The sequence below is a fragment of the Cnephaeus nilssonii genome, assembly GCF_951640355.1.
Source record: "Cnephaeus nilssonii genome assembly, chromosome: 15".
NCBI lineage: Eukaryota > Metazoa > Chordata > Mammalia > Chiroptera > Vespertilionidae > Cnephaeus > Cnephaeus nilssonii.
This window is the reverse complement of record NC_137086.1, coordinates 30,681,419-30,911,474: the sequence shown is the minus strand read 5'-3', so window position 1 is coordinate 30,911,474 and position 230,056 is coordinate 30,681,419. Positions and strand designations below refer to the sequence as shown.

The 230,056-nt window shown below is 39.3% G+C and overlaps 5 protein-coding genes and 1 pseudogene across 18 annotated transcripts; 4 read left to right on the top strand and 2 right to left on the bottom strand.

Annotated features, from left to right (window-relative positions):
* Positions 1-49,369: 49,369 nt before the first annotated feature.
* Positions 49,370-160,222, top strand: CCDC88A (coiled-coil domain containing 88A). Of its 9 annotated transcripts, XM_079791925.1 has the most exons (33): positions 49,371-50,285; positions 50,385-50,485; positions 74,651-74,759; positions 78,706-78,775; positions 81,189-81,247; positions 86,193-86,276; positions 87,914-88,054; positions 95,715-95,887; positions 103,052-103,133; positions 105,810-105,968; positions 107,650-107,796; positions 108,359-108,503; positions 113,075-113,259; positions 115,865-116,002; positions 117,619-118,689; positions 120,313-120,440; positions 121,437-121,578; positions 125,347-125,511; positions 129,166-129,327; positions 130,114-130,391; positions 130,614-130,757; positions 131,956-132,142; positions 138,202-138,347; positions 143,917-144,009; positions 144,138-144,352; positions 149,309-149,392; positions 150,402-150,605; positions 151,200-151,271; positions 152,185-152,265; positions 154,039-154,304; positions 154,752-155,214; positions 158,973-159,072; positions 159,580-160,222. In XM_079791925.1, exons 1-32 carry the CDS (start codon positions 50,211-50,213, stop codon positions 159,035-159,037), a joined length of 5,634 nt encoding a protein of 1,877 aa, XP_079648051.1. In that variant the 5' UTR covers positions 49,371-50,210; the 3' UTR covers positions 159,038-159,072; positions 159,580-160,222. The 9 variants fall into 9 exon arrangements, with proteins under 9 accessions (XP_079648052.1, XP_079648048.1, XP_079648049.1 ...); XM_079791926.1 differs by having other exon boundaries at positions 49,370-50,285; positions 156,446-160,222; XM_079791924.1 differs by having other exon boundaries at positions 158,973-160,222.
* LOC307111566 (large ribosomal subunit protein eL37-like) lies at positions 123,420-123,772 on the top strand (annotated as a pseudogene). The gene has a single exon. The product of its transcript is annotated as a large ribosomal subunit protein eL37-like (transcript).
* A 153-nt stretch (positions 160,223-160,375) lies between the features above and the next one.
* LOC307111816 (prolyl-tRNA synthetase associated domain-containing protein 1) lies at positions 160,376-169,959 on the bottom strand (the record flags this gene model as incomplete). Of its 2 annotated transcripts, none has more annotated exons than XM_079791934.1 (3): positions 160,376-165,691; positions 166,732-167,259; positions 169,663-169,959. In XM_079791934.1, 3 exons carry the CDS (start codon positions 169,957-169,959, stop codon positions 165,260-165,262), a joined length of 1,257 nt encoding a protein of 418 aa, XP_079648060.1. In that variant the 3' UTR covers positions 160,376-165,259. The 2 variants fall into 2 exon arrangements, with proteins under 2 accessions (XP_079648060.1, XP_079648061.1); XM_079791935.1 differs by having other exon boundaries at positions 166,732-169,549; positions 169,663-169,707.
* MTIF2 (mitochondrial translational initiation factor 2) lies at positions 169,778-193,015 on the top strand. 3 transcript variants are annotated; one of them, XM_079791932.1, is made up of 15 exons: positions 169,778-169,879; positions 170,151-170,310; positions 171,953-172,178; positions 172,558-172,669; positions 176,153-176,324; positions 176,761-176,921; positions 177,751-177,927; positions 179,465-179,604; positions 181,461-181,585; positions 184,083-184,287; positions 184,619-184,871; positions 185,748-185,888; positions 188,659-188,823; positions 191,623-191,763; positions 192,089-193,015. In XM_079791932.1, the coding sequence occupies exons 3-15, from the start codon at positions 171,960-171,962 to the stop codon at positions 192,259-192,261; spliced, it is 2,184 nt and encodes a 727-aa protein (XP_079648058.1). In that variant the 5' UTR covers positions 169,778-169,879; positions 170,151-170,310; positions 171,953-171,959; the 3' UTR covers positions 192,262-193,015. The 3 variants fall into 3 exon arrangements, with proteins under 3 accessions (XP_079648058.1, XP_079648057.1, XP_079648059.1); XM_079791931.1 differs by lacking the exon at positions 169,778-169,879 and adding an exon at positions 169,906-170,044; XM_079791933.1 differs by lacking the exons at positions 169,778-169,879; positions 170,151-170,310 and adding an exon at positions 169,910-170,044.
* A 117-nt stretch (positions 193,016-193,132) lies between these two features.
* RPS27A (ribosomal protein S27a) lies at positions 193,133-196,425 on the bottom strand. 2 transcript variants are annotated; one of them, XM_079791936.1, is made up of 6 exons: positions 196,251-196,425; positions 195,472-195,536; positions 194,953-195,007; positions 194,203-194,288; positions 193,711-193,842; positions 193,133-193,316 (listed from the first exon to the last, which is right to left on the bottom strand). In XM_079791936.1, exons 1-6 carry the CDS (start codon positions 196,378-196,380, stop codon positions 193,167-193,169), a joined length of 618 nt encoding a protein of 205 aa, XP_079648062.1. In that variant the 5' UTR covers positions 196,381-196,425; the 3' UTR covers positions 193,133-193,166. The 2 variants fall into 2 exon arrangements, with proteins under 2 accessions (XP_079648062.1, XP_079648063.1); XM_079791937.1 differs by lacking the exon at positions 196,251-196,425 and adding an exon at positions 195,639-195,677.
* Positions 196,426-196,567: 142 nt separating this feature from the next.
* CLHC1 (clathrin heavy chain linker domain containing 1) lies at positions 196,568-225,760 on the top strand. The gene is made up of 11 exons (XM_079791939.1): positions 196,568-199,972; positions 202,897-203,084; positions 204,668-204,801; positions 206,370-206,571; positions 206,680-206,792; positions 207,979-208,063; positions 210,016-210,122; positions 217,509-217,683; positions 218,569-218,771; positions 222,967-223,146; positions 225,463-225,760. The coding sequence occupies exons 1-11, from the start codon at positions 199,796-199,798 to the stop codon at positions 225,657-225,659; spliced, it is 1,761 nt and encodes a 586-aa protein (XP_079648065.1). The 5' UTR covers positions 196,568-199,795; the 3' UTR covers positions 225,660-225,760.
* The last annotated feature ends 4,296 nt before the right edge of the window (positions 225,761-230,056 follow it).

Here is a 230,056-nt window from a genome sequence, read left to right as displayed (position 1 = left end):
AAAGGGGTCATTTTACAGATGACCTGTATTCAGTTACAATCAGGCAGCATGCACAGGTTTGGCTATGCTACTTGTTCAAATAATGAAACACTTCCATGTCCATTGTGGCAGGCAGAATAATGGGCCCCAAAGGTGTCCATTCTCTACACCTCTAGAACCCGTAAAAGTATTCCCTTACTTGGCAAAAAAGACTTTGCAGATGCGATTAAGATTTTGAAGTGGAGAGATTATTCTAGAATATCCAGTAGGCTCGACCCAATCACATAGATCTCTAAAAGCAGACTTTTCCCCAGCTGTGATCAGAGAAAGATGTGACTGTGAAAGGAGGGCAAGAGGGAGATGTCATGTTGGTGGCTTTGAAGACAGAGGAAAGGGGCCACAAGTCAAGGAATGTGGGCAGCCTTAAGAAGTTGGAGAGGGCAGGGAAACATTCTCCCTTTGCCGAAACCGGTTTGGCTCAGTGGATAGAGCATCGGTCTGCAGACTGAAAGGTCCCAGGTTTGATTCTGGTCAAGGGCATGTACATTGGTTGCGGGCACGTCCCCAGTGGGGGATGTGCAGGAGGCAGCTGGTCGATGTTTCTAGCTTTCTATCCCTCTCCCTTCCTCTCTGTAAAAAATCAATAAAATATATATATTTTTAAAAAGAAACATTCTCCCTTCAAGCCTTCAGAAAGGCATATATTAGTGTCACCACCTTGAATGACTTCAGGTCCGTGAGACCATGCCTGCTTTCTGATCCACAGAACTGGAAGATAATGCATTTGTGTTATTCTAAGACACTATGTTTGTGGAAATCTGTTTCTGCAACAATAGAAAACTAATATACCTATAAAGCCACTGCCCCACGCCCACTGCTGCCCCTACCATCTTCATGCTTCCTTGGGATTCTCAATCCAGTAACAAAAAGGATCAGATTTCCCTGGACACCTATTTCAAACAGCAGCCAGCTTTACATCTGACTGAGCTATGCCCTGGCTTTCCCAGTTGTGAACATTACGTTTTATTACAGGGACCTCAATCAGTGACTTTCAAATTTTTTTGACTCCAACCCACCTACAGTGAAGATATACATTTTGATTTCAACCTAGGACACACATACATCCTCCTGAAACACACACCTCTATAATAATAAAAGTGTAATATGCCTCTAGTATTTATATTACTAAACTAACATTTCATGTAACAGTACCTACCTTTACTACATGTATTGAACTCTGATAGTTTCAATTCTACTCTTTTCTGTTCCTTTTAAAATATGTTTTATTAATTTTAGAGAGAGGAGAAGGAAGAAGGAGAGAGAGATAGAAACATCTATGAGAGCGAAACATTAATCAGCTGCCTTCCGCACACCTCCACCCAGGGATAGAGCCCAAAACCTGGGCATGTGCCCTGACTGGGAATCAAACCAGTGACCTCTTGGTACATGGGTCAATGTTCAACCATTGAGTCAAACCAACTGGGCATATTCTCTTCTATTTTTTCATGTAAATTTCAACCCACTAAATTGATTTCATGATTCACTAGTAGGTTGCAACCCTCAACTGTAAAACATTGACCTGAACATGAGAACTTTATAGTCAAGATGTAGAGTTTGTGGTAGAGAATATGTTGTTTTATTTTTAAAGGAAGCATAAACATTTGTTCAGAGTTTAAATTGTTTCTGTACGTAAGTTTAATTTCTTATTAAATGTTTTATTAATATACCAAAAATGTATTCGTTTTCTCAAAGTGAACATCACACCCATGACAATTGGTAAATTAAGTCTAATAGTAAAAGAGGGGCCTCACAAAGAAGACCTGCTACATTCTAGAAACAATCCTATATAATAAAAGCCTAATAGGCAAATTGTTCAACCAGGAGTTTGACCAGGAGTTCGACTGCTCACTAGGACGTGAGCTGACCACCAGGAGGCGGCGCGGAACATGGCGGGCGTCGGCAACACGGCGCTGGCAGCGGGCAGCAGTGGAGGCACTGCCAGCCCCAATGGGCCCCGACGAGAGTGGGACTGTGGCGGGATGGTGGAGCAGATGAGTGGGCGGCGCCAGGCCAAGGCAGGTGCAAACGGGGGCCGATCGCCTCGCAGATCGACCCACAGACCAACCCACAGACAGTGACCAGCAGCGGCAGTGGGGGTCAGGGCCGCCACCTGACTCCCAGATACTGAGGGAGCCGGGCGGGGGGCCCGGCCCCGATCGATTGCCCCACAGGCAGGATGGTGGAGCAGGTGAGAGGGTGGCACCAGGCCATGGCAGGATGCCAGGCCGGGCTGTGGGGCTGTGAGGCTGGGGGCAGGAGCTGGGGCCTGATTCCCGCAGGCCACCCCAAGGGACCCCACCTATGCACGAATTTGTGCACCGGGCCTCTAGTTTTTAAATAAATACAGTCATTAGGTACGTGTATTTAGGGTTCTACATTCCTATTACTCAACTTTGTTCATTTCTGCTTTTGTTTTTAACATTTCCTGTTTTCTTGCTTGCCTTTAAGATATTACCCATTTCCTTTTCTAGACTTTAAGTTAATTTATTACATTTCTCTTTTTTTCTTGTTACTATTTATAGCTGCAGCATCATTTCAAGCACTTACACTTGTTTCAGTTAATTTAGAGATCCTGAAGAGTTTAAATATGCACTTAACATTGTTTGCTATAATTCAACTAGCTTTCCTAGGTGTTGGTAGCAAAGGGTTTGAAAATTATGATCTATTGTATATTAGTTCTCACGAGGTTATGTTGTAGAACAAACATCCCCCAAGTCCCAGGGGCTTACAACAGCAGAGGTTTATTACTCACTCACTGCACACGTTGGTTACTGCTCTGTTCTGGGATCTTCTTCATTCCAGGATGTAGACTGAAGGAGCAGCCTCTGTATGAGACATGCTGGTTCATAGCTGAACCACAGGAGTCTCCTAAAGCTCCTCCTCACAAGTGGGGCATCCACCACTTCTTCGTGCATCCCATAGGCCAGAGCAAGTCATAAGACTAAACTTGATGGCAAATGGGTGGTAAACATAATCCTTTTATAGGCAGGGCAACAAATAGTAGGCAGCAATAATATAATCTACTCCCATGTTATCCCCCATAATGCTGCAACCAGAAAGGTTTATCCTCGCGTCTCTATCCATTTAAAACTCCATTTTATTGTTATATCTGGGATTATATCTGGGACTTAACCATTATAGCATTTATGTTTCCATTTTAAATGTATCTTTTCTCATAATATAGAACTGTTTGTCTCCCTTAATGCATTTTGCTACAAAATTAGTTGTGCTGATCATGTTTTTATAGGCCACACCAGGCTGCAGCCACTATGGGTTATAATAACATTAAGAAAACAGTATTTTTCTAGCTTAGCCTACACCCAAAGCAATGCAAGCCCTTCTCCCTCTCAGAATTTACCAGGCACTGCATGTGCTGCTGCAAGGAGTTCCGTGGTGCCCAGGAGGCTCCTCCTTGGTACCCGTCCAGCCTGGGTTTCTAGTCTGCTGAGAGGACAGCAGCATTCCCTGCCACCTCCAAAGGCAGAGCAGTGCTGTTGTGTGCATTTCACGCAATCAGAGACTCCAGGGATTTCACTCTTTTCAAAATTAATAGCCATCTTTCTCTAGAGCTTTGGCTCAAGTTCCTAGTTGCTGGGACACCACTGGATAGAGAATAATATGATTACTACACTGAACCATTCTCAAAATTGCTCTGACAGCCAAACCTTACATTTCAATGAGTTAATTTCCCTTCCCCACTTCTCTCTCTCTCCTCCTCCCCTGCCTCCCCTTTTGCTCTACGTGAGGCTGCTCTGCTGTTCACGCTGATAGATCCTCTAATAACCAGTCCCACCCGGAAATCTCTGTGTAACTGATTTAATTTAAATATCCGGTTTCTATTGTGCTTATACAGGCATTATGAATTGTAAGCCATTCCCTTGCCTTATTAAAATTTCCTTATTTTAAAACATTTTATCACAATAATCACATGCATGGAAAAAAAACACACACAATAACACAGGGCTTATCGTGAAAAATGGTAGTCTACTGGCCCACCCTCTCCCAGCCCTAATTTGATTTCCCAGAAAGAACCACTTTTAAGTGTTTCTGTTTCTGATGGCTGCTTTCCTAATTCTGAACAATGCTGTTTCTTTTTTTGTTTTTTTAATTCAATGATTTTTTTAAAAATATGTTTTAATTAATTAATTTTTTTTTTTTAGAGAGAGAGGAAGAGAGAGGGATAGAAAGATAGAAACATGGATGAGAGAGAAACATCAGCTGCCTCCTACATAACCCCTACTGAGAATCTAGCCCACCATCCCAGCATATGCCCTGACGGGGAATCAAACCGAGACCTCTTGGTTCCTGGGTTGACTGCTCAACCACTGAGCAACAATGCTATTTCTTGATTTACTTGGTAAATCACTGTATCAGGTAGGAAGATAAGTTCTCCTCTTCCAACTCTTCTCCTTCTACCTCTTGCTTTCTATGTTTATACATTTGCTTTCACATTATAAAGGTTTGCATTTATAATTTCTCTAGTAACTATATTTAAGTTTTACCTGTTTTGTTCATAGGCTGCTTCTAAAAGTCCAAAACCACGAATAATCATTGATATATGATAACTACATAAATATTGTTAAGAAAATTAGATAGTAGGATTTCATTTTCCTCTTCCCAAGGGCTCTACAGATCATATTAAAACTGTCCAAATTAATATCACAGAGCCTTACTTGGCTGGTTTGATTTTATATTTCCATCTCTTTTCGCTATGCAAAAAAAATCTTGGTTCCAGTGACAATAACATAACAATCAGAAATTGTCAAGCCTACAGAAAAAGTAGAATAGTCGGATAAATGCCTGAATGCCCTTTATCTAGACACACAATGGTTAAAATGTGCCGCGTTTGCTTTCTTTCTCTCTGTTTTTGCTGAGTCATTTGGAAGCACATTGCAGGCAGCATGACAATTTACCACTTGCATGTTTCTCCTTTATTGTTCCTTACTTTTATTTTATTTTTTGTCTTTCGTGTCATTGACATTTTTAAAGTCCAGATGTCCATAACCCGGTTTCAAAGAGAAGTAGCCAAGGGGTCATCCAGCCTCAGGGCTCGAGAGCTGAAAGTGACTTAGATTAAGATGTCATTATCTTTAGCCTGCCTAGAGCTTAAACCGTGTGCCCTTTAGTCAAAACCTGATTATTGTCTTCTGCTGCTTCAGGGGTGAACAATCAGCAAAGTGAGAAACAAAGGTTAGGTCAGTGAAGTGTGCTGAGAAGAGAGAAGGAAAAAAAAAAAGATCTTTTTAAAACTATAGTTTAGCCCTGGGCAGTGTGGCTCAGTTGGTTGGGTATCTTTCCATGCACTGAAAGGTTGCCTATTTGATTCCTAGTCAGGGTTCATGCCCAGGATGCATAGGGGGCGTGCAGGAAGAAGCTGATCGGTGTCATCAATGTTTCTCTCTCTCTTTCCCTTGCCATTCCTTTCTCTCTAAAAATAAATTTTAAAATATTTTAAAAAATAAAACTACTGTTTAAATCAAATCAGAATTACAAGTACCCTCAGTTTCAGTTTTTGAATCCATTAATGACCCATGTGTGAATCAATTACAATGAAGTTTTTAAATGGTGATTCCCTCCATCCCCCCTTTTTTAAATTAAATTTATTGGGATGACACTGGCTAGCAAACTTATACAGGTTTCATTTGCTCAATTCCACAACACATCATCTGTACACTGTATTGTGTGTTCACTACCCCAAGTCAAGTCTCCTTCCAGCAATATTTATTCCCCCTATACCCTTCTAAAATGGTGATTTTCTAAATCATTTTTTAAATGGCTGCTAATATATCAGCCTTTAGAGTTGTGTCATAATTTACTTACTAAATCCCCTATTGATGAACATTTAGGTTGTTTTTAATCTTTTGCTGTTACAAATAACGCTGCAAAGAACACTGGTATCTTTTACCCAAGTCCCAACTATAATTGTCAGATAAATTCCAGGAAGAAAAATTACTAGTTCAAAGGCATTTAACATTTGGTAAATATTTCAATGTTAAATCTCCGCCCCCCCCCCCAAAAAAAAGAGTGATATTAATTTACATTCGCACAGTCAGTGCCTTAAAACTGCTTATTGCCCGGCCGGCATGTGGCTCAGTGGTTGAGCATCAACCTATGAACCGGGAGGTCATGGTTCCATTCTTGGTCGGGGCACATGCCTAGGTTGTGGGCTCAATCCTCAGTGTGGGGCGTGCAGGAGGCAGCCAATCAATGATTCTCTCTCACCACTGATGTTACTATCTCTCTCCCTCTCCCTTCCTCTCTGAAACCAATAAAAACATATTTTTTAAACTGCCTATTTTCCCATTCCCTTATATTTTGACTATATATTTTTTGCTCTGTGTCTACCACCATCTCCTATTTTTCCAGTTCACTCTCACTTTGCTGTGACTCTCATCAAGTTTACAGACTATCCTCACCTTTTCACTGCACATTACTCTCCCTCATGTTCTCCATTTTCTACTTTCTCAGCTTATATTCCATGGTCCACCATTATAATACTCTTACATACAAGGTCAAATTCTTTACCCCCTTTTTCTCTCCCTCCACTGTAAACTATGGGGAAACTCCAGCCTCAATTAAACGCAACCCTCTTCCTGTGTTACACTGAGCAGCTAAATGACACTGGGGAAACACCAACAACCATCCAGAAAATACTCACTGCAAATTCATGGCTCTTGACCTCAAATGGGCCTTTAATAAAGTCCCAGTACATTCTCTAGGCTAGTGGTTCTCAACCTTTCTAATGCCGTGACCCTTCAATATAGTTCCTCATGTTGTGGTGACCCTCAACCATAAAATTATTTTCGTTGCTACTTCATAACTGTAATTTTGCTACTGTTAATGAATCGTAATGTAAATATCTGTGTTTTCCGATGGTCTTAGGCGACCCTGCTAGAGGTTCTCAACCTGTGGGTCGCGACCCACAGGTTGAGAACCGCTGCTGTAGAGCCTAAGACCATAGAAACTCTAGCAGGGTCGCCTAAGACCATCGGAAAACACAGATATTTACATTACGATTCATTAACAGTAGCAAAATTACAGTTATGAAGTAGCAACGAAAATAATTTTATGGTTGGGGGTCACCACAACATGAGGAACTGTATTGAAGGGTCACGGCATTAGAAAGGTTGAGAACCACTGCCCTAGGCCATTTACTCTCAGACTCTCCTAGAGCACAGTTTCATTCCTTTTCTTCTCCAATTCTCCAACAACTCCTGATTCCCTCCGTGGGTGACTTCGCTTCCTACTTCACTCTGAAGAGAACTTCCACAGCTAACACCACAGCTACTGGCCAACCAGCATTCGTGCCCACATATTCTGCCTTCTCTCCAATAACTATGGATATATTGTCAGTCTTCCTGTCTAAAGCCACCTCTGCAGTTGTGTACTGGATTCCTACCCGGTCCTGTGAACATGATCTCTATCAGGTCTCTCTCTCCAGCAGTTGTTCTTTCTCCTGCATCATCAATGTTTTCTCCCTACTGAATCATTCTCATTAGCATCAAACATATTATATTAGCTCCCATTTGGAAAAGAAAAATCATCCAGTGACTCTAGGTCTTCTTCCAGCCAATGCCCCAATTGTCAGTTTCCCTATAAGCAAAACTTCTCTACAGAGTTGTCTGTACTTAGTGATTCTAGTTCTTTTCCTATTCTCTTCTGAATCTGTTTCAATCAGGCTTTTACCCCCACCTCGCCACAAAAGCAGCTTTACTCAAGGTACCCAATGACCCTCATGTTACCATAAAGATCAATTCTTAGTCCTCACCTTTCATGACCCATTTGTAGCATATGACACATATGGTTAGTTCCTCCCTAAAACACTTAATTCTAATTTCTGCTCAAATGTCACTTCATCAAAGTGGCCTTTTCTGACCACTCTAGGTTAAATAGCCAAGCAACTAGACCCTTCTACTTTGTACAGTATACCCTCCTACTCTGCAGTATTGATCACCACCTGATATATTTTATAATTGACTTTCTCCCTTATTTCAATCCTGATCTTTGAGACCATTAGGGACATTTGACTATAGACTGGTTATTAAAAAATATTAAAGAATTATGCCTGAGCAGTGTTGCTCAGTGGTTGAGTGTTGATCTATGAACCAGGAGGTCATGGATTGATTTCCAGTCAGGGCATATGCCCAGGTTGCAGGTTCGATCCCCACTGTGGGGCATGGCAGGAGGCAGCCAATCAATGATTCTCTTTCATTATTGACAAGAGGCTCAGTGCAAGAAATTCATGCACTCAGGGGGATCCCTCAGCCTGGCCTGCACCCTCTCACAGTCCGGGAGCCCTTGGGGGATGTCTGACTGATGGTTTAGGCCAGTGGTTGGCAAACTCATTAGTCAACAGAGCCAAATAACAGTACAATGATTGAAATTTCTTTTGAGAGCCAAATTTTTTAAACTTAAACTTCTTCTCACGCCACTTCCTCAAAATAGACTCGCCCTGGCCGTGGTATTTTGTGGAAGAGCCACACTCAAGGGGCCAAAGAGCTGCATGTGGCTCGCGAGCCACAGTTTGCCCACCACGGGTTTAGGCAGTCGGACATCCTTAGCGCTGCCACAGAGGTGGGAGAGGCTCCTGCTGTGTACGCCAGCCATAAGCCCAACTTCTGACTGAGCAGCACTCCCCCTGTGGGAGCACACTGACCACCAGGGGGCAGCCCCTGCATCATAGCGACTGGTCATTCTGCTGTTCAGTCGATTTGCATATTAGCCTTTTATTATATAGTATGTTTCTCTCTCTCTCTACCTCTCCCTTCCTCTCTGAAATCAATAAAAATATTTTTAAAAAGATATTAAAGAATTATATTAATTTTGTTAGACATGGTGTTTGTGTGAAAAAATAGTCTTTAGTCATACATACTTTGATGTCCAACAAAGTATGTATGACTAAACTGACTTAATATCCCAAAATTTTCTTTTAAGGACTCAGGGATGAGTCAAAGATTTTTGGATTGAGCAATGGGGAGAGCAGGGCTGTTATTTGATGAGATTTTTGGAGACTGCAGGAGGAAGCCGTTTTGCAAGGATGAAAGTGGGAGAAAATTGTAAGCTTGGTTTGACATGTTAAACTCGAGATGTGTGTAGATACCAGAGTAGAGATGTTGAGTAAGAATGGAATTCAGGGAAGAGAACTGGTCTGGAGATAAACATCTGAGAGTTATCAAAATATACATGATAATTAAAGCCATTAGTCAGGATGGAAACATCTAGGAAATTGGATTTTTGAAAAGAGAAAAAGAAGAGGCCTGAGGACTAAGCCCTAAGTACTCCAAAATTCAGAGACCATAGATAAAGAGAAGTCATTAGAGGACTAGGAAGGAGTGGCCAGTGGCGTGGGAGGTGAACAAGTATTGTAGCCTGAGAGCCAAGTGAAGCAAGTGCCCCTCCCCCCAAGGACTCCAAAAATGGTGGTATAATGAATATGTTTAACAAGTGAGTGGAACACAGTAATTTATCCCCCTGCATCAAAATATATAGCAACTGAAGATAATCAATTGATATAAAATGCTAGAATTCTCTTTTTCATTTATTTAGAAATCCCACATTTTAATACATGGCTATGCACATAAGAAAACAAGTAATGAGGATACAAAACAGCCGAAGGTACAAAATGATAAAGCAAAGTTTTAGGCCTGATAGAGATCACCTTTACAGATACAGGGGGCAAACATCTGTACAGTTTCAAAATGCCAGAACTTTCGGTAAAGTCATATTCTTTTTGACTTTTTAAATGAAATAGCCATTGTTATGCAAATTGTACATTGAATAATAGCTGAATGCCCCTATAATCTCAAGATTTAATTCTGTTTTACATGATTTTAGTGAATACTATTGTGTTTCCTCAAGGATCAACATTCTCACGCACTAGCAGCCGAGCATATCAACTGCTCTTGGCTCTCAGCCGAATCCCTTGCTGGGAACACCCCTGGGTGCAAAGAGCTGCCTCTGTCTTCAAGTTATACCACCTGGTAGGAGGCAGCTTGTATCAAATACCTGGTTGAGGCAGGAATGCAAAGCTTGGCCCTCTTGCCTCAATTTGGGACAACTCTGAAGGATCATCCCTGATCCAGAACTCCCCATTGGATCAGTGAGGCCTCAGCTGAAAACCTCAGTGGGGTCAGCTTCTCTGCTGTCAAGTCCTGCCTTCCTCACTTCCTCAGAGGTATCTCTCTCCGATAATCTGCATGCAACTCTCCACCCCAGAATCTGTACGTAGGGAACCCAGCCTAAAGCAATGTTCTATGAGGTGGGCACTCTCCTCCAAATGTAATTGTGCCATTTATAATATAATTATAAAATTTATTACCTGTTAAAAAAAGCTGGGCCATTCGCTCTGTGGAATTGTCCATATCCTGGAGTTGGCTGATTATATCCCGGCATGCATACTTTATCTGATGCTTTCTGTAAACTGGCAGTGATGCTAGAGGCTTCATTGGATTCACTTCCATCCATTAAAACCTGGTATCCTGAAGCTTCTTCGCGTATCTTTTCCTACCCTGTAAAATTTAAATATTGATTATATGATTCTAAGAGGAGGAAAATATCAAAGTTTCCCAGGATCAGGAGAGATCATTTATGACTGCACCTCCCCCACACACTCACACACAGACCTGGCACATGCAACGAAAAGGCTTTCCAGATACACACTGAGATTCTGAAGGAATGGCTGGAGAATGTGCTTACCCAGGTTTACAGCCTTAGATACGAAGTACCCTCCTCCCACAGCAGAGTATGATTATCTCATTCTCATCTAGGAAAGAAACCAAAGACAGCAACAGCGTCTCTGGATTATTTGCATGTGGAATTCCACATTGTTACTAATTTTCAAAGCCATCCTGCTTTTCTTCTGTCAAATGGTTTGATTGTGGATCACATTTTTTCACCGACAGCTGGTGTATTCTAAGTCAATTAATCAACATGCATTTATCAAGCACCTGCTGTGTGATCAACGTCATTCTTGGAGAATTCATGCTGATTAAATTCTCTATAAAACAATTAGGAAGCTGTATCTTGTTTCTGTTCTGCCCCCATCCCCCAACTCACAGAAATGTATTCCAAAATCAAAGAGATGCTCTTTTCGTATCAATTTACTGTTTTGAATTATCTACACCCTGCTCCATTCTGTTGAGGGTAGATAACACCCTGGACAATTAGGCATAAATGTATATCCTTCTGCATAATTATGTTCTCCTATGTATCTCCTTTTAAAGAAATTTGTTGAGATTTTTTTGTTCATTTTACCTTTTTATTAACATTACACGTAAAAGAAACCAGCTTGAGCCGGCTCAAGGGAAAATAAAAACTTACTGGAATTATATTAGGCTCTCTCATGGAATTAAAAAAAAAAAACACACAAAAAAAAAACCCTGAACTACCAACCAGGCCTCTGGAATGACAGAAGACAAGGAAGGAAGCTCTGGGGACCCTCACAACAGCTGCTCATGACCTTCACTTTGGAATTCTGCCACTAACATGACTCAGAGCCAAATTTCTCCATTCTCTGTGTATTTCAGTTCAAAATTCAAATTCCTGAGAGGAAGAACCTGATTGGCTGAGCTGTGGTTTGAAGCCTACTGCAGCTCCAATCAATTAGGACCGTGAGACAGAGTCCCGTGCTCTAAATTCAAACTGTCCCATACACTGGCCACGTGTGCCTATGGAGCATTTGAAACGTGGCTAGTACAATTGAGGAACTTAATTTTCATTTTATTTAATTGTTATTAATTAAACATTTAAAACTGAAGCAATGTAAAATATTTTTTTCATTACATATAACTTTAATATTTTGGTAGAACTGCATTTCACTTTAATTGTTAAAATTTGTCATCTGAATTAAGATGTGCTGCCAGTGTAAAATACTCATCAAATTTCTAAGACAGTACCAAAAAGAAATAATGTAGAATATTTCATTAATAATTGTATTATATCCTCAGGTGAGGATAGAAAAGAATAATAATTGTATTTACCTTATATTGGTTTCATGTTGAAATGATAATGTTTTGAATATCTTGGGTTAAACAAAATATTAATAGTTTACCTATTCTTTTTACTTTTACAAATGTAGCTACTAGAAGATTTTATTTTTATTTTTTTAATATATTTTATTGATTTTTTACAGAAAGGAAGGGAGAGGGATAGAGAGTTAGAAACATCGATGGGAGAGAAACATTGATCAGCTGCCTCCTGCACACCTCCTACTGGGGATGTGCCCGCAACTATGGTACATGCCCTTGACCAGAATCGAACCTGGGACCTTTCAGTCCGCATGCCAACGCTCTATCCACTGAGCCAAACCGGTTAGGGCCTGCTAGAAGATTTTAAAGTACATATGTGGTACACAGTACATTTCTACTGGACAGAGTTCCTCTGTATAGCTACCAAGGATCCATTTCTGAGGACCAGGGGCAGTTTCAAGATACTGATTAAAAGTTCTGAATGGAATAGACCCCTGAAAGCAGTCAATTACACAGTAAAAAAATAAATAAATATAGAGAATTCTGGGGCAACCTAATGTACTCAAACAATAGTGGAATGCATCTCTTCAGCATTATTTGACTCCTTCACTGCAATATGTGTTATATCATTAAGGAAATTGAAAGCTGTTATCTTTGACTTTAATGTTTAATGCTACAAATTTCCATCCAACCACATTTATTAACAAAGCCCCTATCCTCGTGGAGCTGAAAATGTGGTAGAGGGGAAAGACAATAAGCAAAGACACAATGCCCAGATAATTAATAGGTACTCGGCAAAGCAAAAAGTAAGGAGATAGAGAATGACAAGGGATGCTCTTTAGCTGGGTGATTAGGGAAGACTCTGATCTGGTGATATTGAAGTAGAGATTGGAATAAAGGGGAAAGGGTGAGTCATGTGACTCTCAGGAAAAGCAGTCCTGGGGAGTCAGATTATTCAGGGCCCTCAAGACAAGGTAAATGTGAATGGAAACCTTTGCAGTATTGAATGCAAAACTTTAAAAAAAACTGCCAAACACACAAAGAAACAGACACCCATAGAACCTAAAGACAACCATAAACGAGACATGAATTCAGAGCCACACCAATACCTAAAACTTGCTAAGCATATGCATAAATAATTTATTATTTTATTTTTATTATTTTTAATCCTCATCCAAGGATATGTTTCTACTAATTTTTTTTTTGAAAGAGAGGAAGGGAGAGAGAGAGAGAAACATCGATGTGAGAGAGAAACATTGATTGGCTGCCTCCCATACACACTCAGAGATCAAACCTGCAACCTGGGTACATGCCCTGACTGGAATTTTACCCGCCATCCCTTGGTGTGCGGGACGACGCTCATTGGCCAACTGAGTCACATTGGCCAAGGCATGCATGAATAATTTATATACAAGAGGTATACTATACATATAATAACTGCTAATTATCTATATATATATAAGAGCCTAAGTGACTGGTCAACCGGTCGACTGGTCGACCGATTGACCAGTTGCTATGACGCACACTGACCACCAAGGGGCAGACGCTCAACGCAGGAGCTGCCCCCTGGTAGTCAGTGCACTCTCACAGCAGGAACGCCATTCAGCTGACCAATGGGCGCCAGACACCGGGCTCACAGCTGGCGAGCACAGCTGCGGCAGTGCCCACAGCGGAGCGGCGGTGGTGGCAGGCACAGCCGGGCCAGGATGAGAGGGAGCGGCCACCTGCCACTTCGTGCACTACTACATCCCTCGGGGGATGTAGGACTGCCGATTTTGGCCAATTCCCGCAGACCAGGCCAAGGGACCCCATTGGTGCACGGATCCGTGCACCAGGCCTCTAGTACATAATAAGTACCATTTTTAAAGCACTTACTATATGTCATTTAGTTCATATTAGTTTGCTAGAGCTGCCATAACAAAATACCATACACAGGATGATTTAAACAAATTAATTTTCTCACAGTTTTGGAGGCTGGAAGTCCAATCTAGGTGTCAGCAGGTTTGGTTTCTTCTTAGACCTTTCTCTTTGGCTTTCTGATGGTGACCTTCTTGCTGTATCCTCATGTAGTCTCTCTTCTATGCATGTTCATCCCTGGTATGTCCAAATTTCTTCTTTTTAAAAAAAAAATTTTTTTTTTAATTTATTTCAGAGAGGAAGGGAAAGCGCGCGCGAGAGAGAAACATCAGTGATGAGAATCATTGATCAGCTGCCTCCTGCATGCCCCCTACTGGGGATAGAGCCCACAACCCGGGCATGTGCCCTTGTTGAACCTGGGACCCTTCAGTCCACAGGCCAATGCTCTATCCACTGAGACAAACCAGCAAGGGCCAAAGTTCTTCTTCTTATCTGACCAAACTTACACCAGTCAGATTGGATTGGGGCCCACCCCAATGGCCTCATTTTAACTCAATCACCTCTTTATAGACCTCCTTCTCCAAATGCAGTCACATTCTGAGGTAGTGGGGGTTAGGTTTCCACCTATGAATGGGGGGAGGAGGCACAATTCATCCCATAACACTGCCTGCCACTTACCTATGACAATAAAAAGTTGAATAAGATGCTATCCTTAAAAGAGGCGACACTGAGAGAAGTGCTATTCATAGAAGTAGTAAAATTGGTTATGTATCTTGACAGCACAGAGGAAAGCGTGCAGATTCTTCCTTGAATGGAGGGGCTGGGAGCAATCAGAAGACTTCACAGAGGAAGTTATCCTATATAATAAAAGGCTAATATGCAAATTGTCCCCTTGACCAGGAGTTCAACCAGGGGACAGGGCTGTCCAGCAAACTTCCCACAGCCCCTCCCCCGTCCGGCACAGCCTGATTAGCCCTGCTCCAGGCAGGCCAGCCGGACCCCACCTGTGCACAAATTTGTGCACTGGGCCTCTAGTGTGTATGTGTGTGTGTGTGTGTGTGTGTGTGTGTGTGTGTGTGTGTGTGTATAGATTTCAGAGAGGAAAAGAAAGGGAAAGAGAAATAGAAACATCAATGATGAGAGAGAGTCATTGATTGGCTGCCTCCTACATGCCCCTTACTGGAGATCGAGCTGCAACCCAGGCATGTGCCCTTAACTGGAATCACACCTGTGACCCTTCAGTCCGCAGGCCAAGGCTCTATCCACTGAGCCAAACTGGCTAGGGCCAGAGGCAGTTACTTTTGAAGTGGCTTCAGAGGACAATTAGACATTGCATACCTTGTGCCAGTAACCATGGCAGCTATGCCTAAAATGTAGTCACCAGTTAACTATTCAGTATATTATATATGAACAAATGATTAGGGAACAATAATGTGCTATGTAAATATTATTTTTCTCGCTTTTTCAAAATAATTAGTTAAATTACAATATTCCTTATTCTTCTAGAAAACAAATTGTTAAATAAAAATCTAAACACATAAGATCCTAATTAGTCTTCTTTATTTATACACTAATGCTTGGCAAAACATTTAGTTGTTTCTTGTTGCTTTTCTCATCTATCTTTGCTTTCTTTGGCTGTTACAAAACAATTATTATAAGTCTTGAATTTTTCCCCCTCAGATGGAGATAGAGAGAGACTTCTTCAGGAATTGTACATGTCATCCTGTGATTGATGACAGTACCTGAAGATAACTATTAACTGTGGCAGGAACTAGATGAAATAAGATGGAATATATACTTAGCAAAGTTCTCTATCTCCCTTAGATTGGATAAGTCCTTGAATTGACTTCAAATAGAATTCTTTAGAGCTCTTTTGTTGTAATACCTACAATATTGTTCTCTTAAAATATAAACCTAAAAAAATCAATCTTATATGAAAACTAAAGGCACGGTGCTGATTGGGGCGGATTGCGGGTAGGGCCAGTCGGGGTGAGGGGGGACATATGAGGTTGGCTGGCCGGCCCTGCCCCCTGGTTGAACTACCCGTCGGTCGAGGGGACAATTTGTTTATTAGCCTTTTATTATATAGGATAGCCTCTATAGATCTGAAAATATTTCTATTTAAAATTGCAAAGTAACGTGCACTCCCTCCTCCCCCAAATGACTCCAGATATTACTTCTAGAGAGAGCTTTCTTTTCTCAGAGAGAACTCTTGGCTTTGGTGGCAAATGTCTTTCTTCCGAGAGAAGTTGAACAAGAATCTGTTTTTGTGATCTTTTGTGGTTTCTGTAGCTTAGAGCAGCAGTCGCCAACCTTTTGGACCACTGGTTGGTGACTGCTGGCTTAGAGTGTGATGATCATATCATACCTGTAATGTATTCCTAAATTATATTTCTGCCACCTTTATAGGTCACTGAAATAAAATCCTAACTCTACTAATTGCATTAGGGATAATGAAATTGTTTTCCACTAAGAGTCAAATTGCTTTGAATTTTCTTGCACTTCTCTTAACTCTTACTGCTATGAAAAGTACATCCTGCAGAGAATGTATGAAACTATGGACAGCTAAAATGTGCCAAACAAAGTAATAGTCTTCCCCAGAAAAGCTCCTAACCACAGAACATGGCATCTTGGCAGCTTGTGTTTTTGCTAATGAAGAATTTATATTAAATATTAAAATGCCACATTCATAATAATTGTCATAGCTTAACTAGAAATGACTTGAAAAATGTTTTTTTTTTTTTAATTTAGCAGATTCAATGCAATGTGCTACCCTGGATTGAATCCTGGAATAGAAAAAAACATAAGCGGAAAACTAGGAAAATCCATTTAAAGTCTGAAGCTCAGTTAATAGTAATGTGCCAAATTTGATTTTCTAGTTTTGACAAATGCTTCATAGCTAGGTAAGATGTTAACAACCTTATTGGATGAAGGATACGAAGGGACTCTCTGTACTGTCTTTGCAATCTTTCTGCAAATCTAAAATTACTCTGAAATTAAACATTTAATTTTTTTGCCCTGGCCAGTTGCTCAGTGGTTAGAGCGTCAGCTCTCCGACCCAAGGGTTGCAGGTTCCATTCCCAGTGAAGGGCACATGCCTCAGTTTCGGTTTGCTCCCCACCCCTAGTCAGGGGCATGCAAGAGGCAACCAAACCATGTGTCCCTCTCACATCGATGTTTCTCTCTCCCCTGCCCCCTCCTCCCCTTCCACTCTGTCTGAAAATCAATGGGAAAAATAATAGTTTATTTTTTTAAACTTAAAACAATTCAACCGAATGTTGAAGTTATATTTTCTAATCTATTTCCATGAATAAGGGACCAGACCCACAATTCCAGGAATCTGGATTAGATTGGGAACTATGGGGAAAAACAAGACAGAACCAAGATGCAAAACTGCAAAGGATGGAAACCGAGGAAACTAGCAGAAAGCTCTAGAACTGGAAGGGAAATTCTCTAGGCTATGAATATTGATATTCACTAAGTGCTAACATGCATTTAGTAATGAGGTTTTAGAATCAGATAATGTTATAAAAACAAAACATATATGTAGACAAGAATAAAGGATATAGCACCCTCTAAAAGTACTTTTGAAATTTAGATTCTAGGTCCCAGCCAGATAGCTCAGTTCATTAGAGTGTCATCCCGATATGCCAAGATTGGATCCTCAGTCAGGGCACATATAAGAATCAACCAATGAATGCATAAGTGAGTGGAATAACAAACAGATGTTTCTCTCTCTCTCTAAAGTCAATCAATCAATACAAATAAATAAAAAAAAAAAGAAATTTAGATTCTACCTGTCAAACGTGGGTAAAGCTGCAGGTTTACGAAAGCCAAGGAAGCTGCTGAATATTCTTACAGGACCAGCTCTTGCATTTCTGATGGTGTGAAGAAGGGGTGACCAAGTCTCCTGTTGTTTCCCTTGTTCTCTGGTTCTGGCTCTGTTTCATTCTGTTTGAGATCACCTTGCAATTTTTAAACATGAGGGTGTGATCCTAAGAATCTTTTCTACTCATACAGTTTTAGATTCAGTGATTTTTTTTTTCATTTCTTCTTTGTTTATTTTCATGTTATGCAAACTTTTAAAAAAAATGTATTTATCTTTATTGTTGAGGGTATTACAGATGTCTCCCATTTTCCCCCAGCCGCCCCCCTCCTCCACCTGATTCTGGCCCCACCCCAGGCCTTCACCACACTATGGTCTGTGTCCATGGATTATGCATATAAGCATATAAATTCTATGATTTATATATGAACTACTAAACTCCTTTTAAAATAAAAGCTCAATAGTAGCTTGTGGTCTACCCCAGAATGGATTTCTACCCCTTCCCTCTTTCTCCAGTAAAGCCCAACGCCTCAGAGGTGGGAACATGACCCAGGTCAATCCAACAGGGGACCCCATTTACTAGTATCTGGACCTACTGACAAATTGGGATGATGGGAACTTGGAGCTGCTAGAAAGAAATCCTGCTAAGCTAAGAGGAAAGGATAAGCTGAAAGGACAAAGGCAACAGCATACAGGAAGGCCCCTTCTGCCTCTAGCCAGTGATCCAGGACCACTGAGGGTCAAATAATAATGCTTGCTGAATTGAAAAAGCCCAACTCTATGCTCCAATCTAAAATGAATACAAAGGCGGGAGGCAGGAAACACACCAGAGTCATGATACAAATTAGGGAACCCTGTGTCCCTTGCTGCTTTCTCTTAAACAATTGGGCTATTCCCTGCCAAATATAATTAGAAATCGTGCCTGTGGTAAAACATTGTCCACTGAAGTACAGCCTGGGGGCAGGTTAGCCATTACTGGAGACTGTAAATTGAGAACTTATAGACTAAGCAAAGCTGAGATCTGTTACTAAGAGACAGAACCTGTGAGGGCGGGAAAACACTACTGGTATTGCTGCCTGGTTTATGGAATCCCAAGGTATAAATTTGGCAAAAAGCCATCAGAGATCTGAAAGGAGTCATATTGCCACACACACACACACACACACACACACACACACACACACACACACACCAACTTGAAAAGAAGTTTGTGAATGTTCAAAACCTAAGACAACACAGAGGCTCCATAATCAGGTCAGCGAGAAGATGGTGGCTAATGTGGTTCCATTCTGCAATGTGATGGGTGAGGGAGACTCGCTTCTTACATGTACAGACCCAGAGGTAGCAAGATTGAGTTGCTAACGAACTCCAGGACAATAGAAGCCATGTAGATGGTATTTGCAGTGCAGGACTAGAAAGAGCCCTGTTTTCATCTGACCAAGAAGAAAGCATACGGCCCAGAGTTTGTAGATTGCACACAATGTGATCACTGGACAAGACTTCGGGTATCTTTCTGGGAGATGAGCTGTACATGAAGGTGTTGCATTAAATCCAGTATGGGAAATTTTTGGAATTGCACATTTCAAAAGGCTAGAGCATGGATGAAACTGGTGAACTGTGATAGTATACTGTACTGCCCATATCTTGCTTTCTTTTATTTTTTTTCTCTCAGTTTTTTTAATTGAATTTATTTGGCTGACCATTACTGCTATTTTTCTCTTCCAATACCAGATCCTAGCTTCTGGAAGATGCCACAAGCCACCCAATCTTAATACTCCATCCCCCCAACAATGTGATTAGTCTAGGGGTGGGCAGGTGGCCCAAGCAGGGCCCATCATAGTCCTTCTCTGGAAGTGATATGTAGACATTGGGGGAAAGAGTTCTCTTTCCACTAGGATTCCTAAAGCAGACGATGTAAGCCTGGAGGTGTGGGCAACCTACTTCTCTGGCAGCCTGGAAGATGGAAGAAAATGAGGTTACTACACAGAGGAGGCTGAGCTGAGCTATTGGGAGGAGGGTGGAAGAGGGAGAACTGATGATACAATTTCCACCTTGGACTGAAGCCAAACCCCTCTATGAACGCTCTCCCTTTACCTACTCTTCCTTTTTGGCTTACATTAATTTGAGTTGTGTTTCTGTTAATTTCAACTGAATAGTCTTTATATTTATTTTACTTTTCTAAATATAAAAGTAGTACATACTCACTGTAAATGAAATTTGGAAATACAGATAAGTAGAAAGAAAAAAAAGAAAATATTCTATTATGCTTCAAGTATAAATAGATTAGTAGTTTAGAGGTTTTGGAGTATTTTAAATGCTGATTTTACATAGTTATGATCATAATAAATATTCAAGCTTAATATACTTCTATTTAACATTATAACATTTTCCCATGCTCCTAAACCACCTTATAAATAAAAATTTTCATAAATTTTATCTATTACTGGATAATTTTTAAATATTATAATCATTTTAGGTTATAGCCCTAGCATTTATTTTCAGAAATATAATTACTGAGCCTAAATACTGGGACATTTTAAAGTCCTCATGGTATGTTTTAGATATGATTCCTTATTTAGTTGAATACAAGTATACACATATAAGAAATTTGTTTTTCATGCGCAATTGGAATTAAGTGATTCAAATATGTGGACTTAAATAAGAGGAAAACAAGTAAGATATGATCAGGCCTTCAATAAATAGTTCTTTTTTAAAAGAAATAAAAACACTGATATTCAACCATGGCACCTGGTATACATTCCTCCCTAATTGATAAAATCTTTTAAAAATACAATTTTAGCATTTTTCCACTATAAAAATAACATATAAAACAACACAAGATATCATTGACAGATTTTAAACAATGATAATGTCCATTGTCATTGAAGGTACAGGTTCAATGCTGGGAAGAGTGCAAATAGATATAACCCTTTGGGGACAAGTTGGCAACTATTTTATTTTTGTATGAATGAATAAATTATCAGGCATTTAAATTGCTTTATAATATTCCATTAAGGGCCTGTGTTTACTTAACCAATACTCTATTTTTAGAGATTTAAATTGTTTCTAGTGTTTACTATTATATATGCATTCATTTATATGAGTTTTAATATATTATAAGTTGTTTACTTTGGACCAATTCCCAGAAGTGAGATTACTAAATCAAAGGTCAATGAATCAAGATTACAAAATCAAACATTTCTGGCTCTTGATAGAGCTGCAAAATTATTTTTCAAAGAGTGTACATCAATGTACCATTCCAATAGCAATAAATGAGAGTACACATTTCACCCCACTTTTTCTAATATGTTAAATTAGTTTATAATGTTTGCTCATTTGAGAAGTAGAAATTGGTCTGGTTTTAATTTAAATTTTAAAATTACTAATCAGGATAAATATTTCTGGGAAATTTTGTTAATCTTCCAAACATAACCTTTTAACCAGTAAGAAAACATCCTGTTTTCAGGGTGGCTTCTGTCATATTAGGAAGAAATATACCAGACTCTCCCATCACTTTGCCTGAAGTGGGGACTGGGGAGGGGCTGACTAATCAGGCCCACAGACTATTATTACAATTGTCCTCAAATGCCTATTCAAAAAAATGTGCCAAACCACTTCAGAAATAATAGCTGGGGAATCTATTAAAAATGCAGATTCCTGGATGCCAGTCTCAGAGTATCTGACTCTGCAGGCCTGCAGTAGATCATATTTTTAACATGTGAGGATGATATGTTGTCAGATTTGGACACCAGGGCTCTAAAGCAAAAGTTTCTAAAGTGTGGTCCCCAGATTAACAGTATCAGCATCACCTAGGAACTTGTTAAATATGTAAATTCTTGGGACCCCACCCAGACCTACTGAGTCAGAAACCCGAAGGGTAGGGACCAGCAATCTGTACTGCAACCAGCTATCAGCTCATTCTGAGCCAGAATCATTGCTCTGACGATTATGTGAGATGAAGAGTTGAGAACCATTCAAGGTGGACCACCTCCTGCTTGGAAAGTGAAAGGAGATGACATCTGCATAATGAGTAGACTTTCATCGGGGACAAGGAACAGAAGGGCCTATCAGGCAGATATAACAACATGAGAAAAGGCACAGAGGCAAGAAGGAGCAGGGAGCATGACAGCACAAGGTGGAAGGCCTGGCTGGAATGTGGGGCAACAGGTGTGACAGGAGATGAGGGAGAAAATTTGATAAAGTGCCCAATGTTAACGCAAAGGAGTAGACATTGGTCATTATGTGGCCACTCAGTCACCATCCTTCTTCCTAATTGCATTCCAGTGTCCATTGGGGGAATTACCTCTTCCCCACTGTGCATCATTGACAGGATGGTATATCCAGGTGTTCTCCTGGTACAGAAACCAAAGGACCTTTTGGAGGGTCCCCCACTCACTGACTTTCCTCTCACCTCCCTGATGTAGTCAAGGGGTGAGGATGTGACCTAAACTAAACCAACTACACTCTCTGTCTTGGGGCTTTAAAAAAAAAAGGATTTAGTCATCTCTTCATTGTGGAGAATTCAAACATACACAAAAGCACAAGGAATAGTGTAACGAATCTCCATAAACCTCAACTCATTCTCAACAATGATCAGTTCATGGTCAATCTACCTTGTGTATATACTTCTTCATTTCCTCCAGTCCCTAGGTCTTTTTGAAGCAAATCTTAGAGATGCAATATCAAGGAATATTTGCCCAGTATTGTTAATGTAAGCCATTAGACTAATTTAAGTTAGTTTGATGAAAATATTGCTTTGTGCTAGAAGTGATACTTTCTAAAATCCTTTTATAGCCTAGTACTGAAATTGACAATGCCTGAAAAAAGCATTTTCTTCGTTGGAGGAAAGAAGAAATGTCCAGGTTTGGTCACCTTCTGTGTTTCTCTGCCTGTTTGTCTATCTCTCTGTTATCTCTGAAATTAAACACAACAGTATCAATTTTATTTAATTTGATCACATTTATTTAATTCTATATATTATCATGTGCCATCTAATTCCTATAAATATTAAAAGCTATATTTATGTTTCATTGGTTTAAAGTTACTTTCCTGAATATTTTCAGCATTTGGCTACATCAAGATCATTGTTAATTTATGTGGTAAAATGTATATAACATGAAATTTGCCATTTTAACCATTTTTAAGTGCACAATTCAGTGGCATTAAGTACATTCATAATGTTATGTAACCAGGGATTTTGTATTTTACAGTGTCACATACGGAGAGAAAGAGCCCATGGAGTCTACTCATTGCAGCATAAAGACCCAACCAAGACCAAATAGGGATCCCTACTAACAAAACCCACAGGAACTACCTCGTTCCAAGCAGGTTTTTCAGCCTTTCCTTCAATTCCATTAGCTCCCCAAAACCCCCCTAAGATGGTCTTGAAAAAAGTGCTAATATGCCATTGCAGTGAATATCATAACCAAAATAAATTTCCTTAGTCATTGCAATTAATTGAACCTGGGACTAAAGAAAAACAGCCTGTTTACTAATTTAATCACTGTCTATAAGTAAGAAGCTCCTGGACTTTCCAGGTGAATGATGCTCCTGATAAATATCTCTCTGACTTGTGGACAATAAAATGATTCAACAAATGCCATATGTAGTATTTAGCTCTCAAGGAGACCTACGGCTTAGTTGGAACACATCCTATTTGCTGTGCCCACTGGAGGGTAGAATGAACAGATTGCTGGTAATAGCTCACTGCACAGTCAGACAAAAATGCCAGGCCAAAAAGTGACCACACACAATGTGGACACCATTATTTCCCCACTTCTCTCAACTAAAAGTCTTCAAAGAGGAGCAAAGAGAACAAATGGCAAGACCACTATTCAGATAACAATGAATTGTGATATGAGATCTGACCATCTATAATAAAAACAGCGTATTATGCTAATTAGACCGGACATCCTTCTGGACGACCTTCTGGACGAAGCCCGGGCTACCCGGGTTCCGGGTGCCAGAGGGAAGCCAGTGCCGGCAGCCGGGAGAAGGAAGGCCTACGAATTTCGCGCATTGGGCCTCTAGTTATATTATAATAACTAATAGCTGTGCTGATTAAAAATGGACAAATGGTATCTTGTAATTTTCAGTGTTAACAGAAGCATTTTGATGTAATTATTAGCAACTTTCTGGCATGAGATTCTATTATTGAATAGTTTCTGAAGAGGAGTATCATTGTAGTAAAAATAAAATCTTACTATTAATATATGAAAGATAGTGGCCTCAGGTAAGTGGATAAGACCCCAAATAAAGGTGGAATGGTGAGTGATAAAGTCTAAGTTCTGCAACTTAGGACCTCATTGGTTGCTGAGAATTGCAGTTAGGAAAATGAAAACACATACTATTGTGTGTACATGAGTGATATAGGACTTTGATACCCAAAGTGTTGTTTGTGGACCTGCAACATCAGCATTACCTAGGAGCTTGTATAAAATGTAAATTATTTGGCCCTACCCTAGATCTACTGAGTCAGAAATTCTTGAAACTGGGCCAGCGATCTGTGTTTTGCAAGCCCTCCACATGCTTCTGGTGCACCCTTAAGTTTGAGAAGCATCATCCTAATAGTTATGAGCACTCTTCTGGTGGCTTGTGCAACTGCCCAAGCAATAGGACTCGTATTGATGACGTAGACATATGTGATGCACAGGTCTCCCTTCTCTGGGTCACTACCTGCAGTGACAAACCAATTTAGTAGACCTCCAGGACTGCAAGGACTTCTTTCACCTAAACCTCAAACCCACACATTAGGTGGGTTGAAATAGTCTCATTTTGCTCATCAGTTCCTTTAAAGTTATCAGTAGGACTTCTCAGATTACTCTCACTTCTAGAGTTCTGTATTCTGCTATCATTGCTCAATCCCATGTAATATAACACAGTGCTATCTCTGATAATTAATACAACTAAGGCATTTCTTTTCTATAACATATTCTTTAAAAGTTGTTTTCCCTTTACCTTTTCATAAGACTGGAAGACTTGAATTTTCTTATGTCACCTTGTTCTAGGACAAAGGCCTTTCAGCATGTGTGCTAGCCAAAGCTGCATAATTCACTCCTTGTATTCCATACTAATTAAAAATAAAATTGTTGGAAGGTGCTTTTTGAGCCAGTGATTACTCAGCATCAACAAATATTTATTAAGTGTATGTTACAACCAATACTCTGTCCTAGGAGCAGTGGAATATAAAGTGGCCTTAGACACGATCATCATTTAAGATTTGGTTAAAGAGAAAACATAAATTTGAAAATTTAATGGCAATATCAGATAATAAGATAAAAGATATACTTAGACATTGTATGATTAACTGTAAAAATAAGTGGGAAATTCTGTGAAAAGAAAGAGATCATCAGATTGAATCGATCTGGGAAGGCTTCACTCAAGGTTCCTCTACTGAGCACATGTTCAGGAAGTAACTGCTCCCGGAAGGGCCACCTGCAGGTGCTGGAGAAAATGTGGAACTTGTGCTAGGCTTTTGGGAAAGGCAACTCAAATGGTGGGAATAGCACAAGGAAAGGTAAGGTGTGAGGAGTTAATAGAATAGTTCTAGTAGCCCTCTTCTTGCATATCTCCAAGGAAGCCTGGATTCATGACTGCCCATTGCCAACCCCTGGGTATGTAGTCCTTGGAAGGTTCGTTATATTAATTTTGATGATTTTATCGTATACGAGCAAGCATGTCAAACTCGTGGCCCGTGGGCTGCATGCCTCGTTTATTTGGTTTGTGTTAGCCTTTGAGTTTGACATGCTTGATTTAGGTCAATGGGCCATGCTCCACCAGCTTGTCGGAATTGTTTTGTCCAAACATCAAGATTGCTGATGTGCACTGGTTTCATTGTTAGGGTCCTGAGTTTCATTTGGCATGAATGGTCATGTGCTAGGATGTGCCTATATAATTAGCCCCCCATCAAAGCCTTGAACCCTAAGACGTGAGCTGACTCCTCTAGTGGAGGCTTTCTGCACATGTCCTCTGCAAGAGAAAAAGCATATCCTATGTGGCACTTAATGTGGAAGGACTGGAAAGCTTATATCAGGTCTCTCTGGATTCTGCCCAATGCATGTATTTTTCCTGTTGCCTTTGCTGTAATAAATCTACGCTGTGAGTATAACCTGATATTGACTCATAATCCTCTAGTAATCACCAAACATGGGTGGCCACGGGCCCCCTGAAACATATTACCATACATGCAACAAGATTAAAAATACACATGAAACTTGGGGGGCGGGGGTAGAGACAATAAATATTTAGATCTGGTAGGAAAATTTAATTCCTGATTGCTGAATATAGGTGAAGTGTGTGTTCAGTGTACTATTCTTTAAAGTTTCTTGTAAGTTTTAAATTTTTCAAAATATAAATTTGTAGAAAAATTAGTAATATTGGGGGAAAACTAGGTACTAAGGAATGTTAACAATTAAAAAATCAATTATTGCAATATGCACATGGACATGTATGTATAGAACCATAGAATTGTGTGTTGTATTGAAGAACGAAAGTTTTACACTTTAACCAAACCTATGCACCTTTTCTTCTTTGTGTGCAAGTGTATTTTCCATTACTTTTTTTACCACAAACTCCTTGGACATACGGAGGCCTGAGAGGCATGGTAGAGCCGTGATTTTCTGGGCTGAAAGTGGGCATGAGACTATGGTAAGTGGAGCCAAGAGGATAATTACCAGGGCAGTTTCCTATGGAGTTCCTGGGTCAGTGGTGCCAAGACCAATAGTGAAGGGTCAGGTGCCAAATTCAGACAGGACAATGAGAAGAGGAAGCTCTGATTCAAAGCTGATCTGTCTGACAGAGAAGGCAAGGCAAAGACAATTCAAACGGGCAGGAAGGCAGACAAGCCAAGAATGACCCCTGAGGGGGGGGAAATATATACAGCTAAAATTTCCTTTTTAACCACAGCTGAGAGAGGGCGTATATCCTGAAGTGACTGACGCAGCTGAGGATTGGACACTTGCAAGGTCACAGAGTCCTCTCTCATCCTGAGATTGAATATTTACATCTGTTTTCTTCTGGTTTTATTATATGAGATTTTACATGCATTTTAAATCTCTCTGGTCACACTGTTTCTACCTATATAAGTGAGATCAGCTCGTATTGTGCTAGCTTCCTCAGGTTTTATTAATAGGATGTACAGAGTGGTCAAGAACATGAATTCTGGAGGCAGACTCCTTGGGTCCAAATCTTGGCTCTAAATCATGGCCACCCATGTTTGGTGATTACTAGAGGATTATAAGAGTCAATATCAGGTTATACTCACAGCTTAGATTTATTACAGCAAAGGCAACAGGAAAAATATATGCATTGGGCAGAATCCAGAGAGACCTGATACAAGCTTTCCAGTCCTTCCACATTAATAAATAATTAGCAATATTACTAGGTACTTAACCCCTTAGTATCTCACTCTTCTTTTAAATTCAGATAAAAAATACTTCCTACCATAGGGTTTTCATGAAGATTACACTGAGTGGCCAGATTATTATGATCTCTGAACGCATAGTAATCTGGCCACTCAGTGTATACCCTATATAATAAAAGGCTAATATGCAAATTGTCCCCTTGACCAGGAGTTCGACCAGCAGGCAGGCTGGCCAACCGCCCATGTCCCCTCCCTCTGGCCAGGCTGGCCGGACCCCACCCATGCATGAATTCATGCACCGGGCCTCTAATATAAATACACACACACACACACACACACACACACACACACACACTCTGAGTAGCCAGATTATTATGCGTTCAGAGATCATAATAATCTGGCAATTCAGTGTAAATGAGATATGTATGTAAAGCAATTGGCACAGTTCTGATGGAGACTTAGTGCTCAATAAGTTTGCAACATCGGAAGAAGGAATTATAAATAAGGAAAGGACGAAGGCTAGAGTAACCCCTATGGTGTTCGATTGGAATAACAAGTATGAGGAGCAAGGTGGCAGAATAGGAGTTTTTTACTATCATCCCACCACAGAACATCAATTTTGACCATCACCCACAGACAAGAGCACCTTTGGAGGGGTCTGGGAATCTAGGGGTGAAGCTCCAGCACATTGTTGGAGCAAAAAAAAAAAAAAGTCTGAGAATAGACACAATGAAGAGGGTAAGAACAGTTTCACTTTACTTGCATAAGATCTGGGAATCTAATGTACAGCATGGTGAGTATAATTAATAATACCGGGTTGGATACTTACTAAGTGAATGGATCTTAAGCATCCTCAACACATACACAAAAAAGATAATTATGGCCCTAACTGGTTTGGCTCAGTGGATAGAGCGTCGGCCTGCGGACTGAAAGATCCCAGGTTCGATTCCGGTCAAGGGCATGTACCTTGGTTGCGGGCACATCCCCAGTAGGAGGTGTGCAGGAGGCAGCTGATCGATGTTTCTCTCCCATCAATGTTTCTAACTCTCTATCCCTCTCCCTTCCTCTCTGTAAAAAATCAATAAAATATTATTTTTTTAAAAAAGATAATTATGTGATATAATGTATGTGTTAATAGACTTAATTGTGGTAATCATTTCATAATTTATACATATATCAAATATGTTGTACAATTTAGATACAATTTTATTGGTCAATTTTACCTGAATAAAACTGGAAAAAGTGTCAGTATAAATTAATAGTTTTGGATAAATATAGAAATAGAGGTGTGTGCATGAGTATAAAAATATGTAAATAGATATTAGTGTATGTATATGTACTGAAAAGCCTAGAAGCAATGGTACCCCAGATACACCCAGTGCTCAGATTTTGTTCTATAAATACAATATTTAAAAAAATAAATAAATAAAAACAAACCCTAGCTCCATAGAGAAATGGCTGATTCCAGGGCTGGAAGGAACATCTTAAAATGCCAAAAGATAAATGCTCAAAAAATGATGGGGGAATAATAAATAATTGATGCAATTATACAAATAATTAGTTGGGTAAGAAAAAAATTCAGAATTATAGTAGAATTCCAAGTAATAAATGTTGAAGAAGTGATGGAAATAGAAAATAACCATTTGCCAAACACTATAGTAAAAATTGTTTCAGGCAACAGTCAAAAATGGATGCTAAAATTGTTTGGCATAAATTTGGAGAAATGGGATTTTTACATAACATGAAAGTATCTTCCCAGAGGATACTTATTAATGGCAAAGAGAAAAAGTGTCAAGGTCATGAAAGACAAATGAAGATTAAAAAACTATCCCAGATTAAAGAGTCTAAGAAGACACGATAGCTAAATGCATTATGTGATCCTGATTGTCCAGGAAAGAATGACATTAGTGGGACCATTGGCAAAATTTGAGAATAGCCTATAGATTAGTGGTATTTATTAGTGTTATTTCCTTGGTTTTGATCTTTTTTTGTTGTTAATCCTCACCCGAGGATATTTTTCCCTCCATTGATTTTTAGAGAGAGTAGAAGTGATGGGGAGAGACACAGAGAGAAAAACATTGATGTGAGAGAGACACATTGATTGGTTTCCTCCTGCACTCGCCCCTATTGGGCTGGGATTGAGCCTGTAGGGTATCCTTGACCAAAATCAAACCTGTGACCTTTCAGTCTGCAGGATGGTGCTATAACCACTGAGAAAACTGGCTAGGAAGGTTTTGATAATTTTAATATGGTTATGTAACATTTAACATTTGGGGAAGTTGAGGTAAGGGTATACAGGAATCCTATGTATTATTTTTGCAACTCTTTTGTAAATCTGAAATTATCTATATATATATAAAACCCTAATGTGCAAATAGACTGAAGGGCAGAACAACCGAACAACTGGTCACTATGACATGCGCTGACCACCAGGGGGCACGTGCGGAACATGGCAGGCATTGACAGCAGGCGGCAGAGCGCAGAACATGGTGGGTGTTGGCCGTGGCAGGATGGTGGAGCAGGTGAGCAGGGGCGCCAGACCAAGGTGGGTCACCGGTCGCTGTCATCAGGACAAGCCTCTGTTGGTTACTGAAAATTCTTAGCTCCTGCGTGCCACGGTCCCACCAGGCGCTCGCACCTGCTGCTGGCGCCCGGTGCCAACCCCAATCGCTCAGTGCTGTCAGCGGATGCGAATGGCAGCTACCGGCCCTGATTGCTCCTGAGGGCTTCTCCACCTCCCCCTGCTCCTGAGGGGCAATAGGGGCAGCAGCGCACCTGCTGATGACGCCGGCCCCACTCACACCCGCTGCTGGTGCCAGCCCCAATCGCTCTGTGCTGTCAGTGGGTGGGAGCAGCAGCAGCGAGAGCGGGGCTGTGTGCAGACAGGGGACCAGTGCTGCAGCGGGAGGGGCTGGGCGAGGGTGTGGAGGATGGGCCGAGACCTTCCCCTGTGCCCACGGCAGCCTCCCGGCCCACAGTTCCTTTCAAGGTGCACAAATTTGTGCACTGGGCTCCTAGCTTCATAATAAAAAGTTAAAATATAAATGTTTTTTCCTGTTCACTAAAGTCTTTTCAGACTCTAATATATGCATTAGCAACAGACATATATTTGTATATACACAGTTTTGTTCTGTTTCTATAGAAATGGGATTTATTATACATGACTCTCTTGTTTCCTCTTAACAATTGTATTTAACTCTTCTTGGGTGCTGGCTCATTTCACAGTGATCTAGCTTAACTTCCTTTTCCTTAAAGATGGGCCCCAGACAACCATATATCTACTTATATGACTTCATTCCTTGGTCACAGATGATCAGACCATGGGTAGAGATCTGACACAAACTGGGTCTATCAGATGCTTTCTACATGGATTTTGAAATCCGGTCTGTAATATTCTTATTCAGATGGAGCTGCCGTCTTGAGTGAAGGAAATTTAAAAACGTCAGAGCTGGACTACAGCTGTAACCTAATGTGTGAACTGAGTAGCAGAGACAGTTGATTAGCAGCGAAATGAGAATTAAATAGAGAAGCAGGGACAGGATATGAGAAGGCATTTCCCGGGTTCCTGGCTGCTAATCATTTTATTATCCCCTCTCCTCCCCTGCCCTGCACTCCTCTTCTCTCCACTCTTCTCTCCTCCAGTCTCTTCTACTCCCTTATCCCCTCTCCCCTTTTCTGCCCCTCCTCCTATTTCTCATTCTTCTTCCACAAATAAGCAGATCCACATATATTTCATTTCCCTTCTTTTCTTCGGTACTTTGTTTTTCACACGTAAAGGTTTATTTTGAAGTTAGTTCATAGTGATCTTCCTCATTCACTTTTACAGCTCTATGATATGACTTTGTGTTGCTGTGCCATAGTTTATTCAATTATTCTAACAGAAGTTACTTTTGAATTATATATGGTGTTTTAAAAAAAATTAATAGAACTACGCACATAAGCACATATCAAATTATATGCACACATCACAGTGTACAGCTCAGTGAATGTTCCTAAATGGAACACACCAGGGTAACCAGTAATGAGGTCAAGAAGCAGAACATTACCCCTAGGGCCCTCCTTGTGCTTTCTCTTTACTACTGTCAACCTCTACCGCACCCCCCACCTCCCTTGGTAATTAACCACTATCTACTTCTAAGACTAAAGATAGCTTCACCTACTTCTGTTCTTAATGTCAATAGAATACAATATGTACTTATTTGTGTCTGGCTTCTTTCACTGAACATTATATTGTGAGAATCATCTATATTGTTCTGTGTAGAACATTCTTTTTGGTGTACAGTATTCTATTTATGTATCCATTATGGGCATGTGGGTGGTTCCCAGTTTAGGGCTACTACAAACAGAGCCACCATGAACATCCCAGCAAGTATCTTTGGTATACACAGACATACATTCCTGTTGTATATTTACTTAGAAGTGGAATTACTGCGTTATGGAATATGCACATTTGGTTTTAGTACATGCTGCCAAGTAGTTTTTCAAAGGATCAATTTACACTCCCACCAGCAATATGAGAACTCTGTTTGCTTCACATCCTCCCCAACACTCGATAATTTCATTTTAGTTTTTCAGGTGGGTGTGTAGTGGTATACCACTGTGATTTCAATTTGTATTCCCTAATGACTAATGAAGTACTGTACCTTTTCATATGTTTATTGATCACTTGGATGTGCTCTTTTATAAAGTATCTGCTTAAACCTTTAGCCATTTTTTCCCTATTAGATAGCTTCCATTTTCCTATTTTTTGAAGTTCCTTAAGAAAAATTAATATTATGGTTACAAGTTGTTTCTTGATGTCTTAATTTGGATTCTCTGGAAACAGACCATGAAATGAGGATTCTAGTGCAAGTGATTTTTCCAGAAAGTTCTCCCTGGGGAAAATAATGTGGAGTATGAGAAGCAGGATAAGGACAGGGAAGAAGCCAAACAAAAGTGTGACTTCAGGCAAAGTATCACTGAGGGTAGCTTCAGCCTGATCCCATGGGGGAACTCTGAGATGTTAACCACGCCTCAGTTTGTCCCAGACTGAGATAGGGGAGCGGGGCTTTCATACTCCTAATATGCAATTCTGATACATACTGCAACATGGATGTACTTTGAAGACCTTATGGAAAATGAAATAAGCCAGACACGAGAGGGCAAATATTGTATGATTTTATTTATGAGGTTCCTAGAATAGTCAACTTTATAGAGACAGAAAGTAGAATAGTCATTCCCTGTGACTGGGAAAAGGGAGAAATGGAGAGTATTGTGTAATGGATTTGGGATCGTGGTAGGAAGTTAGATAGACATGAGCAGAGCAAGGAAGATGCGCCAGGCACAGAAGGTTTCCAGGTTGGAAAGTCCCGGGTGCCTAGCAATTGTAGGGTGGGACCTCATTCCCAAGGTGACCTTTCCTCCCCGAGCATATCGCTGATCTGTGGTTTGGACCTCCTGACCTTTCCTCCAGAGAGATAACATCTAGACCTCAGTTCCATTTCTGCTCCAGGCCCAGAAAAGCTGCAAAACCAGACAAGCAGCACCATGCCAAGGCTGACCTCAGGACAAGCTGCATTGAAAAATGACACACACCACCACCCCAACCCTACCACCACCCCGCCCTAGGGCCAGCCAACCAATCAATGGAGACCCTGACCCAGAAAAGACATACCTGGAAAGCTGCTGTATATTCTATTGAGATCTTCCTCGGGGACCTCCCCTAAAATCTCTACCCTTAAAACCCTTAGGACAAGCTTCTCACCCTCCTGAGAGCGTGCCAGGGCCTTTACCTTCCCCCACCCCATCCTTATCCCTCAGGCATATCACCCAGGCATATCACCTTTACCTTCCTCACTTCTAAGCTCCAAGGCTCCTTCCTTTACCTCTATAACTTGTTTCCGAAGCCCATGTCTTCTACAGAGTACTTCTACCTCTGTGATGTTCCAAATAAAAGTTCTCTTATAGTTGGAGTCTTGGCTCTGAATTCTTTCCTAGCTAGACTCAAGTACCGAGGTTGCTGAATCCATGTTTGGTCTGACCCTACTGGTCTAACTCCAATTCTCACTGCCCCCAACAGGATGATGAAAAATTTCTGGAGATGGGTAGTGGTGATGATTGTACAAAAAATGTGAATGTACTTAATGCCACTGAACCACTTAAAAATGGCTTAAATGGCAAATTTTATATTATTTATATTTACCACAATAAAAACATTAAAAAAAACACGCATTAAAGAATCCATGATCAAGTGGGATTTAACCCTGGGATGCAAGGATGATTTTAACATATGCACATCAATAAGTGTGATTTCTCACATTAATAGAATGAAAGAAAGATAAAAAATCATATGATCATCTCAGTAGATGCAGAAAAGGCATTTCACACAATTCAGCATCCTTTCATGATAAAAACTTCTTCACAAATTGGGTATAGGCAAAATGTATCTCAACGTAATAGAGGCCCATACATGACAAGTCCACAGCTAACACTATAGTCAGTGGTGGACAGTTGAAAGCTTTTTTTTCTAAAATCAGAAACAAGATAGAGAACCTGCTTTCATCACTCTTATTCAACACTAGAGGCCCAGTGCATGATTTAATCATGCACCTGGTGCACCAGCGGGCTGTCCGCCAGTGCCCCAGGCCTTCCGAAAGCCTCCGGCGCTGCGGAGGCTTTCGAAAGGCCTTGCGCCGGAGCAGAGAGCCGGCCAGGTCCCCCGCTTTGGCCTTTGATCGCGGGGTCCTGTCTGTCTGGCTGTCCGCCGGTGCCCCAGGCCTTCCGAAAGCCTCTGGCGCTGCGGAGACTTTTGAAAGGCCTTGCACCAGAGCAGACAGGCGGCCAGGTCCCCCGCTTTGGCCTTTGATCACGGGGGACCTGTCCGGCTGTCCGCTGGTGCCCCAGGCCTTCTGAAAGCCTCCGGCAGCCATGGTACAGACGCTGAGCTCGCGGCGCCAGTGGCGCCGCGAGCTCAGCGTCCTGCTGGCCCAATCAGCTACCCGGGCCACCCTGAGTCCCGCCCCCTGCGCCTCCTGCTGGCCCAATCGTGGGCGTAGCGGAGTGATGGTAATTTACATATTACCATTTTATTATGTAGGATAGTAATGGAAGTCCTAACCTAAGCAATTAGCCAAGAAAATGAAATAAGAGCATCCAAATCAGAAATGAAGAGGTAAAACTTGCTCTGTTTGCAGATGATGTGCCCTAGCCGGTTTGCTCAGTGGATAGAGCGTTGGCCTGTGGACCAAAGGGTCACGGGTTCGATTCCAGTCAAGGGCATATATATATGTTGGTTGCAGGCTCCTCCCCGGTCCCGGCATTGGTCGGGGGTGTGCAGGAGTCAACCAACCGATGTGTTTCTCTCACATCAATGTTTCTCTCTGTCTTTCCCTCTTTCTTCTACTCTCCCTAAAAATCAATGGGAAAATATCCTTGGGTGAGGATTAACAAACACACACACACACACACACACACACACACACACACACAATAACAGATGGTGTGATCTGATATATATAGAAAACCCTATAGACCACCAAAAACCTCTTAGAACTAATAAATGAATTCACTAAAGTTTCAGTGCATAAAACCAACATGCAAAAATCAGTTATGCTTTACACACTAAAAATGACAACCTGAAACAGGTTGTTGGTTCAGTCCCCACTTGGGGTTCTTATGGAACGCAATCAATCCATGTTTCTCTCTCATATTGGTGTTTCTCTCCCTCCCTTCCTCTCTCTCTGTAAAATCAATGCTTTTTAAAATCTTTGGGTAAGGATTAAAAATAATAATAAAAGAGAAGTCTGATATTTGATTTTTTGAAAGCTTCAATTGACCCCTCCTGACTATAAAATAAAATATGATATTTGAGTTTTTTCACAATATGACTTTAACTTTCATTTCTCATCATTTCCCACACCCTCGGAAACTATGTTCTTTAGCCACACAAACCTACTCATGGCTCCCCAAACACATGACACCCTTCTGTACTTTGATGTGTTGCTTCTGTTGATCCTCCACCTGAAATTCCCTATGCTTCCCCACTGCATTGAATATCTACTTTTCTTCAAGGCCTGGATCAAGTCACATTTCTGTGAAGACTTTCTATTAAAACTTTCCTTTTTCTCCCTCAAATATCACATATCATGCATTGCCCTGTTATAGAATAACCAGTTTGTCTGTATTTCCTGACCATAATATCCCTGAGGGTTTGTATATCAAAAGGAAACATCTCCCATGCCTGTCATGTAATAAATACTCAAAATGCTTATTCACTGAATGGACAAGAGAAAGGAACTAAACAGGAAGTTCGTATTGGACAAAACACCTTGGATAAAACTTTGGACTGACCTTTGCAGCTAAGGCATATGGATAGTGCTCCTCACAACTTCAGGAAACATCAAATATTACTAAGAGATTATTTTTTAAATATACGGGAATTTTTTTAGTTGTCAAGATGGGGTCCTTTAGTGCAGAAGTACTGGGATGTCAGGTTATTTGGAGAATCCTTGGTAGCACCAGGTCACTTGATTTCTAGGCCAGGTGCAATTCTACTTTCCTGATTCTCTGGAGACAGGGATGATGTACAATCTGTGTGTACTTGGCACACTCGATAACCAATTCCAGTCTCATTTACACTTTTATGCTGAGATCAGCATTCAAGAGTGTAATGAGGGGAGAAGAACCATTCCTTTCATGATTCTACCTCTGACTCAAGCACCGCAGTTTGTTTAAAAACACTTGATGTATATACCAGTAAGTAGACACAGATGATGTTTTGTAGAGGTGATCATTGCTATACCATCTGCCAGGGTCTGCAGTTTAAAAAAAGAAAAAGAAATTAGTTTGGCAGGATTTGCTCTTCACAAAATCATGTTGATTTTTGCCAATTCCACGTAATTTGATATGCCCCTGCAAAATGAGTAAGAGAAAAGTGCTTTCACATTGAGCTACAGGAAAAACATGGCCATTGTTCTTATTACCCTGGTTCAAAAAAATTAAAGTATTAGTTAGATAAGGCCATAGTAAATAAAAGAAAATAAAGAAGACAAAGACAGCTGGGTTGCTAATTCCAAATTACTAAAACTTGAACATTGTAGCTGCGATATAATTGACGTCCAATTGCCATGTCTTAAACTAAAAAGAAGGGGATGACATCTAAAGCCTTTTCAGATTAAAAAAAAAAAATGCCCAATCCAGGACTTGAAAACCTGTCTTTTTAGACTTATGCTAGTAAATTTCACAGAGGTTGTGTATGAGTTTGTGAAAGTTTACATTTACACATAAAGGATTTCTTCCTAATTCAGAGTCAGAGTCTTCACATGATCAATATATTGTGAAATATAAGCGATCTAATTGGTATTACCTACTAACAGTATTTCAGTCAGTACCCTGGCTGTCTACTATGTTGATTTCACAATGATTTGGGGAAGAGGCTATTAGAACTTTCTCAAATATAAGTAAAGGGCATGACTCCAATTTGTTATCAATTTTGCTTTTATTAAACAAAATGATGACTGATTTCAAATGGGGAGATATTCTAAATAAATGTTGAATGAATGAGTGTTAGTGAAAGTTGGCTTGTGTGTATAGCTTCCAGGTTTTGCTGTGAGTGAGGGATACAGATAAGAGAATCACAAGTGCCCCATAGTCATGTTAACCCAATTTTGTTATTTTTCAAAAATAATGTCTTTTAATAAATTGTATTTCCTGCTACTTAAAAATCGTTCTTTAAATAAAAGTTATAAAAATATTATTTTAACAAATTTATTCATTCAACTAATATAGAGCAAATACTATGTACAAGACATTGCAGGGCACTGATATTTTATACTGGTATTTGTCAGTCAAAAAAAAATAAAATTGGGGCCTTGTCTGGGTAGCTCAGCTGGTTGGAGCATCGTCCCATTGCACCAAAAGATTGTGGGTTTGGTCCTTGGTCAGGGCACATACCTAGGTTTTGGGTTTGATCCCCAGTCAGGCATGTTCAGAAGGCAACCGATCAATGCTCCTCTCTCACATCAATGTTTCTCTCTCTCTCAAGTCAATAAAAACATATCCTCAGGTGAGAAAAAAAAAAGGTTTGGTTTATACCTTTCATTAACAGATCATATATGCCAAACTATATGCCACAAATGTTAGGACATTTTACTGTCAACATATATCAGTTTCCTCTGTTTCGTCATGGCATTTTGGAAAGAATTTCCATCTTGTATGACTCTCAAAGAATCTATAGAAATGGATCTAGGTGTTATCCACAATTCTCACATGCAGCTCCGGGCTAGATAGTTTTCCTTGGGGGCATTTAGTTCGGACCTCTCTGCCTTTCTCTGTGATTTACCACCCCGTGTTGGTTCACTTACTCCTCACACCTCTCTAAGTCATCCCATCATTAAATCCTCTTGTTAAACACTTCAAAGTTGCCCCCTGTTTCTTGCAGAGACTCAAGGGAATTCCCCCCAAAATGGTTTTATATCCAGGGGAAAGGTTTTCAACGCTAACAACATGAGAAATTGAAAGCAATTTGAACTATACCTGATACACTAGAATAACGAAATAAATTTCCAAACAACTTGTAGACCAACTCTTCTGCGTATACAATATAGTTGGATGGTTAATTTAATTATTTATAAAATTAATTGACTAGAAAACCCTTCAATCCTGTTTTTTTGTTTTGCTGATCCAGTGTAAATACATTGAATACTAGTTTAGAGGTTCACAAACAATGGCCCACCGTCTCTTGTTGCAAATAAAGGTTTACTACAACACAGCAATGCCTATTAGTTTATATATAGTCAATGGCTGCTTTATGCTACCATGGCAGTTTCAACAGAGACCTCGAAGCATGAAAAGCCTAAAATCTATCTGGGTTTTTACAGAAAAAGTTTGCCGACCTCTGAGGAACTGATTGAATGATATATTTGCCATTTTATTTCTTTTGGCTTCATTTAGATTCAATCTTCTATGGTCTTGTATGTCAATATGCTATCTCACACATATGGTAGCTCAATAAATATTGATTAATGAAGAAAGTGAGAATGCACTGACAAATATAGAATTTATAACTAACTGCAGTTATACTTAAAATCCAGAAAGTCCACCTTTATCCTTTTACAAGGTATATTAGTCATATTTAGATATGGTTCTGGAAATTTGGAATTTGATGTTTTAACAATTGGTAATCTGGGCCTAGCTGGTTTGGCTCAGTGGACAGAGTATCGGCCTGTGAACTGAAGGGTCTCGGGTTCGATTCTGGTCAAGGGTACATGCCCAGGTTACGGGCTTGATCCCCAGTAGGGGGTGTGCAGGCGGCAACAGATCAATGATTCTCTCTCATCATTGATGTTTCTATATCTCTCTCTTTCCCTTCCTTGCTGAAATCAATAAAAATATATTAAAAAAATAGGTAACCTGGTAGTTCTACACACTTAACATATAATGAATGTTATTAAAAAGCATTTGAAGTCCATTCATTAAAAAGTTTAAACTGAGAGGTATGTTCAAATTTTAATTATTGTTGTATTTTCTAATGTGTTATGACAGAGGTACTGTTTTTTAATAAATTGAAATAAATGCAGCACTATATTAACCTCTGAATGGTAGAATTAGAGGTTTTTTTGTTTGTTTGTTTCTTCTTTATGTGTTGTTGATTTATCCAAATATGACAATGAAACATTATTTTATAATCTATCCTATAGAATAAAACGGTAATATGCAAATTGACCCAAACAGCAGAATGACGTAAAAATTTTAATGGCTATGATGCGCACTGACCACCAAGGGGCAGACGCTCAACTCAGGAGCTGCCCCCTGGTGGTCAGTGCACTTCCACAGGGGGAGTGCCATTCAGCCAGAAGCCGGATCATGGCTGGCAAGCACAGCGGCATTGGCAGGAGCCTCTCCAACCTCTGCAGCAGCACTAAGGATGTCTGATTAATGTCTTAGGCCCACTCCCCATGGACATCCCCTGAGGGCTCTCGGGCTGCCAGAGGTATATCTGACTGCCAGCTTAGGCCCAATCCCCCGGGGAGTGGGCCTAAGCTGTCAGTCGGACATCCTCTGAGGGGTCCCAGACTGCGAGAGGGCACAGGCTGCGCTGAGGGACACCCACCCCTGAGTGCACGATTTTTTGTGCACCGGGCCTTTAGTCCTATCTAATAAAAGAGTAATATGCAAATTAACCATCACTCCGCTACACCCACAAGCCACTCCCACCAGCCATGCCCACCAGCCACGCCCACCAGCCAATCAGGAGCGAATATGCAAATAAACCCAACCAAGATGGCTACAGCCACAGAGAATAGGAGGTAGGCTTGGGTTTCCCCGGCAATGGAGGAAGCCAAGAATTCCACCTGCCCTTGCCAGCCTAGGCCTCCACTCAAGGCTAAAGTTTCTTTCTTTTTTTTTTTTTTTTAATAATATATTTTATTGATTCTCCACAGAGAGGAAAGGAGAGGGACAGAGAGCCAGAAACATCAATGAGAGAGAAACATCGACCAGCTGCCTCCCGCACACCCCCTACCGGGGACATGCCCGCAACCAAGGTACATGCCCCCGACCGGAACTGAACCCGGGACCCTCCAGTCCGCAGGCCGACGCTCTATCCACTGAGCCAAACCGGTTTCGGCAAGGCTAAAGTTTCAATGATAGAAGATACATGAATCCAAACAGATATGGTGGCAGCCACAGAGCTGGAAAGAGCAGGAGGCTAGGGTTGCCCCCAGCAATGGAGGAAGCCAAGCTTTCCGCACACCCTGGCTGGCCCAGGCCTCCGCTTAAGGCTACAAAGTTTCAATTATAGAAAATACATAAATCCCAACAGAAACGGCTGCCGCCACAGAGCAACCAGAAGGCTTGGCTCCGCTCCAGGCTACAAAGTTTCAATTGTAGAAGATAAATAAACCCCAGATACCAGGGCCTCCACTTGGGTCGCCAGGGGGCATGGCCGGCCTGCAAACCACCACAGGCCCCTCGCCCAGGCCACCCCATTCCCCAAGGGAACCCTCACCCTAATCCGGGACACCCTTCAGGGCAAACCAGCCGGCCCCCACCTGTGCACCAGGCCTCTATCCTATCTAATAAAAGAGTAATATGCAAATTGACCATCACTTCAACTCACAAGATGGCTGCCCTCATGTGGTCAAAGATTCTACCCCCATGTGGACACAAGATGGCCACCACAAGATGGCCAGCAGGGGAGGGCGATTGGGAGGGACCAGGACTGCAAGGGAGGGCAGTTAGGGGTGACCAGGCTGGCAAGGGAGCAGTTAGGCATCAATTAGGCTGGCAGGGGAGTGGTTAGGGGTGATCAGGCTGGCAGGAAGAAGTGGTTAGGGGAAATCAGGCAGGCAGGCAGGCAAGCAGTTGGGAGCCAGCAGTCCTGGATTTTGAGAGGGATGTCCGACTGCCTGTTTAGGCCCGATCCCCATGGGGCATGGCCGGCCTGCAAACCACCACATGGGATCGGGCCTAAACGGGCAGTCAGACATCCCTCGAGGGGTCCCAAATTGGAGAGGGTGCAGGCTGGGCTGAGGGACACCCCTCCCCCCATGCACGAATTTCGTGCACCGGGCCTCTAGTATATATATAAAAGCCTAAGCAACCATTAGGACTGGTTGACCAGTTGCTATTACATGCACTGACCACCAGGGGCAGACGCTCAATTCAGGAGCTACCCCCTGGTGGTCAATGCGCTCCCACAGCCAACCTCCCACTGCCAGCCAACCTCCGGCAGTCCCTCCACGCGGCCGGCCAGCCGGCCCCGATTGGCCCGATCAGGACTGGGCAAGATGGCCCCAATTGGTCCTGATTGCTGGCCAGGCCGAGGGACCCCACACGTGCACAAATTCGTGCATCGGGCTTCTAGTGAGAACATAAAATAATTTTTAAAATATGAAATGTGTTCAGTTTCACACAACTGAATATTTTCTATTGCTATTTTAGTAAGAAACCAAAGGCAGATCTTTAGGTTAGAAATTCATGGAATAAAATTGAGGCTGAGAGTCTTCTCAAGCTAATATGTTAAGAAAAGATTCAGGGGGAGAGATCAACCAAAGGTCTTGTGTGCATGCATATGAGCCTAACCAATGCTTAAGTTCAACAGAGGGTTGGGGCATCCATGGGGAGGGGTGTGGGATGGGAATGGGGGGATGAGGACAAATATGTGACACCTTAATCAATAAAGAAATTAAAACAAAAAAAAAAGAAAAAAAAAGAAAAGATTCAACTGTCACATGGTGATTGAAAATTAGTAAATAAAACATTTACATTTAAATTTTTTAATGTTTCATGAAAATTTTAACTTTCAACAGCAGAACATCAAGCACATACTCTCATATCAGTATATGCATTTTAAATATACCTTCCTACTGCTGTTCAACAGAAGGAAATAAAATGTCTTCATATTTCCCCATTTGTAATGCTTATGATCATTTGTAATTGATTTCTTATATGGAAGCAGATCTACATTTTTCCTTTGATTAGAAATATTTCCTTGTTTTAGTCCACATTTATTTTCAGTAGCCTAAAAGCACAAGTTGTGCTTTATGTGAAAAACTACTTGCTGATTTACCTTAAATGAAAAGTAGTGTGGCAAATTCAAAGATACCCTAACTATGGCATCATTATATCAAGAATAGCCAGTTTGTGTTTCTTTTATTAGAAGGTTTTAAACTTGTGTATCATAGTATGTAATTTATCAATTATATTTCTGTGGTCTTCACTGTGAGAATAGTGCCTGCCACATGAAATTTTTGTCTATTTTATTAACGATCCATCATTTGTTCTCACATAGGTGAGGTTCTCTTTTAGCTAGGTATTGCTAATGTCTGTCTGCAGGATGGAAATGGGTAGATAGTAGAGGCTTGGGATAGGCTTATCATCAAACTAGGAGAGTGATTTTTTTTTTCATCATTTAAAATTCCATTTCATAATATTTGTCCTTTTCTATACATGTTTTTATTTTCTCCTCTAGCTATCAGATTTCCATTTATTTAGTATCTTCCCATCAGCAGCATTGTAAATAGGAATGAATGAGTCACCATCTATTGCATAGATTTGAGTTAAAGGAGGAACTGATCACATGATAGGACACTCATATTCTGGAAATACCTGGTAAGTAACCATTAATTTATAAGAGTATTTCGTGTCATACCACAGCAAACTAGTTAAAGAAATAGGATAGCACCACCTTACCTAAGACCAAGCAACTGACAGCAAAAACATTACACCAAAAGACACTTTTAGGCCTATTGCTAATTCATGAACTTTGCTCATAGAAGAGCCATCAGGTCCTCACTCAAAAATGATTAAATCCTTCAGACTGCTTTAACAATCTGTGAATTCCCTGCATACAGTAAATTAGAAGCAGCAAGTTAGAATGGGGACTATTGATACAGATATTGTCAGCAACAAAAACCAATAACCAAGAGAGAAAATAGAAAAACTACTCAAGTAAAATAAAAATTTAAAACATAGTTGTCTGGGACCTATGAGTGTAGGTCAAATATCCTTGCACTTTTTAAGAGCCTCTGAATATATCATTATACTAGAAGTGCAAAACAATAATTTAAGTCAATTGTGATGACATATTTCTATACTAAAAGGTCAAGTTCTGTTCAGAATATGCTGTGCAATAAAGCCTTGATAATTATAACACCTTTCTAGAATATTTCTTTCAAAATGATACAAAATGTAAAATATAAACAAATTGGGTGTTGAAAAGAATAAATATCATTATATACTGTCTGAGAAATAAAAGATTAGGTGATGTTTATGTATTCCTCCACACTTTTCTCTCAGAGAAAAGATTATATAGAGTCAGGAAAAATTTATCTTGAAAGCCATTTGTTTTATGGTCTCAGTGTCTTTTTAGTTCTTCCAATTCGCTGGCAATCAGTAATTGCTCCTTAATGCCCCTTCTAGGTCATTAGTTAATTAGAATAGTCCTTCTTGGAAGTTTCTTTGTTGTGAGCTCTTGCCAATTGTTGGGAATTTAAACTGGTTGAAGGAAGACTCTTTGAGATGCTATCTTAAATGTCAGTTATACAAAGATGAATGAAGCAAGTCACTCTCCAGGAGTTCCCCATCTACTCAGAAAAAGAACATGTGAGCAAATACATGTCATTCAGAGAAAGTTACAAAAACAAAGGAAAGCCTGGCCTGCGTGGCTCAGTGGTTGAGCGTCAACCTATCAACCAGGAGGTCACGGTTTGATTCCCAGTCAGGGCACATGCTTGGGTTGCAGGCTCGATCCCCACTGGGGGACTTGCAGGAGGCAGCCGATCAATGATTCTCTCTCATCATGGATGTTTCTATCTCTCTCTTCTTCTCCCTTCCTCTCTGAAATCATTTTAAAAATATATAAATATATATGAAATAAAGGGAGATTAGACAGTATGCAGGCACAAAAGAGGGAGTGGTCAACTCAACCCAGGAAGAAGAATGCTTCACAGAGAGTGACACTTGAATCCTGGAGGAGGAGGGGGAGTTGACCAGGATAGAAAGCAGGGTATTTCAGATGGGGATGGTAGCATGGAATATAATGGTGGATTTGTGATGGAGCACAGCACTAAAGTATTTGAGCGAAATAAATGAAGATTGGACTGAAAGAAGGATCCTTTTTCTCTGCCTGTCATCTCTGTTTAACTTTCTTTTCCCCTGCCTAGTTGAGACACAGGACAGAGCAGCAACAAGTTCACTGGCTAAGCAAATGTCTAGTAGGGAATGAAATTAGTATGCTCATTTTACAGCTGAGGCTCAAAGAAGTTAAGCAATGTACTTAATTTATCTCTCTGTCTCATTGTATTATATTTCCTATTAAAACTATATTGGATAATTAAAACATATGCATTCTATGTTTTAGGTGAGTTAAAAAATCTTATTCATTAGATCAAGAGGACTTGGCAGACTCCTTTGAAAAGTCTATGAGAGCCAGGCTCAGTGGTTGAATGTCTACCCATGAACCAGGAGGTCACAGTTCAATTCCCAGTCAGGGCACATGCCCCACATTGCGGGCATGCAGGAGGCACCTGATCAATAATTCTCTTTCATCATTGATGCTTCTATATCTCTCCCCTTCTTTCTCCCTTCCTCTCTCTGAAATAAATAAAAAACATATGAAAATAATAACAAAAGTCTATGAGAGATTGGACTTTTAAAAATTAATGAGAGAGAGGGAGAGAGAGAAAAAGAGAGACTTATCCCACTTATTTAAGCATTTATTGGTTGATTCTTGTATGTGCCCTCATCAGGCATCATACCCACAATCTTGGTGTATTGGGATGATGCTCTAAACAGCTGAGCTACCTAGCCAGGGCCTGAGAATGGATCTTTTGATAACATTTAAAAAATAATATTTATGAGGCAATGGTGCCAATTTTTAAAACAAATTTTTTGAGAAATAATTGACAAATTAGCCATTTAAGATGTCCAACTCAATGATTTTTTAGTATGTTCATAGAATTATGCCTTTATCACCACCGTCAATTTTAGATTATTTTCATTTTCTCAAAAAGAAACCCCTTACTCTAAGCTGTGAACTCCCCATATCTTCCCAACCTTCCCAGGCCTAGACAACCACTAATCTACTTTCTGTCTCTATAGATTTGTCTCTTCTGGACATTTCATATAAATGGAATCATGCAAAGATGTTCCTTTGTGACTGGCTTCTTTAACTTTGTGTAATGTTTTCAAGGTTCATCCACGATGTAGCATGTATTGGTACTTCATTCTTTTTTATTGCCAAAAATATTCCATTGTATGACTTCAACACATTTTATTTATTAATTTATTAGTCAATGGGCATTTGGGTTATTTCAGTTTTGGGGTATTATAAACAACTAGTGTCCTGGTGCGTGGATTCGTGTACATTGAAAGGAAATCAATTAGAAGAAATATTTTAATATTGCTATTCGTGTCTTGCTAATGAAAAGAAAATAGGATTCTACTGAGTCTCCTATCTACCCACTCCAGGACTTCTGTGAGGATCAAATGAGAGAGGCATGGGAAAATGCTTCACCAACATTTGGTTAAAGTGTAAAATGTTTGCACCTGGCTATAAAGCAAGTCAGGTTCCTAAGCTGAAGAAACTCCAAGGAGGCTAGTTGCTAGGGAGAGGAAGCCTGGCGTTGCTATGTGATGTCATTACCCGGCATCCATGGCGACTGTTTCCAGGCTGGGCTGGGCTGTGGGCTGCATTTTGCACCATGGGGTCTTGGCAGCATTGGCTGCAATTTGGTGGGGTGTCGCTCCGGGGTGGTGGCGGGGCCTGTGTCCCACTTGGGAGAAACTGAGTGTTGGTTTGTTGGCATCAGGTCCGTGGTGCCGTTTATTTTTAAATCGCCAATGCGCGTAATGGCAGCTTCTGCATTGAGCGTCTGCCCCCTGGTGGTCAGCATACGTCATAGCTACCAGTCGGATGGACAGACACAGCCTTTTATATATATAGATGATACCATTCTGCAGATGTATTTGTTGTTTGCATACTAGCATATAGATGTGATTAGTTTGGCAAATATTTATCATTGAGGAGCTTGGTTCGGTGTAAGTCTCTCACTTTCCATAGTGTAGATCAAGATGGAGGTACACATGTGTGCTTTTGTACATGGGTAATGTTTCGTATGTGTAACCTGCAGTGGGAACCTCAAATTATAATACACTAGAGGCCCGGTGCATGAAATTTGTGCACGGGGGTGTGTGTCCGTCAGCCCAGCCTGCACCCTCTCCAATCTGGGACCCCTCGAGGGATGTCCAACTGCCCGTTTCAAACGGGCAGTTGGACATCCCTCTCACAATCCAGGACTGCTAGCTCCCAACTGCTCGCCTGCCTGCCTGCCTGATTGCCCCTGCTTCTGCCTGCCAGCCTGATCACCCCCAAACCACTCGCCTGCCAGCCTGATTGATGCCTAACTGCTCCCCTGCCAGCCTGATTGCCCCTAAATGCCCTCCCCTGCAGGCCTGGTCACCCCTAACTGCCCTCCCCTGCAGGCCTGGTCACCCCTAACTGCCCTCCCCTGCAGGCCTGGTCCCCCCCAACTGCCCTCCCCTGCAGGCCTGCTCTCCCCCAACTGTCCTTCCCTGCAGGCCCGGTCGCCCCCAACTTCCTTCCTCTGCCAGCCTGGTCACCCCTAACTGCCCTCCCCTGCAGGCTTGATAGCCCCCAACTGCCCTCCCTTGCAGGTCTAGTCCCTCCTAACTGCCCTCCCCTGCTGGCCTGATCGCCCACAATTGCCCTCCCTTGCAGGCCTGGTCCCTCCCAACTGCCCTCCCCTGCTGGCCATCTTGTGGCAGCCATCTTTGACCACATGGGGGCAGCCATCTTGTGTGTTGGAGTTATGGTCAATTTGCATATTACTCTTTTATTAGATAGGATAGAGGCCTGGTGCATGGGTGGGGGCTGGCTGGTTTGCCCTGAAGGGTGTCCCAGATCAGGGTGGGGGTTCCCTTGGGGTGTGGGGCGGCCTGGACGAGGGGCCTGTGGTGGTTTGCAGGCTGGCCCCGCCCCCCAGCGACCCAAGCAGGAGGCCCTGGTATCTGGGATTTATTTATCTTCTATAATTGAAACTTTGTAGCCTTGAGCAGAGGCCAGGGCCGGCCAGGGTGGACGGGAAGCTTGGCTTCCTCCATCGCAGGGGGCAACCCAAGCCTCCAGTTGGCTCCAGCTCTGTTGGGTTAATGTGCATACTTGCTCCTAATTGGCTGGTGGGTGTGGCTTGGTGTAGGGGAGTGATGGTTAATTTGCATGTTTCTCTTTTATTAGTGTAGATAGGGAGGGGTAATCTTTCTTTTGTGACTCCTAAATGGGATCATGGTCCATTCTAACCATTTAAGTTCTGATTAGAATAGAGCAGAGCAAATAATGTAGACCCTAACCAGATGGGTATGATTTTTACAAAGTCCTTTCCTGCCAGACTTAACATTCTAAGAAAAGATGAAATCAGGACAAATAAATGACTACTAAGTACAAAACAAAACTACCTTGGAGAAATCTCTTCCCACGTGAAAGGAGGATTGGAACAAACGTTTGAATTTAATCTTACAGGACGCTGCAATTCAAAAACCATTAAATTGTGTAAATGTACAATCCCTCCTTTGCCAGACGGAGAAGTTTCCTGATTGTACTCTTGAGGTATTATAAAGTATTTCTAAGGCTGCTGTTAAACTAGAGAATTGTGAATTGGTAGGTTTTCAAATAAATTACTCCAGACCTCAGTCTGGTCTAAAGCTTCCTGTTTTTACAATTAACTCCTCATGTTTCTTTGTTGAGTGTGTGTGTGTGTGTGTGTGTGTGTGTGTGTGTGTGTAAAACCTAAAGATAGACCAGGAAGCATGTGGGGCCATCTGGCTTTAGAAGGGAATCCAGATTTCTGTGCGGGCTAGCTTCTAAATGTAAACTGGATAAACAATGCTATTGTAATGTACAACTCCTGTGCTAACCTTTCAGTCATCACTGTCCAAAGTGCCCTTACCTTCTTGTACTTTGATATCAATAGTTTATGGGTCTTTCATGTATGAATGAAGCAGGTTGGTCTCTCTTAAGGTAAACCCCACTATAAGCAGGAACACTTCCATGTTGTTTAGTCAAGCTTCTGAGGGATTACAAAGAAAAGGTAACCGCTCAGGCATTAGGCTGTTCCTCAAAGCAATGCTTCCTTTTTGGTGCCTGCTCTCTCCTGGTCTGCATTTCCAAGTAAAGGATTGTGATTAAGAAAGAGTCATCAAGAGGAGAAGGAAATAATTGCTAGCAACCAGAAGGATCCAAGGCTTGTGTACTGGCCAGGGCAATAGGAGATTTTACTCTGTTTACCAGTTAGCAAAGTGTGCTACGAATGCATCCGGATATTAATTGAGATGCATTTCGGAAGGGCATTTCTCTTCTCTTCAAAGCAAGAGCCATTCTCCTATAACTGAAGTAAAGTAGGAGAGGTTACATTTCAAGTTTTTTTTTCCTAAAGATTCTTCGTTTGGCTGGGGGTGGGCATAAAGGAAGTAATGATGAAAAACAACTCCAACAACATTTATGGAGCACTTCCTATACATTGCCATTCCTTTTAACCCAATTATTATTCCTGCTGTACGTATGAAGAAAGCGAACCACAGGCAGGTTCAATAAGGTGCCTGGGCGCACACAGCTGGTAAGTGTGAGAGCCTGGATTTGAATTAGGTAGGAAGACGGGCTCAGGCTCTCTCAATGACCTAATTAAGAAATGGTGCTGCTTCTTAATTAGTGTTATGACAAAACCATTTTTGCTACTAATTTAAAATACCATATAAGTCATCAGAAGTAGATGTTTGTGTAAACGTTAAGAGTACACACTGCGAAACTATACTATATTTATACTCTTTCTCTGTCAAAAAAATTTTTTTGATATGCCCATTTTCTCTCGGGGAAAAAGTCTTTTTGATTTTCCTTTGAAGAGGAACATTTGATTTTGTTGGTGAACTGCTAAAATTACTTTGATGGTTCCAGTCGTGCATAGCATAGAGATTTATGACAAATATGAAATCTATTTATTTGTCGCCCAACTTGGATGACTTCCAAATGTTTCTTCTTAGTAGCTCTTAATTTTGTTTGGATTTTTTAAACGGCCCAACAGTCAAACAAACGTCTGAATCACGTTTGCTCCACTCAGGGAATACCAACGTGTTGAAAGACAGCTTTTGGTTATTTAAAATTCTGCTCCGTTCACTTGCAACTTCGAAGAGACCTCATGCTTTCGTGGACTGGATTTTTAAAAGGGGAAGAAAACATAAGGAATAAAAAAAAAACAAAAAACAAGTTTGCGGCTCAAGTCCCCCCCTTTGCTATTTGCTGCAGTGAGTTTTCCCATTCCGTTTTGCAGGCAAAAAAAAAAAAAAAAAAAAGCACGCTTCACAGATCAAATCAAAACTGTCCGAAAACGCGGTCTGCATCCCTCATGGTGAAAAGAGAAGAATTTCGTTCCCTTTCCTTCACACATCAAAGAAGGCGCTCGGGGAGGAAATAAAACCGTAATTAGGCACGAGCGAGCAGACAGACCCCTTCCTCCGCCTTCCCCATCCCCGCCCCCGCCCCCAGACCCTGGCAAACGTCCGGGGCGCGAGCGAGGCGCCGGCCGCCGCAGCTGCTGCAAGCGGGAGCGCGCCCGCGCCCGCCGGCAGGACTGGGCGGCGGCGGGCCGGCCGGGGGCGCGCGCTCGGGGGCGCGCTCATGCAGCGGTTTTCTTCTCCCACAATCCAGAGGCTGCGGCGCGGGAGGGGCGGGGAGTCGGCGGAAGGATCCGGGCGCGGAGGGAGCCGCGCGCTCCTTTCGACGGCGGGCTGGCGGCCTGGGCTGGGCGGCGAGGGCCGGGGTGTGATGCGGCACTGCGGTCCTCAAGTCGTTGCTCCCGCTCCTCCGGAGAGGGCAGAAGACTAGGCTGGAGCGCGGCGGCGGTTTTGTGGCCAGGGGGCTCCCCAGAGGCGCACTAAAAAAAAAAAAAACAAAAAAAAAAAACAAGAAGAAGGCTGGCGGGGCTCAGAAAACGGGGGGGTTAGAGACACCCATTCAAGCCCCCACCCTCCCTGGGAGGGGAAGGGGGCTGGAGGCGAGGGCGTGAGGGCGGCCGAGGGATGGTGTCTGCTCGGGAGGAGGAAGGGGCGAGCCCTGCCTGTGGTTGGTGAGGGGCTGCGGCAGCGGAGGCTCCGCCGTTCGAAGCAGCTCCGCGCCCACGGGTGGGTGGACGGTGTGGAGCGGGACACGGAGGTCGAGCCCGGCGGCCGCCCGGCACCCCTCACCGTGACACCCAGCGTGGTGGGTTTCCTTTAGCCCACGTTGTGGTTAATTCATTGGAGGCGGCTTCGCGGATCGGGCTGCTCCAGGAGCTGGGCAACCTGGACGGGCTTTTTGTCTGGCTGCTCCGGCCCCCTTCCCCTTCCGCCGCCTCCTGATGCCTTGTCCCTGCCCCTCCTCGCCCGGTACGGACATTTCCAGCGCCGGCGGCGCGGCTCGGGGCGGCTGTCGAAGCCACTGCTCGGGGGTTGCGGCTCGTTCCCCTCGGGGGTGTTTTTTGAGGTGGGAGAGTGTTTCCCCCTCCACGATGGGATTTTCTTCCCGTGCCAGCATAGACTTTCATTGATTTCTACTTCAACGTTTAGTGGCCGATTCCCTAGGCGTATTTTGGTGGTGGTTCCTTTTTTTTTTCCTTTTTTTTTTTTTTCCAAGTACATGAGCTGTAAAATGGAGAACGAAATTTTTACTCCCCTTCTGGAGCAGTTCATGACCAGCCCTTTGGTCACTTGGGTAAGTGCGTGTCCTTTATTGTATATTTTGCTGCATGATTTGTGGCCGCAGCGATGGAGGTGGGCGTTCGTGTCGTGATGATGGTCCCTTCTGTTCCAGGTTAAGACGTTTGGACCTCTGGCTGCAGGAAATGGGACCAACCTGGATGAATATGTGGCTCTGGTGGACGGGGTGTTCTTGAACCAGGTCATGCTCCACATGTAAGTGTTCTTTTTTTTTTTCTAGGCAACTTGTTTTCTTTGAAAAATTACATGCTGTGAACTTTAGAGATTTTATGTTTTAAGCTCCTAATTGGATTCTTTGGCCAGGAAAAAAAAAAAAAAAAGTCAGGCATCTTAACACAATTGGACCTTGAAAGGAGTGATGATGATCTTACATGCCCCAGCCTATTATCACAACCCAGAGATGAAAAGGATGAAACTTTAATTTTTCATTCCGTAAACCATGTATTGGCACCTAATTGTCTTCAGTGCTGAAATTCAAACCACCTTGTGTCCCTCTGATAATATGGTAAAATAAGAGAAAAAGAATAAGAATAGTTTCCTACGGGGGGTGGGGTGGGGGGGGGGAGAGGAAGCCTTTACTGTGAAGTTATGTGCAATTGATGCAGAAATGTTTATTAACCTTTGTGTTTAAAAATAAATGTCACAGAATTTGAAACTAGTGAAGGAATAACAGATTGCAGAAGAGAGAATTTCAAACAATAGTTCTGATTGGTGAGGAACTGTTGCTGTAGCAAATAATTTAAATGCTACTAAATCTGAGTAGATGATTTATTGTGTGAATTATTAGATTAATATTTGGGGGATCACTTTAAGCTAATAGAGCTAGTTTTGAAATTCAGGTAACTGAAATCTTGATGACAACTAGGTAATGATGTGGGCATATCTTTCTTTGTCTTTTATGTTTATGATATTGGGTTTGTATTAAGTAGGAAAATTTTTGAGATGGGAATTGAATATTGAAATCATATTGGTAGCTGGATCTGTGAAATAACAACTTCAGTTTTATTATTGTGGCATACATGTATTGTGTATACATCAGTGGAGGTTATGAAACTGAATTTTACAGTTGTGCTCAAAATAATGTATATTCAGCCTTATTTCTCTTGAACAGCATCTGATTACAGGAGTAGTTTGGAACTTATAATTTAAAAATATTCTAATCTTTTATTATGTGAAATCTCATGCATTATTAATAAATGTTACTAGAGATTAAGTCTAGGTTGATAGACTAATAACCTAACAGAAGGTATCAATTCTGTATTTAATTGAAAATTATTTTTTTTAGATTTTTCTATTTAAAAGAGGGTAAAAATCACATCCATAAATAATTGTTCCAGTGGTAACTTCTCAGTCTGTGTGTTCAAAGAGTTTGTGTGCTGTTTTTAATGTACGTGTTGATCCTACAGGAAGTAACATAGTAGTATATGCTTTCCAAAAGTGTTTTATTTGTATAGTCACCCAAAGAAATATGTATGTTATCTAAATGTGTGTGTACATATATATATTTTCTTTCTTAAGAAAGGTAAAAAGCATGTGGACATTACTTATTTCCAGGTTTAGTAAATATTCTTTTGGCGGCTCTCCTATGGAACTATTTTTTGTCTTTGAAATATCCCTCTATTTCCTAAGCAAAATGGTAGACTAATTAAATTGACTTCTATTTTAAGGAACACACATGACAGGAAGGGTAGCCATTACAGTAGATACTTAGAACTTGTTCTCCTGTTTCTTTTTGGCTTTTTTTTTTAGACAGAAAAATTTGAATTTGTATGCTGACCTCTTAAAAAAATAGGTGTGTTTACAAAAATAGGAAAATACATTACTTAAGTTTTCCACTTTAATAGTTTTTATTTAAATGATTCTTTTTCCAAAAAAATATTTAGTTTATTTTGGAGTCCTAAATAGTTAGCAGAGATGCTAAAAACACGTTAGCTTGTTTCCACTTTGAGTACAGTTAAAAATACATATGCATATTTTGAAAGTAATGGTGTTCCAAAATAGTGGTTGCCAAGTTGTTTCTGAGGGAGAACCTCAAATCTGCTTCTGTTTTCAGTTCCACCTCTCAGTTTCTTTAAAAGTTTTTACAGTGCCCTAATTCTGTTCTGAATGACCTATATTAATTAAAGGAAAAGAAAATTAAGAAAAAAAAGTATGCTTTAGCTTTTAAAAAATAATTTGCTAAAATAAGATCAACACAAATTCATTACCCAATAGGGTAATAAAATACACATTGTTTTAAAAGCTATATTTTGCTAATTTTGAAATCATTAAGATTTCTGTTAAGCACTTTACTTAAATTATTGTTTGATTTAATGTACTGTATTAAATTGTCATTTGAAATTGTACTCAGTAAGTTAAACTAAAAGTTAGCCTTTGTCTAAGTAATTTCTACATGACATTTGGTTAATAGAATTTGCGAGTAAGAATCCTTTGTAAATGAATCTTTATCTTTCTTTGTTTCTTGTGCTTAGAGTTCGTTGAGCTTCTTGGATCTGTTTGGTTTTGTAGTTTTAATCAATATTGAAAAAGTTTTGGCCATAATTTATACACACACACACACACACACACACACTTTATTTTTTTTCCCTTTTTCCTTGGGCAATCCAATTACGTGTATATCAGGCTGCTTGATTCTCACTGATGTTCTGTTCACGTTTTTTCCAGTCTTCTCTGTTTCAGTTGGATAATATTGCTATGTCTCCAAGTTCATCAATCTTTTTTCTGTAATGTGTAATGTGCTGTTATTCCCATCCAGCATATTTTTTATTTCAGGCACGGTTTTATCTCTAGAAATGCAGTCTTTTTAAAAATATCTTCCACATCTATAGCTTTCATACTCTGTCTTTTTCCAGCTTCTTGAACATATACTAGTAGAATTCAGGTATAACTGGCTGAATATGCAGGTCCACAATTCAATCTGTGTCAATTCTGGGTTGGTTTTGATAGATTTTTCTTACTATGGATTGTGTTTTCTTGCTCTTGCATGCCTGGTAATTTTTGATTGGATGCCAGGCATTTGGAATTTTACCTTGTTGGGTGCTGGATATTTTTGTATTTTAAACATTCGTGAGCTTTGTTCTGGGATACAGTTAACTTGGAAACAGTTTGGTCTTTTCAGATCTTGCTTTTAAGTTGTGTTAGGCAGTACCACTGTTGCACTATTGAGGCAAAACCCTGCATAGTACTCTAGCTTGTGGGAACAAGAAATATTCCTGGACTTGTGTGAGCTCTAGGTGGTGTTCCTTCTAGTCCTTGCTGTTGGTTCTTTCACTGTCCTTGGGTAGTTTACTCAAATATGTACTGATAAGTACTCAGCTAAAAACTTGAGGGATCCCTCTGCAGATCTCTGGATCTGTTGTGCAGCTCTCTCTCACTACTCTGCCTTGTAGATGATCGTCATCACCTTGCTATCTCCAGACTAAATTATGTCTCCTCAACTCAGGGAGACCACTGTGCTGTGCTTGGGTTCCCCCTCCCTGTTCTGTGGCCTAGAAGTTCTTTCAAGGCAGTAAAGTAAGCTAGGGCAATTGTTAGTCATCTTGTGTGTTTCCACCTATCAGAAATCTGTTTTTTGTTGCCTGATGTCCATTGTCTTGAAAAAATGCTTTCTGTATTTTGTCTTTTTCTTTTTTCCCCCGCAGTTGTTTCAGGCAGGAGGGTAAATTTGGTTCCAGTTATTCCATCTTGGCCAGAAGTGGAAATCTGTTTATATACTTACTAGAGGCCCGATGCACAAAATTCGTGCAAGAGTAGGCCTTCCTTCCCCAGGTGCCGGCACTGGCTTCCCTCTGGCACCCGGGACCCGGGCTTCCTTCCGGCCGCCAACAGGCACCCGGGCTTCCCTCGGGCTGCTGGCAGGCACCTGGGACCCAGTCGTCCCTCGCAGCCCCGGCTTCGTCTGGAAGGATGTCCAGTCCATTAGCATATTACGCTTTTATTATTATAGAAGATAATTACATTTTTGCCCTGCCACTGTTGTATTTCTGCTTTCAGATGTGGCATAGAATTTTGTTATAGGAGCCTTATGGTAGAATTTTATTTTCAGGTAAAGTCAGTTAATAGTAAGAATATTGATTAATTTAGTGACTAGATTTGCCATTTTGGACCTAGAATCTGAAAGTAAACAGTTGATTTTTTCATGCCAGTTTACTGACTGCCTTATAATTTTGGAGTCTTTTCACTGACTTGGGATTCACTATATTCAGAGATGAATCCGGGATTTCATTGAGTAGCTCCTTGAATCAAAGAATCTCTGTAAGAGCTTGTGACATGGTGTCAGTCCTCTTTAACTAATGGGAAGAGGAAGCTATTTAGAGATCTGAAATGATGGGCCAGCTCTTCTGCATGCTGCAGGGCATTTTCCTACTTTAACTGAATGAAAAAAATTTTCTCAGCGCTAGTTATATACATAGGGCTCAGTGACAGTGAAGTAGAAATAATCGTTTTTCTGTTTGAGATGTCATTCAGTTCTGTAATCAATTTTGAATGTTACTTGCTATGGATTTTTAAGGAATTTGTGACAGTAGTTAATTTCATAATCTTAATGTTCACAGAGTATGCTATTTACCTTACCTAAGCAGTTGGATATATGGATATATTAGGGTTTTAAGGATGACAAAATTGTTATTAGTATTAAAACAATATTTGGAATTGCTCTATGATTCAATTCCATTAGATAGCTATAGAGATCTATACTTAAAATACTTAGTAGATATGATATACTGGTTATGGCTTTTCTTCTTTTAGATCTTGAGTTTGAAGGGTCTTTAAAAGTCATCTACTGTGAAAACAACTTTTTTTAAATTTAAATTCTTTATTGTTTAAAGTATTACATGAGTCTCCTTTTTCCCCCATTGACCTCTCCCTGGCCACCACTACCCCTCAGTACATGCCCTCATCCCTCTACTATCTGTGACCATTGGTTATGCTCATATGCATGCATACAAGTCCTTTAGTGAGGGGGTAAGAGATCAATGAAAACAACTTTTATAATGTGTTGTTTTTTTTTTTATTGACGTTAGAGAGAGAAAAGGGAGAGAGAAAGAGCTATGTGAAAGAGAAACATCAATCCTATCTACACCCTGACTGGGTATTGAACCTGCAACCTAGGTATGTGCCCTGACTGGGAATAGAACCTGCAACCTTTTGGTGCATGGGACAACACTCCAACCAACTGAGCCATTCAGCTAGGGCTGTGAAAACCATTTTTAATTAAATCCCTGACACATGGTCATCCAACTTCTGTTTTAAGTATTTCCTGAGAAGCAGTTTCATAAAGTGTAGCTATAAGTAACCATTTAGAGGAAGTTGACTGAGAAATGTTCCTTAGGTCTATCAATGCTTATGTTTAAAAAGTAGATTTTGCCCTCGCCGGTTTGGCTCCGTGCATAGAGGATCCTGGGTTCGATTCCGGTCAAGGGCATGTACCTTGGTTACAGGCTCCTTCCCAGCCAGGGCCCTGGTCGGGGCGTGTGCAGGAGGCAACCAATCAATATGTTTCTCTCGCATCGATATTTCTCACTGTTTTTCCCTCTCTCTTTCACTCTTTCTAAAAATCAATGGAAAAATATTCTTGAGTGAGGATTAAAAAAAAAAGTAGATTGTCCTATCTCTATGACTATAATAACACTAAAAGGACTTCTAAAATATATATAGGTTGTCTTACCAAATATGGCATTGACTCAGAATTTTGATATGGTCACTCTGAGGTTTTCTCATTGGACCTTCTGATTTTTGTTTGTTGCTTCTTTAAAAGCACACTCATGATGTAGTCAGAGTTGATATCTTATTACCAAGTTTTGTGACTTACTTCCCAAATATTTCTCAGATGTGTCCCTGACTCTTGGATTAATGCTGAAGCCTCTAACTGGTCTTCTTACCTTTGGGCTTACTCCCTTCAACTTGTCTTCTCATCTGTGATCACGTGAACTTTCTAAAACACTCTTATCTTTAAGATGATTCAATAGCTTCTTTTTTTGAGAGTAAACATTATATAAACTTCCAGACTCCTCTAAGATCTGGCTAATGCCTACTTCTCTAGTTTTATCTTTGCATAGTACCACTCCTCAGTGCATAGCCTGCAATTATGCAAATTTATAGTTCCCAAAGATAAGCTGTATTCTCATAGGTCTCTGTGCCTTTCTATACATTCTTCCCGTCCCCAGAACACTTTCTTACCTCCTCACTGTTACTTTCCTGACTGACTGCTGCTAACTTACCGTCACTGCTTCTCTGCTGTTCCCTGGCTCGTCCTAAGCTTAGTACTCCAACTTGTGCTTCTGTCAAACCCTATATATACTTTGGTAACAGTATTTATCTCATTGTATTGCAGTTCTTGGTATGTTTGACTCTGTTGACTACTTGTGAATTTCTGGAAGGTAGGGGCATATCTTTCATCTCTCTATTCCTAGCATAGTGCCTAATATACAGTAGGTTCTTGATACACTTCTGTTGTATGAATGAATAATAGAGAGGGTATGTGGTAAAGTGGAATGAATTTGGGCTTTGAGTCAGACAGAGTTGGGTTCATTTCTCACTGCTACTTATTAGTGTGTGATCTTAAACAATTTACTTATTATCTTCAAATCTTAGTTTCTACATCTTTAAGATGGGGGATAATGTTTCCTTCCTGGAGTAGACATAATCTGTACTAAGGGAGGGATAGTATCTATTTTCTCTTTTGTTGACCATGGTACCCCCAGGGCTGGTTACTGTCATTAGTATTATCCTGTGCTCTACCAGACCTACGTATTTATATTTCTTCAAACAAGTCATGATCATTCACATTTTAATTTTTTTATGATCTCTATTGTCGTCGCCTCTATATAGCTGTATGATCTTTATCAAGGTACTTAACTATTCAATTTCCTCCTTTATAAACAGGATAAAAAGAATCGTAGGGTTATTATGAGAAATCAGTAGGATAATTTGTGCATAGTGCTTAGCATATAGCAACTGTTCAACAAATGTTAGCTGTTGATATCTTTATTGTTTTATTTCTATAATAATAATTTTTTCTAGATTGCCCTTGACCTCTCCTTTTTTTTTAATGCCCACCCAAGGATATGTTTATTGATTTTAGAAAGAAAGGAAGAGGGAGGGAGAAAAACAGAGAGGGAGAGTGAGAAAGAGAGAAACATTGATGAGGGAAAAATACATCAGTTATTGCCTCCTGTATGCGCCCTGACTAAGAATCTAACCCACGACCTTTCGGTGTTCCGGACAATGCTCCAACCAATTGAGCCACCTGGCCAGGACCGCCCCCCCCCCCCCCCCCCCCAGTTTTTTTGCCTTGCAAATTATTTCTACTCTTTATTGTTGTTGTTAATCCTCACCCAAGGATATTTTCTCCATTGATTTATTTAGAGAGTGGAAGGAAGGGGGAGAGACAGAGAAAGAAACATTGATGTGAGAGAGACACATCGATTGGTTGCCTCCCGCATGTGCCCCAACCAGGGCTGAGGATCGAGCCTGCAATCAAGGTTGATGCCCTAAATTGGAATTGAACCCTCAACCCTTCAGCCCACAGGCCTATGCTCTAACCACTGAGCAAACCGGCTAGGGCTCTACTCGTTCTTTAACACCCTGTGAAGTCCCTTGGGAGAGTTAATTGTTCCTCTATGATCCCATATCTACCTTCACTAAATTGTTAAAGTGATATGACTACTGGGAAGCATTTAGAGGCTAGAAATTTTATGTTGCATATCACCACCACCTAGCATAGATTATTTATAATAATAAAAGTGTAATATGCTAATTAGACCGGATGTCATTCTGACAACCTTCCAGACAAAGCTGGGGTTGCGAGGGAAGCCTGGGTCCCAGTTGCTAGAGGGAAGCCAGTCCCGGCAGCCAGGGGAAGGAAGGCCTACCCTTGCACGAATTTTGTGCATTGGGCCTCTAGTGTATGTCATAAGTTTCTAGTAAATGTCAAAGGAATGAATGAAGACATTTTGTAATTTTACTCGTTTTTGAAAATTTGAAAACACTCTCTGGTATTGTAGGATTTACTTTTTAGTTTGTCTTCTATTTCTCTCTTTTTTTTTTCTCTGTCTCCTTGCTTGTCTTAATTACCTTTATTGGATATTTTCTCCACCTATGTTATGTCTTGCTTGAGGTGAGGTAAGAATAAGTCATAGTCCATGATTTTGTCTGGTATTGGAATACTTAGTTCCTTTAGTTTGGTTTCTAGTAACTGATGAAGTCCAACATATTGAGATTTTTGTCCATAGACTTGTATTAGATTGATGTCTTCAAGAGCAATCTATAGTGAATGTCTGCTTCTTAGTATGACATACACTGAGTGGCCAGATTATTATGATCTCTGAACACATAATAATCTGGCCACTCAGAGAGTGTGTGTGTGTTTGTGTGTGTGTGTGTGTGTGTGTGTGTGTGTGTGTGTCCGGCCAGGCTAGCCAGGGGGAAGGCACATGGGCGGTTGGCCGGCCTGCCTGCTGGTCGAACTCCTGGACGAGGGGACAATATGCATATTAGCCTTTTATTATATAGGATATACACTGAGTGGCCAGATATTATGCGTTCAGAGATCATAATAATCTGGCCACTCAGTGTATACCCAGTTAAACTATAGAAAATGATGAGAACCTAGAGAGAAGAACAGTTGAACTAATTGCTACATATGGGAGTATTTTTAAACTTTTAACTGAAATTTTTCTTTGTAATATGTATTAATTATGGGAAAGCGGTCCTCACAGGATAGATGGAAAGGAAGACCAATTCTTAACTATACTCTTTCAGAAGAACCCAGTTGACCTTCTTTTAAGATTTATGAAACAGATTGGTACCACTCTTAAGCACATTGGTGAGACCCAGGGCAAGTATTTGCCACAAAAGGCCTAAATATTTAAAGGCTCTAAACCAGGCTAACAAATTGTTAAGTATGTTCTGGTCTTTTATCTTGATACATATACCTTTATAATGACTTAAAATGAAAGATTCAGATTTATAATTTGTGGAATTTAGAATTCATAAGCTCACAGTTTTATATCTTCCTATTGTCCCTGGTTCTGTCTGGCACCACAGAGACGTTTTATGTGCATGCCTGTGGGCATCCTGCATGCATGACTGCAGTCCAAGCTCTTGTACTCCCTCCTCCAAACAACTGCTTCACAGCCTAAGGGTGTACACATCTGTAGCATAGTCCATGCTTAGAACAGACCTGGGAAAGAGGCCTGTGCAGGTCCTGAAATTAGGTTAGAGATATATGGGCAAGAACTTCCAGGATTCCTGATCATTGCAGTGGCATCTAGAAGGGGCATGTATGGGTGCATCCTCTTGTTTCCTGGACTCCTTGCCCAGTGGTGAGGGGCATGATCTGAGGAGGGCCAGAGTGGGACTCAGGGCACAGACCTTTTTGCCAGGATCTAAATACAGTATTCAGTGAGAGGAATGAAGGGGTGGTTCATTCAAATATCTATTCAGTAAATTGTTTCTGCGGGCTTACTTTATGACAAACTATCTGCTAGGTACTGGGGATATGATGCTGAATGAAGTATAGTCTTTACCCACTAGTAAGGGAGTTAAGCATGTAAACAAATGGCAATGTGATATATGTGCTGTGTGACGCAATTATGGACTTGATCCATGTTGGCATAAAAAGAAGTGATTATTTACATGGAGGAAAGGCTTCTTTGAAGAGAGAACATTTGAACTGGGACATGAAAGTTGAGTAGGAGCAATCAGGTGAATAAGAGTCATAAACAATGAGAGTAGGAGGAAGGACATTGTAAGCTAAGAAAGTAGCATGAATATATGAATAAAAATGGTTGAATCGCCCTGGCTGGTTTGGCTCAGTGGATAGAGCGTCAGCCTGTGGACTGAAGGGTCCCGGGTTCGATTCCGGTGAAGGGCACATGCCCGGGTTGCGGGCTCGATCCCCAGTTGGGGGCAGGACATGCAGGAGGCAGCCAATCAATGATTCTCTTTCATCATTGATGTTTCTATCTCTCTCTCCCTCTCCCTTCCTCTCTGAAATCAATAAAAATATATTTAACAAAAAACAAAAACCCTCTCTTCTTTTTTAAAAAATATATTTATTGATTTCAGAGAGGAAGGGAGAAGGAGAGAGAGAAACATTAGTGATGAGAGAGAATCACTGGTCGGCTGCCTCCTGCACGCCCCCTACTGGGGATCGAGCCCGCAACCCAGGCATGTGCCCTTGGCTGGAATCGAACCTGGGACCCTTCAGTCTGCAGGCCGACACTCTATCCACTGAGCCAAGCCGGCCAGGGCAACCCTCTCTTCTTAAAAAAAAGATAAAAATGGTTGAATCAGGGAACTGTAGGGTATTTTGTATGGCCAAAGCAGAGACTGTATACTTTTTGCACTTGGGAAATGCGTTTGAAGAGGTGAGTGGAAGATACCATGTAGGTAGATACCGCGTTTAAAAGATTAGATTTTTTTTTTTCGTGTGGAGACATGTATTAATTAGTTCACATTCTCGCTGGAGAAACACAACCAACAAAATATGTGTGTGTGTGTGTGTGTGTGTGTGTGTGTGTGTGAGAGAGAGAGAGAGAGAGAGAATATACACACAAGAAGGGAAAGGGGGAGAGAGGGAGAAGGGAGGTTGAGGGAGAAGTAGTTTGATGTTAAGAAATTGGCTCATGAAGGCTTGGCTAGTCCAAAATCTCATGGGGTAGGCAGGCAGTCTGGAGACTCAGGGAAGAAGTGTATTGAGCTAAAGGCAGTTTGATAGCAGGTCTGTACCATTAAGGCCTTCAGATGATTGGATGAGGTCCATTCACCTTATGGAGGATAATCTACCCAAAATCTATTGTTTTAAATGTTAATCTTAATAAAAATACATTCATAGAACATTCAACATGGTCCAGCCAAGTTATACATAAAATTAACCATCAGAACTAGTGTTTCTTAAACCGGGCCCACAGATATTCATGGGAATGTTAACTTTAGGAATGTTAGTTTTTGTGTTTTCATTCAGTAAGTTATTTTTCAAGAGGTAATAACAAAATTCTTTTGCAGCAATAATTTATATTTGAAAATATTTTTCATATACTAAGACTAGTTTCTTAGGCTGCTTTCTCAGACTGGGCCCATGGACAGTTCCTCACAGATTTTTGATAATGTTCTTTCCTTAAAAGGTGTCACTGCCTTACTCTAGCTTGGAAAACGGTAATATAGGTTATATAAGTCATAGGTAGAATTGAAACAAAAGGTATTTGCATTTTAGAAGGATTGATGTTGGTGCTGATGAGGGTCAGAACAGAAATAAAGACAGAATTGATGTATTAGTGATATGGAAGAGAGATAACACTGAAGTGATGGGACTTGGTTATCAGTTTGATTTGGAGAATGAGAGGGATGAGTCTAGGGCCGTGGTCCGCAAACTGCTGCTCGCGAGCCACATGCGGCTCTTTGGCCCCTTGAGTGTGGCTCTTCCACAAATTACCATGGCCTGGGCAAGTCTATTTTGAAGAAGTGGCATTAGAAGAAGTTTAAGTTTAAAAAATTTGGCTCTCAAAAGAAATTTCAATCGTTGTACTGTTGATATTTGGCTCTGTTGACTAATGAGTTTGCCGACCACTGGTCTAGGGTTATTACCAAGTTTTTTACTTGGGTGGAGAGTAGGTGGGCATTGCCTTTTGTAGGACATTACAGGTGACTGAAAAGTTGAGGGGAGGGGAAGTGTAGAAAATAAGTTCTGAGTTTATTTTGGATGGTTTGGTGAACCGTGAGAAATACCTTTTGTGGGCAGGTGGAAACATAGGTCTGGTACTCAGGGAGAAACTAGAATAGAGATAGAGATATGGGAATTAGCTTTTTAATTTGTAACAGAAGCTAAGGACATGGATGTTAGGGAAAAAATGTAGATGAGGGCCAATGACAGTTCCTAGGAAACAGCAACATTAAAAGGTTGGAGGTTTAAGGAAAGTGGAAAATTACACAAAGCTGCTGGGAAGAATCACAAAAGGAGTCAGTTATAGATGAATACAAGTATTGTCATGCCGGGTTGATGACTTGAGACTTGGAAACCACACATTTGTAGTGGAGCCAATTAGCATGGTTTGAATAACATATTCAGTAACGCTTAGCTGCTCAGAAACTGACAAGATATCTTGTAGAGTTTATTCAGAATTGGGGATTGATATGCAGATATGAGGTGGGATATTCTCAGGTGCATAGTTGAAATGAACAGAGTCTGAGCATTAAAGTGAGGAGGAAAGTTGGAGTCAGCAGAGGTTGTAGTAAAGATGAAGGAAAACTAAGGATGAAGGAATGGAATAGTTTGAGGTCAGGGGATTTTTAGAATTTGATATTTTTGGAGGTTGCAATTCTGAGTGGTGATTTAGGGCCAAGGTTAGATGATGCTAATGGATTGATAAAATGGAATAGAGTGAAAAATAACTAAAGTAGAGAAGGAATTTACTTTCTTGTTCTTTATGTAGTTATAATCTTGATTACCACTAGAGATAGAAATTAGTATTTTGAATTAAAATAGAAAACTGGAAAATAAATAGCTAATAAAAAAGTTTAATAGTAATGTTAATTGTAACTTTTTATTTCAGCATAATCCTTATATTAAAATCAAACTCTCAGTAGTGAGAGTTTGATTTTAATATAAGGAGTAGGGAGTATCTCAGTAGTTTTTTAGAAAGTTTTTTAATGTGACTACTTTCCTAGTGATGGCTAGGAAAAAAAATTGAATTTCGTAACGACACAGAGCCTGTTTCCTTTGCCTGGGACTGGGTGGTAAAGGACCAATGAAGATGGTTTAGTTTTAGGTATTGAGTTCTAGTCCAAAGTTGTGGAGGATGACCAATAGAGGCAATACTTCAACCCATTTATTTTATTTTTTTTATTTTTTAATTTCTTTATTGATTAAGGTGTCACATATTTGTCCTCATCCCCCCATTCCCATCCCACACCCCTCCCCACGGATGCCCCAACCCCCTGTTGAACTTAACCATTGGTTAGGCTCATATGCATGCACACAAGTCCTTTGGTTGATCTCTCCCCCCTCCCTCCACCCTCCCCTATCCTCCCTCTGAGGCCCGATAGTCCGATCGATGCCTCCTTGTTTCTGATTCTGTTCTTGTTCATCAGTCTATGTTCATCATTTCCCCTAGATGAGCGAGATCATGTGTCACTAGAGATATACTTATATGAACTGAATGTGAGATGAGCAATAATAGTTATGCTGACAGGCAAATGAATCAGTCTGTAGTGAGTTTCTTTCTGGACCAACAGTTCTTTTGAGACCCAATATCAATGTCCATCCATTTTTTTTTGTTTTGTTAAAAGTGGTTTAAAAAGGTAAATCATAGTAAAATCTCAGTTAATTTGAATGTTCAGAGAAAAGAGTGTTGTGTTTTCTCATAATTGATGGCTAACTTAATTTTTTCCAATCCTTGTTTAAAATATTCACAAATGAACTATATTTCCACTTTTGTAAATAGAATATGCATATGATGATTCAGAATCTTGTAGTATCTAATTTTATGTTTTAAACTCAAGTATTTGTATTAAGTATTGAGTGTGTATAACTAAGATGAATCATAGTAAATAATGATTGATCCCAAGCATGTATTTGAGAACAAATCTCTAGTTATTAGCTTGTTTTTTTACCTTTCTTTCTTTAATTTGTATGAATTTTATGTTTTCCTTTGAGGGAGGCAGAGAGGGGGAGAGAGCGAGAGCGAGAGAGAGAGAGGCAGAGATGAGAGAGAAACATCGATTAGTTGCCTCTCCCCCAAACACCCTGACTAGGAATCAAACCCAAACCTTTTTGGTGTATGTAACTTTTTATTTCAGCATAATCCTTATATTAAAATCAAACTCTGGGAGTATCTCAGTAGTTTTTTAGGAAGTTTTTTAATGTGACTGCTTGTGATTTTTTGAGTTGCAAGCTGAACAAGTCTGTTTTGTGAAACACTATTTTTACTTGAAAGAACTGAAAAACTGTAGTTATTCAGATTTGAGCATTGGGCAGACATTTTCTCAAAAATGAACAAAGTGAGCCCTGGCTGGTGTGGCTCATTCGATTGGAGCACCGTTCCATACACCAAAAGGTTGTGGGTTCAATTCCTGGTCAGGGCATATACTTAGGTTGTGGGTTAGATCCCGAGTCAGGGCACATATGGGAAGGCAACCAATCAATGTTTCTCTCACATCAGTGTTTCTTTCTCTCTTCACCCCGCCCCCCCTCTAAAATCCATAAGCATGTCTTCGGGTGAGTGTTTTAAAAAAAATGAACAAAGTGAGCCTGTCACTTCAAGGAAAACAGCTGATAGTATGTGTTATCAGTGATAAAATTTGAATTATAGAAAACATGAGCTTAGTAGTTCTCAATATTAAAGATCTTTTGGATAAGATATTAATGTATGTGGTTTTTTTTTGGTATTGAATAATAAAATGTGCTAAATTTGGAAGATCTCTATATAACTCAATGAACCAATATTTTCAAAATGACCAATGCATAATAAGCAATCATGGATATGCAAAAGATTTATTCAATGTGCCTGAGAGACCAGTAGAAGAAAAGGTCATTGATACAATTCCAGATTCCACATTACAACCAACCTGTAAGAAAGTACCATTTACTGAATTTGGTAGCATCAAAGAAGAATATCAATAATTATTTGAAAAGACTATTAAAATACTCTTCCTTTTTTTGTAAGTTTTCTTTATGTACTTTGAGCAGAATAGTGTATCATTGCACGTTGAATGCAGAAGCAGATTTAAGAATCCAGATGTCTTCTATTAAGCCAAACATTAAAGAGATTTACTCAAGTTGTAAAAGAATGTCACTTCCCGCTAAAATTGTTTGTTTTTGGAAAAAAATGGTTATTTATCATAAAAATGCTCTTAATGTTAACATACAATGAGTTTGTTATTTTTAGATGGTTGAATACATTATTTTCAATTATTAATTTTAATTTTTAATGTAGTAACTATATAGAGATATAAGTCACATAAAGAAAAGCTCTTTGTAGTCCTCAGTAAATTTTAACTGTGAAAAGGGATCCTTAGACCGGAAAGTTAGAAAATTGCTAGCCTGGTATTTTAACGGCTCATGTTGGCTTGTTCTAAAATGTAAAGGGTAGCTCTGTAGTCATTTTATGCAATTCAGATAAAATCAAGGTTAAGTGTAAGTATAGTATTAGATTTTTATTCTTTTTGTGTCCATTTGCAACTTTTATATCAAAACATTAGTTCTGTTTGTTAAATCAGTGAATATCACTCCACACTGCTAACCCAGTCTTGGGCTAACTAGATGTCATAGATCAGTGATGGGCAACCTTTTGAGCTTGGTGTGTCAAACTTCGCCAAAAAACTGAGCATAACTCGGGTAGTGTGTCACTTTGAGGAAAAAACTAACTCCAAGACTCTAGTCGCAAATGTTTCATCCTCAGGAGCAGCAAATGTTTCATCCTTGGCATGCGGCCGCATGTCATCAGAAATGGCTACGCGTGTCAGTGCTGACACGCGTGTCATAGGTTCGCCATCACTGTCATAGATATTTCTTCAACCCTTGAAGAGGTAACTTAATGTATCATAAATTATGAGAAAGTATAAGAGGGAGACTGTGTAATTATCTCTATGTGGTAATTACATGTCACTTGCAAGAATGTTTGTTCAGTCATTATAAAGATTTAGTTAGTAATATATGTGAAAATATTCTGTAGATATATAAAATATTAATATTAGGTTTTGTTGGTCATCATGCATAGTGATTCAGTTTGTGAGAAATGGGAGAAATTAAGGTAAAGAGATACTTTATAAAAAATAACAACTCTTCTCCCTGATTATTCTCAAGGCTAAGATAGATACCTTACTACTTAGATAACCCTAAATGGAGATTATATTTACCCAGTTAATTATTTTTCATAAAGCAGTCATTCTGGTATAGTTATTTCAAATGTTTCATGCAAATGTTAGGTAATTATGTGCTATCATAAAGATATCTTAAAAATTAAAAAAACACACTCTGTATACAACTAGTTTTAAATTAGAGTGGCATGATCAAAAACATGAGCACATGTAGTTGTTAAGCATCATCTCCAAACAGATGGTCCAAGAGGATACATAACAGGTTTACAGTCTGGTTTGAAGAGAATAAAGCCATTAAAACTATCAGATTTCTATTTCTCATAGATCTTAGTCAATGAATAAGTAAAGACATAATCCTTGGTTCTAGAAGGACCAATTCTTAGAATATTAGTGTTGTAGAATTGCTAACATTTCTTTCATCTATTACCCTAATTTAAAAATCACTATATACCGTGGTGGATAATACCATTGCCTATTTATTGAAATTAATGTGTCTTGTCATAAGTAGGTCACTTATAAATGTGAAATTGCTTGAGGCTCTCTTTTGCTTCCATGTTGCATTTTACTTCTGGCTGGACAGATTTGAGCTATATTGCTATGTTATTTGCCTCTACAGCATTTTTAAATTTTTATCTTACAAAAGAAAATGGTCGATTTGAGATTGTTAGTTTGGAAAGAGCTATGTGTAATTAAAAAGGTACTTGCTCATATATCACATGTGTCATTCAGTTGCTCATCTTTTATTTTAGAGAAAGACCTTTCCAAATATAAATTATTCTTTTTTAAGGTATGTTTTCAAAGGGAATAATCAAAACTTTATTAATTATGGCTATTCTGAGTTAATCTTATTTAGTATTTTAATATTGAACATAAAGAAAAGAGAATGTTTAGAATACTTAGTAGACTACAGTATCCTTTTAGAGAATTTTGGAGTTATATTGTACTACATACTGTTTAATTACTGTATATACTGTGACTGTTATTGTATAAAGAAGTAAACCTTAAATTACACGAAGGAATGGAGTGCTTTCGGTCTTTACTTTTGACAGAATAAATTGTTTATATTGTTTTCCTTTTTCCCCCCTTATTGATTAAGGTATTACATATGTGTCCTTATCCCCCCATTGCCTCCCCACCCCTCTACTCATGCCCTCACCCCCCTGGTGTCTGTGTCCATTGGGTAGGTTTATATGCATGCATACAAGTCCTTTCGGTTGATCTCTCTCCCCTTACCCCCCACCCTTCCCTACCTTCCCTCTGAGGTTTGACGGTCTGATCGATGCTTCTCTGTCTCTGGATCTGTTTTTGTTCATCAGTTTATGTTGTTCATTATATTCCACAAATGAGTGCGATAATGTGATATTTATCTTTCTCTGACTGGCTTATTTCGCTTAGCATAATGCTTTCTGGTTTTTCTTATGTTTATGTGCAGTCTCACACATTTTATGACTGAATTTCTAGCATTGAATCCTACATATATATAAATGTGCTTCAGTTAAGTAACAGATACAATTACTTATTTTTTCCCTAGAAGTAAATAAAATGACCAGGCTTCATAAAACAGAATGTTTTGTGGGTGTTTTGTCCCTCTTTTAAAATACGTTTTAGCCCTGGCCCGATAGCTCATTTGATTAGAGCGTTATCTGATTCAATCTCCAGTCAGGGCACATAGAAGAATCAACCAATGAATGCATAAATAAGGGGAACAACAAATCGATGTTTCTTTCTCTCTCCCTCTGCCTTTCTCTCTCTAAAATCAGTCATTAAATAAAAATGTTTTACATTATTAAAAGCATTATTTAATACCAAAAGTTTCATAGTGAAGAACAGCAATCCTACTTCCTTTTTTTAAAGCAGTTCCTTCTTTCACTTAGCCCCATATACTATGGTGATAATATGCTTACCCTAGTATTTTTTGATTTCTCCCTTTTAGACATTATCTATTGACTTCCTGATAATGATAGATGAGTTTTTAGCTTTTTAATGCTCATCTCTATATCTTGCCTTGTTTTTCTAATGTATTATAAGTTCAGTTAAATCAGTAATCAGTATTTACATTAGTATAACTATACAGGATGGGGCAAAAGTAGGTTTGCAATTGTTTATATGAAAAATAATACAGTGATAAATAATAATACAATAATAAACTCGTGTGCTCACAACTGTAAACCTGTTTTTGCCCCACCCTGTTACGTTTCCTGCAGAGCCAGATAATATATCATTACATTGTTCTTTTTAAAAAAGTACTATTTTTCCTGAAGTTACTGATTTCCTTGATTTAAATAATTTTCAGTAAATCTTTCCTTAAATATGCAATTACAGGGTCTCCAAAAAAAATGTACACAGACTTTGAAGATTATAAAGTCAGTGTTTATTAACATACAGTTCAATTTCAAAATTTACAAGAATTTACAGAAATTAATAATTTTTTTGTCAATGCCTGTTTTCAGACTGATGAATGTTCTGGTCTAGGCACTGCTAATAACATGAAGCAATGGAATTTCAAACATCAAGAATCATTTCATTTGGTATTTGTGTGCCTTCAATTCATTGACTGTTGCCAGTTTTGTACCGGAAACTTTATCTTTTATGTATCTCCATAAAAAAAAGTCTAGTGGGACTTTAGGATAAATTTTCTTTGTTCAAAGTTTAGTCAGACTTCACCTATTATTTCTAATCACTTAAGCCTGAAAAGGAATGAAAATTAAGTGAGTTATCAGCTGTTAAAGTGTGCATACATTTTTTTGGGACAACCTTTATTTTTCATAGGAGTGGAGATTAGGACCTTTCAGGCAGTTTCACCTGAGGTTAGTTTCTCTCACATAAAGAAGATCGTATTCTTGGGGTGAAAGGGCTTGTTTTCCATGATCCTAACATATGTCAGTTTGACCCTAACTCACATTAGGCATGCATCAAATGAGAAACCCAAGCCTTGTAATTGAGAGTTTATTGCTCTCTAGGTCCATGCCTAGAGTGCTTAGCAGTTATGCTGGTATCCAAGTCCAGAGAGTTGATAGATAGACTGTGATGTGATATCCAGTGATTCTAAAGAAGTAGGAACTTTCCAGTTCTGTTTGCATATTGAAATAACTTGTGAATGGTACAGTGTAGATTAGAAACTGAAACTGAGGCTCTTAGTATCAGCCTGTTCTTCCAAAGAACTCCACTATTCTATTGGATTTCTTTATGAGTCTACTAAATCATAGAAATCCCCTCAAATTCCATGTAATCATAGCAAAGATTTGTAAATACAAAGCACCACAGTTTTATAAGAGAATACAGAAAACTTTATTCTCCTACCTTGAGATCCTTGTTAAATGTGAGATTTTTAGGTGAAGTACTTTTCCATAATTTTTTCAGCATACTTTCTCTAGCTTATCTAAAGTGTATTTTTCACTTTTCCCCAAATTCCTAAAATATTTTCATCTGATATCCTTAGTATATACTAAACAATTTCCTCTTTTTATCTTCAAAATTGTCTTTGTTACAAGCAATCTTTCTCAAAGGCTGAAAAAACTTAATGTGAAACTTAGACATAAAATTTTTTTACAAAAATTTTTTTAAAGATTTTGAGCAAACCAAAATTCTAAATTCTTAAAACTTGTGAATTCTTAAAAGACCTTTTGACAAAGGAGACTACAGGCTTTTGGGCAACTGGATAAATTTAAAAGTATCATATGAGGAATGTTGGATATAAAATTTAAAAAGGAACTTTAAAACTTTACTTTAAAAAAAATCACTTTAAAGAACACAAATTTTTTAACAATTCTGTCAGGGGCAAATATAATATTTACTTTGTAAAATTTTTAAAAGTAGCAATGAAATCACATATGTTCATTAGAGTACTAGAGGCCTGGTGCACGGATTCATGCATCGGTGGGGGCCCTCGGCCTGGCCTGCACCCTCTCGCAATCCAGGACCCCTCTGGGGATGTCAGACTGCTGGTTTTGGCCCGATCCCACAGGCCAGGCCGAGGGACGCACCGGGCTGGTTTCAGCCCGATCCCCACAGACAAGGCCAAGGGACCCCATTTGTGCATGGGGCCTCGAGGATGCATATAAGATCTTTGGTTAATATCTTCCCACCCTTCCCTTCCCCCCTTCCCTCTCGATTCATCAATCTATTCCATGTTTCCATGCCTGTGCATTGAGCATCTGCCCCCTCGTGGTCAGTGTGCATCATAGCTACCTGTCAGATGGTCCCTTAGGCTTTTATATATATACTAGGGGCCCGGTGCACGAAGATTCGTGCATGTGGGGGTGGGTCCCTCAGCCTGACCTGCACCCTCTCCAATCTGGGAGCCCTCAGGGGAGCCCTCCCAATCCGGGAGTTTCTGTCTGTCTTTGCAATCATATGAGCGAATTGTCTGAGACCCCAGTGCAGTTTGGTATGTTGCTCACAGAATATTAGAGGCATTTTTTTTCCCTTTGCTTCATTGGTAGAGATTTCCTGGAAGTTTTAGGATAGCTTCCCTTTAATTTTTCCTAGACACTCTGATTTTACTTATGTCTCTCACCATTGCTTTCCCTCCATCCCCCACCACAACAGTAACTTGCTCCAGGCTCACTTTACTCTAGTGTCTAGGAGATCCGTCTGCCACCAGAACTACGATTCCCAGCATTCCTGGTGCTCCCCGCGCTCTGGACTTCCGCTTCTGGTCCTGGAGCTGCCACCAGAACTACTGTTCCCAGAATTCCTGGTGCTCCCTGCCCTCTTGGTTTTTCCTTCCTGCTCTGTCTCCATCCCATGGCCTCCCGCTCTGCCAAGTCCTCCACACCTCCAGCTCTCCCTCTCTGCTCTCCATCTGGCGGCTTGGGGAGCCAGGTTCCCCAAGCCACTCCACTCTCTGCTGGCTCTCCCGCTCTGCTCTCCGCCTGGCGCTTATGTATGCAAATTAACCCACCATCTTTGCTGGGTTAATTTGCATACTCACTCCTGATTGGCTGGTGAGCGTAGTGGAGATACGGTCAATTTACATTTCTCTTTTATTATATAGGATAGATTAAACATCCATCCCAAGGTATAATCAAAATCATATAGTGTCATGTAATAATGGGTTTGTACTTTAAATTTGTAGTTTAGTTTCTAAACATTTTCAGTTACAATATCGAAATCTTTCTTAAATATTTGTTGTCAGAATTAAATACCTAGGTTTACAATAAAATATTATTGTAATGAAGTTAGTGGGGAAAGGAAATAAATCTTCTTTATTTTGGTTATTGTGAAAACAATTAGGAATATGCTCAAATAATACAGACTTTGTTTTCTTGAATGATTCCATAAGAGAAAAGGCTGAAAGAGTAAAGGATAAAATTTAGGATTTTAGACAAGTTACTACTTTGGACTACCTAGAGTAATGGAAATTTCATTTGCAATCATAGATGTTCTGTAAATATCTTCCCTTTCTAGCTGCCTTCCATCTTTTTATTTCTATTTTCTTAACTCTATATTTGAATCCCCTTTTGTACTTCACTTTTTGTTTTTTTGTTTTTTCTATTTTCTTAACTCTATATTTGAATCCCCTTTTGTACTTCACTTCTTGTTTTTAATCTTCATCTGAGGATATTTTTCCCATTGATTTTTTAGAGAGGGTAGAAGGGAGGGGCAGAGACAGAGAGAAAGAGAGAAACATCATTGTGAGAGACACATTGATTGGTTGCCTCCCACATTTGCCCTGACCAGGGCTGGGGATCGAGCCTGCAACCAAGGTACTTATGCCCTTGATCAGAATTGAACCCTCCACCCTTCAGGCCAGGGGCAGACAGCCAAACCAGCTAGGGCTATTGCCTCACATTTTTTTCTTTAGTATGTGTGTGAACATTTAAGTTCCACTCTTAGCAAATTTCAGTTATATAATACAGTGTTATCAATTATTGTTATCATATTTTACATCACATCTTCAGACCTTAGCTTACAACTGAAAGTTTGTACCCTTGCCCTGGCTGATTTGGCTCAGTGGTAAGAGTGTCAACCCTTGGACTGAAGGGTCACGGATTCGATTCCTGGTCAAGGGCATGTACCTAGGTTGCAGTTTCTATTCCCAGCTGTGTGGGAAGGAGGCAACCAATTAATGTGTCTCTCTCAAATCAATGTTTCTCTCTCTCTCTCTCTCTCTCTCTCTCTCTCTCTCTCTCTCTCTCTCTCTCTCTCTCTCTCTTTCCCTCCCTCCCTCTCTCCCTCCATCCTTCCTTTCCACTCTCTGAAAAAAAAAGCAACCCAAAAAAACCAATGGGAAAAATATCCTTAGGTGAGGATTAACAACAAAAAAACAAAAGAAAGAAAAGAAAATTTGAACCCTTTTACCAACCTCTTTCTAGTCCCTTTACCCCCTTAGCCCCTGGCAACTACTTTTCTATTTTCTGTTTTTACGAATTTGACTTTTTAAAAATTCCACATGTAAATGAGACCAGAGTATTTTTCTGTCTCTGGCTTATTTCATTTGACATAATGCTGTCAAGGTCCATCCATGTTGTCACAAATGCTAGGATTTCCTTTCTCTCTCTCTCTCTCTCTCTCTCTCTCTCTCTCTTTGTTGATTTCAGAGAGGAAGGGAAAGGGAGAGAGAGATGGAAACATCAACGATGAGAGAGAATCATTGATAGGCTGACTCCTACATGCCCCCGACTGGGGATCGAGCCCACACCTGGGCATATGCCCCAACCAGGAATCGAATCAGTGACCTCCTGGTTCCTGGGTCGACACCCAACCACTGAGCCATGCTTGACTGGGCAGGATTTCCTTCTTTCTCATAGCTGAATAATGTGTGTGTGTGTGTGTGTGTGTGTGTGTGTGTGTGTGTGTGTGTGTATCAGATCTTTATCCATTTATCTGCTGATGTATACTTAAGTTGTTTCCATATCTTGGCTATTGTAAATAATGCTGCTGTGTACCTGCAGAGAACAATTTGAAATCTTGGTTTCAACTCCTTTGGATATATACCCAGAAGTGGGATTGCTGGATTATATGATAGTTCTATTTTTAATTTTTTGAGGAACCTCCATAGTGATTGCACCCATTTACATTCCCACCAACAGCACACAAGGGTTCCCTCTTCTCCACATACTCACCAACACTTGTTATCTCTTCTCTTTTGATGTAATAGCCATTGTAATAGGTATGAGGTGATATCTCATTGTAGTTTCAATTTGCCTGATGATTAGTGGTGTTGAGCACCTTTTCTTGTATGTTAGCCATTTGTATATCTTCTTTGGAAAAATGTCTATTCAGTTTCTTTGCCCATTTTAAAATTGGATTATTTGTTTGTGTTTTGCTATTGAGTTGTATCGAGTTCTTTATATATTTTGGATATTAACCCTTTATCAGATATATGATTTGCAATTTTTTTTTCATTCCATAGGTCGCCTTTTCATTTTGTTGATGGTTTCTTTTGCTGTAAGAAGCTTTTAAGTTTGATGTTATCACACTTGTTTATTTTTGCATTTGTTATCTTTGCTTTTGGTGTCATTGAATTTCTCATTCTTAACCATGGCATGTTTTTCTTCTTCAGTTTCTGCTACCTCAAAATCATTGAACCCTTTGCTTTCATTAAATCTATAAAGATTACCCAAGATAAAAGTGTTAACCTGTGTCATCACTGCATTCTTTAATTTCCCTGGGATGTTGCCTATTCACATATACTCTTCATTATCCAGTGAGAAGATAGAACATTTATTGGTTATTAGCCCATAGTTTACATTCTTGATTGAAATAGCTTTATTTTAGTTTATGGAAATATATCCTATATAATAAAGAGGTAATATGCAAATTGACCCTCATGCTCTCACAAGATGGTTGCCTATGGCCAGGCCAGCAGGGGGGTTAGTGAGGGATGACCAAATGACTGAACAAGCAGGCTGCGTGGGGCAACCAGGCCAGCAGGGGGGGCAGTTGGGGGCGATTAGGCTGGCGGGGGGGGGGCATGAGGGGTGACTAGGCCAGCAGGGGGGGGCAGTTGGGGGCGACTAGGCCAGCACGGGGGGGGGGGGGGGAGGGAAGTTAGGGGCGATCAGGGCGGCAGTGGTTGGCAGTTAGGGGCAACCAGGCAGGCAGGCAGGTGAGCGATTAAGAGCCAGCGGTCCAGGATTGTGAGAGGGATGTCCGACTGCCGGTTTAGGCTCTATCATCCCGGATTGGAAATGGTACAGGTTGGCTGAGGGGACCTCCCCCCCCCCCCCGTGCATGAATTTTGTGCACCGGGCCTCTAGTGTGTGTGTGTGTGTGTGTTTTTTTTTTTTTTTTTTCAGGGAAATAAGAGGTTATTTATCTAAGGAAGTTGTAGAGACAAAATGAGAATGAAGGGCAACATCTGACTTGTGTTTCAAATTTATTTTGCTATTGTCTTAGAAATATCAGATGCATTTTTATTCATTAGAAGCACAGAATATGTTTCAAAGTAATCATCTGTCCTTTTGAATCATTTCTCATAATGTAGATGAATGTACAATTTGTTTAAAGAAAAATATATAATTATTTTTAGTCATCTATAGGTTGATAGTATATTTCAGTATAATTTTAGTTTAAAGTATTTTTTTAAATTTCTTTCAGTAATCCTAAATCGGAGATTCAGAGGGTAAATAAAAAAGTCAACAATGATGCCTCACTTAGAATTCATAATCTATCCATTTTGGTGAGACAGATAAAATGTTATTATCAGGTAAGTGTGTGTTTTTTTCCATCTATTATATTTTAATAACTGCTCACATACATTGTTGTGTTACTTAAGATCAATCACCTAACAATGCTTATTATATGCCAGGTACTGGTCTGTTTCCTGGAGATAGAACAATAATGACATAGTTCCTTTTATGCAATGTTAAGATACAAGTAAGCACTTCATCATTATCTAATTTTACAAATAATTATTGTATTTTATAAATTTTTAAAACCAGTTCTCAGTTTATTGAGATTTGTATAATGCAATATCTTGTTAGCTTGCTCTAATTATGCCTTTCAAGAGTGTACTTTTTATTGTTCTTTTTAAAACTTAAATTGGATGCATATTGCACAATTTAAATATGAGCATTCTCAAGGTTATCGATATACCTCTAAGAATTGCTATAACTGCATCAGACAAATTTTAGTATGTTATATTTTTAAAATGTTTATTCTGTGAATTTTCTAATTTTTGTTATGATTTCTATTTTCAGTTATGAGTTATTTAAACTATGCTTTTAGATTTCCAAAAATAATGGTATTTTTTAAACAATTTGTTGAATTTTGGTCAAAGAATTTGGTTTGTATGATACTGACTTTTTGACATTTGTTAAAAATTATTTGACTTGGCCTAGTTTGTTGTCAGATTTTATCAAAATTCCATGTGTGCTTGAAAGAGATCTGTATTCTTTAATTGTTTGGGTGCAGAGTCAGAGCGAGCTTGTTTGTTAATGTATTGTTGAAACCTTTGCAGCCTGATTAATTTTGTCTCTTGATCTCCCAGTTACTGAGAAAGATGACTTGAAATCTCCCATTATAATGATAGAGTGGATTGGTCAAGTTTTCCTTTGTACACTTTAAAGCTATGTTATTGGGTGCAAATGAGTTTCCTCACAATGTTTTGCAGATTTTATTCTTCTGTCTCTGGATTCTTTATTGTTCTGGAGAAGTCAGCTATCAGTCTCATTTTTGTTCTTAGGTTAAACTGTCACTTTTCACTCTTGGCTGCTAATTTTGTCTCTTCTGATATTGACTCTTTACTATTCTGTTACCAGATATAACTCAGATATTTCTGTTAAATGTATACTAGGCTTTCTTAACTCTATCCTCCATGTTTATTAAATTTTCTTTTAGCCCTAGCTGGTTTTGCTCAGTGATTAGAGCATTGGCCTGTGGACTAAAGGGTCCAGGTTGAATTCCGGTCAAGGGCACGTACCTCAGTTGCAGGTCAATCCCTGGCCCTGGTCGGGGCATGTGTGGGAGGCCAATCACTGTATCATTCTTACATCGATGTTTCTCTGTCTCTCCCCCTCCTTTCCACTCTCTCTAAAAATCAATGGAAAAAAATATCCTCAGGTGAAGATTAACAAAAAGTATTTTTTTCTTTTATATTCAATCTTGTGCTAAATTCTGAGAAGTTTTTCCAAACTATCTTTTCAGTTTGCTAATTTGCCCTGCATATTTGTCAAATCTCTGTTTTACCCACTGATTAATTTTGACCCTCAATAATTATATCTTTCCTTTCTAGAAGCTCTGTGTGATCTTTTTTCATGTTTTTTTATTTTGTTTATTAATCATTCTTCAATTTCTTCATTTACTTTTTTAGAAATTTAAAATTTCCTATTTTAAATTTTATGTCTGATAATTCCAAAATCTGAAATCAGATCTGTAGGAATCTGAATCTGCCTTGTGTTTTCTGTTTGCTATTTCTCATGGTGATTGGTGGTAGCCCTGGTGGTAATGGTGTGTGTGTGTGTGTGTGTGTGTGTGTGTGTGTGTGTGTGTGTGTGTGTTTTAATTGTGAGGTCATTTTGGGAGGAAATTTATCTATGGGAATACTTTTGTGTCTGGGCCAAGTGTTCATTGCTTCAGAGAAGATTTGTTGCTTTTCTTGCAACCAACCCAGAACCACTTTTAATTTATTTTAAGCAGCTTTATATTATTTTAGAATCAATAGTTGTTTACTATAGAAAACTAGAAAAAATGTAAATTATGAACAGTTCCAGTGCCTAATAGAGATTACCACTACAGTGCCTGAATATATATATATACTTCTGGATCTCTCTTTCTGCATCTGTGTATATGGAAATGATGTACTTAAGTGTTTACATATATCTTTTTAACTGGTACTGTTACAAATCCTTAGGGAAACAACCCTCCTCAACATCTACCAAAGGCTAAGAAAAACAGCTTTTTCCTTGTTTCCCTAGACAGGACTTAATTTTTTCTGTTTTATCTTTTAACTGAGAAATTATCTTTTTACTTTGTTTTGAACTTAGTCATATATTTAAAAAAAATTTTTAATCCTTCAGTATTTTTAGATTCCTTTCTAATATCTAGTATTCCTTGTTGCCAGAAATAAAAGTCTATGCTAAATTTCTTATAAACGTTTTTAAGCCCAGATGTTAATAGTGCCAAGATGATATTAATAATGATTTTCTTTTTTCTTTTCTTTTTTATTTACTTATTTATTGATATGAGAGAGAGAAACAATGAGTTGTGGTTCCATTTATTTATGCACTTATTGGTTGATTCTTGTATGTGCCCTGGACTGGGAATCAAATCCGCAACCTTGGTGTATCAGGATGACACTCCAACTACTTGAGCTTTTTCTTGATTGTCACTCTTTTTTTAGACATATCTGTGTGTATTTCATTAACATTTGCTGGATGACCAGTTATACGCTTTTCTTTTTTTAAATCTAAGTTTGAATATCGGTGGACTAATTTAGGGCTAGAAGTGATTGAATATTGTAACATTTTGTCAATATTGTTTCAGATATTTAAAACATAAAGTATCACTGATAGTTGAAATTCTCCTTGTACCACTCTTGTATGCCCTTTCTTTAGACCAGTTTACCAAACCATCTCTACTTGCTTCCATGTTTCATATTCTTAGATAAAATGTTTCAAAGGCACTTGTGATCTTCAGAAATACATCAATCATCTTACTTACACAATTAGTAGACTTACTAAAATTATTTTTTCTCACGTAGCTTGCTTTAATATGACAGATTTCAAGTTAACAAAGTTTAAATTAATGCAGTTCTTGTTACCTGTTAAATAACCTATCTTTTGGAAAAATCAGACTTTCCCCCCCAAAAGTCTTTCTAAAGCAATTAAAAATACAAAATTTGTGTATCTTATATACCCCTAAGAAAAAGTATTTGAGGTAAAATATTTGATATTCAAAACTCAGAAGTACATTTAATATTAAAGCTTCTTTCCTCCCCCAATTTGCTGATGGTTAGGCTACCGAGGGGAGAGGGCAGGGCTGATTCGTCCCCTTGCCTTCTGACAGACATGAGCAGAGCAAGGGGCAAACTGGGAAAACAAGAACCTCCCCCCCAGGGTAACCTATCCCCCCGTAGCATATCGCTAGTCATATGGTTGAGCCCTCCTGACCTTTTCTTCCCTAAAAATAACATCTAAGCCTCAGTTGTATTTCAGTTCCAGGCCAGAAAAGCAGCAAAACCAGACAACCTGGCTGCCTTAGGACCAGCTACATTGACTAATGACCCCCTGCCCTGGTACTAAATCTGTGGAGACCACAACCCTGAAAGAGCACACCTATAAAGCTGATAAATATTTTATTAAGATCCTCCCCTGGCCCTAACTGGTTTGGCTCAGTGGATAGAGCGTCGACCTGCAGACTGAAGGGCCCCAGGTTTGATTCCGATCAAGGGCATGTACCTTGGTTGTGGGCACATCCCCAGTAGGGGGTGTGCAGGAGGCAACTGATCGATGTTTCTCTCTCATTGATGTTTCTAACTCTCTATCCCACTCCCTTCCTCTCTGTAAAAAAATCAATAAAATATATTTTTAAAAAAGCCTTTTAATTGCAGTATAGCACACATGCAGAGAAGTGCACAAATCATAAGTTATAGCTTGTTGAGTAATTACCTAGTCAGCATTTCTATGTAACAACCTTTGGATATCTTTTTATAGGAGACTTTGCAGCAGTTGATCATGATGTCATTGCCAAATATCTTAATTATTGGGAAAACCCCCTTTTGTGGTAAGTATTAACTTTAGCATAATGTGATAATAAAGTCTTTGCCTTTTGTAATACTAGAATGCTTACCCAGATCTTGCTTATTTACATCAATAGACCAAGTTGTTCATGACTGTATAGGGAAAGCTGGAGGTAATATTCCATTTTATATAGAGAAAATAAACTCAGAATATTTGTAAGTTGTGGATGGGATCAGGCATACATTTTCACTAAGTCTGATGTTTTTTCTACTATACCAAATTGATAGTTTTCTGTGATAAGTTTTAGTGGGTCATAAACAAGGATAGAAGATAATGTAGCTATTGGCTTCAAGGAACATAACCTTAGAAAAGAAGTATTTCTGAAATAATTTTTAGGTTTCTTTTTATATATTTCTTCTTATCTACTATGTACCATTGCCACAGTTGTTTGAGTCTAAGGTCTTACTGATTGATATGCTGTAATTTGTAAATATAAATTACTTCTGGATGGAAAGATGAGAACCAGTTTCTTAGATCATTTAAATTATTTTTTTCAAAAGTTTCTGTACCTTACTAGACTTTAAATGTGACATATTTAGAGTTTTAATTTTTGAATAATTGGGGAAATTAGCAACTACATAACCATTTCAACAATGGACTTATTCTAACAGGCTGCATGTAACCCAAATAAAGTTATCTTCTCCAAATCGTACCTCCACCAAAATAAAAACTAAAATCAGCCCTGGCTGGTTTGGCTCAGTGGATAGAGCGTCGGCCTGCAGATGAAGGGTCCCAGGTTCGATTCAGGTCAGGGGCATGTACCTTGCTTGTGGGCACATCCCTAGCAGGGGGTGTGCAGGAGGCAGCTGATCGATGTTTCTCTAAAATTGATGTTTCTAATTCTCTATCCCTCTCCCTTCCTCTCTGTAAAAACTCAATAAAATATATTAAAAAAGAAAGAAAGAATGATAGCTCTTAAAAAAAACCACACTAAAATCACATAGCTGTTTTTATTGAAGAAACTACCAGTTAGATGGGGGCGATATTCTGGGATATTTGGTTATACAAATAAAAAATGAAAAAATATTTTATATGTAGAATGGAATTATTTTTATTTCCACGTGTATTTAGTAATTACCTACCAAGTAGGGACCAACAATATAAAGAAAATGGTCTATACTCTTCAGGACCTTGTGTTTTGTTGAGAGATATAGATTACTGGGAAATCATGTAAGAATTGGTACAAAATAGAGATATGTAAAAATGTTAAGACATAAAATATGGAGCTATTACTTATTCAAGTTGGCAGATTAGTGAGGTTTGGGACCATTGATGGTTAGGTCAGAGAAGGCTACACAGAGGTGTTACATAAAGCTCTGCCTAGGATTGTGATTAGTAAGTAGAGGGATGAGGGGGAAAGGAAGAAAGGCAGAGTAACAGAAGTTAAGGCAGTTTGGGTGTATTTATATTGGGGAAAGGTGATTAGTGTAGCTAAGAAAGTAGGCTGTTTCATGGAGAGTAGGAGGAAATGTTTGAAAAGAAGATTTGGAGTTTATCATAAACCAGATTGGCCTGATGGTGAAATTCTGGTCCAAAGAATTGACCTTTTTTTGTCTGCTAAATGTTTTAAGCAAACCTGAGTTGAATTGGATAGCAAATGTGTTCTTCAGTTCTTTTGCAGACCATTAATTTTGTCCAGCTCATTATATACATTTATTTTACCAGTTTCACTGTAACTGACAAGGTTTTAATCCTCATGAACCTACACAGTGGAAAGCCATTTAAATTTTACTCGTAGATGACTCATACAAGGTATTTTAGAAAGAAAACAGTAATAGTCCTAAAAGAAGCCTGATATGTTAGGAACCATTTTGGCTGATCTTGAGGCATGTCCCTATAGCAACAGTTCTTAATTTAGTTCGCTAGTGTAGTATAATCATTTATGGAAAAGTAGTGGATTTATAGTTGCATACTTTATTGCACAGAACTTTGAAGCCTATTTTATCTATACTGTAGCTCCTCAAAATTGAAATCCTTGTCCATTTCTCCTGCTATTACCACATTGTACACAGAGCTGTTTTCTTAAAATTTTTCATTTTACTTACATTCTTAACCTTTTAGTCAAGTTGTGAATATTACCTATAGACATGCTTCTATCAATATAAGAAAGAGGCCCTAATTGGTTTGGCTCAGTGGATAGAGCGTCGGCCTGCGGACTGAAGGGTCCCAGGTTCGATTCCGGTCAAGGGCATGTACTTTGCTTGCAGGCACATACCCAGTAAGGGAGTGTGCAGGAGGCAGCTGATCGATGTTTCTCTCTCATCAATGTTTCTAACTCTCTATCCCTCTCCCTTCCTCTCTGTAAAAAATCAATAAAATATATTTAAGAAAAAATATATAAGAAAGAGAATTGAACTAATGTAAAATGTTATACTCAGTTATTGTTTTTATTTCAGAACAAGGCACAGAAGAAGTTAAAAAGTTGCTTTTACTTTTACTGGGTTGTGCAGTTCAGGTAAGTTTGAAATTTCTTCATATTTCATTTTGATAACTTCTTTATGCTCTTTTAGGCTCTAGTTTTTGAAAGACTTCAGGATGGGCCATTGGTTTTCAAAGTCTATGTTAGAGATTTTAGATTTTGAAGAAAAAGAATTATTCCCTTATTTTATTTCAAATGTTAGTTATATTACCAGATAGTCATATGATCTAAACATTTTAATTATTCTTTATTCTGAGCCTTCTAAGGGCCCCAAGTTTTTCAAGTTTCCTTAAAGATACCGTTAAAAACCTCTCTCAAAATATCCTTATAATTAATGCATGCATGTGTGTGTGCTACTGAAGAAAAGTGAGAATGGCAATATAAAGGAGGCAGAAATTATGAAAAATGTTTTAGGAGTCTGGGTTATTGTTATATTGCCCTATTAATCAGTGACTAATAATAATAATAGCAGCTATTACCTTATATAGGTTTTCTTATATCTCTTTTCAGATAAGGGAATTGGTGTTTATGTAGGATGATATTTAAGTTACTCAAAATTAAAACACTTATGAGAGTCAAAAAGGGGTACTATTAACAATTACAGTGGCACTGCTTGTATAAACTGGGACTGCCCCAGACAAAAGTGGTCACTCTAGATTTAGGTTATATTGTTGGTAGGCCAAAGAGTTGAGATTCAACTTCAATCTGATGTTTCCTTTAATCAGCCAATGTTTGGATGAATTATCACAATGATACTTTAAATTTATTGATTTTAGAGATAAGAAGAGAGATAAACCCTGAGAGAAACAGAGAGAAACATTGATTTATTGTTCTACTTATTTACACAGTCATTAGTTGATTTTTGTATGTACTCTGACCAGAGATTGAACCCACAACCTTTGGTGTATCAGGACGATGCTCTAACCAACTGAGCTACCAGGGCCCAATGTAAATTTAAACTATCTCAATTCTTTATTGAATGAAGTATCGGTAAACCAATAATGTGGCCACTAATAATGTTTTACACACGTATGTCAGAAATGATACACCCAAAAGAGTGTTGGCTTTTAGAGCTGACTGCTTGGGAGCTGTATGTACAATGTATGTTATTAAAGTTTCATGCTGTATTATGTACAGGTGTTTACTTCATAATTGATTACATATTAAATTAAATATAGTGTTTGTAGTCATTGCTGTTCTAATTTGGTCATCAGATTCTGAGTTAGAAACAGCTCTAAATTATTTACATACAGGCTTTGTGTACTGTATTTCCTTTTAAAAATACCTCTATTGGTGAATATTATATAAATTTAGACATCATAGTGACACCATACATTTGGTTATTACTTCTGGCTACTATTTAGTTGTTACTGCTGGTTACTAAAAGTGATAGTAGCAATGGAGCAGAACCAAGGACTTTTAAAATGAACAGTTTAGGGAAAGCCTAAAATATTAAAGAAGCCATCATTATTACCATCTGTAAAGGCAACAAAAGAATATTATAAAAATCTAAGCTGCTTCCCCCTTCCTTACTATTTTCTATAGTTCACATGATAGTATCCCAGATGCTGGAAAATGAAAAGAATGCCATGGAAATAGTGGTCCTTTTTCTTACTAAGATAAATAAAGCATTTCATAGGTTACTAAACCCATTGAGTGTTTCCTAAAGAAATTTACCAAGACTTTTTTACATTTGATGTTCATGTCATTTTCCTTTATTACTAAAGTAAAGCAGAATTAAGTAATGGGCCTGTTTTTTAAAAAACTACTTAATCTCCCTAGCTGCTTTGGCTTGGTGGATAGAACTTCGGCCTATGAACTGAAGTGTCCTAGGTTCGATTCTGGTCAAGGGCACATGCCTGGGTTTCGGGCCCCATCCCCAGTAGAGGGCATGCAGGAGGCAGCCAGTCAATGATTATCTCTCATCATTGATGTTTCTCTCCCTCTCCTTCCTCTCTGAAATCAATAAAAATATATTTAGCAAACAAACAAAAATACTACTTAAGCCATGCGAGAAATCACCAATTATCATATTAGATATGTACATGCAATTAAAACAAGATTTTCAGGCAATGTGAAGTATTGTTAATTTTTCCTATTAGTATATTAGCTGATTATGATTTCCTGTACTTTAGATTCACATAATCTGGGAAGAGTTTTTAACGTAGATATTATTTCAAATAGTCATTGGAATAGGGCGGAAGAATATTTGAGGAGATTAAGGCATAAGAGAAGGCACAGAATGGGAAAGTTGTGTAAAAGAATAATTATAAATATGCATCAGTATGACATTGTAAAGTAAGCTAGAAAATGGAGGATATTATTTTATTAATTTTTAAAAGTTTTTAAATTATAGTTTACATTCAATGTTGTTATTTTTAATTTTGTATTTTGTACAGCATTGTAATTAGACAATAATAGACTTTACAAAGTATTCCCCCGATATTTCCAATACCCACCTGGCACCATACATAGTTATTACAATGTTATTGACTATATTCCCTATGCTATACTTTACATTACTTTGTAACTACAGATCTGTAGTTCTCAATCCTTTCACCTTTTTCACTCAGTCTCCCAACCCTCATTTCCTCTGGCTACCATCAGTCTATTTTCTGTTTCTATGAGTCTGTTTCTGTTTCATTTGTTTGTTTATATGTTTTTTAGATTCCAAATATAAGTGAAATTCTATGGTATTTGCCTTTCTCTGTCTGACTTATTTCACTTAACATAATACTCTCTAGATCAGGGGTGAGGAACGTCTGGCCCGAGGGCCCTATAATGCTGAGAAATCATTTGGTCTGGCCCTGCCAAGGCATTAGGGGTGAAGTAATTAAATGTTTGACCAAGTATAGCAGGCTAGTTTTCAAGTTGATAATTTTGTATGGCCCATGAAGGATGTTATAAATTTCCACATGGCCCTTGGCAAAAAAAAAGGTTTCCCCTCTCTTCTCTAGGTCCATCCATACTTAATAGCCATGTGTAGCTAGTGGTTTCTGTGTGGACAGCACTGATATAAAACATTTGGTCTGATTATTCAACTTCAGAGTTTGAATCTTCTCTCATTCTCTTTTCCATCTTGATAATCTTTCTCTTTTCTGCCCTTCAAAATCCTATGACATTCATTCTATATTCTTTAAGAAAGCCTAACCTATTTATAAAGCATTGCAGCATTCTTAAGACTTTGTGGATATTTTAAGTGTAAAGGAAGAATCTTATTGATTTGTGTTATGACTGTGTTAAAGGCTGAGCTCCTAAAGTTAGTGTAAATAAAGAAACAGCAGCTTTAGGGCTTAGGAAAGGAGAGAGTTTCCTTTAGTTTAGTTTAAATTGAAGGCAGACAGCTGGGCCGGCGTGGCTCAGTGGTAGAGCTTCGACCTATGAACCAGGAGGTCCAGGTTAGATTCCCAGTCAGGGCACATGCCTGGGTTGTGGGCTCCATCCCTAGTAGGGGACATGCAGGAGGCAGCGAACCATGATTCTCTCTCATTAAAAAAAAAAAAATTGAAGGCAGACAGATAGGACAGTTGAACTGGGGGATTGTCCCTTTAGTGAGTAATAGTCTCTCACTATTTTATATGCTCATTAACTCAGAAACTATGTATAAGTTAACATTTTCAAAAGCATTAAGTTGAAGATTTTATTTTATATATCTACATAAAAAGTTATTTTATATATGCTGCAAATGTACTGTCCAAAGTCATTCTTAATAGTTCTTACTAGGCCTGTCAAATATTACTTACACATAAAAATTCTTGTTTTTAAACAAATTTTTGTTTTATATCCCAAATTTTGGCTTCCTTTTCTAGTCATAGCTAGGAATTGCCCATTGCTGGTCATTTAATTTTAAATATTATTATGTCATCCTAATAATTTTGTTTTTACACGATATAGAACTTTCTGAATTAATGGAAATGTGCTTAAGTTAAATTGTATGGCAATAGAATAGGATGTTGTGATTTGATATAATAAATATGTAAATGTAAATCAGAATCTTGCTAAGTTTCTTAATGATCAAAGAGTTGATTTTCTTTTTGTGAGTATATAGTCTTCACTAGTGTTCAGTAATTGGCCCAGGGGATGCCACTGGGCTAGACAAGGCAGTGCTGGTTATTTTGTATGCACTTCTCATTTGGTAGCTGGAGGAATACAGTTACGCTAGCAAGTTGGAGTGTAGTATAAGAGATGTAGAGGGGAGGCAGAGATTAAGGTGCATGTTAAACTGCTATTTAATACTGTTTAGAAAGAAAAAGTTTGGGTTTGCATTTTAATATTTTTAATTTATATAATGTCATTAAAATGTTACACAAATGCTGCCTTTATTCCACTTGACACTTGTGTACTTGTATATACATTTTTAAATTTTGCCCCTGGTAACTTTGTTATAAATAAGTCAAATATTTATTGTAGTACCTTATAAATGTTGAACTGGTATACAAAAGTAGGTTTCTTAGATTGATAGGCTAAAGATGTGAGAATGAATTGTAAGCTTGAGGTAAAAATTGCTTACAATTTTTTCCCCAAGAAGAAAGGCTGTGTTGTTTGATGATAGCCAAAGACTGACTGAGCATTTTGGCTGTATTCCGAATTCTGCCACTGACTCACTGTGTTTTTTGGCAAGTAACTTATCCTCCCTGAAACAAGTTCTTGATTCTTTACTTCTCTGTTTGTAAAGTTAGCATAATAATATTGTACTGACCTCAGATGGGCTGTGTAATGGTTTCCCACTTTAGAACTTTGAGGCATAAAAATAGTATGGATTTTCAATGCCTTGCCTTTTAAATAAATACTTCTAAATTGTTATCTTTTTATTAGGTAAGCATATTAAAGAGACCATTTAAATGCAAAACAAAACAAAACCCTCATTGTACTGTTCAAAACATAGCCAAGAGTTTTACCCTGATGAGTTTTCAGTTATTTACAACATATTAAGTACTATACCCTATAAAGTATAAATGATCATTTTATTCATTTCTTTTAGTGTCAGAAAAAAGAAGAATTTATTGAAAGAATTCAAGGTTTAGATTTTGATACAAAAGCAGCAGTTGCAGCACATATTCAAGAGGTAATAACCTGTGTACAGTTTTTATGAAGCTGTGGTGTGTTTATATATCTCCCAAAGTCATAGGATAAGCAAGAGCAAATCAAGGTCAAATATAGATGAACCCTGCTTTTAGACAAATTGCCATCTTCTCTTTAGAGAGTTTCTTAAATGAATCAATCATCTTATATGTGGCATAGTGCTAACCATAAATGTACTATTGTGTTTATACAGAGAGACATAGACAAAAAATGTTATTTGAGGAATGAAGTATATGTCTTTTATAGATAGCACAGAATAAATAGTATAGTAAATGGAAGCAGCAGAAAGTGGATCATTGCATGTAATTCAAAACTAAAGTGAGCTAAGATGATAACTGTAGTATTTTGTCATCCAGTGATTTTTCCTTTGAAGGAATGGACACAGCATAATTTTTATTGAAACTTTTACTTGAATTATAAACGGTGATTTGTAATATTTTTTTTATTTAATTAAGAGTTTATTCAAGCAAAAATCTGTTTGAATGGGGCAGCTGATTTGTAATATCTTTATAAAAACTTAAATCTAGTATATGTTGTCTAGTACATATTGTGCAATGTCAAGTAATTGAAGTTACATATTTATTTGTTAAGAATGCTTTTAAAAGCTGCTGTTTCTGCCTTTATCTAGACTTGGTTCTTTAATCTTGTATACTTTACAAGACTTTTTAGAATTAGAGCATGCTAAATTTTGCACGCTGGATAGAAAGAGAACTAAGGGAAAGGGAAAGGAGAGAATTTTTAAATAGTGAAAATTGGTAGTGTTTAAAATATTATGTATTTAAATAACTTTGTGTTCCCATATGTCATCTTTTCTCTTAGTTAACATTCAGAGATCCCAGCTTTCTTGTCAGTAATATTATTGTCAACAGTATGCATAGTAAAACTCTATAAAATATAGTTTTATTGGTAGTTTCCCCTAATATGTGTGTGTTTGTTTATGCTAGCTCTGTGGCTTGTATTTTATTTTAGATAAATGCTAATTGTTGCAAGTCACTAAATTTGCCAACATTCTTGAAAATGTTATTTTTGCTGCTTATTGCGAAAGTTAAAGCAAAATATCAGAATCATGATGAGAAAAGGAAAGCAAGAACTAAGTATTTCACTTATATAATTTTCATTTTTTTAAAAATCTTTATACTGGGAGTTCTTTTCTCCTTAAGTTCTGTGATGGTGTCATCTTCAGAATCTATAACAAATTAGTTTTTCAAATATAAAAATACAAGAACATATATCCTATATGATTAAAAACTTTCGCTTTTGAATTAAAGTACAGTACATTTAGTATTATCTAATGAAAAGTTAAATTGATTTTGTTAAAGCAGTTGTCAGACATCAATATTACCTTCCTTTGAGAATGCTTTGAATGAAATATTTTTTTAATTGGAAAAGAAATAGAAATTTATTTAAAATTTTATATTTAAAAAATAATGTTTTTAAAAATAATTTTTAGTAGTAGCTTTTTCATCATTCATTACTTTTAAATGTTTTTTAAACATATTTGCTTTTTATATTTTTATTTATATGGGACATAATATTTGAGCTAATATTTTGCTAAAATGAAATAGATTTTTTAAGTATTAGCCATTTTAAAAGTTATTTATTTTGGTTGTTTTTCTAAAGGTAACCCATAATCAGGAAAATGTGTTTGATTTGCAATGGATGGAAGTGACTGATATGTCTCAGGAGGAAATAGAACCACTCTTGAAAAATATGGTGTTGCATCTAAAAAGACTTATAGATGAGAGAGATGAACATTCAGAGGTTTGTAAATTTCTTTCAGTATTTTACCAAAGTTTGCTTTCCAAAAAAAGAGAAAAGTAGCATTTAGAGACACTTCAGAATTGATACATTATTTATTAAAATACTTTATGCCTTTTTTGTGCGACATAGGAACCAGAAAGGACATAAGGGCACCAGATTAGACAAAATTAAACAGTAAACTAGTAAATAGATTACATTTGGGTTTCTTTCTTCCTTTCCTTTTAAATTATTATTCTGATTTTTTTTCCTGTGTGTTTTCTTAAGTCATCCCCATAGCTCAGCGATAGTACAAAAGTGTGAAACTGAAAATATTGTTGATGTAAGTGGAAAAATCATTGCCTTGAAGCATAAGAATTTACTTAAGGATAATTTTTAGTTTTATTACCACGTGAAGTTGGAAAAATGTGTTAATAAAAGGAGAATAGCAGGTGTTCTGTATAAAATGTCCCACAAAAGTTCTCAAATTTTTGTAGTCAGTATAATGAGGTGTGATTTAAAAAAAAGAGAATTATTATAAACTCTTTAAAGACAGTACTTTGCTTTTTAAAAAGAGGAAAAATTGCTCCAGAATTTTTTGCCTGCACTCTCTGAAAACAGCTTGTAATTTTTAGAGGAGTCTAGACTTCAGTGCATGTGGTGGTGAGTAATATTTTCTGAATATCAGACCAAAGTACTTTGCCATTCAGGAGAATGTATAGCTTTGATCATTTGTTCCATTTACATGGAGACAGTTTTGAGCTGATTTATACAGAATTTGATTACTCTTGGGACAAATAAAAAACTATATAGAAGAAAGTCCTAAAGATTTATTTTTATGAACAAAACTTTCATGTCTCTTTAGAGTATATTCAGTTCTGATGATAATTTTCAGTTTTTCTTCAGTCATTGAAGAAGACAATATAGGAAATAAAGAAATATTTTAGAGCAACAGTTAAATTTTTTAAAAAGCTAATACAGTGAGACCAAAGGAAAAAAAGAGTAAATTGAAAAAATCTCTAGTATATATCAAACTTACCCTGAATTTTGTTTCATTTTCAATCTGATTTTTGAATCATATGCTGTATCTTTTTTTATATTAGTATCTTTTCATCACTTTATACATTTCTAGAACATCCCTTTGTATTTCAAGATATTAAAGATATTTTGTTAAGGTGTCCTCCAATTTCTGAGGAATTACTTCTAAAAATCTATATTTTGGCCCGGCCCCTGTGTCTCAGTGGTTGAGCATCAGCCTATGAACCAGGAGGTTGCGGATCCATTCCCAGTCAGGGCACATGCCCAGGCTTGATCCCTGGTAAGGGGCATGCAGGAGGAAGCCAATCAATGATTCTCTCTCATCATTCATGTTTCTCTCTCTCCCTCCCTCTTCTTTCCTCTCTCTGAAATTAATTTAAAAAATTTTTAGAAATCTATACTTTAGTTTCATATGACTGATAAATTAATCTCACTTACATGAACTGATTAATATGGTATGAAGCAGTACATTATTTTGGGAAAATGTGAACAAAATACTTGTCATTACATTCTCTGTGTTAGAACTAAAAGGAATAATAAACACTATATAGATTATTTGAAAAGCCTTTTTAAAACTTGCCTGATTAAGCATTTTTGTTGAATTTGTTTTTCTAACAAGGAAAAAAGAATCAGTCTTATTCTCCTGTCTGGTATTCAGGAAACAAGTTGCTAGCTGATTTAATCCCAGTTCTTTTGGGGGAGTAGGGAAAGGGAGAATTTTAATTTGGGTCATCAGGACTAATTAGAAAAGATAATTTTGTTTTGATGGATATTTTGTCATAATTGTTTCACTTTAATCTAGAAAGCATAATTTGATCACCCTGTCTTTAATGACTCTTCATCTTTTTATTATTAATGCTGTGGAACAATGATCTTTTCAGGCCTCTCCTTTTACTAAAAACCAAATAGATTTTGACGAATTTAAAATTTCTTTATTGTCACTGTTTATTTTATGTCAAGCTCTGTGTTAAGTTTAGCATATACTCTTAAGTCTGCACAATCACCCCATTTTATGGATGAAGATCCTCAAGAGCAGGGAAGTAACTCCAGTGCTTATGTTCTTAACCATTATAATACCTTTGACTAAGTCCAGGTTTGTGATGAGTACATCTTTGATTCTTTTCCTTAATAATGAGTTCTATAAGTAGAATTATTAGTTCACCTAAATTTTTTTCTTAGCATTGATGTATTTTTTTAATGTTCATTCTTCAAGCCTATCTAATAAAAGAGTAATATGCAAATTAACCATCACTCCACTACACCCACAAGCCGTGCCCACCAGCCAGTCAGGAGCAAATATGCAAATTAACCCCAACCAAGATGACTGCAGCTAGGAGGCTTGGGTTTCCCTGGCAATGGAGGAAGCCAAGCTTTCCGCACACCCAAGCGGGCCCAGGCCTCCACTAAAGGCTGCAAAGTTTCAATTATAGAAGATAAATAAATCCCAACAAAAATGGCGGCAGCCACAGAGCTGAAGAGAGCAGGAGGCTTGAGTTTCCCCCGGCGATGGAGGAAGCCAAGCTTTGGAAACCCTGGCCTGCCCTGGCCTCCACTCAAGGCTACAAAGTTTCAATTATAGAAGATAAATAAATCCCAGATAGCAGGGTCTCCGCTTGGGTCGCCGGGGGGCGTGGCTGGCCTGCAATCCACCACAGGCCCCTTGCCCAGGCCTCCCCACGCCCCAAGGGAACCACCCCCCGATCCGGGACACCCTTCAGGGCAAACCAGCTGGCCCCCACCCGTGCACCAGGCCTCTATCCTTCCTATCTAATAAAAGAGTAATATGCAAATTGACCATCACTCCAACACACAAGATGGCTGCCCCCATGTGGACACAAGATGGCCACCACAAAATGGCCAGCAGGGGAGGGCAGTTGGAAGGGACCAGGCCTGCAAGGGAGGGCAGTTGGGGGCGATCAAGCCTGCAGGGGAGGGCAGTTGTGGGCAATCAGGCTAGCAGGGGAGGGCAATTGGGAGGGACCAGGCCTGCAAGGGAGGGCAGTTGGGGGCGATCAGGCCAACAGGGGAGGGCAGTTGGGGGGGACCAAGCCTGCAGGGGAGGGCAGTCAGGGGCAAACAGTCTGGCAGGGGAGTAGTTAGGCATCAATCAGGCTGGCAGGGGCGTGGTTAGGGGGTAATCAGGCTGGCAGGCAGGCGAGCAGTTGGGAGCCAGCAGTCCTGGATTGTGAGAGGGATGTCCCAGATTGGAGAGGGTGCAGGCTGGGCTGAGGGACACCCCCTCCATGCACGAATTTCATGCACTGGGCCTCTAGTATATATTATAAATACCTGCTTTTTGTAATAGAGTACTTGGGAGCGACAAACTGATAAACATTAAAAAAAGAACCAAGGATTGTTACAATCTAATTAGGGAAGTTATTTTAATAGAATAATTAATTGTAATAAAATGTTGAAAGTTATAAATACCAAGAAGAGACATGTACCTAAATATTATAGGAATTTAAAGAAAGAAGATATTACTTGCAGCTGCTAGTGGAATGTCTAGGATCTGAAAGATCAGAGAAGACTTATTTAATTAAAGTTATGCTTTAATGACATTTCCTGTCAGATTTTTGGGAAAATGTCCAGAGGCCTTGAGCTCAAGAAACTACCATCATTAGAGGAAAGTCAAAGTGCTTACATAGTCTTCAATGGAAAATACCTCTAGATGCTGTTAATTCTTAGTAACAGGTTTCTTTCTTTCCTTTTTTTCTTTTTAAAAATATTTTTTCAGCCCATAGTTTTTTTGTGCTCTGTTCATTGGCATCTGGAACCTCTTGATATCTCCATTTCACCATCTTTTTAGTTCAGTTGTAGTATGTGTCTTCAGTACTTTTCTTGAGTTCTCCATTTTATCAATTACTCAGTTATAATATGTTTGAGCAGCTCATTACTATGCTGGATATGATGAGAAATACAAAGGAGGTATAAGAAAGATTATTTGGTTTACTGGAAAAAAATACATGGCAAATGAAAAATAAAAGTTAACAATTAAGTTCTAATTTATTTATTAAACACTGTGTACAGGTACTATTGTTAGAATCAGGAGATGTTAGGAGACAAAATTACAGATAATTGAGACAGAAAGAAAATTAACCAATAAAAATTGACTCCATGAAAATTGAGCCTGGGCTACTATGAAGATTAATGACACTATGCTCAGTGACAGGGAAGTTGGACTAGACATACTGGATGAGTGGATAGGATGAATTATTGTCAATGAACATATAAACTATCTTTCAAAAATACCATTGAAAGAGAAATAGAAGAGTAGCGAGAGAGAAATGTGATTTTTTTTTCCTATATAGAAGAAACTTGTATGTATACCTTTGAAGAACAAGGATAAAAAAGCCAATTGAAAATGTTATAGAAATAAGGACTATGTGTAGGGAGCAAGAGATATGTAAAAATGGAGGCGTTAATCTCAAGTGGTTTTGTTTCTTAGTCAAGTTGGAGGAGAGGTCATTTGTTGGAAGTAATGATAGCTGTTTGCAGTTGAAGTCTTAAGTAAAGAAAATGAATTATATTTACAATAGCCATTATGGGGAAATTTGCCAGGAAATCAGAAAGAATTTCCATAAAAGGATGGATGGGCATTGGAAAGAGCTTAATTGAAAATAGACCTGTAGTCGGCTATGTATTTGTTGTTATTGTTTTTCTCTTGAGTTCTTTATTACCTTGGAGCAGGAATGGGAAAAAAAAAATGATGGTAGGTAAAGAAAATAACATAGTGTCAGAGTCAGATTTGAAATTGAATTCCTTTTATATATATTACTCTAGGCCCAGTGCACGAAATTCATGCACGGGGGTGCGGGGGGAGTGTCCCTCAGCCCAGCCTGGACCCTCTCAAATCTGGGACCCCTTGAAGGATGTCCGACTGCCCGTTTAGGACCGACTCCAGTGGGATCGGGCCTAAACAGCTAGTCGGACATCCCTCTCACAATCCAGGACTGCTGGCTCCCAACTGCTTGCCTGCCTGCCTGCCTGATTGCCTGTAACAGCTTCTACCTGCCAGCCTGATCACACCTTAACCATTCCTCTGCCAGCCTGATCAATGCCTAACTGCTCCCCTGCTGGCCCGATTGCCCCTAACTGCCCCCCTTGCTGGCCTGGTCACCCCTAACTGCCTTCCCCTGCCAGCCTCGTCTCCCCTAACTGCCCTCCCCTGCAGGCCTGGTTGCCCTGAACTGCCTTCCCCTGCCAGCCCGATTGCCTCTAACTGCCCTCCCCCCCTGTCCTTGTCATCCCTAACTGCTCTCCCTTGCCAGCCTGGTCGCCGCCCCCAACTGCCCTCCCCTGCAAGCCTGGTCGCACCCAATTTCCATCCCTTGCCAGGCTGGTCATGCCTAACTGCCCTCCCTTGCCAGCCTGGTCGCCCCTAACTGCCCTCGGCTGCCAGCCCAATTGCCCCTAATTGCTCTTCCCTGCTGGCCTGGTCACCCCTAACTGCCCTCCCCTGCAGTCCTGGTCACCCCCAACTGCCCTCCCTTGCCAGCCTGGTTCCTCCCAATGGCCCTCCCTTGCCAGCCTGGTCACCCCTAACTGCACTCCCTTGCCAGCCTGGTCACCCCTAACTGCCCTCCAATGCTGTCCTGGTCACCCCTAACTACCCTCCCATGCTGGCCTGGTCACCCCAAACTGCCCTCCCCTGCTGGCCATCTTTTGGCGGCCATCTTTGACCACATGGGGGTGGCCATCTTGTGTGTTGGAGTGATAGTCAATTTGCATATTACAGGATTAGATGTGTGACTTTGGTTAAGTTATTTAATCTAAAATAGACATAATGCTTCTATTACAAATTATAGTATTGAATGAGATCTTGTTGGAAAATCCCTAGTTAAAAGTTCTATAAATGCCGAAACCCGTTTGGCTCAGTGGATAGAGCGTCAGCCTGCGGACTGAGGGGTCCCAGGTTCGATTCCGGTCAAGGGCATGTACATTGGTTGCGGGCACATCCCCAGTAGGGGTTGTGCAGAAGGCAGCTGGTCGATGTTTCTCCCTCATCGATGTTTCTAGCTCTCTATCCCTCTCCCTTCCTCTCTGTAAAAAATCAATAAAATATATTTAAAAAAAAAGTTCTATAAATATTTCTCCTTTTCCCCCCCCAAAAGAGTGAGCCATAGCCAAAGATGGCATGGTAGTGTTAAATTAGAAAGTAAGGGTGACATTTAAGGACCTATTTGTAGTTTCAGGCTGATTAAAAACTCTAGAGTAGGCAGGAAAAAATTATTTGACTGGATAAAAAGTGGGAGTTGAATGATTAAAGGTTCAGGCATAGATATGGTGTATGGGAGTAATGATAGTTAAGGAATCATGGCGCAAAAGAGGAATGGTGCCTTCACTGTAGAAGCCTGTATGTACCAAATAGGGAATGGAAGAGGAGTTGTAGAGAGAAAAACCTGGGAAGTCACATTCTGTGGATTATTAATAGACGAGCTAGAATCTGTGAAAGCGATAGTTGGATAGACCTTCATTCAGGTGCTGAAATATATCTCAGGGATAAGGAAATAAATTTTGTAGTGTGGTTTAAAAAAAATAAAAGAAGAGGAAAAGTCATGATTTAGTGAGGGTGGTGTAAGACTTGGTAATGAGAAACTGAGGGTGGTGATCTCATGGTCCTGAGGTGGTAATTCCACCCATTCTGTCTGATCTAGAGGGATAGTTGAATTTCCATAGAAGACAATTTCTGTTTGCCAAAGAAGTTTGAAAAAAAGTCTGAGAAATTGGTAGAATAAGAGAATTTTCCAATAAATGGAAAATTAGGGGAATGGATGAATATGATTGAGTGAGGGATATGTAGATTAGAAAGCCCTTAAAGTTCAGATTTAGGATAACTAGAAGGAGATTTGTGTTTCATAAAGGGTTTCTAGAGAAAGTGATAAGGGAAGCATTGAGATGGGAAGCAGATTGGGACTATTGTAAGAGAGAGTGTAAGATATAGAGTTGAGACTGGCCTGGAGTGTTGGCATTGCTACTAACTGTGTGATTATGGACAAGTTAATCTTTGTGCCTCAGTTACTTTGCAGAATTAAGGGACTGAACGAGACCTCTGAGATTCTGGTAGGTCCCTCTGAGATCCCTGTTTATAATTCTAGAGCATTGTCCAATTCTGTAATGATGGCAAGATTATATTTCTGCACTATCCAATATAGTAACCATTAGCTACATATGGCTGTTGTGCACTTGAAATGTGACTAGTGTGACTAAGGAACTGTATTTTTAATTTTTTTAAATTTGTACTTCAATAGCCACTTGTGCTGCTGGCTACCATATTTGAAAGCACAGTTGTAGATATATCATTCTTGGGTTAATTTCTTTCCTACGTCAATGTCTTTTATGCCTTTCTGGCAGTTGCCATCTGGTCGAGTTATTTTACTATAATTGATTTCTTTTGTTAAACTAAGAATGGAAAAGAGTATTGTCTTCTTCTACTATTATCTACTAAATAGCTTACCCACGACCTATTGATTCAAACTTTTAAAAATGACAACTAAATATGACAGAGTTAAGTGTTTTTTTTTTAATCAATGAATTGTTTTGATATTATAGTATAGTACTTAGAGACAGTGAATAGTGTTAATGTATTTAGGTCTTTGATGTGTAAAATACTAAAAGTGATTCTGTGTTCATTTCCACATTTCCTTAGACTATCATAGAACTCTCTGAAGAACGGGATGGTCTTCATTTTCTACCCCATGCCTCTTCATCTGCACAGTCACCCTGTGGTTCTCCAGGAATGAAGCGGACAGAAAGTCGACAACATCTGTCAGTAGAACTGGCAGATGCTAAGGCCAAGATAAGAAGGCTGAGGCAGGAATTGTAAGTTGCCAGTTTTCAAGGTTCATTGAATTTATATGGTTGAAAGGTGACCTAAACAATATTTTTAGGCTTATGGCATATAGATAGTAGTTCTTAATTGCTGACCAGAATCACAATTTTTACTAGTTTTTGTCAAAATGAGAAAAATAAGGAAACCAGCATTAGGTTTTCTTAATGCTAAATCTTATAAATTTAAAGGATGCTTTTAATTCTGGATTTATACCCTACTTATCTAGTGTTAAAATGCCCTTTCTTTTATAAAATAATGTTCTTCCTTGGCATATTGGGATCATAATATTTTTATTTTTACATGCTTTAAATACAGAACATTGACAACCTCTGATACAGATCAATAAGTTTAGCTCTTTTAAAATTAATGTTGTAGCCCTGGCCTGTGTGGTTCAGTTAGTTAGAGCATCATCCTGTGCATTGAAAGGTAGTGGGTTCGATTCCAGTCAGGGCACATACCCAAGTTGTGGATTCCATCCCTGGTGGGGACATGTTAGGGAGGTGGCCAATAATCTATCTTTCTCTCTCTCTCTTTTTTTCTCTCTCCCCCTCTTCCTCTCTCCCTCTCCCTTCTCCCCTCTCTCTATCTCTCCCTCTCTCTAAAATCAATAAAATATACATATAAAAATAAAATTAATGTTATAAAAGGCCGAATTGTTGACATACAGTTTTACAAATAATTTTGTGTGTATATCTTCTGCATTGAGTAATTGAGATGCCTGACTCATGTACTTAGTGGTAAATATTCAGATTGGTTAGTGCTGGTGAAATTTATCTTTCAAAGAACATTACAGAAAAGTCAGTATGTGTCACATAGGCATTCCTTGGTGAATCACATCTAAAGACATGACCAATCTCTGCTAGGGATTTTTTATTTTGCACTTCAAAAAGAACAAAGGATTTTTGTGTTTGGGGCTTTTTCTTTTTGTTGTTTTCTTCCCTGGAATTTGGGCTTTAGAGTATAGATTTAAATTTAAAGTCACAATATAGCGATTGAGTTTATTTATTGATTATTTAAGCAGTTGGTTTAAGAAACTGATTAAATATGCAAGGTAGAAAAAATACACAGTTTATAGAAAAATGTGAAAAAAAATAAATACAGCCTACATTGTGGATGTCTGCTTTATTATGTATCTATTGAAGTGAACACTCCCAGGATATTCTATAAACAGCTGCACCAGGAAAATTAGGGAAGCGATTGCTGTTATTAGTTTGACTGGCAGTTAATGGATAGCCTAAACAGTGAACACTAGTTTGTTCCATATAATTTAGCACCATCTTCTTCAGTCTTTAGATAAAGCATGTAATTAGAACCGCAATGCTGGCTGTGAATTCATTTAACATTTTGCACTATATTTGAATTTGATTTTTAAATGAAATTTACTTGGTCATGGAGTGTATTAAAATTCCAAACATCTTAAAAGAGATTGATAAGATTTGGTCTTTCATATGCTGATTGGAAAATGTAAAAATTTTTGATTAGTAAATAAATATGCTATATATAGCAGTATTCCCAGTAACTAGCATTTCATCAGATAGTACCTAATATCTTTGTTGTCCTTAAAAATGTGTTCCGTGGTGGATTTCTTCTATTAACATTTGTTTTACATCTTTTTGCTAGGACATATCTTTACTAAAATGATGAAGTATGAAAATCAGGATGGATAAAAATAGTTCAGATTGCCTTAGACCTAATGGAAATAAATAATTGTAATGAGATCATGCAAATTAACTAATAACATACTTATGGGTGGTACATTATAATACAATTGCTTTTGAGTTATTAACATACAGAGTAAAAGTATTATTTGCATTTTGGCTGGAAGAAATAATTTCCTTAAAAATTACATTTTTATGCAGTAGTTAACACTATCAAAAGCTTTCTTTAATAATTTTTCTGCCTTCATGCACCTCATGTTTTCAGAGATTTTGTGTCACACAAATTTTTCTTTTTAAAAATAACTTTGAGATATAATTTATATATCAGAAAATTTCTTTTAAAGTATACAATTAAATAATTCTTAGTATATTCATAGAATTGCACAACTCTCATACATTGATTTCAAGACATTTTTGTCACCCCAAAGAGAAAGGCCATACCCATTAGCAGTCAGTCCCAATACCTCTTTGCCCTTGACAACTCTTGGCAAACACTAATCTATTTTCTATTTCCATGGTTTTGCCTATTCTGGAACTTTCATATAAATGGATTGTACATTATATGGCATTTCGTGACTAGCTTCTTCACTAGCACAATGTTGTCAAGCTTGATCCATGTTGTAGCATGTATCAGTATTTAATCCTTTTTATGATTAAACTAGTGGCCCGGTGCACAAAGATTCGTGCTAGAATGGGCTTTCCTTTCCCTGGCTGCCGGCACTGCCTTTCCACTCTGGCCCAGCCCCTTTCCGCTCAGGCCCCGGAGCCACCTCTTTCCGCTCCAACCCTGTCTTCCATGCTGCCCAGAGGCCCTGAGAGACTGGGGGTGGGGCAGAATGCCTGCATCCTGCCCCCGTCACTCGGCACCTGTGTATGCAAATTAACTGCCATCTTTGTTGGGTTGATTTGCATATCACTCCTGATCTGCTGGTGGCGTAGCAGAGGTCAGTCAATTTACATGTTTGTCTATTAGGTAAGATAACATTAGATGGATATATACCATGCTTGGTTACTTATCAGTTGATGGGCATTTGACTTGTTTACATTTTTGGCTATTATGAATAATGCTCCTATGAACATTCATGTGCACATTTTTGTGTGGACATATGTTTTCAGTTCTCTAGGGTATATACTGAGAAGTGGAAATGCTAGGTCATATGTTAGTTCTATATTTAACATTTTGAGGAACTGTTAAACTATTTGGCTGCACCGTTTTGCATTCCTACTAGCAATTTCTCCAGGTCCTCACCTATATTCATTTAATACCTTTTGATTATAGCTAGTAGGTATGAAGTGATATCTCATTGTGGTTTTGAGTTGCATTTCCCTGGTGACTAATGATGGTGAGCATCTTTTTCTGTACTAATTGGCCATTTCTATATCTTCTTGGAGAAATGTCTATTTAGATACTTTTCTCATTTTTAAATTGAGTTATGAGATAAACTTTTTAAAAAATATATTTTTATTGATTTCAGAGAGAGTAAGGGAGAGGGAGAGAGAGAGATAGAAACATCAATAATGAGAGAGAATCATTGATTGGCTGCCTACTGCATGCCTCGAGCCCACAACCTGGGCATGTGCCCTTGATCAGAATCGAATCTGGGACCCTTCAGTCCGCAGACTGACGCTCTATCCACTAAGCCAGACTAGACCGGGTAGGGCCAAACTCATGAGCTTTAGAGACATTCTGCCTGAGTATCACTCCTGGCTCAACACTTCTTAACTGAGTCACTCTGGCCAAGTTAACCTCTTTAAGGCTGCTTGGTTTCATAGCCTAATAACTAGGAATAATTCTGCCTATTGTCAGATTGTTATGTGAGGTAAATATGTAAAGTGAACAGTGTCAAGTATATACTAGTAAGTGCTCAATAAATGTGAGCTGCTATCAGTGCTATTATTTCTTAGAAGGCTCTTGTAGGGATTAAGTGCTTAGCAAAGTGTAAAAGTGCTTATCGAAAATGCCTAGCACAGGTAATGAGAGCTTGACAATTGTTAGCCAAAAGATAGGCCCAAAACATGAAATCAGCAAAAAGAGTTAGTGAAGTAGAAAAACCCGAGTATGAAGTCATGGAAGCCAGTGGAGAGATTGTCAAGAACAATGGAGTTAACTCCTCTGAATTCTTCAGAGAGATCTGAAAATAATCCACTGGGTTTGGGAATAAAGATGTAATTGACTCTGTGAAAACCAGTGTTAGTGGGGATGTGTGGATGGAAAACCTCATTGCTGTAAATATAGTGGTCAAATGGATGCACAAATATTTGAACTCCTGGATAACTCTTTTGGAATATTTACTTACATTTATACCTCACATACACCAAAGTGAATTCCCCATGGACTAAAGCAATGGTCACCAACCTTTCGGACTTGACAGACCACCAGTGGTCCACGGACCACCGGTTGGCGACTGCTGGATTAAAGAGCTAAATGTAAAAACGGAAGTAATGCTAAAAGAATAAGAAAGTAATATGCAGATGAGTATATATTTGTTCTCTAGGTAGGGAAGAACTTTACACAAAAGCAAAAAAAAAGTGTTTTGTAAAAGCAAAAAAAGTGGTTGCTCTATTTGTATAAAAATGTAAATATGTAAACATCCAGAAAAAAATAAGTAAAATTAAAAGCATTTGACAATATTTCTCAGAAAGTAAAATAGAATTTTCATATGACCCTGCAGTTCCACTCCTAGATACTATATAGCCCAAAAAAATTTAAAACAGTATTATTACCAAAAGCCAAAAGGTAGAAACAACCTCAATGTCCACGAACCGATGGATGGATAAACAAAATGTGCTATAGGCATATGATGGACTGTTATTCAGCCATAAAAAGGAATGAAATTTTGATACCTGCTACAACATGGATGAGCCCTGAAAACAATTTGCTAAGTAAGAAATCAGATACAAAAGGACAAATATTTTAAAAAATGACAAATATCTTATTTTTCCACTTAAATGAAATATCTTTTTAAAAAATATATATTTTTTATTGATATTTTTACAGAGAGGAAGGGAGAGGGATAGAGAGTTAGAAACATCAATGAGAGAGAAACATCGATCAGCTGCCTCCTGCACACCCCCTATTGGGGATGTGCCTGCAACCAAGGTACATGCCCTTGACTGGAATCGAACCCGGGACCCTTCAGTCCGCAGGCCGACGCTGTATCCACTGACCCAAACTGGTCAGGGCTTAAATGAAATACCTTTTTTTTTAAAAATATATATTTTATTGATTTTTTACAGAGAGGAAGGGAGAGGGATAGAGAGTTAGAAACATCAATGAGAGAGAAACATTGATCAGCTACCTCCTGCACACCCCCTACTGGGGATGTGCCCGCAACCAAGGTACATGCCCTTGACCGGAATTGAACCTGGGACCGTTGAGTCCGCAGGTCGATGCTCTAGGCACCGAGCCAAACCAGTTAGGGCTGAAATATCTTTAATAGACAAATTCAGAGAAACAGAAAGTAGATTAGAGGTAGAAACTGTGGAGTCTGGGGGAATTGGAGAGTTATTGCCTAATGGGCACAGAGTTTCTGTTTGGGGTAATAAAAGAGTTTGGAAATAGACAGTCGTGGTTGTTTAACAACATTTTAAATGTAATTAATGCCACTGAATTGTACACTTAAAAATGGTTAAAATTGTACACTTAAAAATTGTACACTTAAAATTGCAGTTTTATGTAATATATATGTCTGCATATATATATGTATATGTATATATCCTTACTAATAAAAGCCTAAGTAGTCGTCACGCCGTCACAAGATGGCTGCGTGCACAGCAGGCTTGTGCAGGTGGGCAGAGGTGGGCTTGACGCTGCATGCGCAGCTTAGAGCCTGCCTGGCAGTCGCGCTTCAGTGAGGCGAGGCCTGCCTGGGGTTCCCCCGGCTCTGCGTGATGAGACTTGCCTGGGGGTCCCCTGGCTCCGAACGGCGAGGCCTGCCTGGGGGTCCTGGCTCTGCGCGGCGAGGCCTGCCTGGGGTCCCACAGCTCCACACGGTGAGGCCTGCCTGGGGGTCCCCCCTCCCGGCTCTGTGCAACATGGAGGCGGGACCCCTGGCTCCGGCCTACCTCTTTGAGGCAATCCATTGAGGAGCCCCGGATTGGTAGGTGGGACCTACCTCTGCAGCAATCAATCCCGGGGCTCCCGCACTGTGAGAGGGCACAGGCCAGGCTGGGGGACTCCCCTCCCACCCCCCCGCCAAGTGCACGAATTTCGTGCACTGGGCCTCTAGTATTACTATAATAAAAAATAGAATTTGTTTATACTTTTTGAAAAATTGATAATCTTAATCTATAAAGAAATATTTGTAAGAAATCTTATAAATTACAAAATGTAATAGCTTTTTATCATTTTAATGCTACAAACAAGAAAACAAATTTAGCCTTTCCTAGTGTTCAAATGAATGTAAATTAGAAGTGACAGCATTTTTCAGTTGTTAAATTGTTTCACATATAGGCACTTTTATCCTCTGTTGTTGCCTTATAAATTTATAATGACTTTTCTGGAGGGCAGTTTGACAATAGTATATCAAGTACCTTTAAACCTGTAATTGAGGTTTAGAAATCTGTCCTGTGTAATGTATAATGAGTTCATTTACCAAAACATTATTTATTACTATAAAGAATAAAATCCACTTACGTAAATTAATTATGGTTCCTCTGTCAAAGGGACTATTTTCCATTAAAAATTATAGTTTTGAGTGTACCTGAAACCTGTATAATTTTATTAACCAATGTCACCCCAGTAAGTTCAATTTAAAAATCATTGAAAACATAAATTGGATGTGCTGAAAAAGGTTTTTAAAAAATGTATGGGTGTGAGAGATGTCAACAGCAGATTATTTTCTACAATGAACATTTATCTTTTATTACTAAAAAAATCAGAAAGTTGAAAAGTAGAGATACTGGAAACTTGATTTTGAGGAGGTTGGCTCTGAATGGGGAGATAGAAAACTGAGAAAGTAAAGCAGTGTAAAGAGAAAAAAAATAGGAGAAATTTGAGGATGTTTATAGGCTTCAAGAAAGAAACCAATAGAATTGTAAAGATTTAGGTATCTGTGTGGCAGGGTATAATTTCATTTGGGCCATTGTGAATGTTGAAAATAGTTTGGAGACCCTTATAAGTCTCAGACCCAGATAGTATTGCATTGCATAAAAATTTGTTCAGCTTATTTGGTTTTGACTATGCAAGAGGGAGAAAGAGAAAGAAGAATGGGAATGGGAGATGTCAGGAAAGATGAAGAGAAACTACCTTATGAACTATGAGGATGCTAATCATTGAGGTTTGTCTTTTGGAGAACTTTAGGTGGAGTTTTATTGATGACATCAAATCATATAAATTCCTAAAATCCATTTCCTTGTCTTTTTCCCCTGGGTTGGAGTCATGGCTAATACTGTGTTCAACTAGACATTTAGTAATAATAATTTGTATTCATGAAGGTGATTATAGTTTTTAAAAGCAATAAGCTTACTTTTTAATAAATGTTTTTTGCATTTAAGGGAGGAAAAGACTGAACAGTTGCTGGACTGCAAACAAGAACTTGAGCAAATGGAAATAGAACTAAAAAGGCTGCAGCAAGAGGTTTGTACCTGTAACTTTTATTACATAGGACCACTAAGTAATTGCACATTGATTTTTCTCCTTATAATTTATAACGTTTACCTTAATACTTTCTGAAGTTATTGAGACTTCAAGAGATCTGATTACTTTTTTCAGTGTTTTTCTCTTCAAAAATGCCGGAGCCAAAACTAGAAATCATGGTCTGTGGACTTTTTTTTTCTCCCTACATCAGTGGTGTTTAAACTTTGCTAAGATTCAAAGGAGCCTCAGAGGACTAGGGCAGTTCCAAGTTTCTCTTTTTTATGTAATTGGCTTCTGTGGGCTTGGAAGCTGGAACAACTACACTATAAATTGTGGCTGCTAATGTATATCTCCCTAGGTCTCCACTCTCTGATGGTGCTTTATGTTATATAAGACAGAATGCCTTTAATTTTTCATTCTTTTCCTATTAAATAAGATAAAACTTTTTATTAAAAAAAATTTTTTAAAATATATTTTATTGATTTTTTTAGAGAGAAAGAGAGAGGGATAGAGAGTTAGAAACATCGATGAGAGAGAAACATCGATCAGCTGCCTCCTGCACACCCCCTACTGGGGATGTACCCGCAACCAAGGTACATGCCCTTGACCAGAATCGAACCTGGAACCTTTCAGTTCGCAGGCTGACGCTCTATCCACTGAGCCAAACCGGTTTCGGCAAATTTTTTTTTTTTTTGCTAAAGCTTGTTTTCTTTGCATCTTGAACCAAGATTTGTTTAAGAATTCACTTCTTTTAATCACTCCGTAATGTTTTGTTTTCAATGGTACGAATTGAAGTAAAGCTAGACAATTTTCTTTCCCTTACCTCCCCTAACCTGCATTTTAACTTCAGGGAATAAATACTGCACTTGCAGGTTCATAAACTGGGACCTTTCCATTCTCTTTGTTTTTTATTTTTTGACCTTTCAGATCTGTGAAATTGGACATGGTAATCTTTATTTCTAGATATGCTGTGGCTGCTCTTCCACGTCTTGGTAGCAGGGGTTTTTTTGTATCAGTGTTACCTCCAAAACAGTGGTTCTCAGTCTTTTTGGTCTCAAGACTTTCTTCCACTCTTAAAAATTAGTGATGATTATATCTACTGGTATTTACTATATTAGAAATAAAAGCTAAGAATTAAAAAAATATATTTATTAATTCATTTTAAAAACAATATTCAACCCATTCCATCCTATATAATAAAAGCCTAATATGTTAAGTGTCCAGTCGTCTGTTCAACCAATCAAAGTGTAATATGCTAATGATATGCTAAGGCCACTCAACCGCTCACTATGATGTGCACTGACCACCAGGGGGCAGATGCTCCAACTGGTAGGTTAGCTTGCTGCTGGGGTCCGGCCGATCGGAACTGAGTGAGACAGGCCAGACACGCTCTGGAACCCTCCCTGGCTGGCCAACCTCCTGTGTCTCTCCCTAGCCCTGATCATGCATTAGTGGGGTCCCTCAGCCTGGCCTGCGCCCTCTCGCAACCCAGGACCCCTTGGGATGTCGGAGAGCCGGTTTCGGCCCAATCCCGCAGGCCAGGCCGAGGGACCCCACTGGTGCAGGAATTTGTGCACCCAGCCTCTAGTGTTAAGGTTTCAAGTATAAAGTTTATATTTTAAGTAAATATTATTTTACAAAACAAAAACTAGAATGTACTCTTACATTTTTGCAAATCTCTTTAATGCCTGCCTTAATTGAAGACTACTAGATTCTCGAATCTATTTCTGAATTTATTCAGTTAAGATACTACATGCCATGTAGCTTCAGAAAACTCTACTGTGCCCTCATGAGAGAATGAGAGTGAAAAAGAGAAATAATGTATTAGGATTATTTTGAAAATAGTTTTGACCTCATGAACTCCCTGAAAGGGTTTCAGGAAACCATAGAAGTCCCTGTATCACACTTTAATAACTAGTGTTCTAAAGGATTAAGGATTACGAGAAGGCTTTTTTGAATTTTAATATTTGTCTCAAATGGCATTAAGATACACATTAAACATATGCACTAATCATTTTACTTGGAAGCATTAAAAAACCAGCAGGATTTTAGTATGTTACAGTATATCTGAATAGAGCCATTATTTCTCTAAAGTAACTAATGATCAACTTTAATAATACAGTTTGGCTCATTTTTGTGTTCCCTGTCCTGTATTTTAAAGGTAACTTTTCTTTTAATCTTAAATTAATTGCAAATGGTTATGTTAGGTAAAGGTTAACTTATTTTAAAACATCCTGAATAATTTTTACATACCAAAATTTTTAGAGTGGAAGGGAGGTAAGGCGGGAGGGTGGGGAAAGGGGGGACAGAAAGAAAGAGATAGAGAGATACAGAGACAGACAGACATGGATGTGAAAAAGACACATCGAATGGTTGCCTCCCGCACACTCCCCAACCGGGGCCAGAGATTGAACCTACAACCCAGGTATGTGCCCTTGACTGGGAATTGAACCCAAGGCCCTTTGGTGCATAGGCCCAGGCTCTAACCACTTTGTCACACTGGCCAGGGCTATATCTCCCCATTTAAAAAAATAACTTAATGGAGGTATAATTTACATGCCACAAATTCACACTTCTAAAGTACATAATGTATTGATTTTTTAGTAGATTCATCAAGTTGTGCGACCAAGGAAATAGAAAATAATATTTAAAATATTAATATTTATTTATGTTTAGAACATGAATTTGCTTTCGGATGCTCGCTCTGCAAGAATGTACCGAGATGAATTAGATGCACTTCGAGAGAAGGCAATCAGAGTTGATAAGCTTGAAAGTGAAGTCAGCAGATATAAAGAAAGGCTACATGATATTGAGTTTTATAAAGCAAGAGTTGAGGTATGTTGCATAATTTAAACCATTCACAATTTATTTCTTTAAAAAGTGTTATGATTTTCAAAATACAATGAAAATGCACTTAATAAATGAATGGAGTTGTTGAAATGTTTAGCAAACTATAAATACATATAGATGTTTATTTTATGATAGATCAGCATATTGCTTAGAATTTTAAAAAGGGATATTTGGACATTATTAATTTTATTTAAGTCTTTGGGGCTCTTCTTTCATCCCTTTATTTAACATTATAGGTAGAGCAGATTTTTGGTCCTTCCCTCATAGTCTAAATAAAGTGTTTCTCTCTACTAATTTTAAACTTGTTCCTAGGAGTGAAAACAGACATATTGCTGACTCAACTCAGAATGCTAAATTAGGATCTACAAAGTCACTTGTGTGTGCACACCTGCTCATACACTCTCTCAACAAATCATATAAAAAAATTAGAAGAAACGTTTTTCCATACTTAATGATTATTGTACAGTGTTGCATGAAGTTGAGTTTGACATTGACAGCAAAAAATTGATAATCTTTGCATCTGCATCCTTTTTTCCTTTCTTAGTTAATTTCTTCATTGTCTGCAAACAGTGGAGATCTTGGTCATGTTTATTATGGGGATAAGAAGGAAGGAGTATGCAAAAATTAAGAAGTGAAAACATTATAAGAAAACATAGAACATTTGAGCCTGAAAGTTATCAAAAATAGACCAAATAGACTATAAAGATAAGGTACATATTAATTCTTTGCCAATTTTTTAAACGAGTATATGGCACTGTTAAAGGATCCTTATAGATGCCACTGTTTTAATATACTTTCTCTTGAAGTTAGCTTATAAATTACAGGCATAAAGCTTAGCAAGATAGATTTGTGAGCATATGTCTTCAAAACAGATGTAGGGATTTAAAACATGTTCTCAAGATGCATATGTAAAATATTTATTAATAGAGCCTTTATTTATGATTTATGTGAGTATTCAAAGTCTTGGAATTTTACTCAAAAACCCCAAACCCTTCACTTCTAAGTTACAGTTTAAGTGGAGAGAATTCTTTAAATCTATTTCAGCAAATAAATTAAGTTCTAATTCTATGGAGATTTATATCTTAAATATCTGCAGGACTCTCTATACTTAGTGTTTTTTCCTTGTGATTAAGGGATTTAAATGTACCCTGACAATTTTATGTGAAATTATAGTAGTATTACTCATTCTAATAGAAGTACTGAGTGTTTTGTTTGCATAATAGCTTAAATTTTTTTTTGCGGGGGGGGTGGGGGGGAACTAAAGCCAAGAAAATATCAACTGTGTTTTTATTACTTAGTAGCTTTACTCTTGCACAGAACTGTTAATAAAGACAGATTAATGTCTTTTTAAAATAAGTTTTTATTGATTTTTTTTTTAGAGGAAGGGAGAGGGAGAGAGAGATAGAAACATCGATGAGACAGAAACATCAATTGGCTGCCTCCTGCATGCTCCCCATGGGGGGTCAAGCCTGAAACCTCGGTATGTGCCTTGACTGGGAATAGAATTGGCAACCTCTTGTGCATAGGTCGATGCTCAACCACTTGAGCCACTCTGGCCAGACAGATTAATGCCTTATTTTGCAACCAAGAATTTTTATGTTTCAGACTTTGAAAAATTAACAGATATTAACATGTTTGTGATAAAGCCTATTTGAAATGCTTATAGGAATTAAAAGAAGACAATCAAGTTTTACTAGAAACAAAAACTATGTTGGAAGACCAATTAGAAGGAACTCGAGCTCGTTCTGATAAATTACATGAATTAGAAAAAGAGAATTTACAACTAAAGGCTAAACTGCATGATATGGAAATGGTAAGTATTGTAAGGTGGATCAATTACATGACCTCTAAGGAAGCATTCTAAGTCATCTGACTTCCCTATAATGACAAAGGATGGTAGTGTCCTAGATGCTTTAACAAAGAAGAGATGAGCTAAATAAATTCAGTGCTTGCAATTTTGTATGGACGTGGAAGTAGTGGAAATTTCTGCTTTTTTTATAGAGGGGTGTTATTTGATTTTGCCTTGTATTTTAAAAATAAACTCTAAATAAGCTATTTTGTAAAATGCCTTTAAAATACAGAAATAAAACTATTTAGCATTGAGTCAGAATCTCTTGTTATATTACTAAATTAATATATTGACTATGAAGAAATGTTTTCCGTGTCCCCAGAGCTCACTTTAAAAGGATATCAAACACCTGGTCAGTATAATGACCAGTTGTGATTATAATAACTGGTTATTGCCTTTAAACTGTGAAAATTTTAAGTGACTCAAAATTTATCCTCATTATTTAGTTTAAGTAATAAAATATGAGCTTGAGATTGTACTGTTTCTTAGCTTTCTTTTCTCTCCCTACTCCCTGCCAACAAAAAAGGAACGTGATATGGATAGAAAAAAGATTGAAGAATTAATGGAAGAAAATATGACTTTGGAAATGGCACAGAAACAAAGTATGGATGAATCATTACATCTTGGCTGGGAATTAGAACAAATATCCAGAACTAGTGAACTTTCTGAAGGTATTCCCAATATTGTTTTACTTAAATGGATTGGTGAATAAATAAAGTTGAATTTATGCTTACATTTCTGGATATTTCATTGCAGTTATTTTCCCTAGCTGGAGATGTCTCAGCAGGCCACTGCCCCTAGCTATGATTTCACAGAGCAATATGTTATTTTCACATTGCTGGGTCTGATTATCTTTGCATGTCTTACAACGAAACTTTTTTTTTGAGTGCAATCACAGATTTGATCAGTTGTTTAGGCATTATTTTATGTTAGTATCATAAGAAACTAGAATAGCAATTTATTAATTTATTTTGAGAAGTATAGCCATCTACTAAATAGAACAGAAAAGTCATATTAACTAGTCAGCTATATTTTTACTATATTCAAACCTAAATAGGAAGTCAAAATTAGTGGGAAGAGTTTTAGGTGAATATGTATCCAGAATTAAGGATCTCCATGGCTATGTTCATCAGTATATGAGAATTATTATCTCCATTTTAGGATTATACTTACCTACTAGTCTAGCCCCAGTTATACCCCAGAGTTAATGAAAGACACCCCCTGCCTCCAGATAAATTTTTAACTCTTGACTCTTTTTTCTTAAGCTCCACTATTGACTTGTCTTCTGTCTTAAAACTGGGCATATACTATACAATAAAGTTGTTTGGGTTATAGCTGTGATTATGCTAATACTGATATACTTTCTTGAAATTACACTCAGGTCCCATTTATTTGAATTAGACAGGTTCCATAACTCCTCACCCAATATTAGATTCTTCCACCTGCTTTCCTTCCTTCAGCAGGTATTTATTAAGCACCTACCATATGTAAAATACTATACCAGGCCCTGAGGATATAGTGGTAGTGTGGTAGACGTAAAGTCTGAAGACAGTTTATAGTCTGGCTCTTGCAGAATAATTACTTCTACACATGTCTCATATTTGTTACCATTAGACTTTTTCTAGTTTTACACTTGAGAACCTAATTGCAAATTCTAGGACTGTAGGTAAATTCCCCACATAGTAAGTGATGATATTTATCCAGTGGGTTTGCTAAGATGTAACTTAAAATATTTATGGAACTTCTTTTATTGTATTCCTTGTGAATTGAGTTACAAAGAAAGCAATTCAGACTTAAATGTTTTCTACTTGAAAGTAGTTAAAATTACACTGTTAAGAGTTCCATCTGTTAAGTGAGGACAATAATAGTAAGTACCTTGAAGGCTTGTTCTGAGGATTGAATTTCTTAATACTTAAAAAAATGTGCCGGGTATATAATAAGCATTTGAATGTTAATCATTATGATGATGATCATTATATCAGTAGTTTTGCAGTTGTTCTTAGATGGGGTTACATACCTGAATATTTGTTTTAATGTGGTGTCATTTTTGTTTGTTTGTTTTTTAAATGTACAAGGGCTTTTCTTTCTAGAAAATTTGTAGAATATGTAAAAATATAAAGGAGGAAATCAAAGTCACTAGTGATTTCTTAAATCATTTTCACATTTGAAAAAACTTTCTTCTAAATTTTTGTATACAGACATAGGATTTTAGACATCAGGTTAATGTGTATGCACAATTCGGATTCCTTTTTGTACCTAAGACTATAATGCAGACATTCTTTAATATTGTTAAAAATGTGTTGTAAGCATTCATTTTAATTCTCATAGTCTGACTTGAAGCTTCTTTGAAGTACATTCATAGTATTCATGGTATTCAAAGTATTATTGAAGTATATCATGTATTTTAGCCTAATTTTTTTAAATTTAAATTCTTTATTGTTTAAAGCAGTACATAAGTCTCCTTTTTCCCCCATTGACCTCTCCCCAGCCGCCCCCACCCCCCAGCATATGCCCTCACCCTCCTACTATCTGTGTCCATTGGTTATGCTTATATGCATGCATACAAGTCCTTTGGTTGATCTCTTACCCCCTCACCCCCTGCCTTCCCTCATAGGTTGGACAGTCTGTTCGATGCTTCTGTGACTCTGGTTTTATTTTTGTTCATCAGTTTATGTTGTTCATTATATTCCACAAATGAGTGAGATCATGTGATATTTATCTTTCTCCGACTGGCTTATTTCACTTAGCATAATGCTCTCCAGGTCCATCCATGCTGTTGCAAATGGTAAGAATTCCTTCTTTTTTACAGCAGCGTAGTATTCCATCGTGTAGATCTACCACAGTTTTCTGATCCACTCATCTGCTGATGGGCACTTGGACTGTTTCCAAATCTTAGCTATTGTAAATTGTGCTGCTATGAACATAGGAGTGCATATATCCTTTCTGATTAGTGTTTCTGTTTTCTTGGGATATATTCCTAGAAGTAGGATCACTGGGTCAAATGGGAGTTCCATTTTTAATTTTTTGAGGAAATGCCATACTGTTTCCCACAGTGGCTGCACCAGTCTGCATTCCCACCAGCAGTGCAAGAGGGTTCCTTTTTCTCCACATCCTCACCAGCACTTGTCCTTTGTTGATTTGTTGATGATAGCCATTCTGACAGGTGTGAGATGGTACCTCATTGTTTTGATTTGCATCTCTTGGATGATTAGTGACTTTGAGCATGTTTTCATATATCTCTCGGCCTTCTGTATGTCCTCTTTCGAAAAGTGTCTATTTAGGTCCTTTGCCCATTTTTTTTATTGGGTGTTTATCTTCCTTTTGTTAAGTTGTATGAGTTCCCTATAAATTTTGGAGATTAAACCCTTATCGGAGATAACATTGGCAAATATGTTCTCCCAAGCAGTAGGCTTTCTTGTTGTTTTGTTGATGGCTTCTTTCGCTGTGCAGAAGCTTTTTATTTTGATGTAGTTCCATTTGTTTATTTCCTCCTTAGTTTCCATTGCCCTAGGAGTTGGATTGGTAAAGATATTGCTACAACAAATGCCTGCTATTTTGCTGCCTATGGCTTCTTCTAGGATTTTTATGGTTTCCCGTCTTAGGTTTAAGTCCTTTATCCATTTTGAGTTTGTTTTGTGTATGGTGTAAATTGGTGGTCTAGTTTCATTTTTTTTTGCATGTATCTGTCCAATTTTCCCAACACCATTTATTGAAGAGACTGTCTTGACTCCATTGTATGTTCATGCCTCCTTTGTCAAATAGTAATTGAGCATAATGGCTTGGGTCGATCTCTGGGTTCTCTCTTCTCTTCCATTTGTCTCTATGTCTGTTCTTGTGCCAGTACCAGGCAGTTGTGAGAACAGTGGCTGTGACCTAGCCTAATCTTGTTAATTTGAAATGCATAACTACAAGTCATTAACTAGAGTTTTACTAGAGAAGACGTGGACAACTTTGGAATTTAAAAAGTTAATGACTATCTAGTATACCAGCTTTTAATAAAAGATTAACAATATGTGACTTGAAATAAGAATTCTTTACTTAAAATCTGGGGGACGCCCTAGCTGGTTTGGCTCAGTGGATAAAGTGTCAGCCTGCGGACTGAAGGCTCCCAGGTTCGATTCTGGTCAAGGGCGTATGCCTGGTTACAGACTCGATTCCCAGTACAGGGAGTGCAGGAGGCAGCCAATCAATGATTCTCTCTCATCATTGATGTTTCTATCTTTCTCTCCCTCTCCCTTCCTCTCTGAATCAATAAAAATATAAATAAATAAAATCTGGGGGATATTTTACCATACCTGATTTTGTAAAGAATGTATGCTAGTGAGGATGTGTGAGTGTGTGTGTGTGTGTGTGTGTATGTGTGTGTGTGTGTATTTATTTGCTTTTCTATGATGGAGAATTTCAAACATACATAAAAGTTGGCAGACCTAGAAATGCCCTTCCATACTTCTACCCATTGCCCTTCCTAAAATTTAGGATTTCAAAATAAATTCTAGGCATTATATTTCATTTGTAAATCCTAATATTTTTATATCATCAAAATATTCAATGTGTCTTCTATAAGATTATTAAAACATAATTCTTTGTGGCTTCCTGGAGAGCATCATTTACAGAATTAGAAACTGAGTTTTCTTATTTTAAAACATGTAATGCTGTAATCTACTTAGAAAGATGATTTTCCTTGACAAAATGGAGTAGATGTTGCTCTTTACACTTAGTGTAATAGGGGTTCTTTAGAGAAAGGCTTTTTCAAGGTGACCAGTGTATACTGTCTTGCCTTTTTCAGATTCAGATAAGGATTTTCTCCCCTTAAACTGTCTTTCTTTAATTTTTTTGAAAGTGTGGCATGGGATATGCTTTATACTTCTTGTTTGAACCACACATGACTATAGATACACAGGGCCATAACTATTTGTACACGTAACCTAAGACTCATTGAAGTTAAAGTGGCTTGATTTTATTAGGTCATTAATTTCTCATGGCACTAGAACTGGAACTCTAGTCTCTTTGGTCTAAATTTTGTACCCTCCCACCTCCACCCAGTGGAATGCTTAAGGATGCATTAAAATTTAGGATTTACCTGACTTTTATCTATCTGTTTTTATCATTGTGTCTATCTTGTATAACTTTATAAATTTTTTACATAGTTAAGGACCAAGTGATGTACTGCATATACACTCAATATTTTAAATAGTAAAGAGTAAATATAGGTTTACCAATGACTTATTTTTCAATATTATAGCACCACAGAAATCTTTGGGCCATGAGGTGAGTGAGTTAACATCAAGTAGGTTACTGAAGTTGGAGATGGAAAACCAGAGTTTGACAAAAACTGTAGAAGAGCTTCGAAGTACTGTGGATTCTGCAGAAGGAAACACTTCCAAAATCCTGAAAATTGAAAAAGAAAATCAAATACTAAGTAAAAAGGTAAATAAAAATGAATGTTTGATCTTAAAATAATGTATGTAAAAATATATATAAATAGCATTGTAGTAAAACATTTTCCAGTTTTTAATGTGCCCTCAATTTTTATTTTAACTTATTATGAAATTTTTAACATTTATAAATGTAAAGTAAATGAACTATACTCGTTTTTTTAATGTGTTTTAATGTAGGCCTAATCAGGTTCAAATTGAGTTTTTAGTAAGTATTCATAAGGATTATGTACATATGTCAGTCAGGAGGCACATGTCTGGTTGTCTGTCTTTTTGTGATATTGTCATGGAAAATTGTTTGCTTGGATCCCTTATTCAGAGATTGCAAAATCCTGATTTTCTAATTATATCATCCCTTCCTAATGTGGTAGATAGGGTATTCCTATAAAGGAAAATTTTGTTTTAAAAGCTACTAGTTTAAAGAAAACACTATTGGTTATTCTGAGGAATAGCCTATGGGAAAAGCAGGATGAATGTTTGACCCTATCCTTTATTTTCAGGTTTCCTAATAATGAGTTGGTTTTCTCATATCCTCTTGAGATAATAGAGTGAGTTTGTTGTTTTAGTGTCATTATTAACTTGCGGATTTAAGAATATTTAAAGTGTTTCAGTCCACTGCATTTATTTTTCTTCCTGTCCCAATGAAGCTGCTTCCTGAATCCTTATGACACGACCTTAGCACTCCTCGGGAGCGGCCTTGCTTTCTGCCATGACAAAACGTTTTGGCACCTAGCCATGCCTAGTTTTTCCTTTGATATATTCTGGGTTTGTAGCCTTAGTTATGAAAATCGCCCTAACCCTTAGACCAGTGATTTTTGAACTATAGTATACATCAGAATCACCTGTAGGACTTGTTCAAACACAGATTGCTGAGTCTCTTGCCTAGAGTTTGTATTCTTGGTAGGTTTGGAGTGGGGTGCTAATAATTCTCATTTCTAAGAAGTTCCTTGGCGATGCTCATCCTGCTGTTTTGGAACCATGCTTTGAGGGACTGCTACCCTAGATAATGAGAAAGACTCCTTGATTTTCTTGCAAGACTTTTACTCTTTTTATTTTTATTTATTTATTTATTATTGATTTCAGAGAGAAAGGGAGAGGTAGAGAGAGAAACATCAATGATGAGAGAGAATCATTTATTGGCTGCCTCCTGCACGCCCCTTACTGGGCCCGAAACCTGGTCATGGGCCCTTGACCAAAATCAAACCCGGGACCCTTCAGTCCACAGGCTGAAGCCCTATCCATTGAGCCAAATCGACTAGAGCTAGACTTTTACTCTTTTAAAACATTTTTGTATCATCATTAGTCTATTAACCAAATAATCTTAATAAGCATTTGACAGTCAATATAGTGTTAAAGTAAGAGTGGCCATTTAGAACTTGGATCACTTCTATTTTGGTTGTCATTATAATTGGATCTGTGAATTATAATTTGATTTTGAAATTAGCTTTGAAGGTCTAGTAAGTTCTTAGTGATTCTAGCAGTTTTTGATAAATTCTTTGGATAAAAGATGTCTTTTTAAATGTTTCACTTGAATTCCACTAATGTAAAACAACATACGAACTTAATTAAAAAACTGTTATCCATATATTTTAGTCTGATGGGAGAACCAGATTCGTTAGTTATTAATAACTAAAAGCTTCCAAAACATGTAAATGAATGTTGAACTGAGTTACTGGATAAGATTTGTGACTCGATTCCTTTGAGGCATTATTGGGAGATTATTTTCCATGTGTGGTTATCTTCCATTGATGTTAAAAAGAAAAATCCAACTTGCTTTATGTAGACTGTTAAAATGACTAGAGTTTTTCACTATTGATAAAAAGATGTAATATTAAATATTTTTATATAGCTAAATATTTTATATAGAATATTTTATATAGCTAAATCTTTATTTTTTTAAATTACCTGGTTTGATGAATATGTTCTATAATAATGGGAAAATCAGTTAATAGCATATTTTGAACTTAAAATTTTTTAATACTTATTATACTTATTAACCACATACTTTATTGTATCTTCAAAATGTACAAATGAAAATAAATTTAAATCCAAAATATAAATAATTATTGGAGTTTTGTTCAGCCTGTTTTTCTCTAGTATTCTCCTTTTTCCTCATTTTCTTTTTATTTTAAACCAAGTCCCTTCTTGTTTCTTCATTAAACTTATACCACTATTTCTCATCTTTTCCTTCATGCTTTTTATATTCTCCTCTTACTTCTTCTACACCAAAATTCCTTGACTATAAAATTTTACTTTACAATTTCACTTGAGCCAAGAAAGCCTTTCAGTAAGGCTTGTACAGTCTTCACATAGCACATAATTATCATATGTTCACTTGAATTGTCTGTGTTTACAAGTAGATATTTACCTTCAAAGATGCAGAGGATAAGAAACATAGTCTTGTCTGCATATTTTATATAGCTGCTAAAATTAGCATGGTATATTACTTGAATTTTCTCTACTAAATTCTTAAATTTTACCATTTGGGTATTAAAACTGTATTTTATCTTTTAATTCAATGGTTATCTTTTGTTTTGATATGTTCCACTGTTTTAAAATACTTAATGATATATTGTCTTGTGACTTATTTTCTCCAGGTTGAAATTCTTGAAAATGAGATTATTCAAGAAAAGCAAAGTCTTCAGAATTGTCAGAATTTAAGCAAGGATCTAATGAAGGAGAAGGCTCAACTTGAAAAAACGATTGAAACGCTTAGAGAAAATTCAGAGAAACAGGTTCATAAATTTCTTATTAAGCATTGTATTTTAAAGTTTATTAACAGAAGTTAGTTTATGCAAATAAAATGTTCATATAATATTAAAGGGAAATATTTTAGAATTTTTTTTCAATTTTAAAGTAACTGGTTTATCTCACTTTCTATGCCATGTATTTTAGGAAAGTTAAAGAGAAAGATTAGAATTTTTAAAATTGCCAGTATGATTAATAATTGTATAACATTTTGCAGTACATGTGCTTTCAAATATCTGTGGAAAAGGGCTGTGGAGTGGAGCTGGGAGAAATGGGAGTGGAGTTGGGAGAAATGTCGTTGTGCTCTGGCCCCACTAATAAAGGGAGAAGTGGTGGTGGCAGCCGTCTTGGATACCGTCAAATTTATTTTCAAGTATTTATTGATCATTCTCATGCTTGCGGAAACAGAACTGGATAGATTGACTTGCTATTTCAATATCTGTATTTATTTTTTATATGTAAAATGATTTGTTTTATATTATCTAGGTATAACCTTAGGCCACCTATAAAATTAGAGATTTCTGTAGAGCTACAGAACAAAAATTGTAGAGTTAAGTATGAATCTGTACCTTTTACCAGGTTCTCAGGAGCTTGTTCAAAACACTACATTTTGAGAACTATTATATGAAGCCATGCCATGAATTGAATGGATTAGTTTTCAAATGTACCAGAGGATTTTGTTATTTTGATGTTTCCAAATTAGCATTCTTTTGGGGGTTGAATACACACACATACACTCCCATATATATTCACACACATATATGATACAGCAAATATTTACTGAGGACCCTCTGTATATAGGCATTGAAAAATTTATTTGTGCCCGGCTGGTGTGGCTCAATGGTTGAGCATCAGCCTATTAATAAGCAGGAGGTCATAGTTTGATTCCTGGTCAGGGCACTTGATCGTTTTTGGACTCCATCCCCAGTAGGGGGCGTGCAGGAGGCAGCTGATCAGTGATTCTCATCTTTAAATGTTTCTCTCTCCTTCTCTGAAATCAATAAAAAATATATTTAAAAATTAAAAAACAATTTATTGGTGTAAGGTAAAAGCTTACATCCTCAAGGAGGTATGTATATATGTTTCCCTGATACTCATATTTGAATTTGAAACATGCAATTAAGTAATCTGAAGATCATTTTTATTGATATTAAACACATCTCTCTTAACCATTCATTTATATTACAAACTCCCTAAAGCCACAGACTTTAGTGATCTGGCAGTACATGTATACAGTGGTCTCTCAGTAAGTATTTGTCAGAATTAAAAGTAAGATAGACAATGCTAGCACCCTTTTATGTTATGAGTTCCCTGTTAGTTTTTTAAAAGAAATAACTATAATTTAAAATATTTAGTTCTTGTCCTAGCTGGTTTGGCTAGAGTGTCGACCTGCAGACTAAAGGGTCCCAGGTTGCGGGCTGGATCCCCAGTGGGGAGCGTGCAGGAGGCAACCAATCAATGATTCTCTCTCATCATTGATGTTTCTTTCTCTCCCTCTTTCTTCCTCTCTGAAATTAATAAAAATATATTTTAAAAATAGTTTAAAATATTTAGTTCTTGTTCAATTAGGTTTTTAATTTTCTCCTTTCTTTTTTAAAATTAGATTAAAATATTGGAGCAGGAAAATGAACATCTGAATCAAACCGTGTCTTCCTTAAGGCAGCGCTCCCAGATAAGTGCTGAAGCAAGGGTGAAAGACATTGAAAAAGAAAATAAAATTCTCCATGAATCTATCAAAGAAACAAGTAGCAAGTTAAGCAAGATTGAATTTGAAAAAAGACAAATTAGGAAAGAATTGGAACATTATAAAGAAAAAGGAGAACGAGCAGAAGAACTTGAAAATGAGTTGCATCATCTTGAAAAAGAAAATGAATTGTTACAGAAAAAAATAACCAATTTAAAAATTACTTGTGAAAAAATTGAGGCCTTAGAACAAGAAAATTCAGAGCTAGAAAGAGAAAATAGGAAATTTAAAAAAAGATTGGATAGCTTTAAAAACCTTACTTTTCAGTTAGAATCCCTAGAGAAAGAGAATTCTCAACTTGATGAGGAAAACTTGGAATTGCGGAGAAACGTGGAGTCTTTGAAGTGTGCAAGCATGAAAATGGCTCAGCTGCAACTAGAAAATAAAGAACTGGAAAGTGAAAAAGAGCAGCTTAAGAAGGGTTTAGAGCTTATGAAAGCATCATTCAAGAAATCAGAACGCTTAGAAGTTAGCTACCAGGGTTTAGATACAGAAAATCAAAGGCTACAGAAGGCTCTAGAGAACAGCAATAAAAAAATTCAGCAGTTAGAGAGTGAACTACAAGACTTAGAGATGGAAAATCAAACATTGCAAAAAAACCTAGAAGAGTTAAAAATATCCAGCAAAAGACTAGAACAGCTAGAAAAAGAAAATAAATCATTAGAGCAAGAGACTTCTCAACTGGAGAAGGATAAGAAACAGCTGGAGAAGGAAAACAAGAGACTCCGACAACAAGCAGAAATTAAAGATACCACATTAGAAGAAAATAATGTGAAAATTGGAAATTTGGAGAAAGAAAACAAAACTCTATTCAAAGAGATTGGTATTTATAAAGAATCTTGCATTCGTCTGAAAGAATTAGAGAAAGAAAATAAGGAACTTGTCAAAAGAGCAACTATTGATATAAAAACTTTGGTTACATTACGTGAGGTAAGTATAGTAACCTAAATTTAAGGCAAATATTTTTTACTAGAGGCCTGGTGCACAAATTTGTGCACGGGTGGGGTCCTGGCCGGGGGGAGGGGCTGTAGGTGGTTGGTGGGCTGGCCCCACCCCCGATCGGGCTGGGGAGACTCATAGGGTCAGGGCCGGCAGGGGGGAGGGGCTATGGGTGGTTGGCCGGCCACCTCCACCCCCTGATCGAACTCCCAGTCAAGGGGACAATTTGCATATTAGCCTTTTATTATATAGGATATTTTTAACTCAAGGCTTTAAGTTTTATTGGAACCCATTAGTAATTTGTATCATCTACTAGTATGGATGGCTTTAAAATAGAAATTTAGAATTAGAACTAGGAAGTTTCCAACTTTCCTGCCTTTGTTAAACTAAGAAGTATATGTATATTTTTAAGATCTTGTACTAATAGTTTCCATATGGTATCTGACTTATTACATTGTAATTTTATTTCAAAATAATATTACAATATGTGATCAAGACTCTTGACTGAATGCTAAGTATAATGGGATCCATGATAGCCACTATGTATTGAATGCAAACTGTGTGCCAAGTACTAGGCTAAGGAACTTGTAAGATACACACACACACACACACACACACACACACACACAATTTTATGATCAATTCTTTATAGGTATTATCTTCATTAGATTAGAAAACAGATTCAGAGATATTAAGTAATTTTTTGAGGATGACAGTTAATAAATGGCAGAGTTGGATTACTGGATTCAAATCCAGATCTTTCAGACTCCAAAGTCCCATGAATTTTGACCTCTAAGCTTAGAGAATACAAATCAGGTTGAACTTAAAGGTTAATATTGAACAATTGGTAGTTGCTGAAATTTGTGTGTTGAGAAGAAATTTGAAATTATAGGAGTATACTGGTAACAGATCTTGTAAACGTGGTTGGTGTAGATCAGAAGATAACATGCTTGGCTTGTTTTTGCTTTTACTATGCGATACTATATATGATAACCCTTTAAGTTCAATTTAAAAGTATCTTAGCATTCTCGCAATAAGTCACATTGGGAAGTCTGTGTTTCTGCTAAAGAGATATTGAGAGGAGAGGGACCATTATGAGCCATTCATTTTTTTTCTTTTTGTTGTTCTATAGTCTCATAGACATGAGCAACAGGTTCCTTGTGCCTGCACTTCTCAGAATGCCTCTAGTTCTTCAGACCTATATCCTCTTCCACAGGGAGAAGGGTGCTTGTGGGAAAAGGGTGTTGTATAGGACGAAACATGTATTAAGGTCCTAGCTTATTATTGAAAAATTAATGGATATACGTTTTTCCCCACAGTTTTCAAATGTGAGGTGTGGATTCACAAGGAAAGAGTAGTTTCTCCATTTGGTTTTAAACATTAAAAAGATAAAAAGAAGTATTAGCCAAAAAAAGACAAAACTATTCTGTTTGGACTATGTTATATTGTTTCATAACTACTTCTTAATGAGGGAGGGAAAGTCCAACCACATTTCTGTCTTTCCTGCCTCACATTATATGTATTCCTAGATGGTGGTAGTTAGAATCTTGGCTAAATTTCTTAGAAGTTTATGTTCTTGAAGCTTAGTGAGTTTTCCATTATTTTTAAAATAAGGATTTGGTGAGTGAAAAATTGAAGACACAACAAATGAATAATGATCTTGAAAAATTAACCCATGAGCTTGAGAAGATAGGGTTAAATAAAGAGCGACTCTTACATGATGAGCAAAGTACTGATGACAGGTGAGTATTAAGTCACTGGTTCAATTCCCAGTCAGGGCACATGCCCGGGTTTCAGGCTCATTCCTCATTAGAGGGCATGCAGGAGGCAGCTGATCGATGGTTCTCTCTCATTAATGTTTCTTTCTCCCTCTCCCTTTCTAAAATCAATTTTAAAAAATGTTTAAAAAGTAAAAAATCAGGTTAAAGACAGCCTAATACTGTCTAAGAAAAAAATGCTAAAATGTTATATAAATACAGTTTGTCATTGAGGTAACAGAAGATCTAAGGCTATAATTGCCTGTGAAAGTAGAATGAGACATTAACGACAAACAAACCCCTCTCTGGTGAAATATGCAATTTAAGCAAGTTATATTTTATTTGATTATGTGCTTTAAATGCCTCAATTCTTTCATTTATTATTTATTTTTAAATCTTTATTGTAGTAAGTATTACATATGGAGTATTACATATGTCCTTTTTTTTTCTTTGACCCCTTCTAGCTCACATTCTTCCCCCTCCCCCACCCCAAGCCTTCACCACCCTATTGTCTGCATATACTTTATACCCTGAAGACAGAGTCTTCAGTGAGTTTCAAGTCTTAACTATGAATATGTTCTTATATAAATATTTTACACTTAATAGTGTAGACAAGTGTTTGATAATATAATAATCCTTCACTTTCTATAGATTCTATTCTTATAAAACTAAAGTAAATATTTTGAAAAAATATTTTGAGACATAAAACAGAAATATAATGCCTGTTTGAGTATTAGATAATTTTTTCTTTTGACAACCTAGGCTATAATCGAAAGCTCTGTTTACTTAGTGATTTCTGTTTCTTCATTCCCAGGAATAGTTTAAGAGGGGGAGACTGGGGCAGTAAGAGGAGGATAATTTAATTTGACACTTAAATTATAAGATCTATTTATGGCACCAATATCTGTAGTCATAAATTATCTTTAAAAATAATTTTCTGACCTCCAGTAACAAACTTTTACTATTTTTGTACTTGGATAGTAGGTACAAACTTTTGGAATCAAAATTAGAATCCACTCTAAAGAAGTCCCTTGAAATAAAAGAGGAAAAAATTGCTGCTTTAGAAGCTCGATTAGAAGAATCCACAAATTATAACCAGCAATTGCGCCAAGAACTTAAAACAGTAAGTGATTTCCTTGGAAATAATTTTAATTGTTAAATATTTGGAGAGAAAATTATAAAATAAAAAATAAAATTTTAATATTTTATTAATATTTTGTTTTTTTTCTTAAATTCGAGAGTGTTCTTAAATAGATTTTTGCCATGTAATTTATGACAAACTGTATTTTGTCTATACACTGTAATTGACTCAATCCTATTTCATGTGTGTATGTCCCCCATGCAATTAGGAACATACCAGAATTGATATATTGGAATGGGGAAAAGGTGGGCTTATTTTATGGGTAAAAGCTCTCAATGAGATACAGGCACTTTATTCTGACACCCTTTTCCTATTGAGAATCCAGGTAAAAGTTTGATAGGAAATTCGTACGTGTGAGAACACCAAGTAGAAGAAAATCATATGGCATGCTCACATAAAGTTGAGGATATTTTTCTAGATCTATTTTCTTGTGATATTTAGAATTATTCGGTGAATTAAACAAAACTGTTTTCTCTACATGAATAAATTAAATATGAAAGGACTTGCCCTATATTGAGTTAATATAATACTAGATTGGGAGTATCATATTCTGATTTATTCTTCTTCTTATCGTCTCTGCATTGCTCCCTGGAATGGTTTTATAGTAACTAAACATTAAAACTTGTAAGATTACTACAGGCCACATTTAGAACCATTTGACTCAGAACACTATAGGAAATGCAAGTAGCTAGCAGGGCACTGCCAGGTGTTCTTCACATGAGTTGTCTGAGAATCATCTTCCTACCAGATGGCAGTTCAGGTGCAAGTGAGATTCGTATTGGGTGGCTTTAAGACTTCATGCTCCACAGCAATGATCTTCTCTTGCAACAACTCCAGAGGTATGGGTTGAAGATCTCCATAAGTTGTTACCAATTTTAAGAGTTGCTGCACTTAGAGAAGTTCAAATATATGGCTTCATGTTAGGTATTTATAGTTCTCACAGTCCAAATACAATTTACCAATCAGGGATCTTATTTCCCTTCAGCAAACCTGCCTGCTAACATAGAACATTCCAATTTTATGAGGTTTCTGGAGAAAGCTAACTGGAGATGAATTTCTCAGGCAGAAAGGAAAAAGGTTTTGTTTCCTATTTGCCCTTACGATCATTGCTGGTATTCATCTCAGACATTACCATGAAACAAGTATTTATGTAGAAGAACTTCTAGAACTTTGTTTAATTAACATAAAGGATTATCAAAAAAATAAAATAAAATTTGGTGCCAGATTTTATTAATCTGCTTTATTTCCTGATTTTATTTTTACCCTATTAAGCAGTATAACTAGGTTACAAGTAAAGTTAACACATGAAGCTACTCAGCTAGAAAATAAGTGGGTTTGGATATGGGTTGGTATATATCTATTTCTAGTCTAAAAGATGGAGATTTAAAAATTCATCATTATCTTTACTTCCAGCCATTTTGGCATAACTACTATTGGACTAGCTTCCTGCCATAAACATGTATTCAGCTGTAATTATACTGTTCTAACTTTTAGTACTACACATGAAGAGGTATATCACTTGAAGATAGACTATGAAAGTTAAATATGAATAGTATAAGGTCTAAAGTAACTACAAAAATAGCATGACAGAGAGGTATGGCTAATATGCCAGCAAAAGAGATAAAATAGAATTACAAAAAATCCAAAAGAAGGCAGAAAAATAAAAAAGGTGGAGCAAAATACAGATTGGACAGATAGACAATAAATAGCAAATGGTGGGTTTAAATAAAATCATACCAGTAATCACATTAAATATAAAAGGTCTAATACCTCAGGTAAAAGTCAGAGATTAGTAGATTGGATAAAAATGCAAGTCCTACCTATATGCTGCCTCTAAGAAACCTGGAGTCTTTGGTCTCGGCGGCAGAAGCAAGATGACAAAGGGGACGTCATCGTTCGGCAAGCGCCGCAACAAGACGCACACGCTGTGCCGCCGCTGCGGCTCGAAGGCCTGCCACCTGCAGAAGTCCACCTGCGGCAAGTGCGGCTGCCCCGCCAAGCGCACGAGGAAGTGTAGCTGGAGTGCCAGGGCTAAAGGACGAAACACCGTTACTGGTCGCATGAGGCACCTGAAATTGTGTACCGCAGATTCAGGCATGGGTTCCGTGAAGGAACAACACCTAAACCCAAGAGGGCAGCTGTTGCCGCATCCAGTTCACCTGAAGGATTTCACTGATTAGTCTCACAATAAATCTCAGTTTTAAAAAAAGAAAAGAAACCTTGATGGAAAAACCTTGATGGAAAATGATATTTTATTTTTGTGTGAACATAAATTAGAGATTCTGATTAATGATACATAAGGTAAAGAAGCCGTTTTTGAAGCTTAGTTGTAAAAATAATGGTCTAAAAATTAGAAGCTTTGAGTTTTTTTCTCATTTCTTCTTAATAATGGCATATGTCTATAACCTTTCTAAGTCTAGGGGTGAAAAGACCCTGTGGGAAATTAACGTAAAATAGGAGACTAGAAATGATGTCACCCATCTATGTTATTAGGGTGTTAAAAGTAAGAGGGAGTGTGGAGCTGGATCCCAAAACACCTATTAGATCGCTTGCCAAGGTTTAAATTACATTCTATCTTGGCATCTTTTTCCTTTTGTCTCACATCATTATTTTCTAACTCAATCGTAGCAAATTTTATTGTTGAATTATAAGCTTTCTTAAGGTTTGCATTAAATGTTGAATTATTTCAAATATTTATCCTTGCCTTAATATAAAGTTTAGGTTAATTTAGAAGTTTATGATAAGTGTCTCGTAGGATAAACTAGTAATTCAGGATAAGTATAACAATAATCATTTCCAATTGAAGAGAGCTATTTAAGTTAATCAGCAATTTTGGTAATGTAAGATGACCAAGTTGCTAGTTTTGAGTTGGCTCTCTTAAAGTAGGATCTGGTTGTAGTCATACCAGAAAACCTGGGATTGCTCACTCTTCATAAAATAAATTACAGTAATTATATGTGATAGATGAAGGTCTCAATAAAGAAATCATTAATTTATTTAACACAGCTTATTCTGGGCAATATATCCTTCATAAAAGGGCAAGTGTCTACATATAGATACTTCCTCAATTTTAATTTAGGTCTCTTTTTAAGAGGAATAAATACTGTGTCAGGTCTTTATTTGTAGTTTATATGGGGATCTCAGAAATCTCTAAATCAGCTATAGATAGAGCTCTAAAAACAGTTGCTATTATTAACAGCACATCTTGATCTTCAGCAACATTTTCATCATAAACAATAGGATATGTAATTAGAGAATATATTGTAGGAGCATTACACATAAAAAAATATATTTGCCCTAGCTGGTTTGGCTCAGAGGTTAGAGTGTTGGCCCAAGGACTGAAGCGTGGTGGGTGCTGGGGCATGTACATCAGTTGCAGGCTCAATCCCCGGTGCCAGTCAGGCACATGCAGAAGGCAACCAATTGATGTCTCCCTCTCACATAGATGTTTCTCTTTCTCCCCCTCCCTTCCACTCTCTCTAAAAAGCAATAGAAAAAGATCCTCGGGTGAGGATTAACAAAAATAAAAAAAAGAAGAATATATTTACTATTTCTAAGAGGGAAGGATTTGTATTTTACGGAGCATAAATTGTGATTATGCTAATAATGATAATTATACATATTATTTACCATATTTTTAGATAAAGTGTGTCTCACATTCACCAGACCAGTGCAGAGTCAAATTAATTGTAAGAAGCAGAACTTGGATGATTTATTTTCCCCATTAAAATATTTTAAATTAAATTTTAGGTGAAAAAGAATTATGAAGCCCTTAAACAGAGACAAGATGAGGAAAGGATGGTACAGAGCCCTCCTTCCGCTTCCAGTGAAGATAACAAATGGGAGCGAGAAAGTCAAGAAACAACCAGAGAGCTTCTGAAAGTTAAAGACAGATTGATTGAAGTAGAAAGAAATGTAAGTATTTTTAAATTTTTAGTAGGAATAAGGATTTTTAGAAGTAATGTGTAACTCAGAAATGTATCTAATCTGGTTTTGTAGCTTTGTTCATTTTATACTTTCTTGACCGATTTATTTTGTAATATGAATAAAGACTGAAGAACTCATAATTTACTTTTCTCCATCACCCTCACACAAGACCATCAGTAACCTTTATCAACTCTGTCTTGAAAATATACCCAAACCCATTTTCTTTCTCTCCATCTTTGCTGCTACCTCAGTTGCAGGCTCAAGGTAGCATCATCTGTCATCTGGACTATTAAAATATGGTCCTAACTGGCCCTACTTTTTCCATTTCTGGCCCAATCTAACCCATTCTCAACACAGTAGTCAGTTATTTTTTAAAACATATTCCAAACCATGTTACTTTCATACTTAAAATCTTCAATAGCTTCCCATTTTAATTAGAATAAAATCCAGATTCTTTGCTGTGTCCTGTAAGATCCTTCCTGACATTGTCCTGCCTGACCTTATACCATACCACGTTTCTACCCACTCAGTTTATTAATCTGGAGATAATATTATCTGTTAATATCTGAAAAACACAAAACAATGCCTGGCACATAATAAGTAAATTAGTTCTAGTCATATTGGCATTTTTCTTCTTGTTCCTACCTCAGGCCTTTCTGTTTGCCTCCCCTGCTGGCTGGCTTCCCTCAGAATTCATGTCTCCTGTCACATACCACCTGCAAGACTTCTTCCTTGATCCCTTTCCCCAGCCTAAACCGTTCTTCACTATCACACCACTGCCTTATTCAGCTTCTTCATAGCACTTCTCACTTAAGAAATGACATTATTTTGTTCCTTTATTTGTTCTCTACCTTCTGAAAAAAAGCTCCTTGAAAGCAGGTAGCTTGTCTTTCATTTTCACCACTGCCTTCAGTATGTAGAATAATGCCTCTTAGATAGCAGACACTTTGCTGAATGAGTTACATATTTGACAATAAACAATAATTGAATGAATTCAACAAACATCCTACAAAGATGAATAAGCTTTAGGAACTTGCATGCTAACAAGTAAAATAGTTGTGGTTGTTATTGTTTTTTAATATAACATGAGTTAAAAGCTTTAAGCCATAAAGCCAAAAATTAATACCTTATACCTTTGATTCCTATTTTCTCATCCAAAAGTAATTACTGTAAATATCTTTCCCAGAAAACTGTTTGTGATTTACCTATATATAGAAGTATATTTCTTTTACAGTTTTACACCTGTAGATAATAGAATGTCTATTTTTAATTATTCAGTAATATATGCATATGTACCTCTGTTGTTTAGATTAATAATTATACCGCGAACACTTTGGCTGGCATATAAAGTCCTATAAGATAAATCTCTTTCCCATTGACTTCCTTTATAAATTTCCACTGGGGAAAAAGTTACTTGGTTCTCATACTTTAGCCATTTTAGATAATGGGTTTATAAAGATGGCTAGCCCTATATTAGACAGATAATTTTTGTGTCTCTGCCATTATATTTGCTAACTACATACTTTCCTATTGTAAATTTTTCCTGCTCTGAGATATCCTTTCTAGTCTTAGCTATCTCATCTGTTCATTACATACTATAGGAATTTTTGTTATTTCTAGGATCATTAGAGCTTGTATATTTTGATTTCTAAAGAGCTGAACTACAATAGTACTTAACATATCCAAGGGAAAAATCATTTACTTTTCTTCCCTTGGATATGTTTTCTAGGCCCTGGCTGGTTTTGCTCAGTGGCTAGAGCATCGGCCTGTGGACTGAAGGATCCCAGGTTTGATTCCTGTTGGGGCCACATGCCCGGGTTGTAGGCTCGATCCCCAGTAGGGGGGTGTGCATAAGGCAGCCAATCGATGATTCTCTCTCATCATTGATGTTTCTATCTCTCTCTCTCCCTCTCCCTTCCTCTCTGAAATCAATAAATATATATATATATATTTTTTAAAAGATGGTATTCTAAGTCAGTATTCTATTATTTTTTCAGTATATATTTTTTATCCTTTGTATTTGAACAAATGAATAAAAGAAGTTCAGTATCAAGAACATCTTTGAAACATTTTGGTTCTTCAGCTTTGATTTTTATGGTATATGTGGGTTAAATCCTGACTTGTCTTTTATACAGTGACGTAGTATATATAACATGAAACCTTATCGAGTGAATATTATTGTTGTCCCCCAAATGTAGATAAGATAAAAGTAATTTGTTGGGATTCAGTTGTAACTTTTTTGTTGTTTTTGTTGTTAATCCTCATCCAAGGATATATTTTTTTTAATATTTTTTATTGATTTCAGAGAGGAAGGGAGAGGGAGAGAAAGATAGTAACATCAGTGATGAGAGAGAATCATCGATCGGCTGCCTCCTGCACACCCCCTACCGGGGATTGAGCCCGCAACCCGGGCATGTGCCCTTTACCAGAATAGAGCCCAGGACCTTTCAGTCCGCAGGCTGGCACTCTGTTCACTGAGCCAAACTGGCTAGGTCACCCAAGGGTATTTTTTCATTAATTTTTTAGAGAGGGAGAGACTGAGAGAGACTCATCGATTGGTTGTTTCCCACATGGCCCCGGCCAGGGCTGGGGATTGAGCCTGCAACCAAGGTATATACTCTTGACAGGAATCAATCAAACCCAGGACCCTTCAGTCCGCTGTCTGATGCTCTATCCACTGAGCCAAACCAGCTATAGCTCAGTTGTAACTTTTTATGCATGTTGCAATTATATGTAAATTCTGGTCTTTTGTATATTAAAGATTTTAAATTTGGTTTTCTAGAGGATTCTTTGTTTATACCTTTTGATGCTATGTTATTTATATGTTATTTAGAAGTAATCCTGAAAATATAATATTCATGACAAACATTTTAATATTTAGAACATTAACTATGATTTGCACAGTAATTCAACTGTTTAACTATAAAACTGAATTATGGCCATATGTACTGGAAAAATTGAAAATGGTATGTTTTGTTTGGATTTGCTCTAGAAGTTCTATAGATGAAATAGAGCTTTAGTGGGTGTTTTATACCATGAAAAATAATTATTAAAGAAAATATGTAGTATTTGTTAGGTTTGTAGGCATTAAAATTTTTAAAAAGATGGTTAAGACTGTTTCTACTTGTCTTCCAAATATTTGTGTTTATAAAATACTTAGTTATGCTGCTATCCTTGTGACCACCACATATCTATCTGTCTGTCTGTCTATCTATCTATCTATCTATCTATATTTGCCTTTGGGCATTTAGAAAAGAAGCACTCCATTGACTAGAAACGCCCTACTCATTCTGGACACACTGGGCACTTTTGAGCAGCATGAAAACCATACAATCGACAGTCACATTCTTGTTTTTTGTGTTAGTCAATATATTTAGAATGGAGTATTTTATTTTTTAGATATTATAAAGCAGACAGACACAAATACAGTAGTCTATTCAGATTTTACGATTATTGCTTTCTTTTTCTTAAATATCTGTTTACAATTTGGGATAGAGGGAATATTTTCTTTTCTCTTTTAAGATTGTTAGGGTTGTTTTTTATTACAATGGTAAAAAATACTTGTACAAAATGCCAGTATCTATTAAATAGAAATAGTTTAATGTTGTTTTTATTTATAATATGTGTGTTTTCTTTATTAAGAATGCTACACTACAAGCAGAGAAGCAAGCACTGAAAACTCAACTGAAGCAACTTGAGACACAGAACAATAATTTGCAGGCTCAGATTCTTGCACTTCAGAGGCAGACAGTGTCATTACAAGAGCAGAATACTACTCTTCAAACACAGAATGCCAAGCTTCAGGTTGTAATGTAATATTTGGGGCATATGCAACAAAGTCTTGAATTATGCTATTAAAATAATTCAAGCTAAAATGTATATATGATATAGATCCCCTAATATACATCATATATATACTAGTCATCATCATCATACCTAATAAAATGGTAATATGCAAATTACCATCACTCCGCTACACCCATGATTGGGCCGGCTGGAGGCGCGGGGGGGCGGGACTCAGGGTGGCCGATTGGCTGGCAGTAGGAGTGGGGGGCGGGGACTCGCGAGTCCCTGACCTCCGCTCCTCCCGCCGGCTTAAACGGCTGGTGCTGCTTAGGCCGGCGCTGCGGAAGACGCTGGTGGCGGAACTCGGGGTGGCCGATTGCGTGGCTGCTGGCACCAGTTTTCCGCCAGCAGCAGTTTTCCTCTGGCCACCCGCCCGATCGGAGTTCCTCTCGGGGTGGCCGATCGTGCTGGCGGGAGGCGCTCTGATCGGCGGGTGGCCAGAGGAAAACTGCTGCTGGCGGATAACTGGTGCCGGCAGCCAGGTGAAGGAAAAGTCTATTGCACGAAACTTCATGCAATGGGCTCCTAGTATATATATAATAACACCTACCAAAAATCAAAATTAAATGGTAATCTTGTTCTTTGGGACACAAAAATTCAAATTTTCTCAGTATAATGTGCATATATCTGCTTTGATTTATTTAAACTTCTTAAAGTTAATGTAATCTTTCTTATTTTAAAAAAACACAAAAGAACAATATAAGCTATTTTCCTTATGTCTGATAACAATATACATTCTTATAGGTTGAAAATTCCACACTTAATTCCCAAAGTACCTCTCTTATGAACCAGAATGCACAACTCCTAATCCAGCAGTCTTCCTTAGAAAATGAAAATGAGTCTGTAATCAAAGAGCGAGAAGACCTGAAATCTCTCTATGATTCTCTGATCAAAGATCATGAGAAACTGGAACTTCTTCATGAACGGCAGGCTTCAGAGTATGAATCTCTCATTGCTAAACATGGAACTCTAAAGTCTGCCCACAAAAATCTTGAGGTGGAGCATAAAGACCTCGAAGATCGGTAATTTATTATATTTTCTGTGTTTTTAATTTAACACCTATTTACTTTGGGGAATAAAGTAAATGTTGAGTTAAACACATCTAAGAGATTATGTAAGAAATTTATATAAACTTACGTGTTTTGTGATACTGGCATGTAATAAATTACTCTTATTTTTTCATTTTAAAGTATTTTTCCCCTTGAGGAAATATTATAAACCAAATATCTAACTTTCCCCCCCAGTTATAATCAGTTACTAAAACAGAAAGGACAATTGGAAGATTTGGAAAAAACACTGAAAGTAGAACAGGAAAAAATGCTGCTTGAAAACAAAAACCATGAGACTGTAGCTGCAGAATACAAGAAACTTTGTGGCGAAAATGATAGGTAATAAATATTTATATATTTTAGTTTTGTATTATTATTCATTACATCCAAAGTGTATACTACCTCTTTGCAGTACTGTCCATAAATTAGAATTTTAAAATCAGACGCCAGCAATAAGTAAATTACCAACAAAACCCTGCAGCTAGTTATAGAATGGCTCAGACAAAAATCTAGATCTCCTTTTCTCTCTATTCAACTAATTAAGCTTTTTTTTTTAATCCTCACCTGAGGATATGCTTAGAGAGAGGGAAGGAGGGAGAGAGGATGAGAGAGAGAGAAAAAAAACATCTAACAGTTGCCTTCTTTATGCTCCCCCATGGGATCAAACCCACAGTCCAGGTATGTGCCCTGACGGGGAAGTTAACCAGCAACCTTTCAGTGACAGGACAGAACTCTGCCAACTGAGCCATTCAGGCTGGGCCAAATAATTTAAGTTTTTAAGCCACATTATATAGTGAAATTTTTGTACCTTGACAGCATTTGCATATTTTATTAAGACAGAATGTAATGGACCTGATTCTTTATGTCTTACTCTTTTTTTGCTAGTCTGGTATTCCAATTCCTGTTTTTTGAAGTTGCTACAAGTGAGCAACCTTATGATTTTCTAGCTGATTTATTCCTACTTTTATTTTTAACAATCTTAGATATTAATAGCCTCCTATTGCCATGGAGCAATTCTTTTTTAACTTGAAGCCTTGGGAAAATCAAAATTTGCCACTGGTAATCAAGTTACTCCATAAGGGTACATTTTCAAGTTTTTTAAGAAACCTTTGAAAAGTTTAAGCAGCCTAAACCAACCAAGCATGTCAAACTCGTGGCCGGCGGGCTGCATGCCTCATTTATTTGGCCCGTGTTAGCCTTTGAGTTTGATATGCTTGGCCTAAACATTTGCACTGCACTTACATTGCCATAGCTGAAGTGCTGAAAGGCAGCACACAAAATTTTGCATGTCTTTACATCTTCAACATATTTAAGTGCTGAGAGATTTCATTTCAAGGGAAAAAAGTACTCAATTTTAAAAAAATCTAGTTTTTACAAAATAGAAACTGATTCTTGATCAGTGTAGTAATTGGCAGAAGAATTCTTTATATTCTCTAAGTATGTCTGAATGTGATTTACAGCATTTTCACATTATGTAAATGACAATGAAAGCTATTAAGAGAATTTGATTCTATTCTATTACGATTTCTAATTATAGGTTGAATCATACATATAATCAGCTTTTAAAAGAAACTGAAGTTTTACAAACCGACCATAAAAACTTGAAAAGTCTTCTAAATAATTCCAAACTGGAACAAACAAGATTAGAAGCTGAATTTTCAAAGCTGAAGGAACAATACCAACAGTTGGACATTACATCCACCAAGCTAAATAACCAGTGTGAGGTGAGCTTTAACAAATTTAATCACTGTCTCCCTTCTGTTAGGCATGCAGACACATCTAAAAACTAAACAGTGATATTATAATAACCAGCAGTATATATTTAGTGGGGTGTTTCTAAAAGAATTGGTCAGGGATAATTGAAATTCATAAGTAATTCAAAAAACTTTATTATTAATTTCAATTTTTTTATTGTTAGTTTAAACTTATATGTTCAGGTACTTTTACTATATATAAAACCATTTTTATTATTATAAAAAATGTTACTGGCCACCTGGCATGTACTAGTAAACTAAATAGGTAAAACTCTCTCCCCCTGTATAGTTTATATTCTGGTGGAAGGAAAAAGACAATAAACATAATAAATAAGTGAAATACATAGTGTATATGTAACATAGTTTTGTTACATATGGCTGCGTAGCAAATTACCCCAAAACTTAGTGGTATAAAACAATTATTTATTATGCTCACAGATTCTGTGGGTGGGAATTTGGACAGGTACAGGGAGCCAGTTTGCCTCTGCTCCACTTGCCCCTGGGCCCTCGGCTGGAAGATGGAAAGGCTGGGTGCAGGCTGGTGGTGGATGCTGGCTATCAGCTGGAGGGAGGTATCAGTTTCCTCTCATGGGTGGTTATTTGCTTTCTCACAACATGGTCAGAACCAGACAAAAACCATTTTGTATTAATGGTTAAGCCTCAGAAGTCATGCAGCATCATTTCCCCTGCATTCTAGTTATTGAGGCATCTAAGTCCTGTCCAGATTCAAGGGGAAGAGAAATAGACTCAGCCTCTTGATGGAGAAAAGCAAGGTCTGGAAAAGCACATGGACTAAAAATACTGGTGTAACCATTTTGAAAATTAGCCTGCAACATATGGTATGTTACAAAGTGATAAATTATGTGCAAGTACAAATGGAGTAGGGCAAAGGAGGGTAAGGACTACCAGGGAGGGGGATAAGGGAGTGCAGATTGAAATTTTAACTAGGCATCATTGAACAAAGATTTGAAGGAGATTAGGGTATTGTTATGTAGATATCTGGGAAAAGAATATTCCAGGCAAACAGCCAATACACTGACCCTAAGGCCAGGGGAATCCTGGTGTGTTTGAGGAACACTCAAGGAGGCCCGTGTGGCTGGAATGGAATGAGCAAAGGGGAGAGTAGTAGGAGTGAGATCAGAGATGTGCGTGTGCCAGATATGTTGCCTTATAGGCCATTGTAAAAACAAACAAACAACTTTGACTTTTATTCTGAATAAAATTGGGAGCCATTGGAGGGTTTTAAATAGAAATGACATTATGCCTATGTATACAGTTTTATTCTTAATGTAATTTCATGGCTGTTACAATGGTTTGATAAAGTGCTAAATGTTTTGAAATATAAAAATGATACTGAAAGTCTTAGATCACCCTTAAATTTTATGGTTGGTACTTAAATAATTAGTTTGAATATAGTTTAACACCTGAATTTCATGGAACTTTTAGGGAACCAGCACTTAAGCAAACCCTTAAATAGAGTTAGGAATAGACTATATAAGAAAAGTAATACCTAAAAGCTTTTTGTATTAAATTATAAACCAATAGGAAGAAAAATTAGTTTGAAAGTATATACAGGGTGGGGCAAAAGTGGGTTTTCAGTTGTGCATATGGAAAAGTTAGTATAATAATTAGTAAATAATAATACAAGAATAAACTCTGTGTTTCATGTACTTACAACTATAAACCTACTTTGCCCCACTCTGTACAATTTAAATACTCAAAGCTTACAATGTATAGAACATTCATTCTGCCTGTGATTTATAAAAGTCTTAAGTAAAATATGATTGGGGTAATGAACTTACAAAATGGTAGAGAAGCATTAACTCTCCAAGAAACAATAAAATTTGACAAAACTGTCAAAAATTATCATTTTAGTACTGTGAAACTCATGCAGAAGCAAACAAATTGAGAAGCATTTATTAAAAACTGCTCACCTTTGGGTAGGAACTATAGTTGTCTGAGGCAATGTGACTTCTCCCAGTCTCATTCCCTCCCCCTCTCTTAGTTTCAGTACCTGGTAGTTCTGCCTAGGTGCAGGGCAATCCATGAAAAGCAGTACCTTTGCTACTGGAGGGGACTGGCTTGATTTGAGCAGAGCACAGAAAAGCCCCAGGCCCAGGAGAGCTCTCAAAGGCTAACTCTCAGATAGCCTGAGGTTGAAATATTGCTTGGGACAAAGTAACAGATCAGCAAACTTGTCAGAAATGTTACTGTGAGATCCAAGCAATGAGACAGTCAGCCATAGTGGGTCTTGATAATGTCCCACATGTCACTAGTGGTCTGGAAGGCTGCCTAGGAGAGACCAGAAAGAGTCCTTCGCTACCCCTTAACCCTGGCTGATTGTCCCAACTTCAGATGTTAACCCTTGGCTATGGGCTAAGTCACATAACATAATTTAGAGAGAGTAAAAAAATGAATCTGTATCTTTGTAGGAAGGGATAGTGATAGGAAGAGAGCACAATGAGTGTTTTTGGAATACAATTAATATGCTGCTTCTTGCTAGGGGTGCTGGTTTCACACATGTTCACTTTGAAAAATTTTTTTAAATTGATTTTTAGAGAGAGAGAGGAAGGGCGGGGGAGAGAGAGAGAGAGGGAGAGAGAGAGAAAGAAAAAGAAAGAAACATCAATGCAAGAGCTGAACATTTATCGGCTGCCTCCAACACACCCCCTACCGGGGACCATACCTCAACCACCCTGGCATGTGCCCCAACTGGGAATCGAACCAGCAACCCTTTGTTGCACAGGACAAAACCCAACCAACTGAGCTACACTGGCCAGGGCCATGTGTTCACTGTAATACTTCATTGAGCTGTATATACACTTAAAAATTATATATATATATATATATATATATATATATATATATATATATATATATATATATATATATGTTTTAACCAGTGTCTGTTGACATAATGCTGTATAATAATAATAATGGACAGTAAATATTTTATTTATTTATTTATTTATTTTTGGATAGTAAATACTTATTTTTGCTCATGAATCTATGGGTCAGTTGAGCAGATGTGCTGATCCATGAATTGCTGTGTAGGCCAAGATTAGTTGATCATAGTCGGACTTGCTCCTGCATCTGCAGGTATCTGGCATGTACTCTGAGGGCTGGCTGGTCTAGGGGGGCCCCAGCTAGCATAACTTCCCTGTTTACTCGGTCTCTCATCCTCCAGCAGGATTTCCACAGACTGCGTGTAGGCACATGAGGCCTCTTGAGGACTGGGCTTGGAACTGTCACACAATCACTTCCATCTCGTCTCTTGGCCAAAGGCATTCCAAATACAGAAAGAGAGAAAATAGATTCCTTTTTTTGATGGGAAGAGTGAGAAGTCACATTGTAAGAGGATATACATATAGGAAGGAGGATAACTGGATTCAATTTTGCAATGAATCTGTCACATGTTATATTTCAATTTAATAATCCTATCTAATAATAGACAAATATGCAAATTGACCATACCTCCGACACACCCACAAGCCACACCCACCATCCAATCAGAGCGAGTATGCAAATTAACCCAAACCAAGATGGCTATAGCCACAGAGAGCAAGGTTTCCTAGGTAACAGAGGAAGCCAAGCTTTCTGCCAGCCGTTGCAGGCCTAAGCCTCCACTCAAGCTACAAAGTTTCAATTATAGAAGGTAAACAAATTCAAACAAATGGCGGCAGAATGGAGCTTGAGAGAGCAGGCCAGGGTTGCCGCCGGCAACAGGGGAAGCAAAGCTTTCCGCACACCCTGGCCAGGCCCACCCGCTTAAGGCAACAAAGTTTCAATTATAACCCCAACACAAATGGCTGCAGGCCTCAGAGGGAGCCCCAGGCTTGGCTCTGCTCCAGGCTACAAAGTTTCAATTGTAGAAGGAAAATAAATTCCAGATACCAGGGCCTCCGCTTGGGTTGCCAGGGGGCGTGGCCGGCCTGCAAACCACCACAGGCCCCTCGCTCAGGCCGCCCCACACCCCAAGGGAACCCCACCCTGATCAGGGACACCCTTCAGGGCAAACCAGCTGGCCCCCACCCCTGTACCAGGCCTCTATCCTATCTAATAAAAGAGTATTATGCAGATTGATCATCACTGCAACACACAATATAGCTGCCCCCATGTGGTCAAAGATCCTGCCCCCATGTGGACACAAGATGGCCACCACAAGATGGCCAGCAGGAGAGGGCAGTTGGGAGGCACCCGGACTGCAAGGGAGGGCAGTTGAGAAGGACCAGGACTGCAAGGGAGGGCAGTTGGAGGTGATCAACCCTGCAGGAGAGGGCAGTTAGGGGTAACCAGGCCGGCAGAGGAGGGAAGTTGGGGGCAAACAGGCTGTCAGCAGAGTGGTTAGGGGGTGATCAGGCTGGCAGGCAGAAGCGGTTAGGGGCAATCAGGAAGGCAGGCAGGCAAGCAGTTGGGAGCCAGCAGTCCTGGATTGTGAGAGGGATGTCCGACTGCCCGTTTAGGCCCGATCCCTCATCGGGCCTAAACGGGCAGTTGGACATCCCTTGAGGGGTCCCATATTGGAGAGGGTACAGGCTGGGCTGAGGGACAACCCCCCTCCGTGCACGAATTTCGTGCACCGGGCCTCTAGTATATAAATAAATGAAAGAAACTTAGCACAATATTGGCAGTTGTTAGATCTAGATGGCTGTTTATGGATAGTCATAAATAGCTTTTCTATAGGTTTTATTTATTGATTTGAGAGAGAAAGAGAGAAAGGAAGGAAAGAGAGAGAGAGAGAGACACACACACACAGACATCGCTTTGTCCCACTCATTTATGCATTCATTGGTTGATTCTTGTATGTGCCCTGACCAGGTATTGAACCTGCAACCTTGGCATGCTGAGATGATGCTCTATTCAACTGACCTACTCAGATAGGGCCTTGAGAATTTTTTAAATGTTTGTTTTCTTTATCTTATTAATTATGGAGGAAAGATAATTATTGGCATATATTTTTTTAAAAATACAGATCTCTGAGCTCTACTCCAAAACTGCTGAATTCAAATGCTAGCACCCAGAAATCTACATTTTTAAAAATATACTTTATAAGTGATGCTAAATTTTGAGAATCACTACTGTGGGCTTTCTGACTTCTTTTTTTTTTTTTAAATATATTTTATTGATTTTTTACAGAGAGGAAGAGAGAGGGATAGAGAGTTAGAAACATCGATGAGAGAGAAACATCGATCAGCTGCCTCTTGCACACCCCCTACTGGGGATGTGCCCGCAACCAAGGTACATGCCCTTGACCGGAATCGAACCCGGGACCCTTGAGTCCGCAGGCCGACGCTCTATCCACTGAGCCAAACCGGTTTCGGCGGCTTTCTGACTTCTATTGGAACCGCTGGCCTAACTAAAGCATATTTCCTTCCAAATTCTGTTTAAAGAAAAAGCAGCCCAATGCTGCTGGCAGCCCAACTACAGGTAACATGAGCTAGCAATACCAATCATTGACACGATTAACTGCCTCCTTTGTTCAAGCCACAAAATGTATATAGCAACTTCTAAGGTTCCTTGAAAACAGTGGTTGAAGGAAGAAGGAGGTTTATTAAGTATCTGTTGGGTGACATAAGCATGACACCAGGTATTTACATGTATTATTTAATCTTTGCAAAAATCTTACAGGATGGGATTATCCTCATTTCATAGATGAGGTTATTGAAGCTCAGAGAATTAACTAACTTGTTCAGTGTTTCATAGCTACTTAGAAAGCCAGAGATTTGAATCTAGCTTTCAGAGTATAAGTTAAACAATTTTTAAGAAAGCAGTGTTTTTGGAACTAACTAATTTGTGATAAGCCCAATGTTGGTGAGAATTATGAAAACATAGATGTATAGCATATAACCCAGTTCTTTAGCTGTCATTTTTACTAAACTAATCACTCACATTCTGACCAAAGTGTGACCATCTAATTGTTCAAATAGCAGGAGATAGAAGTCTGTGAAGTACTCTATTTTTCAGATGTTTTGGGTGATTTATGTTAAATGTAAATGTTGATATTTTAAAAAATAACTATTTTTCAACAGTTGCTAAGCCAACTTAAAGGAAATTTAGAAGAAGAAAATCGGCATCTACTAGATCAAATCCAGACATTAATGCTGCAGAACAGAACACTGTTGGAGCAGAATATGGAAAGCAAGGATCTTTTTCATGTTGAACAAAGACAGTACATGTAGGTACCAAATAATTTTGCACTTTGAAATATTAGTTATGATTTTATATTGTAAATTCTGGTGGCAGAGAAAACTTAATCTAATTTTTTTTTGGTTTTCAACATTATTATTTCCTCATATTTTTTCAAATGCTTATGTCTCAGGCTCTATGCTGATAACCAGAAATACTATCATGAAAACATGGGTTCTGCTCTTAAGGAACTAGTATTATAAAGTGAGAAATACAAATAATTGCCATAATGGAAGTATGTGTAGGAGGCATAGAAATATAGCATCCTTAGTCTGGGAGCAGTAAAGTGGACTTGCCAAAGTTGGTCGCTTGAGCCAAGACTTAGGGGTTCAGTAGGAGTTCACCTGTGAAGACATACAAGATCAATAAATCAGCAAAAGCAAAACACAGCAGTGTGATGAAAGTGTGTTATGTTATGCTACAGGCTCTAAAAATGTATTTTTCTTACTGGAGCAAAATTGAGGAAGGAGGAACAGCAGAGAAGTGGTAAACTGTCACTCAAGAGTCACTTCACAAAGGTTTTTCTATGCCACACAAAAAAGTTGCTGAAAAATTTGAACAAGAGAGTAATAAGATCAGGTCTGCATTAAAAAAAACAACACTGATGGCATTTTAGAGTATGGATTGAAGGTTCTGAGAATAGAGATAAGAATTAAGTTTTATGAAAGCTGTTGCAATAATCTAGTGAAAAATAATTCACAAGCAGTGGTATTTGAGATGAAATACAAGAGATATGTGAGAAATAGAATTGGCAGGGCTTCACTGTTGCTAAGTTGTGTCTCCATGATGTGTGGAGGAAGCTGGTAAAATCAGGATTTTGGCCTGGGCAGCTCAGTGTATAGTCTTTATATTACACCACGATCCGTATTTACTAAATTCTTCTCTTCCCCTCGTCACTAAATGAGAAGCCGCATAGTATAATAGAAAGCACAGATGTTGAAATCAGACAGCTCCTAAAATTCAAATCCCAATTCTTCCAGTCACTAGTTATGTGACCATAGACTAGCTACTTCATTTCTTGGTTTGTTTTTCTCCAAAATACCTCTAGGATTATCCTAAGGAGTAAATAAAATAATGTCATGATATACATGATGGTGAGCCAGGGCATATATGAAACCAGGATACATGATACATTTTTGAAGCATTACTTTTATTATAAAATTTGGGGCAGAGAACATTATTTTTATATTAATACATAGATATATCATGGAGCAAAGGCAGAGTTGCATGAACTTTTAAGATAAATGCAAAACTTCAAAGAAATTTCACACTTGTGGCTGGCCACTTTGTCAGGGGTATGAATACCTTTACTCTCTGCCATAAGAGGCATTTTAGCTTAAGCAGTGAGTATATCTAAAGCTCTTGGCATTTGAGTTTCCTGTCTTTTAAGCAGAGGCATTATCCAAAGCTTATCTTAGTATTCTGATCTTTGGTGACTAATCCATTTCTAGGGTTTTAGTGGTTGTATCTATATATTGACTTCAAATATTAGTGTTTGACATTTAAAATTAAAATATCCCTCTTGCAAGTCAGACATTTCTGCCTGAATGCCTGTGCCCCATTGTCCCAGCAGGAGTGCCAAAGAACAGGTAGTCCCGAGAATTTGGAGGTTCCTGATAATATTTCAACAGGAAAAAGGAGAAAAGAATTGGGAAGTTGAGGCTGTCTGCTGTTTGTGCTGTGGTATAATTTGTGGGGAAGCATGGCACTTGGTTGGAATGTCTGTAAGGAGGATTCTCCAAAAAGTCAGGGTCCTCTGAGGGGACCTTGCTGAAGGTGGCAGCCCCTACCTTGACTTTTTCAAACAAGTCCGATCCCCAGGTATTTTTCTAGAATCGCTATGTTGAGTCTTTAAGACCCGGTCTTGTAGAAGCATGTGCTTTCTCAAGAATACTTACCCTGCTGATTATACCTAGAGGTTAATTTTAGTTCAAGCTGTTGTGACAATAAAAGCCTAAGAAGGCAGGCGAACAACTGCACCCCCCCCCCCCCCCGCCTTCTCTTTCACAGAAACGTGTGTCAGAGTAATCTGTTCATCCATCACTCAGGGTCTCCTGGTCAGCCCCGGCAATAACTGTTGGCAACTTGCATTCGTTCACAAAGCATCCTCTTCCATATACTCTCTCAAATCAGTTGCTTCCAGTTCCCACTACCCTAATGCTACCTTACCTCTCAACTAGACTACCCATTAGCCTCCTGAATGCTTTCTGTACCTCCATCCTTTCTGATATATCCTCTTCTATCATTGGGTTACGGTACCTAAAGCAAAGATTCTATAATGTCACTTTTTAATGAAACCGTCAATAATTCTGGTTTCCTGTTGAGCAGAATCTTTTTTTTTAAATATATTTTATTGATTTTTTACAGAGAGGAAGGGAGAGGGATAGAGAGTTAGAAACATCGATGAGAGAGAAACATTGACCAGCCGCCTCCTGCACACCCCCTATGGGGATATGCCCGCAACCAATGTACATGCCCTTGACTGGAATCGAACCCGGGACCCTTCAGTCCGCAGGCTGACGCTCTATCCACTGAGCCAAACCGGTTTCGGCTGTTGAGCAGAAACTTAACCCAAAACTCCCTCACTTCTTCCCTTCAGCTAAACTGCTTAATTTGGCATTCTTGTCTTTCCCTTTCAGTCTATCTAATATGGCCTTGTTCTTCATGAGGCTTTTCTTTCTTTATTTTAATCCTCACCTGAGGACATTGTCATTGATTTTTAGAGAGAAGGGGAGGGGGGTAGAGAGAAAGAAAGAAAATTAATGTGAAAGAGAAACATAGATCAGTTGCCTCCCATACGCGACCGGACCTGGGCTGGGGATCGAACCCACAACCTAGTATGTGCCCTGACTGGGAATTGAACCTGAGACCTTTTGGTGTGTGGGCTGACACTCCTAGCAACCCAGGCACATCAGTCAGGGCAGTGAGGCTTTTCTTTGGTTATTCAAGATGGAAATATTTTCCCTTTTATAAGTTCCTCTTGAACTCGCATAGTACTTTTGTTTTGGAACGGCTTCTGCTTTTAGAGAGTTCATTTTACTTTTACTTTAGTCTATGATCTGTGATTGTTCTCTGTATAATATATACTACCAAGAACATAAACATGAGACTGAGCTGTGGTGAAACTAGTATATTCCTACATTGTTGAAGGGAGAATGTAATTCTTTACAAGTAACTTAAGTTTAAGTAATTCTGCCACAAAGGAAAACATCTGTTTGTGTGAAGATGCAGTTGCAAGATTATTACTAGAGGCCCGGTGCACAGATTCATGCACCAGTGGGGTCCCTTAGCCTGGCCTGCGCCCTCTCCCAATCCGGGACTCCTCAGGGGATGTAGTAGTGTGCCATGCAGCAGGCGGCCAGGGAGGAGCCTGAGCCTGGGCCGTAAGACCCACTGCTCCTGTTCATCCTGGCCCTGCTGCACCTGCCACTGCGCCTGCCACTCAGTAGAGCTGCCGTGGAGGCGGGAGAGGCTCACGCAGCCTCTGCGCTAGCCAGCCATGAGCCTGGTGGCGCTCCCACTGTGGGAGCACACAGACTACCAGGGGGCAGCTCCTGCATTGAGTGTCTGCCCCCTGGTGGTCAGTGTGCATCATAGCAACCGGTTTACTGGCGCTTAGGCTTTTATATATAGACTAGAGGCCTGGTGCATGAAATTTGTGCATGGGTGGGGGTCCCCTCAGCCTAGCCTGCACCCTCTCCAATCCGGGATCCCTCTCACAATCCTGGACCGCTGGTTCCTAATTGCTCACCTGCCTGCCTGCCTGGTCGCCCCTAACTGCTCCCCTTGCCGGCCTGATCACCCCTCACTGCCTCTGCATGCCAGCCTGATCGCCCCTCACTGCCCCCCTGCTGGCCTGGTGGCCCCTAACTGCCCCCGCTGTTCCCCCTCCCTGCTGGCCTGGTTGCTCCTAACTGCCCCCCCCCCCCGCCGGCCTGGTCACCCCTTACTGCCCCCCCTGTCGGCCTGGTTGCCCTCAACTGCCCCCCTCTGCTGGCCTGGTCACCCTCCCCCCCCCCCCACCGACCTCGTCACCCCTAACTGCCACCATCCCCACCGGCCTGGTCGCCTCTTACTGCCCCCCCCCCCCCCCCCGCCCTGCTGGTCTGGTCTCCCCCAACTGCCCCCCCTCTGCTGGTCTGGTCACCCCAACTTCCCCCCTCTGCTGGCCTGGTCACCCCTAACTGAACCCCTGCCAGCCTGGTCGCCCCAACTGCACCTCCCCTCTGCCAGCCTGGTCACCCCTAACTGCTGCCCCCTCCCACCGGCCTGGTCACCTCTTACTGCCCCCCCCCTGCTGGTCTGGTCTCCCCAACTTACCCCCTCTGCTGGCCTGGTCACCCCTAACTGCCCCCCCCCACCGGCCTGGTCGCCCCCAACTGCCTCCCCCCCCCCCCCCCCCCGCTGGCCTGGTCACCCCTAACTGCCGCCCCACACACTGTCCTGGTCACCTCTTACTGCCCCCCCTGCTGGTCTGGTCTCCCCTAACTGCCCCCCCCCCCCCGCCGGCCTGGTTGCCCCCAACTGCCCCCCCTGCTGGCCTGGTCGCCCCATGCAGCCTGCTTGTTCAGTCATTGGTCGTCCCTCACTAACCCCCCTGCTGGCCTGTTCGCCCCACGCAGCCTGCTGTTCAGTTGTTTGGTCATCCCTCACTAACCCCTCCTGCCTGGTCTCCCCACGCAGCCTACTTGTTATGTTGTTTGGTCGTTCCTCACTAACCCCCTTGCCGGCCTGGTTGTAGGCAGCCATCTTGTGAGGGTGTGAGGGTCAATTTGCATATTACCTCTTTCTTATATAGGACTAGAGACCCAGTGCATGAAATTCGTGCACTCGGGGCAGGGGGATCCCTTAGCCTGTCCTGTGCCCTCTCGTAGTCTGGGAGCCCTCGGGGGATGTTCGACTGACGGCTTAGCGCTGCCACGGAGGCAGGAGAGGCTCCCGCCACTGCCGCTGTGCTCGCCAGCCCTGAGCCCGGCTTCTGACTGAGTGGCACTCCCCCTATGGGAGTGTATTGACCACCAGGGGCAGCTCCTGTGTTAAGCGTCTACCCCCTGTTGGTCAGTGCATGTCATAGTGAACAGTCGTCCCACCGTTCGGTCAATTTGCATATTAAACTTTTATTATATAGGATATTTGTAATTGTAAGCAAACTGTTCATTTCAATTTTTTACCTATATAAATTGTAATTACCCCTCATTCCAAAAATGGGTAAAAAGTCAATGTTGATATAATGTTGTTTAATAGCTATAAAAAAGATGTTAAGAGAATTCCTTTGTCATGATAAGATTGTAACATGGAAAATTTTTTTCAACTAAATCCTGTTGAAGAATTGAAACTTTAAATCCTACATGCTTTTATTTAAGTATGTAAATTTAAAGAAAAGGAGAAACTTGAAAAAATTCATTGTTACTACCTAATAAATTCTTAGTTTTCAACTATGGTATCTGTATTTGTTTATGTTTTGGGGAGAAGTTAGATCATAGTCACAAAATAACAATACCATTTATAACTGTACAAAATATGATGTATGTCCTAAAATTTAATTTTTATTTTTATAGTGATAAGTTAAATGAATTAAGACGACAAAAGGAGAAATTAGAAGAGAAAATTATGGATCAATACAAATTTTATGAGCCATCTCCTCCTAGAAGGTACTATTAACCAAAATTGACTCATTTTTATTCCAAAAAAAGAACAGAATATTTTAAACTTCTAATTTTGTGAAGGATTTATATGTTGAATTTTAGACTGATAAGAACTTTTTAAATTATTCTATCAGGAGAGGCAACTGGATTACTCTAAAAATGAGAAAATTGATAAAGTCTAAGAAAGATATTAATCGGGAACGTCAGAAATCTCTAACATTAACACCTACGCGCTCAGACTCCGGTGAAGGATTTCTTCAACTCCCCCATCAAGATAGTCAAGATAGTTCTTCAGTAGGTTCAAACTCTTTAGAAGATGGCCAAACTTTGGGGACCAAGAAAAGCAGCAGTGAGTGCCTAAACTCTTTAAACATTTGTTATATCTAGTATTGATTTAGAATCCTTTCTAAAACGTTTTTAAAAAATAACTTCAACACTCCTTTGAGATAATAGTCTAATTAATGCATTTCTTTTTAACTCCATACAATTATAAAATTCATTATATACTACAATAATACATAACCACATGATTTTCTGTATTGTGTGTGTAAAGATATTCCATACACAGGGATACCATCATTTGGCTGGGGAGGTAAAACAGTGTAGAAAGAACATTGAAATAAGAGCCAGAAACCTTTGCCATTTGCTAGTTCTGTTAATATGGGCAAGCATTTCATCTTTGTGTCATACTTACCCGGGTGATTATGAGGAGCCAGCGAGAAATATTTACAAGAGATCATTTTCATAATTATAACAAAATAGAATAAGGCATTTTATAATGAGGTTTTACTTATACTTTTGTATCAAATTGGAACAAAGTTACATTGAAAGCAAAGAAATAGCTATAAATTTGAAGAGAATGCTATTTAAAGATTTAGAAATAATTGATGGTTATGAAAAGTATTGAGTGCTTGATAAAGGATTGGTTAAAATAGGGGAGGAGATATAAATTTGTGTATATAGTTGTGATTTAGTATTTTTTGTTTTTTTTGTTAATCTTCACCCGAGGATATTTTTCCATTGATCTTTTAGAGAGAGTGGAAGAGAGAGAGAAAGACAGAAAGAAACATTGATGTGAGAGATACACATTGATTGGTTGCCTTTTGTACGTGCCCTTGACCGGAATCGAACCCGGGACCCTTCGATCTGCAGGCTGACACACTATCCACTGAGCCAAACCGGCTAAGGCTGATTTAATATTTTTAATTACAAATACAGAAGTTCACATCATAATGTACCCTACATAATTCATAATCTTTTCATTTCATTAATAGTGTCCTTAGCTAAACAGCAAGGGCAAAGTAAATGGCTAAAGAAGTGTATTTTAAGAGAAAGAGAAAAGAATCCAATCCTGGGCCCTTAGAAGATGTCCAAGAAGTTGACTATCAGTGTTCTTATAAAATATATAAACAGTATACTTCGAATCCACTCACTCTATCACCAGAGTCATTAAATTTTAAAAATAGATTTAGCCCTGACCGGTTTGGCTCAGTAGATAGAGCGTCGGCCTGCGGACTGAAGGGTCTCAGGTTGGATTCCAGTCAAGGGCAGTTACCTCGGTTGCAGGCACATCCCCAGTGGGAGGTGTGCAGGAGGCAGCTGAATCGATGTTTCTCTCTCATCAATATTTCTAACTCACTATCCTTCTCCCTTCCTCTCTGTAAAAAATTAATAAAATATATTTTAAAAAAATAATAGATTTATATACACATATACATTTCATTACTATTTTTTAAAGTGAATAGCAGGCAAAAACAGCTACTATTTCCCTTAGGGGTAGACACTCCATCTGGGTAACTTTAAAAAAACTATAGACAATGTTTTGGCCTTGGGGATTATCTCTCAAAAGGCAGTATTTTCAGGTGTAGGAGATTAGACATTCATTATAGGGTATATTTTAGAATGCAACTGTAGCACCTAAGAATCAGAATCCATAATCAAGCAGCAAATCATATACATACATATGTACATATTCATGCATACACACATGTGGGTGTATTTATATGGTGGGCTCAAGAAATTTGTTTAATTCTTTGTCCCCACATAAGAATATCATTACCTGGGTCTTTTGCTACCTAGTCTTGTCAGCCAAATCTGCATGAAACGTCTGAGTATTGTGGAAAGATCATCAAGTTTTCCTTGAAATGTTTCCAGATAATTTACTTTTATCTCTATCTTTAGATATAAAAATCTGACATTTTATTAAATGAGAAATGGTAGTAGATATACTTAATTTTTTTAATTAAAGGAAGATATTTCAATTCAGATATGAGAACCTACACAAGAAAGGCATGACAGTCTTTTCTGAGACCATCTTGTTTGTTTTAAGTACAGGATAGGGCAAAAGTAACTTTACAGTTGTATGAGTTTATTCTTGTATTATTATTTTTAATAATACAAGAATAAACTCACAACTGTAAACTTATTTTTGTCCTACCCGTCATTCCTTCATACTCTCTGCTGAAACCTTCAAAATAAGAATCAAAAGGAAGTAATATTCTCTTTTCCTGCAGTTGTTCAGTTTTAGAATTTTTTAAATAAACACAAAATACAACAATGCTGATAGTCCCTTAATTTCACTATGGTTTGGGGGGAAAAAACGTGTATCTAAAAACTAATTACCATAACAAAGATCACATTCTACCACTGGCAAATTTGAAACGCCTGTGGTCCTCTCCCTTTTGTAAGAGTGTCTGTCAGTAAAGCAGTCTTTGGAAAACAGTTGAAACAGAAAAAAAAAGTAAAGACAACATGTGCATGTTGCAACCATTCAGCTTTGGTTTAGCTAAGTGTCCATTTTTACATTGCTTTCAGTTCATTTATTTTAATCATTGAAAGTAATTGTGCTATACGAAGCTAGAAAAGAAATAGGTCAAATTAAAAGCTTAAATGAATCATGACTGCGTATTCCTAATAGCAATCAAATATATAAGTTAAAAAGCTGTATGTACATTGCATTCTACTTAATGAATGATTCTTACCAGTGTGTCAAAGAACTTTGATTATTTACAAGACAGTGGTAAACCCTGAGAAAGAGCATAGTTATTAAGGCTGTGTACAATGTTTTTAAGTCTTTATGCAAGTTGTATCACTAGTGCCTGAATTGTAGTTCCAAAATAAATATATTTTTTGTATTTACTTATTTTTAAAAAGTTTAATCCTCACCCAAGGTATGTTTTTTGTTTTTAATATATTTTATTTATTTGAGCGAGGAAGGGGAGAGGTAGAGAGAGATAGAAACATCAATGATGAGAGAGAATCATTGATCGGCTGCCTCCTGCATGCTCCTATGGGGGATCGAGCCTGCAACCAGGGCATGTGCCCTGACCAGGAATCAAACTGTGACCCTGTGGTTCATAGGTCGACGCTTAACCACTGAGCTATGCCGGCCGGGCGATGTGTTTTGGTTTAATTGATTTTGAGAGAGAGAGAGATCTATATGAGAGAGAAACATCAATCGGTTGCCTTCCATATGTGCCCCAACTGGGCATTGAACCTAGGGGTGTGCCCTGATCCTGGGAATGGAACCCTCAACCTCTTGGTATATGGGATGATGCTCGAACCAACTGAGCCACCCAGCCAGGGCTTTTTGTATTTAAATCTTATTAACCCTTTGCACTCACTTGCTTTTTTCTCGATTCCTTTATTCTAATGCTAACCGTGTGTCGAGTCACACTCAACATCCGAGTGCAAAAGGTTAAAATACTAGAGGCCCATTGCACAAAGATTCGTGCAAGAATAGGCCTTCCTTCCCCTGTCTTCGCTCCCTGCTGCCCGGGAGCCTGCAAACCCTCACTCCCAGCCGTCCGGGAGCCTGCAAGTCCTCGCTCCAGGCGGAACGCTGCTCCTGTAGCTCCCTCCACCTCCCGCCCTCCCCCTCATAGTAGGCATCCAGCCCCGCCCGGCTGCTTTGCATCTGCATATGCAAATTAACCCACCATATTTGTTGGGTTAATTTGCATGCTCACTCCTGGTTGGCTGGTGGGTGTCATGGAGGTATGGTCAATTTGCATATTTCTCTCTTATTAGTGTAGCTAGTTTAGCCAGGTGTAGTTCAGTGATTGAGCATTGACCCATGAACCAGGAAGTCACGGTTCGAATCCCAGTCAGGGCACATGCCCCGGTTGTGGGCTTGATCCCCAGTAGGGGGTGTGTAGGAGGCAGTTGATCAATGATTCTGTCTCATCATTAATGTTTTTATCTCCCTCTCCCTTCCTCTCTGAAATCAATAAAAATATATTTAGAAATATGTATGTGTGTGTATATATATATATATATATATATATATATATATATATATAAAATGTAGTTTAAGAAGGTTAGTGACTAGTGAACATTTTTATTTTTGTACTAATGACTCCTGTAGTTATAACCCTCATTTTCATTCACAAAATTTTCTTGCACAGTGCTATCTTTGATTTTTTTAATAACCTCACCGAAAAAGCCCTTCAAAATAAATACCTAAAAATGTAATGTACACTTTTTTGGGGTCATTTTTGCTTGTTTTAGGATGCCTTCATATCTTTTAGCCTTATCAGGACTTAGTGCTAGCACTTATTACTACTGTCACAATACTCTTTTTTTCTCTTTCCCCAGACAACTTTTTGGTGAAATGAAGTTTAATGTAATTGCTTATTTCATCTTTTGAAAGCCTGTTCAAGGAATATATATTTCCATGGTGCTACTACATATTGCACCAAGAAGCAATTTGCTATTTCTTTATTAAAGTTTAAGAAAGTATTGAAAATTTTTAATGAAAGTTTTAAAATCTTTAGATTGTTTAAAACATCCCATGGGCACTTTAGTTTTTGGTGATGTATATTACTAAAATACTCTTAAGTGCATTTACCTAAATTACTTTTCCATAAAGCCTTATAATTTAAAAAAATTAAAGAAAATAGAGGATTGAAAAGCCTTGTACATTTTTATCACGTATACTCTGTGTCCCACCAATAGCCCTAATTTTAAAGGTATACATTTACAACTTAACTAGGAAACTTGTTCCATAGTAATTCTAACCAGTTCCTGTATTTATAGGACTTTAGCTAATCCAAGCTTTCAAAGTATATGTTCCTCATCATTGTCTTCAGTGCCGTTCCAAGTATTTTAAAGTATCAGAGTGCTTATTTCATATTTCATTATCACTCAGCAGCACGAGAATAATAACTTTAATATAGCATACATAAGCTGAAACTCAGACATTCATTTCTGTCCTTAATTTCAACATTTAACTCCCATCTGTTCTTCTCCCTTTTTTCTGTTTCATTTTTCTGTTTCTGTTTTTCCTCATGCTCTGACATTAAAGTGGTTGCACTGAAAAGACTGCCCTTTTTGAGGAACAGACCGAAGGATAAAGACAAAATGAAGGCCTGCTACCGCCGTTCCATGTGTAAGACTTTATGACAGTTCAGCTTCTTTCGGTTGACTACATTGGCTTCCATTACTAATTTTCACTAACCTTTCTCTGGACTGTGCCAATTTTCTTATTTTACGAAGTGCAGTCTTCCTCTAATACAAGGAGCTGGAAGAATTTTTTTTTCAAAACTGGCACTGAATTTGCATTATATGTATGTTCACTGATACATATACATGCATATGTTTAGTTGTACATGTAATAATACACTTGTAAATTTCCAGTGCTTTCTAAAAGTTGGCAGAAATAAAACCCTAATTTTATGCCATTAGAGATTTTTTTCCCAAAGAAATTTACTTAAAGAAAATATAACAGAATGTTTAGCATTAGACATTTATTTCCTTATTGAACTAGATTAAATAAATAAATAAAATGGCCTATAACCCTTAAAAATGTTTGTCATTCTTTATATAATAATACTCTGGTTTTCCTTTTTTTTTTTTTTAAGTGGAATGGGTAATTACATAATTACATTAAACGTCTGTCACTTTGACTATCATCTCTTTCAGGTTTTTATTAATGGTATACTTATTTGATTGATAAAATGAATAATTTCTTCAGTAACCTGCTCTGACCAAGGACTCTTTATCATTTTCAATAATGATGCTGTATGAGAACTGCTCTCCATCTTACCTTTATTCATTCCATTTTTGTCACCACAAAACCACATTATGAAGGCTTCTAATTATATTGCACCTCACTGCGCAAAAGCATGGCAGTTGTACAGAGTAAAATTTCTTTTCCCATCTTTAAATGGGGTGGAGATGGGATAAAAATATTTACTGAAATTTATCAGCCTTTGGCCTATTCATTTCATTCAGCTGAATGCATGTCATAATTTGAATGACATTGTGGTTACAGTTTTTTATTTTCACTTGCATTAATCCATAGGGAACCCCCCCCCCCAGATCATTTATAATACAAAAGAGAAATAAGAGCAAGAACATTAACCATGCTGATTCATTTGCTTTCATTTGCATCCCAGCCATGAATGACCTGGTGCAGTCCATGGTCCTAGCAGGAGGACAGTGGACAGGTAGTACTGAGAATTTGGAGGTTCCGGATGATATTTCAACGGGTAAAAGGAGAAAAGAATTGGGAGCTATGGCCTTCTCTACTACAGCTATCAACTTTTCAACTGTCAACTCTTCTACAGGCTTCAGATCCAAGCAGTTGGTTAATAATAAAGGTATAGGCCGTCTGCTATTTGCACTGTTGTGGAACTGTTGGCAACAGAAATTTTAATTTGACTTTCCCTTGTGTACTTTTTGACAGTAGCAAACGGAAATAATTATCAAAACACTCTGGCTTTGATTTGAGGGAATTTTCAAAGCATTTTAAAAAATTTAAGACAAAATAACTAAAATTTTTCCTAAGCTTTTGATAATAAACAGCTAATGAACTGACAAGAAAAGAAAAAGCAAAGCAAGTAAAGTTTGAGAAAAGGAGCGACTAATAGAAGCTTAAAAAAACAAACAAACAAAAAAAAACACCCGAAAACACTACCACTTCAAACAGAGAAAAAAAACCATGTAGAACAACCGAGGCTCTTGCTTTGCAGGGTCACGGAGACTGTTCCATTGGCGAGTAAACTCTCATCAGAGCTATTTTTCTTGCTCCAGTTCCAGTTTTTGGTTGCGTCTAGAAATATATTTAATAGAGATGTATTATATGTAATTTAAAAAGAATTTCCATATTCTGAGTAAATAAAATTTTGCAATGTTGGTGTGGGTTTTTTTTTGGTTAAGAAATACTTTAATATCTATTTTGCTATTTTATGTAGATGCTACATCCTTTGAAGATATAAGTCCACAAGGTATTAGTGATGATTCTAGTACGGGATCAAGAGTTCATGGTAAGATATGAACTTTATTTAGAGAGTACGTATTAACTATAGAATGTTGCATTGAATCTGAATGTGCATTGCCAGCAAGCATGTTTTATCTAACCTGCACCTCATACCTCTGCCATTTCTTCATACCTAATACTCCCCTTTACTCCTTTTAAGGTTACTGTTTCATCTAAATAGTCTCTGTTTTAGTCAAGGTCATTTATAAAGTATTCCTGCACAATGATTAAAGGTAATTTTGTTGCCATTTTAGTATAAGTTTAAAGTTCTGAATTACTTTTTACCATATTTACTTTAAGAAAATATCAACTTTAAGAAACCATATTCTGCAATGTCAAGCATTTCAGGTTTTTAAATTTCTATCTGGAAAATCATGTCTTACCAAACTAAATTATTAACAATAAGTGGATAACATGTAAAAGGAATTTCACATGAAAGCAGGATTTTAAGAAATGGGATAGGGCCATGTTAACTGTGCGGTTGTTCCCCTTCTATGGATAGGAATACAAAACATTAACTACAGATGCTCATATTCCTCCTGTTTGTGGCATCTTTGCAATGTGCGGGGTTCTTTGTCTGATCTGTTGTAAGTGACCTAATCACTAGCACCTTTTTTTGGCATGTCACTCTATTAATTTAAAATAGTCCTAGTATCCTTCTAGAAGTCATATTCAAATCAAAATATGCAATTTATCTTCTTTTCTTTAAATTTCAACAATTGTTTCAGACGTGCCCTATCTTACTAAACTATGTGGAAATGTCTTTGCTCTCTAATGTATACAATTAAGCTATCGGTGGGCATGCTCGATGTGTGCAAGTATGCATGATTACTTCCTCAAAGCATTCTGTGATCAGAATGTAAAGTTCAGTGTCATCAGCTGGAAGTTTTATCACACTGTCTCCTGATTTTTTCATTTAGCTTCGAGACCAGCCAGCCTTGATAGTGGCAGGACATCCACTAGCAATAGCAATAATAATGCTTCACTCCATGAAGTCAAAGGTATGCTGTAGGTAAATTTATTAATATGTTCCATCCATTTCCACATTTAAAAGGTAGATCGATGAAGTTTCTAGGGTAAAGTGTGAAATCCAAATCATCTGTTTGGGACATAGTTTCTTGGAATATTTTATACTTTTAACATTGTAATACAAATGTATTTCAATGTATATAAATGTAAAAACAGGAGCAGTTATTTTGGTTTCCATTTTTTATCTTTCACAGGTAAAATAATTTATAATTTATACTTCAAAAATATCTGTAGGTCTTATTTTACTTATGTTTTATCTTTCTCATTAACATGGTTGTCCTTAATTTTTTCATGATGCTTGTACATTGAACTCACATTACAGAAAGAGTTTTACACACACTTAATTTATCCACGAAATAGGGGGAAATATATTTTTTAATTTGATAAGGCAATTGTGTGTATATATATGTGAAACAAGAGCCAAGTGGATGCATATAGCTCATCTAAGAATTATTTCAATTTTTCCCTTACTTTTTAAATATACATTTCAGGTAAGGCTTTTATGTAATGTCTGTCTTGAAGAAAGCCTTGACTAATACCTTTTTCCTTAAAGGTATACTGCCTACTAGGATTCTGGAATTGTTTAATGGATTATAAAAGTTTGTTAAAATATATTCTGTACAGTCCAGAATTGCCAAATTAGAGTCAATGCATTTATTCCATTGCTCTTTGCTTTATAAAATCCTTTTGTCTCCATTTTAGTTTATTTTTATCATTAATGCTATGACCTTTTTGCTATGATCTGGGGAAAAAAAGGGATTTTTAAATTTTTATAATCATGTTTGTATAGCCAGTAGGAAAAAGTAGTCTGAACATATGAAGTATTTGAAAATTTAAGAAAATCTTATTTCTATAAAATTATTACAGAACTTGAGCCAAATTCTTTCATGACCTACTTTACTCTTTTGTGATTAGAAAACCATGGAAAGTTGCATTTTCTATCTCAATACTGTATCAGTTTGCTTTTGATCAAAATCAATTAGCACTGTTAAGGAATAGCATAAGCTTTAGATAGCTTTTTTCCAGAACTAGTAATTTGCATTCTATACAGTTACTCAACTGAGTGGCCACCATACCAACAGTGGAAAGCATGACTTTCCTTATATGCCTATTTAATTTTAAAAAATTTTTCTTTAAGGCCATTTATTAAAGATGAACAGATAAAACTTTAAGGAATAAAAACTTCATAGAAAGGCAAAGCATTAGAATTTTTAGCATTTAGAATAGTTTTTGGTTTTAACATTCAGAAATATTTAAAATTCCTATAGTCACGTTTTGTTCTAAATTGTGAGGTGATTTACAGTTATAGTTGACCCTTGAAAATATGCGGAAGGGGTGGGGGTTAGCACCCCTAATCCCATGTTATTCAGGGTCAACTTGTATTTGAACCTGTATTTTAAAAAATACATATTAACCATTTATTTATTCATTCATTTCCTCATCAAATGCATTAAGTACCTGCTTTATATGTTTAGGCTCTGAGTATGGTGGCAAAGGTGCTTGCTTATATTTGTCAAATTGACAAAATAAAGAAGCAGGCTATGATAGACGGATAAGTTTATGGTAGACAAAATAATCTGGCAGTTGTTAGACTAGTAAAAGATAAACAGTTACTAAGCATTTCTGAGTAAAGCTTGAAAGTCAGTTTGGCTCTTCGTAAGAACCCAGTCAACAAATCTTATTACTTATATAGTTTTAATCTCATTTCTATTATTGAACTCTTAACACACCACTTACTCCAAAAGCAGGTGCAGTTAATATCCAGAGCAGGCCACAAAGCCATAGCAGTGGGGAATTTAGCTTGCTTCATGACCATGAGGCTTGGTCCAGCAGTGGTAGCAGTCCAATCCAGTACTTGAAAAGACAGACCAGATCAAGTCCAGCGCTCCAGCACAAAATGCCTGAAACTGAGAGTCGAGCACATCACAGGATCAAAACTGGTTCCCCTGGAAGTGAGGTTGTTACTCTACAACAGTTTTTGGAAGAAAGCAACAAGCTTACCTCAATACAGGTGAGTTTTATAGGTGACCTTAATTTAGATCGGCATTACAAGTTAAATGTCTGTGACTGAACTTTAGAGCTTTTTTGTTGTTGTTAATGCCCAATGATATTTTTTCCATTGATTTTTAGAAAGAGTGGAATGGGAGGGAAGGAGAGAAACATCTGATTGAGAAAGACACATCAATTGGTTGCCTCCCACATGTGCCCCACAGTGCGGGGGAGGGCAGCTAGGGAGCAAACCTGTATGAGCCCTTGATCTGAATTGAACCCGAGACCCTTCAGTGCACAGACGCTGCTCTACCACTGAGACACACCAGCCTGGGCGAACTTTAGAGCATTTTTTTTTTTTAAATAAAGGAGTGTTTAGAAATACTGGCAGTTTTATATTATGCAGTCTAATATATCAGGAAAGGAAAAGCATACCTGATACTCATTAATCTGCTTTGTTTTTTAACAGATAAAGTCCTCAAGTCAAGATAATCTTTTAGATGAAGTAATGAAAAGTTTGTCTGTCTCTTCTGACTTTTTGGGAAAAAGCAAACCCGTTAGCTGTGGTCTGGCCAGGTCAGTAAGTGGAAAAAGCCCAGGAGACTTCTATGATAGACGGACAACTAAGCCTGAACAATTTGTGAGACCTGGTCCTCAAAAGACTGAAGATACCTACTTAATTAGTTCTCCAGGAAAACCTACACCAGGCACTCAAGGAAAGATAAAATTAGTAAAAGAATCTTCTTTGTCACGACAATCAAAAGATAGTAATCCTTATGCCACTTTACCTCGTGCCAGCAGTGTGATCTCTACTGCAGAAGGGACTACTCGAAGGACAAGCATCCATGATTTTTTGACCAAGGACAGTAGACTGCCTATGTCAGTTGATTCATCACCAGCTGTTGCTGATAGCCACATCACTGCAGCATCTAGTGAGTACCATTTACACCAGTGGTCTTCCCATAAAATTCACAGCCCAACATATTATGTAGGTTCTCATGCACAAGTTGATTTAGTTACAGATGAGCATGAGTCTCTATATGCCCAGGCTAGAAACTCAACAGAAAGGTCACATTTTCTAAACCAAACTTTTGCCACTATTAATATGTCTAATGACACACTTGTAATATCAGCTAAAGATAGTATAGAGTCATTTACTCATCCACCTCAGCCATTTTTATCCCTGAATACAGAGTTAGTTAGTAACATCAGTGGGTTACCTCCCAGGCCAGTCACCAGAGTAACTGACCAGGCTTCTGCCTCTTTGGATAAAGCTTCACAGAAAGATAATGAACAGTTTTCTGATCATCAGATCCGTGGTAACTGTAACCCACAGTCTTCTGTAGGTAGCAGCAATCTTATCACTCCTGCATGCCTCTGTCCTGATGACACAGAAGCTGCATTGTTGGTTTCTGAGGATAATCAGACTGTTTGGTATGAATATGGTTGTGTATGATCAAAACTGCACAGTATAATCCTGATGTCATTTGATATGTACTATGCTTCTCTAATCTGACTTGAAGAGCTGCTGTTGAAAAGTATTTGGCAAGGTTCATATTTTTATTTTCAAATTTTGGCTGTACATGATGGCTTGTATATAAATGTGAATGTGTAACCACACCAAAGCCTGCATGAAATATTAATTGCATTGTACATTTTCTGCATGACTTTAAAAACCTTAACAATACATGCTCCTCTTTCACATTTCTTGCCGCCTGATAAGAGATTGTTACTTTTAGAAGCATGTTAAGATAGCTGCATGCTGTAATTACCAAGAAAGCATTTCCAAGTCATATTTTGTTTTTTGGTGTGGTGTGTGTTTTTTTCAAAAAAATTTTTTTTTTAATTTTATTGATTTCAGAGAGGAAGGGAGAGGGATAGAAACAACAATGATGAGAATCATCGACTGGCTGCCTCCTGCATGACCCCTACTGGGGATGGAGCCTGCAACCTGGGCATGTGCGCTCGACTGGAATCGAACACAGGACCCTTCAGTTTGCAGACTGACACTCTTATCCACTGAGCCAAACCAGTGAGGGCCCAAGTCATACTTTGTTGCTTCCAAAAAAGAATGCTCATTTCCTCCCTTCCTCCTTCTCAATCCTTTCTTTTTTCTAAGAAATATTTCTTTTAAAAATATATATTTCTTTTTGTTGATTTCAGAGGTAAGAAGAGGGAGAGATGGATAGAAACATGCCCCACTACTGGGGATCGAGCCCGTAACCCGGGCATGTGCTCTGACCTGGAACCGAACGATGCCCTCCTGGTTCATAGCTCGACGCTTAACCACTGAGCCATGAAGGCCAGGCCCTTTCTTTTATTTCCAGAATGTGCACCTCATACTGCACATGTATAGGAAAATATGTAAAAAAAAAAAAAAAGTCCTTTTGCCACTTAATTATGCCTTCTGTCCTGTTTTATTTTCAAAGAAATAGTTAATAACTCAATACTTTATGTAGCAAATATTAACTACTGCCCATATTTATAAAATTGTTCAAATTTAAAACATTGTTAATATTAATAAAGTTAGTGTAATTCTTAAAAAACCCCATCAAATTTAAATGTGACTTTCACAGTAACTAGGAGCATTTTCTATGTATTCTATTTCTTTTCTGCACTTTTCTTCATCTTCCTTAAAGATTAATTTTTACCTAGAATCAGGGTTTTTCTAGTTCTTTTTCTTTTTTTAATAGAGTCAAAGAGAAATAAAACAGTTATACTCAATGTGTTGAAAATTTGCATTTTTACTTCTGTTAAAAAGGGTAGCAAGTTTACAAAGTGGTGAAGATTGGTACTTCTATAATTTTATAATTTATTATTAAATGATATGTCTGTCCTTAAAAAAAGTTTTCTAAAATGAGTACATTATGCTAAAATAAAATATTAGGATTTATAACCACACTTAAATTAATAGGTGTACTTTTAGTAGAACAAATTATAGAACTAAGAATAAATACGACTTGTAGCTAAAAAATAACCATATAAGATAGAGAAAATATTTGCTAACTTTGACTCTGTTGTCATAAACTTTAAAATTGTCTCTTGCTGTGGTCCTTTAAAAACAGAATCAGCTAAACTTGAATCTCCCAGAATAAAACAAAAATAAAAACTCATAACTCTCACTTATCTCTGGAGGAGTATATCTTCGCTCTGTCTCTGGAATGTTTTTGCCATTTTGATTTAGCCTAAATATTTCTGTTAATAACAGCCTGGCATCTGAAAGGAATGCTTTGAAATGTAACTTTCTAAAGAGGAAGGAAATTATTATTTACTACATGTTGTTATATTAATTATTATTAATTGAACCAAGGCCCCTTCTACTTACACCTTTGACCATACTACTTTTCTCATAGCCAGCTCTTACTAAAAGTAGTGCTAGAGCAGGTAATCAATCAGAAAATTTTCATATTTTTAGTACCACCTAATATATTTTCTGCGTAAATACATCAATCTATTTTATTGTCATTTGTTTTATACTCAATTCTAACATTTTAAATGTTTTTGGTATGCCTTCTTTTATTTTTTCATAACCTAGTAATAAAAATTAATGGCAAATGCAGGTGAGATTAGATGGAGGACATATATCATGCAAATGTAAAAATTATTCTTTCTTTTCCACATGAGTCAAGTTTTATTTCTCAACTATTTCAACTTTTTAAATATTATAAATCTGGCCATATATTTTTAATTTAAAATATTAAATTTTAAATTTCATACATTGAGAAACATGTGCTATTATATTAAAAACTGTGATTATTTTTAAAAATTACTTTTACAGTAAAGAAGTATTTACAACCCAAATGGCTATAGTTATATATACAGCACATTTTCAAAAAGAAAATACACACTGTGCATGTGAGACAGATACATACCATGTCCATGTGTCTTGATGATTGTTTAAGAATACAGACTAGATTTCCTCCAGAAACTATCATAAGCTGTGGACTCATAAAATTCTCTCAGAACACTATATTAATATAAGTGAAATCTTAGAAAGATGCCCCCAATTAAATACATTTTTTAAGATAAAATTAAAACTCTGACTCAATTGAGCAGCTACATGTTTTTCTTCTAAGACATATCCATAAAAATCCTATGGCTTCACAAAGGATTCTTTGAAAAACTATGTGAGATTCAATACCCTAATTTTAGATGAAACTGCATAGTTTCTATTCCTGGCCTAGGTTTCTAGAAATTATGCCAATATTATTAGTGTGACATTGTAAATTTACACTGTTATGTATTGGGTCCCCTTTAACCAAAACAATTTTAGCTATTACAGTGTAATGAGGTATATTATTTGCCTACAAAATATGCCTTAAGCCCAGGTTTTCTTAGTAAGTAATACAAATACTTCATTGTAGATGTTTCTGTCGCTGCATGCAAGATTACTTTTTACTTTACAACTATATATGACCATTTAGTACATAAACGTAATAAGAAACCTTTTTGACACTAGGAGGCATATTACTTCTAGCTTTTAAATATGAAAACCAGTCTTATTATTTCTAGCTTTTAAACTATGAAAATCAGTCTTGAAGTAATGAGATGTCTATCAGATTAAACAATTTCCCAGAGTTAGATTCCATCTCCTTGCCCTATTCAATGAGAGCTCTTTAGTTTCTTATCTTCATGAATTGTATTATGTTTAACTTTTGATTAAATAACATGAAATGCTTTTTTCCTGCAGATGTGGACAAAGTACAAGAAAGCAGAAATTCAAAAAGCAGGTCTAGGGAGCAACAAAGCTCCTAATTCTATTACCCACTACATGACATGTGGGCCAAGTGGTGAGTTTCTTACTCAAAATGTAAATGAGATTAGTCTCATTTATACAAACTAACAGCATTAAGTATAAGAACAAGTGCATATTGCATTAACAGATGTAAATATTGCTTGCTTAATTAATTCATGACTTCTATCTTATTTACTAGTAAAGCAAGATGATTTGATTGCCATTGTTTTTTGCCTGTCACACAGGAAGCAAACCTTTAAGAATTATTTTTTCCTCAATTTAAATTTAATTTTAGTAGTGAGTAATGTTTTAGAAATTCCTGTTTCAGTGTGAAGTCTTTTCTTTTTTGTGGTAGGAATACAACTTTGCCACAGTGTTCTTGGTAATTGAGGGTAAACTAAATGCCACTTAAGGAAAACATGTCTGACTTTCTGTCACTCTCATTCCTATAGAAATATCTGGTGCATGCTGTTCTTGTAGTGGCTGCTCTGTATTTTATATCTCTTATCTTCAAGCTTTTCTTATATTTTCTTTCTTTTTTCTACCTTTCAACTAAATACAGAGAGAAAAGTGTCCTTCATTTTCTCAGTATGAAGCCTTTATTTCTGAAGTAACAAGACACCCAACTATAGAAATCATTTTTTTAAATCTTTAAGGAGACTTTATACAATTCTGCGTGACTAGAGCAGGCAAGAAACACAAACCTTCATTCCTTCCTTGAATCAAGGAGCACTACTGGAGTCAACTGCCAAAATTTTTAGAAGGTTTTAGGACTTACTATACATTGTACTATTAAGATCTACTGAATAAAGGATGTTCTCTCGCTAAGGACCAAGTGTTTTGAGGTTTCAAGAAGTACTCCAAGAACAACCTACTTCTTTCATCATTTGTTTATGAATTTATTCATGTTTGCTTAATGCTTCTGCTAAGAATTAGCGAAAATCTAGTGATTTATATTTAGTTGTGTAATCTAAATCAAATGCTGTAGTATGTTGTGGAATGTACTATATATCAAGATACAGAGAACCTTGGTTTTGGCATGCCAGAGTCTTATTTGGTTAGCAGACTGCATGTGTTGATATTTTTTTTTAAGTCAATTATTTTGGTGCACTGAACAAGAAATTCAGTTTATACGATAAATCTGAAAAATCCATAATGAGATGGGAGTTATAAAAAATTTACAGTGATATTAATCTTTCCATATTCCCCAATAAGCAACACTAAGCATTCACAAGTGGATCCAAGTTAAGTAAAGAGTGTTTTCCTGAAACTTTTAAGTAAGGTGGTTTTCCAGCAAATGGCATTCCCAAGATAGAGTTGCTGTATTTTAACTCATTTCCCTTCCTTAGTATTGGGTTATGTATGTTTGTTTTTTTAACTTGAGAGCTGACTGTTGCTTAAGTTTTCTTATGGCAAATATAATGTAAATAACTTACTATGATCTGCATTTTGCCAGGAACTCACTTATTATTAAGGTTATCACTTAATAAGAATTTTTCTGGTTTTGACCTTTATAATATTACATTAAAGTTGGTAACTATTATTGGTACTTTTGAAATATTTGTATGCATTTGTTACCTTAAACATTTAAAAGAAGCACAAAAAAGTAGATTTAGTTAATTTAACCCAGGGAAACATCAGTTCTTTTTGTAGTTCCAATTTTATATCACAGTTTTATTTTCTTACAAAATCAAAAAATGCATTGATACCTGTTAATGCAAATTCATTATTTAACATAAATATCAGAATAATCTTAAAGGTCTTAAGTGAGGAAGATACTGACTTTTTAATTTTAACAGTGTACTTCTTAGGCTCTCATTACCAGCTCTAAAAATCTTTTTGGAATAATTCATATTCCTGTGTGTGGTTTATGTGAACTGTGTGTTTATCACTAACCTAGATGTCATGAGAAATGTGTTGTTTTTCTCTCCTTCCCTTCCTCTCTCTTCCTTTTTTACCTCCTCCTTTTTCTCTCTCATGTATATTTATCTTTTTTGGAGGGGGTAGGCCAGTAGCTATGTTGTGATCAGAGTCTACTTTCAGAAAGACCATTAATGAAAAGACAGAATGTATAGTTGACCAGAAATTAAATGGAAATTAGCAAACCTGGTTAAGTTAGCCACTATTTAACTTAGGTTTTGCCACCAAATAGTGCTATAAAGTTAAATCACTTTTAAAGTCTTGCTGAAAGGTGCTGTGTAATGTAAATACAAAGGATTCTTACTAAAATATAGTTATTACACAACAGACATATTTAAAACGTATTCTCTAGACTTTGAAAGATCTCTCTCCATCATGACTCCCTAGATTCAAGTATCAAATTGATCATGGGCATCATGGCAGTCTAGAGACACTTGCATGTAAAAAAATGTAAATTCATTTTTAGGTGGATAAATGGAAAATAAATGTAGAAATTATGTTTTAGCTAAAATACAGTAAGTGAGTAATTTAGGTTTATATTAACTAGCTTCTAATTTGCACAACTAGGACACATCCCCGGACACTTACTGAAAATTGAAATTAATGAGTAGGGGTAGCCCGATGAGGGTGAATGATATCACAGCTTGACCTCTCCAGGATACTGATGTCCTAAAATAGAGAACTGCTCACTTAAGCAGCACATTATTCCTTCAAGTAGAAAATGCTAAGGGCAGCCTATAAAGTACTGAATCTGAGTAGGCTGACTGTGAGAAAGCCCAGTTAAAGCAACAACCAAGGGAACACTTGAGACTGCAAAAGTAGGAATAGTCTCAATTATATTCATCCCCCTTTTCATAACAATTCAAAAAAGGACTAGATAATAACCACATGAATATTTTACTTTCTCCAAAAGGTATCATTGGAAGCAGACTTAGTAGGAAGTCACTCTTTTTCCTTAAACAAAATAGTGTGGCCAACTAGAAACTAACTGGGGCCTTTTTTACTGGAGCCTGACATGCTTTTAATTATCTGGCTTTATTCTAAATCGACACCTAACCCCCCCACCTGACCCCACCCCCAAAAAACACTGAAGAATTTAATATACAGGGTAAGAGTTTTGGCCTAGAACTCCAATAAAGTGCTTCAGATCTGGCCATGTGGAAATTTTGGTCCAAGTTTTTGAACTGGTGGTTACCAAAGAGTTCACAAAACAGTTTTGTATGTAGCACCTTTCATGCAAGGCATGGTAAGAGCCTACTTAAAAATCACTGTGCATATTACAGAATTGCAGCCACCTCACAAATGAAATATTACAGCCTGCACTGTCTTAACAGTTTATGTCAGGAAGTGAAAAAGATACTGTACCAAATCTGGATTACAATGCGGAATAATGTATGCTAAATGACTTGTATTTTAAGTTACTTAGGAGAAAAGTGGTGACTTTTTTTTTTTTTTTTTTTGCTATACTTAGTCCTGAGATTTTTTTTTTTAAGTCTTGAATGAATAATACAAAAGGAGCCCATTTTATAATATCAAACTTGATGTGTACATGTTGAAATATTTGGACAATGAAAATGCCTTAAACGGAATGCTTATAAAGTTGCACTTATAACACCCTTTAACAAAACCTGGTTATAAATTGTCTTTTTCTTTTCTACTAAGGTTTCTCTTTTGATGTTTGCCATTGTACTTATAAATGTTATTAAATACCAAATCAAATAATATAAAAGCTGTAACATTTCCTTTCAGAGTAATGCTACTGAGGGATTTGAAGTTGAATAGCAAAATGTTTGGCAGTACCTAATATCAGCCACAGAAATCCAGTTTATAATGACACCATTGTTTATCTTTTTAAAAGCATCACTTTTTTATTTTAGTTTTTAACTTTGTTTTTTAAAATTAGGTTGGCTTAACATTTGCTTATCAAACTGATATAAAAAATAAAGCAAAGGTGATTTTTATAACAAATGGTTAGTAATCATTTAAAATATGTAAAATATGATTTAGCCAAGTATTCTTTCCTTTCCCTTTGCCCTGGAAAACCAATTTTCACATAACCCATAACCTTATTTAGATGATTGTGTCCTAATCATTTTGGGATGGGTTTTAGAGGTTTTGGGAGAAAGAGAGAAGAGTATTAGCTGTCAATTCCAAAATAGGTTTGAATACATTAATAGATTGTTCAGCCCTGGCTGGGTTGCTCAGTTTGTTGGTTATGGTTCTCTTCTATCCCTGGACAGGGCACATACAAGAACCAACCAATGAATGCATAAATAAGTAGAACAACAAATCAATATTTCTCTCCCTAAAAAAAAAAAAAATCAATAAACAATAGATTGTACAAATCAGTATCTCCTTTTCACTCATAGCCATTGGAAGCAGAATGTTAGAGATGGCAACCAGCCTTGTATCCTTGAGCAGGTCATTCTTCCTGGACCTGTTTCTGTCAGAGGTGGGGAAGGGCAGTTAGACCACTTATCTAAGGTCTTTGGGTCTATTCATTAAATCTTCATTTTATATGCAAAGCAACCTAAAACTTACTCTTAGAGATACAGTACAGATACAGTAGGTAAAAACTAACATGGCAAATCAGGATAAGGTTATCATTTATGAAGTGTTTCTTATTAACTCCACATCTCTTAAATCTGTTCTATATTTTATAAAAATTCTGTCATAGACTTATAGCTTCTAATCATCTATATATAGAAGTCTAAGCGACCGTTCAACCATTAGCTATGATGCGCACTGACCACCAGGGGGCAGACACTCAACACACAGGCATGGAAACATGGAACAGACTGATGAATCTCAGAGGGAGGGGGGGAGGGCGAGAAGAGATTAACCAAAGATCTTGTAAGCATACTAGAGGCCTGGTGTACTGTGTACCAGTGGGGTCCCTCAGCCTGGCCTGCAGGGATTGGGCCAAAACCAGCTCTCCGACATCCCCCGAGGGGTCACAGATTGCGAGAGGGTACAGGCCAGGCCAAGGGACCTCATCGGTGCACAAATCTGTGCACCGGGCCTCTGGTATATCAATAAATGACACGTTTTTACTTGTACTTTGCCTTTCAGTAACAAATTAGTATAAATTAAGTACAATATCTCTACCAAGTGGGAATTATTTTTTGAGTGATCAGACTTAGAGGAAAATGAGAATTCTCATGACAAGACCTGTAGACTATTTCTGTAGTCTAGTCTATGCCAGACCCTCAACTGATGAAGGGTTTTGTTTAAGTGAGGTGGAAAAAATGTCAATTTTCCTCACTCTATTTTTTAACTACCTTCTATGTGACAACTGACAATATATAATCCTGGGATCTTATACTTTTCATATGCCATAACTGAAAGGTGATGAGTAAAATTCAATATATTCCAGAAGACAGAAGAAACTTGTTCATATTCACATTTCTAACCTTTGAACAAAGACTAAATAAATCCTTCCAATGACCTGTGTATATTCTGCTACTGAGTTTTAGAATTTCAATGGTATAATGATTACAACATTTTACATCCCTATTTTGAGTGTTTTTCTAGATGAAACTTTCCTAAAGATATACTTTTATAAAAAGGTAATTATCTTATTTTTTCACTGAAGAAAAACCACTTCTATTTTTTAAAATATGTTTTTATTGATTTCAAAGAGGGAGAGGGAGAGGCTTAAAAACATCACTGTTGAGATTAATCTTCTACCTTTTGCACGCCCCCTACTGGGGATAGAGCCCACAATCCGGGCATGTGCCCTTGACTGGAATCGAATCAAGGGTCGTTTAGTCCACAGGCTGATGCTCTATCCACTGAGCCAAACCAGGTAGGGCAAGAAAAAACACTTAAAAACAAATACCAATAACAGAAATTTTTAGCTCTTGTCCTGTTTGTTTTAATTATTTTGCTGGGGAGTTTTTATTCCTTGATCCTCATTCCCCAAAGAGAACCATTATCAACAATATACTTATATTCCTCTTAATTTTTCCCTATATGTGCACTATCATATGCATAATTTTATATATGCTGTTTTTTCAAGTATAATAACTAACAAGATATGTTAATCTTAGTTTTGATGTTAATTTATTCTTAATTTTTGAGGGCATTTCTGTAATGAGTCATGGGGAATGGAGGGTGGGGAGTGGAGAGGGATCTGAGCTGACTAACACTACCTCAATATATCTTTTTAAAAACAACTTTAAGATGAAATATGCCTCCTAAAATGACTTTAGTCACCAAACCAAGGTGCTAAATATTCTTATTAACTTCTAATGCTTTTTACAAATTAGAAATAAGAAAAACAGCTTTCAGATGTAAATGTATTCTAAACATTAGCCCAATTAGTTTTTATCAAAATCCAGTATTATGGGATCATGTCCTGTCTTCTTCACAAATGTAAGAAAGTCTTCAGGGCTCAACCCCATGGTTGCAGCATTGGTCATTGGATGAAAGTATACCTTTTCATGTCCACCTTCCAAAAAAGCAGAATCCAGAACAAATTTCACATCTCCATCATCACAGAATAGTGCCAAGGGTGTGGCACAGCCTGAGCCAACTTTCAGCTTTTCTAGCATGGCTGTTTCATCAGCAAACCGCAGATTTCCACTCCCGACACCTAACTGCTTGGCAAGATCATTTAAATTAACTTGTCTATCATGAAGAACTGTCACCAGCCAATAGCCTTTTTTCTTTTTGTCTTTAAGAAATAAGTTCTTACTATGTGCTCCTTTCAAATGTTGGACATGAGGCATCATTTCTTCAACTGTAAACACCTGTAAAATGTCATATGATAAATTTAAAAATAATATGCATGTATACACACACTGCACACATACACAGTTACAATGTATTTTGCTTGCTGGGTGAAAACAGCAACGTTAGAAAAAAACAAGGTTAGGAAGTACTCAATGCTCTGGATTTCACCCATATGAAACAAGTCTTTTCCAGCTCGATTCCTCATATCAGGACCTCAAGTAATTTATCTTAGGTCAGTTCTCTATTCCAGTGTGCTGACTGACCAAGCCCTCACATTCCTAAAATACTTTTTGTTTTTTCTTTAAATTGAAAGTTTATAACAGCACAGATTCCTTAGCATCCCATTACATCCAGATCAGGTGACAACCTCCAATCTACAAGTAGGTAACCACAGTGAGGGGGAGGGGGAGGGCAGGGAATGAGACCCTGGACTAACAGAACATCAGAAAGCTGGCAATATGCACAGGTAAAGAAGGAGCGTATGTGGACTATGGGAGGGAAGAGGATCCGAGAAAATGATAGTTTCGATGTTAAATTTATAAAGAGAAGACTTTTAATGGCCTTCTCTACCCTTTGGAGATTACCATATTTAGCTATTACCATTAGCTGTTACTGAAGCTTTGGGTAAAAACGTTATGTACCCGCAGCTCTCAAGTTACAACTGGTTCTGTGAAATATTTGCAAATCTTCATATACATTAAATCATGTTAAAAATACAAAACTCTCTAACCCTGGTGTCCTGCTGGTGTGTATGATGCCTGATACATCGTAGCTACTGCAGAGACAGTTTTCTGCTTGGTGACTTTACACATAAAGTGGACAAAGTGAGCAACATCTCACAACAGTTTACAATGCACAAGTTCTCAATATGAAATGTTTCGAGAAAACAAGTTTTCTCACATAACATCATAATCCCAAATCCAGAGGGTCCTTTCCGAACTAGAATCTGGGAAATGCCTAAAACGGACGTTTCTGCGGCACACATTACCCCGGCACAGTGGCTTCTGCGGCCAGCGCCCACCCGCTCTGTCCTGGCAGTCCCGGCCGGGCTTCTCACCTCCGGGTGCTCCACGACCTCCGTGCGGATGGCGAGGGCGTCGAGCCTCTGCTCGAGCGCTGCCCGCAACTCAGCACCGGCCATGCTGCTGCTGTCGTGGCCAGCAGGAGCGACAGTGGGGGAGGAAGTGCCTGGCATCTCTGGAGGTTGAGGAGAGCGCCTACAGGGAAATAGGGCCGCCTCTGGAAGCCCAGTGCCCGCGCCTTCCGGAGGTGGGCGGCGCCTTCCGGGGGTGGGCGGCGCCTTCCGGGGGTGGGCGGCGCCTTCCGGGGGTGGGCGGCGCCTTCCGGGGGTGGGCGGCGCCTTCCGGGGGTGGGCGGCGCCTTCCGGGGGTGGGCGGCGCCTTCCGGGGGTGGGCGGCGCCTTCCGGGGGTGGGCGGCGCCTTCCGGGGGTGGGCGGCGCCTTCCGGGGGTGGGCGGCGCCTTCCGGGGGTGGGCGGCGCCTTCCGGGGGTGGGCGGCGCGCCGTCTTCGTGCGCCCTTCCCTGCACGTTCCTGAAAGCGGTCCCAGGACACAGCCTTTCAACACCTGCACGGAGGGAAGATCCGAGAACATGGTAGTTTGGCTGTTAAAGGTTGCCACCTGAGGGACGCAACCTTGAAAGAGTAATGTGTTGAGACCATCTGGACAGTAAACGACTGAACCATGTTATGGCCTCTGTATAAACTATCTGGATGGAGAGCTTGTCTTGCAGCCACCCAAGACAAGCCGCCTAAGTTCCCTTGCTTATATGGAGCGGCATGCCTTTTGGATTTCTGCTTGTCCTCTGGGTAGGGGGACCGGTTTCAGATTTCACCAGGGAAACTCCCTGAGTTTGCGAACCATCAGGGAGAGGGTTGGGGGCCAATCCCTATCCTTTTAAGACTTCTCAATTTTTTAATTATAATTTTCCCTTTACCCTTTCTGAAAGTTAACTTTTGTTATTATTCATCTGTGGCAACCTGGACTCAACTTTTTCAGAAGCAGTTTGCCTGCCTCTGGTGGGGTGGCTTCTGCTATCCTTAGAAACTTTCACTGAACCCTTGTATGAGGCCTGAAATTTCATGTTAGGGTTTCATTTATGAATTTAGGTTAAGCCTCAAATCCCAAATAAACATAGATAATCCTAGGGACGTTTAACTCTAGTGACAATAAATTTAGGTCATTTCTGGGGTGCTAATTGAGAGCCTGGAAAAGGAAGCCCCTTCAGAAGACACAACAAAGTATCCATCTGGTTCCTCACCTGCATAGGCCTTGGTGGTAACTGCACAAGAACTGATTTCACAATTTCACCCAGAATTGGCCTTAGACAGAACAATGATAAAACTTCTCAACTTGCCCTGGCTTGTTTGGCTCAGTGAATAGAGCGTTGGCCTGTGGACTATAAAGGGTCATGGGTTCGATTCCAGTCAAGGGTACATGCCCGGGTTGTGGGCTCAAGCGTGCAGGAGGTATCCATTCAATGATTCCCTCATCATTGATGTTTCTGTCTCCCTCTCCCTACCTCTCTGAAATCAATAAAAATATATTTTAAAAAATAAAACTTTTCAGTTTAACCCACTTCTAAAAACTACTGAGCCATGTTTCCCTACTAATTCTTGTTTCATCTAATTATTTGACCTCTGATTATGAACCAACTACAGGCTACTTATTACTCATGGCCACCTAAATTCAGGTCAATAACAAAAGCAAACATACTACACTAGAGGCCCGGTGCACGAATTCGTGCACTCCAGGGTCCCTCAGCCGGGCCTGCACCCTCTCGCAGTCCGGGACCACTGCTCCTAACCGCTCGCCTGCCTGCCTGTCTGATTGCCCCTAACCACCTCTGCCTTGGCCCCAGCCACTGCAGCTTCATCCAGAAGGACGTCTGGAAGGTCGTTTGGCTGTCTGGTCTAATTAGCATATTACGCTTTTATTATTATAGATTACTGAGTGCTCAGAAAACACAGACAACGGAGAGCAGCTTACCTGGAACTTTTTTTCATGTTTATTCTTTTATTTCCCCGTTTGTGAATTAGCTTTGTTTATATCTTGGCTCATTTGGCTACTGTATAAATGTTAATGGCTTTCACATTCAACCTAATTTTTATTAAGAACACTCAATTCATTAAAATTTATTTTGGCGTGTAAAGGTGGTGGGGCTCACTTTTTTCATTAGCTTTTCCTCTAAGAATGAAAGTAGAAAGCAATCAATAGCAAGATCACCCTTTGGAAGATAAGGCATATCCCGAGTGATTGTCCTTAAATATTTGAAGACTTTGAAGAATAAATATCCAAATCCAATCATGGTGACCAGAAAGTAAGCAAGGAAAGAATAATTGGAATCTGATTGTACCTAAGCAATGTAAATTATGTCCCAAAGTAGGAAAACATTAACCAAGGGTAGGATCTCCGGGGCAGCTACAAAAGAAGAATGAAAAGAGATAAAATTGGCAGTGCATCCAGCACATTGCCTACCTAGAAATCTCTTTGGGATTGAACTGCCATCCATCACTTATGCAAGGCAAGAATCCCTCCCCTAAACACACCTCCACTCCCCACCACCACCACCCAGCCACCCCATAGCTAATCCATCACGATTGCCTTTCAAGTCCTTTCCCTTGTCACCACCTCCAGCACAAGAGCCCAGCGATTTCTCAACCGGTGTGCTGCAAGAATTTTTAAACCATGCAATACCTGACTATTTAGCCAGGGCCACGTTCCCTGGTATTTTTTCCTTGCATGTGTCTTCTAAGAACGTATCCTTTCTCCCACATTTCCGGGTTTAACTTTCCTCGGAGGGTAGGCGCTCACAGCCCCAGAAGAGCAGAAATAAACTTCTAGAAAAGGAAGCGACCTGCAGAAGCGATTACCGACGCGCGGCTGACCCCGGGAAGAGGCTACAGATTGAATTAGCGCCTCCCGCGCCGGGCGCCCACCCGACCCCGGGGACGCAGACAGGGCGCCCACCTGACCCCGGGGACGCAGACACCGGGTCCCGCCGGCAAGAGCGACTCTTCCGGATTCGGACCTCCGAATTCGGGGAAGAACCGCTTCCGGCGGCACCGGAAGCCCGGTGGGGACCGTTTCGGAGACGGACTGACCGACCGTCAGTTCCCTGAGGTCCAGAAGGTGATCTGCGCCCCGTCTCAGAACCCAGAGCCTGCAGGCCTTATGCAGGAGCTGAGTGAGTGGGGTCCCCCAGCCGGTCGTCCGGGTGGCGCACGTTGTTTGACCTAAAGTGTCAGCGGCACAAGTCCTACACATCGCGCTTTTCCAGGATGCATTTCCTCCCTGCGTGACCCTGCTTCAGGCTGACCGGAGCGGTCTGCAGCCGGGAGCGCCGCGGCAGGTGCGGACCCCAGTCCCAGCCTCCCCTGTGCCCAAGGTGGTCTGGGCTCGGGTTCGAGGCAGCCAGATCCGGGCTTTCTCTACAGTGACTTCCTTTTACCTTTCAGATACGTTCCAAGGCTACATTCAGACGTTTCCACCCGTTCAGCTGCATGTTGGATATTTCCAACACCCTTTTCCAGATTCCATGAATTTCCTAGCGGCGAGAGAACGCCGAATTGGGTGTCAGAAAGCCTGGGTTCTAGTCCTGACTGCCACTAACTAGCGGTATGACATTCGAGAAGGTTCTCTCTCTCTCTCTCTCTCTCTCTCTCTCTCTCTCTCTCAGCTCTCTGGGCTCCATTTTTCTTTTCTGTAAAATGAGGGGCTTGGAATTAAGTAACAAGTAAGGTTCCTTCCAGGTTTGATATTTGCATTATTGCCCCCAATGTGTTTTTCTAATTCTGGCCTTAATTACGTATCTGTGCTTTGGTTAATCTCCGTGCAGGGCCTTTTCTCCTGTGTGCCCTTGGGAAATCTGGTTTTAGGCTCATTAAAATTACTTTTTATTTACTAAGGAGTCCCGTGCTTCCTGAGCACACTTTAGTTCTTCGTCCAGGGACTTGTGCCTAAAGAAGGTATTTTAAATGTGCCGCTCTTGAGGTGTTTGATGTGCCTGGGAGTCATTATCTGGGAACACTAGAAGACTGTGAACTCTGAAGGAAGGGACTCCGGCTTATTAAACTATGAATCAACTACCTCCAACACACTGCCTGGAAGCTGGTGCTCAGAAAACGTTTGCTGAGGAGAAAACATGTACTTCTTACATTATTTTAGTTGCTCCTTCCCTTAAAAACTGAAAAGCAAAGCTGTAGAAATGCAGAAGGAATAGAAGACTTCTATTCCTTCTTGGAAGCAGAAGGAATAGAAGACTCGGGAGGAAAAGAAGCATACTGCTGAGTTGAATTCTGTTGCAGTGTTCTCTTAATAAATTCTTTCATTCCAAGAAGGATATTCAAAAGGCATTTTTTATAGATCTTTGTTGGGTGTCTTCTTCCCTCTCTAAACTATCTGGGGGCGGGGGAGGAGAGGGGAAAATGGTGAATGTTGAAGGACAATTCCAAGTAGAGGGAGTTTATGCAAAGGTTCACAATTAGATGACAGGCCCTGGCCAGGTAGCTCAGTTGGTTATAGCGTAGTCCCAATACGCCAAGGTTGCAAGTTCGACTTCTGGTCAGGGCACATACAAGAAGCAACCAATAAATGCATAAATAAGTGGCATAACAAATTTCTCTCTCTCTCTCTCTCAATAAAAAAATATTTTTAAAACAATAAAAATATTTTTAAAAAAATAAGTGGCATAACAAATTGATCTCTCTTTTCCTCTCTCTAAAATCAATCAATAAAAAGGTTTTAAAAATAGATGACAAACCGTTGGAGATTACAAGTAGGTAAGAATAACAAAAGCCTGGGAGGGAGGAGTGAGGGGACTATTAAGAGTGTAAGAAATGAAGTGAGGTTAGCAGAGGGCAGCTGTAGCATGTTTTGAAATTGTACATTAAACTGGGGGGCCATTGGTAGTTGTGTAGCAGAGAGTTGATGAGTTCATATTTGCATTTTAGAAAAATCACTCTATTTTTAATTGGATTAGCTAATGTTTTTCAAGAGTGAAAGAAGCCCTTTATAATTTTGTTACTGTATTTCAGTTCTATCATAGTAGGAACATTAACCATAATAATACTTAATGTCTAGAGAGTAGTTAGTATGGAATCCCAGCTCTGACTAGACTGGGAGGCTCTTTCAGGGCAGGAACCCACTTTTATTCATTGTGACTCTAGTACTTTGCTTTGTGTGGAGGAGATATCCAATTAATATCTGCTAACCTGACTTAAATATTAACCAAAATACTACTTTAAAACTTTTTTTCTAGGAGAAACATGAACCAGAAGTTGCTGAGGTTGGAGAACTTGCTACGATGTCACACTGTTTGTAGACAGCTGCACAACCTAGGTCAAAGAAGAACCTTAGCACGATGGAGACGTGTGCTTTCATCTGCTTACCCAGTGTGGCCAGCTCAGCAGTACACCGGGTCCTGGCAAACAGACTCGCTCTTTGGAGCTGCTTTATCTCAATATAGGCTTCTAGTAACAAAGAAGGTAGTTGTAGATTTCTAACATTACTGTATTATTTGGTCTGAAATGAAAGTGCCTGGAGCCATGAGTAGAGGTCCATTTTGAGTATTTTGTCATTTACAGACTCTTTATTCCATAATGCTACACTCCAGGCAATAAATCTTTGTGAAGAAGGGAAGTTCTAGTTGTTCTGTAATGCTGATGAATTTGGTTACGTGGAAATTGGTGTATAACAGTGAATTAAGGATACAGGATTTTAAAATTTAGTCTGAGATTTACCTGCTTATGGGAGTGTTAATTCTTAGAAACAGAAGCTGTGATTGTGGTAGATATTCCAGAATAAATACAAATTGTCACTTAAAAGTTGTTTCTTACTTCTTCATGCGTTCTGATTTTTTAATAGGAAGTAAGGCCACGGAAGTCTCAGTTACCTTCAACAAAATCTAAAAAGGAGGTGGAAGTATGGATTGGAATGACTGTTGAGGAGCTGGCCAGAGCAATGGAAAAGGACATAGGTGAGCCACATAATTTTATAAGGAAAAATAATGGGAACATGGAATACTTGGAATCTTATTTGCATTCAAGTATGAAAATTAGACTGGTAGTTTAAAAAGTTGTCCTTATAATATTCTTCACTTTAAGTCACAAACTATAATTCATTTCTTGGCTCTTTGCCAAATATAGTTCTCTAACATTTCACTTCTAATAAAAGTGGAAATGATTTTATCTGAACTAACCTTTCTTTCTCAGAAATTTAGTGAGATATTAGATTAAGTCCAAATAATTTTTTTGGATTGAGGGACCATATTTGTATTCATTTACTTGCCCTTTGGTTTTCTATAATTTTATGATTTCCCTTTTCCCCTAATTTTGACATTATATGTAGTGTCAGCAGAAAAATATTCATAGTATTAACTACAACTTCTAATAATACTATTTCTATTTGTAAATATATAGCATTATAGTTATATTTATCCCTCATTGCACCATTGATGTATTTATTACCAATTTAGGATTGTTGGAACAGAATGAGTCTTTATTGTTATAACCTGACATTAAAATTTAATAAACAAAAATAGCCTATGATTGTAGCAAAATAAAATGACAAGTAAAACAGAGTCTTGGAAAAAGGAAAGAATTAAAAATAATAACTGATATTCATTGAACTGCTACCATGTATCAATACTTTATATTTATGAACTCTGTAATTTTCACAGTGCACCTAGAGGTAGGTATGATTATTATCCCCATTTATAGGTTGAGAAACTGAGGCATAGAGAGGATACATAATTGCCCAGGATTTCACAGCTAGTACATGATAGAGCCAGGATTTGAACCCAGGGATTTTGGCTCCAGAGCCTATGCTTTTCTCGTTCACAAACCAAATTATCTCTCAAGAATTGTTATTTTCACCATAGAAATAAGGAAATACAATAAACCAGAGAAATTTTTTTTGAGAACCTTGTGAGTAAACTTTTACCAGCACATTACTGAATAGGATGTTCTTTTAGTGTAATGGTTTGGTTATGTAAGGATGATTTTATTTCATATCTTCCAAAATCTATATTATAAAAGGCCTGTGGCCCTAACCTCGTAACAACAAAGGCTGGCGCGGGTGGGCGGGGCCACGCGATTTCATGCGCTGGGCTTCTAGTATATTTATTTATTTATTTTAAATATATTATTGATTTTTTACAGAGAGGAAGGGAGAAGGATAGAGAGTTAGAAACATTGATGAGAGAGAAATATCAATCAGCTGCTTCCTGCACACCTCCTACTGGGGATGTGCCCGCAACCAAGGTACATGCCCTTGACTGGAATCGAACCTGGGACCCTTCAGTCCGCAGGCTGACGCTCTATCCACTGAGCCAAACCGGTTAGGGCGTGGACATCTAGTATATTTATAAGGTGACTGAAAGTCTGGAAACATAAAACTACTAACTTCATTATCATAACATGTACATTTATTTATCATCCACCAGGAAGTATGACTGAAATTAAAACAAAGCACATTAATATTTACCTGGCAGGGGAGATACTATGATTCCCCAAAGGTGGTTTTCCCAGAGCGAAAACCACCTTGTTCATTGTGCTAACCCTTGAGATTTCCCCAAACGTGGGAACTTGGCAGCATAATTTGTGGTAGTGGGGAACTATGTTTGTGCTCCCCTGAAAACAAAAACAAGACAAAAAGCACATTAAATAAAATGAAGACCAAGAAAAACAAGTAAATATGTATTATATACTAGAGGCCCAGTGCACGAAATTCGTGCACGGGGGAGGGGTCCCTCAGCCCGCCCTGCACCCTCTCCAATCTGGGACCCCTCGGGGGATGTCCGACTGCCTCTTGCAATCCGGGACCTCTGGCTCCTAACCACTCGCCTGCCTGCCTGCCTGATCGCCCCTAACCCCTTTGCCTGCCTGCCTGATCGCCCCTAACCCCTTTGCCTGCCTGCCTGATCGCCCCTAACCATCTCTATCTGCCTGCCTGATTGCCCCTAATTGCTCCCCTACTGGCCTGATTGCCCCTAACTGCCTCTGCCTCGCCCTGCACCCAGGACCCAGGAACCGGACCAGCTTCGCCCGGGCCGGCCGCAGCCACAGGGGACCATGGGTGGGCGACTTTTCCCAGGCCGCAGGCGCCCAGGACTGCAGGGCAGGCAGCTTGTCCCTCTCCTGGGCCACAGCCACTGGCACCTGGGACCACGGGGACCGGGGGCCATGCAGCTTTTCCCTTTCCCAGGCCGCAGCCTGGCTGATCCCCATTCCTCTCTCACGAGCTCATTTTGCCTGGCTGGTCCCCATTACTCTCTCCCTAGTGTTGAGTGTCTGAGCCATTATGGCGTGATGGCGTGATGACCATTTGCATATTAGCTCTTTATTATAAAGGATTTTAAGACTTTCTAGGCACTCAAAATAGATAAATAAATAAATTGAATGTGTGTGTATGTTGAGATACTATGTGTGTGTATGTGCATACAGCTGAGTCTCATCATTTGGGGATTCTGTATTGGTGAATTCTCTAAAATGTATTTTGCCCCCAAATCAATACTCGCAGTGCTTTTGCAGTCAATCCCGAACATGCACAGAGGGGTGAAAATTTTGAGTTGCCTAATCACACATTCCTACTAAGGTTCAGTGAGGCAACATTCTGCCTTCTTGTTTCAGCTCTCATACTGTAAACAAGTGTAATTTTTGTGGTTTATTTAGTGCCACATGTTTTTGCCTTTCTGTATTTTTTGTTGGCGATTTCACTGTTTTAAATGGCCCCTAAACATACCGCTGAAATGCTGTTTAGTGCTAACTGCAGGAAGGCTGTAATATGCCGTACAGAGAAAATACATGTGTTAGTTAAGCTTTGTTCTGGTATTAGTTATAATGCTGTTGGCCATGAGTTCAGGGTTAATGAATCAACAATATAGTCTACTAAATAAGGGATCTTTAAACAGAAACATTTAAAACTAGGTATGTATTGATCAGCTGATGAAAATTGTATGATTACAGGCTAAAGGAACCTAACCCTGTATGTCCCCTCAGAACAATGATTTAGTATTTGCTAATTCAGTATTCATGAAGGTTTTATAGAACATAACTACTGTGAATAAGAATAATTGACTATATATATGTATACATATCTGTATATGCATGACACGTTAACTACAAGTTTTCAAAGAACTAGACAGTGATAAACTACTCAATACTAAATGTATATACAACATGCAATTTAATATTTTATTGATGATTCATTTGGTTCATCAGGTACATAAATACTCCAAATAATCATGAATATGCAGAAATTCCAATTTATATATATGCATTATATTTTAAAGATCATTTTCTTTTTAGCTTCTTTGTCATTAATTAACCTTAGAGAAACAGATAGCTTATATAGTTATTTCTCTGATTGAGTGTACTGTTTATATGGACGTTTATTAATAGAGGTCACTTTCTGAACATTTAATTTCATGAACCTAAAAGGTTTTATCTATTCCACCCAGATTTTATATATGAAGCTTTATTGAACACTACTATGGACATAGATTCACTAGAAGCAGACTCACATTTAGATGAAGTCTGGATCAAAGAAGTGATAAAGAAGGCAGGAATGAAGTTAAAATGGAGCAAATTAAAACAGGACAAAGTCAGAGAAAATAAAGATGCCGTGAGAAGGTAAAACATAACAATATATATTGGGGGAAGAAGACCACATAGTTTTATTCACACTTTTTAATAGAAAGGGTTGCCTTAAAATTTCTTTTGCAGTTAAAATGATGTTAAACTTTTCTTTGAAGTGCTTAAAGCATCAGTATATTCAGGTGATTATAAAACTCTTAAGGATTATTTTTCTAAGTTTATATATTGATCCTGAATCTTAAAATTTTTTATTTAGTTCTGCTCGTTGTTATGAAGATGTCAACTGTAGGTGTGTAGTCACGTATTTTGTCATAAGTTGTATGTATAGAAGAGGAAAATACTTTGGTCTAATGAATGCTGAATGTTAGGTTTTATCGTTAATAGCAGTTCACATAGGTAACTGCAAATCAATTCACTGGCTATCAACTGTTCTGATGTTTAAGAAATGAAATTCCTTTGCTGCTAATTGTAGGCCCCAGGCAGATCCAGCTTTATTAACCCCAAGGTCCCCAGTGGTAACTATAATGGGCCATGTTGATCATGGGAAAACGACGTTACTTGACAAACTGCGAAAAACTCAAGTGGCAGAAATGGAAGCTGGAGGCATCACTCAGCACATTGGTGCCTTTCTTGGTATGAACACAAATTATCTTACAGTGTGCTTGGGAACTCCATATATTCTTTCTTAAACCTAGTATGAAATATACAAATTCAAAGTAAAAGGAAAGGCTAAAGGTTAAAACCATTGGTTTGATGAGATGTAGAGCCGGTGGTTAATAAAGTTTATTTTGTACATTCTGTAAGAAGAAAATTATATTATCTTTTTATACTAACCCATTCTTAGTTAATGAGCTTAAATTCTCCAATGCTAGGTTGTGACAATAAATAATAGCTACCCTTTACCGAGCAGCTAGCATGTGCCCAGCCCTGTGCTGAACACCTTATATACTTTATCTTTTTTATCTTCAAAAAATATCATCAGGTAGGTATTACTATTACTACCTACAGGTAAGGAGGCTGAGACTTGTTGACTTGTTTAAGTTAAGTTACTTGGTTAAGGTACACAGCTAGTAAGTGGCAAAGCCAGAGTTTAAACACAAATCCTGAGCTACCGATTGTATACGAAATAGCCTTTGTTATTCAAGGCAGTTGTGTGCAGCTGATGTTTGCTAGTGCAGGGGAGGCTACCTATGTAATCTTCAGTGTATTCTCTCTCCAGAATAGATATTATTTGGTACATTTATGAAAGTAGTTATATTCTAGAAATATGAAGAGTTTTAGTTTGAAATTATTACATGCAGAGAAAACCCTACAGGTTTCACTGGTACGTTATCACTTTTTGTTGTGAAATGATGGTCTGTATTGTTGATTAAGATTAATGGAAGGAATAAAATCATTTTAAAGAATTAGTTGTGTGTGATAATGTCACATGTATTAGTGTTCTTGGACTCTGTTTCCACAGTCTCTCTGCCTTCTGGGGAGAAGATAACCTTTCTCGATACTCCTGGACATGCTGCGTTCTCAGCGATGAGAGCCAGGGGTGCTCAGGTCACCGACATTATCATCCTGGTTGTAGCTGCAGATGATGGAGTGATGAAACAGACGGTAGAATCCATTCAGCATGCCAAAGACGCTCAAGGTACTATGGCGAGAGCCACTGTTCTGGTTAGTGCCCGTGTTGCTCGTTTACTCTCCATGGCAATCTCAGGATTACTGTAGCTGTTTTACAGATAAGGCTCAAAGTTGAATAATTTCCCCACACACGTTACTACTTAGAAGAGTGTAGCAGGATTCAATTTGGGACTTGTGATCACAAGTACACTTCTTTCTCTACTGTTGAATTGGCATCTGATCTTCTGGCTTTCAGTGTTAACTCTCTTTCCTTTTTAATTTCTCAAAATTGCCTTTGTGGAATGGACTCTGGTCTTAATGATTTTAGGGAATATAATAAAAAGAAGAGAGTGACAAATTTGCCATAACAGAGCAGTTGGTTAAGATACATGGTATTTGTGTACCCTGACCAGGAATCAAACCATGACCTCCTGGTTCATAGATCAACACTAAACCACTGAGCCACACTATGATAAATTCTTTACATCATGCTTTCTATACCTATTCTTTTGGTCTTATCTATATGGCATGTATTTTTTTACAGTAGTAGGTTATGGATTGCATAGTGTTTGGGTTTTTTTTTGTGTGTGTGTGTGTGTGTGTGTGTTTTTAATCCTCACCGGAGGATTTGTTTATTTTATTTATTTATGTATTTGTGTATGTGTGTATGTATGTATTTATTTATTTTAGTAAGAGGGGAAGGGAAAGAGAGAGAGAGAGAGAGAGGACTTACATGAGAGAAAACATCAATCGGTTGCCTCCCATATGCACCTCAACTGAGGATTGAACCTGCAACTGAGGTATGTACACAGGACGACGCTCCAACCAACTGAGCAGCCCAGCCAGGGCACAGAGCTTTCAGTGTGTTTGTTTTCCATTTATGTTCCTTTGATACCTGAGAAAATTACAGAGTTGGTGAAACCCAAGAGAATTATCTGCTAGAATTTTGTGTGATTTCTCTAATGAGAGGGTATGTTTAGTAATAACAGGTAGAGTATAAGATTAGTTGGTCCATTCATTAAGTAAACATTTATTGAGAATCTACTATGTATCACCAAGCTAAATGTATGAATAAAAAGTTGCTGTATATCCAAAGGTAAGTTCACAGTAATGATTCCTAATTTCACCCCAGGGTAAAATGTTAGGTTTTAACAATGAGTCAATAGCTCCTAGAAAGAATAGGCAAATCATCTAATGGCACTGGAATTCAGTTAGAATTTTCTCTTGATCTTTTTCTGGAGATTATCTCCATATAATTGCTGATCTTGCTTTCAGGTTTAAGGATAGGCCTTTCTCTAACCAATATACCTTTTTGTTTTAAATCATCTTAGTGTCTATTCTTAATTCAGAATCTGCTTATAATTGCAGTTTGACATCTCACAACTGGAATCCTTTGTGTGTAGAAAGTAGAGCACAGTGGGTCTAAAGAGTGGGTCCTTTTAGGTCTTTTGTTAGGTAAGTACATCCACTGAGTCAAGAGGAAGCCAGAACAGATCGGTGTCTTCATTGTGAACACCTGGGATTAAAGGTGCCATTTGCACCCTTCTTAACTTTGTCTCTTTCAGTGCCTATTGTCCTTGCCATAAACAAATGTGACAAAGCTGAGGCTGATCCTGAAAAAGTGAAGAAAGAACTGCTAGCTTATGATGTGGTGTGTGAAGATTTTGGAGGCGATGTACAGGCAGTGCATGTCTCTGCACTTACGGTAAACGCGTAGATGATGTGTTCAGATGGGAATGCTTACAGTGCATTATGCCTAAAGAGCATTTTGACATATATAATTTCTGTTGTTGTTTAAGAATTCTCTGGGTACTGGGCAAAACTGGTTTGGCAGATTAGAAATTAGGCTCAGAAAGGTCAGTCACCAATCCAGGGTTGCATAGCTGATGGTAATGGGGTCTAAACCTAATGCTTTTCTTATTATGAGATACTTAGAATGAGAAGAATAAATAGTGAATGATGTGGGTAGGGTATTAGTTGGCTAAAGACTATTTTAAGCAGAAATGAAATACAGTTGTTAATAAAAAGTGCTTGCTTTTATAGTGAAAAACTATCAGTGTCTTAGGGCATTTAAGAAAGATTTAAACAAATAAAAATTTCACTGATACAAAGAGGAAACATTTGGGTTCAGTTTGTAAGTGATTGACTCAGTTTTTTTGGGAATTAAATTGTTACAAGTTTTATAATGTTATTTATGATGAATTCTGTTTTCTTTTAAATTACCAGTTATTCTTTTCTGTTTGAAAAACACCAAGGAAGCTCAGTACCTGCTTTGTGACAGCATTTTCTAATTCTTTTATCCTGTGCAGGTTGTTGCTAAGTAACAATTCCCATTTTTGTCCATTCTTATCATATTCCATCATTTACTCATAATACAGACTTTTCCCCCCTGATCATTCACTGAGGGATGGAGCTGTAAATGGCCACATTTTTTTCAAATAAGTCTCATTTTATCTTTATTTTTCCTAATTCTGTTACCTCCAAGATTCTTAGAAATTATGCCTTCTTTAATAGTATAACCATGTTATTGAAACTCATAAAATGCCACCTTACTCTCTTATCTTTCCACTATACCTAGATTGCTATTGCACTCTGAAAGCCATATGGTAAGATTAAAGCATTTGAAGACATGGCTACCTTTCCTGTCCAGATACATTCAGATGAATAGATAGATGTAAAACTGCTTAGGCAAATCTGGGGACATGGCAGAGATGATTCTTGGGGAATGGAGGGAGGTGGGAAATAGGGACAGCGGAGTAAGATGGGGCCTCCTTTTTCAAGGCAGATACAGAGGTCTACATTATGCAAAGAAACAACCCCAGCATTGTTTTTCAGAGCAGCATTTTATAAATTAGAATAAATACTAGGAATAAGTAGATGGGTAAACAAAGTGTTTTGTTTACAGTTGTCTCTGTTGTTTTATACTCTCTAACAACTGTGAGCAATCCCTTAGCTGATGGAGAATGAAAAATCCCTTGCCCATCAGTTCCAGTTCCATCACCAGTTATCAGCTGCGTGATCTTGGAGCTCTAGAAAGCATAGTAAAGATAGGTCATGAAAGGTGAAAGAATCATGTAATCTAGTCCTTCATTTGAGGAAAGGAGATCCAGGAAGGTGAAGTGAATTTTTATTTTTGCACAGTTGGGTAGTTACAATGGATCAAATGAAAAAATAGATGTGAAAGCTTGTCACATTGGATAGAACTTCAATGTGAAGTATCATTGTAAAGAGGGTTAGAAGAAGAAATCACAATTATAGAGACAGATGGAGGAGAGAAAGAGAGAATAAATGAAGCATGTGTTTATGAAAGGGTATTAACAAGCACCACTAATGGCCTTAAAAAAAAAAATAGCCACTGTTCGTTGCAATATCTGTCCCTGGACCAGGTTTTCTTGTTTATCTCTTCCTCCCTTCTTCCCTTCCTTCCTTACAATTGCATAATTATGCTTTTAATGCTTAAAGAGAAATATATAATTGTCAAGGATTATTTGGCTTTCTGACCCTAGTATTTACATTTACAGATCATATTAATGTATATTAACAACTTGTTTTGTTGTTAAGGGGGATAACCTGATGGCTTTGGCAGAGGCAACAATTACTCTTGCAGAAATATTAGAATTGAAAGCAGACCCCACAGGTCCAGTGGAAGGAACAGTTATAGAATCTTTCACAGACAAAGGAAGAGGGTAGGTCTAGTAAAATGCTTGCTTTTAAATAATTTTGTTCTATTGTTTTTGTGAATTGATCATATAATGTTATTTTTCTTGCATGCTATGTTTAGTCTATGAACAATATTTTCAAAGCATTTTTTGAAAAGTATTTTATTGCACTAGCACAGAGAACATAAAATACAGTTATTAGTAGACCATAATATCTATCTGTATATACCAAGTAGTCACATTTACATGACTTAAGTATTTGATTTGCTTGATTTTTTTTTCCCCCACACTGACATGACTGAACTGGTAAAGTCTGATTAGACTAATATAAAGTGGAATGAAATAGCAGTTGTTGCATTTTAGGGTTTCTAAATTCTTTATGTCCTTGCCCATTAATATAACATACTACAGGCCCGGTGCAAGAAATTCGTGCACATGGAGAAGGGGGTCCCCTCTGCCCAGCCTGGACCCTCTCCAATCTGAGACCCCTCGGGGGATGTCCGACTGCTGGTTTCGGCCCGATCCCAGGGACAACCCCCTCACAATCCGGGACCGCTGGCTCCTAACTGCTCACCTGCCTGCCTACCTGATCACCCCTAACTGCCCCCCTGCCAGCCTGGTTGCCTTCATCTGCCCCCCAACCACCAGCCTGATTGCCCCCAACTGCCCCCACCCCTGCTGGCCTGGTTGCCCCTCACTGCCCCCCTCTGCTGGCCTGGTCACCCCTCACTGCCCCCCTCTGCTGGCCTGGTCGCCCCTCACTGCTTCCCCTGCCGGCCTGGTTGCCCCACGCAGCCTGCTGGTCAGTCGTTTGGTTGTCCCTCGCTAACCCCCCCTGCTGGCCTGATTGCCCCACACAGCCTGCTGGTCAGTCATTTGGTCATCCCTCGCTAACCCCCTTGCCGGCCTGGTCACCCCATGCAGCCTGCTGTTCAGTTGTTACTGTGAGGGCATCGTGATCAATTTGCATATTACCCTTTTATTACTATAGATATTACTATAGATAGGAAGGTCTTTGGAATGGTGTTGCTGTCTTTAATTTTCCTCCCTATCAGCAAAAGAAGTCTTCTTACTGCTTAACAAATTAAAGAAAGAGAGTAGGATTCTGTCAGAACACTCAGCTATCTGCACCCTCCACTACCATCTATAATAATAAAAGCGTAATATGCTAATTAGACTGCACTGCTGAACAGCGGAACGACCAGGGCTGTGAGGGTCGAGCCCCTTGCATGAATTTCGTGCATTGGGCCTCTAGTAACTTTTATAAGAAATGTGTTGTTGTTTTTGTGGTAAAGATATGTAACTATCAAATTTACCATCTTAATCATTTTTAAGAGTATATAGTTCAGTAGTATTAAGTATATTCACATTGTTGTGCAATAGAATCTAGAATTTTTTCATCTTGCAAAACTGCAACTCTGTACCCATGAAACACTAATTTTCTCTCCCACTCCCCCTGGCATTGGCAGCTACCTTTCCATTTTCTGTTTCTATGACTTTGACTACTTTACATACTTCATGAGTAGAATTATATGGCATTTTTTCTTTTTGACTGGCTTATTTCACTTAGTATAAATGACCTTGAGATTCATCCATGATGTAGCATGTGACAGGATTTTTTTAAAGATTGCATAATATTTTATTTTATGTATGTGTATGCTGCATTTTCTTTATCCTTCCTTCCATGGATGGACATTTAGATTGCTTCAACCTTTTTAACAGTTGTGAAGAAATGTTTTTGTAGTATGAAAAACTGCTTGAGAAGTTGAGAAGTGGTAAATACATAATATTATGTATTTTTAAGTCTCAAAAATATATTCTTGCTCACTAATTATTCTAGACTATGAGTGGGCCAGTGAGACTTTGTTGGTTGAGCGTCATCCCATGCACCAAAAGGTCACTGATTTGATTCCTGGTCAGGGCACATGCCCAGATTGCTGGCTCCATCCCCAGTAGGGGGCATGTGGGAGGCAGCCAATCAATATTTGTCCCTCTCTCTCCTTTCCTCTCTCTAAAGTCAATAAACACACACACACACACACACACACATATAGGTGTGTGTGCGTGTGTGTGTATATATATATGTGTGTATATTTATATACATATATATGTGTGTGTGTGTGTGTATGTATATATATATATACACACACACACACACACACACACACATATATATATTTTGTTAATCCTCACCAGAGGGTTTTTTTTTTAATTGATTTTGTAGAGAGAATGGAAGGGAGAGGGAGAGACAGAGGGAGAGAAACATCTATGAGAGAGAGACACGTGGACTGGTTGCCCCCACATGCACCCTGACTGGGGCAGGGATTAAGCCTGCAACCAAGGTACATGCCCTTGACCGAAATCGAACCCACGACCCTCAGGCCAATGTTCTAACCACTGAGAAAACCAGCTAGGGCAAAAACATATTTTTCTTTAAATGAAAAAGTAACCTTTGCTCTACTAAGAAAGTACTATTATATCCTGATTATGGCATTAAGAATTAATAACTTTATTTTCATTTTAGTCCTGTTACTACAGCAATAATTCAAAGAGGAACATTGAGAAAAGGCTCAATTCTGGTTGCTGGGAAGAGTTGGGCAAAAGTGCGCTTAATGTTTGATGAAAATGGAAAAACAGTTAATGAGGCCTACCCCAGCATGCCAGTGGGAATTATAGGCTGGCGAGACCTCCCTTCTGCAGGAGATGAAATTCTTGAAGTAGAATCTGAGGTATATAAAGCTTAATTCCTATATATTAGCTATGATATAATGATTTTAAATAATCTATAATGTTATACCAAATTAATGTTAACTTATTAATTATTCTAGACTATGAGGGGGCCAGTGGTACCTTTTTAGAATTTGGCTGTAGAATTTTTTAAAATTTGAGATAGGATTTTTAAATTGAATAATTTCATTTGTATACAAAGCCTTCAAATGAAAGTGTTATAAATTTTTTGAAACTTACAAAATTAGTACTTTCATATGAGTTAAACTAATTTCATAGTGAAAGAAAAACAAAGCTTTTAGTTAAATAATGCCTGTTTTTTTCCCTGTAAAGGCAAGGGCACATGAAGTTGTTGACTGGAGGAAGTATGAGCAGGAGCAGGAGAAAAATAAAGAGGCTCTAGAAACAATAGAAGAAAAGCGAAAGGAACACCAGGAGTCACACCGGAAGGACCGTGAGAAGTATGGCAATTTGCACTGGAAGGAGAGAGCATTTATAAAATACCAAGAAAGAAAAAAACAAAAGTTATTAAGGCCAAAAGAGAAAGTAGAAAGAGATTCAAATATACTTCCTATAGTTATTAAAGGTAACTTTTTAAAGATTTTACTTAACTCCTTTTTGGAATATATGTATTTCTTCATTCTCACAATTAATTTGAGCAATTAAATTTAAGCCAAAAGTATCTCAGTGTTTTGGGGGGAGACTTTTATTTTTATTAAGGTATAATTGACATGTTATATTAGTTTCAAGTGTACAACATAATGATTAGATATTTGTATATACTGTGAAATGTTCATTGCAGTAAGTCTAGTTAACATCCTTCACCATACATATATTTACAGTATTTTTTCTTGTGATGAGAACTTTTTAAAAATATTTTTTTATTTTATACAGAGAGAAAGGGAAAGGGAGGAAGAGAGAGAGAGAGAAATATCAATGTGTGAGAGAAACATGGATCAGTTGCCTCCCATATGCACACTGACTGGGAATTGAACCCACAACTGGGGTATGTCCCCTGACCGGGAATTGAACTGGCAACCTCCTTTTGGTGCATGAGACAACACTCAATCAACTGAGCCAAACCAGCCAGGTCATGATGAGAACTTTTAAGATCTACTCTCCTAGCAACTTTCAAATATGCAGTACAGTATTATTATAGTCACCTTACAGTACATTACATCCCATGACATTTTTTTAATAACTGGAAGTTTGTACCTTCGGACCTCTTTCACCCTTTCACCTCCTCCCTCTTGGCGAGATTTTCTTAGTAAACATTTTTCTAGTTGATTTTGTTGTAAATGTACATTTAGTTATATTTTATTAAGTTAAGTAGATATTTATAATGCTAAACCTAAAAGTGTATTTAGTGGTAAATAGTATTCCTATTATGGTCTTAAATAGATTATCATCATTTAAATGCCTAACTCTTAACACCAATGATTTATACTGTTGCTTCATTTAGGTGATGTTGATGGTTCCGTTGAGACCATTTTGAACATTATAGATACCTATGATGCTTCACATGAGTGTGACCTTGAGTTAGTACATTTTGGTGTGGGTGATATTAGTGAAAATGATGTTAACCTTGCTGAAGCATTTCATGGTAAGGATTCCATTTCCTGTAACTGTGTTCCCTAGAACTCACTGAACCATTTGCTTCTGTCTTTTGTTGCTTGGCTTGTCGCACCTGAGATTTGCCCATCAGCACTATTCCTGTTGCGGTGGAGTCTCCGCTATCAATTACCAATTGGGGTGGATGGGTTGTGCAATGTTTTAGCCGCAGCTCCACTTGTCGTCTTTTTTTGGGGAGGGGGGAGGGGGGAGTACCATTTCTGTCCCCTCTTCCCACTCCTCCTGGTTCCCCACCCAATTTAGACTAATGAGTATTCCTAACACTGTAATCAGCCTATTCAAGTACTTTCCTTGTCCCTGATAATTTTACAGTCTTCGATAAAAAGCTCCTTTTAGTTGTAAATGCCTAGAAGGAAAGGGGACTATTTGTTGAACTTATGATACACAAAAAGGGAACTCATGACTGTCTCTCACTTAGCAAAGCACCAACACTGTTGAGTGATTAATGAAATCATTAGGAAGGAGCTACTTCATGACCTGCCTTATTTAGAATTAGATGTTAACTACTATTGAAAAGGTTAACTCAAAGTATTTTATGGACATTTACTGGTCTAGCACAGCGATTTTCAACCAGTGTGCTGCAAGAATTTTAATTTATATATATACACGAGAGGCCAGGTGCACTAAATATGTGCACTCAAGGGGTCCCGCAGCCCAGCCTGCGCCCTCTTGCAGTCTGGGAGCCCTCAGGGGATGTCCGACTGACGGCTTAGGGGAATAGGCCTAAGACGGTAATCGGACATCCTTAGCGCTGTCGCGGAGGTGGGAGAGGCTCCCACCACCACCGCTGTGCTTGCCAGCCATGAGCCTGGCTCAGGGCTTCTGGCTGAGCGGCGCTCCCCCTGTGGGAGCGCACTGACCACCAGGGGGCAGCTCCTGCATTGAGCATCTGCCCCCTGGTGGTCAGTGCAAGTCATAGTGACCAGTTATTCTGCCGTTCGGTCAATTTGCATATTAGCCTTTTATTATATAGGATTTTTAAATATATTTTTGATTTCAGAGAGGGAGAGATGGAAACATCCATGATGATGTTTCACGGCACGTTCTGATCCCGCACCTCAAGCATGTGCCCTGACTAGGAATTGAACCATGACCTTCTGGTTCATAGGTCGATGCTCAACTACTAAGACATACCAGCCAGACAAGAATTTTTAAAACATATAATACCTGACTATTTAGTCAGGGGTACTGACCTCTTTCCCTTAGGTTGTCAAATAAAAAAATGACAACTGTCAACACAACAATAGCTGTCCAGTGTGAATGAATCAAAATGATATTTTTTTTGTCAAATCGGCAAAAAATAGCTTTTGGTGTGCCACAGAGTTTTAGTAATTAGATAAAAAGCTCCTTTTAACTTTAAATGTCTAGAAGGAAAGGGGACTGTTTATTAGTCAAACTTATGATATACAAAAAAGGAACTCATGACTGTCTTTTTAGCTAAGTTTGTCACTGAGATGAAAAAGGATGAAAATCGCTGGCCTAGCATTGTACTGTGTAATATAGTGTATTGAATGCTTTCTTAATGATGAGACTTCAAGGTGGTTGTTTTGCTCTTAAGCTGTTTGTATTAACTTTTTTTCACTTAAGAGTGTTGTTTTTTTTTTAAATATATTTTATTGATTTTTAACAGAGAGGAAGGGAGAGGGATAGAGAGTTAGAAACATCGATGAGAGAGAAACATCGATCAGCTGCTTCCTGCACACCTCCTACTGGGGATGTGCCCGCAACCAAGGTACATGCCCTTGACCGGAATCGAACCTGGGACCCTTGAGTCCGCAGGCCGACGCTCTATCCACTGAGCCAAACCAGTTAGGGCTTAAGAGTGTTTTGTTGTTTTTTCCTCCAAGGTATTTGCAGTTAAATACTTTATTTTTAATTTGGCAAAATGTACAGCTTCATAGAACTTCTTTCATTTCTTAAATAACTTTTGAACTTTACCAATTATTTTTGAGTAGCAGAAAACCTAAGAGTAAATAAATCACAAAAGTTGTGGACAATAAGATTATAATAATAGAGTCATTATTAAAATAATGTAATATTTCAACCCTAATTTTTTTTTATATCTCTGGTTATCAACCCTAATTTTTTTTATATCTCAAAGCTTTGTTTAGCATGCTGCCTACACATTATGGGCACTTAAAATAATGTTTCTTAGATGAATGGATGAATTTTTAAAACAAAGACATTTTCCTTGTTAAGCCACAATCCTATATAATAAAAGACTAATATGCAAATTGACCAAACTGCAATTTGACATGCACTGACCACCAGGGGGCAGACGCAGGAGCTGCCCCCTGGTGGTCAGTGCGCTCCCACAGGGGGAGCGCCACTCAGCCAGAAGCCCTGAGCCAGGCTCACAGCTGGCGAGCACAGCAGGGGTTGGCGGGAGCCTTTTCCTCTGCAGCAGTCCAACTGCCAGCTTAGGCCCCCTCCAGCCGTCAGTTGGACATCCCGAGGGCTCCAGGACTATGAGGAGGCACAGTCTGGGCTGAGGAACTGCCTCCTCTCCCGATGCACATATTTCGTGCACCAGGCCTCTAGTAGAATTTATAAAGTGTTTTATTCATTTGAAAATTTACTAGTTTTCATGAGAAAAAAATTACAGAATTTCCTCTCTCCCCAACTAGCTTTTAATTTACATAGAAGGAAATAAAACAATTTAGATTTGAGTTTCTATTCAAAAGACAAACTGTTTTGTGCAATAGTTGTGCTATTTTATTGACTATATTTCTGATTGCCAGGTGTTATATATGGCTTCAATGTGAACGCAGGCAAAGTTATCCAGGAGACAGCTGCAAAGAAAGGAGTAAAAATTAAACTTCACAAAATCATTTACCGTCTTGTTGAAGATTTGCAGGAAGAATTGAGCAGCAGATTGCCCTGCATTGTGGAAGAGCACACAGTAGGTAAGTGTTCACTGACTGTTACTTTTAAACATTCATATCTGAAGTGCTGTAAATGACACTTGAAAGTAAAGTTTAGGGGAATGTATTTTACTGTTGAAATGTTCACTGTTCTTATATCCTGTGTTCTAGAAAAATGAATACCACACATGAGAATTCAGAGTAACTTCATATGTATTATAAATGCTTGCCCTCTGAAAAACTTGGGCCCTGAGGATACGAGGCACGTAAGGCAGTAAGAACTTGCCCTCAAGTTTAGACATGAACAACTAATTATGAAACAGATTAGACTAGGGTGGGAGGCATAAAGATTATTAAGGTGTCATGAAGGAGCCATTGATTTTGTCCTGGAGCTGGCAGAGACATCTACCATGAGAAAAAAATTTACTTCACATTTAAATATTAAAAAGACTAGAGGCCCAGTGCACGAAATTCGTGCACGGGGGGGGGGCAGCGGGGAGGGTGTCCCTCAGCCTGGCCTGCACTGTCTCCAATATGGGACCCCTCGTGGGATAACCAGCAGTTGGACATCCCTCTCACAATTCAGAACTGCTGGCTCCTAATAGCTCGCCTGCCTGCCTATTGCCCCTAACTGCTTCTGCCTGCCAGCCTGATTGTCCCTAACTGCTCCCCTGCTGGCTTGATTGCCCCTAACCACCTCTGCCTCGGCCCACACCCGGGACCCAGGATTCCCTCCTTCAGCCGACCACAGGCACCCGGGATCTGGGCTTCCCTCCCTCTGGTCAGCCATAGGCACCCAGGCTGGCTGCAGCCTAAGGGGATGGAGGGCAGGTGGCTTTGCCTGTGCTGCAGCTGCAAGTGCTGGTGCCCAGGACCACAGGGTGGGCGGCTTCTCTGTCTCCCAGGCCACAGCCAGCCACAGGTGCTGGTGCCCGGGACTGCGGGGTGGGCGGCTTCTTCGTCTACCAGGCTGTAGCCAGCTGCAGGTGCTGGTGCCTGGACTGCAGGCGGGTGGCTTCTCCATCTTCCTCGGATGCAGTGGGGACAACTTCTCTGGCTGGCTGCGACCTGAGATCATAGGGCAGGTGGCTTCTTCATCTCCCGGGCTGCAGCCAGCCTCAGGCACTGGGGCCCGGTTTCTCCATCTCCCCCAGCTCGTGGGGCGGGTGGACATGGGGTGGGTGGCTTTTCCAGCGGGCTGTAGCCTGGGATCATGGGCAGGCAGCTTCTTCGTCTCCCAGGTCGCATCCACCCTCAGGTGCTGGCACCTGGTTTCTTGTCTCCCCCAGGATGTGGGGTGAGTGGCTTCTCCAGCTGGCTGCGGCCTGGGATCATGGGGCAGGAGGCTTCTTTGTCTCCCAGGTCACATCCAGCCTCTGGCACTGGAGCCCGGTTTCTCAGTCTCCCCCAGGACGTGGGGCAGGCGGACGTGAGGTTTCTGGTGCTGGCTGTGGCCTGGGATCACAGGGCATGCGGCTTCTTCATCTCCCAGGCTGCAGCCTGCCTCAGGTACTGGGGCCTGGTTTCTCAGTCTCCCCCAGGACGTGGGGTGGGCAGACATGGGACAGGCGGCTTCTCCAGCTGGCTGTAGCCTGTGATCATAGGGCAGGCGACTTCTTCATCTTCCGGGCTGCAGCCAGCTTCAGGCGCTGTGGCCGGTTTCTCCAGGATGTGGGGTGAGCGGCCTCTCCAGCTGGCTGCGGCCTGGGATCAGGGGCAGGCGGCTTCTTGGTCTCCGTGGCTGCAGCCAGCCTCAGGCGCTGGGGCCCGGTTTCTCCGTCTCCCCAGGACATGGGGCGGGCGGACCTGAGGCTTCTGAGGCTGGCTGCAGCCTGGGATCATGGGGCAGGCGGCTTCTTGGTCTCCGTGGCTGCAGCCAGCCTCAGGCACTGACGCCTGACTTCTCCGACTACCACAGGCCCGGAGAGGCTGGGGGGTGGGGCTGCCGCCATGTTTTCAGTTTAATTTGCATACGCACTCTGATTGCCTGTGGGCATAGCGAAGGTGCGGTCAATTTACATGTTTCTCTATTATTAGGTAAGATTCTCTAGCATACTCCTTGGCCAGATTAAAGGCTAAATTTATGATGACTGAATCATTTTATGTGTTTTTTTCCTCCGCATATACAGATATTTTAAACTTCTTATTTTGATGGAAAGTTTAAATACCCAGAAAAATTACAGGAAAAGTATAGGGAGCTCTCTCCAATATACCCTTTACACAGTTCACCAATTAGACATGATCATACAGAGGTTTGTATGTTCTTGTGCTAAGAGCAGTTTGTAAAGCTAAGTTATCTCTAGCAGTAAGCAAGCACCAAATAACACTAAAAAATTCATTCATACATTATAATGCATGGCACCATGCCATTATTGGAATTTAGTTTTCAGTTCGTGAAAAAGTTAAGCTGAATCATAGAATTAGTATATAAATGACCAGTGATGATATTAAAAATAAATCAGGTGATCTAGATGATAGAGACTAGAAAATTTATCGAGGGACAGCTGAAAACTACATTTTCATGAAGTTCTAGACAGGAATTGTACTAAATCTTATCAGTTATCACTTTCTAATGCATTTTTCTCAGCCAAAAAAAAAAATGAGTCACATTTTTCTTTTATTCACTCTTTTGGTAAACACTTGTATTTTTGTATTTTCTTTCCCAAGAATTTTTTGGGTTTTATTTCTAATATTGGTCAGGAAAATAAAGTTGGTGGAGTCAAAGAAAACCAGGATTTCTTTACATGAGTTTGTATTTTTACCACCTTTCCTACCTTACAAAATGTTAGAAATTATTTGTCTGAATCTTTTACTTTCTATAATGTTCTCTTCTTCTTAAAGGTGAGGCTTCTATACTAGCTACCTTTTCCATAACAGAAGGGAAGAAAAAAGTTCCTGTGGCTGGCTGCAGAGTCCAAAAGGGACAGATAGAAAAGCAAAAAAAATTTAAGTTAATCCGTAACGGAGGTATTATTTGGAAGGGTAAGCAACATCAAAATGTTTTGATATCATGTCATCAAAACCTGACAATTCTCTGTAACTGCCTGAAATCTTTCACTTCTTGCTAAATTCCCTCCCTCGCTGGGTCTGATTGTTAGTCCCCAGTCTGATTTTACAAATTTCTAAAAAAAACTTTCCCAGTCATGTCTCCTCCACACTGCAGATTTGCTTGCTCCCATCCTTTGATTCTGCCTGCCATCTTTTATCCTGGTTTATCTCACTTAAGTCCTAACACCAGACTACATAGCACCTAGTGAAGTGCCTATTATTTATTGAATTTATGAACTATGTTTTCCTTTTTTTAAAGGTTCATTAACCTCCCTGAAACACCACAAAGATGACGTTTCAGTCATCAAAACTGGAATGGATTGTGGTCTCAGTTTGGATGAAGAAATGATAGAATTTAAAGTGGGAGATACAGTTGTTTGTTATGAAGAAAATGAAGTTCCAGCCAAGACCTCTTGGGACCCAGGATTTTAAAATTGTATTAAAAATATAAATATTAAATATTTTTGCTTTTTAATAGAACTTGTTTTGCTTTATTGGACGGTAGAATTCACTACTATTGGTAAGTGCCCAAGCAATTCTGTCAAAATAGGAAAACTTGATGCCTCAAACTAGAAATCCTGGTATTAATACAGTAAAAGGGAATTACTGGAATTTCACTGAAGGTAAGGAACTTCAAATGAATGCTTTTACTTGAGAGTGGTACCAAAAGAAACAATCCTCTCAGAATTGAGCTCCAAGGACAAGATATAGTACCAATCAAATACTGCTTGAAATCTCATTTCTCAGTGCCAACTGGACTGAGCAGTTTGATTTCGAGTTCATGCCCAACACTTAACAGTAGTGTATTCCCTAGTTCTGTACACAGCACACACCCCAGTCAAACCACCTAGGAACTCGGGATGAATTTTTGAATTGTCAATTTGCAGGCTCGGCCTTTTAAATGTCCCATGTATGAATCCTATCAAAGCCTCTTTTTAGGCAGTGTTTTAACACCAACACACAAACCAGTGTTTCAAAATTGGGGGAGGATGGTAGTTCTCCCTCACCCAGGGGTTATATGGCAATGCCTGCATACACTTTCAGTTGTGGCAATGGGGGTGGAGTGTTACTGGCATCAAATGGATTGAAGCCAGAGATGCACAAGGCAGTGCCCCCCAAAAAACCACACAAATTATCTGGTCATAGTACTGAGGTAAAAAAGAAAAACACTAACTGGTTTATCATCTAGACAGCTGATATTAAATATAATGAATGGAATTCTTCTGCCGAAGTATAGTTTATCAATTTGATCCATCAACTTTGATGCTTAAAAAATTCACTGGAATAAAATTCAACAATCAAATGTTAGTTCATGTCTTTTATTAACCCAAATACAATTACTTGTCTTCTGGTTTGTTGAAGCAATAGGTCAGACAACATTTGCCACAATAATGTCTGTCAAAGTGGCTGGCCATAAAAACTCCAGCACCACATTCATCTGAAGGGCACTCTCGGCGAAGGCGACTGATTTTGCCATTCTCGTCCACCTAAAAAGTACAAACTTGCTGTTAAGATAGTTTTACAACATATTTTGAAGTTTATTTTAAGTGAATCAAAATACGTAACCTTTTAATCACACAATGGTAGTTTTTAGTATTTACAAACCCAAGGCATCCCAAACCCTCACCAGTAATTACTACACCAAACAAGTTCAGAGCTCATTCAAGTCAAACCCCGCAAGTGGTAGACTAAGCTAGACCTGAACCCAGATCTGACTTCAAAATCAAAACCCTCGTTTAGAACAAGCAGCTAAAGATAATCCCCATTATCTAAAGTTCAAGTATTAACAGGAAAAGAAATTTTATACTAGGAGTTTGAAACCAGCGATATAAACACAATTTATTAACCTATAGGCAAAAATTTTTTAATAAGTGGGCTCACTTTGTAGTATTTCAGGACAGCCAGCTTAACCTTCTTTCTCTTATGCTTGTTCTTCTTGGGAGTGGTGTAGGACTTCTTCTTCCTTTTCTTGGCACCACCACGAAGTCTCAACACAAGATGAAGCGTGGACTCCTGTTAATGAGGCAGCATGAAACAAGCTTTAAAAACAATTACGTTAATGCTCAGGCTCCACTACCAATGGAAAGCTAGCATCACGCATCTTCTAATTAGATGCAATAGGAAGCACACCATACCACAGGAGAGGGGGTCTGGGGGGAAGAGTCTTAGCTAGTGTGCAGGGAGATTAGAGAACACTAAATCACACCTCGGGATACAACCTGCCAAACCCAGAATGCGAGAACTAGAGCAGCACTGCTCCGATGTTAACGTAGGAGTCACCGAGGAAATCTGAATCATCTAAAGCTAGCCTTATAGCATTAGGTACTTGTCAGAAACTTCAACATTTATACAGGGCCGCTCTTTCTAACAGACCTTCTGAATGTTGTAGTCAGACAAAGTACGCCCGTCTTCCAGTTGCTTGCCAGCAAAGATCAGTCTTTGCTGATCAGGAGGAATTCCTAGTGAAGAAAACCAACAAATTAGGCCACAGCAGAACAAGCCTCTGCTCAAGATTTACAAAGTAATAATCTTGAATTAAATGGTACTAGCAGCCCTCAGAGTTCGCACTGCAGGCTATGCATGCGTGGTTTTAAAGGTTTACTGATTTTACCTCACATAATCGTTAACAGTACTTAATACGGACATGCTAACAGAATCGTCATTTTGCAGATGAGGAAACCGGTGTAAAGAATTAAATAGCTCGTCCAAATTCACAGTAAGTGGAATGCACTACAGCTTGGTTCCATGCTCAAAAACGTTTGTCTAGCCCTAACCGGTTTGGCTCAGTGGATAGAGCCTCGGCCTGCGGACTGAAGGGTCCCAGGTTCGATTCCGGTCAAGGGCATGTACCTTGGTTGCGGGCACATCCCCAGTGGGAGGTGTGCGGGAGGCAGCTGATTGATGTTTCTAACTCTCTATCCCTCTCCCTTCCTCTCTGTAAAAAAATCAATAAAATATATATTTTTAAAAAACACAAAAAAGTTTGTCTACCGTGTTACTTCAAAAGATTTCACTGATCAATCTGACCTCTGCCCACCCCACCCAGCGCACGTCTGCGGGGCACCTGCAGGTCGGCTGGAGCCTCCGGAGGTTACTATGTCTGAACTAGAAAACATCACTTGCCTTCCTTATCCTGGATCTTGGCCTTTACATTTTCTATCGTATCCGAGGGTTCAACCTAAGAGTTTTCAAATGCAAAGGTATTGGTAAGACAGTAAGAAAAGAAACGCTCAATTCGAGTGCACCGAGCGGGGTGGGGGGCCTGCAGCCTCCCCAAAAGAGCTGGTCCCTCACCCGGCCGACAGGCCACCTCCCAGGACCGCACACCGCGAGCACTTCCCCAGCCCCGCGGGGGCGGCGGCGGCGCCGCACGTGCTGGGCCCGCCCGGCCCGAGCGCCTCCCGCCCATTCCGGGACCCCCGCCTTGGTCGTCAGGCCGGCACCCCCGAGGTGAGGGCCGCGCCTTCACACGGGCAGCAGCTGCGCAGACCCCCGCCGTGCTCAGCAAACAGCTCTCAATTCACGGTCAGGTTTCACAACCCAGACTCGGAAACACGCGTCTAGACCGAAAGCAGCGCCGGCCCGACATCCACCTCCGGGCCTTCCTCAGGCCTCGGCTCCCGCACGCCACCTGGCCCGCACCTCGAGAGTGATGGTCTTCCCCGTGAGGGTTTTCACGAAAATCTGCATCTTGGCGGCGACTCCACCTGAGGTGGGGGAGAAGAAAGAGACCGGTTACACCTGGGGACACAAGAAGGGGAAGGCCGGTAGGCCGCCGGCCAGGGAGCGGACGCGAAGCACACACTCACCGCAGATGGCGGATCGGAAAGGAAGAACGCCGCGCAGGCCCACACGGTTCCCGGGGCCGCCGCCGCAGGCCCCACCTCTTAGGCGGCCACACCAAGTGCCTGACTGCTATCACCGCGGCTGTCTAGCCACATGCCAGACTAGCTCGTTTTGAACCTCATTTCTTCTCGTTCTAAGCCGGGCTTATTTCTCACTTTAACCTCCAGAATGCTCTAGAGATAGTAGGTTTAAACAACTTAAAATGTCTTTAAAAGGCTTTTCTCCTAGAGGGGACGTGGCTAGGAGGGTCTTAAAAAAGGGGGTGGGGTTGAGGGGGGCCTCATTGAGGAAGAGGAGGAAACGGAAGTGTCTTCTGGGAGTTGTAGTTTCCACTGCTTGCTTTGGGCTGAGACTACTTGTCCCAAGATGCAGTTCCACACGCCCGGCTTCCCGTAGTAACTAACTCCAAGCACCGGAGTTGGGGTTTTTGGAGAAAGGGATTAAGGTGAGGAGGGAGGAAGGGCGAAGCGAAGTAATGCTTTCAGGGAAGGTGGAAACGGGTCGGAAATGACTAGGAGGAAAGAGCGAGAGACTGGGGAGGGGTAGTGGAACGGAGGTAGCGTCCACCTACTCACCGAGGCGGTTAGGAGCTGAGGATCCAGCCGTCTCCCACCGGCTGCTCCCTGGGCCTGCAAGGGAAGGAGTTCCTTGGCCAACTCCAGGCAAACTGAAAAATAGGTGATATCTCCAAAAGCTCGGCTTCATCCTTGTTTTTCCTTTTTTGCCCCGTAGTCCCTCCGCCTTCAGCCCCCAAGTCTCCGCTGGTGTGAAGAAAGTTCTGAGCCTGGTTTGTCGTGGGAGACAGTGTTCAATAGGTTGCAAATCTTAGGCCCGGTTTTCAAATGTTAAAATGAAGCCCTATGGGAAAGGAATCTGCAGAATGGCTATTCAGTTGTAGAATTTCCCAATGTGTAGGTTGGCGAAGATCCCAAGAGGAAGACTTTGGAGTCTGTGTGGGACGCTCCTGGCGCGGCGGGGAATTAGCAGGGAGTCTGTCCTTGCCTTGCCTCCCTCGGCCACACAAACCGCGGAATCCTGTCCAGCGTCCCCTCCTGATGCCATCCATCTGTTTGGTATCTCTATGCCTTCTCCTCTCCGTCCCCACCCCCAGACTCAAGCCCTCCCTAATTTTCTCCTGGAAGTTTTCAGTGCTAGCTTCTAACCTGTCTCTAGTCTTTCTCCTTTTCTAACCCACCTTCACTTTTGTCTCCAAATATTCTAAAAAGTAGGTTAGGTCTATTATTCTATTTCACCTCCATAAGAAAATCCAAATCCCTCACTATAATATTCGGCCTCCGGCTCCCTTACATCCTAATCTGCCCGACCCATTACTTGCTTTATAGTGTTGAGCCGATGGAAGTTCCTGACAGGTGCTCCCTCATGCTTTGGCGCTAAGGAAGAATCCACTCCTTCTTCCTGGAACATTCTTTGTCCCATGTTCTCCCAACTAGTCCTCACCTTTACAGCAGAACTCCTTGAAAGAGATGTCTACACTCATTGTCTCCAAACCTTCCCCGCTGTTTGGCTGTACCTACTCCTGTCAGGCTTTTGTACCCGCCATTCTACTGGAATAGCGTTTGTGGTCACTAATCACCTCCATGTTGCTGAAGTCAGGGGTCAGTTAATCTTATATGATCTGTCAGCAGCATTTCACACAGCGGATCACTCTCTCCTTTGAAACACGTTCTTCACCTGACTTCCAGGGTACCCCTCTCACTTCTTCCTCTGGACACTCCTTTATCGGCTCTTTTGCTGCTGCCTCCGCAACTACCAGACCTCTAAACTTTGGAGTACCTCCCCCAGCACTAGTCCTTAGACCTCTGCTTTGTTTACATTTCCCAGGACATTTTCATTCTGTCTCATAACTTTTAAATACCACTTATTATGCAAATGGCTTATAAACTTACCTCTCATTCCGATTACTCACCTGAACTCCAGCTTCACATAGCCTGCTGTTTAATTCAACATCTCCCAATAGGCAAGCCCCAGACTCCTGATCTCATGAAATTGCTCTTCCCATATGCATAAATGGCAGTTCCCATCTTTCTAATCTATAAGGCCAGGAACTTTATGGTCATCTTTGACTGCTCTCTCATCCCTACATCTCATCCCCTCAGCAAGTCCTCTTGGCTTTGTTTTTACATAGTATATATGCAGAACGCGTCTCACCACCGCCACTTACCATTCTGATTCAAGCCACCGTTATCTTCCTCCCAGATTATTGCAGGAGCCTCCTGACAGTTCTTCAGGCTTTGGCCCTTTTCTTCACAAAGCAGCAAGAGCAATTCTTTGAAAAATGTGTAAGTCAGCTGTCACTCTTGCCCACAGTCCTCCAATGGCTTCCCATCTCACTCAGAGTTAAGCCTAAATTCCTATAAGTGAGGCTGTTGCTCCAGCACTGGGGTGACTGGAGTCTCCAATCCTCTTGCCAAATCTGTCACAAGAAAGGGCACCTCTTTCTAAGGTGCACAAAGGTGCCCATGTGCAGGTAGGGGTCCTGCCTTCAAGGCCCTGAACTTGATCTGGCTGCTACACCTCTGACCTCATCTCTTTATTCTCTCCCTTTCTCACCCTCTTCTGGCCCCACTGGCCTTCTTGCTGTTCCTCAGACTTGCTTACTGCCTTGAGGCCTTTGGACTTGCTGCTCTCTCTGCCTCAACCTTTCTTTTTTCCTCTGGAATCTACATGACCTGCTTTTGTCAGATTTCTGAAATGCCACTTATCAGTGAGGACTTTCCTCTTTCCTAACTTAATGCTTTATATAAAATTGCACCCTCCCACCCTCCTTACTCTCATTCCCAGTTTCAATTTTCCCCATGTGGCTTATCCCCACTTGTCATACTATGTTTTTACTTTGTGTTGTCTCTCTCTCCTTGAACATAACTTCTGGGAGGTTAAAAGCTTTGTTTTGTTCAATGCTATGTCTCTAGCATCTAAGATAGTGGCAGACACACAGAAAGTGCCCCTAAATATTTTTAAATATATTTTTATTGATTTCAGAGAGAAAGGGAAAGAGAGAGAGAGATTAGAAACACCAATGATGAGAGAAAGAATCACTGATCAGCTGCCTCCTGCACACCCCACACTGGGGATCAAGCCCACAACCCAGGCATGTGCCCTCACCTGGAGTCAAACCATGACCTCCTGGTTCATAGGTTGACGCTCAACCACTGAGCCACACTGGCAGGGCCTAAATATCTACACTAATAAAAAAGTAAGATGCAACTTGACTGTACCTTCGTGACGCCCACCAGCCAATCAGGAGTGCGTATGCAAATTAACCCAACAAAGATTGTGGGTTAATTTGCATATGCAGGCACCACCCCAGCCGCTCTGTGCCTCTGGGCAGCGTGGGAAGGTGGAAAGGCGGCTCCGGCCGGCCAGAGTGAAGGTGGTGCCAGCAGCCAGGGGAAGGAAGGCCCATTCTTGCACGAATCTTGGTGCATCGGGCCTCTAGTTTATTGAATAAATAAATATGGTATAACTTAAGCATTGCCCTAGATGTGATTCCTTTAGATGTTGTCCCTGATGTTTGATGTTTTCCTGTCCTCTCCCAGGGGAGATACCTAAAAGATAAAGTTTATGGTACAAAACCAGCAACAGTCAATGAATTGTGGGCCTACAAATACTGAAGGAAATGATTCTTGATGTTTGCAATTCCATTGCATTGTGTTATTAGCAGTGCCTGGACCAGAATGGTCATCAGTTTGAAAACATGTTGACAAAAAAATTATTTATTTCTGTAAATTCCTTTAAATTCTGAAAATGAAAGCTGACTTTATAACCATTCAAAGTGTATGTACATTTGGGGGGATAACCTGTATATGCTCGGTTAATAAGTAAAGAGCCCCTTATTGAGCGGTGTTTGGTATTTCTATCCCAGAGGGATAGCATGTGACAGAATAGATTAGACCTTCTAATTCATAGGTTGAATCATTTATCTCAGATCCATGGCACATTTTTTTACATTTGTTTTAGATGAATATTTGACAATTTATTTTAAGCTTTAAATTAATTGATGGTCTTTTTTTCTTTCAGGCCTATCAAAAGTTTTGGCTTTGTTGCAAAAGCAAGACAAGAGTTAACTTTTCTCTGTTGAATAAGTATTGCAGATTATGCCATGTCGGTTCAAGGAATAAATAAACATGCAATTATCCCTCCTATCATTAGTAGATGTGATAAGGAATTTTTGGAAAGTATGCAAAGATACATAATTACAGAAACTAAAAGAGTGGGCTGTAATGAGGAAGGACCTGCTGATGAATATTACATCATATACCGAAACGTTTTTGATAAGGTATCAATGCTTTTAAGACAATGGATTTTCATGGGGAAGAAATGTTCTTTCTTTTCTTTTTTTTAAAAAAATATTTGTATTGCTTTTAGAGAGGAAGGGAGAGGGAGAGAGAGAAACATCAATGATGAAAGAGAATCTTTGATTGGCTGCCTCCTGCACACCTCACATGGGATCAAGCCCGAAACCCGGGCTTGTGCCCTGATCGGGAATCGAACTGTGACCTCCTGTTTCACAGGTCGACACTCAACCACTGAGCTCTGCTGGCCAGGCAGAAATGGTCTTTCTTGATGACTAATACTCCTGTCTTAGTAACACCATACTGCTTGTTTAACTACATCTGTCAGTTTTGAAAAGTTCATCTGTTTTGTTAGAAAGGGGAGAAGGAAGAAAATGCAATGCTGCATTTATCACTAGACAGTTGATGAATGTTTCAACTGTTTTGGCTTAAGTGCAAGCTATCAGTTTTAACATTTTTATCAGTTTTTGAGCAACACCTAGCGTGCCCTGTAACAACATTTTGACCCTCCATCTGAAAGTATTAACTGATTTGTGAGGGATTGGGCTGTAAGCTTGTTTTGGGTTTATGTGTGGTATCATTGAAGTCTTGGTCTAGATTTGATCTACCACAGCGATTTTCAACTTATCTCATGGCACACATAAACTAATTACTAAAATTCTGCAGCACACCAAATAATATATTTTTTTGCAGATCTAACAACAACAAAAAAGGTATAATTTTGACTTAATCACACTGGACAGCTATTGTGTTGGGTGCTATCATTTTTTTTTCTTCATTTTTTTTTGAGGGAAAGAGGTCAGTGCCCCTGGCTAAATAATCAGGCATTGCATGTTTTAAAAATTCTTGTGGCACACCAGTTGAAAATTGCTGACCTAGCATATTAAATTGAGATCCCTTGTAGATTAGAGGTCTAGGTAGATAGGCACAGTAAACAGGGGGTTTGACTAGTTGAACATTGGAAATATGGAAATGAGGCTAGAAAATGCTGTGGCTTATATAACATTTGATTTTGTTTTGCAAGGTTTTAGCAATACCCTTTTTTCTTTTCTTAAAAATATATTTTGATTGATTTCAGTGAGGAAGGGAGAGGGAGAGAGAGAAACATCAATGATGGGAGAGAATCATTGATCAGCTGCTGCCTGAATGCCCCCTACTGGGGATCGAGCCCAAAACCCGGGCATGTGCCCTTGACCGGAATCAAACCTGGGACCCTTCATTCCACAGGCCAACACTCTATCCATTGAGCCAAACCAGCTAGGGCATGAGGCTGTAAGAGGATGAGGAATCATGGAGACTAGTAAAATGAAGAACTAGTCTAAAATGAAGAATTCAGTCTAAAGCTCTTGCTGTTTGTTGCCATTAAGGAATGGTGGTTCCACGTATGTAGTTTTTTCATAGTTTTCAAGAGAAGCTGGAAATACGGTTTTCAGGTGAAATTTACTAAATTTTAAAATATTTTGTGGGTCAAGCAAAACTATTCTACCTGTGGCCTGCCAGTCTGTCTTCTTTATTTTAATGCAGTATCTGCTAGTATGCATTCTCAGAAGTTCCTATGAGTGTTCTCCTGATATCTATTTCTTCTAGCAGACATATATGGGAGCTGATCAGTGTATCACTACAAATCTATTTTCTATCCACTAATGCAGTGGTCGGCAAACTCATTAGTCAACAGAGCCAAATATCAACAGTACAACGATTGAAATTTCTTTTGAGAGCCAAATTTTTTAAACTTAAACTTCTTCTAACGCCACTTCTTCAAAATGGACTTGTCCAGGCCGTGGTATTTTGTGGAAGAGCCACACTCAAGGGGCCAAAGAGCCGCATGTGGCTCGCGAGCCGCAGTTTGCCAACCACGGCACTAATGTATCCAAGCTGTCTTGGATTGTTGTAGCACACCCCATAGGTGTGTGGAGTGGACGATGGCCAGGAACAGCAGGAGGCTTAGTTTGAAAGACCACAGAATCCTGGCTTCTATTTTATTAGGGGTTTTTGGGTAGCAGTCCTCCTAATTGGGTTGATCGGTAGTATGGTCTTGCCAAAAAGACGCCCAGTATCTCCCACTCCGATATCCTCTCCTGGTACTTGTCATTGATCAGTAAGCTCCTCATAGCATTTCTTGAGAGACCAGATGTCTTCCTGGATAATTTTTTCTAGATATTGTCTAGCTAACAGAAAACTAGTAGGGGATACTAGAGACTAGAGATGTGGCAGGAATAGAAAGCATAATTGTGGCTTTCAGAGAAAATTTTGGATTGATCACCTCTGTTCTCTTTACATATCTGTCCCTTCTGAAATCTTCGTGAGCACAATTTGAAAACCATAGATTTTAAATTATTTTAAATATTTATTTGTTTTTGCATGGGTATTGTATACACAAGATTAGCAAATAAATAATAAATAAATAAAAAGAACTAGTAAAGAAAAGTATACAACCAAAGGTCAGCTTGTTATCTTTCCCTTTCCTTTTCTTCAGGCATCCACTATTTCTATTTTCTTCCATTATCCTTCCAAAGATATCCTGTACTTTCACACCATTGGAAACCATGAGTGAATAGTGATGAGGGATTTCCTACAGTTTTACTTGATACCATGGGAATAGGAATGCAGTATTAGACCTGGTATTGGTTTTAACTAACATCATATAATGTATGTGTTCATACCAAGTAGAGAAAAATATGGCATTTTTTCTCTCATATTTAAACTCACAGGACTGTAATAATTTACAAAGAGTACATATTCAGGAAATACTGTTTTTAATACCCAGTGATATTTGTAAAATTTGAGACTTCTAATTCCTCATCATGTTTTATTTAAAAAAAATAATCTATAATGCTATTTGCAAGGCTTTTGATCCATAGTGTTCTAGAAAAAAATTTAAAACTATAGGCAGAAAATCATATTTCAGGTAATAGAATATGTCACTGCATACAAATCCATTCTTACTTCAATCAAAAAAGAATATGATGCCATCATTGCTACAATAAAAAGAGACCAAAGAATTGCATTTAATCTTCATGGAAGACTTAAAGTTTTGGCAGCAGAGCCCACAACATTGGTGTATCACAGGAAAAGAATAACCCAACTTGAAGCAAAGTAAGTATATTAGCAAATAGCCCAAAAGGTGATCATTGTTACTTGGTTATGTTAACTAGCTAGTGTAACTATAACCAGTGGTTTTCAGTCTTTTTGATTATTTAATTTAAAGTCATGTTTTCATGTTCCCCTTCCTACCAATTTGAAGTAAAGTCTGTTGACTTTTTTTTAATCTCAGGGGAAGAAAGGGAGGGAGGGAGAGACAAACATCCATGTGAGAAAGAAACATGGACCAGTTGCCTCCCATACAGACCCCAACTCTGACTTGGGTTTGAACCCACAACCTGGGTATGTGCCCTGACCAGGAATCAAACCCTGGTACATGGGTAACGCTCCAACCAACTAAGCCACACCAGCCAGGGCAGAAAGTCTGTTCAATTTTAACATTGCTTTCTTTCACAAGCATAAGTATATTTGGATGAGAGCCAAAAGAAATTTTATTTCCACAGTCCCTCTTTCATAAATACTGTAAGCTCTTGTTCCAAGCAATCACTAGTTACCAAGAGCTCTGTAATAATCAGATGCAGACAGCCTTATCTACTGACAAACTTGTTATTAACTTGCCAAAACCGTTGTGGCATTTATGTATCTAATTTATTTTAGTCTGTTATTTTCTCCCTGGGTCACATATCAGTGATAAGTGAGAAAGTAAACTTCAAATAATGCTTGAAGGAAGTTTATATCTTCTTCTTGGTCTTTAAGATCCCCATTGCAGGAGGAACTCAGTTTTATCTCAGAGGAGTGCTTTCATTCCTCCAGCTATAGGATCAGAATTACTACAGTAGGTTGAATAATGGCTCCTAAAGATTGCAGGTCCTAATCCTGAGGACCTGGGAAAGGGGTCTTTGCAGATGTGATTACATTGAAGATCTTGAGATAGGGAGGTTTTCTCAGATTATCCAGGTGGGTGTTACAAGTGTCACAAGTTTCCTAATCTCAATCTCAAGGGTTCTTATAAGAGAGGGCTGAGGCAGTGTTGACGAAGACCGAAGGGGAGAAGGGAATGCGACCAGGAAGCCAGAGATGGAAGTGATGCAGCCACGAAGGCAGCATTCCCAGCAGCTGGAAAAGGCCAGGAGCGGAGTCTCCCCCAGCCGGTCTAGAGGAAGCATGGGCCCGACAGCACTCTGGTTTGGGCCCAGTGATACTGACTTTGCTGGTCTCCAGAACTGAGAGAAAATAAATTTCTGCTTTTTTAAGCCACCAAGTTTTCAGTCATTTCCTATGGCAGCCCTAAGAAACGGATAATTACTTCGAAAAATAAATTTTCAATGCAAAGGTAATTTTCAACTAAAGGGAATAGATACAGTGCTTTGTGGCCAGATTATTATGTTTAACACTTATAAACTTCCAATAAGGTTATGAGTCATAGTATCGATGCTCTGAAAGAAAATTGTTCCTCACTGTGAGGTTAGTAAACTTTTTATGGGGCACTGTTTTGTAAATTTCCACCTAAATCCATAATGGTTCAAAATGACAATTAGGCAAAATAAAATAGTGATTTAACCTGTTTTATTATAAATATTACGATTAAATAATTAAGTTAGTTGAAAGTAACATAAGAAAGCCTTTTTGTTTTCCAGAATGAAGGTTATTGAAAATAATTCCTCAAACATTCAATTGCAAATAGACAAAATAAAACAACTTAGGGCAGAGTATGATGTGAAAGAAGTAAAACATTTTCCTTTCTCCAAAGATCCTTCAAAACCTATTCCAGGTACTATATTTTGTGTAAAATATTTAAAAGAAATTCTAACTGTTACCAGTTATTACCTATTACACAAGTTAATATGTATGTGCTATGTATATATCTTCTGAGTACAACAGGACTTTATCCATACTTTACAAACAACTTTAGCCAGGACTCTAGATAGAAAGAAGAGAATGAGAAAACCCTAAAAGATTAAGAGTTCCAGACTGACTGGACTATATACAGGATATTCTTCAATTGTGGTTCCTGGTCAACATCAGCTTAACTGGGAACCTGTTAGAAATGCAAATTCTTTGACCCCAGTGTAGACTTACTGTGTCAGAATTCTGGGCATGGCACTGGGGTGAGGTGGAGGTAGAGCCTACCAATCAATGTTTTAACAAGTTCTCAGGTTAGTCTGATGTACTCTAGAGTTTGAGAACCCATGCTATAATACATGAAAAAACTGTAGTGTGTTAGTTCTGGTGAATATTGTTGATTCATATTTATGTCAGCATTCACTGGTTCCTCATCTTCAGCTAAGCCACATTTTGAGAAATTGTAGTGTATCCTGAAAAATTTTTTTTTCTAATATTTAATCGGGAGGTTTTCTCAAACGGGCTCAGAAAACTTTTTTTGCTGGATGAATGAACAATGAAAGGAGAGAAAAGTGAGGACAAGTGAATCTGGGGAAGTGCATTCTGTCTCTTGGAATTTATTCAGGAAGCTGAGAGGTTTATATGATGAATATAGAGGAATTATAAACATTCACCCTGGGACAAGGATGGCTTTGAGAATAGATAACTGTATTCAAAACTTTTATGGATTTCAACTAGTGTTTACCCAGAAGCAGAATCAATAGGTGGAAATTTTAGGAAGTAGGATTTGGATTCAGTGGAAGAAGCTGTGTCATGAAATAATAAGCTATTCCACACCAGAGGATTTCAGCTGAGGTTGAATGATCAATCAGCCTGTGTTAGGTGGAGGCAGGGGCTAGATTTCCTTTCAAATGTAAAATTATGACTAACAAAACATAAATAAGATACATATGAATAAGTACAGAATAACAGATAAATTGATTAAATGCCTAGAGGATTTTGGGTAAGGTAATGATCAAAATTGAGTAGGATTAATCCAAAAGGGTTTCTGGAGGAAAATTTTGAGATATGCCTTTAAAGGCAACAATTAGCCTGAATGAGAAGGGAAATCATTTGGCGTGTGCATGAATAATGAGTAGAAGGGGCAATTAGAGAGTGAGAGAGGACTGAGATATGGCTGGCACTTATAAGTTTTTCATTGGAGAGAATAAACATTACCCTGGGGTTAGCAGGAATAGTTTAATGGAAGATTTGGATAGAGAGAAATTACTGGGCAGAATCCAGAATTCATTCTCTAGAATTTTCATGGGTATGTTTAAAAACTGCTAGCCATTTAAAAAATGTATGTTAATTCCATTTATGTTCAGTAAATGACAAGTTCATGCTACCATTTCTCAGTCATTTCCTGACATAGAGAACTCACTGACATATTTTGCGTTTTTGCACAAGAGTCCCACCCATGGCTTGGCTGGTTTGATTTGTTCTCTTTTCCCATAGGCATGATTCTCGAAGAATCCTTCAATTTAGATGCTCTCAATAAATACCTGAAACATCTGGAAGATAAATATGCAGAAATTAAACAACTAATGTCAAAAAAATATGTCCCACTTCAGAGGAAGGCAGATTTAGAGGAGGAAATGATTGTGATAGTAAAACGGCAAGATGTAGCTGAAAGTCTGAACAAAGAATTACAGTTTCGGTATGCAAGTCTATTATTTTTAAAGTTTGAAACTTTTATATGTGTTTTATTCTAATATTACACTTTGATTTTAGATTCAGTATGTTGTTGATGTTTTTATCTTTATAGTCATCGAAGACTGCAGATTATTTCATATGCACTTACTTTATGGGTAAAATCTGATAAGAGCAGCTCATTTGAAGACTTCGTGAAACAAATTGAGAAAATCCAAGATTTACACGGTAGTTTATTGATATATTTAAGTAACACAAATAATGGAAAACATTACTTCTTTCCCCAATGCACAGAAAGCTAATGAGTGGGAATTTTCCTAGATAGAGTTTAAGGAAAGCAAAAATGTATTTATTTCGGTTAGGTCTCTGTTATCCTATGGGCTTCTTCCTCCAATAGCTGACAGATAATTGGTAAAGAGTAGACTTGGTGAACCAAAGATATAAAAATCTTAAAATAAGAAAAAAGTAAAGGGAGGCACTCAGTCTAGAAGAGGTTGATGCTATTAGGAACCATAGCATTAAGTGGTTGGTATTAAACATCTGCATGCTTATTATTTTCTACTAGAGGCCCATGCATGAAATTCGTGTGTGTGTGTGTGGGGGTGTCCCTCAGCCTGACCTGCATCCTCTCCAATCTGGGAGCCCTCAGGGGATGTCCTTCTGATGGCTTAGGCCCGCTCCTCTGAGGGAGCGGGTCTAAGCTATAGTCTGGCCTCCCTCTGCAGGAGGCAACTGGACTGATCAGGGAAAGGCACCACCCCCATCACCCCGCTACTGCTGCCACAGTCAGCTGCCGCAGCTGCCAAGGTGTTTTCATCAACACAGACTCCAGACCCTTCACCACGAAAAAATGACAACTTTCTTTAGGCATTTTCAAGATGTCTCTTTCATAGGATATGACATTTCTTAGCCCCTCCAGCAGCAGACCTTCGTTTTTTCCTCCAGGAGTGAGGTGGAAAAACCCTAGATCACCTTCTTGGATTCTTATTACCCAAGTTACCAAGAACGCTGTGAGTGGCGTATGGGGAGCTTAGCCAATGAACAGTCAGAAAAGGTGTTTCCTCTGCAGCTCACGCACAGAGGCGGGACTGCCAGCGCGCCCCAGTTGGCAGGCCCTGTTCTCTGCAGGCCTGCTCGCTGCCATGGCAGCTGGCAGACAGGCACTGTTCTCTGCTCTCTGTGGACCTGCCTGCTCGCCACTGTGGCAATTGGCAGACCCTGCTCCGCCCTGCTCTCTGTGGGCCTGCGCCATCCATGGCTTGCCGCACCGCCTCCCACCCACCTGCACACGCAGCCTCCTCCTGAATGGTCGTGACTGTTATGGCATCCTGGCTAATTTGCATATTACCTCTTTATAAATATAGGTTAATGTATAACCTTAAATATCATCTGGTGGATCTTTTGATATTTATAGGTAGCCAAAGCTTTATGGAAGGGCTATTGGAAGATGATCCAGGCAAGGCAAAAGAAGCTGAAATTTTGCTTTCCTACATTGAAAGGCAAATATTTTAAAAGCTTTGATTTTCCTTGTTAAAATAATATTGCAATAATTTAATATGTATTTAAATACTTATTAAATACATCTTTAATATTTATTAATTGCTTAGTATTTATTTAGCATCTTGATGAGCTATAGTCTCTAGCTTTTGTATCTTTAAAATTTTACCCTGGTACTTCCCATTTATTTGTTATCATAGTCTTTTCAATGATCTGAGCAGTTATATGCATGGAATAAAATAACATTGGGCCATTGTAAATTGAAATGGAATAACCGTTTCATCTCTTCTGCATGCATGATCTAGACATTGCAAAAAAATTTTTTTTTAACTTCTAATAAACAAATTAGAAAATAAGGTAGAATTTTAAATGATAATTCTCTGTGATAAAATACTAGATTGGGCCCAGCCAGCGTGGCTCAGTGGTTGAGTGTTGATCTATGAACCAGGAGGTCACAGTTCGATTCCTGGTCAGGGCATATGCCCAGGTTGTGGGCTTGATCCTCACTCAGTGTGGTGCATGCAGGAAGCAGCCAGTTGATGATTCACTCTCATGATTTATGTTTCTATCTCTTTCTCCCTCTTCCTTCCTCTCTGAAATCAATAAAAATATATTTTAAAAAATACTAGATTAGTAATCTAGGAAATATTTCAGAGAATATAGGTGGTTTGTAGTGTTGATTTAAGTTTTATTTATACTTTTCTTGCATTCCCTCATCATCAACTTGATGTTAAAAAATATTTTCCTAAATATGTTTTTATTAATTTTTAGAGAGAGGGGAAGGGAAAGGGATAAAGAGATAGAAACCTCTATGAGAGAGGAACATCCCCTCATATGCCCCCCACAGGGCCGGGGGGTGGTTTGAGACCACAACCTGGGCATGTGCCTGGACTGGGAATCAATCTGTTGACCCCTTGGTTCCTGGGTCAATGCTCAACCACTGAGCCACACCGGTTGGCATATTTTTGCCCAATACTTTATTATTTATAGTGTAAAATAGAGGCTTAAAGAAATTTAAGACTTCATTCTTTAAGAGGTTAATTCATAGGCTATAAGGTCCATATGTAATGAACACATTTAATGTTCCTAATCTTACATGTGAAACAGTTTTCACTTGTTGATTTGCATGTTGATATGATACAAATAAGGAGTGAAGATTATTTTTTTTGGGGGGGGGGCACCAAAGCCCATTATTTCCTTACACTGTGTGCTTCTCTAAGTCTGCCAACTCTAGATAGGAGAGAAAAACCCTTGTTGAGGTTAAACATTTTATGTATTTTACTTAATATTACTTTGATATTTTTCTCCTCTGGGATTCCACATTCATTTGCAACACTGTGTAAATTGGTGTTTGCCATAGTTTTATTAATTGTGAGGTGAGGGCTGATTTGAAGATATTTTGCCCTAGGAAGAGGAGTAGAGGCTTAAGTTATTTGAACTATTATCTTTTCTCCTTGTGTTAATCTCATATTTAATTGGGAGTCTGCTGAGCAACATAAATTCTGAATACCAAGGGTACTTCTTGATCTTCAACTTGGCAGCCTTTGTGTTCATTTAATATTTCCCCTAGATGAGCCTCTAAGCAGATTATCCTTCTTTTCCCCGACACCCCCTCTTATCTGGAGATGATATGAGAGAAAAAAATCTGAGCTCTTTGTAACTTCACCTCAAGTTCTGTTCATTTGCTATGGCTGGCTATAGAGTACTATAGGAATAAAGTACAGGATGAGGTCCATAGTCAGCTGGCAGATGAGAGTTTTTTCTGAGGCTACAAAAATGATAGAATATTAGGGAAAGAAGTGAAATAACCTCTTACAGAGTGACTGAATCTCATTATCATTCATTAGAATTGCTTTTCTATATTACTATGCCACTGTGTTTAGTATATATTAGAGATTTCTAATAAGTTTTCTTTTTGCTATTTATAATGTATAATGAAATGTAATGTCTGTAGGTTCAATGAATTAATATCACTTGGTGAATATGAGAAGGCCGCTTGTTTTGCAGCAAAAAGTCCTAGAGGAATTCTTCTAAACATTGGGACAGTGAATAAATTTAAGGGTAAGCATTTCTCTCTGAACCTTCTATATGTATGCAGCTATACTTTTCCCCATGATAGAATGGAAAGAGTATTGAACTGGGAGACGAAAGATCTAGGCTCCAAGTCTTATCTCTACCTTTTACTCAGTTTCCTGAGCTGTAACAGTACAAGGGAGGAAGATGGAGAAGAAGAGAGGGAGGGGGAGGAGAAAGGCTCAGGTGTACTCCTGGGAGGGAGAGTGTGCAGTATTTGTGTTTTTATTAATGAGTTGCAAGAATTCTTTCTATATTCCCTTATCATATAGGACTAGAGGCCCGGTGCAAAAATTCGTGCACGGGTGGGGTCCCTCTGGGTGGCCTGAAGGGATTGGGCCGAAACCCACAGTCCAACGCCGCCTGCAGCTCCTACCTGCCGCTCCCACTCATCCTGGCCCCACTGTGCCTGCCGCAGGCTCGCGCCCAATCAATCCCGATCAGAAGAGGCTCGCGCTGCCACAGCAGCGCTCGCCAGGCATGAGCTGTGCATCTGATGCCCTTCCAAGGGGAGTGGTCTGCAGGATTGGGCCAAAACTGGCTCTCTGACATCCCCCGAGGGGTCCCGGATTGTGAGAGGGCGCAGGCCAGGCTTAGGGACACCCCTGGTGGTCAGTGCACATCATAGTGACTGATCGACCAGTTGACTGTCTGCCCCCTGGTGGTCAGTGCATGTCATAGCAAGCAGTTGAGCAGCCTTAGCATATCATTAGCATATTACACTTTGATTGGTTGTTCGATTGTTCTGCCGTTTGGTCTATTTGCATATTGCCCTTTTATTATATAGGATTATATAGGATGATATAAAAATATTTTCTTCCAGTCTGTGGATTATTCCTTTACTTTCTTGATGGTATTTTTTGAAGAACAAAAATTTTTAATTCTGATGAAATTCAGTTTATGAATTTTTTCTTCTATTTCTGTGCTTTTGCTGTTGTATCTAAGAAATCCTTGCCTAACTTAAGTTTATGTATTTAGGTCTGTCATCTACTATAAGTTCATTTTTGTGTATAGTGGGAGGTAGGGGTCCAAATGCATTCCTTTCCATGTGGGTATCTAGTTTTCTCAGCACCATTTGTTAAGAAAAAGACTTTCCTTTATCCATTGACTTTTTTGGCCCCTTTGTCAAAAATCAATTGGCCAGGGTTTATTTCTGAACTCTTAATTTATCCTATTGCTCTAGATCAGTGGTAGGCAAACTCATTAGTCAACAGAGCCGAAGTTTGCCGACCACTGCTCTAGATATTCATCCTAAGATAGTATCATACTATCTTAATTACTATGGTTTTCTGGTAAATTTTGAGATTAGAAGTAGCAATCCGTCTTTCTTTTGATAAATATTAGTGTGTATATATTTTTCATACTTTGAATTTATTTGTGTCTTTGTTTAAAGTCAATGCCTTCTAGATAATATATACTTGGGCCCTACTTTTTTATACAATCTGACAATCTTTGTCTTTCAAATGCAGTGTTTAGATCATTTATATTTAATATGATTATTGACATGGTTCAGTTTTGTTTGCTGTTTTCCTCAACTCTTCTTTGTTACCTTCTCTCTCTTTTTTTGCCTTCTTTTGGATTACTTCAATTTTTTAATGATTTCATTTTCTCCTTTGTTGATTTACGAGCTACAAATTTTTTGTTGATTTATTTTGGTTGTTGCTTTAGGGTTTATAGATTAAATATTTATCACATGCTACTCTCAGGTGACATTATACCCCTTGATATATTATATAAAAATAATGTATTTCTAAATTCTTATATTCAGAGCATATACCATTTTTGGTCTTCATTCCTTTTGTAGATTTGTATTCCTTCCTGGTATCATTTTCTTTCTGCTTGAAAGACTATCGTTATCATTTCCTATAGTGCAGATCTGCTGGTGGTATACCCCTTTAGCTTTTTAAAGTTCCTTTTGGAGGCTCTGAGAGAGATTACATTTCATGCTTCTCTCCTAGTTTCTAGGTGGCTGACAACAATGTTTGGTATTCCTTGGCTTATAATCACTCCAATCTCTGCCTTGGTTTTTACATAGCATGTAATGTTTAGTCATTATCAAAAATAGAATGTTTAATCCATAAGCATTAGTTAAAAATTACAAATATGGCCCCACCCAGTTAGGCTCAGTGGATAGAGTGTTGGCCTGCAGACTGAAGCGTTCTGGGTTTGATCCCGGTCAATGGCACATACCTCAGTTGCAGGTTCAATCCCTGGCCCTGGTCAGGGTGCATGGGGGAGGCAGGCAATCGATGGTGTCCCTCTCACATTGATGTTTCTCTCTCTGCCTCTCCCCCTCCCTTTCACTCTCTCTGAAAATCAATGGAAAATGTCCTTGGATGAGGATTAACAACAAAAACAAACAAAAATTACAAATATGTAATTTTAGATTCAAATTTTTAAAAAATGCAAAGAGATGAAAATCCTACCTAATAATAGACAAATATGCAAATTGACCATACCCCTGACACACCCACAAGCCACACCCACAACCCAATCAGAGCGAGTATGCAAATTAACCCAAACCAAGATGGCTACAGCCACAGAGAGCAAGGTTTCCTAGGTGACAGAGGAAGCCAAGCTTTCCGCCTGCCCTTGCCAGGCCTAAGCCTCCACTCAAGCTACAAAGTTTCAATTATAGAAGGTAAACAAATTCAAACAGAAATGGTGGCAGAAAGGAGCTTGAGAGAGCAGGCCAGGGTTGCCCCCGGCAACAGGGGAAGCAGAGCTTTCCGCACACCCTGGCCGGGCCCACCCGCTTAAGGCAACAGAAATGGCTGCCTGCCACGGAGGGAGCCCCAGGCTTGGCTCTGCTCCAGGCTACAAAGTTTCAATTGTAGAAGGAAAATAAATTCCAGATACCAGGGCCTCCGCTTGGGTTGCCAGGGGGCGTGGCCGGCCTGCAAACCACCACAGGCCCCTCGCTCAGGCTGCCCCACGCCCCAAGGGAACCCCACCCTGATCAGGGACACCCTTCAGGGCAAACCAGCTGGCCCCCACCCCTGTACCAGGCCTCTATCCTATCTAATAAAAGAGTAATATGCAGAAGGAGAAGCCAAGATGGCGGCGGAGGTGAACGGCTGATCTGTTGCCTCGCATGGCAGTTTCGGAAAAACAACTAAAAGATGGACTGGTGAGCGCGGCGACTCCTGCTCGCGTCTCCCCAGGCCGAGCGGCTGCTCCTCTCAGCCAGCACCGCAGCCGGGGCCATGAGCTCGTGGGCGCCGCGGCAGCTGCTGTGGCGGCGGCCGCGGACTCGGCGCGGCGGCTCTCGGTGAAGGAAGAGACCGTCTTTCTGCGAGACGGGCCCACCCGCGTCACCGACCTGGCCCAGCTCCCCACTGAGATCCTCGGGGCCCCGGAGACCGCCAACACCGACTTAGAGGATTCTTAAGACTTCCTGTCTTACACTCAAGTCCTCTAGCCATTTTGAGAGAGGAGAACAAAGAAGGCAGCGAAGTCAAACAAAGGAACTTCGCGCACAGCAATTTCAAAGTTAAACAAAGGAACTTCGCCGCGCACAGAGCGTCTGCCACCCAGAACCACAGGAGAGCTGGCTGAATGGTGGATTTACAGCTAAGAGAGAAGAGGAAAGAGCGAACTCTGGAGGAGCTGAGGTGCGGAGGCGCGTGGGTCGGGGGAAGGGACTTGTGGCTTTTGTTCCAACCCTAGGGGAGATTAGCTCCCCAGACGCCTGCGGGGAGAGGCTGGACTCTCGGCCTTCCTGTCGGAGAGTGGGAGTGACTTCCTTGCGGAGGTGCGCCCAGCAATCAGTGTTTGCTGCGCTGGAGTGCGGAATGAGGGGGCTTGGAGACATGGAAAGCGGAAAAAGCAGACTTGCAGCCAGTGCGGTTTGCCTCGCCATGGCCTGGTGGCGCCCTGAGGCCCCGCCCCGCCCTGAGACTCGCCCCGCCCTGGGACCCGCCCCGCTCGTTTTGCAGGTCCGCCCCGCACGTCTAGCAGGCACACCTGGGCTCCAAGCAACGGCTTTTGCATGTGGGTGGCCTGCCCTATGGCAGCTTGACCAGATAAACTGCGGTTCTAGTTGGACTGCTCTAGGGACGCTCAGACAGGAGGAGGAAACTGCAGTTTTTGCCGTAAGTCCTGCTGAGTGGTCTCAGGTAGTAGCTGACCTGCACACCATTGGAGACCCAGAAACGAGGGCATCTAGTGGTCGGTGTGAGATGACACCAGATTTCAACCACTCACATAAAGGACACATTCCAGAGGCAGACTCGGTGAGCGCCAAAGCCTTGCTGCACCAAGACCCGGCCCATAAATCTGTCTCCTACACAGCAACTCTTCCTTTATAGACACAGAGGATCTGCACGGCCAATTGGCCTGGAGGACAATTCCTCCCAGCGACACCAACAATAATCAAGACTTAACTATACAAAGGAAGACCAGGATGGAGGCATAGGGCAGAAGCCTGATTGCTGCCTACCACAACAATTTTGAGTCTGCGACGGGAGAGCAGAGCGGACACCGTCTGGAACCACCGGAGGGCTGACTGAGCGGATGCTCTACAACTAGAATAAAAGAGAGGGGTACTCGGGATGATGCTGATGCCGGTGACCCAAAGATCACACTTTAAGAACTACGGCTCAGACGACACAGTGGCGGCCTGGAACGTGCTCGGCGCAGTTCCCCCGGCGGTCTCCGGCTGAGGGGAAGGCCCCACTCGCTGCCGAGCACGGACAGACGAGCCCCTGGGAGACATGGGGTGGGAGACTCCGCGCTTGCTGACCTCCAAGTCCTTCAAGAATCTCAACGCCCCGGAAGCGGCCAGGTGCGCACGCTCGGTGACTGGCCACCGCTGCAGACCCAAGGGCCGACGCAGCCACCCCGGACCAGCCCGCTGCCGCGCACCGGGCACACCAGATCTTCGCCGAGCCCGCCGCCCAACGAGTTTTGCGGCGGCTGCCCTGGAGCTCTGAGAAAATGGCCGAAGGAATTACTGAGATGGAATTGACCAACAGGAAATGGGATCAAGAAGACGAAACCCCGCTGGGTCCCGGATCCGGGTGAAGCTGCGCGCCCCTGGGTCCGGGTGAGGCTGGGAACTGGGTCAGGGTGAGCCTGGGTCCCGGGTCCGGGTGAGGCCGTGGGCCCCTGGATCCGGGTGAGCCTGGCCCCGGGTCCGGGTGAGGCCGCGGGCCCCTGGATCCGGGTTAGCCTGGCCCTGGGTCCGGGTGAGGCCGCGGGCCCCGGGATCCAGTTGAGCCTGGGTCCCGGGTCCGGGTGAGGCCGCGGGCCACTGGATCCGGGTGAGCCTGGCCCCGGGTCCGGGTGAGGCCGCGGGCCCCGGGATCCGGGTGAGCCTGGCCCCGGGTCCGGGTGAGGCCGCGGGCCCCTGGATCCGGGTGAGCCTGGGCACGGGTCCGGGTGAGGCCGCGGGCCCCTGGATCCGGGTGAGCCTGGGCCCCGGGTCCTGGTGAGGCCGCGGGCCCCTGGATCCGGGTGAGCCTGGCCCCGGGTCCGGGTGAGGCCGCGGGCCCCGGGATCCGGTTGAGCCTGGGTCCCGGGTCCGGGTGAGGCCGCGGGCCCCGGGATCCGGGTGAGCCTGGGCCCCGGGTCCGGGCGAGGCCGCGGGCCCCTGGATCCGGGTGAGCCTGGGCCCCGGGTCCGGGCGAGGCCGCGGGCCCCTGGATCCGGGTGAGCCTGGGCCCCGGGTCCGGGCGAGGCCGCGGGCCCCGGGATCCGGGTGAGCCTGGGCCCCGGGTCCGGGCGAGGCCGCGGGCCCCGGGATCCGGGTGAGCCTGGGCCCCGGGTCCGGGCGAGGCCGCGGGCCCCGGGATCCGGGTGAGCCTGGGCCCCGGGTCCGGGCGAGGCCGCGGGCCCCGGGATCCGGGTGAGCCTGGGCCCCGGGTCCGGGCGAGGCCGCGGGCCCCTGGATCCGGGTGAGCCTGGGCCCCGGGTCCGGGCGAGGCCGCGGGCCCCTGGATCCGGGTGAGCCTGGGCCCCGGGTCCGGGCGAGGCCGCGGGCCCCTGGATCCGGGTGAGCCTGGGCCCCGGGTCCGGGCGAGGCCGCGGGCCCCTGGATCCGGGTGAGCCTGGGCCCCGGGTCCGGGCGAGGCCGCGGGCCCCTGGATCCGGGTGAGCCTGGCCCCGGGTCCGGGCGAGGCCGCGGGCCCCTGGATCCGGGTGAAGCCGTGCCCCTGGGTCCGGGCGAGGCCGCGGGCCCCTGGATCCGGGTGAAGCCGTGCCCCTGGGTCCGGGTGAGGCCGTGGGCCCCTGGATCCGGGTGAAGCCGTGCCCCTGGGTCCGGCCGAGACCAAACCAGAGGGAGTCGGACCTGCATTACCACCATTTGTCCATCATCCAGAGCTGTGGGGTCAGTGCCGACATGTACTCATAAGGAACTGGTGGACATTGATATTGGGTCTCAAAAGAACTGTTGGTCCAGAAAGAAACTCACTACAGACTGATTCATTTGCCTGTCAGCATAACTATTATTGCTCGTCGCACATTCAATTCTTATAAGTATATCTCTAGTGACACATGATTTCGCTCATCTAGGGGAAATGATGAACAACATGGACCGATGAACAAGAACAGAACCAAAAACAAGGAGGCACCGATCGGACTATCGGGCCTCAGAGGGAGGATAGGGGAGGGTGTGGGGAGAAAGGAGAGATCAACCAAAGGTCTTGTGTGCATGCATAAGAGCCTAACCAATGGTTAAGTTCAACAGGGGGTTGGGGCATCCATGGGGAGGGATGTGGGATGGGAATGGGGGGATGAGGACAAATATGTGACACCTTAATCAATAAAGAAATTAAAAAAAAAATAAAAAAAAATAATAAAAAAAAATGAAAAAAAAAGAGTAATATGCAGATTGATCATCACTGCAACACACAATATAGCTGCCCCCGTGTGGTCAAAGATCCTGCCCCCATGTGGACACAAGATGGCCACCACAAGATGGCCAGCAGGAGAGGGCAGTTGGGAGGCACCCGGCCTGCAAGGGAGGGCAGTTGAGAAGGACCAGGCCTGCAAGGGAGGGCAGTTGAGAGGGACCAGGCCTGCAAGGGAGGGCAGTTGGAGGTGATCAACCCTGCAGGAGAGGGCAGTTAGGGGTGACCAGGTCGGCAGAGGAGGGAAGTTGGGGGCAACAGGCTGGCAGCAGAGTGGTTAGGGGGTGATCAGGCTGGCAGGCAGAAGCGGTTAGGGGCAATCAGGAAGGCAGGCAGGCAAGCAGTTGGGAGCCAGCAGTCCTGGATTGTGAGAGGGATCCCATATTGGAGAGGGTACAGGCTGGGCTGAGGGACAACCCCCCGCCGTGCACGAATTTCGTGCACCGGGCCTCTAGTAATATAAATAAGACAAAGAAAACTATTAAGATATTTGACTTAAAAACTCTATTTTTCTCTGTAGCTGCTGGAAAAATTAGAGGAAAACCTTTTCCATTACTCTCATTTTTTGAGGCTATCTTTACCACAAGTCATGCTAATAGACGTCCTATTGATGCAGAACTAACCTTGGAAGGAATCAAATGTGGACTTTCGGAAAAACGTTTAGATTTAGTTATCCACTGGGTCACTCAAGAAAGGTAAGCAAAATTGAACTTAATTTTGATATTTGTTTAATAAAGTTGTTCATTCTCAAAAATGTAATAGTTTTCTTTGAGACAGCATGGAGGGACCTGGAGAGTATCATGCTAAATGAAATTAGTCAGTTATAGAAAGACAAGTATCACATGATCACACTCATGTATGGAATCTAACAAAATAAACTGATGAACAGAGAGGATCAAGAGACATGGAAGCATGGAACAGAGTGCAGAATCTCGGAGGAAAGGCGGAGGAGGGTGGCCAGAATTTTTATTGACCTTAAATTTTGAAATCCCTCCAGTCTTTTTAGGAGAATTTTAACATGGTTTATTGGTTTTTTAATAACTTGAGTTCAGTTTTGCCAAAATGTCTTCCTCCAAAGGAATATATGCTAATTGTTTTTGTTCTTCTTGCTGTTAAATTTTAGATGTATTTAATTTCTCCGACATTAATTGCCTACTAACTTGGAATTCTTACAGACCATAGAAATTCCAGTTCTACTGTGATGAGTTTTCCAAGACTTCATTTAAAATATATATATTAATATATTTAAAAAAAAAAAAAAAAATATATATATATATATATATATATATATATATATATATATATATATATATAAATGTAAGAGAGGAAAGGAGAGGCATAGAGAGATAGAAACATCATGATGAGAGAGAATCATTGATCAGCTGCCTCCTGCATGCCCCCCACTGGAGATTGAGCCCGCAACCCAGGCATGGGCCCTTGGCCAGAATCGAACCTGAGACCCTTCAGTCTGCAGGCCGACACTCTATCCACTGAGCCAAACCAGCTAGGGCCCAAGACTTTATTTTTATCCTCTCATTAAGAACTTAGTAATGTGTGCCTTATTGATCTCCTTGCTCTAGACTCACATTTTCTGAGGAGGCTGGGGATGTGATTTGTGATTATGGAGATCAGGATACTCATAACAAGGCCAAGTGCCTGGCTTTAGCTCAGATCATCTACAGTGAATGTAAGCTGTTCAACAAAATTATTCTCTGCCTGTGTAAACAGGATCAGCTTCATGAGGCCATGGAATACATACAACAACTCAAGGACTTTACTTCTGGTAAGTAATAAAGCCTACTTATTTATATATATTTGAATTCTGGACTTTAATTGTAAGATCACCCGTGTTAGTAGGCAATATTTTGGCTTTACATTATAAAATCCATTTTGCCCTGGCCGGTTTGGCTCAGTGGATAGAGCATTGGCCTGCGGACTCAAGGGTCCCAGGTTCGATTCCGGTCAGGGCACATGCCCGGGTTGCAGGCTCCATCCCCAGTGGGGGGCATGCAGGAGGCAGCCAATCAATGATTCCCTCTCATCATTGATGTTTCTAGCTCTCTCTTCCTTTCCCTTCCTCTCTGAAATCAGTAAAATATATTTTTTAAAAATAAAAATATAAAGTCCATTTTGCATATAATGATAAGTACTAGATTTCTTTTGTAATTTTCAGTAAAACAGTTAAGCTTAAGCTGTTTGACTTTCATGCTTGACTTTCAAAGATATTACATGTTTTCTCAATACATAAACATTTAATAAACTGGATGGTCCTGAAATACACAGTTTTAAAGATACATTTTGCAGATATGTTTGTTATACCATACTACTTAAAGGATTAAAAAACTGAACTTATATATAATGTTCTCAATTATGATATAAGCATTAGAAATGAAGAATTGGTTAAATAAAATTCATTTCAAAATTTTAAACACCTAGGTTGCAACTGGGCAGTGATCTGAGAGAATTGTGGACCTTTTAGGGTGACCCTAGTCGAACTATCTGATCTCTTATAATGAATCTGGTTCAGCAGTGATGTCAATGTACAGGCAGTCCTGACAGCTCCCCATACCCCAGGCAGCGGCAGTCCCAATGTGCAGGCTGTGTACCCCAGTTGCAAAGTGAAATAAAATGTAGCACTTTTAGGTCACATTTTCCCATGAAAAGGATATTTTATGGCTGTTGAATCTGATAATTTTTAAACAATAAATGGACTTTTACATAGAATCTCTTTTATAAAGTTACTAATTTCTTCATTCACTATATAACAGCATGCCTGATAACATTACTGTAAAATAGATAATAGTTCAGCGTTTTACACGAATTATCTCATTTAATCCTTATGTTAACTCTATGAGGTAGGTTTTAGTATGATCCCAATTTTATAGATGGAAAAAAACACACCTATGTGTCCAGAGAGGCTAAGGACAGAAAGGTAAGTAATTTGCCTATATGCACACAATAACAGAACAGAATCTGGCATAGTAGGAACTACTCAATATTCATTTTATATACACTTTCCAATGATATATTTTATTATTATCTAAGTATACAGGTTCAGGTTTTGTATTATTATTTTTCCATAGGTAAGAATTATTTTAGTCGGGATTCAGGCATGGATATAGGTTTTAATTACTCTTTGAAAATGATTATTCTGTTCCTCTAAAAGTATATTACACTCTAAAGTAATTAAATATATTAATTAAGTAATAACACTCCTAAATAATTAGAACCTTGATATTTATCTGCAGAATTTATTTAGTATAACATCATAAGATGAAAATAACCTGAGAAAAATTAAACTTAAAAGATAGAAACATTGTTTGAAAATTAGTTGTTCATTTTACTTTTTAATGAGAAACAACTATAGCTTTCAAAGGTATCATCTTTCCAAGGCCTCAGGGGACAGGTATAGTTTGCTAATACTTTCTGGCTTCAGAGAAAAATGTTCTCACTCAGATTTAGATTATCAGCTTTACATTTACAAATTAAAAAAAACACAATAAAAACAAAACCAGAAAAGTCTTTTGTCCTCAAAACATAAAGCTAATAGAGTGTTTTAGAAGTAAAGAATCATTTTTTTTCCTTCCTAATAATTTCTAGAATAAAGCCTAAAATGATTTGTGTGTTCACCTTCTTCGTTATCATTAAACAAATAAATGTACTTCTCTGGAAACTAGCTTATTCTAGATCTGAGGTGAGGCTCTCAAGCTTTCTGGGCTCAGGCCTCCTCTACACTTTTAAAAAGCACTGATGATCGCAAAGAGCTTTTAGTTATATTGATAATATCTATTGATATTTATCCTAAGAGAAATTATTAAATTTTTAAAATATTAATTTATTCATTTAAAATCTTTACATGTTATCATAAATATTTTTTATGAAAAGTGACTTTCCAGCTGGTCCGCGTGCAGTGGTGCCTACAATTAATTGATCACAGCCAGTTACAGATTTCTTTGTTCCTTCTCCACTGCTTCACTTGACTAGCCTAAAAAAAAAAAAAAAAAAAAAAAAGGTGACTTTCCAACACCAAATAGTTTCATGGAAAGAGTGACATTATTTTATAGTTTTGCAAATCTCGGTAATGGCTGGTTTAATAGACGGTATATGGCTTTTCATATTTGCTCCCATATTCAGTTTGTTGCAATATCACATGTCATAGCCTCTGGAAAGCACCCCTGTGTCCTTGTGAGAGAATGACAAGCAAAGAGGCAAGTAACAAGTTCCCATTTTCATGGAAGTAGTTTTGACTTTATAGACCCGAGACCATATTTTAAGAACCACTGTTCTAGGTATTTATGAGTTAAACAAATACCACATCTTAGAATTTTATTAAAACAGAACATGAGATAAATTATGATTAATAATACATCAAACCAAGGGATAAGGAAATGGATTCTGAAGTGTCATAAACAGTGGGGTAAGGTCATAGGATTTGAATTTGTGTCCTTTCTGATTAGTCAGAGACTATATCTTGCACATAATTGAGTAAATATTGATTAATTAATTCATGGAGAAGGGGATTTGAATACCTGATTGAATGAAAAGGAGAAGATGAGTGAGCTAGGAAACGCTGGAGGCTGAGGGGTGCTATAGAAATAGCTTCACCTTACTAGAGGATAGTTTGAATGACCCAAATCATAAATTTATCCTTTATCCCTAGGGAATTTCTAAAAATTATTTAACTGCATTGACATAGAATTATATTCTGTTATTCCTTGTTTCCTCTTTTACAATTTCTCTGTGTTTGTGTGCATGTATGTGTATGTCTGCACACATTCAGTGCACACACACGTTGTTATTGTTTTGGAGGACCAGCACTTTGGATTGGAAGGTCATAGACTCTGGGGATCAGATGAATTGTTCTACTTTATACCATATGTATAAACTGGGAAAATTAACTTCTTTAAGCCTGCTTCCTCATTTGTAATGTGAGAATAACAATATCTCACTTATACTAAATATTAAATGCAGTGATTTAATACATATAAGTTTCCAGTACAATAAGTATGTATTTAATCAACACTAGGTTACTTTATATTGTCTTTCGGAGTGCAGATTGTGTTTATGATAGTTCTTCAAAGTCTATCAGAAATTATTCTGAAAATTACCTGTGTTGTGATCCAAGAAGAATATTTTTACTTTAAAAAATTTAGGAAATTGCCCTAGCTGATTTGGCTCAGTGGATAGAGCATCTGCCTATGGACTGAAGGGTCCTGGGTCATGGGCATGTGCCCAGTTTGCAGGCTGGATCCCCAGTAGGGGGCATGCAGGAGGCAGCCGATCGATGATTCTCTCTCATCATTGATGTTTCTCTCTCTTCTCCCTCTCCCTCCCTCTCTGAAATCAATTAAAAATTTTTTTTTAAATTTAGGAAGTTAACACAAAGTATATATTTTAAGAATATAAATCATGATTGTAGCTTTAGATTACCTCGATTACTTCAGCAGTTAACCAATAGATTAAACCATATGAAATTGCTTTTTTTGGAGTAAAAAATGGTCAAATGTATGCAACTTCATCTGGCTTACCCTCCAGCTACTTAAACTAGCTAATGGCTTCTTGAAATCTTCATTTTTTAGTTTCTGAATACTTTATATTTTTAGGAAAAAAATTATGAAGCCCCTTTTCTGTGCAGGCACGGAAAGAAAGGCATTATATTCACTAGAAGTTGCCCCAAATATGAGCATCAAGATATAGTCAAATAGCCCTAGCCGGTTTTTGGCTCAGTGGATAGAGTGTCAGCCTGTGGACCCAAGGGTCCCCGGGTTCAATTCTGGTCAAGGACATGTACCTTGGTTGTAGGCTCCTCCCCAGCCGGCCCTGGTCAGGGTGTATGCAGGAGGCAACCAATCAGTGTGTCTCTATCACATTGATATTTCTCTCTGCCTTTCCCTCTCCCACTCTCTGTAAAAATCAATGGAATCCTCGGGTGAGAATTATAAATAAATAAATATTTTTCCTTTCATTTTTGCTTTCAGATGACCTGATGCAGCTAATAAAGTTATGTCCCCACTATGGATTAATTCAGTATCTCACTAAAGAATGGAATGGAAAACCACCACTTTTATCTTTTTGTCTCACTATACTTTATCTGTTCTCTATTGATATGAAAAAAGTTGGCATTAAACTACTTCATGAAATAAATAGAGGTGGGAAAGGTAAGTAGAGTAAAATGTTGTAGAAGAAATAGTAGTGGCTTATTTAGGGAAAGGTTCAAGATTATTATGTTTGAGTTATTCAATCTTCTAATAGTTCCTTCTTGACAACAGTTAACTTTAGTTTATAAATGTGGAGATCACCATGTCAATGAGAGTCTGTTAGCAGCAGTGTATATATTTTGAGGGAATTAGAATGAGAGAATCTTTATGAAGCTTCAGGGGAACATCTATATATGTAAAAGCCTAAGCAACCAGCTGACCGGCCGACCAGGGGGCAGACAATGCAGGAGCGGAAACCACAGGCATGGAAACATGGAACAGACTGATAAATCTCAAAGGGAAGGGGGGACAGGGGAGGGTGGAAAGAGATTAACCAAAGATCTTATATACATACTAGCGTTCCCGTTGCAGGAAAAATCCTGCAATAGGGTTTCCTGCTGCACTCTACCCCGCCCTGCCTGCTCTCCTCCCTTCTCCCCTGCCCCGCCTTCTCTGCCAGCCCACCTGCTTTTCTCCCTTCTCCCCTGGCCTCGCATGGGCTCCTCCCTTCTCCCCCGCCCCGCCTTCTCCGCCAGCTCACCTGCTCTCCTTCCTTCTCCCCCAGCCCCGCCTCCGCTCCTCCCTTCTCCTCCCCCCGGCTTGCTTGCTTCTCCGCAGCTTTGCTCCCTTCTGCAGCTCTTGACTTCTTTCTACGCTGTCTTGATATGCAAATTAGCCGTCATCTTGGTTGGGGTAATTTGCATACTCGTCCTGATTGGCTGGTGGGCGTGGCTTGGCTGGTGGGCGTGGCTTGGGTGTAGCGAAGGTGCGGTCAATTTGCATATTTGTCTATTATTAGGTAGGACTAGAGGCCTGGTGCACAGATTCGTGCACCAGTGGGGTCCCTCGGCTTGGCCTACGGGGATCGGGCCAAAACCGGATTGCGAGAGTGCACAAGCCAGGCCAAGGCACCCCCCTGGTGCACAAATCCGTGCACCGGGCCTCTAGTAATAATTATAATCACTAACCCTGTAAAAACTTTGAATTAGTATATATGTATATTTAGTAATTTTTATATGTATTTTAAATGTTTAGGTATAAAATTCATTTTTTATTCTTAAATATATATGTAAATAACAATTATATATATTTACTCTGAAGCTATTCTGTAGTGGGATCAAAAATAACTAATTATATCTTTCTTCTTTCTCTAATTCAGCAATTTTCAACCTTTTTCATCTCATGGCACACATAAACTAATTACTAAAATTCTGTGGCATGCCAAAAAGAAATACTTTTTGCAGATCTGAAAAAAAATAAAGGGTATAATTTTGATTCATTCACACCAAATGGCTATTGTGTATTGGCTGTCATTTTTAACTTTGACAATATAAGGGAAAACAGGTCAGTGCCCCTGACTAAAGAGTCAGGTATTTCATGTTTTAAAAAATTCTTGTAGCACATCGGTTGAAAATTGTTGCTCTAATTTAATATAGGAACTTAAGCAGATAACTTGATTTTAAATTATTATATGGGGTCAAAGAAAGAACAGTAAATTACTTGAAAACATTGAGGAAGGTAATTTTGAAATTACCATTTTATAGATATCAACTAAAATATTTACTTGGTAGAAAAATAATGATCACGGGTAGAATAAAATAATAGCAATTACAGCATTCTAAAGTGAAAAACTTTCATTATTTATCATTAAGCAATACAAGAAATGGATAAGAAATGAGTTTCATAAATAGATATATCCCAAGAGGGTCACTATAATGGATTTTTAAAGGGAAATAATATTATTTTCTTTAGAAAAATGTTTGTTAAAGGATCCCCATCACTAAGAAGTCCCTATCTAGAGATAGGGTGGAGGGTTTGCCAAAGAGTTTCTTCAGCCTGGGGTGAGCACTACTAGGGGCATTTGTAAAAGTGTTTGAAGGGTCATGTAAAGTAGACCCATAACTCTCAGTTATTTAATAGTTTCTAGTGGTACCTTGTAGACTCTGCATAATGCTGACCCACATTCTTCACTCTCTGAGCTCCCTTTCTTGTAGCCTTCAGTATCTGCTACTTTACCAAGAAGGAGGTGAGTGGAGGAGTGGGGAATGTGAGAAATACTAGAGGGTTGAATTGAGACCTGAAAAGATTAATGGAAAAAGAGAAGAAGGTATTACAGTGAGCTGGACTAAGCACTCCACATTAAACTTATAGGACCCAGGCACAGGAATCATAGTAACTGAGTTAAATAATATCCCTTTCTATTTTTTGAACAGTTGCAAAGTGTGGATTATCAAGTGAGAACAAGTGCCATACTTATTATTATATTTTTTCCCCTAGATGCAATAGAACATCTTATGGTAAATGATCCAATTTGCTCCCTAGAAAGGTGGCAAGAAATGGCAAGTATATGCTCACAGAATGGCTTTGACAGATTATGTGATGAAATCATTTCCATTCTTCGATCTCAGGCTGGAGTTACAGAAATTTCTGAAGAGGATGATACAGTCAACTTAATGCAACATGTTTTTTGGTAGTTCTGTAGCTTAACCAGCTGAGGGAGCTTCTACAACATTTTGTGTATGTTGGTTGGGCAAAGTGATTTTGAAATAACTAACACAAATAAATCTGGAATATGAAGCTCTCAGAAATAAATCATGTTTCTTTTGTTATGATTTGATTTTGAAACATTTACATTTTTGCTTCTTTTTTTGTCCATATGGTTATTTCTTGTATTGAATCTTTTTTTTTTTTTTAAATATATATTTTATTGATTTTTCACAGAGAGGAAGAGAGAGGGATAGAGAGTTAGAAACATCGATGAGAGAGAAACATCGATCAGCTGCCTCCTGCACACCCCCTACTGGGGATGTGCCCGCAACCAAGGTACATGCCCTTGACTGGAATCGAACCTGGGACCTTTCATTCCGCAGGCCGACGCTCTATCCACTGAGCCAAACCAGTTTCGGCTTGTATTGAATCTTGATAAAATTCACAAATATAACTTTGTATAGAAATGTTTAGGCATTTCTATCTAAGGGCATAAGCTAATGTGCACTTGTGCTCCATTCTGATAATCTAATTTGATAGCAAGAACTGAGGAAGGTGTGATTGTATCCTGTCTGTCTGACTTTCCAAATATCAAATACCACAAACCTGACTTCTAACAAGAAAGGCAAGATGACATTTCAATGTTGTATTCACTGGAAAACATCGAGTATAGTGATTTTGTACTATTGATTTAATGCCCCATACTTTGGTATATATAAATGGCAAACATTAGGCTTCTATAAAAATTGGGAATCTTACTAGCATGTTCTTACCTAGAGAAAGGACCAGCCAAGGTTTGCATAGAAGTAGATCTGGGATACCTGTAGGCACAGAACATGCGTCATAAGAAGTGATTTTGGATGATTTTAAGTATCAGAATAAGTAATTAAAAACTCAAGAGTTCTGTGCCATGAGTTCAGCTCATTTTTTACCATGTTCCATGCTCAAAGCGGACATTCAGCTGGTTTGCCCTGGGGTGGCATCAGGGCTGAAAGCTGTTCTGATTAGTTGGGTATCTGTTCTGTTTGGTCAGTGCCCATGTCATACTGATCATTAAATATTTTGAATACCACACCTGGAAGTTCCAAGCCTTCGGGAGACTCCAGAGTTCTAAAATAGTTACGTCAGATTCTGCCAGTGCAGTTGTTGTCTAGGGAAGACAGATTCCTGGTGCCTTCTACTCTTGCATCTTTCCAGAATCTCCCTTGAGGACCAATCTTGGGGGACTTGTATTCTTAGGAGGATGGCCCTTTAAAGAAAAAAATGTTACTCTACATTAAAATGTTTTAAAATGCTAGCACTCTTTTCTCTTTGAGCTTGAATGGAGCAGGAATGAGGGTGGGCCTGGAGGTGAGGGCTTTGTTTTCAAGACATTTCAAAGGCCACATTGTAGTAGGATCCGGCCTGTTCTGCAGCGATCCCACACTGTTATATGCTTAAGCAGGCCCTTATGGCTTGGCTGACTTTTCTGCTTCTGCTATTCAGGGTTGAAGCACAAGCTGGCTGCAAAGCTGTTGCTAACACCATAATTTTAGCTTTGAAAAATGTTAACCTGCCCAGTCTATTCTTCAGAAAAGTAAGAAATGTATACACAAAATATCCCAGGCTGATCAATTTACTGCCAGATTGTGGGGAGTCTGTTTTCTCAAAATCATTGAGATTGTTTGAAAACCAACCGCAGAGGTTCCTGCTTATTCTGCTTACACAGTGTTCAACCTTTGATTCAAAGTGGGGAGATGAGATTACTACGGAGCTGGGAGCTAGACATCTCTGGGTGCCTCTGAGCAAGACCCAGACCTAGGAAGCAATTTTGAGAATTCCTTGTTATTTTATGACACAGCCTGCCCGCTCACCAATCCCCACATAACATACCGTACCTTTTTAAGGGAGCCCATGAGCCAAGGGCAAGCTTGTTTTCACCTCACAGTTGGGGTTTTACTTGCCTTTGGTAGGTACACTGAGCTTGTCCACCAAGCAGCTTGTAATTTCTCCAGGCCGGTGGAGTGTTGAGAGGAGGAGAAACAGCACTGCCTGAATCTCCTGAAGAGGTGAAACCATTTAGGAGGACATGGAATTATTTGTAAGTGAGGGTTTCTCCATCTCAGCTCTAGGAATAATTTGAACCAGATGCTGCTTTGTTGTGTGAGGCTGCCCTGTGCACTGTAGGATGTCTAGCGGCATTCTGGCCTCTATCCACTAGAGGCCGGTAGCGCTCCCTGTTTCGCCCCAACCAGTCATGACCAGCGGAAAGGTCGCCAGGTCCTTCTTGCCAAATGGTTGAAAACCACTGGTTTTCCTAATGAGTATAAAAATTGTACCAATCCACAGTTAAACATAATGATAATTTCTGGGTGGTTCTCCTGCAAAGAAGGTCAAAGATAGCGAAGTAAGTGAATGTACCTCCTTGATTTTTTTCTCCTACATAAATTGTTATTTTCATGCAGATCCAGAAAGTGTCCTGAGGTAAGTGCAGGGAAACAAGTGAATAACATAAGACTTATCTTACTTTCAATTCATAACTGAGAAATCTAACTATCTCAAGAATTCTTGGCAAGAAAGAAGGAACTAATGTGCTCAGGTTTCTCTCAGAGGCAGGAGAACATAACCCCAAACATGAGCCGCCTGCCTCTGGCCACGTTGGGCATAACCCCCTCTCCCCTGTCTCTGGGAACCATGAGCCTTGGGTTTGACCTTTCTTCTTCTCAACTCTTGATCCCTCCCACTCTTCAGTTAGAAGGCTGTCAAGGTCTGCAGGCTGTGGGAATCCCGGCTTTGAAGAGTGGAAGCCAAGGCAGGTGCCCTCGCTGTCTTGGAGACGGTGACTTGTTACCTACTTGAGTGCCGCTTGCCACACAGGATGACAAAGTTGGCTCTAAAATGTGAGAAATTGGCATAGCCATTAGACTAACACTCAAACCAAGACTTGAAAGAGGTTCTTTTGTGGCCTTTACAGAAAGTCAGAGTTGGTGAGAGCATTGAAAGCATGACCTTTTGCAGAAAAACTAGTGAAATGAGATCATTCACCTTGAAGAACAGGTTGAAGATGAATTATTAAGGGTTCCTAAACAGAGAAGCTTATATATATATATTTTTTACCTCTGCCTAAGGTAAGAAAAAGATACTAATATGGGGTATGAGAAATTTATTGCAGGGAACATTTCTGATAGTTAAGGTTTATCAAGTTTACAAGGGGTGTCCGTACTGAGGGTGGTTTTAGAAATCTTCTTTAAAGGTCTTGAAGAAGTGCCTGAACTTGTGCCTGGCTCAGGGAGGGAGGGTGTGGTCCTGCTTGGGAAAAGGACTTTCCCGTCTCATTGCTCTGATACTTGGATGGCTCAGTCCCTACATTGTGGCTGGCCGTGAGGTGACAACCTGTCACCTGGACAGAGTTTAACTTAATTCTCTAAGTCAGGGCTTGGGCCGTGCTCTCCCACAGGCGTGAGGTATGCCAGCAGGTTCAGCAGGTCGAGGTTTCCTCCCTGCCTTCAGTGGGACTCTGTGCGTTTCCTCAGATAAGCGTGCCATCTGGGTTCAAATGACTGTGCGGTGGAGATTTGTGTGTGGGCTGTGCTAAGGTATCAGCACTGTGGAGGGAGGGCGAGGCAGCGGGACTGGGCAGCGGGAGAGGGTAAGCGCTGGAACATCCCAACGAGACTCAGCTGACCACATGGGGGTGGTCCCTCGGAGAGGTCCCCCGTTGGGGCAAGAGGGCCAGCCTTTCTACCCCTGTGGGTGAGCCGCGGGACGGGGCTGCAGGACCTTGGGCAGCGCGGCTTCCTTTGGCCTAGCACTCCCCCGAGAGGGCTGGCGCGGAGGGCCTTCCTCCAGCAGCATTTGCAGTGTGCAGGGGAAGAAGCCTTCACTCGGGAAGGCGGCCTGCTGGGCCGTCACTGTCACCACAAGCCGCTTTCCCTGTCTTCTACTCACGTCTGACCTTTGCCTTTACTCTTACTTGTACTAGAAGCATCTTCCTTTCTTCAGGAACAGAGTCCCGGTACCCTCATTCCCATCCGGCCCCTGCCACCCTAGCGCACAGAGTAAATGAGATGTATTCTCCCCCCTTCCCGCCCTCCCTCCTCTTCCTCACTTCCCTCCTCCAACTCTCACCAGGCAGGTCCACCTGCTTTCCACTGGAGCTGGGTGACAGCCAGCCTGGATAGCGAGCTAAGTGCCCGCCGGTTTCTTCCCCTTTGGGGCTGTCCCGTTATTCCCTTCATGGGCACATATTCCCCCTCTGCCCTCTGCCAGTTCCTGGGGCCTGGATTTGCAGGGCCGCGGTGCGGCAGGCAGAACGCTGGGCTGCAGCCTGAGTTCGCCCAGTCACCAGCCGGTGGGGCTCTGCTCACGGCCGGTCTTCTTGATGGGCTCTCTAAAGTGAAGGGAG

Bases quoted from the DNA above. Each gene is read 5' to 3' on its own strand.
- CCDC88A (XM_079791922.1), top strand. From the start codon at position 50,211: ATGAGCTGTAAAATGGAGAACGAAATTTTTACTCCCCTTCTGGAGCAG. The intron at 105,969-107,649 runs GTATGTTGCATA...AAATGCTTATAG, and splicing joins TTTATAAAGCAAGAGTTGAG to GAATTAAAAGAAGACAATCA. The intron at 138,348-143,916 runs GTAGGTACCAAA...TTATTTTTATAG, and splicing joins GTTGAACAAAGACAGTACAT to TGATAAGTTAAATGAATTAA.
- MTIF2 (XM_079791932.1), top strand. From the start codon at position 171,960: ATGAACCAGAAGTTGCTGAGGTTGGAGAACTTGCTACGATGTCACACT. The intron at 177,928-179,464 runs GTACTATGGCGA...TGTCTCTTTCAG, and splicing joins GCATGCCAAAGACGCTCAAG to TGCCTATTGTCCTTGCCATA. The intron at 185,889-188,658 runs GTAAGGATTCCA...TCTGATTGCCAG, and splicing joins CCTTGCTGAAGCATTTCATG to GTGTTATATATGGCTTCAAT.
- RPS27A (XM_079791936.1), bottom strand. From the start codon at position 196,380: ATGAAGCCGAGCTTTTGGAGATATCACCTATTTTTCAGTTTGCCTGGA. The intron at 195,537-196,250 runs GTGAGTAGGTGG...CCCCCACCTCAG, and splicing joins CTCAGCTCCTAACCGCCTCG to GTGGAGTCGCCGCCAAGATG. The intron at 195,008-195,471 runs GTGCGGGCCAGG...GAAAACTCTTAG, and splicing joins GGAAGACCATCACTCTCGAG to GTTGAACCCTCGGATACGAT.
- CLHC1 (XM_079791939.1), top strand. From the start codon at position 199,796: ATGTCGGTTCAAGGAATAAATAAACATGCAATTATCCCTCCTATCATT. The intron at 203,085-204,667 runs GTAAGTATATTA...TTTGTTTTCCAG, and splicing joins ATAACCCAACTTGAAGCAAA to AATGAAGGTTATTGAAAATA. The intron at 218,772-222,966 runs GTAAGTAATAAA...TTTTGCTTTCAG, and splicing joins ACTCAAGGACTTTACTTCTG to ATGACCTGATGCAGCTAATA.